This window comes from Solea senegalensis, linkage group LG2 (assembly GCF_019176455.1).
Source record: "Solea senegalensis isolate Sse05_10M linkage group LG2, IFAPA_SoseM_1, whole genome shotgun sequence".
NCBI lineage: Eukaryota > Metazoa > Chordata > Actinopteri > Pleuronectiformes > Soleidae > Solea > Solea senegalensis.
Window position 1 is genome coordinate 24,985,924 of NC_058022.1, and position 226,026 is coordinate 25,211,949.

A 226,026-nucleotide genomic window follows, 5' to 3' on the forward strand; every position below is an offset into this window, starting at 1 on the left:
TAATATCTTAATACACAAACCACATGTTTGAATTCTAAATGACTAATTTCTCGCCTTAAAACCGCGTTCCAGGACAGAGAAAAAGATTTATTTCAGGTTTATATTAGTAATATCTGCTGCTATGTTCCGCCGAAAGGCATTCTGGGATACGTAGCTTTCCCAAGTACGCTCAAGTCACCACCCGATGCATACTTGGTAAAATGGGCGGAGCGAGATCACTTCCGGGTTTGCTCACGTACTTGAGAACTGGAACAGAACGTTGATTGAGGCTGATGGCGTTTTCACAAGTACGCACAAGTATGGATATTGAGAAACAACCAAACACCTGCTTGGTAAAGGAACATCAGCAGCTGTGATTGGCAAATGCAGGAAGTTGTTTAGGGGAGCGCTTGATTTGCTTTGTGTTCTGTTGGTGAGGCATGCAATTTCAATATCGGACAATCACGTTCACGAGGCGGGGGGACACCCTGGACAGTTCGCCCGTCCATCGCAGGGCCTTATGAAACTTGATATACTTTCATATTCAAAAGTTACACACTGGAGCTTTAATGATGCCACTGCAATAAAATTTGAGACCAGTCTGTTCAGAACCTACTAAATGAATGCACTTGCAGAAGAACTGGAGTGTGTCACAGTTTGCACTTTGACCTTCAAGGGCAGGTCATCATAATAAAGGGATTCTCTGGCTGACGCTGCTGTGCTTCTGTCCTCTGGTTTGGCTTCGGTTTTCATCAAAGACTTCCTGCCTTAAGCTCTGTGCCTATTGAGATCAGAGGAACATGACCCGTGTCTGAGTCGAGGTTACCTATTGCTCCACTAGAGATTTGGCCGTAGCCCAAGGGCAGAACGTGGCCAACTAAATTCTGGAAGTGCAAGAATTATGATCAGGTCGCACAGAGCCTGGGGGATGTCAGCGATGAAGGCCAGCATTGTGGCCTTCATCTGGGATGTAAGAGTGCAGGGTCAGTCCCTAACCCAGATCATGACCTCTTCTATTGCTTACCCTCTATTGCCAGCCAAACTGGAGGTCAGATGCTCTGAGAGCTTCGTCATGAGTGGGCCACTGAGGAATGCCTTCGTTTGATTGAAGTCAAGGGGATCATCTGATTAAAGGCTCATGTGAGTGAGTGAAAGAGTCTCGCGACCTTGTGTTAGCAACGTTTGTAGCGTCACTTTAATGCTTTTTACACTTTTCCTGTTGTAACTGGTTCAATGCATGTGCAGACACCCACTGCATGTTCCTTTGGAAATGAATGGTGTCTCAGTCCTCACATGTCACTGGGATTAGTGCAAGTACGGTGCAAGCACTCATATTTTCTGCAACCGAGGCCCTTTCTGGGCGAACACAAGCTCCTCCACACTCAGTGACCCTGCAAAATGATCGAACAAGACAAAGCAGGAGATGGTAATCAATACCCACGCGTGCTGCTTCCGTTATGTAATATGAGATTGAACACACATGCAAGGAATGCGAGACATTTCTATGCACTGTTCATTTAAGAACACTGTTTAACTGACTATATAAACTTACAACTTCTGCTAAAATGTAAGGCAGCTCTTGAAGTGGTTAAAACATAAGACCTTGACCAGAAACGTTTACATTTTCTTTTAGAATATATACTTCATTAATCCCCTTAGGGAAATTATTCTCTGCATTTAACCCATCCTAGAATTAGGAGCAGTGGGCTGCCACACTGAGAGTCGCCCGGGGAGCAACCTTGCTCAGTGGTACCCCAGCCCTTTCAACCTGGTGGGGACTTGAACCGGCGACCTTCCAGTTACAAGCCAAGTTCCCTTTCTACTCTTCCTATTGCCAGGTCAAAGCCTGGGGGCAGAAACTGCGTAATGCAGAGTGTTTGGGCCAGTTTGATTCCACTCAAACAGTAACACAGTATTTTGTCTGGGTGTGTTACTCTGACTTTGAGAAATTACATTTTGTAAAATTCCAGTCGGACTAACAGGTTTGCACGTATTTTAAAATTCCTGACTGACTGATGATTGTGCTCATGTAGCTCCTCATAAGAGTATAATATCCATCCATCCATTTTCTACCGCTTTATCCTCCACAGGAGGGTCGCGGGGGGGGTGCTGTGCCAATCTCAGCTGACATAGGGACAGGTCACCAGTCCGTCACAGGGCCACAGAGACAACTATTCACTCTCACATTCACACCTACGGTCAATTTGGAGTGTCCAATTTACCAAATCCCCATATTGCATGTTTTTGGACTGTGGGAGGAAGCCGGAGAACTCGGAGAAAACCCACGCACACACTTGTTCCAGGGGCTCGAACCTGGGTCTTCTTGCTGCAAAGGCAAGAGTGCTAACCACTACACCAGCTGTGTGGCACTAACAGTATAATATTATTTATTTAATGTGCAAAACAACAGTTACCATTGCATTAAGTATTTTATTCAGTGCAATAACCTTTCAATTTTCAGTTTTATATATTTGTTGATTTTCTTTTTTTACTCTGTTTATTTCTTAATCTATTTATTGAATATGAATGACACCATACATACAAAAGTGTGCAGAAGAAGGAGTGTGAACCTGAACTCTTAACCTTGTTTAGGGGTTGGGAGTCCTGAGCTGTAGCTGATGTTGATGGACTAGTATTTTCACGTGCACAATACTGGTAATTATGGAGTGAAAATGCCAACCAGAGCTACAATTTGAATAGCTGAGCACAGCTCAGGGACAGTGGAATGACTTACATGTAAACGTACCCTTACAACCTTGTAAACAGATATTTCAGCCTGTTTGTTTTCCTTAATCACACAGGACGGGAATCTTTTAAAAGAGCTCAGCACTGAGATGATCTTCATAACATCATAAATCAATGGGACAAAGAGAGCATTGGTGCCATGAGACATTTTAAAGAAACCAACCACAGAACAAAAGACTGTGGGTTCAGTTACCTTTCAGTCCCAGCTTGTTACTGGATTTTAATATGAGACCTCGCCTTTTGTCTGGGACTGATGAGGAGAAAGAAAGAAAGAAAGAAAGAAAGAAAGAAAGAAAGAAAGAAAGAAAGAAAGAAAGATTTTTCTACATTTATTTACAAAAGTCTAACATAAATTACAGAGTAAAACTATTAAACTAATTAAGTAAACTATTAAGGGAGAGATTCCATTAAAAATCCATAGAAAATAAATGAGAGCGATTCAAAAGTTTTGAACTAGGGAGTGTTTCGTGACTGAGCACACTGCACACCATGCACTACCCAAAAGTTATTAAATGTTTGGATGTTATCAAATTCGAGTCGAGCAGATAAAATACAAGTAAAACCCTGTCTGCATCCTCCGAACCCTGACCTCTGACCTTGTTTTTCCTGCTGACGCAGATAGCCAGTGTTGCTGTTCCTGATATACAATTGACCAAGGTGTGTGTCTGCTTTTTACGAGCAGAATAATGTGGTCCATGGATAAAAAGAGGGAGTAAAAACTGTTCTCCCAGGCCCTGAAACCATCAGGAGATCCTCACCTGTGTCCACCATCTCACCCTGGATCTGGCTCACCAGGCCACCTGGAGGAGGAAGGACTGTTAACTTATGCCACAATGCCGAGGCAACCAGGTTATTGACAACCAGGACTCTTCCACTGTAGGAAACCTGAGGTAACAGCCATTTCCACTCTGTCCTGGTACACTCTTAGGAATCTTATCCCCTCTTTACCCCACGTCAGGTTTTCAGGCAGAACTGGGAGCCGCCCACCCATCGACCAGCCTACCTGCAGAGCTTCACTTTTTCCCCAGTTCACTCTGGCTGATATGGCCTGTTGGTACAGTGAGTGACTTCCTACAGATCCACACCAACACTTCTCCAGAAACATTTATAAAATTCAGCTGGCAGACCATCTGCACTAGGAGTTTTGCTGTTGGCTAATTGATGCACGGCAGCAGTGAGCTCCTCCAGAGTGATGTTATGACCCAGAAACTCTCTGTCCTCAGTCGTGAGTTGAGGAAGTCCCTACAGCAGCTCATCTACATTATCTCTGCCACAGTTCTCTGAATGAAAGAAGTTGCTGTAGTCGTCCACAGCGTGGTGTTTCATTTCCACAGGGTTAGGGTAATTCTGCCACCAGGAAGCTGTACACAGACCATTTGGACCTCTCTAATCCGAAAAAAGGATGTATGTGCATCCATATCTCTGATGGTGGTGAATCTGGATCTTTTTTAAGTTGAAGTGTGTCCCTGTCTATACTAGTGTAATGTTGTTTTCAAGGTCTCTGATTTTCTTTTGTAGTGCCTGAAATACAGCTCTGATATTAGCTAAGGAGTAACTGGACTATTGCTGGCAGACTACATGTTTACTTTCACCTGTTCTTGGAGCAATACTTTCCCACCTCCAACCATCGGCTAAGGCACTTGAACTCACCCTTCCTTTGCCTCCATATTTGCCAAAAAGTTTCAAACGTTTTACAGAAATTGGGGTCTTGCAAAAGTTTGGCGTTGAGGTGTCAATAGGAACTGCACTTTTTGTGGGTGCCACAAAACTCAAGGGTGATTCAATGGTGATGAGTAAAACCAACAAGAAAAATATTTGCTTTGGACAAGCGGAAGCGGTCCAGCCTGGCTGCACTCACACTGCCATCAGCCACCATACTGTCTGTCTATCTGTCTGTCTGTCTGTCTGTCTGTCTGTCCAAAGGGTGTTTAACCCTCCAAACATCAACTACACTACACTCACACACCAGTTGGGACAGAGCAGTAGCCGACGGCAGGTGAGATTCAACACATGTCCGATCCATGGAGGCGTCAGTGGTGCAGTTACACTCCCCCTGGTCACACTTCCGTAAAAAGTGTTTAAGGTGTTGAAAACAATGTAGTCTCTGAGTTTGGAGCGTAGACAGTTACAAAACAAAAGCATTTCTTTCCATCTAAAAGAAGCTGTCAGGCTTTTTGGAAACAGATTTTCTTAGTGGATTTTCCATCCACTAAGGATGACGTAACATGAGCTGAAAAGAGAGACCACATCTCAAGGTGCTGTCATGTAATGAGGTGAAATCACACCAAGACATAATTTGGATGTGAAACATGTGCTAATGTCAGGTGCTAAAGGACTCGTAGATTTACACTTGTGCCACTGGGATTTCACCATGGAGCATTTCAAATGTCTGCTTCATATACGTCTTCAAACGTTTCATTCCAGGAGGCAAAAGAAAACGTTCATGTTCCTGTTTCATCATGCATGACGAAAAAGATAAATACCAGGTGGGCGGTTTTTTTTTCTCCCCATTGTTTTGTGAACAGTAGCAGGTGGTGTTGTTTTTCTAGCACCTTGATGCCGTGCAATCAGCTTCAACATCATAATGACGGGTTTATGTGTAAGAATGAAATTCAAACCACATGATGCATCTGTTGCCGCCAAAGGAAGTGATCAAGTTTGGGCCATTTTCAAAAAGACAAGGTTTAAGCCTATAGTTCCTATAGTTCCAGACTAAAGTTCCAGTCTGTTTGAGCTGAGGATTAGAGTTATACTATAGGACTAAATTGTCTCTTATAAATGAATCATTCAAAGAGGCAGGTTTAACTTTTGCTTAGTAGTGTTTGTGCAGGAGGATGAACTATTTGGAATATACATATGGACTACAGAGACCAGACAGATGAGTCCATTAAATTAATGAAATTGCAAAATGAGACCATATTTGTACGTACAAAATGTCCCCTGTTCTCATGTATAATCGTTGCTCTATGTAGTAATTATTCAATTCTAATTCATATAGTTATTGTATTACAGTGTTGTGACTGTATCACTTCTGTTTACAGTACTTCAGTGAGTGTTTGTGTTTTTGCCTCTCCCTGATCTATACCTACTCTAGTTTTGTAGTCATTTTGGCCATCAGGAATGTTTCATTGTGAAACTGGAGAGTTGAGTGGTTGCAGTCAAACTGCTTGAGTGTAGAGTAGCAGGGCCATTTCTCAACCGACAAGTATTTACATCAGGGTTCCTGATGCTGTGGGCCAAACCAACTATTAAGTGCAATTCTATGAGTATTTGTACTTCCTGGGAATGATTGGCTGTACATTCAAATGTAACTAAACCCGGTGTAAACCAGTGTATATGATGTTATTTGTTGATCCAGGTGCAAATCTTCACAGTTTAATCTAAAGTATTGAAAGTATACATGCTGTATGCATGTATACGCTCCCTGCACTGCTCTCCACTGCCCCTCCCTCCTGTTGAAAAGGTGCATCATCTGGTCTACTAGCCAGAGGTGGAATAGACCACTAATTCATTTATTGGTGGTCTATTCCAGTAGAATCAGCTGGAGATAAATGAGTTCGGAACCTGAAAAGTTGGTTTCCAGCGAGATACCAACATATTCTGGGTTTTTACCCTTGTGAACCACTGATTAACCTAAAAGACATCAACTACAGATATAACTACAAATAAACTGGCAAACAATAAGGTGCAACTGACTCAACAGACCTCCTAAATGAGACACAAAAGAAAAGGCTAAAATAACTAAACCCCAAACCCCCCATGACTTTACATCAGTTGGTTCGGTCCAGTTCACCTGATGGCAGTATACAGGTGCTGCTTGGCCTTGGCCACACCTTTTGTTCCCAGAGAGTCAACGCCCCACCAGCCAGACAACTCAGAAAACATCCTACCGCGTTAAGTGCGTGCACCTAATTCAAACAATGTAAGCTTAAATCAAATAAACTATTACAAAACCCAATGACGCAACTTATTTAACTGAAACCAAATCAACTCACACCAGAATTCCAGCACACAGAAGCTCAGTGTGTTGTTGCCGCTGTCATGTTTACTTCCACCTGTTCTTGGAGCAAGGCCCCTTGTTGATGACATGGTGTCATGGTGGCTGATTTGCTGACAGCACCAAGGTTCCAAACAGGAATTTTACTGACGTGAAAGTGCTGTGTCAGAATATAGACATAATTACCAAAGATTGGAACTCAAGGATGTCACTGACAGCAGGTTTACTGTGGTCACTTCAGGTTTAATTTCCATGTGCCGCACACTGTTTAATAAATGATATAGGACCTCCTCCTTACATGACAACCATTTTGTTCGGAGTTGCATCTTATCCACAGGACTAAAGGAAACACACTCATATCTTGGCTTTTAGTGTAACTTATGGTCAGTGCTAAAGCCCTCGGTGATATCTCGGCTTTTAGCACTTTAAAGTGTCAAACCATTTGACGTGGGAAAGCTTTATCACACATCTCATCTTTGGCTACATGGGTGGGGGCGACCAAGAGCTTAATTTATGGTTGGGAGATTTTTGCGACCAAGGCTTTGAAAACCAGTGAAGTCTCTGGAGTCTGTGATGAGTTAAGTTTGAAAAAATGTCTAGAAGACAGCTCAGTACTGAGGAGAGAAGAAGACAGACTTTAGGAGTAAATAATCAAAAAGAAATGGCCATGTATTCCAAGTTTCCATCACTGCTGCTACATGTTTGTATGTGTATGTCCAATATTCTGTAGCTTCTGCACAGTTTGTCTCATTCCCTCCATCTTCCAGACCATTAGAGTTATGAACATGCATCAGAGGGCACTGATCCAAACAACCACCACTCTGTTCAAACTAGATGCATCATTCTCATCTTGTAGAAGACTCATTTAACATATGACCACCATTTTAGAGCTGAGCTGGAGCCCACACATTGTTAGGATGGCAATATTAACTTAACAACTAAAACTACAATTTTGTACTACTTACCAGCTCATTTTGCCTTATTTCTTTCTTTTTTAAAATGGATTTGGACTTTTCTTTTTACTCCTTTCAACACTTTTAATTTTCTTAATCTTTGAATGAAATCATTTGTATGTGTCTGTTTTTAAATGTTCCTGTGCAGCATAGGTGCTTGAGCAGCAGAGCAGAAGCCGCTCACTGTGGTCAGTGAAAAAACTCGGCTTTGTGCTAAATCAAAAAGCCCTCTGCTGCTTTTTTCCTTTTCTCCTCTGACTGCGTCTCTCTCTGATATGCTGTTCCAGGATCCAGACCCGGGAACCCACTGCTGCTCAAATTGTCCCCCCCTCCCCCCCCCTACTAATTTCTGTCCATTAGCAATCCAGACAGGGAGCTGAAAACAAACAACAACAAACAAAAGAGCAAAGTGGGGGCGAGGAATGCGGAGGGGGGTGCAGCGGGAGAACTTCTGTGCGTGAAATAATTGCAAGGAACAATTTCAAACAGATGTCTATTTGGACTTGGCCCTGGGCTCGTGTCCCTGTTTAAATATAGTGATTTGATTGGAAAACAAGCAGTGTGAGATGGGCTGTCGGCCAGCCGCGCCATTCAAGGGCTCTCTAATGACCCCCGGGGGTCGAGGGGTCATCGGAGTAAAAGCAGATCAGAGAGGATGTGGGGCGAGCGGCCAGGACAAGGCCCATAAATCTCACCCATTCTCAGAGGAAGCTATCTTTTTTTTTTTTGTTTCTCTCACTCTGCCATCAGAATTAAAATACAATCACAATCGCCACATTGTGCTCCGCCGCCATCAGCGAGCAGAGGTTATAACTCAAAGCTTGGACACAGCGTTTGCAGGTTGTGCTGGGTGGCAGTGGACTTTAGGGAGGGAGGTCAGTGGGGTCATGTATTTTAGGCTCAGTGAGAACTGCTGCACAGGGGGATTGTGGGAAACTGTCCTATAAATTCATGTATGACGATGAAAATGCTGATAAAAAATAAATCAGTGTCTCTATTCACAAACAGAAGAAAACATTGGTTCAAATCATGAATGGGATGTATTATTGCAGAGGGAACACATCTCTGATGATGGCAGAAATGACCACAAGTTTTTCTTCCAATTTTTCAGGCGGCTCAGTTTATCACACATGTGTTGGTGTAGGGCGGACAGCTGCGCTTTATGGCAGAATGATGGCGCATGACGATCAGGATCGTTTTCATCCCCACTGACCACTGAAGGAACACATGTGCTTTTCACTTCATCAGAAATAATAACTTAATCAGGCTGCCGGAGGAGAGAGCAAGAAGGAGTGCAGAGGCTCCAACACCACCACCACCTTCTCTGTCAACAAAGGGCTAAGTCAGACTGGACTGAGCAGAAGTCAGGGTGTCTCACATCACATGCACCTCTAACACACTCTCTGCAGGGGAAGCAGTGCTGTGCTAACTGCAACACCTTTCAAAATAAAAAAAAACCAAAAAAAAACAGGAAGTTGAACATGTTTGCTGTTACTTTGTAAACTAAGTGTGAGGATGACAGCAGCTGATCTCTGACAGTGATAAGCACAAGCATCATGTTGCTCTCTCACGCTGACCTTTCTTGACCCCAAAAGGTGAAGGTTTCACTTTTTCTCACTACCAGTTAGCCATTAGACCAGAGGTCTCAACAACTTTTTAATAACCTGGTCCTGCTACTGTTGGACTAGTAAATGTAAATAGTTATATCTATAACAAGAGCTTTTGAGATGCACATGTTGTAATAAACAATACCATTTAACAACTGTAGGGGGAACCACAGACCAAATTGTATCTCGAGTTACTGTAGTTACAGTTGGTAAAAAAAACTAAAACATAAGATAGTCCATAAAGACAAACACTAGAAACACTAACAAACCCTGACATATTTGACATATTACCAACACTGACGTAGTTCACATGTATTTGAGCCAAGAGCAAGAGTGAGTCGTGGTGTGTGACAAAATGGCTGGCAGGCAGCAGACCACATGTCCAAGCCAGCAATCATTTCACTTAAACAATCTCATTTGCTAATAATATTCAAGCACCCACAGAGTTTAGTATTGAAAGAAATGGCCCTCATTTACCACCAAAACCTGATTGACTTAAACCCACAAACTCAAAATATCACATAAGCAACACTATTATTCTGTTATAATTTTATAATAAGTCAACCCCTGTGTGTGTATGCATGTGTGCAGTAGTGTTTTGTTTCTTTTAGTATGTGAATATTTACTTTTTTAATGTACCTGATACTTTTTCTTATTATTCTATCACTAGAAGATTTTATATTTTATAATCTTAATTGTCACTCACAGATGTGGAAAGTCATCTATCTCATCTGCAGCACATGATTGAGATCTTCCATGTGTTAATATGAAGAAGACAATATGAGGTAAATGATATTTTCCTAACCAGGTGCATTTCAAGCCTAAACCAAACCACATTCATAAGCAGGAAACTGTGTAACAGTAATAATGCAACCCTGTGTCTTCATCTCACATTAACCTTCATTGAGCATTGAAAGGGACATGTCCTGACACATGCCGAGTCTCCTCCTCTTCCTTTCATTACGATGTGCCATACAAAGAACTTACTGACCACCACAATGACCTTCTGACCTCCAAAAGATGGCCTCCAGTAGATTTGCAAATGTGAGTCAACCCATCTCAACTGACAAGGCAGGAAGTTAAAAACACTTGTGCTGCTTTTACGATTGTGTGAACCTGTCAGACTAAGACATACTGGGGATTTCTCACAGGAAATGTCATGGAGACACGTTCTTATCTCCCAGGTCTGACAACACTGAATATTTACCAATGTGGTGATTCCGTTTCGTATGCCAGCCTTTTTGTTAGTTCTGTAGGTTATAATGCAAGTTTGCTTTCTTAGGTGTAAATGGTGAATGGTCTGTATTTATATAGCGCTACACTACAGTTCTGTAATTCAGCCATTCACTCAAAGTGCATTTGTTATCACATATCTTTCATTCCCATTCATGGTGTTATGTGTCATGCTGGAGCACACATCGGCACATAGACTCATGGAGCTGGGAATCAAACTGACAGACTTGTAAGATGACTCTCTCTACCACTGAGCCACTGTATTTCCTAATATTCTTCACTTCCCACCAGCCACTATCTATCATTCATCCCCTCTGTCATTATAATCTGTGCAATAATAAATAATGAACACCCTCCAACGAAAGATGTGTATACTATGTCATAATATGTCATGTATATCATAATTAGATTTAAAAGGAAAAAAACATTTGTATATTTTATATATCATAATCATATTTAAATATAAATAAATATAATTTCATAGCTATTATGTTTTTTATTCTGCTAAAAAAAAATCCCAAACTATCCCAAATGAAAAGGTCAGTGACAATTAAAACAAAAAGGGTTAGACTAATCTATAAAATCAGAAGTTTCTGTCTTTTAGTCTTGGGCCTTTTCGCGTGCGTAATTATGTTTTTAAATATATTAAACTCATGACAATCCAATACATTGGATTTGTAACATTATTTCACTTGTTATTCGTTTGTTAGTTGCCCTTAAAGGCACCGCATCTACATCTCTATTCAATGCAAAACCCAATGGTTGCTTTTTCTGAGCTTGTGGCGCCCCCTTGTGTGTGACACTAGACCATGAATGATGACGCATACTGTATATCCCACTAAAATGTATATTTCTCTGCACTTCTGTGCTCAGTGGTGGAGCTTTAAAAGCAAGGTTGTGGGTTTGATTTCCGCCTCTGCTAGTCTACATGCTGATGTGTCCCTGGGCTAGACACTTGGGTATGAGAGATGTGTGATAGAAAGTGCACTGTATGAATGAGTGAGTGAATGGGTGTGCATGGGTGAATGGCAAAACTATAGTGTAAAGCTGTTTTGAGTGATCCTCAGTGGTTTCTATAAATACACACTAACATAATAAAGTAAAGTATATGCTTAACTAATGCTTAAGCAAGCTCTGAAAGTTTTAGATAGAAAATCTGCCATCCGTAGCATCACTGTCAGATATTGAAGAAACATGAACTGCTAAACTGGGATAACACTGTTAAATACACTGACTCAGTTGAACAGTTTTCATGGCCTCACTTCCACTGTTAATGTATTAAAAAAAGACGTTAAATCCTTTAGATTTGACCCGACTTAAATCCAAAGGCACTTTGGATCATGAGTGCGATTTGTAAAATATGGTTACTGGAAAATCAAAGCTGCTATCACACAATAACTGTCTGTTATTGTTTTTTTTATTTTATTTATCTAACTTTTTCTTATTAATTTCAGCACCATCATCCTGACCATGGGACAAAAGATGAAAATTAACCTTTGGCTACAATCTTGTATATTTACATTTTTAATGTTCATTGTTCCTCTTTAATATATATTATTTTTTCAACTTAACAGTTATATAATGATTATTTAGTGTCATTATACATAAATAAAGTGTCACTTAAGGGAAACTTAATGTTCAACTTTATAGACACAGAAACCTTTCAAAATAAATGTTAAGACATTTAGTTACAGTCATTACTAACATTAACAGTAGCTTTTACGTGAACACTGAATAATATATGAATACTTTTTTTTTAGGTAAAACATGAATTAACTGTTAGTAAATGCTTGACTTAGGCTTATAATAGCATGAAGTAAAGTTAATTATTGTACCCATATTGAACCTTTGACCCTGCTAGGAGGTTACAGTGTTTGTCATATGCACTGACAGAAAAAAAGTTGGACACATCCTGTGTGTGGTGCTGGTGCTTAAACGTACATGACATCATCCTTTTCTCAACAGGGCTCCACCCACTTCCTACCGACACAGAGAGACAATAATGCAAAATGCTTTATTCTGGCTAAAATGCATAAATGAGAACAAACTGCAGAGCATGTCCCCGTTTGAAGTGTCAGTGAGGCAAACTATAAACTAAATATTCTATGACACTTCATCTTTCATTAAATATTCAGCATCAGCGCAACAAAAGCAGAAGTGTTGTGGAGCGAAGAGCAAAGGCAGCACATACTTATAAATCCGAATAAAACGGCACAAAACTATTTTGTTCATTTTTCATCCTTTTCAGTCTGACTAAATGATGATGATGATGATGTGTGACTTTTATTATCATGAAAGCTTGCATTTACATTTACAGACGTAAGCACACGTGCATGAGAAACACTACTAATTACAAGGCACATTAAACAGATATCAGAGAAGCTGACAAAAACACAAAGGAACACTAAACAAACACAGGGACACCAACAGTACACTGAGCTTAATAGCACTTTTCTGTACTGTAAATGTCACATATTGTAGTCTAGATGGATTTATATACAATCTGTACACCAGCACTGACCAAACACCCTCTGGAGCATGTGAAGGTCATTTCAACACCACGTGTAAACCGTCAGTGTTTTCATCTTGTGGCACAGAAAAAAAGAGCAAAGGTCATTCAAGAGTTAAAAAACTTTTAAGAATGGATTCTAAACGTGTGGTGATGTTGTTACCTCTGATAGTACTGATGGTGAAGCTCATCTCCTCCTTGAAGTTCTGCACCATCTGAAACAGACACATTCACCAGTGTGAAACAGTTGATTTCCAGTTATCGGGATTCACCTCAGTCCTCTATAACAATCAGTCATGAACGGGTGGCTGCCATTATTTGGTGTTCATGTATTTATTGTGATGTATGATGATTGTCAGCTTCACAGAGCAACATGGGTGAACATGCACTGGGACTCATCATCAGAATGATCTCAGAAACATATGATGACCTGCATCACATCCACATGCCTTTTATGCATGTTTTATTCAATAAATCCTATGTAAAGGCTGGAAAAGTCTGCAAACAAAGACATCTCCCAAAAACCCATGCAGGTCCTGACCCAGGCTCTGAGTACGACTGTTCTACTGGTTACTGCCCAGATCATGGCAGGACAATTCTACATCCTGTAGTTCTCATTTGAAAAGAATTCACTGCATGCTGAAAAGTTACCTCGTCGGAGACTAAGACATGGATCCCAGTGGGTTTCTGTCTGTAGATGTGCGTGATCTGCTGAGGAGTGATGCTGTACAGTAGGGCGATCTTTTCAGACAGATCCAGCACAGTCAGCTCCTCCAGGTACAGAGCATGGTAGACTGCAAGAGGGCATACATGAACACTTTTACTATTTCAGTGGTGATACGTTAACATTTGGTGCCCTATTTTGTAAAACGCATATAGTTCAGAACTTCCACAGCGAAACATTGAGAGCTAAACGTATTTAATGAAAACTACAACTGAGAGCAGCATGATTTAGCTGACATATTCACAAAATGTTGCGATGCACCTTTAATATTTTGTCCCATGAACCGAGGGTCAGTCTGTCTCTACAGCACCAAGCTTCATTCCATGTAAAGCTGTAGTTGGTAAATCTATTGCATATGAGTTACCATCAGTTACATTCAAACCCAATATTAGCTTCAGTTTCTCCACATGTGGCCTGAAAGTGAAGGACTCATCAATCAGACACCCAGGTGTTTATACATGTGTACACATTAAACTTCATGGATGCAGTATGGAAAAGTTTTACAATGTTTACAGACAGAAATAAAACAGATAAATTACCTAATATTATACAAGTAAAAGTACTGGTCTAAAAATGTTAAAGTAAAAAAGTAGCTTATTGTAAAATGTAAAAGTTACTGAGTTACTTTTTTAACAAGGTTGGGGTTCTTTTGTGCAAAAAGTACAAGGGAGCACAGATGAATTTTTATTAGTTTACAAATTACATTTTTACATATTTTATTTATAAAAGACACGCAAATTAGGCAAATATACTGTCGTACTTACCGTCTCCACCCCCTGGTTTGATGGGAGCTTGACCCCTGGTCTGCTGTTGACACACATAGATGGTCAGACGAGGCTGGATACACCTGGAACATATGAGAAGTGGACACTGTGAGAAAATGTGGTGGTCAAATCAAGGTGGTTCTTTGTTTGTCGTCGATGATAATGATGATGAAATGTACCAGGCTACCTGTGGTTGACCAAGAATGAATCCTTATGGAAACTCTAAAACACCCATTGAAAAAATCCCTCCATTTTCATATTAATCTTTTTGCCCTAGACCATATAGAAAGTTTATATTATGCCTTGGGTTTGCAGGTTGAGTCTGAGCAAGGAATACATTGAATGAATAGCCACAAGGGGGCGATATCTGGTTGCAAGAAGACAATTTGATTGGAAGGGAAATGAGCTTCCAATTTGTCAATTAAATAATAATATATAGGTCAATGTTTTTCTGAGGAGTTCAACTTGTTCCGCAACCGGATGTACGATTTAAGCTTTTAGGGGTAATGTAATATCTCACCTTCCTTTCATTGTGTTAAAGAGACGAATGCCGTCTGCTGGGCCACAAATCTGGATCAGATCATCCCTGCTCATCCTCAGCAAATCAGCACCTGCAACAACAGTCAACAATCAGACTTAGTTAAGATCTTACAATGATGTTCACTGATTTCTGAATTCACTGAACCCTGACAAATTGATTCCAAACAAGTGCACCAAGGATCAAACGATACCTGAGAAGCTGGTGAAGAGCTTTGAGAAAGAGGAGAACCTGTGACGGTGCAGCCACTCCTGAGTGTTCTGTGGCGAGGACGATGGCAGGAGGTGCTACATGTCAAAAAGAAGAAGAGCCCTTGAAATGAGTATAGCAGCACAGCATCCACTGTCTCCAAATAATGGCCTGAAGGGAATAGGAACGCAGCATTAACCCTGTAACACTGCACTGCTCTCCGTTACTTACATCAGAGCAGCTGGCCATGAGCAGCTCCCCTTGCTGGTTTGGAGAACAGTTGCTACAGAAACATGCACATGAGGAAGAAAGACCAGGTTGGAGTGATTGGTTCAGTTGTTTGCTCATTCCTCTGTGAAACACATATGTCTATTTTTGTTTGTTTGTTTGTTTTTCACTGCTGTCTAACTATAATTATAGAGCTCAGGTTATGAAATGGAACTGTTATGGAGCTATTACTCAACTCTAGCCTAGAGGAGAAGATTTGAGACTTTTTTTTAGGATCACGCCAACTCACTCATCTGTGAAAGTGCAAGATGTTGGTGAATTGTGGTAAACTGGTGATGGGGTGCTGCAGCTGCTGTGGGTGGTCAGGTTCAGTGCGTCGGGCCAAGGGGAACACTTCAGAGGAACAGAGAAAGGAAAAATGACATGGGTTAAAGTCTCATGCTGGAATATAACATTTTTACTATTTAAAATATTGATTAAATTATTTCCAGGAGCAGCAGGTATGATAATGATAAGATGCAGGTGTTTTCAGACATTAATGCTGGTAGCTGGAGGTTACTGGGAAATATCCCACAGCTAATTTTGCCTTCATTTCAGCATCTACCTGACAACTGTAATGACAATTTACTTTACAGATAAATATTTGATCGGCAAAACACATGAGAGATGATGAAGGATGAAGTTTAGTTTAAATGCTGAATTAAACTACCAAAAAGTAAAGCTATATAAAGCAGTTAATCGTAGCTTTAATATCTCGGTGGCAAAACAAATGTGTGTTTTGAGAAGCCTCAAGTTTTAACTCCATTTATCTGTTAGTCTTTGTCCAAAGGTATTTAAGGTATTTAGGTATTTTCACTCTCTGGATGTGAACGCATTAATGAGTAGAGAAAACATTTCACCAAGGCTTAATTTCCCATACTCTAAATATAACCTACATATATCCCAGATAATTGCATCAGAATCTATTATAAACTTATTTCTAACTTAGTTATGACAAGTACCAAAACATTTTTTGTTGTATTCAGTGTCACTCTGGTCTCTGAAAACAGATATGCAAAGTATACTATTGTTTTTTAGTTATACTGCTCACTGACAGACAGAAAGACAAATGCTTGCATTAAAATAAGAACATTAATATGACACAACGTCCTATATTATGACTTCAACATTCTTCTTGCTGATATGACTTATGCACTTATAGGTCAAAGTCTGAAGGCAGGATTTCCTTGGTCAATAATGGCTCGTCGCCTCAGATCTCATCAGGTTTGTTTTCCATCAATAACAAACCAGATTAACAGTAACAGCAGAAACTGTTGCATCACGAAGACTAAAGTGACACAGAGAGAGACGCAATCATTGACCAGACCTAACAACAACATACTGTGATGTAGTAACTGGTTTAAAAGTGTACTTTAAGAAAGGAAGACTGACTGGAGGAGGGAACTATTCAGCCTGCTCTCCCACAAAACAACATTTTGCAGTTTTAATTTACTGTAAACTAGTGGAAATGAGGAAAAGAGCAATGAGATGTGGTGGTCAGTGATTTCATATCATATATCATTGCAACATTTCTAAAAAAATGTTGGCCAAGCCATGTGACAGTGACACATCTTCGACGGGATGTTGTGTATGTGTTTTTATGATTTGATGCAGTGTGTTTTTGTGGATTGTGTTATTACAATTATGAAAATGGAAAACGGGACTATTTTCTAGTTTTGATGACCACTCAAAGCTGCGTTACACTACAGTTTTGCCATGTTTAGTGTCCAATTCGCCCTTGGTATTTACTTAACCCTTGTGCGTGCCCTTTGCTTTGTTCTTCTTTTATTTTTGTTTTAACTGCACGTACCCCCCCCCGAGTCATCAATGATAAGGAAAAAATCTATTTGGTCCAGAAATATGAGCTGACACAAATCTGTGGATTACAGGAAAGTACTAAACTACAATTGTGGAGACTGGGTTTTGCAAAACATTCAGACTGGCAGAATTCAAAGGACAAGGCCTGAGATCCCACATATCTCCTAATAAAAAAAGAATTTACCACTGTGGTAGCACATTAAAGTTATGGCACAGCGACACCACTGACTGAGCGAAAGCAAACTCAGGGTCATCTCAGGCCGGCGCTGTTATCTAATGCATCATCAGATAAAACACGCCTCACCTCCTTCAGCAGCGTGGTCTCATGGGACGGCTGGTACTTTTCTCTGTCCTGGAACGTCTTTTTATCGATCTTCTCCCTGTCTGTCTTCAGTTTTCGATCAGCTCCTTTAGGCTGAGGAAATAGAATATGGATGGAAATTCGATGTAAAATACGAACATGTGGTGGAGACGAGAAGAAAACGGTCTGACCTTGAAGACTTTGATCTGGCAGCTGGAAGAATGGACGTGCTCCATGTACTCCCCGTGTTCGTTGGTCGTGAAAGTGTCGACTTGGATACGAAAGGGAACCCCCTTCTCCCCACCATGCTTTCTTGGGGTGAACTCAGTACTGATGCAGTTGACCTGAGAAGACAGAAGACTTTACATGAGCAGCAGAGGCAGAGATATTGACTGGCTGTCATACGTCTGACCAGAGTCTCGGTGTACCTGGATGAAGACTGAAGCATTCTTCACAGGATCCCAGAGGAACTCGAAGGTGTTGAGGTGCAGAGCATGAGAACGAGGCTCAATTATCCCCACTGACAGAGGGATATCTGTAAGAGACACAGCCAGTTATTATTTAGGTTATTCACTTCATCATTAATGTTTTCAGAAGTTTACAGGTCACCATCTTGTGCTGTCATGTTTCAACACCACCAAGTTCCCTGTTGTGCTTTGGAAAGTAAGGATTGAGTGGATGAGGCATTTGTTTGGTACAGTCTAATCATTAGATGCCACAAATGATTAGTAGTCAGTAGTGTAGGCATGAAACTAAAGATTATTTTCATAAATGATTCATCTGTTGATTATTTTCATGATCAATCAATTAGGTGTTTCATCTATGAAAAGTCAAAAAATGTTAAAAAACTGATGATGTTCTTAAATGTTTTGTGGACTCAGCAAAATGATTCAATTTGAATGATTCCTTTGTCATATGGTGCAAAGAAACCAGAAAATATTCAGAGATGAGAAGCAGAAGAGTCAGAGAGATTGTTTTGATAATTTAAATAAACACTCAAACCAATTCATTGATTATCAAAATAGCTGACAGTGAATTGATTATAAACTAATAGCAATGTTGATGTTGGTTGGTCCATACACAGTGAGTTATTTTAGCAGTTCAATTCAACTGATTACATTACAGCTGTGTGACAAACCCTTGAGTCTCTAAAAGAAAGTGTCTCACAATAGAATGCAAAGTTTCCACATAACAGGACTTTATGTCTGAAGTGAGGGGGAAAAGTAAATAAAAATAAAATATGTAAATGTAAAACTTGTTGGTGGTGTGAAAACATAAAGTGCGAGACGTCCGCCAAGGAACAGACCAATATTTATGACTAGGTCAAATCAAGTTGCTGTGTTTACAGTATATGTTGCAACCTTGGAGCATTTGTATATTGATTGAAGTGTTAAGAGGACATCCCAGTGTGTTTAACCCTGTGACATGATGTGTTTCTATGGAGAGGATACAAGAAAAAAGCCATAATATTGTCCTAGTCCTAAAAACTGACCACATTCATGTCCAGGAGATGATTATCATCAACCCCACCTCCTCATTTCATATGCAAAGAATCGTTATGACCAAAAGCAAATTTTAATTCACAAGTAGTGTAACCAAACTTAGTTACACTACACTTAGTGTTGTTAGATTCTCACACGATACACGACTGGCATAAATAACTTTTTAATCTTTGTCATAGACACAAGCTTTAAAGATTCACAGGTCATACTGTATATTGGTACTGTCAATTCACCTATATCCAGGATTCGGTCTCCAGGTCTGTTCCACCTCCATCCTTCCAGCTGCTGGTGCTCCATGTACTGCAGTCGACGGTCATGAAATACCACGCGCACAATGCTCTGTGAACAGGTAGCATCAGGGAGTTAGGCCAGACCAGCAGCTACTGCTCGAGCAGGGAAGCCAGCACAGAGCCAAACAGCTGGACTGTAGGGCAAAGTGCAAAAAAAAGGCTCCCCTCATTTATTCAATTAAACACAAGGTTGACATTTATTTCCATTCCTACTATCACCCAGTACATTTATTTAAAGAGAATCATACTGAACACCCATGGGTGAAAAATGAACTGTCCGTGAGTTTAGTTAGTGCATCGGATTCTTGTGAGAAGTAGCACAAAAGATATCAGGGCTCCCACACTGTCTTGGACAAAGTTATTAAAGATCCTGTGAAATGCACACTTAACAACAAGCATAACTTCCCATTGAAGACCTGGGGGTTCTGTCTGATAACAGGCTTTAAACATAGTTCAGCGTTATTGAAGTTAGGTTGTATGAGATTTCTGACACATGAAGGAAATGGATGTTTGTAAACCATTCAAGCTCAATTCACTAAAGTCCAAAAACCTGTTTTTTTGCTCATGGGGACACAGGATCTGCATATCCACTGCTGCCTCGTGAGCGAGTTTGCGCCACTTGAGGCAAATTAGAACGAGAGAATTTCAAACACCAAGGTCACAAAGAAACATTTGAATGGACTGATGAAGGCAGCAGTGGATCAACAACTCCTGTGTCCCTATGGGCTAAAAACACTGATTTCTCTATGGACTTTGGTGTGCGAGAGAGTGAATGGTTTTCAAAGCCAAACAAACCTTCCAGTCAGAAAAGTCCATCTAAAGGAGGGAAATGCAGCAAACGAGATATCATGGACTTAAACAGTGTTGATTTTATTTGCTGAACTATTCCTTTAAGGTCACTGTTTTTTTTTCTTCTCCACAAAGGTCTCACATTGGGCAGAAACACAGTCAAAGCGTGCGGGAACCCTGATAACCTGGCATCTCCCTTCTGTTAACTACACCATCTTTCTGTAAGGTTGGATGATATGAAACTTTATTGAAATGTTCTTAGTTAAGAACATAACTACACTGGATAACATTTCATGGTGTCACCCACATAAAAGAGCAGATTGTTCCTGGCTGCTAATTTTGGATTTCATTTGGAAGGGTTACTCCAGCAGTTTCAGTTTACTCATTACTCACTCATTACACATTAGAACAACTGTGCAAACAGTTGTGTAATGGGCTCTGTGACGTTATACAGTAGGATACTGAGCTCAGATACCTCACCCTCGTTTTGAAACATGCGCTCTAATTTTGTAGAGGGACAGTCCCTTTAACAGATTTAAAATCCTGCTCAGATACATAAAAAAAGCAGCCAATTAAATGAAGATCCTGTAAAAGCATGTTCCATTTTTGAGATATTTATGGGGGAAGCTCATGCATGACTTAAACTGACACGTCATGTGTTTGTATAGATGCCACCTGTCCCATTCCTGTGTTTCTAGGATGCAAAAGCAAACACTACATTCTCAAGCAGTGGTTGCATGACAACAAGGGCATGTCGGGTGGATGTATTTATACACAAAATTAAATAAAACCACCTCAAAATAATCTTAAAAGGGATTGTTGAGGTTAATTAAAATGTGGTTGTATGAAGCACCAACTCCTAGTGAATGTCTGTGGGGACACAAGAAAAAGCTTATTTAGCCACCGAATAAAATAAAATCTATGTCTGCTTACACCTGCAAGAATATGTTCACTGCTTTAACTCGCTCACGAAATGTGTAATTTTACATCAGTGCACACAGGAGTTGTTGATCCACTGCAGCCTCAATCAGTAAGTCCAAATGTGTTAAAAAGTGACACACACACTTACCAAATGAGGCAACAGTAGACCAGAAGCGCCTGTGTCCCTACACGACACAAATGGACTCTATGGAATTTGGTGCAGGGGTGTGAGTGGTTTATATACTTGAGTTTCCTGTTTAACACCTAGATAAAGCGATAATGTGTCGGTACCTCATACAACCACACCTGAGATAACCTGCACTATCACTTTAAAAGAGTATGTTGAAGAATGTCTTTGCAATAAATGGAGTTGCTTTTGACCTGCAGCTGAAATGTTGTGTCACACACAGTGAGCTGTTAATAGGTTCCACTCAGAAGGCAATTGAATATGTACAGTAATATACAACTTACACACAACAATATAAATTAGGGATGAGAGGTATTTTAAAGTATATAGATACAATTCATAGTCATATAGGCATGTAACGATTAATCAGCAGTGTATGGATGATGGGTATGTATAAGAAAAGACAGGTTGTGTGTTTCAGTAAAGTCTAAGAAGGGGGAGGGGAGAGGTAGGTTCGGGTGAAGGTACCAAGCTCTCCAAGGTCGACACCTCACCCCTGAAGCGGAAGGGAGGGTCGAGGACCTGTGACACACCAGGAAATGGATACATGGAAACAGATACAAGAAGAAAGAGGAAGAGGTCACATGAAAGTCAAAAAAACAGACCTTAACACCTACCTTTACATATTTGCTGCTTATATCTGTATACTCCACTAGTTTTCTGTTAAGCATACGGATTTCGTAGGACTGACCTACATTTTAAAATATTAAAAAAACAAAAACTGATTAAAATTGAAAAATGGGAAATGAGTCAATCAGAAAAGAGGGGCAGTGGAGATAGAAACTGAATCAAATTAGGAACTTTTTAAGGCAGATATGAAGGCCAGCCACTAGGAAACTTTGATATACTGTATCTCCATCCTGATCAAATTTAAATACATCAAGTATCATATCACAAGAAAAGCCAACAAGGGACACTGGAAGACCATCGGTGCTTCTTAAGTATAGTAAAAAAAAAAAAACTAAGCTACCAACTGATGTCAATTAATGTCAAATCAATATGTGTCGTATTTAAATGGCTTATTTAATTGTTGGATGTTACTTAAAGCTCACTTTCATTGTTTTTACTCAAAAACAAATTACTTTAGAGCAGATAAGCAGAGAAAACTTGTAGAAACATAAAGGTTATTAAAGTACAAATGTTTCAACAAGAGAAAAATGAGGGTCGAGATTGATCTAAGGTAAAAGAGAGTACAGAGTTTAAGAGAGGAAAGAGAAGAGAAACAAAAGGGAGGTGAATTATGCAGAAGACGAAAGTCAGAGAAATTAGCAAACATTTCGGCGGTCATGTTGCACTGACAAGTCTGTATTTCTACAATTTACTTTTCAAATCTTAACTGCTGTGATTTCTTACTGTGTGACTGTATGGATGTCATTATGCTTACAGTATATCATATCAAATTAACAGTATTTATTTCAGAGCAGACTGTTTCACAGATAATTATCAATAACTGTCTTCAACGACACAAAGGAAATCTATGGAAGCAAAAAAAGGCCATCTTTATTTCATTGTGAAAGGATTCCACTTCTGAACACATGCCAACAGCCACCAAATTACTTTGAAATGTTTTGAAATCCATCCGTTCAATAGCCTCGATTGACAGTTCCACATTTTCACAATGCAATTTCAGAAGAGTGTACAAGCTCAAGTTGAAAAATCTAGCATCCTCTAGCATCCATATATAAAAAAAAAATAAATAAGGAATAGCTACATAATTATTTTAGTCATTTATGTTCAACAATCTGAGTCGGATTAAAAAAATCTCTGGCTGTACTACAACCACTGATGAAAAGCTATCAAGCCTGGTGGAAATAATTAAAAAATAAAATAAATTAAATGAATCACAGTAAACTTTGGAGAAAAAAAAAAAGACAATTGCAAAAAGAAGATAACTTGGAATTGCACCATTTAGGATGACTTTCAAAGAAGGGAACTCTCATCACATAATTCAACAAGATGGATTTCAAACCAATTTAAAATACATTTCAGCATTAAGTTTATTTACATATATTATTGATATTTTAAGTGCAATGATTCGATCAGGGTGAAAATCTATTTGTCAACCATTATCTGAGTCCAAAAATTATGTTTTTCTTTGGTGAAATAATTCAAAAGGTAAATGGCTAATAAAAGAATGTTGTTGTTTTTTAATGCAGATTAATACATAATCAAAAAATGTATCAGATGAATTGACAGTGAAAATACATTTGCTGCTCATAGATTTGGCAGATTTGGCAGATTTTAATTATTGAGGCCCTTCCTTGCTTTCACAGACCCACAATAAGTAACGTTGAAATTCTGAAGTTATTGTTTAATCATCATGTAGATTAAAGCTAATCTGGCAAATAACGTGTATCGAAACAGACCAGTGTTTACTGTCTGGTCCCAAACTACAGGACATACATGTACAATTAATTAATGTGAATGTAAATATGTGGTAGAATTTGCTAAACTGATACACCTAAGCAGTAGTTCCATGTGACAAAATGAGCTCCAGTCCATTCAGTCAACATGGACATTAGACTAGCAGGACTGATAGCTACCTTGGTTGAGATAAGTGAGAGTCTCCTCCTGCTGTTTCACAGCCGGTGAGGTGGCTGCACAGAGCATGTACTGGAACGGACTCCGCTTGGTACTTATGGCAGTTTCTGCCACAAGTCTCGTGTCTTCATTTGTCAGGAAAGGTGCTATGGCCTCTCTGGAAGAGAACAGAAAGACAGAAGGGCTGAGTGTAGAGACGATGATAGTGACTGTCCTGACTGCTGTTGGAACGTATCTCTTCATTTCACAGGAGCAAACTAACAAGAAAATGCAAATGTTGCAAAACATGGGAGTTTGCAAAGACAGCGGAAGCAGTGTTTAAGTTGTTTTTGAATGCAATGCTTCTTCAAAATGACCCCTTCAAAGGCATGTAACTGCAAATTTGCACATTTTAGACATTTTCAAAATGTAAATGTTTACATGTCTGTGCTTTACCTAATGAAACCAGCAGAGTGCTGGTGGTAGGACTCAGGCTGTGAGTGGCAGAACAGCATATTGTCCGGTGCAAACGAGTCTTCTTGTGTCCAGGTGAGAAGTGAAGACAGAGCTTTGTGCGTCTGCTGGCTTCCTCACGCCTTCAGCTCAGAGTGGGGTTTTAGCAGCCGGACCTCATTGCTTGCTTCTTATATGGCCTCTGCTGATATCTGCAGCATAACTTAGATGACATTTGAGAGGTGGAGGGGGAAGAGAGGGGTGGAACACACCTCCCACAAGCAATGTCTGACCGGGTTGATGCATTAATGGCAGCCGCTCTTCACTGTTTGTTGACATTGCCGACAGTTTGGCCCTAAAGCTCGACTTTAAACTCACTTAAGGTAATTATGTCTGCAGAGAAATGATAAGAAACAAACACTGGGACAATGACAACAATGTGAAGACCACTAAACATGATTATCTTCTCTGATTGACAACTAGAGCTGCTATAAGATGAGTGAAGTGAAATGTAAAAGTTTCATCTCAAAATTCATGTTTAAACAGAGAGTAAACAGAGAGAGTAAAAAAAAAAAGAGAATCGCATACTTTTCTCTTAAGAGCTCCTCAAAAGTAGCAGGTTTCATTTCAAACCCGGCTCTGGTTAATGTTTACACAAGAGCGTAAGAACACCTCAGCACTTGGACACGTGCTCATAAGTGGATGGACGAATGGGGAAATGCCCCCATCACTGCCAGGTTCAAACCCAACACTGGAGGAGAAGCTGAGGTCTTAGAAGCTTTGATTGTTTTAAATGCTGCCCAACATTAGTTTACCTAAGAAATGAATGGAGACTGGGGTGAATAAGCAGCACAGATCCACATGAACTCCGAGTTTGTTTATTTCTAGGGCAAAAAAGTTTCTTTATATTGTTGCAAATCTATCACAGGTGAAATTTAACAAAACAAGAAATACTGTACAGTGTATCATGAGGGAATAAAATAAAACAAGATAAAACACATAAATACAGGTAGGAATATTACATGTGGGATTGGGGGAACAAAAAAGTAAAATGTGTACTGCAGAACATGCATAGTGAACACTTTCCAAGGAAATACCATGTGATGTGTTTGCAGCAACAGCTGCGTGATACTGGAGTAAAAACAAGAGTGCGCTAATGAGTGTTCTGAAACTGTTGAATGAGTTGAGGTGAAAGTCAGGCAGAGAGGCATGTTGTTGACGGTTTTTTTTCAGTACCAGTAAGCACAAAGGATGTTGTGATGCAAATTATGTACATTACTTTACTTAGATAAGCATAAGTGACCCATTCTCAGAGAATTCTCTGACTGAAAAGATGACTTTATTTAAAGCTGCTGTCAGTAATTTAAAAATAATCATGTGAGTGTTCAGGTACACAGGAAGCTGGAGCTCTGTTGCTCAGTTTCAGAATGGACAAAAGCTTTATGTTCACAGCTGATAGTCACGTCTCCATTTTTTCATTACAGAATAAAATGGAGGCAGCAGTAAATGTAATCTATTTCATTGTTGGGAATGCAAGGTGCTTAAGCAAATATTGCCAAATAAAATTAGGCAACTGTGGTAAATATTATTTTTATTCTCTGTTAAATTATGTGAAATTTATGCTGCAATTGTTAGTATTTATGGACACCTACAGACAGGGTGAGGAGTTGCCATGATGCTTTTTGTGATCTTTGTATTATTTTTGTCTCTACTGTTTCATCTTTTTTCAAAAGCAATAAAAAAAGAGTTTGTATGCAACTAGGGATGCACAGACATAGATACCAGCATTGGGTGTAATGCTGCATTTGTATACTTGTATTTATAAAATTACTCTGATACCGTTGCACCCGATATCACTTTATGTAACTTTAAGTGAGCTGAGCAGGTGTGCGGCAATAAACAAATGTATCACAATGATGACAAACGTAGAATAGATTGCAAACTGTGCTCTGCTAGACTGTCAAGCGGAGGAGAAAAGTAGCTCCTTCAACACATTCATTCAATAAAACATCTAAAGATTTAACACAACGCACAGCAATAGATTTGCCACAAAATATTAAATATTATTCATTACAATGTAATTTAAGGTAATCCGTTACTATTCTTTTGTTCACCTACAAATGTGGCGTTCCAACACAAACGAGGCTATCTTCTAAGTTGTATCTGAGTGTCTAAGTGTAATCTAAATGTAAATAGCTGGAAATAAAAGCATCTTTTCATGTCAAACCCAAATGTTTTACAGCAAAAATAAAGGAATGTTCCTCACTCTTCCAATACATCTTAACAGCAGCAATAGTATCTAATTTTGTATTTTTTTCCCAAAGTGAGACGAATAAAATGTAGCTTCAATTTTTTTTGTTGCTGTAATGGCACTGGCATACTCACATCTAAGTAATTGTACTCAGTTAGATTGAAGTGGTATCGGTGCATCGCTAGATGTAGCATTAGGCTGTTTGACAGTGAATACACGTCCCGAAAACACGGGGAGCAGAAAGGGAATGCTAACAGCAGCAACAGACAGGAAGTTAGCGAAAGGAATCCATCACTGACAGCAGGTCGACAATAAGCATCAAACATCCAAAGACTGAGCATGTCCAAAGAAAATCATTAATATTTCCTAATCATTGTGATTATTATAATAATAATAATAATTTGAATTATATTATTGATTTGCCAGAAGTTATCAAACGAGATAATAAAAAATAAACAATACCAGTCTGATCCTTTCTTACAGTAGACCAACTGTACCAAATCATATCCAGTAATAAGGAGGAAGTCGTCCCATTCAGGGATCAATGTAATCTCATTACAATCAGAGACTGTCTAATGTCTGAGAACTTAATGTACTTAAATTCACACCACATAGGTGTAGTTTAAAAATCAAATCATTGTTGCTCTACTGTGTACCTTTTTAATATGATAAATACATCTTCCCTCTCTGAGACATTCCTTTGGAGATGAGTAATCTGATGATGTTGCAAGTGCAAGGGCACTTAACTGCCGACGACGACAACAACCTGGGCCCTGCAAAACAGCACAATGGTGACAAAAAGTGCTGCAGATTACATGCAAGTTAGTTTGCTGACATGCACAAAGGTTAAAGGTCACCTGTCCACTCTTTTCATGACTCTGCGAAGCAGTGGTTAAAACGTGTATGTACAAAATACCTTGACTTGTGTTGTTCTGGTTCTTGAAGAAGCTGCAGCTACATGACGTGACATTGAATGAGAGAAGTGGAGACTAATACTGGATCTGCTTCATCAGCAAAAACACCGCCAGCGCCTGTTTTCCTGCAGATTCACATTTTGTTAAGAGCAACAACCTACAGTGCTGTACATCCCATTCACTGTCTGCAGTCAACAAACAGAGTGTGTAAAATGAATAAGGCCTGGGGGATATCTCTCACAGTCTTGCTTCACCGACTCCAAACAGAGAAAACATGTGGAGTATTTATTTACAAAGAGCGTCCTCTTAACACGAGCGTCCCTCTGCGTACTTCGTACTGAGCGGCACATGACGTCTTCCGTTTGTGAAAATGTTTTTTTAATGCAGAGTTCAGTGAGAAAATACAGGCAAACCAGCTTTTCCTCTTCATGAACCCCAACTTTGCCTGCTGATTGTGAATTGTTATGACCGATTCAGCCATTTTTAGATGTGCACAATTTCATGTTCTGCACCTCAAAGTAAGCACAGTGCACAGCATTTCAAGGATTGTCACTTCAGTATTATTTCTGCAATGTGGTACCTTGTTGAGTATCAATTTCATGGAAGGGGGATTTAAATTAAGAAGCCTGTCTTAATTAAATAAAGGAATAAACACAAACAACACTACAGCTGAAGCACAGGCTTCTATCAAACCCTGATCATAATCAATAGACTGAAAACATTAACTTAATATACCTGTACAGAACTTTCTTTTTTATGTCCCATTGTTCCCTTGCACATCTATGTATTTACCCCCCAACATATTTAATTTCTGTGATCCCAAAGAAGAATTCTTCCCAAAGCCAATGGGTTTACAACCATCATTGGTCCAGCCAAATGACACTTCATCCCAAACTGGAGCTTGTGTGACAGAAGCTGTGAATAATCCATGTATGAATCAGATTGGAGGGCTCAACAACAAAAAGAGGATTTCATTGACTGAAGGCAGTGTAGAGGTCAAGGAAACCAAAGTGCACTTCCCATATCCATGAAACCTAAATGTGATGGTTTTTAAAACCAACCCAGAGTTACATTCACAATTTCATAGAGCGGTGGCGGCGGGGACTAAATGATTAATAGGTGAATGTAAGCCCCTTGAAAAAGATGGAAAGCGTAGTGGAGCATGAGCATCATGACGATGGTGAAGAGGAGGTGGTGGGGGAGCTAAGAGACGAAGATGTCCCAGAGAAGCACATCTAGGTCCCGAAAATCCTAGAGTGCCATCCATTCACATGGTTTCCACAAGAAACCTCCTTCCATTAGCTATGAGAGGAGACGTCTGAAGAACTGCTGCTATTGCTGTTGGTCGTCTGGGCTCGTTTGATGTACAAGTTTAATAATTTCATCTGCACAAGGAGACAAGAGAAGAGGCATTTTAATGTTTACATCTGCACAGAGTGATTTGTAGAGGCAACAGTTCATGTTTGGGGCTACGCGGTGGAATAGTGTACTGTCACCTTACACCAAAAAGATCAAAAAGAGGTTCTCTTTGGTTTCCTCCCACAGTCCAAAAACATGTAGAGGTTAAGTGGACTATCTAGATTGATCGTAGGTGTGAATGTGAGGGTGAATGTTTGTTCATCTGTGTGTTGGTCCTGCAATAGACGTGTTCCTGCAATAGACGTGTTCCTGTTTCCTTTTCATTATGTATGCAAGTGGTACCCAAAGATTTACAACTAAAATAAAAACTGATCAGTTTTAAAAGAATGAAAGGGCACATTTCAGACCTGGCATTAACATCTGACATGAAATCATCAATCACAAATAGACATTATTACGTTTATCTGTTCACACGTGATCATAGGATGTTTTTAACCAGTTCAGTTACTTCCCGCTGGCCATCAGACTGCTAAATTCCAAATAACAATTTAGCAGTCGTGTCCCCCAACACTATCTGTGCAATATTTAACTGTTCTTTCTCTTTTTTTATTTTCATATTGCTGCTACAGTTTTCATCCTGTTTTTCTTTTGCACTACTTTTATATATATTTATTACATAAAAACACTTACTTATTTATTTTTTATTAAGCATAGTTAGGATGAAGAGTTGGATACATGTATAGACATTTACAGTAAGATAAAAGACATTTCTCATCAAAACTCATAAGTGACTAAATTCAATGCTATGTGTTGGTTTCTTATCTGCTGCCAAGCAATGAAATTTCGTTGCCAGTTTACACTGCTGTGTTTTCTGTGCAATGACAATAAAAGGAAGTCTAAGTCTAAGTCAGATGTGTTGTCAATGCATTAGTGTGTCTGTGTGAAAGGCAGGACTACATAAATCATGTTGAACAGTGTTGATATTGTGTGTGGCTACAAATAAAACGATGTAAAGGTGCTGATGAAACTATATTAGAATATTGGTTAATAACGACATTGGCTTTGGAAGGACAGATTTGTGTTCACACATGTAAGAGAATAATATTTATCATATTTATATGTGAACTTAATAAGGTGGCTGTGTTTCCTCAGTCAATATGGTCTGTATAGTGGTTTTGTTGGCTTGATGACCACTCAAAGCTGCTTTACACTACAGTTTTGTAGTATTCACTCACACTTTCATACAGCACACTTTCTATCACTCATCTTTCATACCCATTCACACGCAACAACGTCTTGTTGTCTTACCCAAGGACACATCGGCTAGTAGGCTAGCCTTTGAGTCGAAAGACAACTCGCTCTACCGTCGCCCCAATACTGGTTGTTATCAGACTTAGTGATCAGGCCCTTCTTAAAGACATGAATATTCAACACTAAATAGACCAAGCCGTTGGTAAAATGGAGGTCTGCTTGTGGTTCCCAGAGTTTCTAAGTGTGAAATGGGGGTCTCTCTCTCTCTCTATTATTCTCATCCATGCTTCATCAAAGGCTTGTCCTTTTCTTAGGGTCACATGAGGACCAGATGGCGATAGTGCACGTCACATCCTGGATAAGATGATGAAGATAGTAGTGACGATGATAATTGTTATTAATGTTGTTAATTTTTTAAATGCTCCTGATCTCCATCTTCTTCTTTTTCCACTCTTTCTAAATGTGATGTTTTGTTTGTAATCAGCTGAACTTGTTTCTGTACATGTGACACCTACTGCACATCTGTCCTCATTGATGTGAGGGTCTAAGGACAGAGGGTGTTACTTGCTGTACGGACTGTAAAACCCTTCAAGGCAAATTGAGTTTGTACTGTCGGACTACATAAAAAAACTAAAAAAGACTTTACTTGACTCCATTCAGATAGACAGCTGTCCAAAAGGAAAGTGGGAGTGTTTAGGGAGTGTCTCTTCATTCAGAGGAATCTAACCCTCACAGTGAGATCGTTGCATAACCCAAGGACACGTCGTGTAAACCAGGACAAATGTGACCCAGTGCTTTGTAATTGAAAAACCAGTTGGAACCAGTTGAGAAACGACAACATGGGAAGATGATAAGGCTCTGCCTCTGTTGAGGAGGAGGAGGTGTGTGTGTTGCTTGCAGTGAATACCTTGCTGCCCGTGAGTTGAACCAGATGGGGTTTGAGCTCCTCGCCAATCACAGAGTAGATCGCCACCAGACAGAACACGCTGGCCTTGCGAACGCTGCTCTCTGTGTTGTCATATCCCTGCAGAGAGAAGACACGCGCACGCGCACGCGCACACACACACACAGACACACACACACACAAAAGCAGGCACGCGCACACACACACACACAGGGTCAAGCAGGAACACGGGAGGAGTTGCAGCAGAGAGTGCAGAGTACACACAAACATTTCCAGGGACAAATAAGGCAAATAATTCCACTGTCCAAATATGAACATTGTCCAAATATGCCTCTTTGGTGCTGACAGGATGTTTCTGCTCTCTCTATTCCCCAGAATCCCTAGCTATTCGAACTAAAGGCAAGTGGGTTAAGGAAAACCTTGAGTATACTCTATTTTCTATCATGTGTTTGTGTGGTTAAATGCTGAGTCTAAAACTGTTGTGCTTTTCTCTTTAATGTAAAAAATGGACTTGTTGCTGTAGCATTTTTATTTTGGACTTTGGTAATATCTTACCTATGCATACTTTTTATAGTAGTATAGTATATTTGTATGCCTTGCATGTCTTAACTCATTTATTACTGAACAATATACATTCTAACTAGTCAAATTTTCCAACTGCCTTCACATCTACTGGGGAATAAGTGTTTTGTGTATTCTGCACCTGCTGCAGAATTAATCTTATTCAACTTTTATCTTCTGTTGTGTTTCAGATTGCAAGTTTATTTTTTATTTGTGCTGCTGCCTTCCTTGGATAATAGATTCCAAATCTCATTGAGATATTCTTAATTAAATAAAGTTAATAATAATAATAATAATAGTAATAAAACAAATGAAATGTTGAGGCTGGCGTCCAGTCAGAAATAGAGGGGTTACAGCAAGGCTACAGCAAATCTGGCTACAGCAAGGCAAAACTAGATGTGACTCTGACCTGTAGGAGTCCAGGAATGATATCAGGCAGCAGCTGCACTAGTGAGTCCTTGGTGATGCGTTCAATGACCTTGGTTTGCATCTTGATGGCAGCCAGGTTGATGGGGTAGTCAGCTGTCTGCACAATAGGGCACAGCACTTTGATGCACTGCTCTGGGTGGATGGAGCCAGCCAAGGTGGCTGCGGCCTCCTCAGCTGCTCTCACCACCTAACAACATAGAAACATAAACGCCAAGATTATCTTCACAGAGTAGGAAAGACTATTTTATATGTGTCACTCAGATAATCCATTATTGGGAAACAAACAACTGTCACTTATCGGAGGGAACAAAATGGCATCAAACTCAAATATGTCTCCTTGTATTTAACAGTAAATATCTATTAAATTTGCTGGAAAATTATAGTTAAATATAATGAGAAGGTATTTAATGCATTTACAATTACTTCCAGCTGAAAAATAATTCAGTATTTGGGTGAGATGAACACCAGAAAAATATTTGAAAGTGTCTTCCAAAGAAACTCAAACAACTGGACATTATGAACATGGTCCAATTCCTCTTTGTGTTTTCATCAGTTGTCATCTATATTTTTCTTTACTGGCTCCTTCTGGATTTAATCAACCCTTTTCATGAATCTCCATGTATTTTTGTATTCGAAACATATACGTTGATACTCCTTTTGTATTTGTTCATTGTAATTAATTAATTCCATTGAAATGTTAACTCTATATAACCCCTCAGATTTACCCTGCTCTGCTGAAGGGTCAAAGGTTAGTTAAGCTATTGTTATTGCTCTCATACTGATAACTAGATTGTGAAGTGTTTATGATGGGGTTCTACATAGAAACCTTTAAAACCAACAATTATTAACCTTTTGAAAACAAATGTGTTGTTATGCCCTGCACATGCATTGAGTTTGGCATGAGTGTGTTGTATTACACCTGTTCTATTATTCCATTTTTCACAATGAAAGGTTTGCCAACATTGAAATGTTTTCTTTGCTCAGCACAAAGGCTTCATTGAGGAAAATGTTGTTGAAAAGTGCTTTTTTTTTCAAAGCGAATATTACTTAACTTATTATTTGTGCTAAAAGTAATTTGCTGTTCTACGTCACATCACAAATGACCAGTCACTCAGGGTATTTGCTTGCTTTAAACTAAAGACATCACATGGCCTCTGAGAGAATGTTGGGATGATGACAGTTGTTGTGCAAAATGGTTGTAAACCAGAAACTGATTTTAAAGCAGAGAAACATAAAATCTCCTTGTGTGAAACTGTATAAGAGTTTAGCTTTTAAATATAAAGGATATTAAACATGGGCTTCTAGACATAACACAAACATAACAAACACTAGGATGTGGCCAAAGACATAAAGTTAAGTTATGACTGTTTGATCCAGTTGAAAGCAGCTATCAACATATAAACTGGGGACATTCAGCCTTAAAGTGATATTTCAGGATTTTTTTAAGTTTGTTTGTATGATGTCAGAAGTGACAGGAAAATCAGCTATTTTACATTGACATGTAGGTCTTTCTTTCTTTTTGGGTTAGGGTCTGTTTCATGCAGGTTTTAGGTGAAGGGGCATTGACTATGTGTCAATATCTGATAAACCAACACTATCCCTTCTAGAGACTGCACTCTCGGCTTCAAACTAGTAGGGCTTTTTTGTTGCCTATGAATCTGTAAAAGTTGCAGGTGAAATTGACTGATAAAACACTAACTATTCAGACTTGATAAACACATTGTTCACGATTTCCCAGGATGAAACGGTTGAGGAAGACCAAAGCAGATTTAATAAAGGGATGAAATCTGGACCTCAGGACTGTGACCGATGCTGCTAGTATTTGTGTAACTTTTCTGATGATTTGGCAGCCATACTTGACCTCTATCGATACCCTACCAATAATGCCAGATTTCAAATAAAAATGCTACTGGGTTCATACACCTTTGGAAAAATACCTGAAAAAGAGAGAATTGTCTACATTGTATTATTTATTTATTCTATTTTGATTCATCTTATTTAACTGTATTTATTAATTATTACCTGCTTTTTGAGTGGGTCTCTCTTTTTTGGAGGGTTAGGGTCAGGGAGAGAAGTCGGAGCCATGTTCATGTGTGGCTTTTTTTTCTTGTTTAAATGAAAATTTAGAATAAAATATTCCAAAAAAAACCCATTTTTTTACACTAGTGTGATCAGGTTTTTACACTTGTTACACTGCCCTCAAGTGGGGGGAAAAAAGCAACACATAATCCAGTTCTCATGTGGGAGCTGTGTGTGTGTACCTCCTTGTGAGAGTCTTTGTGAGACTCTAGAGTCTTCATGATGGTCAGCTCAGCATAGTTTTTGAAGCGGGCCGGCTGGTTCCTTAGAATTTCTTTGAGCACACGCAAGGCCAGGGCTCGGATGGTGTACTGAAGGAACGAATAGGGTCAACACTCCATTAAAAATGAATGAACTGCACATTCACACTGTAAACCCTCACATAACTTTGTTGTCTCAGTTTGCAAACAGTGGTTCTGTGTGACAGTCAGCAGTCTGCACACACATTCAAATTTCAAATTGAAGACTCTATTTGAACACCTACGTCTTTATCGCTGAGCGTCTCCAGCAGGAGCAGGAGGATAGTTTTAAAATGTTCATCCCACACAGCCAGGCTGTCTTCCCGTGTAATCTTCAGCAGCTCCACTAGGGCACCTTTACGCTCCTCAGAGCGTTCATTGTGATTCGACAGCTCTTTCAGCAGGTCGGCGACAAGGTCTGAATGGTCTTGACCAACTGTTCACCAAGAGAAGAGAATACATTTAAAAATACACAGTAATTAAATCTTATTGTCATCACTTTAAAAAAAAAATTATAATAATAATAATAATTATCAAGTATTTTTTTATATTTTTTTTTAAATGCACTAAGCTAACATGAAATGCTAAGATGAACAATGTAGTACCCTCTATGTGAGGGAAACAGCTCTAAATACACTGTTAAGCTAGGAAGATAGTTACATTTTGAAAATGTATATGTAGTTTTAAAACTAAATAAAATTTTATTTGGCTGTTGGCTTGCCTCAGGTTGGACAGCCTTACTCATGTCAGTTATTTCTGTGCTCCAGATGCAACCAGTGACCAGTATGTGTGTTACACCATCTTGCAGAGCAACTTTTACTGCAGTGGAGGGTTGCAGTGACTCACATGGAGAATGACATTAGGAATTAGCCCTCTTAAATGATAGAGGTAGTAATTCAGATTTTAAATAATACTTACTGCAAAATACTGCTTTAATAAAGAAACCAGGATACTTTGATTATTTTAACAAATAAAGTACAGTGTAATAAGCTGATGGGACTTAACTGACTACATTGCTAACATAACCTAGTATTAATATAGTAAAGTAAATAGTAAATAAGTAAAGTGCAATAAAATATTAAAGAAACTACACATTCATAGGGGAGCTTGCATTATAACAGCAGGAGGACACCACAGTAGTAACAGAGGGAGCTTGCTTAGTGTGATTTGTTTTGTTGTAGACCTGTGAATATCAAGATATTTATTATTAAGATTATTAAGAAGACATATCTTACAACCACCCAAACAATCATTTGAGTGGTTGGGAGAGAAAACCACAACCATGTGGTAACCCACCAGTCAGTTCTACACTAAAAGCAAGATGTACTGGACTTAATGAATGTGAAGGGAAGTAGGTGGAGTTAACAGAATTTAGATGTGAGTGAATCATGCAAAAGACAAAGAGTGATGGAGTAAAGGTACAGCCTGTAAATGAGTACGATGGTTATTAAATCATAAAGACTGGAGGTGAATCTTTCAGATATTCAGTAAGACAACTCAGGCAGGGAGGCTTCTTTACCAGGAGCTAAGACCTTGGGGAGCATCATCTTGTTTTCACCACTTTCCTGACGTCGGCCTGGATTGAGGTGGGGGAGTGTAGATGGAGGTGGAGGTGGGGAACAGAGGGGAGACAGGAGGCAAAGAATGTGATGACAACAAGTGACACACACACAGTGGCTTGTCTCTGTACAGCAGAGGAGCTACAGATTCACACAAAGTGTGACAAATTCACACCTTGCAAGAATGCACTATTAAACTGAGTAACCAGATACAAAATAACCATTTATAATAATAATAATAATAATAATAATAATAACAATAACAATAACAATAACAATAACAATAACAATAACAATAATAATAATAATAATAATAATAATAGTACATAATTTGCCCCTACTGCCAGCCATATTTTCACTGAGCTTGCACCTGTCAGCCCCCTGGTTGCTTGCACAAAGATGTAATACAAGATGTAAGTGCCTCATACAACTCCACCTCAAAAATCTCAAACTATACCTTAAAAACAAGTGAAGTACTTTGATCTTAGCAACATCATGTAGTTATATCTTTAAATATAACATACATTGTTATATCTTAATCATATAAGACTTCCTGTTGGATTTTCATAGCAGTGGATGTCAGGAGTCATAACCAGATTATGCTCTGTAAATTGTAAACATGAATATACATTTAGAACCTCATAATTATAATGTCAGAACAATGTATCTGTAGATGAGTTAGAGAGTAATGTGTATGGGACAACAATCAAAATATATAAAATCAAGCAAAAGTTTCAAAAACATAAATGTATGGAATGTGCACTGTATTCTAAGAAATACGCATACAGCACATTGTGAAATTAATTTCTGTCCAGTGCGATAACCAATAACCAATGTAGTTTTTATTATTGATTAAACTCACAGTCGCGAAACTGCTCCACATCATCGTCAAAGACAGCCTCCTTCAGTGCGCTCTTGTCATATGTACAGATGGTATCTCCATAGCCATAAAGGGCAAACTCACGGCCACGGGGCCCAGAGAAAGAGCGTGGCGATGGTGTGTTGAGTAGAGACGTTTTGTTGTCCAAGGCAGTGCGTCCTCCTTCCACCATTTCCAAGCCTAAACGAGCATCAGAGCCAGGGGATGATGCCACTCCTTCTCTCCCAGCCTGTTAAGAAAGCAAGACAGATGGAAGATACGAGACAGATAACAGTTATGATTTTAGTTGGAGCCATCCAAAAAAAAAGTGATTTAACACATTCAGTGTTGGGACATGCTACTGTCCTTCATGACCAATGGAACTGGAAGTAAAGGAAAAGTCAAGAGCAGCCTGTGTGAGCTGATGGGTGAAGAAGAAAACAATCCCTTTACATGCTTAAATTAAGTTAATGGAAAAAAGGAAAGTCACCAGATAAAATGAGTAAAAACACAACAATGAAAATACACATAAAATAATAATAATAATAATAATAATAATAATAATATAACCTTTAAGGTTCTGGGCAACCTGAAATAAAGAACAGTTTGCTGCCACAGAAAAGGCCCCAAGTCTGGGTAAGGAATTAAGCTGCCAAGTTGTATCAGTGCAACAACTCAGTCACATAGGGTGGCGTGTTGCAATGATTTGCAATACATTTTGATGTGACAGGAAAGCAGTGTAGTGAAGCCAATGTGACGTGATGAACTAATTAATTACTTTTTCAAATTCCTTTGGGGGAGAGATGAGGTTTAACCTTCCCTAGACGTCTAATTTGGAAAGAAAAACTACTTTTAACAACTGAGTTGATCTGCTGCGTTGTCCATTTTAAAAGCATTGTCAATGAACCCACCAAGATTTTTCATGGAGGGGTGACACCATTAGAAGACCAGGTTTACTAAATAAAATGATTGAAATGTTCTTTTTGTTAAGACATAAAAATTAAATCCATCCAAGACTTCTTGGAGCCAATTCTTTAACAAAAGTGTGAAAAGAAACATTATGAGTTTTTAAAGATGGATCCCAAAGGCAGCATGTAAAGATCATATCATGGTTCATCACAGATGCTAATTACTATCTCACTTCTTTATTAAAACAGCAGATTGTTGTTGATTTCTGTATATCCTTGGGTTTACATTAAATACATTTTAAGCTTTCAATTTAAATTCTCTTTTTAGCATTTAAGACTGTAATTAAAGGTAAAAACCCTTGTATTATCCAAGTAGTATTATTGAGGAAAGAGGTGATGTAGTTGAAAATGTTATGACTTACTGCATCATCCCTCTTGCCCTCCCGTCTGATTGGTTCATTCAGGTCCTCCTGGCTACGATAGCTGAAGCTCTGGATGGCCTCAGTGACACCACGGAGCGAGCTGTAGATCTCTTCAGAGTTCATGTTCTCCGTATCATACTCCATCATACTACCAGACACAAACGCAGAAAGTTATATACAAAACTATATAAGCAAAACATGAGAAGTGGGTATAGAAATATAGAATGATTGCACTGTGATTAGCACTGCTTAGACAGATGTTTTTAGAGAGAGCAAAGCTTAATGTCAGTGAAACAGTAACTGTGTTTCCATCCAACCCTTTGCACATTTGACCATATTTCAAATGATTTCCATAGATATCCATGGTGGAAAGAATAGTCAACCAGCTAAACTGGACCAAAATGCAGCATAAATGTAAGTGATGTAATGTTTGTTATCATTGGTGTGTGGAATTGTCAGGTGATTACTGCTGCATCTATTTATTTTCGTCAACTACAGCATGCAGTATGCCAGGGTGACAACGTCTTCTGTAATAAGAATTAGAACACACCTACCAATTAGTGAGTGATCAGAGTAATTATACTTCTGCATCCTTATTGCACAGCAGTAGTGAAGTATAGTTGGATGGAAACAGTATTATACTGTATGTTACACTATCATTTCAAGTTATTAGAGTTATTACTGTATTTAGCAGAGAAACTAACATTTAACTGAACTAAAAGGGAAATCTGGACTACGCAAAAGGTCTGTCCTCCTTGTGGGCATAATCTCCCATGTGTCACAGCCCACATCATTACCTGGGTGAATATGCTCTGCGTAGGACCCTTAGGGAGGGGGCAGCAGGGGTAGAGTGAGGCGGAGGAGGAGGAGGAGGGGCAGGGGGGTGCTTTGATAGTCCATCAACACCCCAACCCCATAACCGACTGTTGCAACAGCACGGCCGAGAGGGAAGGATGGACAGACAGACAGAAGAGAAAGAGTGGGGGCAAGATAAATGGAAACCAACAGGAGGAGGAGACCACGAGACAAGACGGAGGTGGTGGAGGAAGAGGAAAACAAGTGTGAAAGAGAAGAGACAAAAAGAAACTAGTCTGAGCTTTAAAGGTTAAGGGAAATTGTTAATTTAGAGGAGAGCAGTGGAAAAGTAGCAGCAACCCACAAAGTCAGTTTTAAGTAAAACAAGAGCAAAAAAAAGCCCTGCTTTGAATGAGGAGCCGTGTTCCATGAACAGAATGAGCTACGACTCTAAGCATCTTGCAGCTTCAACTACAGTAATCACAAGCAGGAAATACAATAGATCTATCAGTGTACATGGTATTCTGCTTGCAGACAAAAGTGCTTTAGTTGAATGAGCTGCTCAATTGGAGAAAATCTATATATTTAGAGAACTTTTATTGCTTTATGCTGCCGAGGCCACACTGATTACATCTGCAGTGCGTCTCGACTGCATCGCTAATGATCTGCATCTTGCACGCCTCTGATGTTCACACAGGGAAAAGGTCTACACGAGGGCTGCAATTATCTATCAATGACAAATCACATTCTAAAATGATCTATCTACGGAGAAAATAGGAGAGAGCTCATGAGATGCTAGTCTCACACAGGCTGTGTGGCTGCTTTAATATGATAACTTTGGTGCCTAAATGAAAAGCAGGATGTTAACTGACATAGATGTACTGATTATACATCCAGTGTGGCCCAGACATCACACTGACAGGAGCAAATAACTTCGGTTACCTGATGTTTCAACAGCAGGCAGTAAATGTTTTATTAATAAGCCACATGCTAATCATCTCTCTGAGCAACTCACAAAGTGTTAGTCTCCAAATGAAAGCAGATGATGCCATACAATACATGATTACATTGCAGCCATGCATTAGCAAGTGCTACTGTATTAAAAGAAGATCAGCGAGGATCTACCTTGGAGAAAGTCCTCCATGGGAGCAGTTTGTTGGAGAGGTTAGGGGGCTGGTTCTGCTGGGAGTGTGGCGCTGTGGTGTCCGTCCGATGGTGTTGCTTGGAGACCCCTAAAAGAAGAGGAAACACTAATGAAATCGCCAACTAATTAAGGCCTCACACTGATGCAGAGTTTTTACTCGGTGTTGGGGATCTGTCTGATACTTAAGCCACCAGGTGTATTCCTCTGGTGCTAATGCAGACAGAGGGAAACTATCTGGATTGTTGTGTTGCTAACATAGTTTGCTATGTAAAATGGGGTCTCACATCTAATCTAAAAACAATTTGTTCAATGGTAATGGTGCCTCGAGTCTGGCAAGAAGAAATAAAATGTGTTCCCATATTTATATACTTTCAGAACTCATTTGTTTTACACAGATCCTACATTTAATTTGAGGACTCCGTACTACGGTGTTGCATCCTACATACCACACTACTGCTGGTATTGCTGGAGTTCTTCAGATGGTTGTGTAAAAGCTTGGTGGCTCCATCCTGGAAGGTTTTAGGCAGTGCTCCCAGCAGCATGGTAAACTCTGGGGTGTTGAGCTCAAACAAGGATATCAGCACCACCTGAGCAGCCTGCAGGCAGATCAATGCCACAATTTAGGGTGAGGGACACATTTCCTACTGCTGGAAGATACAGTTCAGATGGCGTTCCTTGGTTTCAGAGGAACCATAACCATGTGTTTACAACTGAAATTTTACCGGTAAAATTATAGAATTGTACTAATATTATTGTATTAAGGTCAGCATCTGTAAAACCACAGAAGACCGGTCAAACAGACAAATAACAGCCAAAACTATTCAGAACAGAAACACATGAGGTTGTAGAAACACGCATAGAAAACGCATTAAAGTTGAGTGATGAAAATTGCATTCAGTGACCAAGACTAATGAAGGACACACTAATTGAAGTGTACTGGTGTGCGCTGTTCATACATCACTGTTAACACATGCAAGTTACTCCAGATAAACTTGTGGAAAGTCATGTTTTTTGTAGTTCGTTGGAGATGAAGACTACGTTAAATGGTACCAAGTACAATCCTGCAGACTAAAATCAAACTTGATCAAAAACTTTCATTACAGCGCAACGTGACTAGTTAGTCCTAAGCTGCATGGCCTCTGTTTTTAATCATTTCTGAGATAGTTAGTGGACACCATCAGCCCTATTCAGACCTGTTGTTAGTATCCAACTATTTTATATTTTATTCTATTCCAGTCGAGCTTTATTGTTGTTGTTAAAAAATAAAATTACAGAGCTCATTCTGCAGATCTACCACACAACATAAATAATGTAAAAACATGTATGTTTTTTTCTAGGCCACCACTGGTCTTTAAATTTTATACTACAAAATGCACTACAGTAACTTATTACATGTAATTGTGACGATTAAACTGCGATGAAAGCACATCCATACAGAGCAACTGCTATTAATTAAGTAAAAGATGTAAGCATGTATAGCTTTATACTAAAGCTATAGCTAGTGCACAATACATACTGACATAAAAAATAAAACAATACAATACAAAATTTGTGATTCAAACGCTGTCGAAAAACAAAATGTTAATAGCATGCAGGTATGCAGGTGGTTAGAGTGAATCAAACAGACAATGAAGTGTTAGACACACAGAAGTAACAAAATAATACTATAATTGTTGAGCAATTAATCTGGATTAATGGTACATTCATATGAAGCAGCAAGCCTTTGCTGTACATCAGGAAAAAAAAAACACTAATGTCTCACAACAAGCTTCAATTGTTTGGTGAGTGAACAAATAACAAGGCAAAGACCGACTCTAAGCAGTTATTACGGCAAAACAGCTGGAGCATTAATGGTAGGGGGTGAGTGAAAAGTTGTCACAGTCCTGAGGGTTGGTGGTGGTTAGGCACCAAGCAGGCAGGGCAGTGCGTGCTTGTCATGTGTTGATTGGCTGCTGGTGCGGGTTCTACCTGCTTACACCTTTCTTCCTGGTTACCCTCAGTGGACAGTAAGGCTGCTGTACTGGACCTGCCAGCTAGTTCCTCGCTCACCCAGCTATGAAGGGTCTGGGGCACAGTGGCAGGGCAGAATAGGAATTACAGCATGATACAGGTGCTCCACCAGAATATGGTTAAACCGTACCAGCCTTTTAAAACAGTTTGGCACAGATCATCACAGAGTGGGTCAGTCTTTCAGCATATTTCTACTCAGTCAGGATTATATTAACTCCTCTGTACTGGTGACTTGTTTCCAGCCTCCTGGAAGTCAGACCCTGATTAGGAAATAGGTGAGGATTTTACTTGGGGGAACACAGTGGTTGAAAAACAAACAGAAGGTGAAAGGGAGAGAATTTATGATGCAAGTCAAACAAGCTGCACCATTGACTGAAAGCCATTCAAGTTTACAACTTAATATAAACCCACCACAGATGGAGAAAATTAAATAGAAATGGTGTGGACATATGTCTGTGGGGAAAATGTTCATTTTGTGGATCTGTTTTGAAAAAGAAAAAAAATCCTTAAAATGAATCCAATTATCATTTTAGTCTCAAAGCATTTAAGCACTTAGTTTAGCAATAAGCTCGCTCAACTTTGTGTACTGTACCATTGTTTAAACAGTTTAGTAAGGCATGACCTTGGTAACTGGTGTTACGTAAAACCCTAAAAAACTTTAGGCATGAGATAAAGCATAAGAACACACTTGTGGGCCTACAATTTCTTTACATTCCAATAATGACATTGTACCACAATTATTCTAAGGGAAGAGTCATGTTAAAGTAAATGTGTCCAAAGAGATTTCTGTTATCATCAAGAGCTGGCCTACCTTCCTGACATCAGAGCTTTTGGGTTCAGTGGTCCAGGTGATGATGCGGGACACAGCCAAACGTGTCTCACTGGAGTTGACGAAGTCTGTTGGGTCCATCTGGCGTGCGAGGGACTCAATGTACTTCAAAATGGCCACCTTCACCTAACAAATCAACAGTCATTTAGTCTTTTTTTTTCTTTTTACAAATGCACATTAAACAACCAGCGCTCACCTCTATTATTAATCAGTGTTTTTAATCAGTGTTTCTCATTTGACTTACCTTGAGGTTTGGTGTCTGAGTCTGATCTACAATGAACCTCATCAGAATGTTGAACTGTTGGTCAAATGGAAATGACTCTCTAAATGTGCACACGCACGCACATACACACACATACACACACAAACAAACAAACAAACAGAAACAAAAGAGGTTAGATTATTCCTGCTCTATTACACTGTGTAGTGTTTGTTGAGATATAAGCTACATTTTACTAATCCTACTTTCAGACATGCACTTAAGCATGTCTGAAAGCATGGGTATTTTCCAGAGGGGAAGCATGTGAGAATGAAAATGTATGCAAAAGTCTCTCTGGATGTTTTCCAAATTTTGTCCTGACAGCTTGCTAGTAATATTTCTAGATAGCGTCTAAGTGAGTCCATATGAGACACAGCAGACGCTTCAGATAATTAACAGCAAGCAAATAAGCAGTGTCCTATTATAAATGCTGAAGCCAGGCTCCACCCCTTTGTGTTAATTTTCTGGTCATTCTCCTGCTGTGAATACATTTGACCCAGACAATCTGTAGCTTGATTTATTTGTGGATGGCAAACTTCAGAATATGCCAGGACCCTGAAGTTTGGGTGTACTTTGTAAGCCAAATAACTCAAAACTACATGTTTTTTAGTGCATTTCATTCCACAATAAGAAATTGGACAATTTAATTCTTAAATACTGTAAAGTGTCTCCTCATCCCCTGGAAATGCACAGCAGGTTGTTATCTTAGCTGTTGGACAGACCTTGTGATATCCAGAGCCTTTTGGACTTTGGCCTGGACAGAGCCAAGCAGATCTGCCCCCATTTTCTTCAGCAGCTGAGTGAGCAGGACAAACAGCCAGTCCTGCAAGTCCTCCCTGTGAACTGTGACGAAGTCCACAAGTGTCTCCAGGAACATACTGAACACCTGAGAAATCAAGTCAACTTCAACTTCTATTTCACATGTTCTATAATGCATGTAAAAACAATGTCGTCTGATCAATATTCTTCACAAAGTAGTGTACAATTGTAGGTACATAAACAACATAAATCAGAGACAAAGATATAAGAAAGTTTTATAATGTTTTTTGAAGGTTTCATTAGAGAGGGCATGTACTGGAGCTTGCAACTAAAAAAGAGTGTCACCCTTTAAGTTTGAGGGATGACCAGTACTGACTGGTTGAATGACTTTAGGGATCTTGATGGAGTGTTGGGGGCTATAAGAGAAATTGGATAAAGGAAAGTCCATCTATGGAATTCTTTATAGACTAACTGAATTTTAAAAATGTAACTTAAAGTTGATTGGGAGTAGAGAGAGACAAATAGAGAACCAGTTAAAACCAAGCAGCTGTGTTCTGCACATACTGCAGGCATTTGCGTTTTGACTGATTCCAATGCACAGTGTGAAAGTAAATTACTGGTTTGTCATATGGGATTGTTTCTTAATAAGAGGAGTTAAAAGTTCATGTTGTGAGAATGTGTGAGGTCATCTTGTTATGCAATAAAACCTACATGAGACTTGCTCTTCACCTTGAATATACATAATGTGTAACCAGATATAGATGCTTTTTTAGATGGCTTCCATTGGTTAAATAATGTGGGAAATAATACGCACTAATCACTTAAGATGCTTAATCTTCTCTCCTTAGTATTGATCAATATTTCTGTTTATCCATTATTTTATTAGACAACATGAAATAACAATAATCACACTGGGAGGTTATAAAATCAAGTCTTGTGGAGATTTCCAAAAAATCAATCAATCAATAAAATGAACTGTAAAACACACTTACTCTCTGTTGTTAAATCCACAGCAAGGCAGACCATGCAACACAAGACACTCCATTAGTATCAACAGACACATCAAAAGTACATAATAGGTCATCTGTACACAAGCTGCAGGATTTTGTCATTGTAGAGACCCTGTAGTTACAAAAAATGGTTAGTAATTTCTTCGGGCAGTCGAGATGATCTTCTATACCTTGCTATGTGGATCTGCAAACATTCTGGTGAAGATCTCACAGAGTCTCTTCAGCTCCACTCGGCTGCAGTCAACAGAGAGAAACAAACAGAAAATCAGGGCATTTGCTATCTTCCATTTATTACAAAGTTTCCCAAAAGTTCAAAATCATTAAATGACCTCCCCTTAAAAGAAAGTTTTCTGATTGTGCTTCATTTTACTAATTCTGCTGAAAATGTTTATATGCTTTGTTACATATGTTCTTGTGTATTATTCTGCACATACTTTTATTGATTATTCTGTTGGTGGTTTGGTTGTTGGTTGTTTTGTACTCTATTCAAAACTGTTTGTTGAGGGTTGCTGTTTTTATAGAAATACTTTGTAACAATGGTTTAGAACTACTCTAGATGAAGATTATTTTTATAATCACCAAAGGTGATCATACCATAAATCATGTGATGTGAGAGAGAACTACACTTATACACCTCCTCTCTATTTACACAGAGAGAGAGAGAGAGAGAGAGAGAGAGAGAGAGAGAGAGAGAGAGAACTACTATAAGGATACCTCAGGTCATCTGTTGTCTATGTTCATCTGATTAGGGAAGCTCAGATGACAAAAGGTTATTATTTTAAAATCCAGTGGGTGAAACATGATGATTGATAATTTTTGGAAATACACCATTAGTCTCTTGAGTTCAATCCCACCTCAGTATTCTTTGGCTCTTGAGGAGGTTCTGCAGACCCAGCAGGCCCTCCTTCCTCTCAGACCAGTTGGAGCTGGCGCAGTGGTTGAGGACCTCTGCCACATCTTCCGTTTGGCGCAGATAATGTGGAATGCCTCCGTTTCGTGAACTGTACGAGCGCTCGGAACAAGCACTTGACGCGTCACTGTTGGCATCATCATCGGAGTACATCCCTGGTGATTCGTACCTCCGTCTCAACGGCTTTCGCTACAAGAGAAAACAGAACATGAAGCAATGACAGATGCAGTATGATACTTTGTTTGTTAACCACGTTCTGCAGGGATAGTGTTTAGTCGGATACACTCAGACGTGAGGCAAAATCTTCGACACAAGGTTAATGCAGCTGCATCAGGTAGCCATGCAGTTTTTTATATGGTTCTAATTAATATACAGTATATCTCATATTTTTCTCGTAAATACAGTATGTTTCTTTTGACTAAAAGGGTAGATTTGTACATGTACGATAATCTATTGCAGGGATAAAAATTAACCATAACAAAAGCCAGTTAAGCAGTGAAAAAGTAAGAAAATGACTATTACAAATGCAGAAATAAAAAATTTGAAATCAAATCATGGACTTTAAATAAATGTATGAATGAATAATGTGTGTATGAATAAAGAACTGAAACGAGTATCTTTCCACAGATTCCACTTATCTGAGATGCAATGAATATCAACATTCAGGGAAAAGCTATATAAATATACAAATAATAATAAAAAAAAGGGACTGGGGTGGTGGGGAGCCAGGCTGTGTTATTTTCTTAACTTGATTAGTGCATGATGGCATTGATAACACAAACAGTGCAAAAAATGACCAACTACCTTATTCCTGGAGTCTCCTAACAGCTGAAATGGTAACAAAACAACCAGGAGGGAAAAAGGAGAGAGGCAAGTTTTAAAGGAGGAACAAAGTACAAAGAAAGTACAGCTCTTCAGGGTAAACAAAAGACATTTTCATTTTTCATCTGTGTGTGAGTTTATGGGTCATAGATATATATTCTGTTGTTAAATTCTCACTGGTGTGTTTGACATTGCATCCTGGCCAAAATAATGCCATACTTGCATCAGAACACATAGAAAATTGGGGATTTTTAAATAGCTTTTAAACAGCAGTGAGAGGTTTTGCATGTTAACATACTAAAATAGTTCAGAGTGTCCTATGGTTATGATGACCATGACTGAGAAGCTTCATACCTATCGGTCTCATTTATTGGGAAGAGACTGGCAACCCAACTTTGAAAGCTAACAAATTGGTGAGAGGGTGGGCCAAGGGAAAACCCATTAATGTTGCTAGTAGCACACAGGTACAAATTTGGTGCTACAGCAGATTTTATTGATGGCTTTATAATTTAAAAATATGTTGAGTTGAATTGAAAACTTTGCCTTGTGCTTTCTGTAAAAATATTAACTTCTTAAAAACAACAAACTGAACACAAATGTTCATGTGTCTGCTGAAGTCAAGAACTTACCAGAGCATCTGCAACAGCTGCCTCCACCTCAGTACCAGTATTTAAGATCCTCATGGCATTGACTGATGCTGAGATTCTTGCTTGATGAATCAAACCATACCGGTCTGGACAGGAAGTGGGGAAACAAAAAGGTAAAGGAAAAAAATTATGACAATGACGCTTTGCAACACAGTTAAGTCGTCACTACAACTTACCAGACAACAGTTTAAGCAAAGTAACCTTACACAGCTTATAAAGAGAGTGACTATTTCCTTTGGACACATTTGGCAATTTAGTATCCAACCACCAAAGGCAAGAATTAAAACATTACAAAAAACTCAATTAGAGGATGACCAGGCCATTGAACAAAAGCACAGGAATAATTGTAGCTATACCACTTTCCCTGGGAGAGACCACCACCAACAACAACAACACCACCACCAGCAACAACAACAACAACATGCCCCACACAGGAAACACCTGTGTACTGTCAGCTTAAATAATACAAATAAAAGGTGAATCAAAGAGAGAGAGGTACAGTTCACAATTCAATGGATGATACAACTAGATGGCAGCCAATCTCAAACATAACAAAATGGGTAACTTCAAAACAAAAAACCCGAAACACTTTAAAGTACAAAAAAAAGATGTCAGATGATTTAAAAAAATAAATAAATAATGACAACCCAAAAAAATTGGCAACAAATGAAGTTCAACTGAGTCAGTCATAGTCAATATGAAGACGGTAATGCACTGAAAATGGTAATGTTGAAACAAGGAGATGTTTTTCCCCCTTAACATGCCATTTTTTTATTCGCTTCAATGACGACATAAAACACAATAAATTGTACAATGTAATGATGGGTGTTTCCTACAGTAACATCATTGCATGCTGGTACAGTAGGCATTAATGCCTCTGAGATAAAGGTAATTTCAAGGGGAACCGAGAGGAGCGATGTGTTCTGATCATGCAGGTCACCTGACTGGCCATGTGATTCGGCTGTGGAGAGAGCACTGGTTGAACGGGAGTGACGTCGGGAGGCTGCAGGGGACAGGAGAGGTGGGCAACGTATAGACCAAGGGGTTAGTGACGTGCGCGCACACACATACACACACACACACAACAGGTTTAACACCAAAGACACCATTTACACACTGCTGACATCACACATCACTGCCCTTCTGCTTTTATATTTGTGTACTTATTTCAATATAATGGTACGATTTGGGTTGACATTTATTCATAATTGGACACTTCTGAAATAAGAACATGAACAATGTTTTATTAATTACAGAGTGGGGGTTAAGTATTTCTTTTAAGTGGCTCTGTGTCTTTGTTTTTTGTGTTTACGCACTTGCCAATATGACCAGCAGAGGCCGCCAGACGCTTGTTGTGTGAATGGTGTGAAGTCTGCCATCTCTGACTGCCTTGTTTTTAATTGAAATCAAAATTAATAAGATGTACTCTTAAGTCTCTTACCAGCAGTGTAAAAGAGGCCTCTCATTATGTTGTGCAAATGTTAAAATGCTATTTGAGGTGTAGTCAAGACAACGCTAACAAACCAAAATCATACGTATTTAGAGAACTTGTTTTGCTGAAACAAGAAACCACTTGAGACATAACAGTTGTCTGTTAAACCTTTAAAACCCACAATATACTGTACGTACAAAGGTCCATTCAAAAATATAAAACATGAAAACAGATGAATTTGGTACATGATGTTACATTATTATGTAATATGTAATATTTATGCCATCTATAAAACAGGATTCACAGACGTAAATAATAGGTTTTATCCACCACATACAACCAAAAACGTCCCCAAACCCCATACAGACTTAGTTAGTTCATGCACAGAGAAAAACAGGCAGCAGTGTGAAATGACATCAACAACAGAGTAGATAAGGTAAGGGAAAGCTCATGTGAGCATGTGGGAAATTTTGTCTGCTTGGGACCTTCTGGGCCACAAGAGCTAATGCAGAACAGCTATTAGCTCAGCGGTACTCACCCAGGGGAGCAAAGCCCCGAGCTGGGCTGGTGTCGCGGCTGCTCTCACGACTGGTGTCGCGACTGCAACCCTGACTCATGCTGGGGCGGGGAATGCGGCTCCGGGCTAGCGTGCGGTAGGGAAGAGCAGCGGGAAGAAGAGCTTTACCACACAGGCTGGCTGTCAGAACAACAAGTTAGGTGGGAAGGTCAGTGTATGCATTCATGGGTCAGTGTTGGGGTGAGAGTCACGATGAGGAGAAGACGAGGGGGAAGAGGTTAGAAGAGGAGATGCCTAATGGTATAGTGCCCTGCAAGTGACACATACATCCGATGATGGTTTGAACAAAAAACAGTACTTTATTTTCTAAAAGATCTGATTACAGAGGGAATGGGAGTGTATCTATTCTGCATGGAGAAGAAAAAGGATGATTTAAGGGCCCATGGGCCATGATCTTAATATTGTATACATTGTGATGACAATGCTTAGTTAAGAGACAATTCTGATGTTTGAGGCACATGAAGTGCAAAAACAAATTATTTAGCTGTTGTTTAAAATATAATATACTTCAACAACAGGTAAATTATTGTCCATGGGTTAAAGAGTCTTATTGTCAAAATGGGACTCTATGGGAGTAAAGTATACAAAGAGATAAAAGCTTGAGAGGTATTGAAGAATAAACAAAGAGAGGAAGGAAGAAGAACTGTAAAAAGAAAGAAAGAAGCAGTAGTTGTGTAGTGCAGAGTGTTAGTGGAGAGTGAGTTGGTGACAAAGCAAACTGTGAGTAAAATTTAGAGGGTGTCAACACTGAGAACAACAAGCTTCTCACTTGGGTCAGAAATTAGATGTATAAAAGGAGTATAAGGCTATTACTTAATAAACACAAAGCAATCGGTATTAAATTCTGCGTAATCAGCAATCGGTATTAATTAAGTTGTTAAAGAGAATAACAAAAACCTGTGAACATCACAACACTGATCTTTTCTTCTTCTTTGTTGCAACTTCCAAACGCTCCCCTGACAGATGAGGTAAATGATGTTGAAGCAGATGGTGTTTTTTACATTAGTACATCTGTGTTAAGATAGATGGTGCTAACCAGCAAAACACTTTAACCAGAATTGCAGTGTGTTTAATTACAGTACAAAACAGAATGAGTTTAATTTGATCCTCAAGGATTTTTAATCCACCTGTTTCAAAGAGCTGTAATCACCATGGTCTCTAAACCAAAAATACAGATGAGTAGAGGTTAAAAGCATTTGAAATAATGTTTCTATCAGCTAATAAAATGATAAGTTAGCTGTACAATGGTTGTTCTTATCATCTGAGTGCAGTGTGAGTTCTTCTCTCCTTGTCTTCGAGTGATACATGTGTTCATGACGTGTATTCCAAACAGCTTCTTTAAGCTTCTTCAAGTAATACAAACTTCCAGAATATGACATAATTAGTCCAGCAGGGCCCCAGCCAATGTTTCTACAGAAAGTGACTTGTGTGAGCTGTGTTTGCCTGCTCTTACCGAGACCCATTCTGCTGGGGCTTGTTTCTCGGCTGCAGCCTTGGCTGCGGGGAATCCTGCTGCGCTTGTCAGCTGGCGTTGTGGAGGCCGACACCGTGGCTCGAGGGATTCGACCATAGCTGCTGTGGCTCAGCAGTTTGCCGGGAGAGCTGGAGCGACTGCCAGCTGTAGACAAAGAGATGACAAACATACACAAAATAAATTACTATAGATACAGCAGAGAAACATCTGTGTAACAGAAAAGACTGTAAGAAATGTGCATAATGTATTCTTCTGCTTTTATTAAGTGTAAACCTATGTCATGTACTTCTGAATCATTTACTTTTAATTTGAAAGTGCGTGAATTAGGCATGGGACGATATCATATCATGATTATCCTGATCCAGAATAATTGCAATCGACAATATTATTGGGATAAATGTAAAAATGTGCTTAGAAGTCATAAAATTGCTCTAAAGCACACTGAAATCACTTAAGTAAACACAGTACAAAGAAAAACAAGCATCTTATACAAGATCCCCCTTTGTGGCACTTCAAATGTAATTATGAGGAATCTAATGTTGGAAACATTTTCAACTAAATTACATTAAATTATTCATTTTTCCCCACTCACAATAATCACGATAATTTAAACTTATTGTGAGTGCTTCTTATTCTAACAGTTGATCGTCCCATCCCTAAAGTAAATATATTCCAGTGTTTTACTGACAACAGAGAAGTGGGAGGCAAACAGAACAGTGATGGGCTGAATCTACCAAAACTGTGTATGTGCGTGGAGGGTGGGACATTTTCTTGTCACCAATGGAGAAAAAATACAACAAACACCACAAAATGACAGACACTTTTCAAATCCCAACAGTTGGTGGGCATACGTAAAGAGTGGAGCATGCTGCTGCTACTACAGTACACATGGTGAAACAAACATAGAAGTGTAAAACTGTGGGACAACAAAGTAATAAACTCTTATGTGCTGGGGGTGGAGCTTAGGGATGAGGCATCTCGCTTTTGATTGGATGAAGCTGAGGCCTTACCACTGATGGGATTGGCTGATCTGGATCCTGGGTGATGGAAGCGATAGGCAGGACAGGGTGGAGATTGGAAATGAGATAGAGGAGGATTGTGGTTATTGAATTCACCCAGCATGCCCTCACAAACGGCTGAGAACATGTTAGGTGTGCATCGATCACTCTCGCAGCGCAACAGTATTACACTCATACACGATATCCTTGCATGCATGGAATTACACGTGCAGAGATACAGCATATTTGTGAGTGGCTGGAAGTTTCTTCAGGGTGCTGAACCACAGGAGAAACATTTCACACACACAAACAGGAAAAGAGCAAGACAACTAATTTGATCTTCAATGGAGACAAAGATCATCGCTAAATATGAGAGGGACAGATTGCATTATGCACACACATAACTATGCAATGTTGAATGTGTAAAAACTGAGAGAATCTGATATGAGAACTGTGTACATACGCTGGGACTGGGAAACTACTTTGGCTCGACTGCGCCCCCTGCTGTCCACCACAGATGGACTGGCTCCACCCACACTACCGGAGCTTTGTCTCCTGGTGCGAACACGACCTGGATGAAAAGGGAAGGAGAAATAGAACGGAGAGAAGAGGGGACAGGAATAAGCAGAGTGACTCTAGAATTATCAATATTCGGCTTTATCAACCCTGGACAGAAAGAAGAAAAAGAAAGGTCTGGGAAAACAGAATGAAGAAGACCTGGACAATGAAGATGACCTGGACAAAGAGACAAAGTGCTGAAAGCATTGAAGAGGAAAACAGGAAAACTTGGGTCAGTAAGAATTGGAATAATTCTCAGAGTTTGTTCTCACCTGTGACTTGAGTTTCAAAATTAGGGGTTTGCCTCTAAGCACATTTAACTTAAACAAAGAAACACACAAGCCAATAGACTGCTTGAGTGCTTTCAAGCATTTCAAGAGTCTTAACACAAGTATCTGCCTTCAGGTGTTTAAACAAACCATGAGAACATTTTTGACCCAGGTCTGGAGAAAGAAAATGGAAATTTCACTAACACTACTACAACAATCTACAGCATGTTACACACGTACTTACTTATTTGTATGTATGCACAATTTTAAAGTAACATATAACGTTTTTTTTAGCATGACTAGCCGCTGCTGTATTTGTCACACAGTGGGTCAGAGGTTGTTTTATTTAGAATAGGAACTTCATTATTAGAATAACCCACATGCATTTGATCAAATACAAACCAACACAATCTACATCTCGGAATATTTTCAAACAGTCCTTTTAAAGTCAAAGCAATGTGCAACTATGGCATGTGGTGTTGGTTCAGCAATCACACACTCATCTCTACTCCTGGGGGCAAAATCCATCACACCTGTAGCATTGATAAAATTCTTTTTGAGGTGAAGTAAAAGTGTTGCAATGACATCCGAAACAATTTATTAACATTTATTATTTCCTGCTTAAGTATAATAATTTCCTATCTGAAGAGAGAAACACAGTCAATATGTTTAAATGACATGAGAAAAAAAACAAATTATCGTGTTAGCCTGTCTAATACTGGCTAAAACGTGCCAACACATCCAGATAATGTGATTGGGAGTCGAGCTACTAACACATGTACAGCTGAACCGGAGTTGGACTCAAGCTGGCCTAGGGGCTGTGCACATGTGCCACTGTTCCATGCCTGGCTAATACCCGGAAATAATAAAGGAAGCTGGTACACGGTGGAATAAGAGAACGCAGAGACTATTTATTTAACCTGCAAATTTAGAAATCCTTCATTGGTTTGAGGGAATGTGAAGGACGGAGGAACAGAGTATACCAGAGTACACCAGTTTATTTATATGGGTGTCGTCTTTGCCGTCTTTTGACTGACCCACCCAAACTCATGACTTTGACAAACATGCTTTATTCGATAAATTGATTCCCCACTAGTGCTTATATAATGAGACAAGGGCAGTAGCTCGACTCGACTGTGCATAAAAACATAGTAACTGACACCAGACAACTGCTGTGTAAGTAATAGAGATGATGGAAACAGTTGTTGTTAGGGTTACAGTCAGATGATAAAGTCCATGCAGACAGTCCATGCAGAGTTCCACATAACCAACGACCACTTTGGGGGGGGTGGTAGTGGGAGTAAAGAGGGGAACAGATGAAGATAAAATGTGTAATTGTGTAGCCTGTGACAAAAAGACGCATACATTTTCTCTGTCTCATATTCACAAATAGACATACAAGTCTTACCATCACTTTTACCAGGAGTGCCATCTTTTGGGGGGATTTAAGAGAGGCAGTGCAGCAGCGAGTGGGAGGAGAGGTATAAAAGATGTTAGTAGAAACTGAAGCAGGAGTGAGTGGGAGACCAAAGGGACATCGTCATAATTAGTAATGGCCATTATTGAGCCATGGGGACTCATTTGGAGGAGAAAAGAAATGTGATTCTCTGCATGGGAAAAAATATTAGCCTAAATTTAATCAGTCATGGTGGCAGGGTTGCTTAAATATTCTCCATTAGTCTAAAGTGTCAGTGAAAACATCCTTGAAAATATCAGGACTTTTTGTCACAGAGAGAGGATTACTCATCACTCATCTCATCACATCAATTTGTCAGGAGTATCAGTGGACGATTTATACAGTTCCTGCTGACAGAGCTGTCTAATGACAGCATTAGTAGCAATTTATCAACCCAGTCAGGTTTACAAAAACCACTGAACACAAATTAAAATGTTATAATACTTCATGATGAGAGAAGACGTTGAAGGATTAGAGGGCCCCCAAGAAAAGACCCTGTTAAATAATGGTGCCATCAAATAAGTAAGTATTTACAAGATGAGTCAATTGGAATGCTGAGTGAAAATGTATTGAAAAGTTCACAGGTTGTTACGTTTGTGATGACATATTCAAAAACGATAGAGGCCATGGAAGTTAATTTTTCAATGGAATGTAAGTTTATATATTGTAATTTTTGTCTTAAGGCTTTCAGTATTGTTTGATTTGTCTCGGGGAAAGTTTCCCAAGGGGCCTTTATCTTTATTTATCGCTCCTGTATATCCCTTACATTACATTGATATTACCCAAACTGTGGCTAGCTGGCCAGAGATTTTCATGACTTAACCATGTGAACGGCACGCACGCCTTGCATATGATTTAAGTTGGTGAGGCAAATCCAATTTTCCACCTTGGTGGACAATACAGTTCACAATTTAACACTTGTCGAAAAGACAAGCTCACAAGTCCCATTTGAATACACACTGATATTGAAATTTAAAACAATCCAAAACAAATTAAAAGATAACCCCAGTGCCAGCTACAGGAGCTCCTTTTACACCGCTACCACAAATCAATCAATATCAGTATCAAAATCCATACAATTTTTATACTTCAAACACCTATGAAGTAAAGGAGGATTAAAGTCTCTGGTGCCATAAATTTGAGGATTCAATACTGAAAAGTTTGGGAACCCTGCTATAGACAGTGGTTCATTCCAGATTAAAAGGGTCTCTATCCTTTGTTATACAAGTCAAGATTAGAAATGCCATCACCTCATTAGCTTCAGCTCCAGATACTTGCATCCCTGAACACTGTCTGTGTATTTGTTTTACTAAAAATAGGTTTGTTTTTGTGTCTTTAAACAGAGGGAGGTGACTGATGGTTTACCTAATGAGGCGTAGGAGCCTGGGGGGAGGGCAGCTGCAGAGCTGAACGGTGAGGAGGAGGCGGGGACGGTGGACAGACGTGACTTGGCACTAGAGGCGGCGTTTACGTCGATGTCGCTACGAGAACGCTGCAGGGAACCTGATGAAGTTGAAACCCTGGTGCTCACCAGCTTACCTGGAACAGCACAGGAGATGTGTTAAAAATACAAACACTACTGTACATGTATGACCATATACGTATGCACAAACCATGCCCTATAATATACACTGACTGAACACCTTGCTCTCAAATTACCTCAGTCTAAGGCTAGGACCAGGGTTGAGAAGCCCTGCTGTAGGAGACTATAAGCAAGATGATATAATGCTTTTTCTTCACCCCAAAATATTAAATGTTTTAGAAAACTGTCATAGTAAATATAAAAATGTTATATACATAATCAGTATACAGTTGTCTTTGTCTGGTAAGTAGAAGAAGGGAAAGAGAACATAACTTAAATACGGAACTGTCAGAAAACCAGTGTCAAGAACATGCTTTTCAAAGAACTGATACGATATCAGTCATATCACGCAATAAAATATTGCAATATTTTAGAGAATCCATATTTTACTTTCATAGTACTTTCTGATACAGAGTCTTTTAGATACTTGTTTTCCATCAGCTCCTATATCATATGTTGTAGATGTTGCAAGCAGCTACAATAAAGTGATTGGCTGATTCGATGACTTGGAAGAAGCATGTGTGCTGGTGTTAATTACTCCGTGATAACATTGACATGATCATCACTTCTGGACAGAACTGCACACCAAGTTATAGTTTAGAAAATGACAAATGAAAGAGACTTACTTCTTGTTATGCTTCCTCCAATGACACTCTTCACAGACAATGGTCGGCTAACAAACAAAAAGAGACACTTTCAAGCTCTAGAAGACAACTGATAGGCAATGCACTTCTGAATTACAACAATCATCGTGGATTATTAATCTAACAAACATGGATAAATTATAGTTGACAGCATGTGAAATAAAAATGATAAAATGAAAAATGCTAAATGGCCTATGTGTAGTTTGATTCTTTGCAGCTTAATGTGTAGAATTTGAACAGTTGTAGAGTTGTATTTAATATGTTACTGGCTGGTTCAGAAAAGCTTCCAGTTGAGCTCATTCCCATGGCCAGTTAAACAGTCTCCAGCACACACAAACACAGATGACCACAACAGCTGCAATCCTGTAGAACGAAATGAGGTAATTTGCCAATAAGCTCCACTCAGAATAAAGTGACCACAATCTTGCGTGTTTATGTGTCTGTTACTACCCTCTGCTGCCCATTTGATAATTACTACTAATGTCTTTATGATCATCAAAACAGCAGATGTTTATGGCAATCACTTATAATATCATATAGTTGTTTAAAAGCTTTGTGACGTTAGAAAAAGGTAAGAGACGGGACAGAGATTTTACAAAGAACGCAGGTGGAATCATGGTCATCAGGGTAAAACAAAAAGGAGTTTATGGATCAAGCAAAGGAAGTGAGGATGAGGAAGCACCTAAATATACAATGGTTCTTACTTAAGACTCTCTTGGGAAGACGAGGAGGAGCGGTCAGATTGGGGTAGAGACACAATGCTGTCTGAACTCTTCAGGTGAGACTGGAGGGCCTTCTGATAGGTGGACTCTAGTGTCTGGAACAGATGCTCTGCCTCGCGGCTGTAATGACCATGGAAACTCCAGTAGCATCTGTAGGGGAGGATACAAAAAAGCAGAGGATGATTTGCAGTATAGTCACATTAAAAAAATAAAAACAACAATATTCATGGACAAAAACACTTACTTTCTAGCAATAGATCTGGCTTCGGAGTCAGCGTCATGTATACCTTTCCTGATGGTCTCAGTCAGAACAGCCACATGTCTGGGGTAGTAAGGGAACATGGTGAACAGGACAAGATACCAGCAATAACGACTCTGTAACCCTAAACGTCAAGGTGCTACAAAACAAAGCTCCTGTCCTCTTTCTTTTCTCCTCTCTCTAACAGTTTAATTCCTCTGGTGATCCACAGGGAATGTGGACACTCACAGGAATTTTTGCCTGCTTTTTAAAGTCTCTGTCATGGTTGCCAGAGTTACGGGGATAGAAAGTTGCCTCATTGCTCAAGGTTTTGATGATGATGATGATGGCTCTCGCAGGATTCATCAATTTAATGGGCCTCATCTGTGGCGCATCCAGCCAGTGCTTAGCTTCTTTAAATGTTAACAAACTCAAATGTCATCATCTAAGAGGAGGGAGGGGAGGAAGCAGCAATGCATCTTTGTCTCACACGCACATGTGAGCACCAACTCAATCCTTTTTCAAGACACACACACTTTCTAAGTAGTAGACATTTTTCTCCACTGGAGGTTCAACTTACCTTTCCAGTGTATTAGTGTGCCACTCTCGTAACATGAGGTCTAAGAACTCATAACAGCGCCTGGAAAAGACACAAAGTTTAATAACTCTCTCCTAAGTTCGCAGAATGCTACAAAAAAACACATAATGATCAGAATATAATGAAATGTCAATAAAAGCCAATAACTCCAAACACAAGAAAACCATCATCTGCAGTCGTTCATACTGTTCACTCTTATGCTCATGTTGTGTATACATTTTTTTCTTTAACATTAACATTAAAAAATTGTGTTGTGTCTTGAAAATAATTATGGAATGAATCAAATACCAAATTTGTGCTTTGTATAATAAATCAATGACCACATTTTCATTTGATATCCAGTGATTATGTTCTTACCGTCTTACTGAGACTGATTTGGAGGTGCAATTACTGGTTATGATGGGAATGAGACGTGGGTAATGTGTGTGCTGGTGGGGAAAGACAAAGAGAAATAAGATTTCATCACGTTTTGTATAGAATGTTTCACTATTAAACAAGATATGGTGTAATAGCTAAAATGACAAATCTAAATTTCCTGATAGTGTGATATGAAAAAATATTTGCAGAAGTCCAAAGTCTTACCTTTAGGATGAGGCGGATGGTGGCCACCCCGGATGTGGCCATGACTTTGGCACTATTGGGCACGAGGTTTAGCAGTGTGGGCATGATGCTCTCTGCTCCATGGTCAAATTTGTTACCCAGAATTGATGATAAATGTCTGAAAGCGAAGCAAAAGATGATCATTTAATATATTATTTAGGTATGACATGAAAATCATTTTCTTTCTGCAAGATTATTAAGACAGAAGCTGGTTCTGCGAAACACGTAGAAAAACAACTCCACACTTAAAAAACGTGTTGACAAGCTCAAATGGTGGCATTTGAAAAGATGACAGGATCCACATCACTCCCATTCATTCATCTAACTCCGTTCACTGCTCTGTTGCACCTCATCAAGGTTGTAATAAAAAATGTGGATGACAGATGTTTTGGGTGGGAACGCCCTGATCATTTCTTATCTTCGAATGGGGCTCACTTTAATTAGCTCAAGTGAGTGAAGAGAAAACGCTTTAACATGCTATTTTCCTGGTACAGTCTAATCTGTTACACTTTCCTTCTAACATCACTCAAACCAAAGCTACGATGATCGTCTTAGTAGGTGTCGTAGTAGATCGTCTGTTCTGTTGCTCTCACTCACTCTCACTGGAATACTAAAATAATTCATAAATATTGTATACATTTAAACTGAACTGTTAATTGTGTTATAATGGCATAAAGCCTAAAGAGGACTGCCAATACCTTGATAAAAGGAATTACCTGTTATTCTCAATAAAATATTAATGTCAGTTTCAAATAACACCAGGTACTGTAGAAGGTGCTTAACTAGTTTCAATATAAATGTAATTTGGAATTTATGAAACAAACTTCTAAACCCAACCATGCACAACTGGGCACTTCCAACTATTTTGACGTCTTTTACTGGAATTTAAAAGGCAATTTCAAGTTGTATTTACTCAATAAAATGACATACCTATTCCATAAATTCCATAACCATCTTCCCCCTCGGCTTCTGCCTTTAGGGGCTGCCACCAAGGATCATCTACCTCCATCTTGTTCTATCACTTGTGCCCTCTTCTATTACACCAACTGTCCTCATATTCTCCTTCACAACATCCATGAACCTTCTCTGTGGCCTTCCTCTTGTCCAATATACAGTAATAATCACTATCCCTCCTCTGCACGTGACCAAACCATCTCAACCTTGACACTCTTACGTTATTTCCATTTGTGTGTCTCATTCAACCTGAGCTGTCCCGTCCATCCTGGTCACTCACAATGAAAATCTCAGCATCTACCACCTCCAGCTTCACCTCCTGTCTTTTAGGCAGTGCCACTGTCTCCAAGGAATACATCATAACAGGTCTCGCTCCACCCTGTACTCACTCTCTTCTTCACCTTTCTTGTGTACTGTCCCTTGTTTTGGATGGTTGAACCCAGGTATTTTAACTCATCCACTTCCTCTACCTCTACTTCTTGAATGTTCCATGAATTCCACAACCATAATTTACCAAAACAATGCCACATTTTTTTTGAAGCAAGCATAGTCATTGGGTGTGAGAAGTTGTCTCTGCTGCATCCTCACTTTAAAATGAAGGCTAATATCTAGAAAATGTGCAATTCTCTACTAAAGGATTGTTATTATTTGTTAGAGAAAGGTAATAAATTGGGTTTCTTACCCCAGTGTGATGCAGGCCTCACGGACCACCTGAGAGCGCAGGTCTTTTGCCGACAGCTTAAGAGGAGCCTCTAAGAGACGCAGCTGCTGTGTGAAGCCCTCATACTCAGTCGTCCGGGCCAACATGAGTGAACGCACCTTCTTTAGCTGGAGGAGGAGAAGAGAACAACAAAGAGGAGAATGAGACACCAAAAGTCTGCATTGTTATGAGGGGAAATATCTGGTTTCCAAGTCTTACAGCCGTCACTCGATGCTCCCAGTCATGTTTGTCATCAGACAGTACTTCTCTGACCTTGGTCAGCTGGTCCTCAAATTCTCTGTTAGAGTAGATCTGGACACAAAAGGACATTAAGCATTTTACTATTATCATTATTATGTGAGAATTCTAAGAACATGACATAACCATACTTCATGAAAATACATCCAATAATTGTAAAGACTCTTCCCTTCAAACCATAGACGTCGACACTATAGCAGTGATTTAGGAAGCCAGGCGTTCAGTAAACTTATCAAGCAACATCATCTAGTTTCTATAAATGTCTTGACTGAAATGTCTGATGGCTGAGCATCAGGATGGTGTAGAGAAGATGTCGTAATGCTACAGGACTGGAATGATGATCACTCAGTAAATCGTAAGGATCAGATATATTAAGTCTGTCAGGTTCTGTGATGTATTGTTTAATCTCTGTGAATTATAAGTGCGCAGTGAACTCTTAAATCTTAAAATCAGCCCTGGTGCTTTTTCCTGTCACACTTTCACATGAGGTCAGAAGCTCTCGATGTGAATTATTTGTCATTTGTTTACCTGGACAGAGGGCACATCTTCAAAGGCTTTCATAAAATCCTCTTCATCAACAGCACCAGCTGCTGCCTCTTTACCTGGGAAATAATCGGAGAGACATTATAGCTGAGACTTAACAGTGCTTCAACCTGTTTAAAGAATGATCTCAGAAACATAAAAGACATAACCGTAAACTAATATAATATAATATATGTTGTTTTGGACTGTCACACCCATTTCAGGTGATGTGGTGTAACCATGACAATGGCAGTGTCTTGGGCTATTAAAAGCAGATGTGTATGGTGCCAAGTGTGAAGTTTGCCCTCTTTTTCGTCCCCTAAACCCATATACAATTACCATACAGCCAGTCACATAGCAACAGGAGCTTATATGTGTTAATGTTTGCATCAACTATCAGAATGATTCAAATCTAATCTTACTGAATTTAGTATAGTCTAGAGGACTCTAGACTTCTGCTCAGGCTTGAGACTGTAGGGTCTGAATTTATCACCAGCCTGAATCAGCTTGTCACCTCTTACCACCATTAGACTAATGGTGGTAAAATTATGTTTGAGCACTTATTACCAACCATACAACTGTCAGTTTACCATCTTTTAAGGGCGACTTCCAGCAGGATGTGAAAAAGCTAAAGGGATCTAATGTTCCTGAACATTAGCGTTAGGCACAGTCTGCATATGTGAATCTTGTATGTGATGTGTAGAACAGGAGATTGGCAGCATGAATATGAAACTGACAAATCAGCAGAGCTGATGTGATGCAGTCAGGTCAACACTGAGCAGGAGCTTAGAGTTAATCTTCCATCATCTTAGGAGGTGAGGCTGTTTAACCAACTACCCAGTACCAGTGTTCCTTTTTATATGCAAACCTCACCTGAGGCCTTAGCTGCTGTGGCTGAGCTTGGTCTTCTGACGGAGCTCATTACAGTCCTCCTGCCACTGGGGGGTGCTTTTGAGGACGATGAGGAGGAGGACCTGCCTCCATCCACAGAGTCTTCATCCTCAAAGTTCTTATCTGCAGATACAGACAAAAGAAAGAACAAAAAATAAAACACTTAAGGTTTATAAACTTGATTAAATCCAGCGGACATGATTACAGTAAATGTTGGCTTTGATGACTGTATAAGGGATTTCTCTCATTCGGATCAATAAATTATTATCCTGTCATCATTCAAAGAACGGATGCTTCCTCTCTTTATATTAATCTTCCTCCAGAGCAACCTGACTCATCCCTGCATTGTATAACATCTTCACAACCTCTATGTTTGGGGGCTCTGTCAGGCTGTTTCTATCCATCCAAACTTTATCTATCCATCTGACATTAATCTGGTTTCATGGCCATTTGTGAATACATGCCACCTGTCCAATGTGGCTATGCACACAGACATGAGCCTGGGGCTGATGCTCTGGTGCTGGGTAACTACTGCCAGCTGAGGTAAAGCCACAATGGGAATGATGGCAGCTTAAATGACTCTTTATTTACTTTTATTTATTATTATTTATTTCTGAGGACATTTACATGTTCTCACATGTTAGCCATGAATAAATAGAATACCCAGAAGACAAAAACCAGACAGAGCAATGATAAACCCAACACAAAAAAAAATCCTGCTGCTAGGATTTTCACCATGACATTGCGTCTTTTGATGGGCAGGCACACCAAAAACAGAGGAGGACAGAGAGCAAAGGCAACAGGCTGAGGGAGAGGCTAGAGCAGGGACGGGGAAGTTCAAGATGTACTGGTAGAGAGAGACGAGAAAGAGAAAAGACCAAGGAAAATGAATAGAGTGACACAGCATGAGAAGGGAAGAGATAAAAGGAATCATTCTTACGCGCACAGATTTTCTTGCACACCAGCCTCCTCAGCATGTTTCTGCTGCTGCCTCCTCTAACACTCTCTCTGTCCACACGAGAGGTGTGTGTGCCTGTGCGTCTCTGACATATGCCGAGTTCTGACCATGCGCCAGAATATCCACCTCCAATGCTTTCCTCCCTGAGTTCAGTTATCAGTGTGTGTGTGTGTGTCTCACAAAGCCATTATCATGGTTATATAGGGAGGGGTCTGTTGTTGTGAGATCAGACTTTTTGTGGTAACCACACACACACACACACTTGAACAAAATATTACATATTTGAAAGAAAGTCACTTAACACTTTAATTTTAAGCCAAATGAATGCAGAAATTCTGCAAAGTTATTGGAGAATTTGACCACATTTATAGGCAATTTCATTGTTTCTATCATACGTAAATATACTTCACTTAACGTTAAGAAGCCAAAGAATCAAGATAACAGTAGATATTTTATGTGTATTTACAGTGTATTATCACTTTCCATATCATCACTTGAAACTTAGAGTACACTTTATATAATTCTCAATGTCATTTTCAATTCAATCCATTAAAATTATTAATCGATAATGTTTTTTAGATACTTAGATGTGAACATTTCCTTGTTTCTTTTCTCCTCAATGACTAATCACTGTGACTAAATATCATTGGTTTGTGGACATAATGATGTCATTACTTTGAGGTTTAGGAAACCCCCTGGTGGACATTTTTCACTATTTTGTCATATTTTATGGACCAAACAACTGATTCAATCAGAAAATAACATTAAGCAATTACAGAAATAATAGTCGGTTGCAGGCCAAAACAAAAGTTCAGTACATTGACATAATATTTTGACATTGTACAAACACATTTGGAAATGTAACACATAGCACATGTTTAACCTAATGTGTGAAATTCTATTTTAAAAAGTGTTTGTTGTCTTCTCTTCATAAAAAGGAGTTTAAATCTATAATGAACTAGTTTCTCAAAATTTTACTCTGGAGCTAAAATCAGTCTTTTTTTCTGAGATTTATCATATTTATTGACACTAAATGGTTGATTGATTGATTGATTGATTGATTGAAAACCTTCATAGTGATAACACTTTGAGATAATATTCAAGTGAGTAACCAGTCAACAAAACAACCTGACTAAATTAGCAAATTTAGGCAAATAAAATCCAGAATGAATTGCCAGCTTTACCAAATAACCTCAATGTTATTGTGAAAAGGAATGTGAAAAGGAATGGTTACAGACCATAATATAACAGATGATACAGATATATGCGAGCTCACCTTGCCAAGCCTGAGCATCATCACCAAGTGCTGGCTGCCACACTAAGCACAGTATTGATCACATGTGTCAGTGTATTCTCACCAGTGGTGACATAAATGTTGAGGTGATTTATCTGTGTGTCAGGGGAGCAATTAAAGCTGCAAGCAACTTGTAATAAACAATTCAAACTACACACACAGGTTAGAACAGCTATTTTCATTTGGATACTGCACTGACTTCCATTCATTTGGACAGTCTAAGCAAAGCCTTATTTCTAACCTTAAGCCATAACCAGTTAATGCCTAACTCTAACCTTAGGTTTTGGTCATGGTCTTGGACAAGGTCAGTGTTTTTACTAGAACAGGTACTAAAGAGGTGACACACACACACACACACACACACACTAAGAGGACTGTGTGCTGAGGCAAATCATTACAGCCAGTGACAACAACTGATGACGGTAGCACTGAGCGTACACAGCTCCTGACATCACCGCTGCTTTTCTGATAAGGTAAACTTACTGATAAGTGGTCTACAAAGACCGACGGTCAGCTGATTATTATGACTCAGCTTTTACCAGATACTAGTGATTTAATGCCATTGTCCATTTGTAATACTACAATAACTAAAGTGTAGTACCATGGACCTGTGCCACTATCAAACAGTAGGTCTTGCAGGGAAAAACTACCAATTACATACATGGTAATAGTTTTAATTAAAATATTATAGTGTATCAAGGTCATGACTTGTAATATGCTCCTGTATTGACTGCAGTCATTGAAAATACAAGGGTGTCAATTTTAATCATATATAGAGTAAGTACTCAACTAGCAATTTCCTGGATTGATGTGGATGTGTTCGGTTTGTATTTTGTTTGGTTTTGGGGTTTATTTCTTTCTTTCTTTTTTTTTCCTCTTCTCTTCCCCTTTGGCTCAGGAATCTCATCAGGTTTGGGAGACGTATTGCTCCTTGTGACTCTTTTTTGAAATGATGACTCACCATGGAGGACTAAATCCCACTCGGACAAAGTTTGTTCCTTTTTAATCGCACACCCACCATTCATATTCTCGAATAGATTTTTTCCTATTGGATAATTATTTTTTACCGGAGATTCGTTCATGCGAATACCATAGTATTGATATTTCGGATCATTATCACATATTGAATCTTTGACATCTCTGCCTGATTGTGATGACTGAGCCCTCCCCCCCTTTTATTTTTTTTATTATTATTTATTTGATTAGTTATGACTTTTTTTTCTTTTGTTTTTTCCTTTCCGTGTGTATTTGTTGTATGTAAGTATCGTTTGACATGGTACTATTGGATGTTTAATATTGAACAGAGTTTTGCTCTCCTTGAGTGGGGTGGGAATGCGGGAGGGGTAAAAATGTGAGAACATTTGAGGAATGGAAGTCTTTTGTTCCATTGCTCTGCTCTGTTGTTTTGTAATTGCTAATTGAAAGTCTTTTTAAAAAAAAGGATCATAGAGAAGACAAAGAAAATTAGAATTGCTCATATTCTCTGAGGAGGAAAAGGGTCAATCATTAACTGCCCAATGTACAACTCCTGAAGATACTTGGTCCAACAGTAGTTTTCACACACCTCTTTACTGCCAACAATGGCCTAAATAGACCATAATGCAATGTAGGTATGAAAGGTAAATCGATGCATTGATAGAAAAAAGCATGCACACAAAATAGACAATATTCAAAATGCAAGTGAGCAAAGCTAGTGACATTAAACTGTACTAAAGTGTCAAAGAATTAATTATTTCTGAGAGTATTAACTTTAAAGCAGCTGCAGGCAAAAAATCCATACCAACATATTGATTGTGGTGAATTTACGATATTAGGATTCTGAATGGGGAAATTGATGAATATTTCCCATGAATGATTTGAAAATGCTGTCTAGGTCACCAGCAAACAGTCATAAACAGTAAAAATATGTATTCTACTCAACAACAATCAGGACAAATTTTCAAAATCAGACAAAATCTCATTAAAAGATGCTGAGACGCTCATCCATGCATTTGTGACATCCAGGTTGGATTATTGCACTGCATTATTGTCAGGGCAGCCAATAATTTAAAATGCAGCGACTCACATTTTGGCAGGAACAAATAGTTGTGAGCACATCAGTCGTGTGTTGGCTTTTCTCCACTGGCTCCTGGTCCAGGTTAGGTTATCTTAAATCGTCTCGCACCTTCTTACTTATCAGACTTAATATGTGTTTATGTGCCCACACGGTCACTAAGATCACACCTGGAAAAGAGTTGTTGAACAAGCTTTCTCTTTTCGGGCTCCTATGCTGTGGAACAGTATTCCTCTTGAGGTCAGGCAGGCCAGTACTGTTGTACTGTATGTTTTTATTTTTTTGTAATGTAAAACACTTTGATGTAAAGTGCTATACAAATAAATGTACTATTATTGTTATTATTATTACTATTATTATTATCATTATATCATGCTACTTGCCTACAAGTGATAAATACATAAAATAATTTCTGACCTCTAAGCTACCACCTAAGCTTCCTTGCCATATTGCATATGTAGAATGTTAAGACATGAAGGCAACAAGGCTGAGTAAAAAATATAAATAAAATCTGTTTATACCATTTAAATGTCAACCAGTAACCAATTTCTGGGTGAAGAGAAAAATAGACTTGTGCTACCTTTTATGGCCACTAGATGTCAGGATCCACTGACTTGAAGCACAGAACAATAAACTGAAGTACTCAAAGTTGCTAAGTACTGAGTTGCCAGTAATTTGTACAGTAAAATGTGGATTTACATAATAGAGATTTTCTTTTCACTCACTCTGATCTAGGGAGAATGAATAAGAGCCTAGAGGACATGAAGGATTAGAGCAAAGTTCTTGGGGAGAAGACATTCTCTTCTGCCTGGCGAGGAGGAATGAGACAGCAAAACAGCAAGTCACTCTTCCTTTCACTGTCTTCTCTTATTATGCTCTTTTCTCCCTTCACCTTCCCTGGCACTACCCCGTGATCGCTCCCTGTACCATTACATTAGAACAGATGACTGGTGTTTGGTGTTATGTCATAAAAGCAATGTCTTGTTTTGCTGACAAATCAAGAGAGGCTGCTGGCAGTGAAGAAAGATAACCTTAAGGACGAATAACATGCATAATTTAACAACCTCTGAAGTCTTTGCTATGTGTTGTCTCTCATTTCCTTTTATCAAACGTTACATTAAACAAGTTATCGCTCACTGACAAAACCTGCTTTTATCTGTCAGATAACTTAATCATCTTGAAACATCACCCTGACATTTGTTAGTGCATTATTTGATGTCTCAAAGTGTTCCAAGGTCTTGGGCATTGCAAGGCCAACTTCTTTTTAAAAGGTTAAAAGGTTAAAGTAATAGGTCAGTTTTTTAAGTGTGGTTAGATGAGGTACTGACATTCACTGTGTGCACCATGAGCCAAGAATCAGCCTGGGACAGGCATGTATGCTCTCAATCAAAACATGGCTACCAGCAGGAAAACAAGAAAAAACTAATTTTAGCCACTTGACATAAGGCTCACCTATCAAATCTATTGCCACATAATATGCTCACCAATTCATTTCTCACTTGAATTGGAAGCTGTAGTTTTTGTTGCTTTGTGAACCACTAACTCTCCTAACAATAATAATAATAATAACAATAATAATAATTTGTATTATTATTATTATTGCTAGTATCATTATCATTATAATAATAAAAATAATAATAATAATAATAATAACATACAGAAAAACATTTTTTTTCAAAAAACTTTTTTTTTTTCAAAAGATTTGTCCCATAGTCAATAAACTGAGATATTTTTTTTCTTCAAGTGCCAGCATAAAATCTAAAGATATTAAATCAGAGATCAATATAGAGATAAATCAACACTGAGCATTTTCACTTAAAAAACAATATCAGTGATCAACGTGTTGTCAAAAAATGCTTGAATGAACAAGTCAGTGGAGTAAAGATTTGGCAAAATCCAGGACAATGGGATGTTTTCTGTGTCCTCGCACAGTGTTTGTCAGAACATGTTCACAAAAGTACAATGTTTCAAACTCCATCCATCATTGTGGGAGCAGTGGTCTCAGCACAGAGGAAAACAATTCCATTTTGGATTTTGAGCAATAAGAATAAGAATAAAATAAAGAGTGTAATTTAAGTAGCTAAGTCATGGCTTTAATATGATTGGGTTTACATCAATATATACATATATACATATATACACACACATATATATATATATATATATATATATATATATACATGTATATATATATACATATATATATATACATACAATAACTACACAGAAGAAACATCTTTTTAAATGTATAGTTCCTAGATTATATATGGCTCATCATGACTAATTGGTATCATATGCCATTTTTATCCAATTAAGAGTCAGTGATCCTCCAGTGAGAGGCACTATGGGAGAAATGGTACATCAGCATCAGTGCAGCGCATAGGACTTTACTGGTTTTCGATGTCTATAGGATCATTGCAGCAGTCGAAAAGCATGAGCATGCTGAGAAAATCATTAAACAAAAAAAAAGTTGGATGATGCTATAAACCTAGATGAGACTGACTCACAGATGGTCAGCTGTGGACCAGTTGATACTGTGACACCACTCCAAGATCACTACTGTACAGACTCTCCTGCATGGCAGCACCAGCATCAGAGACATAAACATTGACAGAAGTAAAGAGCCATTTATTCATATAAACAGTCAATCAGACAGACTTGTATAGATATTTAGTTGTAGATGGTTGGTTGAGATAACCGGAGCCGGTGTCCAGGCCAGTCAAAGACTCCCTTCTCCACCCAGAGTGCACTGAGGGCTACTTGCCCATTTCATTTGGCAGAGTTCATTGGGAGGATAATCACATCATTCAGTAAGTTGGCTACATTTTGCCCTCTCATCTTGTCTCTCTCCATCTTTGTTGTATCCCACTCCCACCACCAGTCCACCACAATAATGAGTATCTGCAATTCTCTGACTATCTAAAGAATGGTAGTGATACATTACACTCAACAAATAGAGCTACTATGGTGATTAACAATGAGTACATTCATGAGCACATCTTTGGCATCACCGAACACACTGAATCTATCTTCCACTTGCTCATTTGCTACCAAATCACACATGAAAAAATAACAATAAATTGATAAAAACAATCAATGTGAACATCTACCATCTATGTCTTAATCACTCAAACCACCGTTTTATTGAAAACATTGTTGCAAGTTAAAATGTACTATAATGCTCTTCGAGAGGGCTATGGATTAGAGATTGGAGTTAATTCCCCTTAAGGTTTAAACAAGCCCTGTCCAAATTATTACTATGACATAAATGCATGCACCTACATTAAACAACAAAATTGAAAATGCTCAAATGCTAATACAAAACCATATAAACAATATAATGGTCATAAATGACTAAATGGTTAGTGTTCCAATCAAAAAAAACTCTTCTAAATACTAAGCAATGTGTGCAGTACTGCAGTTAGGTGATTACAAAGAAAAGAACAGTGCAAAATAAAAAGAGAAAAGTACAAAAAAAATAAAAATATAAGTGAGAGAGTGCGAGAGAGATGATCAAAGTGCTTCCTTAACACACACATTCCTTTCTCTGCTATCATTCCTCCTTTCTCCACCTCACCCACTGGCATTAACTCTTCCCAACATGGTGTAACACATTATAATTCGCAAGCACACGCATGCACACATACACAAATCAGTTTAGAGTCTTAAATCCCAGGGACAGTAAACACATCATCTGTGTGAAGCTCTCAGTTTGCAGCTCACACTCACAGTGCCCACTGTGTTTATGTAACACTAAAGCACCAGGACCAGAAGACACTGAAGGCAGCATGAGCACACACACACAAACACATACAAAAGCCTGACGGATTCAGCCAGTTACAGAACGTGTGTGTGATTGTGTAAAAGAAACTGAGAAGCCAGTGGTCGGGTGCACCATCCTCTCCATATTCACAGTATTCCCCTGATTTAAGATGAGGCTTCTGATCAATTGTCTCCTCTGTAGCTATTAATAATGCCACTGTTTGATGCTTATGTTTGCATTATGTATTGATCTGCTATAAATGAGTCCACAACAGAACCAGACACAGACAGTGACACTTTGTCAGAGCTCAGTTATGTTAGAAACCAGACTTGACCAGGAATTACAGCCAGCTTTATCTACTGGTGCATTAATGATCAGATTAAATGAAGAAATTATAATGGAGAACATTTTTGCAACACTGAATGACTCATACAACCAAACAACTTATTCATTAAGTTGTGGGGTGGAGTGTTTCAAATTAATTCTGTTTTGTTACAATAAATATTTATGCGTGCAATACAAACATGCAGAATGCATCTCTTCATTACTGATTCATTTAATGCCGCATATTTTGGCTAATGGCCTCTCCATGGCTGCTGTTAGCATTTCCCTCACTCCCAACAGCCAAACAGCCATACAGTAACCAGTCAGGAGCTAGAACTACTAATGAGGCTGACAGGTTACTAACTAGCTAAATAACTAACTAACTTTAACCCTGATTTCTTTCTTTATTTGATTACCTAGTTATACCAGCATAACTAGATAATCAAATAAATACTCTGATCTGACTGTGGGAACCGTTTTTTAAAATAAATTAATTCCTGATGTTCCATTTGAATGAGACCGGAAAACAAACACACACCCACACATTTGCAGTGAGGACACTCAGATATGATGCATTCACTCGTCCGGTACCCTAACCTTAACCATCACAACTAAATGCCTAATCCTAACCCTAATGCCAGTCTAACTGGAAGGATTTCAGTGAGAATAACCTGCCCACAAGTGATTACATGTGTTATACCTCAAAGTGTCTGTGCAATGCATAAACATATTGATATATACAGAGTCTCTGTTACATTACAGTTGAAGAATGTCACTATATTGTTATTTAAATATTGCCCACTCATACATGAGCGACCTGAACACATCATGTTTTGTAAAGAATAGAACTGAAGGACTAACCACATTATATGAACCACAGGAGGTCTCATAGATTACATTACATACGCATGTAGCCATTGTAACTGTAACTCTCTCAGCTCTTATTGGCTTAAGCAGCAGTTCAGCACTAGCCCAAAAAGAGACATGTGTTAGGGATACTTTAGGACAAGCTGTCGCTGTCAGTCGAGATGCTGAGAGAAGAGGAAAGGCGAGAGACGGAGATGAAGAGACGTGAAATGCATAATTTGTCTGCTGCAATGTAGCGAGCCCTGCTGCATTTTTTTGCAAAGTAAACAGCCACAGTTCAGTGAATACAGTATTTCATGACTCAAGATGTAAGAAAGTGAAGAAGGTGCTTGTCCTTTTTAGTTTTTTTTCACAATAATCAATCTGTTATCTTCTCTATGTGCAGGGTGATTGATGATCGCAATCAACAAGATACGCGTGTGTGATCTCACCGCAGTAAAGCAAAAAACATTATTATCCATTTCCAGTCTTACCTTGTCCAGCTGTCATGGTGCAAAGCTGCCCTCAGAACTGATGCCACAAAGGAACAACACTATACAGCCAAAGGCTCAGTTCTCTCTCTCTCTCTCTCTCTCTCTTTATGGTCTCTGCCCTGGTATCTCTCGAGTCTACTGTTTACTTCTTAGTAGTGCTACAAAAATGGCTGCTTTGTTTTGTTCTACCCCTCTCTCTCCCTCCCTCCCTATGCTCTAGTTTTTTCCCTCTGCAATCTCTCTACTGCCAACTCTAAATCCCCTCTTCCTCTGTGTCTGTGTGACAGCACCACAGCACAGCCAGCCCTCCTCTGCCTCCATGCTCATTACCTTTCCTTTCCCCGCAAACATCTCATTAACAGAAGGGTTGAAAACAGGTAATTAGGAAAACCTGCAGTGTGACACAGACTGATATTAAGAGGTTGTACCGAAAGAAGCAGACTTACAAAAAGGAAGGGGAACTATGGAGTATTTGACCCTAGTTTAAGAGTTTTGGAGTTGGGAGCTGTCATCACTCCCCATACTGTTTGCTAGTGGAAAACCAGCCTTGCAAGATCACCTGCCCGCCGACCCAGAGTCCTCAGAATCAGGAGGTCTTGTGAAATCTCGGGTCTTGTGAGAAACACAAATTTCTTCAGGGCACTACACATTAAGGCAGCAATAGCGTTATTTTAGATACTCATCATGGCAGAGCTTGCTAAAAAAGAAGCAGAGAAAACCATTGTCGGAAGAAGCGAGGCAGCTCTAAGCTCCCTTGAAAACAAATGCACATGGCCAGGAGAGGGGCAGGGAGGGAGGAACATCAGCTGTGAGTTTTTACAATAGTGAGGATAAAGCAGTAAATAATGGATGAATGGTTGGACATTTATGGTGGTATCATAAAAATATGTACTCCACATTAAGAGTGAAAAGCTTTGCTCCAGACAAAGCTTGCCCTAGCAGGTACTGTTTGGTAACTGTCATAAAAATGCATCAGTGGCAAGACACGGCTAAGAACACAGGCACTTTACCTGTTGTGTCATGTTGTGAAAAACACAATAGATTCCAGGTGAAAACTATTCTCTTCATTGTTTTGGAAATGGAATAACACAGTTCTTGGGAGTTTTTTTCTCTCCACTGACACCTAGTGCTTGCTCATTGTGTGAACTGTTAATTGTACAATTGTAAGCCCGGAGTCTGCGTAGGTTTCCTCTGGTCTCTACGATTTCCTCCCACAATCAAAACATATATGAATGTTAGAATGTTATACACAGTTGGTGAGGTTGGCCCCTCACGGCTCTGATCAACCCTGAATCTGACCTCGAAATTTTGTTGTGCAATTTCAGTTGTATAATGACAATAAAGATCATTTCCTTTCCTTTCTATGCAATGTAAAGTATACTTTGTAAAGTGCACTATATAAATAAAATTTGAAACTTGACATCAATTCAATCCAGATTTTGCCTAAAAGTGCCTAATTTTTTTGCTGAGAGCACCAAGCTTATTTTATGTGTGTATACTCCCTCATTCTTAGCCAGAACCTCTCTATTTCTTGTTTTTTTAGCCTTTAGCACAACTGTCAAATGAAGCTGAAGCCTGTAGGTATGACCACACAGCTAATTTCCTGTCCAGATGAACACCATGCATTCCTCTCAGCTCCAAGGAATTTAAATTAACATGAGCCATCATCTGCAGACACAAAGTTAATTTCAGTGCAGCTGTGAAAGAGTGACATCAATGCATATTCTGCTCCATTATCTAATAACTGCTAACCTGAGTCATGTTTGCTTATTCATCTCATCTTTCCAAAGCTACCTTCAACAACTGTGCACGAGAAAAGGAATTGAATGAAGCGGTGATGAATGAGAGGGTCTGTAATGGCAAGAAGGTCTCTCTCCGTCTAAACTATGGCGTTTGGTTAATATCAGTTCACCAGACTGCTGCATGACAGTGTAATTCAGTGCCGTGTGTGGATGTGTGTGAATGTCATGAGAAATTAAGGCCTAGAAACAAAGTGGGGTATTCTATAAATTAAAATTACACATTGTGATCCAATGAAAACACAAAACCCACTTTTAAATGCTGTCAAAGGCATTTCAAGTCGACAGGTAGCAATATAAACGTAACTGTAAAGCCTTGTTGCCCAATCAGAAGAGAGTTAGAAAAAAACATAACTGCTGGTTTTTGATAAGCAGTCAACAAAAAGTGTATGTATGCGTAAACATGTTAAAAATCCAGTTAGCAACACCAACAGTGAAAAATATGTCCTACAACTTAACACAACTTGCCTCATGTAAACAAACATGAGGACATTGAACCCTGTCATCAAACAGACAAGACACTGGCTCACAGGGAGACGTTATAAGCCAAAAACTATTTTCTCTGTCTACAAATAAACACTGAGAACTGAGATTATACAAAAACTTCACCCTGACAGAAGTTATCTAAGCCAGACAGAAAAAAGCAAATTTCTCTACATGAGATTTGTTGTGGAGTGGTGTATAGGAGGTGATGTTGGAGAAACCCTGTTATGAAACCCAGAGGTCTGTCTATATGTATTATTTTCAACTCAACTGTTCTCTCTGTCAGATAGAGAAATTGTTCTAGAGGTGTAAAGGTGGACAGGTACAGGAACATAAGTCTACCTTTATATGTTAACTGTGTCTCCCTCTTCTGTCTATTTATTGGCTGACTAAAAGGCAGTGAAGCAATTTAGTGAAAATTAAGCCATCTGCAATTTTGCTTAAACTAATAACATTCAGCTCTCATGGATAACTGCTGAATTTAGAGCTACACCACAAAGCAAATAACAACTGAGCTGCAACAGATCTATAAAACTGTCATCAGTTTATACCACTTTATACCACCACTATAGACATTACCTACACTATACCATATATTCCAGAAATGTTAAATACTTAATGCTATGTACAACATAGTCCTTTCTTTCCCTTTTCATTCCAAGAAATATGTCTACGTTCATGGTGCATCTGTTCGTCATAATTCCCCTTCTCCATAATAAGTAAGGAGGAAAAAAAAAACAAGACAATAAATGAGCAATGAGAGGGTCGGTACCTAGCTGTGAAAAACAGTCCATATTTAGAAAACCAAAGGACCTTTTCTGAATGAGAACAATTTTGTTATGTTCTCTACATGGACGCACATCAAAAGATCACTGAGGCATCTGAACAACACAGAGAAAACAAGCGCACACGATTCAAAATAATGACACACAGTAGGAGTTACTCACCTGAGCCAGCAGATGAGGTCATGTTTCCAGATCTTTGGACTTCATCAAATTTGCTGAAGATTACATTCAACCTATAAAAGGACAAAGAATAAAAAAGTAAGTTAAACTGATAAGGAGAAAAAGGGTGTCAAAAAAACAAAGCAGAGTAAATAATGGACAGCAAGAGAAGAGAACCTGCACCATCCCTGTGTGAACGATCTTCCTTGGCTATGTGGCAGGAACAGCCAAGACTAAAATAGACCGCATCCAATACTACCACAGAGATGACGAACTGGCACTAGTGCCAGAGAAAGAGAGAGGAGAGAGTGGTGGTGGTGGAATGCAGAGACATACTTAACACGACATTTGCCTCTAATGATAAATACCTCTCCCTCCTTCCACACGTATATCTATTCATCCAATCTATCTTGTTCATCTTTGGTCCAGCTTAAAAAACTTAAGTTTTCAAATTTTCTGTTTGAGCAGAACAACAATAGCAGCCTCTCTAAACTGGACTAAACAGGTGTAAGCATGACTGGTGGTGGATAACTGGATTGTGCCAGGAAGATGTGGGCACAATTATTTTTTTGTTTATTTATTTTGTATTATTATTTTTTTTTGCTCCTATGTGTATACTTATATTTGTTTGGTACTGTGTTTTGACGATTGTACTCACCGATACTGATTTATTACCTATACTCATTATTCTGTTATTAGTCTGCGTTTAGGGAATTTTTTTCTTTTGTTGTTGTTGTTAAGGGTTGATGGGGATAATAAGAAATGGGGGCAAAAATAACTGTCTGTAAAAAAGAGAAATGTTGGTTTGTACTGTTCAACACTGTCATATTTATACTCCTGTGTTTTTGTGTAGGTGGGAGAGAGTGGAAAAGCAGAAAAGGATGAGTGAAAGTGTGGGGAGGTAAGGTTCCCATACCGTGACTGTGGCAGGCCTTTTTTGCTGAGATCCATCCTCACCCTCTCACCCACATGTCTGTAGATTTCCACCAAGCAACTCATTGCTCCATCACGCACCTGATGACAACAACACATTTATTCCATTTTAAGTCTCATGTCAGTCAGTCAAATTCAAATCTTATTGCCACTCTATTTTCTTTACTCTGACTTTTGTTTTTCAAAATATTCATTATGTCTGACAATTGGCTCTCAGTACAACACAGTCCTAAAGCTGTACTACAAATGAAAGGAAACCTATCACTCACTGAAACACTTCCTGAAAAGCAATGCACAGTGATATAACTCTATGAGATGTTCAGGATAAGATGATGAAATGTTATGTTACATTACTCTGAGGTCTCGATTAAAATCCATCAGCGACAAAGAAGATACAGAGAAATCATGACTCAGCATACCTGACTTGTGGGGTCCCCCAAGAGGTTACATATGTGTGGAACAATTTTGCTGAGGGTCAGGCCTTGTGCTCCATATCTGAAGGAAAAATATTAAAATAACAGATGAACAGAGGGGCACTGTATGTCCTCTGTTAACCCTTTAATAATAATATAATTATTATAACAATGATAATGATAATAATGTGAAATGGAAAGCTGGTCATAGAGATGCAGCTGACCTGATGAAACAACTTGTCAAATACAAAATACAGTATATGTAAAGCTGAAATATTTAACAGCCTGACAGCCAAGTCCCTGGCAGATGCCACTGCTAATTTTAGCAGCACACCTACAGGCACAGCTGTATAAGATGAACCTCATGTCATTGAGGCAACAACAGCTACACTGACATCAAAACCAAGACATTCATTAGATCAATTATCAGCTTTAACATATCATATCAATCCAATATACTTTATTGTTCTTCGGCAAAGAGCTATAACAGAAGAACAATATATAACATATACAACAATGATAAGAAACAGCCACCAAAGGACATCATTTACAGAATATGAATAACAGAATAAAAATAAATTGTATTTGTCCTAAAAAATAAGTATTATACCTGCACTAAAACACAGAAAAAGTAAAGTATAGATTACATTAAATGTGGATAATACCTGACATTAAAAGCTAACACCTAAGGCAGTATAAAAAAAATGGATTTAAAATCCAGTTACCATGGTGATGGAGTTAATGCATGTTTGAGATGTGTGGTTTTACATTTTGCTCACTCACAGTGAAGTGAACTATTCTTCATCAATTAATGAATTATTAGAGTGGAAATCTGAAGTATTTGTGATTTAATTTAAATGATCAAATGTTTTGATTTAAAAATAATAAAATAAAGTTATCAAACAAAACAGACAGAGATTGCCTCAAATTTCACAAGAAACTAATTAGAATTAAAATAATATAGGGCCAAAATTAGAAAGACAATATGTTACCAAGCATGGGTTTTTCTTCCATTTTTACCAACGTAATTTAAAACAGAAATGGAAATGAAGCATTTGGCTCACGTGCTCAGTGTGGCGATGAGGCAAAGGCACACTCCTTCTCTGGTCCTGTTGTTCTTATGTTTGAAGCCTCCCAGCATTCGGTCCCATACATACTGCAACAACACACATCAGACAATAAAAGCCTATTTCCTAAATACTTGATTGTCCAAGAGACATTTCTTGTAAAATAAACATTGTGAAATGAACTGTGAGCAAAGTATACACTGAGCTTGTACACTGTATTTTACAGTGTATCATCAATTCATTAAATTAAATTCTTAGACCTGCAACTAACAATTATGTTCATAATGGATAAATCTGTCGATTGTTTCCCTTATTTGTTATATGGAGCAAAGAAACCAGAAGACATTAACATTTAAGAAGCTGTGGTGCACAGTGGTGCTGTGAGGCAACAGTGTTTCAACAGTGTTGCCTCACAGCAAGAAGGTTGCTGGCTGGCATCCCGGTCTGGGCCTTTCTGTGAGTTTGCATGTTCTGGCTATGTCTGCATGGGTTTTCTCCAGATTCTCTGGTTGCCTCCCACATCCAAAAGCATGTGAGTTTAGTTGGACACTCTAAATTGCCTGTAGGTGTGAGTGAATGGTTGTTTTGTCTCTATATGTTTGCCCTGTGATGGACTGGCGACCTGTTCAGGGTGTAACAGGCCTTTTACCGTATGTCATCTGGGATTGGCACAAGCAGGATATTTATGTTGATGTTTACATATAACATAACATAAGTTATAGTTTGCTCATTGATAGCTTTGGTTTAAGTCTACTGTTATAGTTTGCTTCCATTAATACATTACAATGAGCTATTAGTAATGGTGGTGGTTTTATTTGAGCAAAGTACCAAAAAGTAATTACAAAAGATAAGTGCTGATTTTATCAGAGGAAAAAATTGATATAACTGAACTACAGGAACTGGGATTGTGGTTAGTGAGGTAAACCACTGTGCATGAAACTATACATTGGCAGCAAGTCGATATCCATCATCATCAGAGTTCATTCAGGCTGTGTGTGCTGTACCTGTGGGCTGGCGGCCTGCTCCATGATCTTCAACAACACTGTTTGGTCTTGGTCTCTCACTTGGTCTTTGGAATCTCCCAATCGATCAATAAGGCTGGGCAGAACTGAGAGAGAGGACACAGAGAAACAAAAGAATTACCTCTCAAAAATGTAAACCTTTGTTTTAGACTTATAAAAATATAAAAAATATAATGGAGCACAAATTATTTTGAAAATGCATCACCTTTTAACCACCATGACCATAGACGCATTTAAATTACTCAGCATTAAAACACAGAAATGAACAACTCAAACTGACAAAAAGATTCAACCAGATTATTTAAAAAAATAACTAGGTTGTCTCCAACTCCTCCAGAACTAGGGATGGGCATGAGTACTTGATTATAAAACTACAATCAGTCACTGTGACTATTCATAATATATTAAAACGACGTCACAGCAGTTTTGCAGAGCCATGCAATGACGACTCCACCCATGTTGAGGAGGTACTATGAAGTAATGGAAAACACTGTGCCTTATACCCAAACAGAGTAAAGTCAAGCTGAGTAGAGCCAAGTAGTGCTAAACCTGACTGTATCATTAAAAAACATCATTAGAGAGGTATAAAACAATGATGTTTACAAAAAAAAATCTTTCTACTACAGTGACCACCTCATTTGTGGTGCACCTATAGTGACAAGGTGGCAGCAATGAGCACAGTGGCTAGAATTCTGATCCCCAGGAATACATGAACAGAATGACCTCTTTGTTAAAATCTCTCAACTGGTTATCAGTGCCAGGTATAGGTACAATCACTACAAGCCCCTTTGGCCTCTCAGGTCATAAGAAAGTTCAGAATCAAGACCAGAATCAAGAGCCTTTTACTTAACTCACTATGGACAACGCGTCCTTAAAATGTTCATGCCACGGTAATGTGATGTGACTCACTGTATTAAATAAATAATAAAAAAAAAGGTTTGTATGGGGCTAAAAGACTCAATAAGTTCTTGATCAGAAACCTGGAGCATTAAGCTCCATTCAGACGTGAAGGTGCAATGATGGTAGATACAACACACAAACCAAACACAAAAGGACAAAAAAAAAAGATTCTTACCTGTCCCAATGTGGGCCCTGAATCGCTCCTGTAACCTTGTCACTAAGGCAGATAAGAGGTCCAAGCCAAGCAGAGCCACCTGGTGGACACACAATAGAAAGCAAAATGGTGTCAAAGAAAAACACTTTCTCAAATTAAACTCACTATATAAACATCCAACTTACTAGATGTAACTCATGAGCCCAAATATTGGAAATACCAGTTGTTACAATACTCAACAAGCCATGGTGCATTCAAAATGTCATGTTGTGCTTGTTGATAAAATTAGACTCCTGTGACTTTCACAACATCAAATTAAGTCTAGGACTCAAGTTACAAATCAAACACTTTATGTACTGTATGACGGTACTCTGCAGTACAGTTGAAACAATTACTCGATGAATCGATTACTAAATTAATCGACAACGATTTTGATAAGCGATGTGACGCTTTTTTTCATGATTAAAACAAGATTTCTGATCGTTTAAGCTTCTTAATGTGAATATTTTCTTCATTTCTTTGCTCTAGATAAGAAAGAAATCATTAAACATCAATCATTTTTGTGGACAAAACAAGGCATTTGAGAACATCATTATTTCCAGGTTTGACGAACACTGATCAACATTTTTTAGGGTTTTCTGATATTTTATGGACTAAACGATTAATCGAGAAAATAATCGTTAGTTGCAGCTCTAGTGTGCAGACACTGATATAAGCACACAGTCATTCTGTGACTGTGAAGGAAGAAAGGAATTGAACTGATCATTGAAAGCTCAGTAAAAAAAGACGAGTAACACTATAACAACACTCAGTCACTACATGAAATCCTTCTGTCTATCAGGCATTTTATTAAGAAAGCTCCAGTCAAGTAATCAGGACATGGTAAATGAGAATACGAGAATGGAAAAAAGTGGCATATCTTTGCTGCCACCTAGTGCCACATGATTACTACAATGATAATTAGTGGTATAAGTGGTCTCAGCTAAGGCTGTGTCAATTAATCAGTAATAAATCAATAACTAAATAATAATAAACAAATTCTGTGATTTCAGCTTCTTAATCATTAATGTGTTTTGGTTGCTTTACTCCTCAATTACAATACACTGTATAGCAACAATAACAACAACAAAAACAATTGGTGTTACAATTTAATTTAAATTTTTGTACAGATTCTTTTTTTTTTTTTTAGAGATTTTGGGACAATTCCTGTCATCTCAGCTTCTTAACTTCAAAAAATATATATGTTGCTTTAATGTGAACAAAACAAGGACGCAGTGCTTGCTTTGGAAACAAATCAACATTTGTCTGGACCAAATATCAAATTGATTCATCAAAAAACAATCAATAGATTAATGACTGACACAATTATCCATTACACATAATCATTAGTTGCAGCTCTAGTCTCAAATACAATACTCATAATTACAACACATTATTTATTTTTGTCTGGCAGCAATGCTCAATAATCTGGCAGCAGAGTGAATGTAGGGTAAGAGTAACGCTGGCTTCCTACTGACGGTTTACTATGACCTGCTCAGGTACAATTACTCCAATACTGTATATCTTTCTTACTTTTCTTACTTTGTTTCACTGGGAGAACAGTGATGTTCAAGGGTCTGGTCTCTTTCAGGTCTAATCCTCAAATATGTCCCTTTGTTCTCCAGCGAGAGGAATTACAGTAATTACACTGATGACAGAGTCCAAACAAAGAGTAGATGAGAGCTACATGACGGATCAGTGGAGTTTTCACAGTGGAATTATTCTCAGGTCTCAACAGCTATGTTCTGCTCTCCTTGGCTCTTCTCTCTAAGTTTGAACTGAGCCAAAATGGTTATAATTTATCACAGTAAATGAAATTGTTTCCTTTCCTTATTAAACAGTTAACTGTGGTTTTAAACAAAGAATCATTTCACAACTCTGATGTACAGCATTCACAGCAGTTGTATGTTATTGTCTAAGAGTTTTTCACAATGGAAAAACAAATTGATGTATGGACAATATTGAGAATTGATTCATTCATTTGGCTGTTTCTTTAAACATACAGTTTGGAGGCTTTTTTAATGTTTGTGCATACTTAAAGTTTGCTTGTTTATTTGTTTCTCTGCTACCAAAGAAACCAAAGTAATTGCTGGTTTGTGGACAAAACAAGACATTTGAGGACGCTGTAATTTTGAGGTTTAGGATACAATGAGAGACTTTTATTTAACTATTTCCTCACAATTTATGGACAAAACAACTAATCAAATAATCAAGAAACCAATCAGACCAATTTATGATGAAAAAATTAATTATTGCAGCACATTATGGATATATAGAGAACTTTTATTGCATTGCTAATGAAGACTATTAATGATTATCATTGCGTAACTACTGCCCTACAGCATTCTGTATTCAGGGAGGCGGAGTCACAAAAGGACCACGACAACATCAGCCTTTGAGGGACAGACAAGACGAAACAAAGCAGAACCTCTTGTTGTCTATCTACAGTGCCTTGAGATAATGTATGTTATGATTTGGAGCTATACAAATAAAATTGAATTGAATTGAATTGAAAACCAATTCAATTTTGCTGTCATGCACATTCGGACCACCAAAAAGCAAGCATCCCCACTTCTCCACAGAGAGCAAATTTCAATTACAGTACATCATTCTTTCCTAAGTCCTAAATCCTCTGCATGACATGTGAAGGACTCATTCCTTCTCCTCTGGGAATGGCTCAATACCATTTTTTCGTGTCTGATATGATAATGATATCATAATCTTCAGAATCTTCAGATACCAATACAGTCTTTTTTTTAACATCTATTAAATTACTTATAGGGGAATTCCGGTATTATTACTTACACCCTTGCTTAAAATAACAATCCGAGCCACTTATTGGCCAAAAGAAGCACTTTTTGGATATAAATGAGAATGGCGATTGCCCCGTAAGATTACAGTGCAGCCCAAGGCAATCCACTGGACCACAAAAAAAAAACACATTTATAAACACAGGGCCTAGGTCTAAAAGTACTGGAATTCCTCTTTAAGTTTAGTGCTCCAAAAGTGTAACAATTATTCTGCTACTACTAAGATGAAATTAATTGAGTTAAAATGTTATTATTACTGGTTTTTATTTAGATTTGTACAATCTGTGTGCGTACTGATGCATTTAGGGCTGCAGCGATTATTTGATTCATTACTTAGTTTTGGAGATATTTTAATAATTAAATCAAGCTTTCAGGTTTTTCAGCTTCTTAAATGTGAAAAATGTCAGTTCCTTTTGCTCCATATAACAAAGTAATCATTAAAACAATTGTTGCATCCTTAGATGCATTTATGTGATATTTAGGATTTTCTGATTTTTCCCGAAATCCAATTAAGTGACTTTGGCATCAGGGCATCATTATTGGCCTATTTAGCACAATAAATACATTTCCCTAAGGGGATAATAAAGTAATTATTTTGGATTGTAACTTACAGCACACACACATTGGTCAGGAAACTTGGGAAAATTCATTTCTGAAATACTGCAATTCACACAGAGGCAAATAATTGCTTGTATAACAGATTTTAAATTTAAGTAAGTGGCAAATAGATGTCTTATGTCACACTAATGCCCTTGAAAAAGCCTTCTGCTTAAACTCACCTGCTAACAGCACACCCTATTCAAGGGAACATGTGCCTGTTCCTGAGAAGTGCTGAAGAACAGAACAGAGCACAGGCTCTATCCATCTCTGATGCCAACCAGCCTTTCAATTAAATCAAGGGTTTCTCTCTCACTTCTTCCCTCTACCAACGTCTACGAACCAAATCTGTCATCTCATTACCAGAGGAAACAGCAGCCATACACACACACACAATGAACAAAGAAAATGGCACAGGGAAATATTATGTTTGCAGCAAAGTATGTTATCATTTTCTATAGGCAGAGGAGATAAACAACACACATACAGTACATAAATAAAACTAGATTACACTAGTAAAAATGACAGCCTCTGTGTCTCTGTTTGGTCACTGGTTAAGTCACAGCAGTAGCAAGATGAAGGCAAAACTATAGATACCTTTCCTCAGACTAAGTGTTATATTGAGTCATAATAAGCACCCACTGTGGAAAACATGGCAGATAGCAAACAGGTGAACACAAGGATATGAAACAATGCCGTTCCTTTGAGCCGTAAAATGATATATATTTGTTACACAGTGAAAGCAAGGCTTATTTGGTATGAATATGTATGTGGGAATGTGGTTTTCTGTAATCGCCATTATTCATTATTCACCAAACAAAATTCAGCTTAAAACCCAAAAGTGTGCTGTACCCAACAGCTCACCATCTTCCAAAATGAGTCCAGGACACCCAAACACCAGTCTATTGCAAAATGCTTTGTAATAATGCAGCAAATCTGTATCTGCATCCCTGCCTCCTGGCACAGAACAGTAACAGCAATCTGCTGAAGCATTCTCAGACATTTCATAAAACCAGGGCTCCGTCTAGACCAGATCCATTTTCAAGTAAGATTTAAATTACTGTACACTGAAGCTGAAATTCAAAAAACCCACAATCTGAATTCTATATAGTTGTGCAGCAGAGTAATTCAGCATGTAACTCATAGATGCTGACATATGCAGGTACAGAATTACATTTTTAGACAGCTAACTCACAGATTATATCCACACGGAAACAAAATCTTTTTCTTCATCGCATCCAGAAATGCTTCCATCCACACAAACCCCCCAAAAACAACTCAAAATGCTGTAGTACATTTGCCTGGTTCAGTACGGTTCATTAAGATTCATTAAATCTGATGTTAAAGTTGCTAAATGAAACCTGGTGCAGACCAGAAGTGAGAATACAGCAAATTTTTGGTCTTGAAACCCAGTTTTATATATTTAATCAGCTTTTTTTAATACATCCAATTCAAGTTTTCACTGAGGATGAGGTTCCCAAAACTGCAAGTGTTGCAAGAAGGAAGAGTCTTAGCACAGTTTGACACCAAGTAGGATTTTAACCCTTTAACCATGTGCATTTGTTGACAAGCAAACGTTACCAATGAACTTCTAATATACAAATACTACAAGGGCCTTTCTGCATGGAGTTTACATGTTTTCTCTGTGTGTGTGTGTGTGCTTTCACCGGTTTCCTCCCACAGTCCAAAAACACAGCCCCCCCCCACCCCCACGTGGATGGATGCACAGATGAAGACTGAAAGCCACAGAGTTAGGGATGGCCTTATGAGGGCTGGGCTGGGCACATCCAAACAATTTCTAACATGCACTGATCCCCTCACAGTCATGGTATGAGTAATTCTGATGTTATGCCATAGTCTGCAGACAGCATATTCCTGAGGTGTTATTAGACAGCAGTGACCACATAGTGACTCAGCTTCATTCAGCTCTAACAGACCCCAGGCTAACTGGCAACGAGATGATGGAATGTGCAGCAAGCCCATATTAGCATTAAAACACAGTGCACACAGAGAAACAACTTGTTTTACAGTGTTTTACACTCCACTTCTCTCAGCGACAATGCTTCATGACTGACTGGCAGTGGTTAAAAAGCTAAAATGAAAATGACCCCTTCCGGCAAAGTGATACTAATATTAATATGTGTCTCTCTATCGCTCTACTCACCAACACACAGTGAATATTTCCTTTTATTCCCCACCAAGATTTATTAGAATAAATAGTATGTATCACGTGGTTCATTACATAATTATATCAGTTACAGGTGACATTAGTTACATTCAGTCTAAGATGTAAAAACATAAGACTTTCCAGTAAGTTTGACTGTGCTGTTGTTCATTATTATTATTTGAAAAAATGCCAGTAAATACTCTGCCACACTTATTCAAAGAAAGCAAAAAGCACTGGTGTTTGTTAAATATAGTCTTTTCTCAGAGCATAGATTCATCCCACTATTTTATTTCAGTAAAAAATGCTGCATATGGGTTTTATTTTTGTAGCTTTTTTGTGAACATGTGTGTTGTGGACCACAACCATAATTGGATTTTATCTTATCCTCAAAAGGACTGTCTCCAATTCTTTAAGAGTGGAAAAGTTGCTGAGGATCCATCCAAACCAATCCATTTGAACTCCAGGTTTAACTCCATTTGAGTTAAACCCTTATCAAATTGCTTCATTTAAACCCGACTATACAGCAGCAGAGTTTTTGAACCACTTCCAACTAGACTTTTGGGGCAAACAGCTGTCCTCCTATTACAATTTTCAGGCATTAGAGTGGACAGAGATTATTTCTGATAAGGAGCTAAATAGGGATGCACCGAAATGAAATTTGCTGGCCAAAACCGAAAATCAAGAAAACACTTGGCCGAAAACCAAAACCAACATACAGTATTCTTAAATAGACACAGGTAACAAGAAACACACACACACACACACGCACACACAGAAAAAAACTCGCACAAAATTTAAGATTTCACAAGTTTTCATTCTGAAAAGCAACCATTCCACAAACTGTGAGCAGGCAAAAATCTAATTAATATAAACTAAATGAGAAATAGACAATGAATGCCCTGCTGAATTAATCAGAAATACATTATGCTGAGCCTGACTCCTTTAAATTAAGACTTACTTTACACACTCATCTCTTTCATTAACTTCAAAATAAATAATGAAAATAAGGGAAATAAGTGCGACGTATGACAATACACGACTCGGTCCAAATGTCTCGATTCTCCGTTTGTGTCGGTGTATCATTGTGTGTTTTTGTGAAATCAAAATTGTCCAAGTCTTTGTGACAACTTGCAAAACTCATCAACTTTGTCACTTTATCCTCAGTGAGACAGCTTATTTGGGCTGTTTTGATTCAGTTTTGGAGCGAGAATCTGCATTCGGCAGATTCCCCAGCTTCGTCACAGTCAGGGTAGATTTCCCCAAAATCCCTCGACTCTTTCACGCAGAGCTGTCATCAGTGGCACCGCGTCTCGCTGCGCGTCTGAGCTATACATTCATCTGTCACATGACTTAGAAACTTAAAACCTAGAATGAGACAAATAAATACAGGGAAACGCTAGCACTAGCTATGTTGACATGGACACAATAATCAGAAAAAAAAGCCTGATGGAAATGTAAACATGTCAATCTGAAAAACAACCCAATATTGGCCACTCTGAACGAGAGTGCTGGTATATGCTGATCATCATTCAGTCCGCTGTTCATATAAACAGTCTTCCTGGTTTGGTGCTATCACATGTCTGATCCACATAAATATTGACCTATTTCCATTTTGTTACTGCTGTTTCACTTCTGTCCCTAGTCTCATCTTTACTACAGTACTTGACAGTTTATTGGGGAAGTGGATGCTTCAGACACTGGGGTTGGAGCAGTACTTTCTCAGTGGTCAGCTGGGGACCAGAGGATTGACCCATGTGCCTTTTTCTTCTGAAAATTGACACCTGCAGAGAGAAACTATGTTCTTGGTAACTGGAAGCTGCGGACGGTCAAGCTCGCACTAGAGAAATGGAAACACTGGAGACACAAAAACCTAAAATATCCTGCTCAACAAAATGACTGAACTCTCGTCATGCAAGGGGCTCTCTTTTTCAAACATTTCCACTTCTCCCTATCCACCGGGTTACAGGAATATCAAGCCTGATGCTCGTTCTTGTCAAAATCTGAGTGAATGTTATGACAGCAACTTGGTATAAATGTATGTATCTGGGGAGATCTGGGGGATGTGAGACACAAGCTTTGATATCCAAAGCCTCTGGGAACCCAACATTTAAAAAAGTTTCACCCAGCTCATCCAGCTGTGTGGTAGAGACACGGGACACTGAGGTGCTCATGAGTCCCAGTGGCCACAGGCAAATGACACTAAAAACAGCAGCAGAAGTTGACCACAGTGTAAAAAATAACACTGATAAACACAAAATACTGTATCAGCTTTTGTAGGGGAAACTACCATAGTTTAATTCTATTTGACAGGTTTATATAGCCTTAAGTACAATACTAACTAAATGAGGTTGAGAGGGCACAACAGAGGTCCACTACGGCTACCTTCATTTTGCCTTTTCTTTTTTTTTTTTAGAGGAGAACATTCTCTGAATTAAAGTGGTAGCAAAGCAAAGGTGGTGAACAAAATCATGTGGATATGGAGACAGAGAGACTCAGGATGTCACAGTAACAACTATAGGTTAGGGATGGATGATGTCATCGTCCATCGGCACCCCCACCCTGTCAGACACAAACTAATCCTATGGCATGTTTCCACCGGCTCAACTCGCCACGGTTAAGTTGCGTTTACACTAGCATAGGGAAATATGCTCAATATTTAACAGAGGAGTCTGGTATATTTAGGGACAGCACCGCTGATTGCCGCCTGCATCACATGTATTTCATACTGTATTTCTGTCAGACGCTGTCTGTGCTCCGGTCATGGTGACATGATGACTCAGCAAACATCAGACAGCATGACATTTTATGGAGTAAACAAACGTATTTCTACTGTTATTTTTGAGTAGATGTTAATTGATCTTAGTCTTGTGTAGGGCTACAACTCATGATTATTTTCATAACTAATTAACCTATTGATTACTTTCTCGATTATTCGATTTAACGTTTGGTCCATAATATGTCAGACAGTGTTGAAAAAACCCTCAAATGTCTTGTTTTGTCCACAAACCAAAATTAAGATTTAATGATTTTCTGTTATATGGTGCAGTGAAATCAGAAACTATTCACGTTGAAAAATCTAAAACCTTTATTTTATTTATTAAAGAGTAAAAAAAATTGAGTAATTGATTAATAATCAATCTATCAATTAAATGTTGTGTCATAAAGCTCATGTCAGAGACAAACAACAACAACAACAACCCACAATATCATTTCACCAGACAGTAAAACTGTCCACCTTACAATGGGAAGTCAAGTGAACATTGTCACAATCAAAATGCACAAAGCCCCACAAAAACTGACATTAAATGACAGTAGATGCAGTGTCACCTAATGCTAATGTCAAAGTGCTGTCATTTGTAAGCTCTTATCATCGTGATCATCATTGGTCATGCAATGGGATAAAAATATATATATATTTAAAAGAATAAATACAGTTTGTGTCCTCAACCTTAAGTAACCACCACTGAGATGGTGCTCCAAGCATTTCCTCAGGACTAGTCTGTTGCAGGATGTGTGTTAATCAGGAAAGACTGGTTTTGCTTTCCTTAATAAAGCCTCTACACTGTGCTATCAGTTTTCTGTAATACACATCCTGCAGGGGTTTTATTTTTTAGGCACAACTGCACTAAATTCAAAAGCACTGCAGGTAAAACAAGCAGGTGACAGAGGTGAACCAGAGACACCTGTTTTGATGAGTCAATTTGAATAGCTCTGGGAGAAACACCAACCAGTGTCAAAGCAAGTACAACTGGGTGAAGCACCGCTTATGATGTCATCCCATTGACGTATTATAAGAACTGGATAGAGCACCGTCCCCTCTGTGTTGAAGACAATTTTTTCCAGTGGCCACTCGTAGTACTGCAACAAAAGACGCCTGTAAAACTGGGACAACTTGAGACTTTGATATAGGCATTTATAGATCTTTATATTCTATATTTTCAATTCATGGAGTTTCATATTTGTAAAACCTTCCTAAAGGCCATAAAAAGTCCAGAAAAAAACGTATTATGGTGTGTCGTCACACCAAAGCGCGGTCATGTGGCGTCTCAGGAACGGCACTACTGTCAGGGAATCGTCAATTAAGTGATGGGGTTTAAATGCTAGTAGCATTTATTTTCAAAGTCATTAGTGATGGATTAACCAGGTGCTGTGGCTTTATGATTGTTATATTTATATAATATCAATGTAAGAATGATATACAATAATGTTTCAAAGGATTCATATGCACTGGAATTGGTTCTTGTAAAATAATTTTAACCCTGGGTTATGAGAAAGCAGCATTTTTGGACAATACAAATGTGTTTACATATAAGTTTGATGATATCAAATAAATATCGTGGAGCACCAGACCAACATGGACCATAATTATTAATATGAAATATTAAAATAAAATGGAACTGTGAGCATACATGCACAAGTGGAATATGTGCACAACTCTCTGGAGACACGGAATGCAGAAAGAGAGACTTTTATGATAGAAATATGCCATTCAACAACAGAGTTTTTTTACATTAAAATAACCATAAACTGTGTATAAAATGAACGTAGCCTTTCGGTTGCAAAAAGAAGATCCCATTAAGAAGCCTACAGATTCATGTTTGACCAGCAATGTCAGGCTTTTAAAGTGCAACAAAGCATCACTGCACCATTGCAAACACACACAGATGAGACCGTTAACTAATAGGAAAATGAATACTGATGTTAAATCAAGTAAGAACTACACTCTTCCATTCAATCAGAGTTATTTTTGCAACCAGCAGAGTCAACCTCTGGTGGCTAACTGCTACTTCCTACCCCCCACTTTTCAAACCAGAAGGCTGGTTTAATAGAAATAAATAAATATCATAATAAATAATAAATCTTTTAGATGGTAATCTAAACTGACTTGTAATGTGGAAATCACTGATTACAGATTACAGACAGAGTCGAATACACTGATATGCTTTGATTTCTGTGCACTGAAATAACTTCACTCCTCAACTCCCAACAGAATGAATGGACAACATATGGCTGCAAAGGCCTCAGTTGTTGAGTAAACTTACAGTGATTGAAGAAAGTAAAGCATGAGTTATGTGTTGTCGAACTTGTATAACTCACTCTCCATGGGCGAATTATCGGTGTGGACACAGTGATGCAGTGTTTGAGCAGTGAGCTGTGAGGGTAAGAGAGTTCAAATAAAACCCAAGACATGGAGAGAAGGGGGATGTGTGTTTACAGTGTCTGGAGGACAACTATCGCTGCACAACGTGTAGAAGCAGGAGCTAAAAGATTCGATTTACTCTGACATACATTAAACTCCTTCAAATGGAGACAGAGGTACATTAAAATGTTTGGTTGATGCATATACTGCATACAGTGCTTACAGCATGCAGTCCAGCTAAGACACACACGCACATACAATCAAGGCCAGTGTTCTGATGAAAAGAGAGCACAACGTCGCACAAAGTCGCACACAGACGCTCAGCTGATCAATCCTGCCGGTTTTATTTTTATCAGACATAAACACACAGGAAGACAGAGCTGAGGCAAGTTTAAAAAGACCTATACCTTTATATTTGTAATGTGCTAATGGCTTCCTACATACAGAGGAAGTTGGTACAGCTTAGGTGGGACAATATTGTTACTTACATCAGGTCCAGTCACATTTATACAGAGCCCCTAAAAGGGACATGGGAGAAAAAAAATGAAACGTTTCTCATGCGCACAGGATACTTTCTGATGCGCACCAAAAAGTATTGCATGTGGGCATGATATCTGGGAGACCACTCACTGGATTTCAGTTTGCATTTCAGTTTGTGTTTCTGTGTGAGATACAATGATGCGTCTCATGACTATATAGAGTAAACAATAACAATAACGATATATAATCCAATAGAACTTTTCCTCCATATAAAACAAGATACACTTGATAGAATTAATTTCATCCACATTTTGACAGGCAAGCCAATGACAGTGAGAGAAACGGTGCTTTGAACCTATCATGTGTATCACAGTGTTACCAAAGAAGACCGATAAAAGACGACACCTGAAGCAGCGCCATCTCTCGGAGAATACAGAATGCATGACTATACACTATCTGAGACACGTACATGCCAGTTGCCCTCCCTAAGTAATACGAGTACATGAGTAATACCTAGATCACACACACAGTCAAACTTATGATGATTAGTCAGTGTGGTAGCAACAGTAGACAGGCAGGTTCTGCAGAATACCTGGCATGAGGAAGCGTCCTCTTTTTTTTTTAATTAAGCCTAAAGCCACTGTACAGCCTCCAACTTTAGCCAACTGCTCCACTCTAGCTAGCAAATCACATGACAATAGCTTTAAAATCACGTCAGTGTAATTGCACCCTTTGTGGTTAAATCTTGTTTTATCGCATTCAGATGTATCCCACAGTCGTTCATGAACACTGGGCATGCACATGGCCAATGTTAAACTAGAAGCAAGCATTTCCTGTCATCATTCCCAACGGTCTCCATTTCTGCCTTTCCACAGCAAGCTTTTTAGGTGTAAAAACTCCATTATATTTTTATTGGTCATTTTAATTTAGATTTTCTTTTTATGATAATGACACATTTTACGGAGCCCCTCTGGTGGCATTTGGCCACAAGATAATACTGCATGGCTATAATAATGATAATAATGTGCGATAATCTGCTCAACACACACAACTTCAGCAATCCTCCTCCTCCTCATCAGTTATATGCAGACTGAATGTCAGTGCAATTCCTTATCCTGTGCAGTCTAATGGAGTTGTTGATGGGACAGAGGATCAGTAGACGGTGTCTCCGTCAGATCTCTGTCCCTACCTCCTCTCCATGAGCAAACTCTTACACTACTGATTCAGCTGAGAATCACTGTGAATCGTCTTCAATGTAAAACAACAATTACTTGTATCATATCCACACACCATGTGAGACTAATGGATTCATTTTATCAGTTACCTCATAAAGTGTGGGCATATTATTGCCCCCCTAGTTGATCTCAGTGTTACTACCCTAAAACCAGTGAGTGGATGACAGACAGTTGTAAATATTATTTGCCAAACCAGTTGCATTTAGTTTACATTTACATAGAGGATTTGGGGAGAAAGAAACCGGAAACCAGGAAAAGTAGATTTCACTCATGTTGCTTCATAATTGTAAAACAATTCCTTGCATCAAATAACATGTGTACATAGAGACACATGGAATTTAGATACAGGAAAATGCTTGCTCAAACAAGAAAAAAAAGGTAAAGTCTTTAGTCGAGCAGATCTAATAAGAGCAGATTATGACTTCAGTCAGTGACAGAATTTCACTGGCAGTGGCTGGAGAAATAATCATCAGGAAATGGGGATTTACCGCTGATGTCGGTGACAGACAGTCACAGTGGCGGTGAGATACAAAGGAATATCTAAACATGGCAGAAAGCACAGGCTACATTCAGAGAGAGTAAGTAAGGATGAAGGGAGACCAAGTTTCTGCCGGGTTACTCCTCAGTTCAGTTACAGAGTTCATATAATCCTCAATATTTTCACTGTTTTCAGTTCACTCTCTCTCTCTCAATATCTAATCAATCCCCCACCACATCGATTCATGTCTTTTTTTTTTTCCTTTTGATTCGTGTGGTGCTTTTCCTTTTCATTAAAATACCCCCCAACATTTTTTATCACTGGCACTAACCCCTATAGTCACTATATACACTGATCAGCTACAACAATATGACATGTCTGTTCTTTTTATTAATATTAATATAAATTATACATATTAATTCCAAAAAATGTGGAATGTAATTTTATGACTTATTTAAAATCAGGGCTGCAGTTCATGATTCTTTCTATTATTGATTGGGAGATTAGTTGGTAGTCTGTTTTACAGACCTCAAAAAGGCCTTTGTTCTCAAACTAAAAATACTTTGTTTACAGCCACAGACAAGCAAAGAAACCATAACATTCAAATGTAAGAATCTGTGAAACCGAAATAAAAGAATCTATGTTTAAAAAAAACACTCAAACCAATTGATTATCAAAAGTTGACATTTAATAGTTTATAACTCACTGATGGATTGTTGTTTAATTTATCACTGTTCCACATTCACCTTGAGGAAAAAAAGGCGGATGTGTAGCACCTGGAAAACATACAACATGCCCATGGACATGCCAGAGTGCTTTCATTGTGTTAAATATTTACTGTGCTTTGTTGGTCATATGATTGCATGGCTCCTGGTCCACAGTTTACAATCTGAGGGCGAGACTAAACCATGCACAGACAGTTAGAATCACACATTTATCAATCCATTTTTTTCCCTGTATTTTAGAATGTCATATGTTGCAGCTTTTCTCTGAGCTCTGCACAAATCTCAGCTTTCACAGGCTGTGCAGGGTTTGGGATTAATATTTAATGTGGGACCATGACAGCTTAAGCTCCAAAGTTCCCCTTCAAGCTGAAACATCCAATGGAAGTGGACATTGACATTTACCTTGAGAACAGATAGTCAGTGCATGTGAGCTTGTAATGTAACCATTAGATTACACATCCCACAAGGTGAGATGGGTGGCCTTCTGTAAATACAGTATATGTGTATTTTTGTATATACACACACATTCAGCTGTCTGAGGCTGATTGGCACATAGGTGATTCTGGTCAAAGGTTACAGAGGCTCTGTTATGGTTCAGCTGATGTAGTTACGACAGAGTGCAAACATTCACACACTTTATTTCCACCCCAACAATGTCCTAATGCAACAAATGAAAGTTACTATTGATCAAGGAAGTCAGCAAGGAGAGGCACAGAATTCATTATAGCCCACTGTCTATACAGGATTACTGTCTTGTGATTTGCTGTATAAAGACCAAACCTTACACAGCACATGTACTTGAGGTATTTATGGGACCACATTGTGCCTCACAGCATACTCTTAATCTCAGGGCCCGACTTGTGTGTGAGATACAGCAGCTCTGACCTGTTGCACCTCATACACAAGTCTGTCATTCTCACCAGGTCTCCAGCTCACCTGGAAATTATAATTTTTCGTCAAGTGTGTGCAAACCAAAATCATTTGGTTTTAATGATTTCTTTGTCATATGGAGCAAATAAACCAGAACAAATTCACATTAAAGCTGAAAAAGTATGGACTTGTTTTAATTATTAAAAAACACCCAAACCAATTAATTGATTATAAAGTTAGTTGAAATTAGATTAGACGATTAATCATTGTGGCCCTGGATTCAAGTGTTCTCTGCAAGCTCCTGTGTGTACTCATCAATGACAGTTTGTAAGGGAAGAGTAAAGGCCCTGGCACAGCACGCATGGACCCAATGCACACCGTACGCATGACGCAAATTGCATCATCAACCATGCGCAAAGAGCGCGTATGGACAGCACATGCACGAACTGACTCTCCGCCCCACCAGTAGGTGGAGTATTAAGACCCACTCACCAAGTGGAAAAAACATTTCAACAATAGAAGAAGTAGTCACCAAGAATAGTCATCCGAGCCTGGATCTGGCGACCCTCAAACCCACTGACACCCCGACTACCCTGCCTGAGGGGCCTTTCAGCTGTGAACCGTTCTAACCAGACATGTCCAAGGGAGCTATAGCATTGTTTTCTTCTTCTTTGGTAGGACTGCGTCCTATTCCATGTGTCCAGACTTGTACCACCACCCAATGGTATACTACTATACTACAGGACCCTGACGTGCGAGTATACCAGGGTCCGCAATATGCGACGCACAATGTGACTCGCAATGCGACCCGTGCGCGGAAGCATAACAGGGCTTTAAGAGAAGAACCCTCACTCTGCAGCAGCACTGTAAAGCCACCAGTGAAATGGGTGTGTCATTTCCAACAACAACAACACTGCTGTTTGCTGAAGGCATACTAGTTATTGCTTCACATTCACACAGTATAATTCACACAGATTCACTTTCATTTATTTATATTATAGGACTTTGATTAGACACAGGGCCAATAAATAAGATTGGACAAAGTGTGAATGATGATGCATATTCTCATAGGCACATGACTTAGCTATGTTATATGTGGCAGTTAACAAATGTAAGCACTTAATTTGTTGCCATTGTAACAGTACAATGTCATGCTGAGACATCATATTCCACTGCAGGGCAGCAGAAGCAGCCTTTGTGGGCACAACATCAAAGTGTCATCATTTAGCTGCCCCAGTGTTTTGACATAGGTCTGGTCAGACTTTGATGGCATCAGCTGCTGGTCAATCCTGCCTGAAGCCACACACACACCAACGTTGCTGATGTGTTCCAAATAAAATAACATAATGTAATGTAAATGATTCCATTTCAAAAGCAGATCACATGCACAACTCTTTTCATAATCTATGAAACTTCAAATGATCTCATTTAGTGTTTGTGGCTGAAATCAGAGCAGTTGGGTGTTTTTGTTTGGAAATAGGATAAAAAAAAAACAAATAAATAGCAGTATATTAGAATTGATCAACTAATCGATCATGTAATCACCTGTCATTTTTGCTTAAATTAAGGCTGAAAGATTTGTTATGGACCCCTTTATTTTGCAACCATTTTGAAAGGTTACAGTATGTATTTTGATTTCCTGTCACACTGTCCCTATGTACAAGAACTGAACAAATCCAACACTAATATGATCAGTATCACTTGTTCTTTTCCTGCTTAAATGTCAAAATGGCTGCTGTGTAATGGGCCCAGAGTAATTTTTCTGACAGCTTAATGTTTTTGAAATAATCTTCTTAAATCAAGCTTCAACTCAATACTGACTAAGTAATACTTACAAATGATGGTGCATTACCACATAACAGAAAATAAGTACTCCATATTCTAATAGAATATAATGTAAAATCCAATAAGTTATATTTACATAGACCACAAATCATGCAGAAATGAGGTTAGCTTCTAAGGAAATTAATGCTGACATTGTCGCAAACATTAAAGGATGATGCTCCAGCTTTATCAGCTGCTGAATTCAGGGTGACCCAATGTTCAGTCATTCTGCCACAGCCACCACCCAAGAAAACACTGATCATGTGGTGATGGATGACAGACGATTCATTTCTGCTCAAATGACATGATTTAGTGGACAGTATTTTTAACACCACACATTTCATTTTTAAATGTTTTGAAGAATCTTGCAGAACTTTCTAAAAATGTCATTATGGGTCACGGAGTATATACTGATGGCCAGAAGTCCCTATATTAAACCAACAACACAATTAAGGGGAATCTTAGTTTCAGTGTGGACTGTACATCGGTAAACGTCTCCCTTGTGGCCTGCTCAGGCCACACAGCAGAGACATGGCTGAAGACAATCACAGGTGGCACCAGGTTGTCTGAAGCATTACTTCCAACTAAGATAGAAGTCCAGCCATGCTGCATCGATTCAGCTGCAAGGCTCACCTCTGCACAGGCAGAGGGAGAGATGAAAATGATGGAACGAGGAGGTGACATGATGGATGCTTACTAAAACAGCCAAACTGAGGTCGTAGAGTCAGGAGAGGGTAAGGAAAGAAAGACAGGAAGTGAAGTGCAAATCACATCCTTGTTTATTGTTTGATGTTTTGTGGTCCTGTAGCAGCAACACAAGATATACCTGGTCAGAAATCCCCTTAGTTGCACTTGCACCATAATGTTTGAGTGAATATGTCCATCAAACATTCATTATTGTTATCTTTTCTGGCTGTGAAGGTTTTTCCATACACACCATATAAAATATGCCATGTTCCTCATGTGCCACAAAGGAAATCTGTTGAAATCTGTGAAACAAGCTTGATTGACAGTGGGAGGAAGCCCAAATTCAAGTCAGTGCTGGGCTTCCTGTTAGAGATTGGCAGTACTGCATACATAAAACCCAGGAAGAAGAGAGGAATGCTCTTTTTCTTTATATCTTTGCCACAATTGCAATTGTTTTTGATTGCAATTGAAGGGATGAGCATAATACAGATTTCTGCAATGGGAGGTTTATTTTTAATTAATGATTAAACAAGTGGAGTCCACAGGTCATGTTATTTTTACACTAAACAACCATTTTGTAATTTATTTTTAATCTAAAATACCAGGTGCATAATGAGTGGAAGGTTGTTTATGAACATTGATACATGCGTCAACCTTGTTTTCAATGGTTAAGGTAAGTCCATCTTTAGTTTTTAGAAACATTTTATACACCATTTACCTGAGTAACTATTAAGCCATGTTTCCATCATGTCACAACCAATTAGAAAATTTTGTATGCTTGTTATGCGCCAATGACACCAGAACAAATTCCTTGTATGTGCAAATCGTACTTGGCAATAAAGCTCTTCTGATTCTGATTCTGATTCTGATTTGGTACAGTATGGTGTGGTGTGGTTTGGAATGGTAAAGCCCTCGGTTAGGTTTGTGTTTTGACTTTACTTGTAGGCTGGCTGTGCCCGAAGGCCGAGTCAGCAAGTTACATAGCATGACGTTGTACCTGTGTGCCGACAACAAACAATGACATTGAACGCTACACGACAGACAACAACACAACGGACAATGGAGGATATCCAGCAGCTTTTTTTCTTTCTGTTGCCCAATCAGCTGATTGTTGTGGATCTAGCTCCACCTGTACCGCACCATTACTCTGGTACCCCAAGGGAAGGATACCGAAAAATGGAACAGTTGGGACCGGTTGTTTTGGTACTACTATTAATGGAAACGCAAAACTAAATGTACTGTACCATTACACTCGGTGGAATCACTTGAGTGAGTGTGTGTGTATGCGTACATGTTGTATCCTGTGGGGACAAATTTAGTTTCAAAGCTATCTTTGTGAGGACATTTTGGCTGGTCTTCACAACTTTTCAGGGCTTTTTCAGGGTTAAGACCTGGTTCAGGGTTAAGCTAGGGAATGAGTCTATGAGTGTCCTCACGAAGAAATCTGTAAAATAATATGTGTGTGTGTGTGTTATTGTACCTTCATATGCAACAGAGCGAGAAGAGGAGAGAACGGATAGAAAAACAGACAACAATCACATGCTGTAGTGAAATAAAACAAGTGTAATGCAAACGATGAGAGCGAGAGTGCAATATTATCAGTGTTTGTATGCGACCACCATTTTTAGCTAGAAATGCCTATCCCTAGTATTTCTCTCAAAAAAAGGTAATTAAGAAGGTAATTATGGAATTATTCATAAATGTAACAAAAAAAATAACTCTTAATTAATAATTAATTCTGTGCATTTCTGACAAGCATGCCACTCCTCCCTGGTGTCCTTCAACAGCGTCCCACCTCTGTAATGAACCAATCGTTAGGCAGACATGAGTTGATTAAGCAGCTGGAGCACACCCTGAGATAGACGGAACATACAGAGAGAGGTCACACTGGAATATGACAACTGCATCAAGAGTTTCCTATTCGAAAACACATTTACATAAAATAATGACATTCACAAGTAGCCTCATTGAGATAATCAGTAATATTTAAACTTTCTGCTCCACCATTCTTTCTCTACTTTTTGACATACTACTAGGGATGTCCCGATAGGGTTATCCCTAGTAAAATCTCCGATATAAGCACTCCGATACAAGCAGTCCATTCCACTCCAGCACTTCTATCCAGCAGTGCCCGTTGTGATCACTTGGGCTCTGCGTGTTGGATGCATGTAGAGCCCACATGATCACAACAACAGCGTGTGTGTGCTACTGCTATTTCAGAGGGTAAACATTTTTCTTTAACCTCTGAAATCAGAGGCTACGAAGCCGCAGAGCGAGCACAAGCTAGCCATTAGCACCACGCTAGTTCATTCTGAGACGAGGATCGATATCGGCCAATACTCAACACTGTAACATCAGTATCGTATCGGAAGTGAAAAAGTTGTGTCGGGACATCCCTACATACCACAACTGGTTTATTTACTGGAATAATCATTTATTTAAAACAAGCCCACTTTCCTGTTTCAAAGTTTCCTCCGAGGCATTGGAACGTGTGTAGAGATTATTTGGAAGTCAGGTGAGTGGCATTTAAGAAGTCAGCAACATTGAAACCTACACTTTTATGTTTGACACTTCATTTCAGACTATGTTTGTCCCTCTTTTTTTTAAAGACAACATAATTTATTGACAAAAGTATGACAACTAAAATTAAAGGTTTTCATGAAACCAAATCTATATCCAAACTACCCTTCTTCTGCACTCAAGTTTGAGATGTTGAAAAGGATGTACGAATGTATTTTCTTATAATGAACATGCTTTCATGTTTGAACAGCTGAGCAAGAATGTGAGTGTCAGTGTACAAAATACAAACATTGTTCTTGAAACATGTTGTTCACTTGAAAATATGTTCTCATTCCAGTCAAGGATACAATAGGAAGGAGGAGCAGACGGAGTGATTTGGTTTCCTCCACACTGAGGCAGTGCAATACTAAGTTATCTAAACAAAAACTGTGTGTGACAAAGCAAGCAGACTGTTGCTGGACTCAATCCTTCACAGATGTTAAGGTAAGTGGAGTGCGAAAGAAAGACTGCTGTAAAGCTCCTTCTTCAAACAATTGCCTACTATTAAAGCTGCCCCCCACCCCCCAATACACACTCACAAAAAACATCCATTTATGGTGAGCAAATCCATTGCTCGCTCACTCTCTCTCTCTCTGCTAACTAACAACACAAAAAAGAAGGTACACTTGTTTAATAACATTTTAAGTCCCTGTAAACCTCACAGGGAGATGTGTTAGTAACCACCTCACCAAATTTGAGTAATTAAAAGTCACTAAGTGTTCAGAAATTTTTAAATCATGTAAAATGTGTCACGGTTTGTACAGAATATTAACATAAATGCTCTGATAACATGTAGAGATGCGACAATTTCACAATTTAGCAGCAGTCCTCTACCGTCTCTCTTCCTCAGCACCTGCAGCCTCACAGCAGGAGTCTGCTCTTATTTCTGTTCTTCTTATCTAATTCATTTAATCATCTTTAGGAATTTTAGTCAAAGAGTCAATGTTGTGTGTTTTTTTTAAATCCAATATTTGAGGGACAAAAATATTTCAGCTAGCTAGGAAAACAAATGTAGTAGTGTAGGAGCAGGTGCAGTGACTCGGAGTGGAGTAGAGGAATTAGATCTGAGCCCTGTTGATTATGTGACCCCTCACCACACCCTTCATTTCAATCAATCAATTAATCAGCCTTGACTTAGATAGCATCAATCATAAAAAGCATGCAACTCAAAGTGTTTAATAGGATAAATGACAAAACAAGAACTAGGGATGGCACAATACCACTTTTTCATGTCCGATACCGTTATCACAAACTTGAGTATCTGCAGATACCGATACAGTCATTTTAAACCTGTTAAACTATACTAAACTTGTGCTCACCATAGTAATCAATTACAAAGACATGATTCTATAACTGTATAAAAAATCCTCTTCTCCCATGCAGAAGAAATAAACAGCCCACAACATGACTCAGCTAAAATGATGTTGTCTGTTATCCAATCCAGTGAATTTGACCAATATCGGACCGATACCTACAACCTACCATCACCGATCCCTACCAACACACAAGATTAAAACATATTGCAAATGTAGCAGAAACTTCTCTAAACTGTAACCAGGCCAGATCCAATTAAGCCTTCTCTTCTTTGCTTTCAAACTCTTCCTGGCCTCTCATCACCATTTCTCTCAGGTATGTGTCACACTTCAGACAGCAAAAACAGTCATTTGCAGCATGAAAAAGGGAAACAGCCCACCTCAGCACCACAGAACAGTGACTGCAGAGACTCAAGTCTTCCTCACCCTCACTGTGCTACAGTATATAGGCCACACACACACACACACACACACACAAACACAAACACAAACACACACACACACACACACACACAAACATAAACACAAACAAACAAAGCAAGAGCAGCATATCCCAACATGAAAACTGGGGCTTTGGTAAACAATGTGTTCTCGCAGTTGTGGCAGAGAAGGCAAACAGTGGCTGGATAGTGAAAGAAATGTGAATGTATTCACGATCCAGGGTGAGATAAATCTGTGTCCCAGATTTAACTCCAAAATAAAAAGCACAATCAATCACAGGATACGAATGTGAGCCATGCTGAAGCAAAGCAATGACATGATGTGCTTTGGCCTGCACAGCAACAATCAGGAAAACTGGAAATTCCTCCGTAAACAAACTAAACAGAAACCATTATATGGTTCTACAGTTCTACAGGAACTCAACTGTTTACACGTTGCTCTTAGCAATAAAACTTAAAATGTGTTGTTTTATAGGTACAAGCCAGTGGTATATCTACAAACAATAGCCCCCTTTTGAACCAGAGATCTTATCCAATGGTTGACATTTTAAGTTACTCTAAACCTGTCATCTAAAATAAAAGCATAAGTCACACTCTTCTTTTCACACTTTGTTCACTAAAGATATTTTCAGAGAGTCAACAATGAGTGGGCGCAGCAATATATACTGATATTATCTATCTGTGTGAATGTGGCCACTCAATACCCCATCATCCCATGCTTTCTGCCTCATCAGTGGAGTTTACCTTAAAGTTGCTGGAGTTGACCCAGGAGCTGGCAATGCCATCAACCATCTTGTCCAGCGCTGTTTGATCCTGCTCCAAGTCATGAGACTTCTCCTTGTCCAAAATGTAATCGATGATTTCCTGTCCCACCTGCAGTCGTCGGCCCATGTCCTTCTGCAGGACTTGAGCCAGGCAGTTCTCCATGCTGGGCTCCATCATCCAGACCTCTGGTAAACACCTCTCCCCAGCCTCTTCAGTCTGCCTCTCTGAATGAGTGACTATATACGAGCAATCTTCCACTGCTCACAGCAGTGGGAATGACAGTTAAACAAAAGGAGTCTCAGTTGGTGTGTATGGGACTGGTTGACCCAGAAGAGGGAGGAAAAAGAAAAAGGGGCAAGTGTACACAGTCAGCTTGTATTTCTTTTATACCCAAGGACAGGCCTTGTTTTTGTGCCAAGTGCTAGCTGGCTAGCAAGCTAGTGGCCGTGCCCTTTGGATGGATGGAGCAGGGCTTGGGGAATGGCAGTAATGCAGCATGTGTGTGTCTGCACAGCAGCTGGGGGAAGTTTACTACACCCTCCCACTTAGGTTTTTTTTCTCCCCCTCTTCTTAGGAGTCAGAGCCAAACCGCTTTAGCTGGGCTGGAAGAGGTGGTTTAGTCGAGGAGGAGGTACAGCAGTAAATGGAGATGGATGAAGAGGATGAGCTTAGAAATCCATGTCATGTTCTGAAGAGCCCTAGAGGAGTAGAAGAGACAATAGACAATGTGAGAGTCAGTTCACTGTCTCATTCAAATTTAAAACAACATTAGTGTAAAGGTAATAATATTATTAGGGATGCACGATATATTGGCATTAACATCGGTATCGGCCGATGTTTGTAATTTTTTAACATATCAGCATCAGTCCGATGAGTAAAACTGCGCCAATTTTAACAACCGATGTTTATAGCTGTCTAGTTGCAGTTTGTGTATGTGTGTCAGGAGGGGGAGGCCATGCGGCATTTGTTTGGGCATGTGACAGTGTCACTGACGCAGGCACAGCACAGGACTGTGGTGTGTTGAACTAAAGAGGAGAGAAAATGTCAGCGTGATTCTATATTAAAATTCAGCTTGCTTGATTTTCAGTCAGTTCAAAATTTATTCATCTCAGAAACTGGTAATTTTATCGATATCGGACAAAATTTTCATATCGGTGCATCCCTAAATATTATAATAATTTAAAATACAATTAATTCACCAGAATTAGCCTGATATGCATTCAAACTGTTAGGCTGTATATAACTACTTCATTGTGGTTTATTATGCAACTTTTGCAAATGTTTATTTGAATTAAAATGTCGGAACAGCAAAAAAAAACAAATTTAAACCCAAAGATATTAGAGTTGCTATCAGTAATCTCAGCTATCTTTCGACAAACGTCTTATCTATTGCGGTCAGTACCATTAGTGAATGCAGGGGGGGCACAGAGTCAGGTCCATACATACAGTTGCCAGATTGGTATGGAGGAACTTCATTAGCCTGCACAGAGCCATGACCTCAACCCCACCCAACAGCTTTAGAATGGAAAGCTAGCTGTGACCAACCCTTATTGCTCAACATTTGTGGTAAACCTTGTTAATGCTGTTATAACTGAATGAGAGCAAATCCTTGCCACCACATTCCAAACATCTGGTGAGAGGCTTCAGCAGGAGAGTGGAGGCTGCTGTATGTGCTGCAGCAGCACAACAGTCACCATGGCTAGGAGTCAGATACACAGCAGCAACATGTGTGGGCGTAAAAATAATTGTCTTAAATGTCTTGGTTCAGTTCATGTCGTCAGGACAGTATGACAGTGAGCCAGCATGCACCATGAATTAATTTGACTACATATGTGCACTACACATGTCTGCCATGTAGTTCTCCCTAAACTGTGAATAAGGCTAGTGTTTCTGAGCAACAGCTGCCAGTGATGAGAAGCACTGCCAAAGCAGTTTGAGCCCCTTTTCCACTGGTCAGAAAAACCACTAACTCCCGCCATCATCTGGCTTTTTTATGCAATGAGAATAAAAACAATTGGCATTCACCCCAGAGTCAAATTACTCTGCAATAAAGAATGCTTTATATCAGCTCGGACACCAATCAGTAGTAGGGATGGGCATAAATATTCCATTATTCCATTGATTATAAAAAGCCTACTTTGATTTCAAATATTATGTCTTCTCAAATGATGTTTGTAAAACAGATTAAATTTACACGATTTCTTAAACGCATCTTGTTAGCAGCTCAAATATTGGGGCGGACGGTAAGGTGTGGGTGAGTTGTCACAGGGCGTGACAACTCATATAGTGGTTTATAAATTTAAATAAATAAATATTATCAGGTTCTCAATAGTATTTCAATTCGGGGGGGTGTGAAAAAAATTCTGTCCTCTATGACAGAAAATAATTGAGAACCACTGTCTTAACTCAGCATGCTGTGAACCTGTACCTGTACAAATGTGCTTCTGACAAAATTATGCTTGATATATTTAGCTCCTCCCTCATAATGACTTTCTCTGGCTTGATGTTTTGATGTGCACTAGCAACGATTAATCGTCGTCAACGACGACAACGACTATAAAAATTGGTTGAACCATGTTCCATTACTGACAAGTGCTAGGGCAGTAGGTCTACTTCTCTGAATATATACAACAAGTGCATTCTGAACCAATGAAGAAGATCATCATTACATTAACCACTCCACTGGATGGTGTCCCACTTATTACATGGCTTCTTATAAAGAAAACAAATAGAAACAAAGTATTGATTTAAGAGTTATTAGGAATAAAGTAATTAGGAAAACATCATATTGCTTCCTCATAGCAAAATAATAGTCCTTTAGTTTACGTGGGGTTTGAACTGCAAACATTGTTAGCAACATATACTCAGTCTCTATAGGATCAGTGTATGTTCCTAAAGTAAATACATTTTTATTCCTTTACACTGTGGCCTGGTCCGGGTTATGTGGCATTACTGCAAGGAAGTAGCATTAAAAAGTCACCGCAAGTTAACGATGAGTATGACGGTGCTCAGAGTAATGCTAATGTGAAAGGTAAGTGGCGGCAACACTTGTATACATACGTATCAGCACAGAAACCTTTTTAGTGGATAGAAATGAGACTGACAGGAGTAGCAGAGCAGTGTATGTTCAGTGTAAAGCTGTTGAAGCTGTTTGGTCGGCAAATAAATGCCAAAACCCTTCGAGCCAGAAGCTGGATTCATGTGTGTTGGTTATGATAAGTTTTCCATCGCTTCGGCTCTGGAGCTAAAAACATGAACACTGTCTCCTTCTCCACACATATGTTTATGTGATTATTATTAAAATATTCCACTGTGGCAAAGATGTCTCCGACAAGTTACACTTTGATAAAAATGTTTGATAGAAAAAGACTTCTGCGCATTGATACATAGGCTCTCCGTGTCATTAGTCCCAAGCAACAGTCTGTTACACGTAACAACGGTCTGTTATACAGAAATTATAAATTGATGAATGAAGCTATTGAACTATTGAACAATTACAATCAAATGTTAAAACCAAGCGGTCTCACCTCGGCACAGCGCGGTTTAGGTTGCATCTCCACTACAAAAAAGTACCAACGTGGGCAAAGTCATCACTGCACGGCTGCGTGAAACTGCGGTGACTTCGTTTTATACGCGACACACACACACACACATACACACACACACAAACGAGTGACTAGTGACTTTACACCAGACTGTTTCCTTGTGTGGTGTCCAACATAGTGTTGCTTTAAACAACCTCCAACATACTGAGGGGGGCTTTGTTTTGTACTGTGTGTCTTGAAATGGGGCAGACAATAATACTGTGTAAAACACTTTCCCTTATTAGTGAAGTCATGTTGAGAAAAACAATATTTTCAGATCTTCTCATTTCTTACCAATGAACTTACAATAATATGTGTGTGTGGAGATTTATCAGGAACAAAAAGCCTTTTGCACAGCAGATATTCTGACATGGTTTGGCAGAAAGTCAAGGCAGTAAATCTGTTGACACTAATAACCAGTATAGTAATATACAACTCCGTGTGTATCTGAATACTAAATCATAAAAATACATTTCAGACAAAGGTCATTTTCACAGCAGACTTTCTAACATCTTTTAGCAGGAAACACAGGTGTTACTGATAACAGGAATTACGGTTCTGATCAACTCAAGAAAGCCACAATTAATTAATTAATTTGATTAATTACACGTGTGATTTTCGTACAGCGACCTGTCAAAATGTCTGCCATGAAAAAGTCCTGGAGGTATTACATACTATGTTATCTTATATTATTGAGGGTATTCAAACAATTATTTAAGGCTCTTAAATTGTGACTAAAATGACAAGGGAAATCAAATAATGATGTAATTTTACAATCCTTTGTTCAATTTACATCAGACCTTTGACAAGCCACTCAACCTTATCTATCCCTGACACACGCACATAAACACAAACCTCCGCTTTTGTGCAGCGTTAGCTGAGCTCCAGCTAGCTCCTGCGAGCCTGGCCATCACTTCCAGCCAAGCCAAACGCAGCCTCCAGACAGTGAGACACTAAGACACTAAGACACCGCTGTCGTGAAAACAAAAGCGTCCCCCTATGTTGTCCTTTGTGTCTGCCAATGAAGCGGACAGCTAAACCTTTAGCACTGTCTCTGTCACAGTCACAGTAGGTGTGTAAGGGAGGACAGGCTAAAGCTAGCCCCTAGCGAAGCCCTTCCTTTCAATTGAAACGTCAGTACACAGACAGACAGGCAGGCAACACCAAGACAATAATGTGTCCAGGAGGCGATGAGGTGCATTTATAGCATTCCTCTTTCACTCACCATATCCTGCTGGGACGCGGCAGCTGCTTCAGACTCACAACTCGTCTCAGTTGCGATAAAAACACAGAATACGGCTTCAAATCTCCGGCGTATGGCTCTTTCTCTCACTCTCTCCACCCGGAATGCTGCCTGCAGGACAAGAATGGATCGACGAGCGCATGCGCACTCGGTCCAGGGATGATGTTGGCACTTGGAAAACTGTCGCATGGCAATGTGGAAAAAAAGAACCCGTTGATTTTTCATGAAAACTCGACATGTAGCGACGCCTGCAGGACATATGGAGTAGGTGCACTGTGAATTTGACTCCCTTTGTTTAGTTTGCATATATTAATTGTACCTTATCATATTTTTTCTATGTATCTATTATATTTTAACCACCTTTTACCTGTATTTGTTACACACGACTGCAACAATTTGTTATCAATTAATAATCAATGACAAAATGATTTAGATAAATTTCAGGTTTGAGTTTTTCCTCGATCAAAACACATTATGATTCAGCACATTATGATTCAGCTCATGTGAATATGCCCTGGTTTTCTTTGCTCCTGTACACTTAAGAAATTAGAAGACATTTGTCATCCCTTTAAGGTTTATGAAATACAGAATTCACACTTTCACCATCTTTGAATAAAACATAACCATTTCAGACAAATTAAGCCATCCATTTCTACCACTTCATCCTCCGCTAGGGTCACAGGGGGCACTATGCCAACCTCAGCTGAGATGGGGCAATAGGTGGAGTACACCCTGGACTGTTCACCAGTCCATCAAAGAGTCCACATAGAGAAAACAATCATTCACTCTCACAGACAATTTACCTAATCCCTATATTGCATGTTTTTGGACTGTGGCAGGGAGCCGGAGAACTCACACACACACAGAATAAACACGCTCCATGCAGAAAGGCCCTTATTCCATGTCTGAAACCCAGGTCTTATTGCTGCAAAGGCAAGACGACCTGCTTACGACTACACCAACCGTGTGGCCCAAAAATTAATCAATATTGAAAATAATTTAAGTGTTCATGATTAACAATATGCATTTAATACATTCATGTAGCTATTGTTGCAGCTTTGAGTCAGCAAAGCAAATGGAATTATAGAACTTTTCTCAGATCAGTCACTGTAAAACATGACTTTGCAGCTAAGCATGGACACTACAAATAAAGTTTGTGTCCTTTTTTATCCTGACAGATTAACAGTGACTCAGGACCCTGAAACTGTAGCAGCTAAATGGAAAGATTGTTTTCTCTCTTGATTCCAACTTAAGTGAGAGATTTTAGTTTGATTTAATTTTTTCAAGCTTATTGAAATTGTAACTCCCAAATCTATACATATTGACTGCAACTACACCATGAATTCATCAAAGTCAATGTATTGTTCCAACTAGAGCAGTCGCAAAAAACTGTGGATGTTTTTCTTAACATGAGACAGATGTACTCAGTTTATTGAATATACTTTGATAATGTTTATTTTTAAAGACCATGAGATTCATGGAAGTTCAACCAGGCGTTCAGAGAGTGCGAGTGTGGTTATAAAGTAAAGGAAAATGTTGCTGCAACGTTGCCTTTTTCAATCAACACTGCAGCGCTGAAAGGAAACGTCTGCTCAGACACGGACGCAAAACTTTGTGCCTTTTTCCAAACAAGTCCAGGCACAGCTGCTGCCCATAAAACAGACTCATGACCAAGATTTATCATTTGTGAGCATTGCTCATGATGCTTCACAATCTTGCACCTCACAATTACAGTGGACACTTATCTTTCTACACATTAATGTTATTTCCACACACAAAAAAAACACTGTGATTCATCACAGTTCAAAGCTGTTCCATCTCTCTCCAGGAATCCTGATGCGTCTGCTCCGACAGCCTCAGTCCACAATAACACAGTTCACTTCTCCTCTGTGTCCTCTTCAGAGAGTTCTTCGCACTCTGAGTTTTCATCATCATCATCACCACCTTCCTCCTCCTCCTCCTCCTCCTCCTCCTCAGAAGAGGAGCCCTCTTCATCTTTCTCTGCAGCCGGAATCTTAACGACGATCTCGTCGTCAACATCCTCATCGTTGACGATCATGGACTTCCTCCTCTCCAGGAGGGAGGGGGTGCACAACGGTGTGGTGTCCTGTAGTGAGAACAGAGAAGCTCATTAGGCATGAAGTGGATTTCAACTAGCATGTTTTTATGCATTTTTAATTCGCACATAAAAGAATGAGAACATTTATACAATTTTAGAAATTTGAAAATGTAAATAAGAGTAATGGGCACAGATTCAGGTTTTGCAGAGTCAAAACTGAGGTCAGGGAACTGCTGCACTGCCCAAAAATAGGCACATTTCTCAAAGTGGAGAGGTCAGAATGCTGAGGCATTGGTCGTGAGGGCCCTGCAATGACTGCGTGCAGTCCTGTTTCCTGATAGCTTTCTGATAATACCTGGTTCTTTTTCTTAGGAAAACAAATTCTGCACAAGTAATTGGGCTTAAAAATAAATGTGTGTATTGATGTTTTAATTAATATATACTATTAAATTATAATATTAAGTGCATTTTACAATGTATTCAATATAACAAACGTGATCATCAATGCAACAGGCTTTTAAACCCAGGAAAAGTCATCACATGATCATATGATATGACGTTATCAAATATCTAAAAAACATACCTCGTGTCATGTCATGATATAGATATAACATCGATATATTGCCCAGCCCTATTTGGAATTAATGGACTAGAGGTGGGTTGCATGGATTGAAGACAAAAGCCCAAATTAGTGCAAGGGGCAAAAATAACTAAAATAACAGAACCATACATCAACAGCTACTTGTGTTTTTTTATTTACGTTATCAAATTGTGCCTTCCTCTGTCTGAGACTCAGTATGTTGGTACATGGGTTTTATCACGCAGCCACCAAAAGACATACGCGATAAGCTTAATGCACCACAGTGCTATAGGCACAGTTATCTGATCCCAGACTACTGATAGACCTGGACTCATTTTCAGTCTGTGCCAAAATCAAATGTGACATCATGGTAAACGTCCTTACATTACTACACGTCGATGCATCCATGGAGTCAGAGGACTTTTTCTTTAGGGGCATCTGTGCTGCCTGGAAGAGAAAAGGAAAATAAACATGATCAAAATACAACGTGCCACCATCTGATATTTCTAAGAGATGAAACTTGTGTACTGGACCTTCACATTAGAACATAAATGTAATCTGAGTTTACAGATTGTTTACACCGTAGGTGTATTTTTGTACACAGTACAATGCAGGCTGGTGTGAAAAATTCTTATATGTGATATAAATTTTCCTTCTGTTCTCACTTTTTAGTTTGTAAAATTATTAGATATATTTTTTATGTATAAATAATTTTTAGTAATGAAACCATTCTTATGCCAGTTGTGGTTGCACGATAAATTGTTAAAAACAAAATTTGATTCACAACTACACATGATCTCATCTTTAAATTACAATTGTTCTGCATTTTATTTCATGAGCTGCATTGCAAATAAACAATCATATTTCCCTATCGGAGTTTGAGTACACCAGACTCATGTTAAATGAAATTTTATACATTTCCTTGCTAATGTTTATTGAGCTTAACAACAATAAGCCCATTATGCAGGGCCATGTTCAGGGCCTAAGGAAAATCACACCTTTCGAACCTTTGACAAGGTTCAGCAAAACTATCAGCCGAAAAAGAAATGTATGAAATAGAAATTAGCTTGGGGATATAAACATTTTTATGTGAAATGTAAACATATGCAAAATATATATATTTCCAATGCTTTGATTATTGCATGAACTCAAAGCTTTCCTTTTGGCAGATATTAAAAATGTGAAAGGCTCCAACAGATGATTTTTAATTCCAAACCTGAACAGGCCGGTCAGCCTCTAGGGGTTAAATAATCAAATTAATTCAGTGTTGCAATTTATCTCATATAGATAGACGACAGTTAACATTCAAAGACTTACAAAGCCTGGGAAGTCGTACTCGATGCCATGTGCGGCCAGCCTCTTGCGGAGCTTCGATTCTTTCCGGAGGAGTTTGCTTTTCATCTTCTCCAGTTGCTCGGCCGTACGCTCCTTGTTGTACCTTGTCACAGCAGGACGTGAGGGCTTTTTAAATTCTTTTTGGGAGCCATCAAACAGCTTCTCGTGCACTTTCTCTGGTGGCATTACATGACCTGGGCAACAGGTAGATGAGATAAAAAGATAAATAAATGTAAACCAGGTTAAAGTGAATGTGAACATGTTAAAACTGACTTGATGTTTCTATTATTAGTGGCAATGATATTATGTACTTAAAGAAATAGTATGGTCAGGTAGGTCTGTCGCTATATGCAATAAATCAATTAATCGCAGGATTAATAAAATGAGCTCAAATTTTCCAGCCGGGATAATTTCTATTTGCGTACTTCCTCGTCTCTCTCTCCCTCTACCAAAGAGACTGGATGACCACTCCGGTGCATCAGTGACTCCTCTCGTTTCCTTAACGTAACAAGGAGTAAACCCTCTTGTCAGGCAATTGTCAGCTGCACGGTCTCTGTGTGTGGAAGGACGGGACTCCTGGCGTAGCTTACCACAGAGTGCAGCAACAGAGCCACGCGAGGAGTAGCCAGACATTAGTGAGAGTTGGAGGAAGATGCAATTGGTTGCAGAGCCAAACGTGACAGCTGCAGTGTGGTAGCACATCAGATTCAAACCGAATGACCGTGGTTAACCACTTAACCTAAGCAAGTCGTTATGCCGCAATTGTTGTAAAACAGTAGCAACTAAACGCGGCAAGTTAGCACAGCTGGCAACATTGCAACTGCTGAGATATCCTGCCTTAAGCCACACAAAGTCAACATGCTGGCATTTCTTGCTTGGAATTAAATATTCTTTTGTAAAAAAAGTTTAGTTTGATCTTGGAAAAGGTGTACCTGCATTATCATGCCAGTATCATTGTATTAGATGAAAATGGTGTCAGAACAACAATATTATCATTTATCACAATAATTTCTGGGACAATTTATCTTCCGGCAAAATTTGTTAACGTGACAGGCCTATGGTCAGGTAAAGCCAACATGACCGACGTCAAAAAAACAGACATATTGCTAATTACGGTTGCTTTCAGAAACAATACAACCAAAACCGGATGTTGTGATAACCCATGCAAAAACTGCGGCCAGCACACACCTGTCTATTCCAGCTTAGAGTCTGTCCAAGATCAGTTTGGAACACCAATAAAACGGTTCACATTGATCTGACATTCGCTGTGGAGTGCGTCATGTGTATACTCTACTGTGCTCACTTATCAAATTAAGTGAGCACAAATTAATTAATAAATCAAAAGCTCATTATTTATAGTGATGTGATGTTCTAATGTATTTAAATTCAACAAAATGTTCAGATCCCCTGAATTGTTGTCTGTCTGATTGTTCCAGCCCATTGTCATTACTACGCTTCACACGCTGAAATATACGGCTTCCTCTGCATTTCGCATCCGTTTAATGTTAGCTATTAATTAAGGATTGATTTGAAGGTTTTGTACATATCTGTAGTCTAGAACAGTTTTATTTTATGAATAACATCCTTTCTCAGATCTTGAACGCAAACTTTTTTTGTTGTCTCGCAAAAGAAATATTTACATTACAATCTTCAGCGTGCTGACGATTACCAACAAATTACCTCAAACGACGACCAATGATAGACCAAGAAGTTCATTTATATCACTTGCAATAATGGAAATACCAAAATGTAGACCCAATTCTGCAGACATTAGACTTGAGGTCATGTCTAAAAACAACTTTACAGACTCACACATTGACAACACTCACATTTGATGATTCTCTCCCCCATTAGATAGTTGTTCATTGTGTCCGCCACAATTTTTGCTACTTCATCACAGTCGTACTCTACAAAGGCATAGCCTTTGCTTCCACCAGTCTGCAAGTAAAACACCAGGTTAAGCAGAAAACAAGAGAGTATTACACGTCTAACTGATTTGTAGTGGTCCAACTTACATGATAAACTTATTTAATAATTTTACACAGCAGATTTCATTCATGCAATTACTTCTTGTGCTTCTGTTGGCACATGGGTTTTATCACACTGCTAAGAAGTGAGCAGGTGATAAGCTTAACGCGCCAGAAATACTTTGGGCTCAGTTATCTGACCACAGATCACCGTTTCATCTGTGATCATTTTCATTCTGAGCCAAACCTCCGATGACAGTGATTCTAAGGCCCACCAGTTTTACGTGGAACCAAACTTTGTCCTTTATACAAAAACGGTTGAACATGTCATGTACTTAGCAGTGACACCCCTGCTGTTACCTTTTTGCTTCTTGATAGCCGAAGCCTCAAGACCTTCCCAAACTGTTCAAAGTAAGATTTCAGCTGCGGCTCAAACAGGCCCAGTGGCAGGTGACCCACGTAGATTACTCCTGGAGTCAGACGACTCCGCTACAAGAAAAATATGACAATCAGTACATTTCCAGCATCAGTGGATCCGTGTTAGCCTATCAACTAGAAGGTCAAGGGTCGGTTTCCCATCCAAATGCCAATGTGTCTCTGAGCAAGACACTTAATCCCATGTTGCTCCTGACAGCTGTTCCAGCAGCATGTACATAGTCATAATGATGGATTGATGGAAAAAGAACTGCACACAGAAGTGCTGTATGAAAGTGAATGGGTGTGAATGCCAAAACTGTTGTATATAAGCAGCTTTGAGTGATCATCAAGACTAGAAAATGTATAATTGACCACCATTTATCTATCAGGATGGAGCTGCAACAACTAATCAATTAATTATCAATTACTAATCAGCAACAATTTTGATAATTAATCAAAGTGTTTTTAATAATTAAATGAAGCTCTGATTTTTCAGCTTCTTAATGAAAAATATTTGTTTTCTTTGTTCCATATGACAAAAAAAAATAATCATTAAATATCCACACTAATTGTTCCATAGTGGATCTTCATCTTAACATCTACTATGCAATTCTATAAATAATACACACATTTGGCAAAGATGATAACTGCTAAACGGACACAGCCTAATTGTTTTTTGTCATTTTGTAATCAAGAGGTAAATACACATCAATATTTTTTTTTTTGTAAAACTGTAAAGATGGCACCAGTGAAAGAATACGAGCTAACGTACATTTTTAGCTTTGACGTTTTACACGTTACACGTGCATAGTAGAACTCAGCAACGAAAACGGTGCCTGGAAAACTGCGTGTTGTTAGCTGCTAACAGCACTTAGCACCGTGTGTGGTCGTGACACGAGACGACATACTGAAGTTCACGACTTTCGGAGAAGCTAACGGACTACAGCTGTCAAACAGGTTCCCTCTGAGAATACACGTAAATTACGTTTTAATTACTTAAAAGTAAAACATAACACAGTGGTTAATTTGGACCCACCTGGCCTGACTTCTTCTTCCTCTTCTTCACCTCCTGCACCTTCTTCCTAAACTCGGTCTCCTGTTTGGGGTTTAGCGCCAGCAGCTCTTTCACGGGCTGAGCTGCCGCCTCTGCTAAACTCTCAGTCATTTCTCTATAAACTGCACAAACATCAGCAGAAACAGTAAAGCACTAACGCCACACCGACCACCAGCTCTATACTAATCCATCCATGCTCCAACCACGTTGGTCTCCTCTTCCGGTTGCCCATGAGGCGACAACCCAAAGAAAAAAGCAAGTTTGTCTGAGTGGAAACTACAGCCGTGAATTTTACAGCGACATCTACAGGCATGGAATGCAGGTGCATTTAAGCCACTCCAGGAGATTTAAAACGACATTAACCTTTTTTTCTCTCTACTGATGCTTGCTCATTGTGTGAATTGTTGGATTTCTCTTCTGTCTATCACATTTAAAAGGTTTATTTCTTGCTATGTACAATTGAATATTACAATCTCACTTGAATTAAATTTAATTTCATTAACACCTGCAGAAATACAGTCTCATCACAATCTCCCAATTCAGTGGGAATGCTTTATAAAATTAAAGGTGCACAATTAATGAAATTAAAATTAAATTTGAGAAAAATAAATTATATTAAATGAATACCTGCAGAAATACAGTTTCATCTCAATTACCTAATTCAGTGGGAATGATTTTTTTGTTTGTTTTATTTATTTTTTTAAACCAGACACTGATTAACTGGCTAGCTAATTATCTACAAGATCATCAATAAGCATTACACTTCATTTTTGCCATTCACCCATTCACACGTACACGTTCATGAAGTACATCTTTACGCACCATCTATAAGTGTCTTGCAGGGACTCATTGGCCTGTAGACAAGAAGAGACAGGTAAACCTCCAAACTGCCTGGTAGAAAATGGTCTGCTCTGTCCACAAGAACACATGAAATGATACTTGAATCGAGAAGTGCAAACTGGACAAAGTTTCTGTCCCAGTTTACGCCTGGATCCTAATAACAATTGCAAAGGCATAACTACAAGATAACTGCTGATATACTGTATTATGGTACAAAAGGAAGGGGAGGAGGGTCAGAGAAGAAGAGGTGGAGAGAACAACAACAAGGGGGTGGAGTGTTAGGCAGTCAAATAACGAGGTGAGGCAGACATTAGATACAGATCGGCAGTGTACACTGTATAACATTCATGACATGGCAACAAAAATAATCTATTTCACAGTGAATGGGAGACCAGAGCAGGCAGAGTTCCCACTGGATTGTCCTGCACAGGATGTCAAAGGTAGGAGCATGACATGTTGTTGCTATTTAAACTTTCTATAAATCATGTTGCAGAAAAAAAGGTTTTGATTTGACTGTGTTATGGTGGTGAAAGAGAGAAAAAAAAAGTTGATTAGGACTAAAGTCCCATACCTTTCACATATTGCATGGTTATCATTTTGTGCTTTGCTGTATTTTATTGTCATTTTAACAATTTTAAAACATTTTACTGCAATTACAGTATTTATGAATCATTCTTTATGATATGGGACATTACACCTTGACACACGAGGGTTAAGATAATAATGTGGATATCTGCTTAGTAATCACGCACACGTCATTGTGTAAAGGTTAATTAATCAGTGACAGACAAATATTCACATAGACCCCTCACAAATACACAGTTAAGAGGAAAAAAAAAGGAAAGATCGGTCATAAGACAATCAGAGGAAAGACCAGATTTAATGTTTTGTGTGGACAGAAATACAGCTGCTCCTGACAGCTCCTCACCAAGTTTAGGATTTGTCCTCACATGTTCTTTATGTAATCTGTGCTCTCATTAAGGGGTGAGGAAGGATTATTTTTGGAGAGATTTTAGGTTTGTATATTCTCCCAGTGTTTTTCAACTCGTCTATTTGTCAATTATAAATAAATAAATAAACAAATATGTGTTTTTCTATCTTAAGAAATCACTCATGGTGCGTTATGTATTTATTTTCCCTCCATTAAATAAAATGTAACAATTGAATTATATTTTTTCTTGATTTAATAACCATTTATTTGACAACAGTCCAGTCTGCATTTTGTGTGTGCACTGCATGCATTTCCATATTTTAGATCAAATGAATAAACATGAAACTGGTCATCACAAGACAAAACCTTCAAATGAGCTTTTGGATGAAAAACCTTTCGTTTAGTTGATAGTCGGCGCAGTTGGTCGCATGGATCATCAAGAGTGTCTGAGGAAGATATGTAGTGTTACGTAAATAAATATAATCAGTCAATTATTACATTTTAATTGGCCAGTGTAAATTATTATTTAAAAATCAATATGGCAAAAGTACTTAGTTACATCCATTCTCTTTGGTCATAATACAGTTCTACAAGATTGTGATGTAAAAATGAAAAACAGACTAAATTAAATTTAGTCTAATTTAAGCCATGGAACTAAATGATGTCATGGGAAATGAGGCATTCTAATTGTTGCTTGTATCATAATAATGTAAATATAGTTGATTGTTATGAATTAATCCTAACAATCATAACTGCTTCATAAATGTGAATGTTTCCTGGCATCTTTATTGAAACGGAATCATTTAGGTTTGTGGACAAAACAAGATATTTAAAAACGGGTTTTGGAAACTGTTCAACATTTTGCATTAGTTCAGACATTTTCACAATAATGGACCGATTTATCACTTGTGAAAAGAATTTGGTAGTTACAGCGCTACAGTATTCACAATTTATATAAGTTCCTGTATCCCTGTATGAGCGTCTTTCAGCCACTGTCAACCACACTCTGTGCTCTTCCTCTGAACAATGACATGGTAAAATAAGTGATCACCGTGTGAAATGTTCTTTCAGATCTTTTCCGCTCCGCAGCCGAGGCTGGGCCCCATGACATCCTGAAGCTCTACAACCCCAAAGGCAACATCATCAACATCTCTCCGGCTTTGAAGCCCAACAGCCCAAACTCCTGCTACAAGCTGGAGGTGGTGGCCGCTGACTGCAACAGTGAGCCGTTAGGTATCTGTACCTTAGCAACATGGGATTTACACTGATTTGAATCTATTCCAAAAACTGTCCACAGTCTCCCTGTTTTCATCACCGCAGGTGTGGAGCTTGCTGGTGCGCTAGGATTCGACTTCTCGTCCATGGAGAAAAGGTAGACACGCTGAGAAAAGTCCAAGAAAATAAGACATACACTTTGAGTAATCAGTTGGTTTTTGTAGCCTTAGAAGTCTTTTATATGTAACTTAGTTGTGCTTATAATAAAGTCTGCCACAGCCAGACTGTGTTTCATTTTTACCCGAAGTTTATTCATTTATTGTCTACCACTTTATCCTCCACGTGAGGGTCACAGGGACATTGGAGTCAATCCCAGCTGACACAGGACAAAAGGCAGGGTCACACACTGGACAGGTCACAAGTCCATCACAGGGCCAACATACAGATACGACCATTTATACTCACGGTCAATTTAGAGTGTCCAATTTAACCTCTGCATGTTTTTGGACATGCAGAGGTTAAACTGGGGAACCCAGAGAAATCCCGCATGCACATGGGGAGAACATGCAGAAAGCCCCCCCGGTCAGGCCAGGTCGACCTGGGTCTTTTAAAAGGCAACATTGCCAGCCACTGTTCTGCCATGTGGCCAACATTAAGTTTTTCAAAACAGGGTTTCTTCGAAACAGTCTACACAGGGACTCACTTTTCAAAGGCGACAAACTATCGTGACCCAAATCACACGATCCACTGTCAGCCCTGGTCAAGGAAATTTGGCTTGGATATGGCGGGTTGCTGGTTTGAGTCCCCACCAGGTCAAAAGGCTTGGGTGCCCCTGAGCAAGCTCCCCATTATCCCCTGGGAACTGTTGAGTGGCTGCCCACTGCTCCTAATTTAAGGAAGGTTCCAAGTAGAGGATGGGTTAAATTAAAAAAAAGTACAAGAAATTCTAAATAAATAAATCCTGATAAGGGCAAATTACACCCATATCTGTAACAACTGATACTTTGAATTGGTAAATTAAACATTCATTTGTGTATGTTATTCAAAACATATACACATAAATCCTAAGTAAAAGGTTGGGAAAATTTTCCAAATTCCTTTGGGGACCCAAAAGAAATCTGCGGCGACCTATCTCTGGGTCCTGAACTAGCTTTTGGGAACCACAGCTTGAAAACATCTGTATCTCTGGAATAACTCAGTGCACTTATTGAGGACAATAGTGATTTTGGTAGGAAAAGGCCACCACAGTTACCTGATGGTTGTAGGAATGGGAGGGTTGACTGGAGAAGTCCTCCTGCAGTTGTAATCAATGGTGCAGTCTCACCATCAGGTGTCACTAATTTGTCCTCACTTGACCTTTAAATGTGAAATATGTACTTAATGCTTAATCTCCTTGATGTGTGTGACCTCAGACTGCAGGGCCTGGAGAAGAAAATCCTGATTGAGGCAGGTGAGACTCCTGCAGTTGTTTACGAGATGAAGAAGCAGGTGGATTCATTTCGGGAAAAGCTAGAGGTAATGGCCACTTTTCAGTGCTTTTAAACCTGCTTGAATTACTCTTTGGAAAGCTGCATTTATTCCTTTTTATTACCTATAAAGTTTATGATGTCGCTGATATTTGTCTGTTTGCGAATAACATAGCATTTTGAATTTTCCCTGTAGGGTCAATAAAATTATATTCATAGTAAAGTAAAGTAAAGGTTTTTCATTAAACTTGGATGGACTGGTGACCTTTCACCTTATGCCAGCTGGGATTGGCTCCAGCTCACCCATGATCCTCATGTGGAGAACAAAGTGGTAGCAAATGAATGAATGAATGAACAGCGTGATGAACAATACAGTTGGGAAAGATCCTCTCTCCTCCTGTTCTTTGTCAAGAGTGTGGAGCATCTGAGCTGGCTGGGACTGTTCAAAGATCTGTCGGAGGGAGCACACAAGCCGTCGCCGTTCTACCACAAGAGGACGCTGCGGAAAACCAGAGAGGAGTGTGACCATGTGCGGGAAAAGTTCCTACAAATGAGGTATGTTTACATGCACGTAGATGATTAAGAATGGCATTCACAAGCCAAGTCTTTGTGTGCACCATCTCAGCTGCCAGACGGGCTGGTTTGATTATTTCAGAAACCGCTGATCTACATCTTTGGGTCATTCTGACAGAGAATGACCCAAAAAAGAAAAAATACATACATCCATCCAGATCCATACATTGTAGGTCAGTTTTTAGTCTTTAAATGTTCACTTGCATACTTAAGTTTAAAGGAAATAAGAGTTGGTTTCCAGGAACATTGTCTCCATTGATATTATTTGTGTTTTGATGCATATCCCACACTGATGAAAACATAACTTCCTTGGCAGAGGTAATACCCAGTTTTTACAACCACGTATGAAGAAGACAGTCTCTGAACTTGCAACAAATCAAACTTTCTTTTCCGATATGATTTATCTATTGATTTTTTTTTATTATTATTTCAAATATATCAAAAGCAGTGATACAGTATATGAACCTTCTTGTGGATTACTGGGTAAGTGAGTAGAAGATAACAGTGTGTAAGATAAACCAATAAAACCAGAAGATAGATAGACAGACAGACAGACAGACAGACAGACAAACAGATAGGTGAATCACTTGTTTTCAATAATGGTTGTGTTATCGCCCTGCAGCTCTCTGGAGGTTTCAGAGGAAGTGAGGCAATACTTAAAGACTCCAACCTTTGACAACTGGTGAGTGAAATCCGAACGTCATCATTCGACAAAAGTGAAGATGTTTTGCATATCTATTTATTACGATTACTTACTGTTACTCTAATAGCAAAATACTTTCTCACAAGAATGGGTGAAGGTCACAGCAGGAGGCTGCTCCTCTTCCTGTTCCTCCCGCCCCCTGTATTTACATTAATAGATGTTGTGCACAATGACAGATTCCGCTATAGACTAAATAAAGCAACTATACTGTGATGAAACACACCATTAGTGTAGTCAGAGCATTCATTTGGATTGTCTGTAATCTAACTAATTGTTGCTGATTCATAGTGGGACACTTTTTTTTCTGAACACCAAGAAAGTTAAAGATAGGACGAGTTCCTTGAACCTTAGTTACTCATCTACAGTAACTGGACAAAGGGTTATATAGAGCTCCAGATGTTTTATTTGACGTATTTTTCCCCATGCGTGCTTCTACTTTTAGACAGTTCAGACGGTAGAGTGAAGGTTGTGGGTTTGATTCTGGGCCCCGCTACTCCTTGAGCACTTCACCGCCACGTTGCGGCTGACAACTGTGCCGGCAGCATATGGGTATGAAAGATATGTGACAGAAAAATGTGCTGTATGGTCGTGCGAGTCTTTTGTATCATAAAGACACTGAAGAGCCTTACGCTAACTGGAGCTTACGTCATTTTTGTGACATTTGCCCAGATTATCCGACAACAATGACGAGGAAGATGTTTTCATGTATCACACGCAGCATGATGTGCTGGGTGTCTGTGCACTGGTGTGATCACAAACAAGCAGCCAGTCCTCCTGTTGCCTCAGTGCACACACAATGTGACAGATGGTCGACTAATAACACTTGTGGCCCAGCGAGCACCTGTGATGCATTTCTGAAGAGGACAGGAGCCCTCAGCCTTTTCTTCTGATTGCCGCACTCATCTCAATATGAAAAGGTGCGCAGAGCGCTCGTAAATCAATAGAGGGTCCGTCATAAAAGGCTTAATCAACATACCAGGTTTGAAGTGGGCCTCACAGGGAGAAAGTCCACGCTGCATTCACTCTGCGCTTAGTCATCATTCTATTTGGCCCGATTTATTTGCTTTTAAAGAAAACCCACATGATGGGGTTGGACAGATGATGTGAAACAAACCAAAAACTGAAGTCTGTGAATTAGAGGAAAATGTATTGAAATGTATGTAACACAATAGAATAAATGCATAAATACAATACAGCAGCAACATGATCTACAGCAATGGATAAAGAAATAACAAAAAAAAAACAACGTGAAAGTGCTCATCAAACAATCTGATTGCTGCTGGGACTTAAGACCTGAGATGCTACTGAAAGAGCACTGAGGACAGAGTCAGCCTAATGGCATGAGTGAACCAAGTCCCTGCTTAGGGCCTCATGACCACCGGGGGGCCCCTAGAAGATTCCATTCCCGCAGCCCCATAGCGTTGTGGCGGTGAATTGCAATACTGTACTGAAAACTGCAACGCACTACCCCATGAAAGCGTCTGTATGGTCACGGAGTTGGATACACCGAGTACTGTAACGGAACTGACTCTTAATTGCTCCTTTAGGCCTCCTATGGGGGAGGGGGGTTTGAGGGTGGATGGGTATCTATAAAGGTCGGATATTTAAGCATCTGTTGCAAGATGCAATATTAAGGCTAAGTGTGACACTTTCTCTCCAGAAATTTAAAATAAAATCAAGTGATACCTCAGTTATTACATTATCAAAGGATTTTTTTAATGCAAGGCCAATAACGTCATAAGTTATAACGTTATTGGCTCAACAACTTTATTACATTATTGGCAATTTATTACATTATTGGTTTTATTACATTTAAATGATTACGTTATTGGCCATTATTACGTTATCGGTTGCTACAACATGTGATGATGCTAGCAACACAGCTACAACTGTGCCGAATTTCCCCAGAAGCATCATGAAATGTACTGCTCTGTTATTAGCATCGCTAATAACAGAGCAGTACATTTCATGATGCTGCTGGTTTTGGGGCCCTTTATCAATGATAACAATAATGGGGCCCAATTTTGCTACGGGCCCCATGAAGGCTTGAGCCACCCCTGACTGAGGCACCACATGTCGCTCACTGAAAGAGCACTTTTGGCCGTTGAAGACATTACACTACCCATATGGCCTGGTAGAACATGTTTAACAGGTTCTTGCTAAAGGGAAAGAGACCCCGCATCTGTTTTTATCTTAATTTATTATTTAGAAGGACTCGACCTGTTGACCCTTAATAGTGACCAAGCAGAGATCTCCTGCATCCTTCTGGAATCAATAATGAACTCTTTTGTCTTTTCCACCTTCAGTTTTTAAAGGTTTTCATCACACCAGTTGAAAGGAATCAATCTCTCTGCTGTGCCTGTGTACTCCCTGGACAGGAACCTAGGGAGGGCAGGCCAGTGGCTGTTATTCAGTTTTAATGTAATCTTATAAGCATTAAGATTATTCCTAAATGTACATTTCATTGTGGTTACATTGCACACAATATATTTGGATGATATTAAAGAGTGACTCACCCTTTGGAACTCCCACCCACCAGACATCCACATGATTGATTTAAATATTTGTATGCATTATTAACTGTGTGTACTACTGCACTGTTATACTTTGTATTTCTAAAAACTCCTAAAAGACCTTGAGTACTTAGGTGCCCGAAAATAAAATGTGTTATCATTACGTTATATCAGCTTGCCCCGCGCAAGTCAGAAACGATGTAATTCAAGTGTCACCATCAATCATCTGTGTAGCTGACATGTGACATAACAGCTACATTTCTTTTTAAATGACAACACAACCATGGGCTTGACTTGATTTGAATATCAAGTCAAGGAATAACTTTCCTTCTTTTTGGAGAAGTAGTCTAACTCTCTGTGTGTGTGTGTGTGTGTGTGTGTGTGCAGGCAGTGGGAGGATGCAGAGATCATGGTGCTGCTGCAGGTCATGTACACAGACTTAGACTTCATCGCCACCTTCAGGATCGAGACCGAAGTGCTGCAACAGTTTCTGTTTGAAGTCTACAGGAGATACAACAACATCCCGTTTCACAATTTCAAACACTGCTTCTGTGTTACCCAGATGGTAAGTGTGTGTCTGTGTGTTACTTGTGTTGTGGGGACCGACATCGGTTTACACAGTGGGACAAAAAGCAAGTCCACATTACATGTAAATGATTACATGTTAAGGAGATACACGTTGTCTGGTTAGGGTGAGGTCAGAGTTAGGTTAGGGTTATGGTTAGGCCACTAGTAGTTCTGATTAAGGTTAGAGTGATTGATGTAAGTCAACGTAATGCCCCATGAAGACTTGGAAACCAGATGGTGTGTGTGCTGGTATTTGGTACCTCTTAAGGAGACTTTTTTGACATGAGCACTGACCTTGTCAGGACCAGTAGTCCTCATGGGGACCAAAACCTGGTCCTAATGAGGCAGAACCTGGTTTCTGAAGAACTAGTCAAGTTTAGGGCTAAGAGTTGAATTGTTGAAGTAATAGCATAATAACCTATAAACAACAAGATCTCCAAATGTTTCCCTTTGTTTTGGATTTAATGAAGTATCTTTTACAAAATGTATTATGAACAACCTGATGTTTCCTTAGAAAAAGAAGTGCAATTTCAACAATATGATGCAAAAGTTTACCATTTACAGATCACAGTGGATCTACAAAGGCACAACACATTTAGTCACAGGTATCTGACACTGACTGTAATCATAATGGGAAATTTGAAAGAATTCATCTTGCGGGCTGGATTGGACCCTTGGGTGGGCCAGTTCTGGCCCATGGGCTGTATGTTTGACAGCCCATGGGCAGCCCTTTAGCCAACAAGTTATGGTTAAAGTTACGGATACTGCTTTGCTGTCCAACACAGTGTCCTTAAAAGGAGAATAGCTTTAACCTTTGTGCGTAAGAGAGAGAGAGAGAGAGAGAGTGTGCAATCATGCCATCACCTTGTTAGCTACTTGGTGAAGGACATCATGCCCTCAGCATGGGTATACAGTGCTTCTATATATAGCTCACACACTAATGGCAAAGCCATCAGGGGGCAATTTGAGGCTTCAATATCTGACCCAAGAAAACACAGACATGCGGACTCCATCGGTTGATGACCCTTTCCTGACCAACTACTTGTGCCATAGCCACCAGATAACTTCTGCTGCATTTCCACCAAGCAGCACAAAGCAGTTCAGCTCACCCCAGTACAGTTTGGAACAGTAAGGAGCTGGCTTTTTCTTTTCTTTTTTAGCAGAAGTTGAAAGAGACTCTCTGCATAATAGTGAACAGATTGTAATCTATTTGGCTCCAATCTGTGGGTTACTTTGGTCCCCTTCACATCTTTTTACAGACACTTCTCTGAGCTGTAGCTGGCAGTCCCTGTCCAAACTGTGTGTTGAAAAGTGGAGAGCTGGCCTCCAATGCAGGATTGTACATGGTACAACAGCTACAAACAGATATAGAGGCCATCCACAGTGTGGATTATGCTCACAGACTGAAACTCTTCAGCATCTATTTCTTGTCTGACACCACTTTTTGATGCAACACGGATATGTATTGTTTCTTGGACAAGAGGAGGTCTTTTCTCATTCATTTTGTTTGTATTTGGACACTAATACGGTCAAAAGAAAAAGGGAGAGTTAATACGAGACCACTGTTAATCAGGATGCCAACATGAGTGCAAATGTATGCTGATGATGTGACGATGCTCATTAACCGAAAGTTTCTACATTCAGCGGAACATCCAGGCACCTGCTTGATGCATCTGTTATTGTGCTACAAGGATGGACCTCATACAAGTATGATAGAAGAGGAGTTTAAATGAGGTTTATAAGATCGTCATATCAATTAAAACATTTATCTGCCGAGCATTTAGCATCCCTCACCTCATCGTTTGGTTTTTAAGAACACAAACTAGCACAAAGTGGAAAATTTAGCTGCTAAAGGGAATAAAGCTCTTTTTAGAAGCAAATAGAGTTATCATTTTATATCATATATCATATATATATACATATATATATAGTATATGATATGATATGATGATCATGTGTCAATGTATGTCAATCATTTTTTCCAATGCCCCCAGGAAGAAAAGAATCTATAAATACAGCTTTAATTTTTTTATTCAAATTATATATAACAGAGCATCTCCAGTTCTGACCCTGTACTCCACAATGTCTTTATCTCCGAGCAGATGTATGGTTTGATCTGGCTCATTGACCTGAGGAATAAGATGGACGCCATCGACCTGCTGATCATGTTGACCTCTGCAGTCTGCCATGACCTCGACCACACAGGATACAATAATGCCTATCAGGTTAGTGTAAAAAAAAACACCCTCTCTGTGCTTTCACAGGCTGTAAGGATGGTGTAATTGTGCCCCCATCACTAACAACACTGAATCACCATAGAAGAAACTGGTAAAGACAGGAACAACTGCTGTGACCACTAATGCATATAAAATCGAATGTCAATAAAATCCACAGGTACATTGTTCCAGGCATTTTACAGAACAGAAACCCGCCAATGCCACCCTGTGGACAAATCACGTAATGGAAACTGTTAGTAAAATATGTCAAACAGCAATATGTTTGCAGAAACTTACATTGTTTATAATGTGGGATAACAATATTACATTTTAAGTGAAAAGATATTGAAATATGTTTAAGAAACGACAATGTCTTGTTATTCACATTTATATTAAAATATCCAACTTTCAGATAAATGCTCGGACCGAACTTGCTCTTCGCTACAATGACATCTCTCCGCTGGAGAACCATCACTGTGCTGTAGCTTTTGAGATACTGGAGAAGGTAGAGACCAAAACCTTCTGCTTGTTTTAAAGTTTCTGTCCAAAACCGCCGTAAAGGCAAACTTGAAGGTTTTCTGTTCTTTAGACAGAGAGCAACATCTTCAGAAACCTGTCCATGGATCAATACAAACGAATAAGAGAGGGAATCATCAAGTGAGACCACCCCTCTAATTCCCTTACTACTGTCTACACTGTTATGTATGTGAGCGGTCAACATTATACAGAAGGCTTCCATGTTCTGTTGTCATTGCAGATGTATTCTGGCCACTGACATGACGAGACACAATGACATCCTCAATAAGTTCAAGTCCATCTTGTCTGACTTTGACTTCACCAACAAGGACCACAAAGAGGTGGTAAGAGGAGCAGATGTCCATTCATCCACCCACCCATCCATCATTTTCATTATTATTATTATAATTATTAAATTAAAATGAATTATGTCACAAACAATACTTTAAAAATAGATACATATAATACAGATAAGAAGGAAAGGAAAGGATCTTTCAGATGGAGGGTTGATCAGAGCCGCTGTTTTTAGTAGTATAATAAATAATAAATAATAAAGCAGAAGACCCCTGGGAGTGGGCAATGGGCATCAAATGAGAGTGTGTTATGTATGAGAGCATGACTGGTTTATTTTCAGCCCGTGTTTGAGGCTTTTTTTAAGTTGAAATAGTTTTCTCAGTCCCGCTTATAAACTGGTAGTTTATTCCATGACTGTGAGCCTCTAATCAACACAAGACACCCCTGTGACAAACATCGGAAAAACATCTGTCTAGAATGATATACTTGCAATAATGACAATGTGTGGGTTTCCAGTCCAGGATTTTGGGACATTTCAGTGTTACAGCAGCACAGATTAAGGCAATATATTACAACTGTTAAAATATAGACAGATATAAGAGGTGAAATGCATAATACACATGTAAACAGAAGAATAAAATGAACCAATAAAATAGTCTAAGAAATAAACAGCTGTACAAAGAAAGTGTGAAAAATAACACAGTTATACATAGAAAAGGGAAAGAAAACGATGCAACTGAATCAACCAAATGTTCTTACCTTGATTGAGAACGTTTATATTGTCTTCTAGTAGTTGTTTTAGTGGTAAATCAGGAGGGAGTCAACATGACCTAAAGAGAAAAAGTTGTTTAGACTTGCCATGTGCTAAGTGAAAAGTGTATTACATACATCTTCTTTGCCTTCTTTGTAAAATAATGCAACAAATACATAACATTTGCAAGAAATATTTGATTAATTTTTTTGTTTTTTGTGACACCCTCCTGTATCCACAGTTGATGATGATCCTGATCAAAGTCAGTGATATTTCTAATGAGGCACGGCCCATGGAGGTGGCTGAGCCCTGGCTAGACTGTCTCCTGCAGGAATTCTACAACCAGGTACTGTTTACGACTGCATGAAAGACACAGACTCCACCTTACAAGAATAGCCTGGGTGAACCCAACCAAACCATTTTGGCCATCTGCAGAATCTCAGAAAAAAAGAGAACCATTTACGAACAGGTTTTTTTTTTTTTTTTCCTTAACACAATGATTTTAGCATGTATCTCAATAGTCAAGGCTGCATCATCCAAGTGTGACCCTGTCAGCTGCAACGTTTGAGGGCCTAAACATGCCGGAAAACTCACAACAACTTTGCACACACGTCAGTCGTGGGGAAAATGTACGTCTGAAAGTGGTTTGGTGAATGGGCGTGGTAAAGTGGAATTGTGAGGGGCTAAAAGTGGACCCAGAAAACTTCTATTAGGTGATCTGGCAGCAAGTTTCATGTCCATGAAGGAAAGTTGGGACACGCATTTATTAGGTTGGGACACCTGAGAGCCTATGGACTAAACCCAACAGGAAGGCAGCCATTTTGGTTTGAATGGCGACTGGGAGCCACTTTTGCACATGTGGTATTTGAATCACCTCCTCCTAGAGCGTTGTTGCAGTCATCTTCAAATGCGCGCAAAGAATTCTGGGATATGGTTGGCCGCGATGTATGTTCCCCAGGCCACACAGCCCATGACCCGGTGTTGTGTGACAAATAAATGAATCCACACTTGGAGGATGCAGCCTTGGCAACTGAGACACAGCTTTTGTATACATCCAACATGGCAGCCAACAAAGAGCAGATGAAAAGAAAAAAGTGAAGGTTTTATAGCTTGATTGAGTCTTTGTACTTGTACGAGGCTGCAGACACATGTTCTATGAGATACAAGTTTGCATTGTAGTGCAATGTTTGCCCTCAGAGTGACATGGAGAAGCTAGAGGGTCTCCCAGTGACCCCCTTCATGGACCGGGACAAAGTAACAAAACCTTCTTCTCAAACTGGCTTCATCAGATTTGTTCTTCTGCCTCTCTTCATCGAACTGGCCAACCTCTTCCCCTGTCTGGAGGTAATTCCCCAAGCACAAAAAAAAGGTCATTTGCGGTTTGATGAGATATAGTAAATTCTTCTTTTTCTTTTTCATGAATTCTGCAGCAGCACATCATTGACCCAGTCCGGAAAGCTCTCGACTACTACACGGAGATGGAGAAAGCCCTGGAGAGGGAGAAACAGAACTGGGCTCAGAGTGAAAATACTGCGAAGAGCAAGGACAACGTTGAGGGCCACACAGAGTCTGGGCTCGACGCCGCCTCTAAACTACATGCACAGAACACAACTGTGGTGGAAGAAACAGTGAAGAAGTAATCTGAGGCATGTTCATTGAAAATGGTGCCACATTATATTGAATTGACCAAATTTAAAGCTGTAATGCATACGTTTTGGTGATCGTTGTTGTTATTGTACCTCTGTTTGGTCTTTCAAATTTGTTTGCAGTGTATTACCTCTGTCTGTCGTGACATTAATCTCATCACTTCCTGTATGTTTTGACTGTATTTCTATTTATACGTCAGTTTCAAAATGTAATCAGGCTGTTTGTAAATCCCGTTTCGTCTTCACACATTTTTTTTCCATACCCCTGGGGGTACAAGTACTCCAGCTTTGGAATCACATGTCTAGACAGAAGTTTGCTTCTAACACAGGCCTTTAGTAGAGACGGGGTAATAAAAGAGCTAAGGAGGAACTGTAATATTCTTCTTCCTCCAATAATAATATCCAACTGGCAATACACTGAGAGGTGTAAAGCTGCCCTCCCACTGTTTGAAGTTGTCAATCACAATCCTTTTCATCACAGGTAGACTTTATCACAGTTCTTCAACCACAAATGTGCCTCCAGATCTTTCATAGAACCTCCACATAGACTCTGTAATTGACAACAGATGCAAAAGGCTAAAATGTTGTCATCAAGGTGTCACCAGGAGATCAAAGAAACATCATCAATATCCCTGAGCAGATAAAAGGTGGAGAGGAGAAGAACCAAAGAAGCAATACAACACTACACTTGCACCTTTAAGTGTCCAGTATGAGCCTGGCAGACATTATTGAAGAGGATTACTAATGCCAATTTGCCAAACTTTCAACTGTGTCAAAGAACTTTGAATTTTAGACGTTGCACCTCTCAGCCTATCAGAGAAATAATTAGAAAAGCTTTAAGCGGCGTTATAGGGAAGCTTCTTAGATAGAAGAACGAAGCAGAGATAGTGAACAACCATGGATGGCGGCGTCACAGATACAGCATGTGACATTGAAACCAAAAAAAAGCTGAAGCAATTGTATCAGTTGGTGGACAACCTAGATGATGATGTTGACCACACAGAGATGGAGCTCCAGGTACTAAAAGATGGTCCTCAGCTGCAGTTTGCCGGTCTATGGGATGAGCTGGAACTCTCCAACCAACTCACAAGGCAGCCTGTCAGTGACCTGAGACCTAAGACTGACAAAGTCTCTGACAAACTGAAGGTTCAGATGAAGAAAAACAAGCATCTGAAAGCCAAGCTGAACAAGGAGCGCATGTGGAAACTGCAGCTGCAGACTGAGATGACGAAGAATGAGATTCTAGCCAAAGAGAGTCAGTCTCTGGCCAAGAAGATTGAGTCTTTGACAACAGAGAACAAGTCTCTGAGTGAAGAGAATGAGTCTCTGAGGAGAGAGAATGAGTCTCTGAGGAAAGAGAACGAGTCTCTGGACAAGGAGAATGGATCTCTAGACACCGAGAATGAGTCTCTGACAAAAGAGAACAAGTCTCTGACTGAAGAGAAAGAATCTCTGACCATAGAGAAAGAGTTGCTCACCAAAGAGAAAGACTCGCTGAAAAAAGAGAAAGAGTTGCTCACCAAAGAGAAAGAGTTGCTCACCAAAGAGAAAGACTCGCTGAAAAAGGAGAAAGAGGTGCTGACAAAAGAGAGAGAGATTTTTAACTCAAAGAATGAGTCACTGACCAAAGAGAACAATTCTCTGACCATAGAGAAAGAATCTCTGACCATAGAGAAAGAGCTTTTTAACACAAAGAATGAGTCACTGACCAAAGAGAAAGCATCTCTGAGCGCAGAGAATGAGTCTCTGACCAATGTGAATGAGTTTCTGACCAATGAGTACGAGTCTCTGAACAATGAGAACAACTGTCTGACCAAGATGAACCAGTCCCTGACGCAAGACAAAGAGCTGCTGACCAAAGAGAGGGAGTCTCTGACAAAAGATCGAGACTGTCTAGCTGCTGCCCTGAAAGAGGGCTGGACCTTGAGACGAGAGTTTAGTCAGGAGATGAAGAGAGTCAGAGCAGACAACTTGAAGCTCCAATCTCAGAACAGTGTCTACACACAGTTCCTGAGAGGAAAGAAGTGTTCATGTTCAAAACGGATGCTTCACTTCTTTGGTTTCCACAAAAAATGAGACTCATGAGTGGTGATTTTGGGCTGGAAATGCTGGTGGGGTCATGCAGGAAATTCTTACAATGCAATCCAGAAAAAACACCATTTCTCTCATACCCTCACAACCAAAACACAGTAGCAAGAGAGAGAGGGCACCACAGCACCTTTGACACAAAATTGCAGCTGAATAACGCCATCACACAGACAATGTCAATCTGATGACATGTATTATCATATCAATAGCGCCACCAAATGGCAGTGTTCAAAATCTCACAATATCACATACTCGCGATCGAAACAACAACGTGACAACAATGAAAACACAATGCACGACTCCTGGCGTGAACGGCTCGCACACACACAATATACCACAGCCATTTCAGCACCACAGACAGGTTTACAGCTGCCACTGGGAGCCCACGTGAGGTTGTGACCCCCACACACACATTACAGAAATTCCATAACAACATTATCAATTCCAAGTTGGAATAAAAATAAATTAGACTCACTGCTCACTTGTCGAAGAGGAATGACACTCTGCAGTCCTTCATGTCCGCAAACGTCTCTGTGATCATAAAGGTGACATTGAATGCTTGTATCGCACATATATGTTAGTTATGGAGGTCTACTTACATATATTAACTTGTTTTCATGGTTAAAAACCTCCTAATCGCTGCAAACGAGCCGATCAAAATATCTCCTCCACTGACGCTCTGGTCAGCCGCGCTGTTTCAGACCAAAATCACACCCCCAGAACGTGGACTGTGTTGTGATTGGCCAGCCAACGAGAGCTTTCCCACTGTCCTGTGATTGGCCAGGTACCTGGAAGTGACGTCACTGGTAGGCCAGCTCTCAGATACACAGCTCCCCCTCTGGCACGGTGGATGCTCTGCATCTCAGCAGCTACAACGAGAGTAGTTCTTCTTCTGCGGTTGAATGTACGCAACCGGATGTGCCCGGACTAGTGCCCGCACCAGGAGGCGCTACAGAGGTGAGAGGAGTCGTGAGGTTTTCTGATGACAACGTCAACCCACGGAGCCCAGGAAAACAAAACTCTATTTTCTCAGCAGTGGCTGAACTGTTTGTTCTGAAACGTTAGGGTTTCATAAACGAGGTAATGACGCAGATACACACACAAACGCAGCGTTAATTAGAGCTTCCGGTCTATATCGCCTTTAAAATCCAGCAGTCAATGGATGAGTTATCCGAGTGCCCGCCCTTGCTTCAAATCAGCCAATGAGAAGCGCTCTGGGTGCCCTGAACTTCAGGCTCCACTGCCGAAACAGTCCACAACACTCCAGGCACAGGGCTATCTCGGCTCTGTGCCCCACAGAATCAGGCACAACACACTATTCGCACACCACTACACTACATAAAGTGTCTACAGAGGAAATTGCGTTCATCAAATGAAAACTGCGGACATTTCATTGGGGACAAGGTTGAATTTATTATTAACTTGTGCTCAACGACATTTTTGACACAGGACAACTTATAAAAAGCTTATAATCCTCCCCTTCCTAATGGGAAGCAGGAGCAGCTGTAACAAAAACAAAAAAGCATCTTCATTCTTTATTTTAAGTCGGAAAATAATATTTTATTTATTTTTTTTAATTGGTCAATGTAGAAATGAAGACATAAGAGCGGTGGCTTTGTTAGTTTTATTCGTCTTACAAGAGGAACAGACAGCACAGAGCATCCAGGCTTTTGTGCAGTTGATCAGGGGAAAGGTGTTATGACTTGGAACAGCCCACACAGCTCTGTGGGCAGCAGTTGGTTGGTTAGACAGAGTCTGGGAATCTGCTGATGCCAGGCACATAGAGACAAAGAATGGTAATGGAATGGTAAAAACACAGTATAATATCTCAGTGAATTAACTCCCAATATGGCAATTGATGGAAATACAAATCTGTGAAAATCTGGTTCTGGGGGCTTACCCACTGCATCAAGGTCTTTGTGAAGGAAAATGAGTAGACTCAAATGTTAAATTGCAGGTTTGTCTCAGACTTCTATTTATGGTTTATGGTTCTGATTATAATTAGGTCAATCCTGTGTAGCAACATCAGAATTGACAACACAACCTGCAATTAACAATTAGCCAAGTGTCCTTTAGTGACTTTGAACAAAGAAAGGTGTGTGGAACATTACTGAAAATGTAAGGAATTACCAATTACCAGTGCCATAAAACAACTGTGATCAAAGGCATGAGTCTGTCTGTTAATCGCATGAGTCACTTTTATTTAAATAGCCCAGTATCACAAACACAGTTTGCCTCGCAGGGCTTTACAGTGTACAGCAGATGACACCCACTACCCTTAGACCCTCACATTGAGGGTTTACAAAAGAAAACCTTTTACTTTACAAAATAAAACCTCCAGAGGAGCCACAGAGGAGACATCCCTCTTCCAGCATGGACAGCAGTAGGTGTATGTACAGAAACAAGTTCAGCAGATTATAAAAAAGATCAATTTTACAAACAATAGAGGCATGTAAAATTTTGAGGACAACAGGAATTATAACAGAAGCTGATAGCAAAGATAGCAACTTACTAAGGGCACCAGTGTGGTAGACATGTGACAGATATACTGCTAAACAAGCCACTTCCGCACGCCTAAAGACATCCGTGCCTGCTATAGAGGGAGGATGCATTTGATGCTGCATTAGCTGAAGGCTGAGATATGAGTACTGTACTAGAGGCTTGATTCTTACGTCTGACGTCTTGCTCACGCCTCTTCCAGTCTGACGACCTCAACCTCAGCTCGCTTGGAACCTCACCAGAGCCGGAACTAAAAGTACCAGGTACCAGGTACTATCGCCATGGAGACGCAAAATAACCACGCCGTGCCGAGGCCAGGCGTGTCGTTAGTTTGTATGGGATTTCACGTTGTGAAAATGTTGTTAACTCAAGATGTTGAGAACATTTTTTTTCACTAATCAGAATAATGTAAAAAAATGTATTAATCTTGAAGATACTTAAATGTTTACACTGTATAAAAACACTAAAACACATGATCCACAGCCTGGATGATGCCTGTGGAAATGTCATGAAATACTGTGATGAATTGTTTCGGTTTCTTTTACTAACATTTTCCAGTTCTTTCTGGATCAGCATGTTGCGCCACTTTAAAGGGAGACATTAACAATGAAGGCCTGATCTTCTAGGTCTCCACATACATCCGTCTCTGACAAAATGATTTTGACATAGGATGTAAAGTTCACACTGTAATTACATGCTCGAAATGCAGGCTGCTCTCTCATAAGTGCCTACCCTTAGAATCCAGCAAAGGGCACATGTTAGGTTTTCTACCAAATCATGTATGAGTGTCAGCAGCAACAGCATCTTGGACTGCAAGTCTACATACAGTAAATGAGGGAGACTGCTGTATGTTTTCACATAGATGTAATAATGATATTGGGGCTGTTGGAGCTTCTTCCTGTTGTCAGTGATTTCCCATTCATGGAGTGTTTATATCATCATACTCTGAGTGCTGTATGTTACTGAATGTATCAAATTTTTTATATATATATATATATATAGATATATATGTGATCCCAGGCTACTGTGTTTGCTCCATCTTTTTTTCTACAGACTGAACAAATAAAGTTTTTCTCTCCTGTATGAATAGCTGTATTTCTTATTTTAGTACAGTAAATGGTCGGTCTCCTGCGTGAATTCTCACATCTCCATCGGAACAACTAAATGGTTTCTATTTTCTATGAATTTTCTTATGTGTCCACAGACTACTTTCATCAATAAATCGTTCACCACATTCAGTGCAACTAAATGGTTTCTCTACTGCATGAATCTTCTCGTGTTTTTTCAGATAACCCTTTAAAGTAAACCTTTTACCACAGGATGAACAATGAAATGGTTTCTCTCCCGTGTGAATCTTTTCGTGCGACCTCAGGAGGCACTCGTGGATAAAACTTTTGCTACACTCAGAACAATTAAATGGTTTATCTCCTTGATGGATTTTCTCATGTGACCTCAGGTTGCTCTTATTGGAAAACCTTTTCCCACACTCAGTGCAACTATAAGGTTTCTCTCCCGTATGAATTTTCTCATGTGACCTCAGATAGCACTCATGGATAAAACCTCTACCACATTCAGAACAACTGAACGGTTTCTCTCCTTGATGGATTTTCTGATGCGACCTCAGGTTGCTCTTACTTGAAAATCTTTTACCACACTCGGTGCAACTAAAGGGTTTCTTTCCCACGTGAATTTTCTCATGTGACCTCAGATAGCGCTCATGGCTAAATCTTTCACCACATTCAGAGCAAGTAACCGCTCTCTCTCCTGTGTGAAATTTCTCATGCGACCTCAGATACAGCTTTTTTGAGAATTTTTTGCCACACTCGGAGCAACTAAATGGCTTCTCTCTCGTATGAACTCTGTTGTGTTTCCTCAAATCACTCTTTGAGATAAATCTTTTGCCACACTCGGAACAACTAAATGGTTTCTCTCCTGTGTGAATTCTCACATGTCTCTCCATGTAATCACTTCGTCTAAACCTCTGACCACACTCGGAGCAACTAAACGGTTTCTCTCCTGTGTGAATTTTCTCATGCCTCTTCAGACTGCTCATTTGGACAAATCCTTTACCACACTCAGAGCAACTAAATGGTTTCCCTTCAAAACGAGTGTTCACGTGTATCAGCAGAAGTGACTTAGAGGCAAATCTTTCACCAAATTCAGAGCAGCCAAGTTTCTCACCAGTGTTACCACTCGAATCACTGGACAACATTTTATTTTGTACTGTTTTTAAACTTGGTAGTTCACTGGCCTCCTTCAAATCAACCTCACTGTCTTCAGTCTCTGAGTCTTCAGTTCTGTCCTCAGCACTTGGTCCTAAATGTCCATTTGGAACCAAGTTCCTAGTGGGTTCTGGTACCTCACAGTCCTCTCGGTTCTCCTCAGTGTCATACAGCTGCGAGAACTCAGGTTTCTCTTCATATTCTTCACTCTTCACAGTCACAGCAATGATATCAGCCTCTTCCTCCTGTTTGATCCACACTTCTTCCTCTTCCTCTTTAATGAGGGGGCACTCTGGCTCCCCTTGGTCCACACTGGGGCTCCCAGGAACCTCTTCTTTAATCACCTTCTGGTCATCTGCTGAAGAGAGTAGAAATACTTTATAGTGAAAAGGAATCACTGAACAACCTGGCTGTGGTTTGTACCATTTTTTATCTTAGGTAAGATTTATCACAACAATAAACCTTGGTTTGGAATAAATAGATGTTTATGAGGGATGGTTACAAAAGCTACAGTAGCAGCTATTGTGAAGATGGATCTGAACAACTTGACAGGTTTCATATTTATCTGAGGTAGGATTTAGCACCTTGATAATCTTCTGGATTTTCAAAGCAGGTATATTAATCGTGACTAAAATTAAACCTTAAAGCTAGTGTTACACATTAGTGTTAGACACATCCCACAACACTAGCTTTTATTGTGAATGACTTAAGTTTGTAAGTAATATACCAGTTTCACAAATGAATCATTTTAAATGTATGCAATGTAAATGCAACAGCACAAGTGACACCATGAGATAGATAGATAGATAGATAGATAGATAGATAGACTAAAAGTCTATCAGAAGAGTTCTGAACAGCCTGTAGGAGCAAGCTTCTTCTTCTTTTTAAGGTTAAAAGGAAATAAAAGCATGTATATTAATTTCCAATTCTAGTTTCAACTGCTTAATTTAATATTGAGCAAATATTTGTTACATTTCGGTGTTTTCATTTGCTTTTCCGAGCATCACTGACTGACGGAAGGTAACCAGTTTGTCTAGATTAGAAACCAGTACGTTTACAGCACCAGCACCAGTGCGCAGGGACTAACCTGCTGTGTGCACACTGACTTCGGGCTTCACCAGAGCATCGAGCAGCATCCTCCGGTGACAGCTCTCCCTCTCTGACCGCTCCACTCTGTCTTCGTGCTCCGCCATAGTTGCCACAAACAGACCGTCCATCTCCTCCACTGAGCCGCTGCTAGCCGCTCTACTAGCCGCGCGCTCAACGCCGGGACTTGGGCAGTTTCTTCTTTTGCAGCCGAAAATCTTCAGCGGCAGAACTGACGCGGGTTTCTGTGGAAACTAAACGGTGCGCATTTTCCTTATTTTCTGCGCAATATACAACTCGGAGCGAAATGTGTATAGACACTGAGTTCCGGTGTCGTGATTGTCTGCCAGAAACTGAGTCGTGTCCGCGGGTGCGCGCACAGCCTGTCAAAACTGTATCGCGGAATTCCTGCATTTCTCTGAATTAAACGTCATGACGTTTATACATACGTATATAGTTCTATATATCTATTTAAAATAATAATAATAATAATAATAAGTTCAGATTGTGTAGCATTTATAGCTTTAATGAGTCTTTGTACATATCCTATATCTATTTATTTTATTTAACCAGATAAAAGACCCATTGAGATCAAGATCTCTTTCACAAGGGTGACCTGTGGCCAAGAAAGGCTGCAGCACATGCCATAGTTCATAAAAAAACAGTTACAAAGCAAACACTGAAATATAAAAGTGCAAGTAAATAGACAAATAAAGTGCATGAGTTATGGTTGCAGTAACACTTTAAGAACACTGCACTGTTCAATGGATTCCCGGTCTTTTAAGATAGAGGGGATTCTGCAGCAGCACATTATTGACCCAGTTCCTCACTCCCCTATCCCGACACTTGCTCCATGATCCCTCCCCTCTCATCAGACATCATCAAGGTGTCATCAGGAGATCAAAGTAAGATCATCAAATATCCCTGAGCAGATAGAAGGTGGAGGGGAGAAGAATCTCAGTGTACAGCCTGGGCCTGGCAGACATTATTATTAAAACAGGAGATTACTACTGTGCCAAACTGTGTCAAAGAACTTTGAACTGCAGACAGAAACATCTTTTCCTGTAGAAGGCAGCATTGCACCTCTCACCTTATCAGAAATAATTAGAAAAGCTGCGTCATAGAGAAGCTTCTTAGATAGAAGAACGAAGCAGAGATAGTGAACAACCATGGATGGCGGCGTCACAGATACAGCATGTGGCATTGAAACCAAAATAAGGCTGAACCATTTGTATCAGTTGGTGGACAACATGGATGATGATGTTGACCACACAGAGATGGAGCTCCAGGTACTAAAAGATGGTCCTCAGCTGCAGTTTGCCGGTCTATGGGATGAGCTGGAACTCTCCAACCAACTCACAAGGCAGCCTGTCAGTGACCTGAGACCCAAGACTGACAAAGTCTCTGACAAACTGAAGGTTCAGATGAAGAAAAACAAGCATCTGAAAGCCAAGCTGGACGAGGAGCAGATGTGGAAACTGCAGCTGCAGACTGAGATGAAGAATACTGAGATTCTAGCCAAAGAGAGTCAGTCTCTGGCCAAGAAGATTGAGTCTTTGACAACAGAGAACAAGTCTCTGAGTGAAGAGAATGAGTCTCTGAGGAAAGAGAATGAGTCTCTAGACACTGAGAATGAGTCTTTGACAAAAAAAAACAAGTCTCTGACTGAAGAGAAAGAATCTCTGACCATAGAGAAAGAGTTGCTCACCAAAGAGAAAGACTCGCTGAAAAAAGAGAAAGAGTTTTTTAACACAAAGAATGAGTCACTGACCAAAGAGAAAGCATCTCTGAGCGCAGAGAATGAGTCTCTGACCAATGTGAATGAGTTTCTGACCAATGAGTACGAGTCTCTGAACAATGAGAACAACTGTCTGACCAAGATGAACCAGTCCCTGACGCAAGACAAAGAGCTGCTGACCAAAGAGAGGGAGTCTCTGACAAAAGATCGAGACTGTCTCGCTGCTGCACTGAAAGAGGGGCAGGCCTGGAGACGAGAGTTTAGTCAGGAGATGAAGAGAGTCAGAGCAGACAACTTGAAGCTCCAATCTCAGAACAGTGTCTACACACAGTTCCTGGGAGGAAAGAAGTGTTCGTGTTCAAAACGGATGCTTCACTTCTTTGGTTTCCACAGAAAGTGAGACTCCTAATGTCTCCCACCACATGAACCCAGGAACAGCTGTATGCATGCTCACCTTTTAAGTAACAATTATTATTTTAATTGGAAACACAAATGTGTGAACACGGAGTGACCTGCTGTGCAGACTGACACGCAGGCTTCGCCACGGCATCAAGGAAAATAAATAGTCTCAAATGTTCAACTGCACGTTTGTCTCAGACTTTTATTTACCAGACATGGTTTTGATTAGCACGGTAACTGCGCATCCCTCCCTTCCCTGAGAACGACGGTGCCCTCGCTTTGTTTTACAATATCTTTATATGCTAGACATTACGGTAAGTGCCTGCAATTTCAAAATAAAAGTGATGGATGTGGACTTTCAATGTAAAATAGCATAATCAAAATATATTCCACAGAGGTCTCCAGTCGATTACATGAAAGTCAAATTATTGTTATTGCAATATCATGATGGAATATTACATAATTTGACGCTCATATTGCACACTCCAGTGCATAATTCACCAAAACACAGTAGTATTAATTGGGTAGTGGCCACTCCCAATGCATGATGTTTGATCTATTCCTCCCACTCCTGAAGTTTGAGAGCTTTACTTGCCAATCCCCCACTAGCAGGTTCCCATCAGCCAGATTTTTTTTTTTTACCCCACCAAACCTGACAACCCATATAGTATTTTTTTCTTTCTCCTCACTTACTCCTTGCTTCTTCCCATCCATTTCCTAGCACTTAGTGCCTCATTACCTATGACCAGGGTTAGGGTAATTCTCATCACTATCTCCCTACTCATACACTTTGTCAGATCCATTCATGGAGCAGTTGTGCCTCACCACCATTCTTTTATTACGGCCCGATGAGGACGCCAAAATCATGTCACTCTATTTTGACTATCTTTTTCCAAATTCCACTTGTGTTCCCACTCGTGCCCAGAAACTGATTCAGGTCTGTGGGCATTTATCTGGACTACACCGCCATAATGTGCAAATATATATTATATGTATTTTAATAGCAAATATACACAGTTGGCATGTTTCATGTTTACCTAAAGGGCTAGTGCTAACAGTAACATGGTGTGGGGGGTTCTTTTTAAATATTTTACCCGTTGAAATACCTTTAGAGATGAAATACTTTTTTAAGAATGATTTTATTTTGCTGAGAGAGCTCTAATGTGTAAAGTGTATCCTCCTGATGGCCATCAAAGACAGGATGAAATGTAAATAATTTTTACATTTTATTATCAACAAAACAGAGATTATTGCCCTCAAAGTGCGTCTCAAGCAGTTGCTCAGAGCTTTGGTGCTAGGGCTGCAACTAACAATTATTTTAATAATCGATTAATCGGCCGATTAGTTTTTCGATTAATCGATAAAAAAAAAAGAAACATTTGTAATTGCCGCATCTTTATTCAAAAACTGAACATTTCAAATTCACAGTGCAGACTGAAGTATAAAAACAACAGGTTATTGCTCCAACGTCCTTGAGCTATCAAAAGTAATATTAAATGATAAAAAAAATCAAAACATAACTGGAATAACACACAATAAAAAAAACATACAATGTATGATATACATTTATATATCTCCAAAAATGAAAAGGCTCCTTTTTTTTTATAAAGTGCACAAAATAAGGTTTTCAGTTGTTTAAAAGTTTCCTGATCTGTTAGAACAGTAAATAAATGATAAAAAAAAAATAAAGAAAAATGCAAATGACCAATCTGTCCACAGCATTGGTTTCAACATGTGACCATAACTGGTCTTGCTTGGTGCTCTAACACACACACACACACACACACTGTTCACTCAACTGTCTATTCAGGAACTTTGCATTGGTACCAGCTAACACACTTTTTAGGTTTATGGATTGTTAAGTGTCCCCACACTTTAGAAGATTTCGGCCGAACCGTTTTCTCCGCTTCCGCCACGTGACGTTTCACGTCTAAAAGTACAAGTTGTCGCTCACCCCGTAACTTTCCTGCACCGCTTATCCGCGCCACTATTCACGCGCACGCAAGGCTCGCTGTGGGCGTGGTCGGCGTCTGTAAACAGTTCTGCGCCTACAAGTGACGTATTAATCGCGCGACTCAACGAATCGATAACTAAATTAGTTGCCAACGCTTTTAGTAATCGATTTTTATCGATTTAATCGATTGGTTGTTGCAGCCCTAGTCTTAATATAGACTATGCTTTTACTATCATTTAAAAAAATCCCTACCACATGCATCATCTTCTGCCTATTTTTATGAACTGCTTCAACAGTGCTGCTCTGTCATCAACATGTTAAGCCCACCCTGACCTTTTTAATCATAGTTAGGACATAACATGAACATAAAAAATGCGTTGGTCTCGAGGACTCGGTCTGAAATTACAAGTTCTTCTCCTCCCACTGTGGTCCGAGTCCGAGTCAAGACCGAGTCTTTGAAGGAACGAGTTTGAGACGAGTCAGAGAAAGCAGAAATCGCTCTTGTGACCAGTCTCGAGTACTACATCACTGGGTGTCACAAGGCTTTTAACCAGGTCCAACAATACACAGTTGACGCATGAAAGAGTGACGTATGACATGACATAAGGATTTGGCTTGTTTTTAAAAGAATCCTACATTAAAGTTCTGAACCAGCACTAGTACCACTCCACTAGTACCACTCCAGGTTCACTTTGTTGGAAATGGGGAACGTGTTCCTGAGGTCCAGACAGGCTGTGGTCCTGCACAGTCCTCTGTGTCCTCTCAGTCTGACTCTGACTAAGCTCCGACGGGTCACCAACACATTGATGTTTTTCAACGTGACTATGCCGTGTAAATCTTTTTTTACAAACTTGGCAACAAAAGGGTTTCTCTCCTGTGTGAATTTGCATATGTTTCTCCATTTCATCTTCTCGTCTAAATCTTTTACCACACTTTGAGCAACTAAAAGGTTTCACTCCTGTATGAATTTTCTCATGTTTCCTCAGATTACTCTTCTCAGTAAATCGTTTACCACAATCCGAGCAACTAAACGGTTTATCTCCTGTGTGAATTTTCTCATGTTTCGTTAGATTGCTCTTTGTGACAAATTTTTTTCCACACTTGGTGCAACTAAATGGTTTCTCTCCTGTGTGGATTATTTCATGTGACCTAAAGTAGCACTCATGGCTGAATCGTTTACCACAGTCAGAGCAACTAAACAATTTATCTCCTGTGTGAATTTTCTCATGTTTCGTTAGATTGCGCTTTGCGATAAATTTTTTTCCACACTCGGTGCAACTAAATGGTTTCTCTCCTGTGTGGATTTTTTCATGTGACCTCAAGTAGCACTCATAGCTGAATCGTTTACCACAGTCAGAGCAACTAAACAATTTATCTCCTGTGTGAATTTTCTCATGATCCTTTAGATTGCTATTTGTGATAAATTTTTTTCCACACTCGGTGCAACTAAATGGTTTCTCTCCTGTATGAATTGTCTCATGTGACCTCAGATTACTCTTACGAGTAAATCTTTTACCACACTCGGAGCAACTAAATGGTTTCTCTCCTGAATGAATGTTCTCATGCTTCCTCAGACGGCCCTTCTCAGCAAATCGTTTACCGCAATCCGAGCAACTAAATGGTTTCTCTCCTGTGTGGCTTTTTTCATGTGACCTCAGATAGCTCTCATAGCTGAATCTTTTACCACAGTCAGAGCAACTAAACGGTTTATCTGCTATGTGAATTTTCTCATGTCTCTTTAGATTGCGCTTTGCGATAAAACATTTTCCACACTCGGTGCAACTAAATGGTTTCTCTCCTGTGTGGCTTTTTTCATGTGACCTCAGATAGCTCTCATAGCTGAATCTTTTACCACAGTCAGAGCAACTAAACGGTTTATCTCCTATGTGAACTTGCTCATGTCTCTTTAGATTGCGCTTTGCGCTAAAACATTTTCCACACTCGGTGCAACTAAATGGTTTCTCTCCAGATTGACTGTTCTCGTGTCTTAACAGAAGTGCCTTATAGGCACATTTTTCACCACATTCAGAGCAACTCAATAGTTTCTCTCCTGTTTGACTTCTCTGTTGGATTAATCCTTTACCACACTCAGAGCAACACAATGGTTTCTCTCTACAATGAGTGTTAACATGTATCAACAAAAGTGACTTACATCCAAATGTTTTACCACATTCAGGACAGCACATTTGCCCATCAGTGCTACCTCTTGAATGACTGGATATTGTTTTATTTTTCACTGGTGGTTCACTGGTCTCCCAGTCATCCTCACTGTCTTCAGTCTTCAGTCTCTGATCGGGTTTTGAGGACTCTAGTGTCTCATCATCTTCACTCTTCACAGTCACAGCAATGATATCCGCCTCCTCCTGTTTGATCCACACTTCTTCCTCTTTAATGGGGGGGTGCTCTGGCTCCTCCTGGTCAACAATGGAGCTCCACTGCCGCTCAGGGGGAACCTCTTCTTTAATCACCAACATCTTCTCGTCATCTGCAGAAGAGAGGAGAGAGACATAATAGTGAAAATGGTCTGGAAACCATGAATATATGGGGCATGGTATTCGAATAACTGTCATTGTCAGCCGCTACATTTTTCAAAGGCTGTACATAGGGATAGCTGTAAAGTCCCGGTCGACTGGTCGATGAATCAGTAGATACGTTCTGGTTCGACTAAGTCGACTTTTTGCCGTGTTAATTTCATACAGTCTATGGTTAATTTGATTTCATCTGGAAGAATGTACCAAGTGATAATGGGGGTGTTTTCAGAGCACCCCTGTTCCACAGATCACAGTGTGTCTGCAGAGAACACCTCCCCAACAGGTGATGCGTTTCCTACAAATATGCACTTTACACATAGTCTGCTTTTCACACATTTTCCACAAACCTAATACCAGGTCACAACTCAATCAACAAACTTTCTCTCTGCAATAAACACATTTCTTACAGTGCATGTTACTGTCACTTTTCATATATAATGAAATGAAACACATAATTCCTTCAAATGTCCTTTTGGTCCCAAGCTCCAAAAAATGTATTCACATACATACATACATTTCCAGTGAGACTGACTGGCAGCTTGTTCACACTTAGTATCCTGCTAACAGAATAAAAAGGCATGATAGCATGAGCAAGTGACAGACCCATTGAATGTTTTTCACATCAACTTATCAAGTTACAGAAACATGAAATACACACATGACATGTTCCTGTAGAAAACAGTTAGCATATACAGTATGTAAAATGTGCAGGAAGCCTAACCACATGCAGCTACGAGCCTTAAAACGTGACCTGACAACATTTAGTCCAACACATGAAGCATATGTAGCGTTTAAGCTAGCGCTGTTGACCGCCACTTTTACTTTCTCTCAGAGTAACAAAACCAAAATGTCCTGGTGAACAAAGCACACAGTGACGCAAGCTTAACCATCGAAATAAACATTATAGCGGTCATATGTGTCTTTTACCAAGTTACTGACCTGTAAAGGACAGAGAAAGGATGAGACAGACAACACAGCACCAAGCCTGTCCCACTGAGGAGACGACGCCCCCTTGTGGCATAATAAGGACACTGTTACCAACATAAATATTCAGCAAATTACCTTAGATAAGCTAATTTCCAAAAAAAATAATCATAATAAAATCATACACAAATTACATAATGTGACTACACATTACTGGGTGTCACACGATCAACGTGACTTGTTTGTAGCTCCCGAGATTTGCTTTGATTGCTTAAACCTTTACAGGCTGAGCAAAATCCTCACAGTGAAGCAACAAACTGTATGATAGTTTGTTGCTTCACTGTGAGGATTTTGCATCTAGTGTCTTCACAAAACACTGGTATAAAAGTGTTATAAGATTACAACTACAGTGTTGAAATGTGTGGTGAAAGAGATTGAAGGGATGAGAGGCCGTTCGGGTGGAGAACGTGGAACTGTGGAGGGCATCGTTGCACTTATTTAAAAAGTAACAGGTACTGATGACTGTGGAGTGGCTCAGTGGGCGAAAGACATCATGGTCATCATCATTGTGCCCATTGACTTCTTTACTTAAAGTCCACAGGCTCCGTGTTGTTGTTTATGAATGATATTGACTCAAAGGGACGTTGTAAATGAACTGGAGATGATTAGATTAGCTTTGTAAAAAGAAACGAAACTGCGATCGAGCGACAATCATGGATCGGCTAACAAATAGCAGGATAGTCAGTAGCTGTTATCCCGCTCCAGTGAGTAAGGAACTGACCTGCTGTGTGCAGACTGAGTTTGGGCTTCACCGCGGTATCGAGCAGCCTCCTCCGGTGACGGGTGTCCCTCTCTGACCGCTCCACTCTGTCTTCGTGCTCCTCAAACGGTTTCCTCAAACAGACCGTTCATCTCGCAAGCTGCTCTAAGAACCGCTGTACCCCGAAACCTGTGTGACCCGTTTCGTGCCGAAAAGAGACTGTTTGCCGAAAATCGTCTGCAGCCGACGTGAACGTACACCCATGTTTTCAAGTAGGTCCAGCTGCAGACCCGCAGACCACTCAATGACACACCCCTCCACTCAACGACACACACCCCCACTCAACGACACACCCCCTCACACTACACGACACTCTGATTGGGTCACAGAAGAAACTGCGTCTGAAACGTGATGACGTTTACGTTGGCGAACAAGTATGAAGAGAGAGCACCCGAAACAACCAACACGGGAAAAACACGAGAAAATCACGAAACGTGTTGTACTCAGTGTGGTTTATTAACCAGTAATGTCTGCTTGCTGTAACGATAGCGATTGTAACAGCAAGCAAGAAGATGAGAAAGTGACCCAAATCACAATATAGCAAATGTGTGCATAATTTGGCAATACACACATTACAGCCATATCTGTAACACCCAGGCGCATATAGGAAGAATGATAAGGAGCATGATGGTATAAATAGGGAGCATGTTAGGGTAAATGATAGGAAACAAAATGGATGTATAGAAAGCATGATAGGGAACATGAATCAGAGAATCATAATCAATCTTTATTGTCATTATTACAATTACAATATGTTATTTACCAACTATATTCAAGTTCCCAACCCTCAATTTAGAAAATTTCCAGTTTATTCCCATTAAAGTTTTCAAATTATAAAACTCCCTGAATTTTGCAAACCTATTAACTGAACATTTTCACAGTGGCACTTTGTCCTGCCCTGTTCAGACTTGCTTCAGTGACAGCAGAGAAACTTTACAGGATGTTGTTACACTAAAAAATACAACATTATGTATATATTTGATATATTTGTATATATATGTACATATATATATATGTATATATGTGAATAACCCTATCCCAACAGGGGAAGTCCTATTTTAATTCAGATGTGTATATCTCAGTAAAATCTTAACAGATCAGGATTAATTTTGTCATGCTCATGTATGATGGTAATTGTTATAAGCAGGCAAAGTTCTATATCTGGATCAAAATATAAAACAACTCATGTGCTGGTATGTAAAACGCATGTCACTCAACTCCATGTGTCTCTGAAGCAGGTCAAAGGAATTCATGCTATTTCAGTGCGTGCATCAGCATTTGTCTGAACCTCTCCAAGTCAAATTTCTTCATGATGAACACTTTATGTTTCTTGTGCAGCAGGTCCAAGTAGTCGAGCACCATCATGCCTCGGGTGTACTTCCCCTCCAGCTCCACTGTCACAGCCACCTGGTGGGGTAAAACCAGTACATGTGACCTTTCAATGTGTATAAGACACTAAATATGTCGAAAAGTACTAAAATGTTAAAAATGTCACCTGTTCACTCTCTGTCACCAGAGTGTTGTCAATGGCTGCAGCCAAAGCGTAGGAGTCACAGGAGTTAAATCCACTACCTGCAACCAGTTCTTTCTGATAGCGCTCAGTCTGGACCATCTGCATCATACAATATACATGCAGTATATGTGACATTTGTTCTGGAGTATTGTTGAAATAACACACTCGGGATATTCACATACTTCTCTGGTGTGTTGGAAAATCCTCTCCATGAAACGAGCCTTGTCTGAGTCTTGGGCCAGCCAAGTGTCACAGAAAGACTGAAGGGGGAAAAGGAGGAAATATGGGGTTTATTTAATGTGGTCAGGATGAAAACTGGTTAGTTTAAACCAAATTGGAATAGTTGTAAGGGACACAGTTTTGTTAAGTTGCTCATGCTGAATCTTACAGCAACGTTTTGATACATACAAGATTGTGTAAGTTTATTTAATTCATTCAATTTAACAAGATTTACTGCAATAGTTGCTAGTTTAAAGATACATCTGTTTAAAAAAAGAAACTTAGCTCTGCAGTATGTCAAATTTTCTAAATGTTTAAGTTTTAATCTAAAATGTTAAATTTGCTTAATAATGTTTCTGCCATGTCCACTGTGAGACAAATTGCTGCCAATGTGGTCAAAGGTGACTTAAATAAATACATTTAAACCCTACATTTTTTTTAAACTTTTTTTAAATGTGGCCAAATGTTGCCATTAAATTCAGTGGGAGCAACTTTACAAATGGAGCCCCCTATAGTTGAGATTGTTAATAAAGACCCAGGGCAGGATGTTCCTGCAGCTGAACTCCCAGGTGGCGATGTAGGTGGGGCAGGTGTAGCGGTCCAACACGATGTGTGCGGCCTCAGAGTCAGCCACGAAGTTAAACTCTCCACACGGTGTGATATTACCCCGGGCTACACACAAACACAGACAAATCAAACATGTTACATTTACTTTTCCTCCAGAGCTCTCAGCCCACTTCTTGGCATTGGGCAGAGTTAGCCCCAGAAGAGGGAGTACAGTTACACTTTAATGCAACTTTGCGCAAGCTTATCAAAACAATGCCACAATAAATGTGGACTGTAGTTGAGCTAATCCGACAAAATATTGTAAATCAGTAAAACATCTTACATATTCTAATTTATACGTCCATCTTGGGTTTGGTCATCCTACAAAATTATATGAAACTTAAGAATTTTTTTTTCAAGTGTATTTAAATGATGCTGAAGCAGAGCTGCCAATATCTTTAACTACTTGTACTTTATATTGATATATTGATATATTTTTTGGTGATTTTATATTGTATTGTGTATTTTATGTGTAGTTTGTGTGCATCTTCTACACAGTACTGCATACTGAATATTTTTAACTTTGTCCTGCTGCCTCAGACTGTTCACCCTCATAACACAATTTGACCATGTTGTATATGATTGCGTTGAACAGTGTTTACATTGTATATATTGTTCTATATTATATATATTTATTTTCAATATTAAATATTGTATTTGCGCAACAGTTTTTATTAAGGTTACTTATAACCTTTACTTTATTTACTCATCTATGCTGCTGTCATGAGACAAATGAAGGGTTATCTCAGCTTATCTTTGATGAGTTTAACTAATCATTTACTCTGATTAGCTTAGTTTATCATTTACAGTGGACACAAAACATACGTGACATACACTCAGTGTTTCCTCCCATGATGTACAGAGCCTTCAGTTTCTCAGGGAGGGAGGGGTCCACTTCAACAGCGACAGCCAGGTTAGTAAGGGGTGCTGTGGCAACCAGAGTCACCTGTACACGGTCCAAGAAAATAACTTTTAAAGTACCAAGTGTCAGAGTTTGACCAATATCATTTTTCTTGGACCTATGCAGTCAATATCAATTGTTAATACATCATATAATTAATATATATATATGTATATTTAATGTATATGTAGGCCTACATTAAACCATGGAAATTAATTTCAAATATTAGTCTAGTGAGATGAGTGCATGAAATGGCACATTTCCCGCCAGTAGTCCCCTGGAGTATTCTTGGTTGAAATGTACCACCAACCTCTCCAGGATTTTCATTGACAATCCTGATGATGGCCTGCACAGCTTTTTCCTCCTGCAGCAGCTCTAGGCCTGGAGCGTGTGGATCTGGGGCATCTCCCAGTCCGTCCTTCCCATGAAAATCTCCAGCATGGAGTTTCTGAGCCACCAGAGGCTGTGAGCAGCCACGGTACACTGGGATCTGTGTCATGAGTGTAGTAAAAACAAACCATCCCACTGAAGTCTCACCACTGTGTCTGTACACAAGCCTACATAACAGGGAGCATGAAAGGGTACATGATAGGGCACATAGGGAGCAGGATAGGATGGATGATAGGAAGAACTTACGTCCAGCCTGTTGCAGACTTTCAGGACACGCAGCGTGTTCTTGAGCACGTTTTCCAGCGATGTGTTTCCGTGGCAACAAGTGATCCCCAGGACCTCCACATTGGGGACTGCCAGGGCCACCATGATGGCCTGAGCGTCATCCACCCCAGTGTCCACATCCATCAACAACTTCTTCTTCATCCTAAGATAAACAAGAATGTGAACGTTCCCTCTGCTCCAGTAAACAGTCCCTCACGTTTGTTTACTGGACAAGAGTTAACACTTAAACAGCTGTGTGGCTGTTTTTAAAGCCTGTTCTACTGGTTTATGAGGGTAAAATGGGTCAAATACAAACCAGGACCCCTCATATACATTCTTACAGCCTATGTTACTCACTTTATTAATACTGCACTGTACATGTCTATTAATAATTCACATGTAGACAGTGATAGCTAATCCACATAACATTGAAACATTTAGCATTGTAGGACATATGTCATTGTATGTCTGTAACATGAGAGTTAAGAGTTTCCAGCTGCATGCAAACATATGTACTTGTAACATACTATAATAATATATATTACATACAAACTCACACTCGCACAAAGATATAAAAGTAGAGTTAAGAGTTAAAAGTCCTGACCTGGTGAGTGGATCCTGACTGGTTTCTGCTGCTTGAGTGTGGGGAGTCGGCGGCACACTGGTTAAACCAGAGGAGCAGGAATATACAGAGACTCTTAATGCAGAGTCAGCAGGAGAAGCTCCTTTCACATATGGGAGTATGGTATTTTCTTTGGAGACAGTAGGAAAAGAAAGATTACTTTATGTGCGCGCACGAGTCACTCACAGACACAGATTCACATCTGGGAACAGTTAAGGAAAAGAAAGTCATAAAAAAGGATCTGCGCAGCCTCAGAAAGAAAAAAAAACAGAGGCTCATATCCATTTCTTCATGTGTTTTTTTTTTCATTTAGCTAAAAGTAGGTTGGTAAATACTGTAGTCTTTATTTATGTAGTACTACTGACTACTAAAATCACTTTAAAATACAGTTTTGCCATTGAGTGTCTTGCACAGGGATACTTTGCAGGCAAACTGGAGCAGACAGGGATCAAACTTCCACCCACTGATCCCAATCCCCATCTTGAGAGTGTTATAATGGTCTGTATTTATATCTAGATACATGTCTGTATATCTAGTCGCGATGACCATTTAAAGTTGCTTTACACTGCAGTTCTGCCAATCACCCATTCACACCCATTCAATCACATTTTCATAAAGCACATGCACGTACACTATATTTTCTATCACACATCTTGTATACCCATTCACACACTGCCAATACGGGAGCAACATGGGGTTAAGGGTCTTGCCCAAGGACACATTGAATTGTGCAATTTAACCCACAACGTTGCAGTTGAAAAACAACTATGTCTTCCACTGATCCACCGCCGCCCTGAATAAAAGCAGTGAATATAAAGGCCCATGCTACAGAACACAGATGAAGTAGACTGACCACATTTAGAGGGTTTATTGCAAGTTAAGAGCGAACGGTCACCCACAGACAAACGGAAGGGAATTGGGCTTGTAACTTGAGGGTCGCTGGCTTGAATCCCTGCCAGGTCAAGGGCTCGGGTACCCAATCCTCATTGCTCATTGTTAATTGGACACTCAAAATTGACCCCAGCCACTACTCCTGGTGCTGGTCCCAAGCCTGCATATGTGGGAGGGCGTCGCATTTCCAAGCCTTTTCACTCAATCTTTGATGGGTGAGAGTTGACACAGTGGCTAGAAATGTGTTGAATAATTAAATCAGTGGTGTAAATATATTAAACACTTGTGACAAAAGTTTACAACACTGAATATTGTTCACTTGAACACTAGTAAAACAGAAATCCTTGTGATTTGGCTGCACAACTTGCTGAGCAACTGCTGCCACCTGCTGGTTATCTGTCCCAAGTGAGTCAGGAGTAAAGACGTTTAGATAGACAGATAGATGGAATGTGGTTGGAAAATAGATGTGTGGTTAAAATCTTAGCTAACCTATAAGTAATCGATGTAAGGTGACAACCAAAAGGAGGCACATGGATTTGTGGTGGATTTAGGATTGACTGATTTAGGAAGATATAATAGCAAACTGAATATATACATATATATATAATATAGTACACCTCTGTGATATGTGTGGACTTCCTTTGCTGGTTCTTAGGCCTGTAATCATTAGATTACAGCAGAGATTTTTGTTTGGATGACAGGTCTTCTAAGGTAAATCCATGATTACTGCATATGTTGTAATGTTGACATCACTAAACTCATGTAAGCATGTCTATGTGGGCCCCATATTGGTTATATGCTGACAATTTGGGTCCCAAGCTTTTGTCTGTGGTTTCCATGGTGGCCCCACCTGCATTTGTCCACTTCAAGCCCTCATGTCTACTGAGTAACGTAACATGGTTGATTCCCTCAAACCTTTTTTATAGGTTTGTAGAAAATAATAATATTTCGTTAATGTACTTTCAATTATGAAATGCTAAAATATGTTGTGTGGTTTAAATAAACTGTGAACCTATTAAAAAAATTCAATACAATTAATTCAACAGTTAAACTTTCAAGTCTGAGATTGTGCAGACCTGGAAAGGTGTCCTTGACTCTGCTCTGGACTGACTTTTCTTCATCATTCTTCTTCATCATTTATATAAGATATTATCATTATTATTATTATTATCATATGGCTTCATTAAAGACAATGGAAGTGTTGCAGGTCACTTTTTTTCTATGCTATTGCACCAAAAAAAAACCCACACCCTAATAAAGTGTAAATTTCAGAAGTGAAGATAAAGCATGTTATAACATGTCATGTTATAACAACATGTTTGTCACATTACATCGAGATATACCAAACCATGAAATGTTCCATATTTAACATCATTATGTAATTTAAATGTGAAAGGGTTTATAATGCAACTTATTATCAATTACTAAATTAAACGGCAACTATTTTGATAATAGATTAAATGATTTGAGTGCTTTTTTTAATTATTAAAACAAGTTTCCTGACTTTTCAGCTTGTTAAAACTGAATAATTTTGGTTTTATGTATAGTGTGTTAAATTATTTAGATAAGTACGATGGATAGATGTGTGATACAGTGCCCTCCAAAAGTATTGGAACAGTGAGGCCAATACCTTTATTTTTGATAATTTCCTTGGTCTACCTGTTGGACATCTGCTGCTTCGTACACCAGTGGTTTCTTTCTTCTTCAGGACATTCCAAATGGTTGTACTGGCTATGGCCAATGTTTGTGCTATGGCTCTGATTGATTTCCCATCTTCTCTCAAATTCACAATTGCTTGTTTTTCCACTCATAGACAGCTCTCTGGTTTTCATGTTGGTTCCAATTCTAAATGCAGTCTGCACATGCAAAACCTATCCTACCCAATCTGAATCAGAGTGTAAACATTCAGTGCTGTTTATTGTTTGAATAAACAATGTAATAGGACACACCTGGGCAACAACACACAACAATGGGTGGGTTCAAACAGAAGGTGCTATCTTCTATGTTGTGTATCAGATCCAGATGTAAATACCTGGAAGTAAAAGCTGAAATGTTCATCTTTTGGTGTCAAACCCAAATGTTTTCATTCTATTGCAGGAATGTACATGTGATACCAATTTTGCTTTATTTTCTGGTTTGGCAGAAATACGCTCCCGTACGCGATAGATGGCGCTCTTAGCTGTCCATATTGGACGAGCATCTGGCGCGCGTCTCCGCTCCTGTGATCTCCTCGCGCGCCCGCTCCCGTTTCCGACGCGCGCGAGCGGGACGGTGTCGCGCCCCGTGGTCGCGACTCCTCGTCTTCCTCCGTCACTGAAGCCGAAGATAAACCACTAACACAACAATGGCGCGGTTTTAACGCTTCGCGGCACCTGTTTTTCCTTTTAGAGCTCAAGCGTTTGGGTTTCGTTCCCGGTGAAGATGGCGGCGGGGGCGGGCTGGCAGCCCCCGTACATCACCTCCAGCACTGGCAGCACCAAATACACAACAACCTCTCCCACTTCTTCAAGCATGTTTTACGACGGCAGTGTGACGCTGGAATACACACAAGACCTGCATCTGAAGATGAGTAAGAAGATAGCACAACTGACCAAGGTGAGCTGCTTCACGTAAACACGCAGAGGGTGGAGGGTGTGCTGGTATGTCAGTGCTGCAGGTGGTGCTTGTAATACTTCTGAATCCCAGCTTTAAAAACAGGTCATTAAACGCAGCACGATGCTGAGTTTTATGTGCAGCTGTGAGGAGGTTGTGGTGCCACTTCCCTCTGCAGACTTACTCTGCTCTTTAATCTCATTGATGCTCAGAGGAATGTGTTGCATGTGATGGAGCTTCTTGTAACCTGTGCCAGTGTTTTGGCCACTGCCACACACCAGCTGAGGGTAGCTGTTATTATTATGTAATCTTGTCTTGATGCAGTGGTTTTTGGCAGCGCTGCTTCTTTGTTGAAGTCCACCTGAAACCAGTGAAGCATACGCACAGATACTACAGAGGAGTAGGGGGAGGTTTAATGTTAGCGGCTGCCGTGTTTTTCAAACCTAGTAAAAATGTGGATGAATATGTAAACAAATCCTTCATTTCAACCACACTAGCAGGGCAAAGTGAAACAAAATGATTTTACATAACAGACATGGTGATACTGTCCCGCTGCAGAGCTACACACCGTGCATGCACAGACAGAAATTAATATTGTTTGCATGTAGCGCTTATAAGAGGGCAATTCCAGAACTGTAGGACAGTTGATGCATCACTTTATTGATTTATTTTATTATTATTATTTTTTTAGAAGTTTAAATATCAAAAAACAAAGTTTTGAGTTGGAGTTTGCATATTGGGTCTAAATATCATCAATGTCATCTGGTGTTTTTATCGGCCCAATATCGGTCGACCCCCCTCTGGAAATGTATTTCTAGATCAGAAATACATTTTTAATCAGCCATTACTATATTAATTGCAAACTACTTTGGTAATGGATTCATTGCTTTAATTGTTAAATGGATAGGACAGTGAAGTGTGAAAGGGGAAGACAAAGGACAGCAGGTTGGAATCAAACCCAGGTCATTGCAATGGGTCTTTTGCCGTACGGGGCACCAGCTCTACTGACTGAGCTATTTGGCACCCTTTTGATTGCAATTGGTCACTTTCAGTGTGATCACACCCACAAGGACCTTCTTGTATTTGATTGACAGCTATCACTACTGGACTTTCCGGAGTGGAGAGGAATCGTTTAAGTGAATGTTAGCCTGGAGCCAAGAATTTGTAATGTTCATAAAATGGCTTTGACTCCAAATAAACAACTGCACAGACAATAACACATTAAAGCTTATATTCGATGTTAGTTTCATTAAGTAACATTGCACCATATCCACACGTCTTGTAGTGACAGCTGCCTGCCTCAATCCCAGCTGTCTGAACTGCTCTAGGTTGTTTCTCTATGCGTGTGAGGAACCTATATTGTGAGCGCGATGTTAATATCCGTGCACGTACAGTCACATTATTTGCTTGTGAGCATGTTTTACTGCTCTCGTGACTTTTGACATAAATGTGACGCCATATTATTCCCTTCTACTGATGGCTATTTGCAATGAATAGACTAACGCTAGCTGTGCTGTTGATAATGCTAATAAGTAATGCAAATCATGATATGATAGACCACAAAAGTTGTTTGGTCTCCTTGTTGAAGTCTCTCAGGAAGTAAGAATATATTGAATAGCCACCAGGAGGCGTCTGTGCTAGTTGCAAAAACGAGTCTTTTGAATAGAAGTCTATGAGAAAATGAGCTTCAACTTGATTTATAATGCAAATAAACATTTTCCTGGAACATGAATCGTCCATTCATGTCACTAGTTTGCAGATCTTCTTTAATAGAAAGAATAGTGACATGCTAGCCTTTTGTGTGGTAAGAAAGTGAAGGTAAGCTTGAAACGTTTAACCATCGGGTCCTGTTTGGTTCGGGCAAAGATCTTCAGCTGTAGTTCAGGTGACGCCACAAACCTGCTGCCACTTGATCCCGATACAGTGGTGATGATACAATATACTTTAATATTAGGGGTGCAAAACAGAGCAGTAAAAACTGAACAGTTCAATACACATTAAGTATGCTCACGGTAACACGCCCAACATGAATGCCCATCAGTATCCCCCGTATCACTCAGGCATTTCCGTGGCAAGAACAAGGAAGGAGATGGAATTAGTCAACAAGTTCATAAACATAAAAAATAACATGATAAAAAATTGAGATTCAGAATCTCTTTTACAAGAGTGTCCTGGCCAAGACAGGCAGCAGCACAATCGCAAGTCACAGACATTAACAATAGCATTAAAACAGCACCATAATCATCACACATGTAAGAAAGCTGACATTTTATGGACCAAACGATTTCTCAATTAATCAAGGAAATAATATTAATCGATTAATAATAGCAGATGAATCAATTATAGAAATGATCCTTGGTTGTAGCTCTAGTTGTGATCTGTTTTATGTGTAACGGTAATTGTGATTATTGTTAGTAGGGTTGTATGTAGAAGGTATTTCCAGGTTAGGTCTTTGTCTAAAGAAAGCACGGAGGTCCCTCCTCTTGAAAAGCCATTAAAAATGTATACTTTCAAGTTATTTCAGGGATTAGATTATGATTCACTGCTTTATCGCTGTTCTATTCTGAAGCCTCTTAGCCAAGAGCACTTTGTAGTGTTGAGTATCCAGATGTCTTTGCTTTTTAAAAATTGAAAGTGTTGTGGCACTGCCTCGTGGTTTTCCTTGTGTCTCAGTATGTGATGGCCAACAATATCTGTTTACGGCTCATGCTTCATGTGGTGCATGTGTTGCTCTTCTGTGGAAACAGTGAATGGGATTAATTCCCAGCTTTTATGTGTCTAAGTGATTTGTGTGAGTGATTTATTTCAGTTCCCTAGCCTTAGCCTCATTGAATCATCTGCATTGATTCTCTCTGCAACTGTAGGAGGCTGAGCTGAAAAGTTCATAGGCTGACCTATGACTACTACTTTTTGAAGTACCTGCTCTTCCAAGCGAGCTGAGACGATACTATGATCAGTTAAAACTACTTAACAATTGTAAAAACAGGGAATAATCTCCAACAATTACCAGGGAAATGTCTCTAATCTCAGTGTTTAACAGAGGAGTCTGATGTATCCAGCACTGCTGATCACGACCGGTGAGTGGCATCACAAACCCTGCCGTTGCTCCGGTCATGGAGGAAGTACTGAACAAATATTTTTTAATTAACTGATTCTAATGATTCGGTTACACTGAAAACAACTGCTTTGTGTGTGTGGCAGTTTCATGCAGCCGTGCAGTGATGACTCCGCCCACATTGTGTAGGTACTTTCTTTGTAGTGGAAAACCAACCTAAACCGTGCCGTAGCGAGGAGAGCAGAGCTTGGACCATAGTGGCCAATAGTCTCCTCTGTGGTGGTCTACATACTTCTTCCTTCGGTGTTGCAGCACTTGGAAGGTCAAAGAAGTCCTCAACAGCAGGCATTTCTACTGCATGCACCGCCTTTTCGTCTCTGATCAAAGTGGTGAAAACCAACACTCATCCAAGCAAACATTCAGGAAAACCAGCTGGGTCTTCTTCAGAATGTGCCAAGTGATCCATCACCATGTAGTGAACGCGATCAATGTATTCTTGGGTGATGGCTGTGCCTTGGTTCATTTTCAAGACTCTCCCCAAAGCTGGAGCAGCATCCCGTAATGTCTGATCTGCAGATGTCTGATAACAAATTTTGCCCATGTTCACGAAATGTTTTTAGTACTCATTTTCAAAGTCCTGCATTAGCTATCAAATGAAGGTTTATCTGGGAGGAACACATGCCAAGTTTCGTGGCTCTGGCGTTACTCCTTAGTCAGTCTATACATTTTTCAGCCCACCTTCATAATTGCCTCCAAAAACCTCAATTTGGCATTAGCAACCAGTCAAATATAGAAATGTTATTTTATTTTGAACATGGGATTTGAAGTTCACATTCAAACTGTAATTACGTGCTGCAGGCTCCATCTCATAAGCTCATATTTTTACCCCTTCAAATCCAGCAGAGGGTGCATTTACAGTTTCTTACCATATCATATCACAATGTTTTTTTTAGTTCCTGTTTTATTTTGGTCATTGCCTGCTTTCCACTTCCTGTGCTTTGTTTTATTTTCCCACCATTAACCTGACTAAGCCCACTTACAGTGGTTTAAGCAATTCCTCTTTTTGGAAATGATTGTTTGTTTGCAGGGGTACAGATGATACTGGCGTGCACAAAAAACCCCACAGCAAGTTGGTAGAGGTTGGGAAACAGCCGTTTACCATGACTATTGGTTTTATGTTTTAACCGATGTAACATAATTATATTTTAGCTGTTGAAGCTTCCTCCTTTTGTCAGTGATTTGCCTTTCGGGGATTGGTTATTCCACACTAGCACCACTGTAAACAAAGTAGCCATTATAATAATTGTAAATAAAGTAATGGGTTCAAATGTATTCTAACAATTAAGGGTCATTATGAATGAGTTTGAACTTGATTTGTAGATAAAGTGACAGCCCTATGGGGGAAAGCCACAGTCAAGATTGTTGAAAACACTGATTAGCAAATAAATCGATTAGCATTTTTTTACAAGTTGATTTTGTCAGTCTTCATCTCTGCAAATGAGATTAAAAGATGCAGTCAAGTTAGGAGGGCATGAGCACGCATTCAATCGTTATTTAATCAAACACATAATTACCTCACCTCTCCCTCACTTTGTCTCAATTAGTGTAGTGTGGAAAATAATGTGTGCACATGAGAAGGAAAGAAATATGCAGTGAGAACAGCTATTGCATAATGTTAAATCCATTTAAAAGCAACAGACTCTTTCAGAGGGGCTCGTTTATTAAAACCACAGAGACTTCACATCAGTAAATCACCAGAGGCCTCACTGAGATGAGATTTATGTCGACTGGCAGGATTTGCTGAGGTTTGTGGGCCTTCAAGAGGACACAACCTTGGACATATAGCATGTGCCAAGGTCTGCAGTCTGTGCTGTTAAGAAAGAAAGAAAGGCAGCGTGAAAGTATCAGTTTGGTTATTACGGTGCATCGATAGGAAGATTTGAGGTACAGCCGTGCAGTCTTTCCAGAGCAAAACAGAAGTTTGTACCCAGCTTGTTCCCAAACATCACAGGAAAGCACTGCAGAGCCCTTGTTGTTGCCTGCGGTGTGTTGTGTGATGTGGTACAACAACAAAAGAAGAAACAAATACAAAAAAAATTGTACAGCATGACAGGTAGGACAAGGAAAGCACATACTCACTGTGTGCCTCTTGTTTGCAAAGAGTGTTTTCCCACTTCCTGACACTGGCTGCTGGTCTGAGAGTTAGGTTTAATTGAATCATTTAATCAGAGAAGATGATGCTAGAGGAAAATGCTGCAGCGGTCTTCTCCAATCTGTCGTTCTGTCAATAGTGATCGCCCTTTAGCCTGAGTAACATTTTACTTGGGTGTCCTGTTGTCAGTTTTACCATCTTTCCTCATCTGTTCTGCGCTGAGCATGGGTTTTCATCATGTATGTATTTCTTCTATTTTCTTTGCCGCACTCACTCATTGTATTTTATTTGTTTGAAAATACAGTTTTTGTTTTGCAATGATTGGAATTTCGCTGGCTCGGACTGTGGGCGGGCCTAAGGAATCTGCTTGCTGATTGGCTACTCTGGTTTTGAGCAAAATGGACCGGAAGTATAGACACAGGCTTATATTTTTTCTTTTAGGGCTATGTTTTAACATAACAACATGAGTTGCACTGTTTAGTAAACTTGAAAAAGAACTAAACATAAATGATTAAAAACCAGTGTAAATAAATCATGATAAAATCGTGATCGTTTTTTTTTGCCATATCGCCCACTCCATAGAGAAAAAGCGACTTTTTTATATATATGTTAACATATACCTTAAACAAGTGACATGATTGAATGAATGAATGAATTAATAATTCAACACAAGAAAATTCTGATTTCATGATCAATATACCTGCCAGCGTTTGAGTCATGCACATCAACTAGACACCTTGTCTCGTGCATAGACACTGCATCAAGCTCAAGACTCAGTTGTTGTGTTTACTTGTATTTGGGTGGCTAAAGGTCATGGCGGTCTCACAAACAACCCTCTTTTGCCCTCTTAAAATTAATTTAAAGGTCCAGTGTGTAAGAATTAGTGACACCTAAGAGCCCTTACTTTTCCTCGAAAGAATGTTGTCATTGTCAGTCGGAGGATTTAAACTAAAGCTTGGATGAAGGACACAGCATAGTAAGGCTGCGATTGAGGATTATTTTCATAATAAGTTTATCTATTGATTATTTTCGGTTATAATCAGTAAGTTTATTGGTCCATAAAACGTCAGAAAATGTGGAAAAATGTTGATGGGTGTTCCTAAACTTCAAAATTAAGATTTTGTCATATTTTTTGACAAACCCAAACATATTCAAGATTAATTATTTCTTGGTAATATGAGCAAATATAGCATACAAATAAAAAAACACAGAGCTTGCTTAATTTCGTAATCAATTAATAAGTGATGTTATTGCCCTGCTTATGTAAGAAGACATACTACTTGAAGTGTATATTTTTTTGCCTCTTTCTCTGAGGAGTACATATTTTTTTCGACATCACTGTAAGCATCCACCCATCCATCCATTGTCTACTGCCTTATCCTCACTGTCGATGCTCCCCCTCACTTCCCTCTCCTGGCCATGTGCATTTGTTTTCAACAGAACCCGCAAATACAAGCTGTGGAGCCATGACCGTGCTGGCATCCGTTTTGTATGCTTCTGTGTTTTTAATTTTCACCGTCTGTAAAAAAAAGCCCTGTCCAAGGTTTGCTCATGTGTGGCCCTCCCTTGGTCAGACAGTTATTTCCTCTTCCTTGTTTCCTCTAACAATGGTTTTCTGCTTATTTTCTGCCGGCTCTGCCATGATAAACATCTGAAATAACGCTATTACCTTGAGCTTGGCTAGTGTGTGTGTGTAAGGCCCGTAAAACAATACATGTTTCTACCAAGACTTCATGAGACCGCCCTTGCTCCTACCTCAGCCCTTTGACCTGTCCGTATTTGAACTAGCAACCTTCCAGTTACAAGCCAAGTTCCCTTTCCTGCTTTAAGCAGAGGTCATTCCCGTGCGTGTACTCTCCTGGACTCAGGTGTAAAGAAACATTGTGCCAAAACTGGGAGGATCAATTTCCCCTCTCCGGAAACAAATTGAAAAATGTCACTGGCAATTAGGATTGTGGCACAAAATGGCCGTTCAGGATACGTGAGTGTAACCGTGGGTCTCCAAACTGATGTGTTGCCTTCAGGCCTGAAAACATTCGACTCAAACACTCTGGTGTAGAGGAGAGGGAGGGGATATTTGCTGTCACTCTCCCTGTTTTCCTCCATTGTGAGACTTGTCACATCAAGGGAAGAACATTTTCATTTCTGTGTGTGTTTGCAGTGGATGGGCTTAGTTGGTTGATAACAATAGGAAGATAACTCTAAACATTTTCATACTGTAATTACTGAACCATATCAATATCAATATCAATCATAAACCGGGCTGAGCAATTTATTGATATTTAATCTATATCGTGACATGTACGGGGTTAAATTTGTTCCAATAATATTTGTATATGTGCAGAGGGTGATCCAAGTATTTCTTGATTTGCATGCGTGTTTTGATATCCACAAATAAAAAAATCCCATTTGTAACTTGTATATTGATTTTTACAAATATAGATGTGCATTTGTAAATACTGAACATTGCGTTTGTGAAATGTGATTCTGCATGAAATGTGATCGCCGGCACACGCATACCTCACATTAATTAAATGTGTTTAATGAATGAATGACACATTTAATTTCATTTATTTAATTTATTTAAATTAAAAAGTAATACCAATAATTCATGGGTAGAGCAGATCATTTTAACTGGAAGGTTGTTGGTTTGATTCCCAGCTCGTCTAGTTTGCATGCTGACACGTTGCAGTGAGTTTGCCCATGTCAGCCACCGTACGTGAGGCACCCTAATAGAAGTATATATTGTCTCCCCTCTCTTAGTTTTCTTATGAGTTTCATACATGTACTTGTGAATATTATTTGTATTTTTTTTATATGTATTTAAAAGGAACAAAAGTGTGAAATGTTTATCTTTGCAGTAAAGTATAAAAAACATAAAAATAAATTGCTCCTGACACATTTTTTATTGTTTTGGTCTATGACGGTCCCCATACAGAAAGTTTTTGGAAACACTACTGTAGAAGCTTTAGAAAATTATGAAATAATCAAATCCCATACTGTGATATGTCAGATATCTGTCATATCACATGTAGTAGCAACTTTTTAAGGCCTTTTTTTGAAGGCAAAAGGTGACGTTTTTCTGTCACTGCTTGATTATGGTGTAGAATATGCAAGTATCATTACATTGCCTATCAACTGCACACTATTATGGAGCATTGACATTCATCACAAAACCTTTAAACCCTTGACTACACTGCCTTTTGTATTCTAGAGGTGAATGGCCACCCTTTTCTGTTAGTAGATCATATCACTGGTATATTTGTTTACATCTATAAAACAATCCCTGGCTTGATACAGTACATCCATACCTATAGGGTCCAAGATAATTTCCAAGTTATGGCACCCATACTCTCAGGACTTTTTTATTATTTTTATTAGAATTTTCTGCACTGAACTGGGAAAAAACTTTGCTGCTCCATCACCCTGGAACAACTTTACAAAAGGAGCTCTTAAACTTAATGAGCTGGTCTCACAGAATCTCCTTAAATTAATTTTCAATGACCTAGAGTTATATGAATCTGTCTGGAGACGTTCTACGTTCTGTACGGAGCCCCAGACATGACATGGGAGAAAAATAATTAGTGGCCACTATTTTTCCCCTAAAACACTTAATCTTACACATATGTTAGTTTTATCTTGCAGATTTTATAAGTCACAAGCAAATTTACTTTACAGAATTCAACAAAGCCTGCTATTTTTGTTAGTCAAGTCAAATTGTATTTATTGAGCACATGAGCACTTTGTAACATTACTTCGCATTTGCACTGCAGTTTGTTTTCATCCAACAGTTGTGAAGTTGAAAGTTTAGTTGAAAGTGTGTTTCTTGTAACATTACAAGTCAGTGTTTGGTATGTATCTCGGTTTTAACGTCACGGTTTGGTACATTTTTGGTACAGAAAGAATTGTGAATACATGAAATTGTTTTTTACGAGACAAAACATTTCCCAGCTTGTTCTGTTTTCAAAGTACATATCTTTCTTTGTTAAATGTGAAAGGGAAGCCTTAATAAAGACTGCTTAAATATCAGGTTTATCTGCATTTGCACAGATTTTGCACTCTGGTTTTTCCTTGTACTGGTGTCAGTCACTTGATTTATGTTCTCATCTGAGGGATGTGGTTTGTCCCCAGTTTTGAGGCATTTTAAGTGGACAAAAGCATTCTGGCAGATTCCTGTTGTACATTTTGGTACTTCAGTAAGTGTTTTTAAAACATTTTTCTGTTTAATGAAGGACAATAGCATCCTGGACAGTAACTTCGTTAAAGTGTAAACAGGTTGTGTAAACAACTCATTTTAAACACATTGAAAACAACTGTAACAATAATATAAAACATGCTTAATCAATTGGCTTTTGGTATTAAAATAGCCATTGGAGAGATAGTTTGACTTTATTGAGGTGCGGCTAGTCAGAGTGTACTTGTCGTAGACAGCACTCAGGACCCTTCCAGTTTGTAGAACTGTAACTGTATGCTATATTTGGAATATTCTCATTTTCAGGTCTTCACCTGCTCTTAAAGTAAGTCATTTCTTTCGACACAAACCGGAGTGGCGCAGTGTGCAGCGGACACAGATACAGTTTAGCCTAGGAATACTAAAGTTCTGTGGTTAATGCCAAGAGAAATGACTCTAATCAGGTGAAGCACTGACAACACTCCATATATAGTGCACTGGTAAACTGGTTTATGGCACTTCTTTTATGTGACTAAAAGAAGTGCCATTGTGTCCCAGCACTACCCTCTGCTCTGCAGGTACGACACTAATGAAAGTTACCACATACAGTACAACCCACTCCAAAAACAAACAAACAACTGTCTCTTTAAGCTTGCCATTTCATTGTGAAATAACACAGCAATCATGCACTGTAAACGCAGATGACATAAAATGACCCACATAAAAAACATAGTTCAAATAACAAAACCATCCAGTCTAGCAAGAAAGCGTCACATCTTTCGTGTTATTTTTTGTTATTAACTACAACACATCCATTACCCACACAGAGCTTGCGAGAATATTGTTAAATTCACTGCAACAATCTGGATAGCTGTGGTTACCAATGAGCAACTTTAGCACACATCCACATGTGTGGGACTGTGGTCTGCAGAGGAAACCTGTGGTTTCTGTGAACTCGATGAGTATGGCTTTATTAAAGAGATCTGATCCTGTACAGAACAGCAGGAAAAGCTGAAGATTGTTGCAATCAAATTGCCCTATGTACCTTGGACTGTTGTCATGCCAATTTTAGGAGCTCCTTCACCTTTTTTACAGTTGTTTATTTTGTGCAATGAAATGATGCAGTCCTGGTGGAAGTGAACTAGCTACAGAACCTGCCAGCACTTCATGACATACATTGGGGCCTGAATGATCACTATGTGTCTTATCTGTGCCCAAACAGGGAGCAGTGTGTCCTCGCAGGGACTGGCTTGCATTCGTGTGCATAATTCCATGGTGGTTCGGTGATTATGAATTTCTGTTTTCCACCAACAGATCCTTAACAGCCTGATTATGTTCATTGTCAGTGAGATCTACCTCTGAGGACTGGCTTATGGTGTGATCATCCTCCACTCCTACTGAGGACTGCTGACCTGTTTTCTTTTTGGTGCACAGCTAAAGTCTCAGACTTTTTACCTTGCTTTGGTTATATAACTCTTCTACTGTATTGGACACAGCTCTCAATATGAGTTGAATATTGTGAAAGGCGTTTATTTATTTATTTTTTTACAGTCTTTGGGGAAAAAAGATCTTCATCCATAGCTTTGATATGTGCCACTGTTTTGTCTTTGTCAATAGAAATATGCCTCGTTCCTCCTCACAGACTTCACCTGTTTGTACCTTTCCTCTTCCTCATCAAAATCCATCCAGCCAACCTCAATTTGTCTTGCTTTCCATTTGGCATTTGTTTGTGCCCTGTCCACTTAGATGATCTCTTTTTTGAAAGCGCCAGACAGACTTTGTCAATAACCTATTTACAGAAAGCCACAGTGGAGACTCTATCTCCAACTTTGGGGATGTACTTTAACGGAATGACAATTTCATCAGTCTGGAAAAAAGTAAAAGATATTTAAAGTAAAATAAATAAAAAAAATAAATAAATAAATTTGTTAATTTTGTAAATTTGTTTTGTGATATATTGGTTGATATCCCTGGATCTAAAGTGTAGCAGGCATTTTTGCCACATCTGAAGATGCTAACATCTGAGTCTGAGACTGAGTCCATTATTTATTGAGATTTAACCATGAAATCCAATGCTTGGTGTTTAATCCCATTGCTTACCACTTACCAAATTATCCAGCGACTTAATGTCTCTTTCCATTGCTATGCTGACGACACACAGATATACCTCACGCTGAGACCCAACGATCCGAGAAGCCTGGTTGCTGTTTTAGACTGTCTAAAAGATGTGAACCGCCCAATTAAACAACTCCAAATTGGAAATAATACTGTTTAACACCATCTCTAGTCCCATCAGCCTTGGTCTGTTATCCAGTAACATTAAGCCCACTGCCAGAAACCTAGGTATCATCTTTGACTCAGACTTCACCTTCACCCCTCACATCAACAAAGTTGTTTAGTCCACATCAGAACCATCTCAAAAATCTAAAATATTCTATCACAGCCTGACCTAGAAAAAGTAGTCCGCGCCCTCATATTCTCCCGTTTAGATTACTGCAACTGCCTTCTAACCGGCATCAATCACAAATCCCTCTCCCGCCTCCAGCTGGTTCAGAACTCAGCAGCCAGGCTTTTCACCGGGTTTAACAGATGACATCACATTTCTCCACTGGCTCCCTGTATGTTTTAGAATTGATTTTAAGATTTTACTGATCCCTTTTAAGGCTCGTCAAGGTCTAGCCCCTGAATATGTCACAGACATGGTGACCCTATCTACTCTGTCAGAGCGCCTTGGCTTCTTAAAACTTATTTTTATAGACTTGTCTTTATGTGAAGCCGTCTTTACTATTGCTGCGTCTGTGGCTCGCTGGGAGCACATTTGATAGCAGTGATTCACCTCTGTAAAATGGTCAAATGTTCTCCCATTATCCTGTTAGCCTGTCTTGGGGCACAATAGCTATCTTCAATCTTCGTGATGAAAACAGCCGACTAAGAGACGAGTTTTCTGAGATATTGCCTGATTTATGTGCTGCCTACTGTATAAGTCTATGGGATGAGCAGCGTTCTGTCAGTCATGTGATGTCTGGAGCTCTATAGGAAAATAACTGAAACAATGTGTGGGAAGGTTTGAATGTAATTATGCAAAAATGTTTGTTTTATAAATGATATATACAGTTAATTGAGAAACGTATGGTGGCCTTAACATACCAGAAAGGATAACGTTCTTATTAGTAAGCTTCTGTTTCAAAGCACAAAATGCACAAGTTTGTGTGTTGGCTTTTTGTAGAAACATGGCCACACAAGATGGCGGCCTCTGTTAAACAAGACCCTTGCCTACAATACATACTAAATTATTGTATTATTTTAATGCTGCATTCCATTTACATCAGGGGTGTCAAACATACGGCCCGCCAGAGGGTCCAATCCGGCCCACAGGATTAATTTGTTAAAATTTCACACTAATCTAAACGTAATGTCAAATGCTCCAGATACCCGTGACTAAATGTTTGTGCCTTTATAGATCCAGTGTGCTGTGTAAACAGTACATTTAGGAAAGATATTGTTGAAATTGCACTTATATTTCTCAAGAAATGTCATGTTTTGTAAAATTATCCTTCATTAAATGTAAAACAAAAGAGAAAAAACAAAGGAGTTCTTGTTGTTCATAGGTTATTATTCTATTATTTTGCTATTTTTACTGGTCTGGCCCCCTTGAGATCAAATTGTGCTGTATGTGGCCCCTGAACAAAAATGAGTTTTACACCCCTGATTTACATCATGGCATGGACGTTGGAACTGGGAGTGACATCACCCCCGACTTTAGTGCATTTCAATTAGGAAAAAAACACAGATGCAAACATATCTTGGGCTAGCTATTGTTAGCAATACCAGTCAGTAAAAACACTCTACATGGTGTTTTGTGCACCCAAAAATCAGATGCCAGGAAAAACAAAACTGCCAATAAACCCTCCTACATGTAACACACATTAACTTAAATAATAATGTTGCATTGTGGGGTAATGTATGTAAAGCGAGCTTTAGTCTTTTTTTGACTGGAGACATAAATAGCGATGCAATTACTCCTGGGAGATGGAGAGCCAAGGGGAAGAGAAGGGGGGAGGAGGAAAGGACAAAAAGAGGAAAAAGATAAAAGGGTGAGGAGACAGAGAGAGATGAAAAGCAGCAGGCATAGCAGCATCATTACAATAATCATGTATAATTGAAGGAACATTTCCATGGCTGAATCAAAGACTCACATCCACACTACCTCACTGTGATTTCTGTCCCGGCCAGCTTTAGGTGTGTGCTCTCAGATATTGTTGTAGGGATTGATACTGAAATGTCGATACAGCCGATCCAAGTCATTTGGGGTAAATGTGTAGTTTATCATCTATGGACAGTAACTGTACTATCAGGATCTAGTTGTAGTAGGAACTACTACTTCTTCCACCTGTTGCAGTCATATGTGAAGTATGACTGTACTGAACAATGGCTTAACACAAATGCAGTTGTCATGGAGATTTTGGATTATCAGATGAGTGGACCAATGAGGGAACCCCTGGAAGATTAGAAGATTAGACTTTTCTCTCACAGCAGTCATTAGTGGAGCTTTTTCAGCTCCAGTGATGGCATGGTTTGTGATGTGTGTGATGGTGCCGCTGTCGGTGAATGAATGAAAAAATGTAATGGGGAATGAGTAAATAAATACACTACTTTTTATTTAGATTTTCCAAACACATTAAGTTTTTGTACAAAATAGAATATTTTCTCAGCATCTCAGTATCAATATCGTTGATACCAGCCTGAATTTTACTTGGTATCGGATCGGAAAAAAACCCCAGTAATATCACTACTTTCAGAATGCTTTCTTGTTTGGGACTTGATCATTTTTAGGTTCTTGAATCAAGGTCAACTTCATTGTGAGCTCTGATCCTTATAATGGCTGAGCATGCTTTTTTTTTTACAAACAGCAGTAGAGGACCTGCAGTATACTGACATCTTCAACTTCCTGTTGAACTTCCATTCTTCTTACTCCAGAGATTCACTGAAAGTTTACAAGAGCCTGGAGGGAAACAAATGGATGCAATGTGGCTTTGTGACAAACGTTCAGCGTTTAAAAATAGCATTGTTGTCACTGGAAGGGTAAGTGCTGTGTTAGCATAACGTTAGAATTAGTGACAGTGTAAAGAATAGTTGCTGTGTTAATGCTGCTGTGCCGTAGGACTGAGTCCATTATTATATTAAAATCCATATAGTCTATTGTATGATGTGAGCTACTGGAGCTCTATAGTGAACACTCTTCAGTGTTTTGACCTTTAACAGATCCATTTGACTTTTGCTGTGTTCAGCTGATATTTGTGATGCTGTAGTACAGTAAGTGTAGTATTTATCTGTTAATTATTTTCTCGAAAAAGCGAATACGCTCTTTTATATACTGACAAGACGGAACAGCGAGGACTCAGACGCAGAGGTCTTTTAATAGTCTTTATTGACACTCTTATCAATTCTCAAGGCAGGTCCTCTTTGCTGAGGAAAAACAACAGCGTGGCTATGAAAACCTATAGCAATTTGCGAGCGCAGCGCTCTACAAGAGAGACGTTGCGGAACTATGAACGTGGAACAAAAAATCACTCCGAAGAGGAAACAAACTTAGACTATGGTTATCCTAAAAAAAACTTAAACGGAAAACTCTCCAAACGGAGGAAAAACAAGGCTCTAAGCACTTCAAAAGAAAACAATCTCTAAGCACAATCCGAATGATTGGCGATCCTTAACTAACTAAGAATGAAATCAAAACGCAATCTAAATCATTGGATCTAAATAGTTAAAGGTAAGTCACAATCCTAATGATTGGAATTCCTAAAGAGGCTGTGAAAATTAACCAACAAAAAATCTCTCCCAAGGAGGAAAAATAAAAGGGCTATAAATCTGAACTAAGGAGTCAGCTATCAGGCTATGATAAGAAAAACTTACAAATAATCGTTCACAAAGAGGGTCAGAAACTTGAGAATTCTGTGGCTGTGACGAGGAGCTCGGGTGATCAGGCATTGGCGATGACACACTGGCACTGAAACAAGGAAGCAGAGAGTTTTTAAGGTTCACATGGCTTGATTGTCTGCAGGTGTGTGTAATGAGGCCGGCAGGCCGGCAGAGGAGGGGGCGGGGCAAGCTGCCGGAGTGACATATACCGATTTTCTGTGTTCAAGAAAAGTTGATATATGTACATTTTCTTAAGATGAAAATAAAAAACTGTTTGTAGCAGTACTGTAGTTAGTATTGTTTATTTTATTTATACGTAAGTATAAATAAAGTTGACACGTGTTCTCTGAACATTGATAAATGCTGCTAAGTGACAAAATTGTATTCTTTGATGCAAAGGTTTTTTCTTGTTCTCTTTATTTAATTTTTGATTCAAAGTCATTTTTGTACTACTTACATGTTCATATGCATACAATAAAGTAGCAGTTGGGGCTTTCATTAAAAACAAAACTGACACTATACAGTCAAAGTACTTAATAAGGTCTGTGTTATAAAATGTCTTCTCTGGCGCTTCTCCTCATGTCAACACCGTGTTGCTTCCCTGCCTTGACCGAGTTCAAGGAAATGTGATGGCAGTGATGGACTCTTTTGTCAGGAACTGCATATTTCACCTTCAAAAACAACAGCATTCGCTGGAAAAACCAAGAGGCCACAAAACATGAACAAAGAAAAGGACTCAGAAGGAAAAAACTAGGAATCAAATTGCACATGCAACTAAATGAGGGTGAACATTGGAGAAGCTTTCCAGAGCTGGAGAGAATTGCGAGACCTGAAAGGAAGGAAACTTGATGCCGCAGCAGCCACTTTTCCACTCAACAGGTAAATACTCATTATTTTATGTATATCTTTATTTCTTTTTTTACGTTGTGCTGCTGTGGTGAAGGATTTGGGCTATTGTTAGCTCATTAGAAATGATAATTCTAACATCATTAGTTAGCAGTTATTTGGTTATAAAGTCGTGAAATATCCAAGCTATTTTGTCTGTTTAGTGTTTCTCCTGATATTTATCTCAGCCACATATTTGATGTGGTGGTTTACCGTTTAGCAGCTTGGTGCTTATTTGTTATTGACGTTGAAGTAACATCATTTTATAATTGTAATTATATAATGTTTGAGCTTCCCAGACAATGGTGTCTGTCTACTATTTGTTGTGATGATTTAGATTGCATATGCTCTCAAAGGATAATGGTGTTTAGGGTCCTTCTTAAAACTGTTAAAACTACTATTTATTGTACTGCTGTTGCACATGTAAACACTGCAGCACATGTTTTGTTGTAAGTTGCATTAATGGCTGTAAGGCTTACTGCAGCCATTAATAATAACCTATGTATGTATTATAGCAATTACAATCTAGTTAACAAAGATTAATATCCACAGATTTTTAAATAGTGGTTTCTTTTAACTGATGTATATTAGTCCACTGCTCCATAGTTCATATTTACCTTGGCTCACTCAATGCATGTTCTACACTCAAACTCTCTTCAAATGTATACATTTCAAATTACATAACAGACCTACTAAATATGCACTGTACTTTTTTGCAGATATGAGGCTGATTCTTTAGCCACCACATCTATGCCAAAGAAACATCTGAAAAGCACTTCCTCGATATTGTTGGAGGGACACTGTCCGATAGGTAAGGCAATGACGGTTGCATTATAATTCATGACCACAATTAAATATGTGGTCATGCTCTGATCAGTGTTTCCTGCTTCATTTCCCTGAAATATATGCTCATTAGTGTTCTGAGGTGGTCGTGGTTTGATCTACATGCTTTGGTTTTCTGCAGAGAAGATGCAGATCAGTATTTATTTTGTTTTCTGTTCAGGTACTTGCACTTCAGATACCGTTGGAATTTTAACACATAAATTTTGAAGATGCTTGAATATAGATTTGAATTATAAATCCTTTATTTTGCATAGTGCCGGCAGTTAGTCTTTAACATGGCTAGTATAGATGAGATTTTGGGGATAGTATAGGCTCATTGTGGCAACTATTTAGTTATTAAAGGCCACAGAGAGATGTGTAGCTGGATCCCCGGTAAGTGGGGCATAGTGGGTGATCTGCAGTGGAGGCAAGTTGTTTGAGGTGTGAAAAGACATGCTAGACAAGAGGCACTGGCCCTAGAGAAAATACAGTGAGAGCTGTGTATTCCACACTGCTGGGGATGTTTGAGGCCAGCAGGGGTCATGTTGTGATGTTGTTCCTGAGTTAAGAGCTGACAGACTTTCCACATGTACTACACACACTTACACAGACAGGGATAGTATGAAATAAAAGTTATACTTTTATTTTGTATCGGCATACGTCTACCTCTAGATTACACTGCTGGATTATTGTTAAAATGTAATGAAATGCTTGTTTTTTTCACTGCTGAGTTTTACATCCACCATGCCCACACATGACCAAAGAGGCGGTCTGATGTATCCATAGAGTAAGATAAAAAAAACAATATAAATGACTAATTAATGTAATGAAATGCAAACAAAAATGGAAATCTTCTTGTTTCTCAGCTACTGCAGAGAAAAGAGTGTCTTCAGGACGTGGGCTGCCCTTCCTAGCTGCAAAGAGACCAGACTTCGACTCGTAGTGCTGTGTGATGTGTCACCTCCATCCACCCAAGAGCTCCTGAAGATGCAAGTCAGCCGGGGCATGAAGTCAATTTTTGTTTTTTCCTCTACATGTCTAATCACACAGTTTTGTATTCTCTCCTGACAGGTCAGTCACTGCCACGCAAGTACTGTTGAGGCCCAATAATGTGCCACTAAACTGCACTAAAGTGTAACTGTAAATCTTTATTATTTATTAATTTGGATCAATTTCTTTTTATACCAGTGTCTATATTATGTGTAGGTATTATAATATAATACATACACACATTATGTGCCTGATACCCTGTTTATATGTATTAGATATATTTATATGTATATATATAAACGTGTAACCCACAATGAGTCACTTTTTAAAGCCCTCTATTTTTAAATACTGTCTGAAATGGTAACAACATTAAAACTGTAAAATGAATGGCCAAACAGAATTTTTGATTGTGAACACACATTCATTCACATATTATCAACTTTAAAATTTGCATTTTGGTTCAATCCTAGCACCTGAGCTGATGATAGTGTATGTTGTCCAAAACATGGTTGTTTGTGCGTATTAAAAGGTTCTGTCAACACATGTTTTATTTTATTATCATTAACTGTTTCAGTTCTCCTAAATGTTAATAAATAGAATAATGTCCATTGTTATTTTGTTTCATTTATTTCTCCTAAAAAGAACCAATAAGAGTACCGTTAAAGCCCCAAATCAATAGGCAGTATTGAAAAAAGTAGTAGTGTCGTTAAAATCTTCTCGATATGCATCCCTAGCAGTAACGGGGTTACAGTACATACTCTTCATCTGACCCAGATATTTACCTCTCAACACTCTGTAGACAAGTAGAATAAATATTGCACCAATTGTGGAGCAAATATTAATAAACTACAACAGGCGACGGTACCTCAGTGGTAGAGTGAGTCTTTCAACTTGAAGGTTGTGGGTTGTAGTGTAACTGTAGTGTAAAGCAGCTTTGGGTGTGCTATATAAATACAAACCATTTACTACAGCAGGTTGTTGTGTATGTTCCTTAAGTAATGGACTTGCTCACAAATAAAATGCTGTAGTGACTGCTGCTGTTGCTTGAGCTATAATGAATCACTCACCATGTCCATATTTACAACGCCACCTACTCACCTGGATCATTGACTAACCCTCACAATTTTAATAGTCGAAAATGGGGCAGGGATTAAGACATGTATACCAAGTTTGAAGTCGAACCCACCAAATATTTAGGAGGAGTTGGTTGAAACTTGAACAGTGTGAAAAGTGCAAAAATATGGACAAAACAGTGGTTTGGCATGATACACCTGTCCAGCAAGTTTCATACACTGAGCTTACTCCTACTGCATGCTGTTCCTGGAAACATACTGTTGACCACAAGGTTGTGATCTTTTTAGACAGAGGTCCAGGACCAATGTTAGATTGCAATATTCACAGGTCCTGATGTGCTGTGTGCTCAAAATGAAGTGAAGGAAAACAATAAGAAGAGTACAATGGATATGTGCATCGCTTGGTGCTTGGGCCCTAAACGTCGTCCACATATCAGCTGTCAGCAATTTATAAAGACATCGTCCATAGAGAAACTCTAATTGCCGTGATGTCGTCTTCCTGAATCTTAAAAACCTAAATATTAATCATCCGTTTGAACTTAAGACATGTTGGATACACAAAGAACTGCACCTTTTTTTGCAGTCTCTGGTTGAGACAGACAGGAAGGTACATCTGTGTTTGTGGATAACACTGTCTTTAATCAATTCACCTTAATCATGAGCTGTACTGACTGTTCATTGCAGGATTATTGAATCTTCCATCTGTTTTCCAATCTGCTGTCTGTCTCTAGGTAATTTACGCTCTGAACACCAAGAACGACGAGCATGAAGAGGAAATCGAGTCGCTGAAAGAAGCCCATGAGGACGAGGTATGGTCAGAGATTAATGATCGTGTAGATCAGATATAGTATGTTGTATTTCTGCTTCAAAATATCTGAAAGGTTAAAGACCCTGTAAAGTATAGTAAAATATCACTCCACATGAAAATGTTAATAACCACCTTACCAAAGTTGAGTGATTAAATTTTTTTTTTAATTAAAATTTGTTTTTAGACCGTTTAAGACACTCCAGGGAGAGATGAGGAGGGAGGGAAAATAGACCTGATAATCACTGTAAAGTCATTTTTCATGTCGGGCCTGAGAAGAGAGATGTAGACAGCCGGTTTTAGTCAAAACAAGGGAAAAACAAAGAAAGTTGAATACACACACTTTATGATGTTATGAGGAAATATTATCATCAATTAATATTATTATTAATTGACTAGCCCTGACTTACATCATTTTCACAACCATGATTGACTCCTTGTGCTCTGTGTAGCACCTAGTCATTGAATAAATCTTGTGCAGAAGAGGAGCAGGAGAATAAAAAAGCCTCACTGCTTCTGGTATATTACAGCTCGGACTGGGAGGGCAGTTTATTTGCGCTGGATCAGACAATTCCCAACCACCCACTCAGTAATTCTGCAGCTGCATGTCGCAGAAGGTTTTTATACGGCCAATTTTCTTTCACAGACATAGAATCATCTCACATTCTCCACTGACAAGCAGCGTTGATTCAAGAATCTTATGGCGCTTTTCCACTTTACAGTTGGCACCGAACGATTTAATTTGCCACTACTATTGGCTTGTTTCCACCGGCTCTACTCGCCTCGCCTCGGTGCGGTGAAGTTGTGTTTCCACTACCATAGTACCTGGTACATTTCTTACTACCTGCTCTGGCAAGGTTCCAAGCACGCTGAGTAGGCACTACATGTGACGTCGCCAGACTGCCAGCCACTGATTGGTCAGAGTGCCGTCACAGGAAGAGACGTCCGACACAAGAATCAAGCCGAAATGTAGATCAGTTAAAAATACTTAACAATCCTGAAAGTGTGGGTTAATCTCCAACAACTACCAGGAAAATGTCTAAAATCTCAGTATTTAACAGAGGAGTCTGGTGTGTTTAGCGACAACACTGCTGATCACGACCGGCATCACAAACCGTGCCGCTGTATTTCTGTCCAGTGACTGTGTCAGACCCAGTCACTTTGATTTGGACAAAAAAGATGGGGTGATTGTCGGGTTTGGACAAAACAATTTCGGATAGATGAATCATTTCATTGATGTTTCAAACATCAAAATGCCCTTTTCACAATCTTGACTATTTTTAAATTCTCAGGTCCAGCACATCGTGACAGAAACCAGAGACAAAATCATGCAGTACAAGAGCAAGATGGCTGATGAGGCAGACCTGAGACGGCGACTGGCCAGTCTAGAAGAATCTGTGGAACTCCACGAGCAAATGAAGAGACAGGTTATTCACTGCTGCTGCTGTTTTCACTCCTTATCTTGGAAACATATGAGACTTTATTTTTTTTCTGATTGGCGTCTTTAACAACCCTCATGTCATGTTCCATCATGGATTCTTCCACTGAATTTAACTATAAGCTTTATTAAAGAGGAAAGTTATGTGTCATTTAATGTCTCTGAGACATTTCTGGAGCTTTATAACCTGCTTACTGTCATATGACTTCATGGATATGTACAACTGTGTGTCATCTGCATAACAATGAAAATTTAGTTTACACTACCTACAGGAAGCATGTATAAGGTGACAAGAATTGAACCTTGTGGAACCCCCATTTTTTTTACTCCAGTGGGCAAAGAAAATCCATCATAAACATGAACATTAACAAGGCATCTCTCTCATAAATATGATTTAATCCAGTTTAATGCAGTTATTTTGGTCCCAATAACGTGCGAGTAGCTCATCACATAAATCTTTTGCTACAGCTTTTTCAGGGACTTAAATAAATAAGATGTTAGATAATGGACGATAATTGTTTTTAAGTGGGGGTTTTATTACGGCAACTTTAAAAGACTGTGGCACATAGCCTGTAAATAAAGAGATTTATCTGATACAATATGGGTTTGTTAATTAAAGTTACATAAAACAAGAACATAAACAGTAGATCTTTTATTTTGAAGTGCAGAGAAACAGCTTTATGTAGCCTAAAAATATCAAGATATTATTTATAACCCCTGATCTTATAGAAATATTCATTTGATTTATATTGTGATATGTATCAATATCAAATGATGTAAACATTTCCCCATATTGCCCAGCCCTAGTAACTGGACTGTTTTTGGATGATGTAATGTAAGATAATGTAATGCAGTTGTTCTGTTACTGTCAGGCTTTAGCAGAATTTGAGATGTACAGACAGAGAATGGAGGACTCCCAGCTCTGCACCGAGGCCCAGCACACGCAGAGAGTGGTGTCTATGAGTAGAGAGGTAAGGCTCCACACACACACACACACATACACAGTTCATGCACCTCACCGTTTAAGGAGGTGCCTAAACAAAGCGTGATTCCTAACCCTTAACCATAGCTAGCTAGAGCCTAACGCTAACATAATAATAATAATAATAATCATAATAATAATGCATTTTATGTGTTAGTGCCTTTCCAACACTCAAGGACACTTTACAGAATAAACAATATAATAACAACAATAAAAAACACAACAGGACAACACAGTATAATAGAGTGAAATTAGAGAGTAGGCTATTTTGAACAGGTGGGTTTGAGTCTGGATTTGAAGACGGGAAGAGAGGCAGAGTTGTGGATGTCTGGTGGGAGCAGAGCGGCTGAAAGCTCTGTTCCATGGTACTGAGGCGTGTGGAGGGCACAGTGAGGTGGATGGAGGAGGAGGAGCTGAGGGAGTGGGTGGAGGCGGTGATGTGAAGAAGGTTGGAGAGCTACGGAGTGGTGAGGTTGTGGTTGGCCTTGAAGGCATGCAGGAGGATTTCTGGGGGGTTCTGGGGATGATGGACCAGTTGAAGTTTATGGAGGGATTTGTGAGGGAGACCAGAGAGGAGAGTGTATGTAAGGGAAGGACGGAGCCAATTTATTTTGCGTAGATGGAAATATGCTGACCACGTCATGTTATTGATGGGGGATTGGAATGATAGTGTGCTGTCAAGGATGACACCCAGACTCTTAACCTGAGGGGAGGGGGAAACTGAGGAGCTGTCGATGATGAGGGAAAAACTGTGCGGTGTAGATTTAGTGGCAATAAAGAGGATTTTAATTTGAATTAGATGTAAAATACAATGAAATGCCTCAAGTACAACTCAATAATGTAGGGAAATAGCTTTTAAGTTGATCTTTCGTTCAATATTTAAAGTAAAAGTTTTAATGAGCTGAAGTTGACAGAGTACTGCTATATGTTTTTTGATTTTGTGACACAGCCTGTATGTGTACATTTTACATACTGTATGTTTTTTCTTGGCCTGATGATTCAGCTATGAAGGACCATAAAATACATTATCATAAATAAATAAAAGAATGGATGAATAAATAAATACAACAATAAATGAATACAGGAATGAATAAATAAATATAGAAATCTATACATTTATAAATAAATTAAATAATAAATAACACATTGAAGAAATGTATTTATCAGTTTATTTTAATGACTATTGATTTATTTATTATTTTATGTCTTTCCTGATTGATTGATTTATTCTTTTATTTCTCTATTTCTGTGTCCCATGCTGAGGTAGGAGGGTCTGGCCTCAGGTTAAAGCAGGATTGGTCAGCTAGTGTGTGAACATTCAGTTTGACTACTTCCGCCTTGTTATCCTCAGTGACTCGCGTTTTGTTGTTAGCTTGTAAAAGTTAGAGTTGGTGACATTTGTCTTTTTGTAGCCTTGGTTTATTTTGATGGCATCTTTATTTTACGGTCATTGGCCAACCACTTGGAGAACCCTGCTGCATTCAGTGACGACCATCTGTGTCATCTGTGCTGCAGGCTCGTGTAGGATTGTCCACAATAATTGTTCCTGTGACTTCATCTCCCTTTGCTAAATGAAGCTCATCTTTCAGAATGTAATAGTTCAGTACCACAGCTAGATTCTGTGTTTGGGGAGTTGTCGTTTGTATTTATGATTTTGCTTATTTTCTCATGTAAATGAGAGGACTAACAAGGTCGGTGTTTATGCTCCTAAGGAGGTAAGAAATACACACACACGCACACTGCACTGTACAAAATATATATATTGAAATATTCCCTGCTATAGTCACTGAAACAACAAGCTAAAAATGTACTATTGAATTCAGGTTGGTGATATGTGATGTTAAATCTGCTGCATCTCACGTATCTCTGTTAACACAGATTGGGCTGCAGAGCTGCTTTTGCCTTTGAAAAAGTAACAGAAATAAATATAACATACTTTTAAACGATACGATACTTGGCGTCGGTATCGGACTGATGATACTGGTCAGAGTCACTCGATCGGATATTGGAAAAATAGAAATGTGTATCATGCTAGACTGTAAACCACCTTTTTTGCTGAGTCATATTGTGGGCTGATTTTTTTTTTTTTTAAAGCAAATCCCTACCAGTGAATGCAAAGAAAGTTACCTGACATTACGATTTATTTGATGATATCAAATATGGCTGCAATGATTAATTGATTATTAATCAAGCTTCCCTTAATGTCCTTTACTTGTCTGCTCATGAAAATGAAATTTGTCCTCAGGACCAGCAGCATACAGTAACAGTAATAGTAATACAAATAAAATTCCTAAAACATAATTAATAACAGTAAGTAAGCGAGAAAATCAACATACACACACAAAATAATATATAATAAAAAATTACATAAATTACCATTTAACACAGATGTTAACACAAGGTAATTAAAAATGCTAAAATGTCAACTACTTTTTCTAACTAAATGCATACAATTTTGAATAATTCAATTGGACATGATTTTATTGGGTTTTATCAACGCAAGCATGTAACAACTGATACATCTTGACCTCCTCACAACATGGGTACTTGGGACGTTTTCCAGCGACGGAGCAGGCAGGTGAAGTTCCAGAGAAGTCTGAGAAAAGACTTTTTTGGTCATTTGCATTCTAACATACAGCCGTGAACATGTCTGCTCTTCAGTGCATGTCTGAAAACACCTTCAGAACAGCAAGGATCCTGTCGCTGGTCTTGTCTTTTTTGTTTGACGCTTTCTTCCAGGACCACAGAAAAAAAAACATGGACTCAGTCCAAGTGCTGTTACCTATTTATGGTGCGTTCCATTTGTAGTCGGAACTCGGAATTTCCAAGGTCATGGGGCGTTCCAAAAATGGAGCAACCTCACCCACTCCGACTTGGCTGCACCATACAAACACTGCTACTTATATAGCACTTTTTTAGTAGTAGGAAACAATGGCTAGCCTGAGATTAGCCTGAGATTAGTCATTGTTTCCGGCTTCTGAACTGGAACACGTTGAACTCTGGGGTGATGGCACCCCCAGTTCTGAAAACCGAGTTCCGATGTAAATGGAACTCGGAAATGCAGCATTTACACCACGTTTGCCTGATGGAGTGATTTGTGTACCTTTTTCTGACAATCATACAGAATATCATGTTTTATCACGCCATGTCACGTCATACATACCATGATGACATAGTATCATCCACACCTGCTTTAGTGGAGTCTGATGGCAGTGGGCACAAATGAACAGCTGAAGTGCATTTTACGGGAATGAGCTGGCGGCTGAGTGAGCTCAGCTCATCCTCACTTCATTTTTGTCTGGATTGGTCAGCCTTTGCTTTGGTCTGGTCCCTCGTCTTCCTCTCTGCCTCTGCCTTCACACTGTTTTGTCTTGTTTGCCTGGTCTGGCTAAAGAGAATGCCTCTTTAGCAGCCTGAAATCACATGACATCACACCTCCTGCTGCATTTTTATATATTTTTTCACACCTGTTTGTCAGATTGATGCAACATGTTTTTTTAGCCACCGTTTACCTGTGTAGCTATAGCTGTAGTACTAAGTACTAAGTTGTATTGACTTAAAGCAAAGCAGAAGAATTCCATATGTTCTAATGATCACAGAGGGATCATGAAGAGATGCTATGGGCGTTTAGCTTGGCAGGGGTAGAGATTTGTTCGGCAGCCACACATCAACAACTCAAACGGAAATAGAAAATGTTTCGTGGTTTCAATAGGTGGAGGAGATGCGTCGGGATTTTGAAGAGAAGCTGCGGGTGTTCAGCCAGGCTCAGGCCCAGTTTGAGGCGGATAAGCGGCGAGCGCTGGAGGAGCTGAGGGCCATCCACCGCCAGGAGGTGGAGGAACTCCTCAACAACCAGCGGAACCAGAGCGCCACGTCCACTGAGGACCAGGAGAAACTGGCCGAGCTTCATAGACAAGAGGTGGGATAAGAGTGTGCGAGAGAGACGAAAGATAGATGTGACTTTTGGAGTTTAGGGTGCGTTTATACAGCAAGTTACCTGATGGGGTAGTTGCTGTTTTAGAGGCTTTGGAATGAAAACTGACAAAATGTAGGTAGGTTGTTTCGTTGTTGCACTTGGCTTTTCAGTATAAAGTAAAACGTGAAGTGGTTATATTCTGACTATGGACCTTTGTTGCATGTCATCCCCTTATTTTTCTTCTCCCATTTTTTTTCTTTTGTATCAACTATTTCCTCTTTAATTTAACAGACAAACCCTTAAAGAAGTAGAAAAGATTCAGTCAATATATTGGCATCTTAATGACTACTTATCACCTCTGAGGAGAAGAAAAGCTCATTTTGCATACGTCCATCTCTCTGTGTAGGTGGAGGCATTGATGGAGAGGGTGGAGGAGCTCACGAAGGACAAGGTCCGTCTGGTGGAGGAGTACGAAGCCAAGCTGGCCAAAGCTCAGGAGTACTACGAGAGAGAGCTGGAGGCCATGAGGAGGACACACCAGCTGACCACAGAGAACCTGCTGGCCTGGAAAAGAACTGAGGTAGAACCAAAACACGGAGTCACACAAAGAAAGGTGTTAAAGTAAAGCAGGGGTTGGTTATTTCAGCTTAAATCACAATGATCCAATGTCTCAATAATGATATTTATGGCAATATTTCAAAGAATTTCTAAATAAAAGTGGAAAAATACATATTTCACAATAAAAATGCATTTTGATGCATCTGTAAATAAAGATTTTACATTATTTTACAATCTTACTTTTTTACTTACTTTTTACATTACCTACCACACAGTCATTTTCTAGATTTTTTTTCAACACAGCTACAAGTGTTGATAGTCTTCCACAGCCGTGTGTGTGTGTGTGCGTGCGTGCGTGATACATTCACATGTCACAGAAAATGCTGTAATTTTCCACTCGTGTTAAGGTTGAGCTCCGCAAGGAATTCCAGGCTCAGGACGCAGCGCTGCAGCGTTCGCTGTCCAAACTGCGGAGTGAGCTTCAGAAAGCTCAGGAAGAGGCGCGAGAGAACCGGGACAAAACCAATAGACTGCAGACGTCGCTGGTCAACGCAGAGGGAACCATTAAGGTGCGTATGCATTCAGTGGGTGCATGAACATGATAATATACACTCAATACAAGAAAAATAGTGGGGGACACATGGAACCTGAAGTTATGTTATATGAGCACCTGCTTAGCAATGCAAAGCAAGGGAGAATCTATTGTTATTTTCCGGGCTTCTTTTCTTTTTCTATTTTTATTACAATTGTTCCCCACAAAATGTAAATACTATACTATAGGTTGTTTTTGGGTTGAATGTTAGTCAAAAAATGTGGTCAATTGGATGAAGAATTGTTACTGAAAACAGATAAAAGCTAAAGCTTTAGGGCAGAAAGTGTTTTGCAGTAATATCTAATCAGGAAACTGAATGCAGTGAGCACTGATTGCCCTGCAGGCAAATCTGCTGAGCAGGAAACGCTGGGTAGGTTCATGTCGGAGAGATATGACTCTCCGGTGTTTAAAAGTTTAAACTGAATTTGTTTCCGATTGTCTCTTTATGTCTCTGTTTGATTCCATGTGCTGCAGAACCTGCACAAGCAGCTGGAAGAAGCCATCCAGGACGGAGAGATCTGGGTGATGCAGCTGAAGGACACAGAGTACGAGCTGGAGAGCAGCAGGGAACGAGTTCAACAGCAGGCAACTGAAATTCTCCACAAAGCCAGTAAGACACAAATACACTGTGTTTATATAAAGGTGTTTGACATGTCTTTTAAAAGGATATTTCCATGTTTATGACCATTCACATACTGAGCGTCTCTGTGTTACCGTTTCTTACCATGAATATGCAGACAAATGGCTCCTGTCAAATCAAATCCAATCAAAATTTGTTTGTATACCTTACCTTCTTATAGAGAGAGAGAAGAGAAGACAACAGCTCACACAATGAGCAATGGGTGAGGGGGACAGGAAGAGGGGAGAGGAAAGGAAAGAGGGAGGTGAAGTAGAGACCAGGAGCAGATATCAGTTTGGTAACATTGGTCAGTAAGGTCAGTCCAAAAACATGCAGATTAGGAAAATTGGACACTCGGAATTGACTGAGTGTGAGAGTGAATGTCTCTTTGATTGGCCCTTGGATGGACTGCTGACTGGTTGTGGGTTGCATCACCAGCACAATCCTCATGTGCTGCATAAAGCAGTTTATACTGATACAAATTTTAATCATAGCATAATAAAGACGACCATACTTCTACCACTAATAATAATAGCCTCACAACTGGATCTGGATCCTGTAGCCCAGGAGTCACAGGGACCTGCAGAATGAGGACAGAGAGAGAGAGAGAGAGAGAGAGAGGACGGGGAAAGGACAGACTAGGGGAGATAAAAAATAGGGTTAGTGTCATGTAATAATGTGATAAGGTTGTGGAACCAGCCTGTTTATAAAATCATTGCATCCACTTTGAGAGTCTCTTAATCCATTCATTTGTCATGAAAACTATTTAATACATATGTTCTCCTTCTACTCTCAGGTCAGATTGGCTCTCTGCAGGCCACGCAGATGGCCCATGAAGCAACCATCAGGAACCTGGACCAGGAGCAGAGTCGGATTAAGGAGAAGATCAGCAGACTGGAGGAGGAGAGGGAGGCTTTACTCAACCAGAGCCAGGCCTCAAGTGAACAGCACAAACAGCAAGTCATCAAACTAGAACAGGTATTTTTGACTTTTCTTTGATGCCACACCAGTCACTCGTCTTTGCCAGGTTGAAGTCAACCTCCCCTCTCCTTGTTAGTCGCTGCGTGAAGAGCACCAGGGCTACGAGAAGGAGCTCTCCAGACTCAGGACACACTTTGAGGAGGAGAGGCTTCGCTTCAAGGAGGCGCAGGTGAGAGCGATTGAGGAGATGGAGGAGAAACACCAGGCCATGAGGGAGGAGGCACTGCAGGAGAAGGAGGAGGAGAAGGAAGTCCTATTGGCGGTGAGTTAGAAGATTCAGTGTTTCCGAGATGTGTAATTTGAAAACAAGGTGGTGAGGGTGACTCAGTGGAAAAATCCAATATTTGCTAATTATTTTTCAAGTGATATTTACTCCATCATCAAAAAGGAGCAAATATAATATCAGAATTATTTCTACTCATGTCTCTATGAAGATGATGAAAATGTTGAATTACCAAGGAGAACAGAGGCAACATCAGACGTCTTTGTTGCACAGCAGGATGCTTCCTCGTATTCTGACCAGCAGCTTGCCATGGCTGATACATATGGTCTTTTGTCTAATGACCATAACATATTTCATTAGAACCTGCATGACACAAACTATGTCTGGAATCATCTGCTCTTGGTTCTGATTGGCCTTCCTGGCAAATATTAAAGACTATAGCATTATCTTGGAGCCAAACTTGCCTAGAGCATAGTTTCTACATCTCCTTTCAGTGGGAGTTAGATTTTGTTAATGTCACAGGATTCCAGATATACAATTTCCAGAGTTTTGAAAAAATATGAAAATACTATGAGTAAAAAATAATAACAGTTTTTGTTTGTATTGTCATTTAGTATGGTTCCTTCTTTCCCACATAAGACCTAACATATAGCCCCATCATTCAATTTAAAGCTTCAGTATAAAATATATATATCAGGGCTGGGACTTTATCGCGTTAATTGCGATGAATTAATTACAGAAAATATAACGCAACAAAAACAATAACACATTGCACAAGTTCCCGGCCCGTAATACTGATGCACAGGACACAACACGAGAGAAATGGAAGACAATGAGAAGCATGATAAGAAGTTGTTTACTTTATGTTACCACTCACTGATGAAAATAACACAAATTTTTGTTTAAGCTCATTTATGTGTCTATTCATGGGTTTTGTCATATACCAAAATCCATTTAAATTGAAAAATATTGCTTCTCGTGTCAAATATTGATATGCAATTAATTGAGATTAATTACACACTAAAATAGCAAAATAAAATAGCAACTGTATCTTACAGGCACTTTTTTTAGCTGAGTGTATCAAAGCCTCTTTCACTGTTAGAAAAAAAATCTATCACCTGCTCAGCAGAGTCGTTCTCTTGTGGTTTGACTATTTTAAGATATTTGGACTCGGTTCACGTAGGAAACGGAGCCAGAGATTATTTATTTGTTGTCTTATCTGCTTCGTTAACTATTTATTGGAACTAGATTTGCTCGCAAAAGCGTACTGAACTCGATTTACACGAACTGCACAGTGACAAAAACACAAGTGGACATAGATGTACCTCCATTCCTATGCAGCAACAACATTAAATAAGTTCATCTAGTGACGTTATGTACTGATCCAGGTGCAAAACTTGACTCTTTCTAATCACCAGATTACAGTTAAAGTTGTAATTGATGAGGAGCACTTGTCCCCCCCCCACATTCATCCCTTAGAGCACATTACACCCCATTTATTCACACTCATGTGAATCCACCTGCACTTGCCTAACAGTTAGCCAAGTGCAGCTAAGCAGCTAACAATCCCATTCATTCTGGATCTCCTTGTTGACATCCAGTCTAAATGATTTAGTGTCGAGGCCTGGAAGCAAAATGATACTGAAATACTGTTCCCTCACATTGCTTTGTCCCCAATAATCTATGAACTATTCCTTTAAAATGACGTCTTTTTTGTCTCTCATCCCATCCTACTCCTCTTTCAAAACACGCCATTGCTTTCAGTGCCGTTTGAAGCTGACCGCTAATTGGCTGATTATCATTGACATTGTGTGAGCATGTGGGCGTGTGTTTAAACATTCCCTGGATGAAAGAGCAAGAGCGGATTAAAGCGGAGGCGGGGAATATTACGTAAGCCAGAGCTGTGCCTCGTCATCTTTAGGTCCATGTCTGTTTTTATTTGAAAAACCAAGATTTAGTTTTATATTCCTATATTTTTTTTTTGCATTTAAACTCTTATCGCTGTCAGCAGAACATTTCTAAACTGAGGCAATTAAATAACTATTTCCACAAATTGCTTATTCACTGCTATTAACTGAGAGCCAGATAAGAGTAGCAGCATTTTCATTATCTTTTACTCCAACGATTATTTCCTTGCTAAATTGTTGGCCACGATAATACAGAGAAATAGAGGGAGAAATGTCTTCTTCTTCTACTACTTATAATAATTGCTGGCAGGAAGTACACTGAGAGGTGAAAGTTCTCCACCCCCTTCTTCTTCACATTTTTTTTCTGCTCCACAGAAAAAAAAAGTCATTACTAGATAGCCATTGCTCCTAGAAAACTACAACAAGCACGTTTGTTGACATGTTTTCCGTCGCTCTGCATACGTCATCTGGATCATTGGTCGTTGGTCTGTCCAATTGCATACAGATGGGAGGTGACTACACCCTCTCCAGTCTCATACTCAGTCTCAAATTAGATTGTGGCTACATAGATGTCTTGTTTTATCCAAATTACAATAATATGAGTAAAAGAGAGAGAGAAAAAAAAGGAAAACCTCATGTTTGAGAAGCTGAACCTCTCATTCCCTCCTTAAAATATATGAAAATATTAATTCAAAGTAGAAAATCACATTATGAGTTTTGTGGACTATCTGATAGTAGCATAGTAGGGTCTGATATGCTTGGTGTGTTTGTTTATCAGCTTTTTGTTGCCATTCGCTGAAAGTGAAAAAGGATGAACTCACTGTGAGCTGCAGAAATGTGTCTCTGTGGATGCTGTGATGTTTATCCACTCGTACGACATAGAGTGTGACGTCTTATCTACAAATGTAATACAAACTGAGCACAATGGGGCTTTTTTTTATTTTTGGAGAATACATCCACTGAGATGTGAGGGATGAATAGAAAAGAGAGACTACATTTAAAGAAAGGGAAAAAAGAGGAAAGAATTTCAGAAGGTGAAATCAGAGTGGCTGAGAAAGATATTGCTGTGGTGATGAGGATTATAGAAAGCGGTTGTTTTCTTTTCTTGAGATGGCCTTTAAAGTTTAAATGAAGTGTCTTGTGTGTCTACGCTTCACATAAGACACAAACAGGATTACCTCTTCTCCTCCTTATGAAGATTATACTGCTATGGTTTATATTTTAGGAGAAACTCATTTTGAAACTGTATCCTTGTTTCTATAAAATGATTTATGATTTTAGTCAATAATTCAAAGGTTTTTTGGTTGCTTTTTTAACATATACCATGGGTGAGTGCAGCACCTTTCTAACTGTCCTTCCTTCCTTCTACTTCTTTTTAGAAAATTAGTCAGGAGTTTGAGATTAAGCGTCTGTCACTGGAGGAGCAGCGAGATCGTCTCCAACAGCAGCTGGATAACTTGAAGGAGGAACTCTCGGCCAAACTCAACATGGCCAATCAGGAGGTAGGACACATTTTACATCTATTTTTGATGGAAACGGACTGATGTGCTCTTCTGTTTGCTGACCATTCTGGTCATGTGGTCAGGTGTCCCACCTGCAGGAGCTGGTGAGGGAAGGGCAGCAGAACCTGGGCTCAGCTCAGTCACAGATCACCTGTCTGAAGGAGACGCAGGAGAAACTCAAGGTAGAACTGGACGCAACCAGAGCACGAGTCCGAGAGACCAGTAATCTGCTGACTGACCTGCAGGTGAGCTAAAAACCTAGATAGAAATAATTTCTTCATGTCACTTGAATTTAGATCATACCATGTACTGCTAAATTCCAGAAGTGACTCTATGCCATGTTGTTTTGTCCCAAATGATAAGCACTATCACAAACTTTACAGATACCAATAACAGCTTTCAACTCTTTTCAAGCTCTTTCAAAAAATAGGGATGTCTCGATCGGATACTACGATACTTGTCTTTGCCTAGATAGATAAGACTTTGAGAGAAAGAGAAAGATGAGCAGACTCCTGCTGTCAGGCTACAGGTAAAGAAGAAGAGGGCAACTGTTTGTGTACAAGATGCTGTTAAAGTACGTTCAAAAACTGTAAAAAGTACTTACTTAGTTTGATACCAGAGCGTTTATGTTAATATTCTGTACAAACGCTGATCACTGATGAGTGCTAACCTGCTTTGACTTCCACTAAAGCATGTGTGAAGCACGTGGAAAACTCTGCATCTGTATAAGATTGGGGTCACTGCCGATCTCGATACTCGATGCTTGAGATCGGGATCAGGACATCCTTACCAAAATCATCACGCACTCACTGTACAGCAGACAACTGGAGAGCGGATGAGGAAGAAGGATGGTTGAAAGCAGGGAAAGAGTGAAATACAGGCAGCTCTGAAAGGCAGCTGTGAAATAGTGATGATGAGGCTATTGTGAGTTGAGTGGTGCTGTGCTGGTATGAGCGAGGAAGGTGACAGGAAGAGTGTGTGTGTGTGTGTGTCACAAAAAGAGATCTCAGTCATCTCAATGATATTGTAAATTGCAATTATTTTGATCAGGATAATCGTGACAGGAAGTGTTCATATCATTCCATGCTGAACTGTTTTCATTGTAGTGGCTGTGACTAGTGATGGGACAATATATGATGTTATTGCTCGTCGTGATAAAAAGCACTTATATTTTTATATTGTTGTTATCTTGTGAATGGAGAAAAATATGAATATTTCACGTGAGTGACTTGAAAATCCTGCCTAGCTGACCAACATACAGTCCTTATTTTTTTAACGTGCCACAATAGGGAGTTGCATCTTTCCTCATGACTTATTATGATCTTATTCAATTATTATATATATGTATATTATATATAATATAATATTTATATTATATACATTATATATATATATATATATTTATATTATAATTTATTATCAGTGTTATTATTATTATTATTATTATTATTGTTGTTATTTTATTTTATATTTACACATGCAGACACAAACAAACACAAATAGTCTGGTTAGGATGAAAGTGGTCTAAGGTCGCTGTGACCTTACAAAGCATGTTTGATTGGACTGTAAGGAAATTCTTCAAATTTGGGCATTAATAAATCTATTATCTCATAAATCTATTTTCCAAGTAAAAAAGATGGCAGAGAGGAGGCTGATTAAAAGTGGAGAGGAGACAGAATGCAGGGTGATAATTGAATGCCACTGTCAAATTGAGCTTTTTTGCTCCCCCAGCAGCTCTGCTAGAAAAAGTCTATCTCGTATGAACAGCAAAGACCCATTTCACAGTTAATCTCCTCCAGCTATTGTGTAAAGGGATAGTAGAATGAGTCAATTTATAGCAATGAATTAAACACGTCTATTTTTTTCCCCCACTCCTGATGATAATGTGATTATACATCAAAAAAAAATAATGAGACTGCAATATAAAGCTATGTCCTCCAAGAAATGTCACTGAGATCCACAATATGGTAAAATGTTATGATTATTATGATGAAACTGTAAGACTCAGTTATGTGACCCATCTCTGCTGAGTGTGTCTTTTTCTGAGAGCACAGCTCTAAAGAACTAACTTCCATTTTAGAGGCGGAACTCGGCATTTCCTAGGTCAGGGGGCGTATTTGACATGCATGTCTCTCTGTAAAATTGTGTGTGGCTGTTTCCATGTGTTGCATAAATAGATTCATAGAGAACAAAACGAGGTTACATTATTTAACAGTTGTTGCCTGCACCAAACCAGCCTGTTTACAATAAACCAAACAACAGGGAACATCTGGCACAAAGTCATTTGGAAGGATGAGAACAATTATGAACTTTATGATCCCAATGTTTGGACCATGGAGGTAAATATTGACAACAGCACAGGGAATTTAGCCAATTTTGAAGGCATGAATTCAAATTCAGCATCATTTGTATCAAGCTTGATCAAAAAGGAAAGCTTTAAGTCTAACTTTGATTACAAAGAGGGTTGGTTCCACAGGAGAGGAGCCTGGTAACTGAAGGCTTTGCTCCCAATTCTACTCTTATAGACTCTGAGAACCACCAAGTTCAATGACCTCAGACTCTGCACAGACATTCACATCACTGATTTTGTAGGATTTCAGAAATGAAGGGAAGATTTGATATTGGTCGGTAATTAGCTAAAACATCTGGGCTGGGTTTGCTTTTTTGAGAAGGGGTTTAATCACTGCGGCAAATATCCAGTTAATAAGGATAGACTAATTTGAGTTAATATAGAGCTGTTAATGAAAGGAAACACATCTTTAACCAGTTTAGTGTGGTTAATGATGTTAACTTGGAGAAAACGGTGTACTCTGGTGCTTCTAAAGCTCTTCTGCTAAATACAAATGAATCAGTCCCACTAGGAGGGAGGATGTGATTCATGTATTCTCTTATTGATGTTATTGTATTCACAAAGAAGTTCATAATGTGGTCACTGCTCAGTGTTAAAGGAAGGGATGGCTCAGTAGAGCTGTGACTCTGAGTCAGCCTGGCTACAGTGCTGAAAAGATTATTTTCTTCAATTAAAGAATAATAATAGGTAGCTCTAGCTTTATATAGGGCTTTTGTATGTTACAAAACCATCCTCCCAGGCTATATGACATTCAGAGTAGTGGAATGCCGTTTTCTCTCTAATCTACGTGAAGCTTGTAAGATTATAATTATGGGAGTTAAACCAAGGTGCTACTCTCCTCTTATTCACCACTGTCTACTACTATAATGTAGTACGCAGTGAGGCTGTTGTACTTTCAACAAGGTTATCTATGAGGGTTGGTGTAAAATCACAACAGGTAACTTCCGGTGTATTGACATATGGCACTGAGTTAAATAAAGGTAGCACTGTCTGCTTCAATTTATCAATAGTATGATCAGACAGTCATAAACTGTAGCGGTATTTTTTATTTTAACAGCAAATTAAATGCAGAACTAGGAATGGGGATCATTCAAGATCGACACTTTAGCGATTCTACTACTTTTTTTTTCTGCTTATCTATCCGCAGCTTTGATAGTAGGCCTACTGTTATTTCTTCTTTTTAGGAGAAAGAATTAAACATGACTTGATTTTTTTTTTTTTCACTAATTTTTAACAATAAAGGGAACTACTTTAAAGCACTTGTTTAGATGTTTAATGTTAGGAAGTATTTATTGAATAATATATGCTCAAACAACCATGTTTTAGACAACACATTATTATCAGCTGCTAGGGTTGAACCAAATTATTGCAAATTTTAACATTGATAATATGTGGATGAATACTCATTGTGATAAATTCTGTTTGGCTATTCATTTTACCTGTAATTAACATATTTATCTGACAGAACAACAGCTTTTACAATGGAACCATTTCAGACAGTATTCATAAACAGATAGCTAATCTTTAAAGTGACTAAAGGCTACTATTAACTCATGGTTGCATTGTTGCAGTCTACCTTGTCTGCGTGCAAGTGTTTTATGCATTTAATGTAAACAAGTGTTAATAGAAAATACATGTGTTTTGCGTTATCATACTGTTTTTCTTACAACAGATAAGAACTGTCGGTCTAAATCACCCTTCTAGATAATTTGTCGTAGTCTATTTACTTTACAAACATCATTACATATTCTATTAAATTGGATAATCAGAACTATTTCTTAAAAATGCAAAAAAACATCTACTCAGTTGTAAAAATTCTATAATTTCCCCTCAAAGCTTTGAGGTCTCTTAATGAGCTTGTCAGCAGATAAACCCCAGAGACTCTTTAGCAGCTGGAAAGCGACTGACCTGGTAAAGTTAGTTTCTGCCTGAGAAGCAGCACAGTACAAATACCCCATAGGTGTGACACTATGAATAGATGTGGAAGTGGGCACTGTGAGTCATCCAGCCCCCGGCTATTAAAGTGCTGTATCCGGTCAGAGACAGCAGCTTGTAAATATTTCCTTTGCATTTAGAGGGTTTGCAACGTTAGCGTTAAAGCTATTGTGTGTCATTTATGTCACATGCAAGCCATTCTTAAATGAGCTCACACAGTATTGAGCTCATAGTATTAAGTCTATCAGCTCCACTCAACTCTGTGTGTTTAGATCCTGTGTTGCCTGGGAACAATGGCATAACGTGCATGTCGGGGTACTACTCTAATTATCAGTCATAGCAAGTTTAGCTGTGATTAGACCTTGTATTGCAAAGTTATAACAGTTTTAGATATTCTGGTGAGTCATCAAACTTAGCCACAGGTTTACTGTCCCCTAGTGCCAAAACCATGTGATATTAAGTGAAGCCTTTGATAACGTTTAATCCTTATCTTGTCCAGAGTGACCTGTCCAAATTTGATGTTGATTGGGGTAAAGCGTAGGAAGAGTTTGTTCAGATACCACATGTGCAAAAATGGGCAAAAAATGGCCGTTTGATCCAAAATAGCTACCTTATTGTTGTGTTTTGCTAATATGTCAGAGATACTTCTGTCTAGATTTTATGATCTCTGAAATCATTTTCTACGGCTCTTTATTTTAAATGTGCTAGGTGGCACTGTGGAGCCATGTTACACCAAAAACCCGTTCAGCAGTTTGACGGGATAGACTCTTCTTGTCCCCAACCACTCCTGCGTGTCACACAAGATACTTGGAGGACTTGGACCCAGTTGCACCACTCGGGAGACAAAGTGAAAAATAAACAAACTTATTTTGCAACTTGCAGCAAAAAAAACACTCCCAAGAGGAAAAAACTACTAACAAAAAACAGCTAAAGCTAACAAACAAATCACTCTTTCGAGGGGAAAAACAAGGGCTTGACAAAGTAACACAACACGACAAAGGTACGGGAGTTACTTTGGTTCACACAAAAGGACACACAGACCATAATATATACACATGGTAATGGGGAACAGGTGGAAACTATCAGGGTGGGACAGACAATCAGACTGGGAGGAAAACACAAGGTTACCTGAAACGAGAGGAGAGAGAAATTTCAAAATAAAACAGGAACCACAAGACAACATTGACAAAAATGTATATATTTTTTACCAAGTATTAAAGCAGATATTTGAACCCCTACAGTCTAACACACGTTATAATAAGATGTGGATGAAACAGGTTCATGTGGCTTTATAGTGTCAATGTAGCGAACAAATGTCTAAAAACACAAGACAGGCAGGACAAAAAAGACAAGGAAGATGAAGTAGTAGAGCACCTTTTGTCTTTGCAGGAGGAGATCGAGACCCAGAAACAGCAGCATGATGCCAGACTGATGTCCATCAGAACCGAAGAGAAGCAGAAGACGGACAAGATGGCCGACGACCTGGAGCAGAAGTGGAGAGATGCACTGCAGTAAGATCCTCGCTCCTCGTGTGTCTCGCATGTCGTTTAGTCTTGTTCTGCCAAGCGACTGAACGCCTTTGAATAAGAAGGAGTAGGAACACAAGTGAAAGCAACATTTTGTGTACAGATTCGCTTTAGTGCAACCAAAAAGTGTGTGTGTGTCGCGCTGCAGGGAAGAAGTGCGCTTGTTGAAGGAGGAGCTGAACGAGGAGTATGAAGCAGACAAGCAGTCTGCGCTGACACAGCTCTCTCAGCAGAAGGAACTGGAGCTGATGGCAGCAAGAGAAGGCTGGCAGAGGAAGGTGGAGGACCTGCTGGAGCAGGTAACACACACACACACACACACATGTTTACATCTGGATGTATGCTGACCCAACATACACTCACATCAACACGTTTTCAAAACACCGTTAATTAACTGAATGTTTCTCAAATTAAGTTTGATTACTTCAAACTACAGATAAATGTAGAAATGTGTCTCTTGGTATTATAGTGGCTAACACTATTGCCTCACAGCAGGAAGGCCCCCAGTTTGAAACCCTGGTAAGACCAAGGGCCTTTCCTGTGTGGACTTTACGTTCGATGGTAATGGAACACAGCATAAGAGCAGTATAATTAGTTGCACAGGTGGTGGTGTTCAGATGTGACCTGGTTCCAGGCATTCATAGATTTAGAGTTTTCCCTGACGCAGCTTTGTAGGAAGAGAAATAAAAACTGGGGTAAAAACAGCTTTCTGTGATAGAACCAGGACACACACTGATGCACAGATCAGATCAATGTTGTCATGAGTTAAATATGAGCAAACGTAAACACAAGCCATTTACTACCTCTATCATCTATCTGACTGTTCCGACTCGCACAGTGACGTTTTCTTGACATTTAGTCAACAAGCTTTGTTGTGTCTAATATGACAAGTACAAAAAGTGGTGCGTAAACAACACTGATCTATGCAGATATTGTGTGTGATATTTTGAAGGGGTTTATAAAGATTAAGTATCAGCTGTCAACTGTTTTTTTTTTTGTTTTTTTCTTTGCAAAGCCATACGCTGCAGCCTAACCTAAGCATGACATGCTCGTCATGCTGCATAGAGCACATCCTGCTGTGCTAATCAGTTTGTTCCCATTGGACACCTGGTGCAGCCAGGTGTACACATGCGGTTTCTAGTTCTTTGTATATATGTATTTATATGTATATGTGTATATATATATATATATATACAGTATATATATATATACATATATATACATATATATATATAAAAACTCACCACAAATGCAAATCCCTATCTCTCTCCTGACAATGTATTTATTTTTGCATGCTTCTAAGACTTTGCAAGACCTCCTGATTCTGAGGACTCCACTAAATGCCATGTCTGTTTTCCACTAACAGACATTTGGGGGAGTGGAGAGACAGCCCCCAATCTCCCTGCAACAAGAGATTTTACTATTACAATGAATCTGTTAAATGATGAGTATTCTTCAACATTAAACATCAAAATTAAAAAAAAAAATCCTCATATCCTCAAAAAAGAAAGAAAATATGTGCATTCTAAAGTCTATACGATAGATACTGTACATTAATATTTGCCAGTTGTTATTGCTTTACCTGCTCAGTTCAGGTTCAGTTCAGTTAAAGGTCTGTCTGTGTGACACTGGGCCCAGAGTTCAGGCTTTTGTCTCCTCAGCCTCCTGTGGCTGACTGTGCTGAGCACAGAGTGCCTCTGGGTATAGTGAAGCTCAGCTGAGTCACAGCTGAAGAGGCTTGTCCTGATTTTGCCAAGACACCGGTGGCCTCGGTAAACAGTTTCTGACAAACTGGCTCCGGCGACCACCCACATCAGTTTGGTAAAAGAAAAAAAATGAAGCAGTCTGAATTTGTTGCTTTCAGTTCCCCCCCTCATTTTTTCATCTGTATGAAACAGCTCAGGACCTTTCTGCATGGAGTTTGCATGTTCTCCCCATGGAAACAGCACCTTCATTTGACACGTCTTTGATTTTATTTTGGACCTGAGGGATCCTGCAGCTGCACGGTTTTGGATGTCTTGGAGTCTCTGGAGACTCTGGCTATGGCTCTTGATGAGAAGTGTTTTGCAGTTGTCCAGTCTGGACGAGACAGAGGAGTGGACCAGGTTTACAGCATCCAAGAGTGGGGCGTGGTTTGGCCATGGGAGGTGGCTGAAGGACATCTTGCAGATGTGTTTAATATGGTCCATTTCTATTCATTATCTGGTCTCGAAGTCTAAAAGCCACAGATTTACTATCATTTAAAATAAAGCAAATGCTTCTGAACACTTATTAGTAGGTAGGTAAATGATATATCTGAGCTTAATTATGGAGTGAGCAGTGGATCGTCAATAACAGTAACCCTTACAGACGGAGAGAGAACGCTTGCTGGCATCTCTCTCATAAGAGGGCAGATCTGTGGGATCTGATCAACCCCAGTGAGTTTTTACGACACCACCTTGTAAAGATGGGTCTTATCACAACCAGATGACACACTGTTATTACAGCAAGGAATTATGGGCCGGGAATGATCCTTTATCTGTTTTACAATATTTTATACTGATACTAACCTCGAAGTAGGTGGGTACATTTACACTTACATCATATGTTGAGGCTTTTGTGACATGGCCGTTACAAACACGATGTAAGTTGAACATGAAGGTTTGTTGATGTGCCAATCCTTATCTATAATGACTTTTTCTTCATTGTAAGGTCCCAGCCTCCAGGCTGCTGCGCATGAATGCATGTTTAATTACTGTTGAAGACATTTCCACCTCATTAGTCTTGTTTTTATCTTTCTCTAAGTTTAAAAATCATTAACTGACAGTCACTGGACACGAAGAGAGAGAGACAGAGGATAAACCGTGCAGGTCATCTGTCTGTCTATTTAAATCCACATCCCATGTAGAAGCCCCAAATCTTCATTCCAGTCCTTCTCCTCATCCTCTCAGTAGAAATCCATCTTACCTTACAGTAGTTAATGTAAATCCTGCTGGGTATTTATCCACTGCAGCTGAAGGAAGAGTGACGTATGAAGGAGCAGAGCCTCTCACCTCATTCACAGACACTCAGGCCAACTAATAGATCCAATATCTACACAGCATTTAATGAAACTCGTGGGCTTATATTAACTGCTGTGGAAATGTTTGGTATTATGGTATTATTACGTCACCCCACAAAGTGGGAGTAAAGTATTGTTTTTAGTGGCTCTGTGTGCCATTGTGTCATTGTGAAAATCATCAATGACTCATCCGTCATGATGATTCCAATACCTTAGTTAATAAAATGTCATGTGCCTTCATGTAGTCAGGCATGATTAAACATTAATACATGTGAATTAATCAGGTAATTCATAATAATTTGTGTACCCGAGCTATAAAGTTTTAACCAAAAAGGGTTCTCATGAGAGGATTTAATGCAGAACTGTGCAACTCTGGTCGCTTTCCCCCCCACAGAGTACGTATTTTTACAACATGTACCATAAACATCCAAGCATTGGATTTGGACAAAGAAAGTGTATGTGATGTTGATGTACAGTCAGAGATAGAAAACCACTTGAAGCTGCAATTACTTTTTTATGTTTAGGTCACAGGCACATTGACCTGTCGAGATTTGCTTTTAATTATCATCCCATCTGTTTATTTCAGTAAGGCTTGTTATGCCCTCCAGTGTGAACACTAGTAATCACGGCCTTACCCTCCCTGTGTCTTCCTCTGTTCAGATCTCGCTGCTGAAACAGTCCCTGGAGCTGCAGTTGTCTCAGTCGCAGTCAGCTCTCCAGCAGCTGCAGTCCCAGTTCAACCAGGAAAGAGAACTGCTGAACCAACAGCTTAAAGGTAAGAACATGTCCTGAACGCTAGCAACAAGCAATCTTATCTGCAATTTCCATCCGTGCATCGTCTTTAAAAAGGATTAAAGCTTAAAGGAGTATTTCACTGCTGGAAAGATGAATGTTCATTAAAACTGGGTCATCTATGTAGTGGATAGGCCACACCCCTTGCTTACCAAATGTAGTCAGAGTGCTAATTATGTAAACACACAAATCCCGGTGACATATTAGCTGTCAAATCCATTACAGATTTGTGAAAAACATGCATCTTTTCCCCTCGATATGGTGCCGGGATGAAAATTTTAAACAAGGAACAAGGAAAGGGCAAGAAGTAAGTTTCGAGTTTAGAGCAAGATGATGCAAGGCAAGAACATTATTCTGCTACCGTTATCTCATCTAATTCTCTTATTCGTCCTCTAATGGAGCTAGAAAATAAGCCACAGCCAACATGAATTTGAACTGTCGATTAAAAAAATATTGAACACTTATATATATGAATAATGTCAAACCTATTATATTACTATTACTATAACAGTCTCTTTATAGCTGCAGTACTGCCCGTCGGGAGCTGAGTATCTTCTGATTTTCTGAACAACACAGGCAGGTAAAACAAGACCAATGCCTTTCCCCTCTCTCGCCTTGCAGGATCCCTTCCATAAAGTGATGGTCGGCTGTCAGGCCATATTGTCTGCAAAACTCAGAGCACAACGTTAGTGATGCAAGCTGTACAAATGCAATCCTTAGCTCAGCTGGCGGTACATATCAATGGGGTGAAAAAGAATATGATTAAAATATATATATAAAAGTGAAAAACAAAATATTCACTTTATACCCAGACATCCTTGGGGATCCTGAAATATGTCTCTAGGAGCAATCTATCCAAGCTTGGAGCAAGCTGGGGTGCTCTGTTACACGTACTGTCGTTTCCTTGGCAGATACCGAGATTTCTTTAAGAGGAAATTGACATCAGGGCAATTCAGCATAAGGACTCTCTGTGTCCGTCGGCACACAGTGTGAGCACTGACACCACCAGTCGGCCCCTGCTCAAGTCAGCCCAGCATCCTCATCCTCACTGACAGGCAGGTCTTGCACCTCAGCAGCGGTTGCCTCCTCCATCCTCCTCAACTGTCCCTTGCTGTAGTCCAGCACCAGATGTTCAAATTTTCCTCCTGCCATATCAGTTTGAAAACTACCTTCCACCATCGTCGTCACTTCTCAGCTTTGGTGCAAAATGATGCAATTAGAACATCTAAGGATTTTTCTCAGACTCAGGGGAAACTGAGGGAGGGAATCACGATCATTTGAAAACACTACCAGTATTCTAATAAGACATAGATTTCTGCAAATCAGTGAAATATTTAACCCTTGAGGGTTAATACTACCCATGAGAAAATGTGCTCAGAGTGCACCAATGTCCTTTTGAGTTATGGGTATTTGGTGCACATCGTGTTTTTCCGTCAAAGTCACTGTCATATGATATGGTAAGAAACCTTAAGTGCACCCTCTGCTGGATCTTAAGGCATACTACTCCAATAGGCGCTACAGTTGAATGTGAATTTTAAAATCCCAAACAATAAACAATAATTACTGCATGGGTAACATACTGAGCTGACTCAAACTGAGCTGCTTGATAGAAATGGGTATTTAGACATGATCATTCACAACAGAAGGTTAAAAAAAAGGTTTTTAATCATGATTTATCACCATCTGATGGAGGAGGAAACCAAAAAAAAATCTCTCTGTTTGTGTGAGGAGCATAAAGTCCTAAAGTCCTAAATGATATGTTTTCATGCTCTGTTCAACGTGTCTGAAGCCGGCATCACGTCATCCGTGCTCTTAGGACAAATGGAAGCACGTACGGTAACCCAGGGTGTACAGCGCTAATGTATCTGTTTGCTGTTTCCAGAGATGCAGAGAGAGCATCAGAGGAGAGAGCATCGATTACAGGAGGCTCACTGCTGTGCTCTCAGCACCATGGAGGAGGCCAGGCAGCACCAGATCAGGGTGAGACACACACTCAGTCTGGTTTCCATGACTTCAGAGGACATTACATTCAATTCCTGGGGACTCTAACCTTAACCAACTATTACAGGCCTAACCTGAGCCCTAACTCTGTTATGGGGACTTGCTTTTTATCCCCATAAGGAAGTCAGCATAACATGACTGTGTTAACAGATTTAGGTCCCCACAACATGAGTAATACCTGGAACACACACACACACACACCAGAAAGATACCGCCTCGTACAAATAGCTTTTTTAGTTATTTCATTCTGTGTTTACGGGGAGGAGCAGCTGCAGTTTAGCTGTCTGTGAGAAAAACAGCCAAACCCACTGAGGCGACACACAGTTCCCCAAGTAGAGGAGTCTGCGTTTCAGTTGTTTTAATGTGCTTAGTGTTCATTTAATTGGACCTCATCCCGCTTAATTGGAGGTAAACGAGTCATAAAGCAATTGAATCAGCTGGAGGAGCTAACACATTTTGTTTGCTTTGTCTGCTTTAATTTTCTTGTTAAACATAGGGAACAGGAGGTCGCGTGCATAGATGTTGAGACACGTTTTGTGTCAGACCTCTTGTAATGTTGTTTTATCCTTAGATTAACAATGTAGATCACATTAACCCTTAGTGCTCACGGTGCACAGGTGCACCCATGGTAATTTGCTGGTGGGAATAACACACAACTCCTTATATCAGGGGTGTCAAACATACGGCCTGGGGGCCAGAACCAGCCCGCCAGAGGGTCCAATCTGGCCCACAGGATGAATTTGTTAAAATTTCACACTACGATTACAATCTAAACGTAATGTCAAATACAATATTTTTCACTTCCAGATACCTGTGACTAAATGTTTGTGCCTTTATAGATCCAGTGTGATGTGCAAATAGTAAATTTAGGCATGATATTGTTGCAATTGCGTTTATATTTTTCAAGAAATGTCATGTTTTGTTAAAATATCCTTCATTAAATGTAAAACAAAGGAGAAAAAACAAAGGAATTCTTGTTGGTCACTATTGTTACTGGTCCGGCCCACTTGAGATGAAATTGTGCTGTATGTGGCCCCTGAACAAAAATGAGTTTGACACCCCTGCCTTATATAGACGTCCTGGGGCGGTGTGTTTATAGGTCACACATTCAGGCTTTAAATTTATTTATTTTGTTCTTCTTATGTGTTGTTGAGTCAAAGTTATGATTCATTTTTTATCGCATTTTGAGTAGCGATATAAAGTAGCAATATTTGTGCAGAAGTCACAATATAGACAGGTTTTTCTTTTCTTTATAAAAACAAGCCAAGTGAACTTTGAACTGTGACACATTTTCAAATTTCACAAATTCAATCTCATTTGAAACATTTTGAGTACTTTTTGCTCAGGTGTGTTTATATAGTTGGTGAAAATGCCTAGGTTGCCTATAGGTTGTGCTGAAAAAAAGGATATAAGACACTCTATATTGCACTATTCTTATACCCTCTGTATATACCGTATGTTTAAACATAGTAATGGAAAAAAGCAGCCGAAATGCTCTTTGTTCTAAAGGTTAAGCAACTCTATGGAAATGAGACTGTTCAATGGGTTTGGTTTTTTGGTGGTGGGGGATTTGAATTTTCATGCATATTTTGACATTTAAACTCGGTGTACATGAACTTTAACTTTTAACACAATGACAAGAACAAAGACTGTCCATTTACATTGGAACTCAGATACTAGTCATCAACAGCAGTGCTCTACATGGTCATTTGTGTGCAGAAAAACATCGTAGCAAAATGTCTATGGTTATCATTATTATTATTGTTATCAGTATTATGTGTACCACTGATTTACTGTGAAACAAATGCGACTAATGATGGGTCGTACTGTGCCGATGCTTCAGGGTGACCAGAAAGGAGCTGCATGGGGTCAATGATTTAATAGGAAAGCAAAAGCATGTTTATTGTTATTATCACACTGAAATTGCAAAAGGAAATGTGTAAGGTCAGTTGGAGGGTTGATCTGAGCCCCTGTAACTGAGTGTGCCACCACAATGAATCAACTTGTCTGAATATGTGTAACATTCATACATGTTTTGATGGTGGGAGGAAACTCGAGAACCCAGAGGAAACCCACACAGACACAGGGAGAACATGCAAACTCCACACAGAAAAGTCCCAGAGTGGGAATTGAACCCAGCACCTTCTTCACAGTGCTAACCTCTCATCCGCCTTTCCACCCAGTGGCAAAACAGGATCCAACCTATGTCGTCCCAACAAGAAAGGTGTGTTTGGTGACATGGATGAAACAGGAGAGTACTGTTGAGTTTAACAAATAGATTTTATTTTCTTCTTTTAACCTTTAAGAGAGAAAGAGAAAGCCAAAGCTGCAGTCCAGATTGTAGCAGCAGTCAGCTTAACAGCAGATATGTGGACATCCATTAACATGGATGACTACCTGGCTGTGACCTGCCATTATATAGATGGAAACACCTGTGTCCAGTCAGCTTTACTGAGTGCAGTGAAATTCCCACAGGCACACACAGTAGGAAATATAGCTTGTGTGATGACATTCCTCATGGACGAATGGGGACTAACAGCTTGAAGCTCAAATAATGGGCCTAGTAACTGATGGTGCAACCTGTAAAAAGGGCTCTCGACCCCAGTCCTGTCCTCAATTCCTTCCAAGGTGAGAAAGCTGGTGCGATATTTTCGTTGGTTCATCTCTCTGATGTGTTTATATCTGTTAATGTATTGTTTGTGTATGATAATTATGACTATTGCACAGGATAATGCACTGGTGTACAGGCAGTAGGCACAGATGATAGAGCAGTTCTTGTGCACCCCTGCCTCATCTGTACACTGTGAAAGAGTTTGCTCCAAAGCAGAAGTTGTTCCTAAAAGAAGGAATTGGAGTGGGAAGTTTCAGTTTCACCTTGTCATCAGTGTCATAAAAGAAAGAAAGAAGATGATTATTTTCACTATTTTCACCATGGCTGTTTCATGTTTGTAGTATTTTCTGAAAGGGACAAAATAAGCATTTTGTTTACATCAGATATACGTGTAGATAATATAGAATCTTTCATTTGTGTTGTATGGATGTAGCATAAATCAGGATCTTAGTAGTGCTGTCTCACAAATTCAAATATTTCTCATAATTTAACTATGAGCAACTCTATTTTTATGTTGTGCATTTTTGGACAAATAGCATAGCATCATCAGCATACTGAATAAGCAAGCAGATAAGTCGGCATTGACTATTTTGAGTGTCTTTAATGTGCTGATAATTTAAATTGCTAATAATTAGTGTGGAAGTGGGACATGGCTTCTCTGGTCATGTTGCCTCATTGTCTTGTGGGTTTAATTTACCATCAGCTTATAATTATGTCATTTTTTCCCAGCTAATTGTAGAAATATTATCCTTACACTAACAGTTATGTTTTCACTGTTGATGCTACTCATGTAGAAGTAGTATGTTTTTCATGTAGCATACTGAGCCTTTCATGCCTCCACTTTCCATTTTCTCCTCTTTCCCCACTGCCAGGCCCTGGAGGAGCGCCTGAAGCAGGAGCAGAGGGAGGAGGTCCATGCTCTGAAGGAGGCCCACAGGAGGACCTTAGATATCCTGAGACAGCAGTCGGATCAGGAGCTGCAGACACTGCGGTTTGAACTGGAGGACGAGGGGAAAGCAAAGCTAGGTAATTAATAAATAACTCATCACTGTTTAGACAACCTCAAACCACAGCAAGCAAAGATGTCATCGTTTTCCTCATTTTCCTCAACTCTCCATATCTGTCATGTCCAAAGCGGTGATTAATATGTCTGTAGATTAAATTCAGTAGATTTAAACAAGGATTAAATATATAGTGTGACTGATTGGAAGACAAATAGCTGATGGTAAGGTTGTTTTGAGTTGGACTCTCTCTGTCCTGAGCCCCAAAGAGTTGACATGTTTTATTCTGTGAAAAATACAGGGACAATAAAATTCTATTTATCTTCTCCCACCAGATGAGCCCAGACAGAGGCTCACATTTCATACACAACAGATAATCCAAGAGAATTTCTCCAGCTCTGAAATGCTCTGCCCATTTTTGGGTTTACAGCTTTTATCCTGCCAGTACGAGCAGCAGCTTTTCTCAAGGCTGTAAACGGAATCTAGTTTTATCTCAGAACACAGGATTTACAATATGATGAAAGGTTGTTATGGATTTATTGACCAATAACAGAACAAATCTGTCACTTACTCCAACTTTAAGGTAACAAATGAACAAACTGGCTAATGATACAAACAGTATGTTCAACCTGTAGGTCTTTAAAGATGCTTTGTCCTCCTCAAGTTTGAAATGGCTCCTTGGATTTAAAAGCATCAGTGATCGGTGAGCAGATAAGCTGTTTTAGCTGAACTTTATACGTGACAAAAGGGACAGATGCTCCTGATATGAAGCCAACCTTGAAAGTAAAACTCAGTTTAAGAGGTTTAAAAAGAGGTACACAGTTAAAAAATAATGTGAATAATTTAAATAAAAACATATTCCTAAAATAAATGCTAAGAAATCACGTGACAAAACTAGAACTTAGCAGACTAGAAGGCATATGTCAAATCAAATCAAATGTACTATATCACCCCCACAACAGCTGCAGAGCAATACACGGCATAACAGAGTTAAAAAAACAGCCTACAACAGACAAGTATACAATAATTCACAGAATATAAACAACACAGAATACAAAATATTGCACCTGCACAAAAAAATGTTTATAACAAAACCCACATTACCCACATTAAAAAGAGTGGACTGATGAGGAAACCACATCATTCTTTATATAGATGTAAGCAGTGAAGCACCATCATGCATCAACAGCTACTGTCGTCTTTTATTTATGTCCTCAAATTACACCTTCGTATCCTTCTTCTGGGGTGACCTGGACCTGGATTTTGTGCCATTAATAGCACTTCTGTCGTATTTGTGCCACAGTAATGCATAGTACTGTTTCATTTTTAACCGTAGACATGTTACTACACTGTTTGTAGATCGTTGTTATTGACTGGTATTGCTAACAATGGCTAGCCAAAGATACATTTGTGTTCCCAGTTCCAATGTAAATGAAATGCAACATAAAAAAAGCTAATATTTCTGCACGAGTGTGCTTTTTTCTTTTTTCTTTTTTCTTTTTTTTTTAATTTTGGCTAAATTTGGCTAAAATGTATGATTTATTTTAGTGTTTTGTCAAACATATTGTCAGTGAAGTGCATTGTCTCCATCTGGCAGCCTCTCTTCGTGCAGAGCTGAACCACCTCCACGCTTCAGCTGTTGAGCATCTCAAGCAGATTCACCTTAAAGAAAATAGTGCCGTTAAACGAGAGCTGGAGAAAGCCATGGAGCACAGCCACCAGCAGGTAACACCTTTAGCATCTTCTCAAAACATCAACACATTTTTTAATTAAATTCCCTGTAAAGCAAATACAGTCTTTACGTTCCTTGAAAACTGTTTATTTTCAGGATTTTTGCAAAAATATGCAGAAAAGCTCTGCCGCTTTATTTAAATTTCCTCAAGATGAGGAAATGAAGTAGAGAAGAAGAACAGACATTGATGTTGATGGACTTTGGTCCCCACTAAAGCTATAAGCCCGTATGTGTGTGGTAGTGCATTGGGAGAAGAGGACAGGGCCCCTTCAGTGGACACATACTTGCATGCACACTTTAGTTAGGACCAAAGTCGGTGAACTTTCTTTCTCTACTCGTTTGTTGAACAGGAAGTTTGATGCCTGTGCGGTTAACGTTTGTATTCTGTACAAAGACTGACAAACTTTGGTCCCCACTAAAGTGTTTAAATGATAATGTGTGTCACAGTGCATTAGGAGGAGAGGACAGAACTTCTCCAGTGGACATTGGCTCACATACACACTTAGGTTGGGACCAAAGCAGGTGAACGTTGCTTCTCTACTTGTTTGTTGAACAGAAAGTTTGGCACTGGTGCATGTATGTATATATTCTGTGCAAACACTGACACAACTTTGGTCCCCACTAAGGAAAATAAACCAGTGTGTGTGTTTAAAAACCTAATTTTGAAACACTTTTTTAGTCATTCAAATTTAGTAAGGTGGTGGTTAGTAACACATTTTTCTGTGGGGTGACAAAATCAGGAGAGATAGTTTTATCACTTTACAGAGACTTTAATGTTTTAATGTGCACACACACGTGTTTAAGGAACAAGAGCTCCTGGTTCGCCTCTCAGACCTCCAAGCAGAGGTGTGTTCCCGCAGCAATCGCATCACCAATCTGGACCATGAGATCCACTCCCTGAACGAGACCATCGACACTCTGACCAGAGAACTGGAACTGAAGGGCAAAGAGGTTCTGAGGGTCCGTAGTGAAGCCAATCATCAGATAAGGTACATGATCAGAGGCTGTAGCCACCAACTCCAAGATCATAGGCAAACCACATCCATTCAGGTTGTGATTTATTATCGAGAATTAACCTGTAACTCTTATAGTAACTGACCCAGTTTTCAGAGAAATTATCCTCATGCCATAAGAGTTAAAAAAAGCATTTTTACTGTGAGTTTCTGATCAGTTTTGTGACTTTTATCTCACATGTTCTTATCCAGTGTTTCCCAATCGTTCTATATAGGCACCCATTCTTTTGAAGATTGCAAACTACCGTGTCCCAAATCACAATATAAATAGACAGATATTTGTGTACATACTAGTTATGAGTAATTAACTGTGACTGTCAAGAGATTAAATTTGCTCTTTAAATTCTGTAAACAGGACACAAAACATGAGGACATATAGCTATATATACAATAACACTAAATAGTAACATATGGAGGGCGTGTGTGTTGTTGTCCATGATGGCATGCAGCCTCCTCCTTGTCTGCCAGTCCCCTGCTTAGCACAGAATTGGCCTTTTTCCCCAGTTTGTCGAGGCATCTGCAGTTTCTGTAATGTTGCTCCCTGAGTTAACAACAGCATAAAACAGCCACCACTCATTGGTAGAACATCTGCAGCATGTCACTGCAGACATTAAAGAACCTGAGCCGCCTCAGGAAAAAGAGGCGGCTCAGGTCCCTTCCTGTACACTGCATCTGTGTTAGCAGACCACCCCCAGGTACTTGTAGGACTGCACGGTCTCAACCTCCACTCCCTCAATGCACACTGACTGGCATGGCTTTTTCGATCTCCTGAAGGTCTTCACAGGGTCCCTGTATTCCCCTGTATTAACCAACAACACTGCAGTCTCTAATCTTCCTTTTATAGCCGGTATAGCCATAGTCTTAACATTCATAATTACTTCCTTCATCTTTGATTGTACACAGGTACGTTTAAAAATATCGGCATTGAGATGTTCCTAATGGATTTCTTAATCCCACGTCTTATATCCGACCAAGAAATGAAATGTGTTTGTGAGTTACATCCACAATGAGACTCTTGTGTGGTTAAAGACTCCCGTGGCTCGTTATTGAGTGCTGTTAGTGTGTTAACTGTATCGAGCACACACTGGGTTTTCCAGTTTCACAATGAAGCAACAGTGCAGAACACAATGTGAAGTGTGTGTAAGTGCGAAAACATAGTCTCTGTAATTAATGTAAAACACTGTTTTGAGTTGTGTTCGTCCATGCCGCCATCCTGCAGGGCTCATGAACAAGACTTGGCAAAGAGACACGAGAGGGAGCTGGGAGAGATGAGTGTGGTCCATCACAGAGAAACACAAATCATGCTGGCTGACTTCAACAAGGCTCAGGAGGTCCTCAAAGACAAGATTTCTGCTCTGCAAATACTGTAAGCGACAGAAACAGGTGTGATTAAGCCTTTCTCTGTATTTACCGGCTCCTCCTTTGCATGGTAGCTCAGTGGTAGAGGGAGTTGTCTTTCAACTCAAAGGTTGTGGGTTTGATTCCTGGCTCTGCTCGTCTACATGCCCGATGTGTCCTTGGGCAAGACCCTCAACCCCGTGCTGCTCCTGACGACTGTGCTGTGCCTTGTGTCCAGGTTGGAGGGGACAGAGGAGAAGTTGAGGAACAGAGAAAGTCGACCAGAGGATCTGCATCTCATAGCAGAGCTGAGAGAGATGGTCACAGAGAGAGAAGCTCTCGTCAAAAAGCTGGTGGTGAGTAAACGGGGTGGAGAGACCTTTCCTCCATCAGAGAAATACATCTTAGCCATGTCACATCCGTTCCTCCGTTGTGCATTCATAAGCTCAGTATTACAAAAAGCTGAGAAAAAACTGTTAATCCTGTCTGTGAGGGGAGGGTGGAGTGTCAGGGGTCAGGATAAGGGGTTAGGATAAAGCGGTAGACAATGGTTTCCAATGGTGTAAAAAATATGTACTCCGAAACTGTAGGGGGCGCTCCTTAGAGAAAGAGGCTAAAAAGTGACCAGACTTGTAAAGTTCTGCTTTGTCGTTCTGATCATGCTGACGTCTGAAGAGAACAAAATTTGCTCTTCAGGTTCCCGACATTGTACAATAAAGTGCATTTTAAGACAAAAAGTGTCTTAAATATGTAAGTACAAGTGTTCAATATAAGACTACTTCAAAAATAACAAAATGATAATGAAATGAATGGTGTGCAGCATTCATGTAAAAAGCTTCATCCATAACTTCATCCATTCTTTACAAACTCCAACCTTTTGGCCTTTGAGATTTTTCTTTCCAGCAACTGTAATCTGTGTTGATGTATTCCAACAACAAACACTGTACTTTATATAAATACAGGCAGTATGAAACATCAGTTCGGTTTTGACACTCCACTCCTGACATTGTGTCCTACAGGACGACAAGAAGTTCTACCAGTTGGAGCTGGTGAACAGAGAGACTGGTTTCAACAAGGTGTTTAACTCCAGTGCCAACGTCGGGGTCATCAATCCCCTTATCAAGGTGAGTGGTCACATGATCTGTGGGGGAGTGTGTGAGACCCAGTTTGAACGTTATACTTTATGTTATGTCAAGGTAACAGCTATCATGAAGCACCTGCATTGTAGTGTAAAGGTGCGTGTATTAAAGATCCAGTATGTAATTAAATATTAGGAGTTATTGGCAGAAATGTATATATATATATATATATATTAAGGACCCATTATTTTTTTTCTTTTGGCTTCGCCACCTTTCGGGGTCGCCACAGCAGATAATCCGTATTTGGCAGAGATTTTTTTAAGCCTGACGTTTTTCCTGACACAACCCTCCCATTTATCCAGTCCTTAAAGTTCCAGTGTGTAAGTCTCACCTGTGGATGACACTAATTCTTACACACTGGAACTTTTAAGGACTTGTTAGTTTAGATTTCTGACAGATGTAGAGGTTTGTTAGCTTGACTGGTTTGTTTAAAGCGATGCAGTGTATTGACATTTTCCCCTATTTAATTTAAACTTGAATCAAGTGTAGCCTTTAAAAACAGCATATGCTTGATTTTACTTCTTCTGTTTTGTTCATATATTTGTTCATTTTCTATGATTCTTACCTCAAAGTGAATCTTGATCACTATGAATCACTGAAGCACAAAATCACAGCCTTCTTCCCAGATGAGCTGTCTCGCATCAAGACTGATCTCCGTTATCAAAGCTGCTCATTGTAAACACACACCTGTCATACCAGCTGCTGCACTCACTCACAAACAATAATGGTTGATTATAGCGTCATTAGTCTCCTCCTCCTCCCCCTCCTCCTCATCTTCTTCATAGCTGTTTTGCTCACTGTGGGTTCTTCTTATCACATTTACTCCCCCATTTACACTTCTAAGCATCAGTGTGTACAAACGTCAAGAGAGAAACCGATACTATATTAAAAATAAAGAGTTATCAACTGTCCTTCTCTGCCTGCACAGATCTCCTGTTGACTACAGTAATCAATGCCTCCTTCATTTCTCAGAGCTGCTAAACCCTGCCGTTCTATGTGTGTCTATGGTTAAAAACAGTGTGAGTCATGAAGGACAGGAGGTGGAGGAGGTAGAATCCCGGGCGGCTTTCCACCTCCTCTCTTCCCCCTCCTCCATCTTAGGAAAGCCCTGCCATTGCTCAGCTCTCTTCCTCCTCCTTCCTCTTTCTCAGCCTCTTCCTCTTCTTCTTCCTCCTCCTTATCCTCATCCTCCACCTCATCCCATGCCAAGCCTTGCTCCTCCTCATGCTCCTCATCCTCAAGAAGCCCCGGTGCAACAAAGCGTAAGGAGGTGAGAACTATTGACTGACTTATTTCTGCTGCCCTCTGTTCACGTTCACGTCACCAAAGTCGGCGAGTCAAATACTTGATGTTTGCTGCCCTCACTGCCTTTCTCTTTTTCACCTCACCCCTTCATTTCTTTCCCCTCTGTCCTCACCCCTCTGCTCAAAGCAAAGATGGATAGTTATATTCATATAATTATCTGCAGCCACTTAGAGATTTAATGGCTGAATTTGGATGTGCCTGCAAAACCTTGCCACTAAATGAGTCAAAGCGCCGTTAACCTTTAATATCTTTTAAATTATGTGTTCTACGGACTTTCTTTTAAACCATAAATTGAGATTTAAATGAGACTGCTGTTGAATATCAAGCAAACCATAATGAAGTCTCTCTACACACCAGCACACTTTTATTTGTAGCAAATGATTTTAAAATAATATTTAAAATTGAAGTGCTGTTGAATTTGGTCTGTCAAAGCTGGTGGTGATTTATGAACAACAATATGTTAGTATTTAATGTGACATGTATCAGAATTCAAGAAACAGCAGTCGCCATACAGGTTGTTGTGAATTTAATTTAAGTAGATAGAGTTTAAAAGTTTTTATTAATAAGTTAATTTACAATCAGCAGTTCATATGAAGCTAAAAATAAGACAATACATTTCATTTTACATTTTATAGTGTGCATATTAAGGACAGTGCCTTTGTACTGAAGGACTGTGTTTCCCATGATGCTTTGCAGCCATAGAGCAGACAACATATGACAGTTCAGTATTGTGTTTACAAAAAAGTTCCCACACTTGTAAACCCCCATTTTGTCATTTGTTCACTAAAGTTAACAAACCCTTCAAGTCATGTCGTTTTGGATGTAGTTGGGGTAAACTACAACATGGGTACCTCAAAAATGTCTCTGCCTCGCTTTAAAACAAGGGGTGTTTTGAGGTGAACCATTTTGGGGCTAGTAGCTACAGCTAATGACTTAGCTTCCATGGTGTGAAGCGTAGATTCTAAAATAAAAAGCCTCTCCTTCGTAGTTGCAAATAAACTCCTCTTATTACTTGTACCGTTAGCGCTAAAGGAGGCACAAGAATAACTGAACATGTTGCAGACAGAGCATGAGAGAGCAGGAGAGTGAGAAGCTATCGCTAAAGAGATAGCTTGCTAGGTTAATACAACCACCGTGTGTGAGAAACATGAAAAAGAGTAAGTTGTTGAGAATGTTGGCTCATGCATCTCATGGTGCATTCCATTTATCAGGCAATATGAGCCTAAAATTATATAACAATGTGTCATTTTTATTCCTTTCTTATATGTATTTTATTGCCCCGTTTGAGGTTTTGTATCTTATTTTTAGTGTTTTCTGTTTATTATTCTGCACTGCTTCTGTACAGCCGTACAGGTCTACTGTGGTTGTTTTTAAAGTGCTTTACAAATAAAGTTGGATTGGATTAGAGAACTTAAATTAAAATTAAAACTAAAATTAGCCGTGGTTGTGTAGAGGCACCCATCTAAACTAGGGGTGTGTGAGTTTGCTCATATATTTGATACAGTAGTGTTGAGTGATTTAGTAATACTAATATTTTTTCCCCACTTCAAACACTGGCCCCATGACCTAAATTCCAATTGTCGACAAACGGAACGCAGCATTACTCACCCGACTTGTAACTGTCTGACTCACAGTATATCTGTTTTTTCCCTCACCACCATTTGCAGAGTGATGATGAAAGTTTGTGTGATGTGACCTTCTTTCATGAAGGTGTTTGTTATATTTTTTCTGTGAGATTTTCAGGCCAAGAACTTCATACCACTTCAAGTTCAAATCCATCCCGTTCATTAGGGTAGTGACAGAGATAATGTTATTCGTTTAATTTTATATTATATAGTATATATATGAAAACATTCATGATATGAACCTAACTGTTCCACCCCTATTCCCTTGTACCTCTACAGATATTCAACAGAGGCTGTTGTTCATTAGCACCATATTGATTTGTTCATTTCACAGAAGGCTCCTTGTTTCCTCCAAAAGTTCAGTGTCGGCAGAAAAAAAAAGAATGATTAAACTAAACACAATCCCTTTTTGATCCATCATGCTCTCATTTTCTACCATGGAGCTTTCACAGAGAGAGTTGTGTTTTATTTTCCCAAAAAGAAACCAGGCCTGAAAGTTTCCTCAATCAAAACAAATCTGTCTCAATGGGACTTCCACCACAGAAGCATAGAGAACAGAGAGAGTGATTTCAGTACATTGCATCTCCCTGCTCGACTGTTAGTGTTAGATATAAGATATAAACGAGTGTGTACCTGCGTGTGTGCGCCCTCCAATCCTGCCACTGGAGGGCGCACATGTCAAATAAACCCCACTTCAGTTAGTTTGATTTTAAATGTTTATGTTTCCTTTTTTTAGAAGATAAAGAACGTTTAGAAGATTTTGAGCTTGTTTTATTTAGGACAACACTTTACAATAAGCATACATTATATAAGCATTTGTATAACTGTTAATTAATTATAGTTAATATATATAGTTAATCCAGACTGCACGTCTGTCCAGCAGAGAAGCGAAGGAGAGCATAAGGACTTGGATTGAGGTTAAGTGTTCATTGACGTTTCGGTTGGTGCCAAAGGGTAACCAGAGGGTTAGGTTGCAGGTCAACTAAATTGTGGATTTGTTTCTTTTGACTTCTCCCTGTCTACGGGTCGCCACAGCCGATCACCTGCTATTTTCATTGATCCTTATATTTGATTTATGACATATATGAGATATTTTTTTTTTATGTCGGATGCCGTTCCTGTGCCCAACCCTCCCACCCTCCTTGGGACTGGCACTAGGAGCACACTGGTTGTTAAACAATTCTAGAAAAGGTTGCAAGAAGGATGCAAGAAAGCATTAAAGATTATTGCAATGAAATATGCAGGTAGACGGGTCATTACTAAATGATTGGTGGTGTTAATTACTGAATCGTGAGGGCTAGAGAACTTATATTGTTGTTGGCTCTCAGATGTAAAGGGGATTCCAACAAAATTGATTTAAAATGTGTTTTAGGAAAACTATTGGCTGTGACTCTTAAGTTAAATATTGCAGTGCTGCACCTCAGGTTGAGCACCAGCTCAGATAAATGTGTCATATACTGTAAGATTCCCTTGGCTAATGGATTGCAGTCATCAGCCTCTGCTCACTCGCAGCATGTGAGGATCATTTCTCTTTGTATTTTGCTGCAGTTGTCCTTTAAATCACCACGTTAACTTTTGAGTGTGTGTTTTCTCTCCTCTCTCAGCCCTCCTGAAGCTAATGCTGTGACACCATCAGACTCCAGGGGAGTGGGAGAAAACAAAGGACATGTTTCACCAGAGGAGGAGTTGTATGCACAGTACTTTACTTTCTGACCAGCAAAAAAAACAAAACAAAAACAAAAAAGAACTTGGTCAAAAACATAAAACCACACAAAGTAATGGGACAGAGAGCTACAGCTGAACCGCATTCAAAACACATTGTGTTCAATTGTGCGTTGATAACAACAGCAGCCCGGGTCCTCCATACATGAGCATTGTACACTGTGTGCATAGTCATGAAAGTGCAAAGTGTTAGTTAGGGTTTAAAAACATTGTGTTATTTTAGAGTGTATAATTCAGTGAGATTCTCATCCTAAAATAATCTAAATCCATTCTAATAGATCCAAATTCCAAATATCTATTTAAAAAATGATGGCCTTTCTTTGCATGTTTTCCCCGTGTGTGTGTGTGTGTGTGGGTTCTCTCTCAGGGTACCTTGGCTTCCTCCCACAGTCCAAAATCACACAGTTTGGTGAAAAGGTTCATTGGTGTGAATGTGAGAGTGAATGTTTTTTCCTCTGTGTGTTGGACGGATTTCAAACATGTATTGAACGGCAGACATTGTCCTGGCTGAATGAGCTCCACCCCCCCTCCAGTGATCGACTCGAATCTTCAGAATCTACCCAGAGCTGATGTCTGAAAATGGCTTTTCAGTGGGATAGAAGTGACGTGGTGTTTACATGCAGGTGAATGGTGAATCTTAGTTATTGACCAATTTCCAGATCACACACTGTGGGCTAATTAGTTCCATATATCATTAGTTATCATTATTTACAATTTTATAACTGTGACCTGTCAAAGTGGCAGTCAATTTGATCTATGTTTGTCAAAAGTTTTTTCAAAATATTCAGTTTTTCCCCCTTTTTTTGGACATTTTCTTGCTAATTCTCCTCAAAATATAATTTATACGTTTTTACAAACTCTTGATCCGATCCAGGACAGACTGATTTCTGTCCTCATACTCATATTTAGTCCATGGTGTGAGTCATGTGACATGTATTGGAGGATCTAGCTGCTGATCCTGGTTGTTTTTGACCGTACACCACAATAACAACACCAGCAAAGAAAAGACTGACTGTAGCTCTCTGTCTCGGGGCTTTGACATGTACATTTTCACACCTTTGAACCTGCTGAGGGGTGCTCGATGAGTGGAAACATCACGGCGACGGAATCAAGCGCTCCTCACGTTTTTATTATTCTAGCATTTATAATCTAAAGAACTACTGTTTTTCTATGGTCTGCCGGTGATGCCAGAGGAAGAGTTCTGCTGTCATTTATGGACTCCTCGATAACTTCTTATGGCCAAGGAGGGTTTATTAATCAATGTTTAACTTTCATCACGAGCCAGGAGTGCACGTCTGTGAGCGAACTCTTCCTCTGCAAGTCTCTGTTTGTGTCACAGACCTGAGAGCATGTGAAAACAGAAACGCTTATCTCTCTCTTCACTGGTCTGTGTTTTTTAAACGGGACTCTTTACAAGTTTACATCGTTCTTGTGTGGCGTGGTTTTCATGAGTAACTTGTACAGTTTATGAACTGCATGAAGAGGCACTTTTTTTCCCCAACACGGACGGACCTCACTGGCGTCCGTGTAACAAACCCATTCAGTCACATCAGTGCTCGTCTTCCATAACAATCAGCTGAGGTTGTGTTTGCACTGTCGTCAGAGAATGATATACAAACACCTAATTCAACCGCTATAGATATTTCTTTAAGGAATTTTAAAAAAAAGAGTTATTCTTGATTTTCTGTCAAAAGAATCACAGCGGCAGGTTTCACGTGTATTGGGTCTGGACCAACAAAAATGACCAAAATGAAGTTCACCACGTATTTGAAAGAGCTCAGGTCTAACCACATGATCTTATCCAATATAAAGTTGGTCAAGTCACGACAAACAAATAAAAAAAGTTGATTCTGTGGGGTGGGTAATGTGACAAAACTATAGTTTATTAATATTTTTATTATTATATTTTTTAAGTTGTGATTTTAGTGGAATCACTTTATACAGTTGTTTTAAGATAAATGAGGATCATCATTACTTTGATCATCTTTCTCATGTTTTACAATAAAAATCTATACTTTAGCTTTTTTTTATGTTATTTATAAAGAATTAGTGCCACATTTTCTGGAAATTTCTTTAAAAATAAATACACTCTACATGATAAACCTCATTATTAAACACAAAATAAGTCTGTACACACATTGAATTTCATTCCATTTGCAGCAGGTTTGCATGTGTTTTGTGTTGGGGGTTAAATAATATATGAAATGTCAGTATGTGCACCTCTGTGTTGTCTGAAGGAAACGCTTCCTGAAACCAGGTTTGAGCTCAGTGTTGCATGGAAAACACTGGACGCGAACCATGTGTTTGTACAATAAGACTCCTTATCTCATACAGGAAGGCAGTCTTATGCTGAATTAAATGCTATAATTGTAAATAATGACCTGTAAAAGTGACAAACCCAGTCAAGGTAATGGACAAATAAAAAGAGACAACAGCGCCCGCACTGGGTGTTTGTCCTGAAACTGAACCACGGTTGGTTCATTCCTCCATGCACTGTGAAGATTCTATTTATTTCATTTTTTTAAATTATTATTATTATTATTAATAATAATAATACATTTTCCTGCAATCAAATCTGCTTTTGTTTCACATATTTGCCTTTTAAAAACTAATCTCACTGTACTTATAATAATCCAACATGAGGGTGACACCGTTTCCCCAGTGGAGAGTGAGAGAGAAGCACATTCTGGGTGACGACCCTTTTTTACTGTGATAGTTAAAGGACCATGCCGGTGTTTTTTTGCATGACGAAATCCACGCGATGCCAAAGTTAATACTGTGTTGCTTTTTCATTCTCTACTTTAGTTTAAGTGAATTTACTTTACTACATTACATGGTCTGTGCAGTAGATACTCATCCCTTTGTTCATGTGTCAATTTCTTAGCACTATAAATACCCGTTTTTGCTTTTCTTTTCTTCATTTTCACTGTCACTTTAACTGTTCTCAGCCATGACAGTCATCAGCATCTGGTGTCTGCTAAGTTTAATAACTTCTAAACCTGCTGATGGAAATCAAGCTGAGACACGAGTAAACATGTAAAAACACTGGTTTGGTCCTTCAGGTTTAGTTTTACATATATTATAAAGCAAAGAGAAAACATTATTTAACTGTTTGTGTTTGTAGTTACTGTATCTGTCAAAAGTTTCATTCGTCCTCATTTGAATGGGTTTTTTTTCTTTGTTTTTATTACTTTCTACATGGAAGGTTACTACTGAAGACGTCAAAACTTCAATTAATTGTCTATTTGTGGTAGTGACTTGGAATTTGAGTGATCTCGGATTTCCTAATCGGAATCTCGGAGCGACCTCTCCAACCCGACATAGGATTCCAACGTGGCAAACACTGCTATTTTTTACAATTAGGGCTTCTGTCATATTTGTTTCACATTAAATCAATAGTCTTCACCAGACTCAACTGGAATACTGTGAAATAGGGGATGCCGTCACTCCCAGTTCCAACTTTCGAGTTCCAATGTAAATGGAATGCAGCATTTTGTGTCTTTCTTCTTCTTCGAGGGTTTATAACAGCAGCTTGCATCCATGATGTTCTATATTTGAGCTCTAGACTTTATTTTGATGCTCCTGTCATAGTCTTGATGTCTTCAATATTAATCTCCAATGATGGAAATAATAAAAAATGTCATTTTTAATGTGTCCTGCATGTTACCTGACTGTGTGTTGCTTTACATGACCTCTGATGTGACCTTTAAAATGAGTGGGCAAACATCAACTCTTGATTCTTAAGACCTCACAGAGGAATTGTTGTTGTTTTATTTCATGACACTGTCATCAGCCGGCCATCAGTGAATCATGGGAACTGCAACTTATTAAAACATAAATGTCTGTTTTTTATGTGACGATATACAGACCAGGGCTCAGTTCATTACACTCTCAACTCAGTTTTGAACAAAAATTGCGGGAAAGGACGATTCCTGCGTTTGCAGGTGTTTTTAATGACTTAAAAAAAAATGACAATAACAATTTGTGACTGGAACTGAGTTGGAAGTGACTGGATGTCACCCTTGTGACTTCTCATTTATTGATGTCTGTCTTGCCCTTTTTTTTTAAAATTAAATATATGACAATTATAACAATAACAATATTGGTTTATATTTGTATCATTTCTGTTGTATGTTATGGAACAGTAAAATAATGATTGTGACATAAAATTGTATCGTGTGTGTTCTATTTACAGACTATATATAATGAAATTCATGGTCTGGGCGTCATTTTATTTTCATAATCCATTTAGTATCATGTCATAAGATAATCAGATGACGTAATAAACAGATAAGTACGGTGGCCCTGAAGACGCAACAAAAATGCAAAAGGTGAGGTTATTTTATTGTGCTTGATCCAAGATAGACAGAAACTCAAAGCAGATATAGTGCTGATGGAATGACATCATACACTGCAGATGGACATAATAGCGCACTTTGAAACTTTCATTATTTTTAAATGCCCTTTATAGACTCTTCTTTGTCGGTTTCCTGACTGACACTATACTGCCCCCTCAGTTAACCAAGTGTAAATGGATCATCTGTTGACATGACACTGAATACATGTTGTTTACTAACAGAGACCATGATCTGTATTTTTTCCACACAAGAAAAAACATTTTTCTTCCATTTGAATATACATAGAAAGGCAGCATGTGTGTCAGTACACTGCCCATCACCTGTGTTGTTATTGTTGCCACATGGCGGAGTTGTGGCTAGCATTGTTGCCTTACAGTGCTCACTATCTGGTCCGACCGAGTATGTTTTTTTTTTTTTCTGTTTCATGCAGACACACTAAACCACAGGCTCGTGGGCCATATGTGGCCCCCAAACAATTACATGCGGCCCATCACTTAATATCATGTTATAATGAAAACTTATTAAATATACCTAAGGATATACATGTTTTTATTGTGAAGTATGCATCATTTCAGTACAAAGACTTTTACTTATAAATGTATGAAATATCATCACGTTTATCTTTATTTTTGACATCATGATGGAATATTATTTTTTACTTTCACGATAATAATTGCCCACTCGTGACCCAACACTTTTGTCTCCAGACCGGCCCCCTCTTGACCAGTCTACACACACTCATTGGCCCCCCAGTTCATTTGAGTTTGACCCCTCTGCTCTAAACTGACCATGGGTGTAAATGTGAGGGTGAACGGTTGTCTGTCTCTGTGTGTCCGCCCCACGATGGTGACCTGTCAGGGCGTGACCCCGCCTTACACCCTATGTCAGCTGGGACTGGCTCAAGCGGCCCCACGATCATCATGTGGAGGATAAAGCTGTGAAAAAATGAATGAATATTTTCCAAAAAAAAACAAAAAACATCCACACCTGCCTCAGAAAACACTTTCCATGCAGTTTATTTCGTGGTTCATGATTTCAAACTCCTACATAAAATAATCCTCACAATATTCACAATAATACACATGAGATATATAAATATACTGTATATACAGTATGTGTGTGTCTTTTACAGTTCTGCAACTGACCAAACAGGGTAGTCAGTTTTAATAATGATGTATAAAATGTCATTCAGTGACGTCACACCATGCAAAAGTGAAGGTTTCTGCGCTGATATACTAATAAACGACTGCCAGTTCTGCATCGTCAGAGACTCCACTTTTAGACTTTAAACATGTGTCTTGTGTCTTTCAAACAAATAAGCTAACAGAAACATGTACGGCTTAGCGACAGGTTTCTAAAAAGGTGATAAAAAAAAACATTTTGATCCCTCTGCTGCAAGAAGGAACAGGGTTCAATGGGCGGTGGGAGTTAAATTGAAATACAGACACGGTTGCATTGTTCTAATGTGATATTTTCTATGCAGGAAAACAGTGTTAAAGTCAATTTAACCCTAACTAATTGAGTATTATACCGACTAGACAGAGGCCTATAGTAAATTGTACATTTTGTAAATATACCCATTTTCGGACAAGTAAAGTAAATGATCTTATCTTATCATACACAGTCAGGCACGCACGTCACTGCGAAGCTAAAAAGTTAGAAAATGTAAAAGAAAAGAGAACAGCAATCAGTTTATAATAAAGAAAAACTAGTTCCTAAGTTTTATTTGAGGCTCATCCAATTAAAATGTCTAAGAATTGTTCTGGGAGTGATGCTTATTTGTTGCCCAATCAGCTGACTGTCATGGGTCGAGCTCCACCTGTACCGTATCATACCATCACACAAGAGTGATAAAATTAACTCTTTTAATGTAACTGTCACGTATTTTGGTCTCAATCAGACTTAGTGTTACTTTAACTCTACAAAGATGTCTTAAAAATGGGAGAGTGTGTTTTTTTGAAAATCAGAACATTGCTAACAAAGCAGAGGATTGATGTGAATGAGCAGCAGGCAGATGTTTACAGCAGTTAAATGAAGATGCAGCTGATGATGGACCATGGGTCACTTCCGGACGTGGACGAGACTGATCCCCGATCAGCTTTTCCAGAAACATCGTCCATGACCTGTTCACACAAACACACACACACAGAGTGGACTCTTCCTTCTTCATGGTCATGGACAGGTCAGTGGAGCCACACAGAGAGAGAGACAGAGAGAGAGAGAGAGAGAGAGAGAGACTGTTCTCAGCTGCTGAGCAGGACGATGATGTAGATGAGGAGCAGGCAGATGAGGATGAGGGTGAAGTTGACAAACAGCTCCTGCAGGTTCCTTTTGGTCTGTGGGTTGACCTCGATCTGGGACGCTCGGCGGATGGCCGACTTGGTCATGTGCTGGACACGCTCCATGGCGGCGCAGGAGGAGGAAGAGGAGGGGTTAGATTTTGACGGACTGGGGGGAGAGAAGAGGGAAATATGTCAGGCTTCCAGACCTGTGTGTGTGAGTGTGAGACTCATGTCAGTATCTCATACACGTTGTCAGCTGAGTTCTGCTAACGTGTCGGTGATTGCGGCACAGAAGCCACAATGACAGAGTGAATGACTTTAAATTTTGTTTGTACATGAAAGACTGCAAGTTAAAAAACAGAAAATGACACAGCACACGTGTCAGTATCTACTATTTATGTACTATGATATATGACAATCGTCGGCAGAGTCACAGTCAATGGCTGCCGTTGCCACATGTGGTAAATATGACATTAATAACATATAACAGACTGAAATAGATGGAATGTTTGTATGTTAAAGATTTTAATGCTGTAAGAGACAAAAGCATGTGAGCGACACCCTTCAGTCACCTGATCAGTGAAGTGATGAGCATACTTGTGGCTCACACAGCCAGTGAACATCTTAGCACTTGTTGACCAGCTCTGCCAAGTGGGTCTCTATTTTTAACTCTATTGAAACTCCTGCTATAGTGACGATAAGAAAGTTATGAATTCATAGAGTCATATTTATACTTTAGTAACAGGAACATATCCACTTATTTCTCCATGGGATGATAAAAATTTAACTTTTGAAACACTTTTATCCTCCATTTTTATCTTCTCCTTCTTCATGTGAGACTGGTGGGGACTTAACTTTTGTCCCCTTAAGGAAGACAAGTCCCCATAATGTGGCTGTATAAACAGATTTAGGTCCTCACAACAGGACTCAAAACACACACGTAGTCAAGCAGTAAAACATAGGTTTCTCGTGCTGACCTGTTCTTCTACAGCAGGGGTGTCAAACTCAAATGACCTGGGGGTCAATGAGCATCTAGTCTGGTCAAGAGGAGGCCGGTCTAGAGAAAAAAAAGTGCGAAAAACACACAATTTCCACCATGATGTCGCATTACATATTCATGTTTTTGTTTCGATATGGACTTACAATCAAAATGATGCACAATAAATCTATTAATGTCAAAATCTAAGTCAGAAATAAGTCTAGAATTAAGTAAATAATAATGAGGACAAAACCAAACAAGCTTAAATATATCTAATTTACTGTTGAATGTAATACATTTAATAATGTGTAATTACAACCAAATGTCTTATTATAACTATTATAAAAATATTGCGAGCAAACATATTTAGTACGATATTCTGTCTATATTCTATCAGGAGGTTGCAGGCCATATTTTCATTATAACATGATATTAAGTAGGCCGCATGTAATCAACTGTGATATTATCAGTCAGTAAAGGGATTTCACGTTTTTTAACCAACACTCAAACTAGATATACTTTTATATTCAGGGATATCAACGGCTTTAAGTTCATTTCTATGTTATTTAGTGCGGTAAAGCGAGTATTCCCAGCTCTGCTTGTATATATATGCCAATGTGTCCTTGAGCAAGTGCTGTGTACAGATGTATGAACGTGTGAGTGAATGGCCGTGAATGGCTGAATGTAAAGCAGCTTTGAGTTGTCATCATGACTAGAAAAGCGCTATATAAATACATTTGAACTTATTAGGCAGCAAGTATCGTAGAAATGATTTAATCTATATACTCTGGCAGTCTTTGAAATTGCAGTTTTACAACAATCTGAGGTCCTTTTTTATATTATTTTTGATATTTCTGCATCGCTATTCTGTGTAGTTTTCTGTTACTTTATTTTCTTATTTCACTGATTTTCATTTTCAACCCATCACACATTTCGAGCTTATGCAAATATTTTGTATTTGTCACCATCTAGTGGACATGATGAGAACTGCACCTGAAGAAGTGTCCCCTTTATTCCAAACCTGAGAATCGTATGATCAATTTAAATTGCCATCCTCTCATCTTTGTCACACAATAGACATAAAAAATATCTTGAGTGAAGTGAAAATTTGAGACATTCTTTAATATCTTCCTTCGTTTTCTCCTCAAATCCTGGCCAGTCATGTGACCTCTGATACAGCGAGGTCGTGGGCCTGTGCCATCGTGTGACTGACAGCATGTGAGCCAGTGCTGTGCTTTGACACATCATTATCTGAGACTTATTCTCATTTTGTCCACGGTAAATACACAAATTCGACCTGTCTGTTCACGCTGTTTGAAGCAGAAGAGTCGTCCATGAGCCAGGTATTATTTTTACCTGTGTCTGAGTTCATTTGCGGGTTCTGTTGTTTTTAAATGTGAAGTTTAAGATGTGGAAATGAAGAGAACGATTAAATGAATCCCCATCAAAATGTGTGTGTGTGTGTGTGTGTGTGTGTGTGTGTGTGTGTGTGTGGACTATGAGGACCTTTGGATGCCTGTCATTCCACGGGTGTGAGTTTTATCAGTGTGTGTCAGCACTAGCATGCTGTCGCCTTAAGCCCCCGTTTTTTAGTGAAGTGAGGTTAGGGTAAAACAGAAAATATCACTCAATAAACAATCTTCAACTACCAGTTAGAGCATTTTATATTTACAACCTTGTGTGTTTGATAATAATATAATCTTTCTATATCACAACCTTAAAAACACTAAATCTACACTAAAAATATATTTGAAAGTTCTTTTAAAACGATGCGAGCTCCTTTTCTGATATGTACTTTTTTTAACATTTTATCTGTATTCTTTTATGTTACTTTATTTTAATTAAACAGAGTTATTTTTAACGCAGGTAGTTAGTTGTATAGTTAGAGAATTAGCTTTACTTCCTCTTTAGACCATTTACTATTAAATAATCTACTATTTATTTCAACTCTTTTGAAGCGTTTGTTATGGACTGTTTATTTTGACATCTTTTAGTTCTTTCAAGCCTCTGTGCTGTTTTTCAAGGTTTCTGCTCGCCACCATGAATCTACCTTTGTGTATTGAAAGTGCTTTATAATTTCAAAGGGCCTTGTGTTGCCTGTATCACAGGTGGAAGGCGGTGACTGCTCTTAAACTCAAAGCCGCCGTCGTTCTAATGACGACCTCAGTGTGTTGTTTGTTGATTTTAGATCCTCGATGCGCTAAAATAAAGTTGTGAGCCTCTGATGGGAAAGTAAGACGTGCAGATGATGAGATGAGATGTTTGTCCCTCTGGGAGGTTCAGTCCTGTTTCCACTCTCCCTCCTCCTCTTCTTCTTCAGAGCTGTGTTTACTGAATGTGTACAGTGACTTTATTTTCATGTGATTTATATACAGCCGTCCTCTTTATCTTAACTCAAACACAGACTCCTCTAACGCTCACTGATGATGTCACACCGTCACTGTGATCTGTTACTGTGCGGAGAATGTCAGCCACCACTTACTGACAAGTTGAAGTAGTTTAATACTCATTCAATCATAGAAAAAAAAACATATTTCAAAGGTAGCTCATTTATTACGAATAAGCATTTGATTAGCATGTATAGGTTATTAATCTCCTCAATTTAGTGTCTAAAATGCTGAAAGAGAGTCAGGAATGGATGCTGTTTCTTACCTTTCAGAAGAGAACAGAGCTGGTTGGAGTTTGGGAGGGAAATGTCAGATATGCAGCGCTCTCCAAGGCTGTAAACACGATGTGTGTGTGTGTGTGTGTGTGTGTGAGAGAGAGAGAGAGAGAGAGAAGGGGGAGTGGGTGTTGGGAAAGGCAGGACATCGAGAAGACTGGAAGAGAGAGGGGATACCAGGATGTTTAATATTATGATGGAGCAAACTTTCTATATGAGGACTCATATGAGAAACTACCGTGACTCAATTACCAATATAAATCATACCCTAGCCACAAATGAGTCAGTGAGTCATTCCCAAGAAAGGTTTTGGTAATTTCATCAAAACCTTGAAGCATGGTTTTGAACTAAAACATTGGGAATATTCGCCCTGGATTACTCAGGTGCTTTTTTTGTTGTTGTTCTGTTTTCCTTAACCTTTGTTTTCAAGTTCTTTGAGTCAGGTTTTCTGTTTTCTACAGTACAGTTACGCTCCCTACGCTTCATACACCACATTTAGGCCGGCAAAAACATTTTTTTTTACAGCTTTCCTTTGAGGAAAAGTGTCAACTTTAAAGCGACGGGAAACCAACACCAGACTTTATTTAGACTTTTATATTCCATAAAGCCTTATGTCACATGTTACACATGTGACCTTTAATTCAATTCAATTCAATTTTATTTGTATAGTGCCAAATCATAGCATACATTATCTCAAGGCACTGTACATAGACAACATCAAAGAGAGCAGAGAACCCCAACAGTTCACACAATGAGCAAGCACTAGGTACCAGTGGAGAGAAAAAACTCTCTGACAGAACCAGGCTCAGAGATGTGCGGTCATCTGCCTCGACCGGTTGGGGTGAAAGGAAAAATGGGGGACAGTGGAGAGGTGGGGGAGAGAAAATGGGGGGAGAGAAAGGACAAGAGGGAGATGAGGGAGAGACAGAAGCAGCAGATACACAACAACTGTATCAGGTTACAAGTTTATACAGTTACTGATATCGACTTTTTAATTACAAACCCCAGGTTTTCTCCTGTGCCAGCATGTGATTCAGATTCATACAGTCTGAATGAGTGAACAGCTAAATGAAAAACTCGATCGCTAAACGACTTGTCATCGAGATTAGAATAACGCTACATACATAGTTAAAAACATTTATTGCATGACGTCAAACAATGAAACGACTGAATCACTCGCTGCTTCAACAATATCTGGATCGCGAGGAATCAACTCCCAGCCGGTGCACTGGTGTGCTCACGGCCAAACTGTATATTTAGAAGTGCCATCAGCTGTTCCATGGCACCGGGCTAACGCCAAGTGTCTCTCGGCCTGTCAGGATAATGAAGACAATAGACGACTCCGCGCCGCGGCGTTTGATTTCAGGCCAAACTGCAGGCTTGATGCATCGCCTCGTTCCAGCTGCTGTGCCATAGACATGTTTAACAGAGGATGAAGAACTCTAATCTGTGATCACCCACAGTGGCACGAGTACGACCGGTTGTTGATGATTCGTGATTTGATTCAATTGCGATTGTTTTTCCTCATAATGATTATCATTATATATCATTATAATAGTTCTCCGTCTTCTTCCTGCAGTCCAAAGACGAATTGATTGGACACTAAACTGCAATGTGGTGTGAGTGTGAGAGTGAATGGTTGTCTGTCTCTATGTGTTCACGGTGCGAAACAGGGGGGCGGGACCCACAGATTGGTCCGAGGGTTACATTTCGAGGACCCAATAAAAACAGCAAAAAGATGGTAAATGGTCTGTATTTATATAGTGTTGATGATGATAGATGATGATAAAACTAAAATGCAAAAACAAGCTAATGCTTGTTAATTCTTCTGAAGTCTTTACCAGATCATTTGCGTCTTGTTTTTGGAACCCTGTTGACTATTTGCTGATCACGCCCAGCTACACAAGAGCGCTTCATCCCCCTGAAAGTCATTTTTACAATTTTTGACTTTTCAGAGTCTGTTAAATCATCCATTTTGTCTGAAGTAAAGGAACTGCCTAATAATTATCCATACCTTTATGTAGGGTGTTGATCACTTTAGGCCACACCCTCCCTCATTACACAAATACACATCATCTTTAAATCCAATTAACATTCACGTTTATATAGCTTAGAGGTGGAAAATATGCATCAAACCTACTCACTAATAAATGTGCGTGTATTTGAAGTGGTATTCTTCTTTTTCAGTCAAATATCATCATTTTGTGTGACGCAAAATGAGCAAAAGAGACATTTTAAGGATTTAAAGCATTTTCTCTTTTATCACAATAATATTACATTTGATCTGGAGAATCACAGCGTGTTTTTCATAATATAATATAATCTGCTCTATATTATGAATATAGGTTATTTTTCAGAGGCACTGTTTTTGTGTGCATGAGCTCTGATGTGTTTGAAGTCCTGGACAGCTTCGTTCACTTGGGAGAAATCAAAAGAGACATGGGGGCTTTAAAGAAAAATCCAGAAAAAGTAAAAATAACTCTGCCTCTGAGGCTCCAAGACGATTACATCTGCCTTATAAGGAGAATCTGCATGTAAACAGGCTGTCAGTCACGTAACTGGGCTGGTGCTGCTTCTCACTGCTCCGCTCTGGATGCAGAGAGTCTGTTTGTGTCACCTTTCATGACAACCGTAATGTTCTTACCAGAGATAACGTGATCCTCGCTTAATGGTGCAGAAAAAGATTTCAAATAGCTAGTATATAGAAGTCTTGCCACTGATACGCAGACATAAATGGAACATTTCTAAGATGTATTGTCTTTAAAAGTTACATTTTCACAACATCCACTTTTTTAAAACCATTAAATATATATATATATATATATATATATATATATATATACAGTATATATCTGAATTGTCAAAGTCTCTAAAATCTTTAAAAAAGTATCACAAGCTTAGCCATGCTAGTGCTGTGGCTGCACAGACGCTGCTTTTAAGCACTTGATTGATGACGTGTGATTATTTATAAATCATAGTTTCCAGAGGAAGAACCCACCACCTTGACGACCCTTTGACATTTTCACTACTAATCAAACTAATGTAATATTGTGTGTGATGATTTAAGGATATGTCCATGTCTAAAATCATCCACGTAAACAAGTGACATCTTGTATGACAAAACAAAAGAATTATAATAAGTGTCTAAATTTTTATTTTAGCTATTCTTTGAGTCATAGTCAAAGGTCCACTGTGTAGGAGGTTTTACTTGCAATGAAATGTATACAAAACTTACAATAAGTATGTTTTGTATCAGTACGGAAGAGGATTAGGGCCACATGTGAAAATGTTTTGGAAAGAGTGAAGACATGGCATTTAACAGGTTTATTATATAAGTTTTATTTTATATTTCATATAAAAAGTGGAGAGGGAACTTGGCTTGTAACCGGAAGGTCGCCACGTCAAGTCCCCACCAGGTCGAAAGGGCCCTGAGCAAGGTACCCAACCCCCATTGCTCCCTGGGCGCTACTCAGTGTGGCAGCCTACTGCTCCTAATTCTAGGAAGGGTGAAAATGCAGAGAATAATTTCCCTAAGGGGATTAATAAAGTATCGAAAATTAAAAAAAATATAATGCTATGAAAACCAAACACTTACCTCCTGACATAATTTGTATGGAGGACCAAAAGGGGCAAAATTCAATAAATAAATACACCATTAAATAATGAAATGTGTCATTAAATACATTTAATTAGTTAAAGACACATTTCATTATTTAATGACGATCAGCGTTAGCCCCGCCCTCTGACTTTGATGGGCGAGTTTGACAGATAAAATAAATTATTGATCCACTGCAACACGAACCATGAAATAATAAAATGTGTCATTAAATGAATGAAATGTGTCTTTAATTAATGTAATGTATTTAATGACACGTGTCATTATTTAATGACACATTTAATGAATGATTTAATGGTGTATTTATTTATTTAATTTTGTCCCATTTGGTCCTCCATAAATTTGGGAGGTCATTCAATATATATCAATATAAGTTTGTCAACCACTTGAGCAGCTTCACCCACATAAAGCTGCACATAAAGAGTGAAAGAGTGGAGACAGTTGGAAAACAGTGTTCACATCCTCTCTGCTCATCCTCTATGTGAAGGCCACTGTAGTTTTCTGACGTGCTGTAGAGAGGGAGGAGCATCTTATGAGATGCCTCTAATTCTCACAAAGTCTTAAAAAATGGGAATATGTTTGTAAAATAAAAAAAACAAACAAAAAAAACAACAACATAAAATCTTTATTATTTGAAGTTATTTATAAAGTTGTGTATTTTCTTCCATGCTATCGGGTCAGGACTGAGAGGAACCGTTTTAGATTAATTCCAGCCATCAACACCAAGGTGCATGAACTATGAACAGCTGGTTAGGTCAGATTAGATTAGATTAGATCAGACTGTAGCTGCTCTGGTAACAGTGTTCAGGTGTGAAACAGAGGGGTTAAACAATAATTTCTCTCCCTGTTCTGTTCTGTATCTGATGGACTGGTCAGTTAGTTAGTTAGTTAGTGGTGTTTAACAAGCATTACTTCTCTCTTCTTCACTTTCTTTACCTGCTCCCCTCCCATCGTAGAATCAGATGGACTGTATGCGTCTCAATGATCAATTTGTGTTCATTCTTTTATGAATACACTGCTTTTATATCTAATTATTATAAAAATGGAACTCTGCCATGAAAATAGTTTCCTTCTTCTGTGTGTTTGTGCTGAGGAGCAGCTGATCTCAGAGCAGCCTTACATGGTGACATGTAAGAAAGAAAAAAGAAAGAGAGAGGAAAACACAGAGGCAGAAAAACAAGAGGGAATTTTTCTATGATGCAGTTTTAAAGGGATAGCTCATGTTTTTTTGAAGTTCGGTTGTATGACACATTTACACATAAGCCTTTTTCAGACTAAAATGAGCAAATACACCGAGCATTTATTTTAACACAAAAAACCCATTTAAATCTAGTAGTAAAGATTGTGTTATGTGAAAAATATCACTACTTGACTTTGTACCTGTTACTTTATTGTAATCTTGCCAAGTTTTTCTCAGTCGCTTTGGGGCTTTTCTCAGAGCAGAATGAAAATTCTCATAACTATTAATTTTAACTATTTTAATTATTAATTTTAACTATTACATAACTAGCAATTTCTCCTTTCTCTGAACAAATTGCCAATGTCAGTCAAAAATAAACTATACTTATGGACGCTGAATAGTCCTTCCCAATAATAGTCTTCATTTCATTGCTTAAGTCAATACATACAAAATTGTTGAACTAGTTATCAAATTATGTCAAGCTAATTTTATACCTTTCTTGACCGTTTTTTTTTTTCCTGGAACTGTCTCCTAAATTGAACAATTGCTCTCAGGTGAACTTCAGCTTTCACTCACGAGGAGGTGTAACCAGTGACACGCCACTTGTTCACAGTCACTCAGGGATGAATCACTTGGCAAGCATATATGAACCGTGGAAGAGGGGGTGAGGATGCGGGGAGGAAGGGGAAGGGGGCGAAACAGACAGGGGAAGAGGGAGAAGAGGCCAAGAGTCCTAAAGAAGTTAGGGCTACAGTTGTGGACCATGTTGTCAATCACAGCCTCACGATGGCTGAGGCTGGTCGGAGGTCTGCAACCAAATGTTGGAGGAAACACTGTGAATTCAATCATTCACACATTTCGTAGGGACAACAGGTATGTATGGTATTGGACATTGTTACTGTTGAATGACAACCTCACATTTGTGCACAGAGAAATGTTTGTTCTAAATAAGTGACTGTAGTGTATTATTCTTTTGCACAATGCTGGAGAATTGCAAAGAAACGTACGTGTTCAGTGTCTTGTACTGACTTACTTGAGAGAGAATAAACTGTCATAATGAAAACTTGACTATCTTGTTCAAAACAATGGTGTCAAGACTTCTCATTTTGATGACACTGGCAGTTTCATTGACATGAATACTTGCTTTCCATCTTGAGCAAGTGCTGTGCTTTTGCACTTTGCACTAATTGTTTTGAGAAATGCACCAAAGTGGGTGTTAAAAAGTTTGGTTTCTGCACCGGAAAT

The 226,026-nt window shown here is 39.2% G+C and overlaps 10 protein-coding genes and 2 non-coding genes across 41 annotated transcripts; 3 read left to right on the forward strand and 9 right to left on the reverse strand.

The window, feature by feature from the left end:
- Nucleotides 1-12,514: 12,514 nt before the first annotated feature.
- On the reverse strand, nucleotides 12,515-25,078 carry tfcp2l1 (transcription factor CP2-like 1). 2 transcript variants are annotated; one of them, XM_044018510.1, is made up of 15 exons: nucleotides 24,290-25,078; nucleotides 23,857-24,011; nucleotides 21,931-22,004; nucleotides 19,360-19,465; nucleotides 18,053-18,159; nucleotides 17,816-17,968; nucleotides 17,628-17,738; nucleotides 15,756-15,859; nucleotides 15,470-15,521; nucleotides 15,243-15,336; nucleotides 15,032-15,122; nucleotides 14,512-14,594; nucleotides 13,675-13,817; nucleotides 13,187-13,238; nucleotides 12,515-13,099 (listed from the first exon to the last, which is right to left on the reverse strand). In XM_044018510.1, exons 1-15 carry the CDS (start codon nucleotides 24,346-24,348, stop codon nucleotides 13,062-13,064), a joined length of 1,422 nt encoding a protein of 473 aa, XP_043874445.1. In that variant the 5' UTR covers nucleotides 24,349-25,078; the 3' UTR covers nucleotides 12,515-13,061. The 2 variants fall into 2 exon arrangements, with proteins under 2 accessions (XP_043874445.1, XP_043874448.1); XM_044018513.1 differs by lacking the exons at nucleotides 21,931-22,004; nucleotides 23,857-24,011; nucleotides 24,290-25,078 and adding an exon at nucleotides 21,782-21,924.
- A 70-nt stretch (nucleotides 25,079-25,148) lies between these two features.
- clasp1a (cytoplasmic linker associated protein 1a) lies at nucleotides 25,149-106,225 on the reverse strand. Of its 23 annotated transcripts, none has more exons than XM_044018439.1 (44): nucleotides 106,065-106,225; nucleotides 101,235-101,953; nucleotides 79,148-79,226; nucleotides 78,055-78,158; nucleotides 77,048-77,139; nucleotides 75,990-76,065; nucleotides 75,554-75,651; nucleotides 74,641-74,711; nucleotides 61,662-61,802; nucleotides 60,795-60,868; nucleotides 60,228-60,320; nucleotides 59,991-60,136; nucleotides 58,337-58,472; nucleotides 58,112-58,182; nucleotides 57,737-57,796; nucleotides 57,163-57,240; nucleotides 56,901-57,068; nucleotides 56,179-56,225; nucleotides 55,336-55,509; nucleotides 53,923-53,946; nucleotides 52,151-52,258; nucleotides 51,700-51,726; nucleotides 50,669-50,833; nucleotides 49,177-49,281; nucleotides 48,147-48,209; nucleotides 47,189-47,292; nucleotides 46,542-46,565; nucleotides 45,682-45,926; nucleotides 44,998-45,061; nucleotides 44,810-44,812; nucleotides 43,781-43,944; nucleotides 43,044-43,122; nucleotides 42,782-42,925; nucleotides 41,929-42,024; nucleotides 40,407-40,556; nucleotides 39,942-40,048; nucleotides 38,022-38,169; nucleotides 36,695-36,941; nucleotides 35,793-35,849; nucleotides 34,519-34,709; nucleotides 34,217-34,345; nucleotides 31,936-32,142; nucleotides 30,969-31,085; nucleotides 25,149-28,836 (listed from the first exon to the last, which is right to left on the reverse strand). In XM_044018439.1, the coding sequence occupies exons 2-44, from the start codon at nucleotides 101,430-101,432 to the stop codon at nucleotides 28,750-28,752; spliced, it is 4,761 nt and encodes a 1,586-aa protein (XP_043874374.1). In that variant the 5' UTR covers nucleotides 101,433-101,953; nucleotides 106,065-106,225; the 3' UTR covers nucleotides 25,149-28,749. The 23 variants fall into 23 exon arrangements, with proteins under 23 accessions (XP_043874374.1, XP_043874358.1, XP_043874360.1 ...); XM_044018423.1 differs by having other exon boundaries at nucleotides 49,177-49,335; XM_044018425.1 differs by lacking the exon at nucleotides 53,923-53,946 and having other exon boundaries at nucleotides 49,177-49,335.
- Nucleotides 106,226-107,510: 1,285 nt separating this feature from the next.
- Nucleotides 107,511-113,727, reverse strand: nifk (nucleolar protein interacting with the FHA domain of MKI67). The gene is made up of 6 exons (XM_044019918.1): nucleotides 113,477-113,727; nucleotides 112,384-112,512; nucleotides 111,886-111,994; nucleotides 110,039-110,250; nucleotides 109,106-109,168; nucleotides 107,511-108,189 (listed from the first exon to the last, which is right to left on the reverse strand). The coding sequence occupies exons 1-6, from the start codon at nucleotides 113,603-113,605 to the stop codon at nucleotides 107,959-107,961; spliced, it is 873 nt and encodes a 290-aa protein (XP_043875853.1). The 5' UTR covers nucleotides 113,606-113,727; the 3' UTR covers nucleotides 107,511-107,958.
- Nucleotides 108,937-109,067, reverse strand: LOC122765659. The gene has a single exon (XR_006359998.1). It is a non-coding gene; the product is annotated as a small nucleolar RNA ACA64 (small nucleolar RNA).
- Nucleotides 112,133-112,263, reverse strand: LOC122765658. Its single transcript, XR_006359997.1, has one exon. It is a non-coding gene; the product is annotated as a small nucleolar RNA ACA64 (small nucleolar RNA).
- Nucleotides 113,728-114,664: 937 nt separating the features above from the next.
- Nucleotides 114,665-128,095, forward strand: si:dkey-219c10.4 (high affinity cGMP-specific 3',5'-cyclic phosphodiesterase 9A). Of its 2 annotated transcripts, none has more exons than XM_044049153.1 (14): nucleotides 114,665-114,774; nucleotides 116,337-116,498; nucleotides 116,586-116,637; nucleotides 117,893-117,995; nucleotides 118,359-118,501; nucleotides 119,142-119,201; nucleotides 122,123-122,300; nucleotides 124,405-124,527; nucleotides 124,931-125,023; nucleotides 125,108-125,175; nucleotides 125,276-125,378; nucleotides 126,321-126,425; nucleotides 127,277-127,423; nucleotides 127,510-128,095. In XM_044049153.1, exons 1-14 carry the CDS (start codon nucleotides 114,687-114,689, stop codon nucleotides 127,717-127,719), a joined length of 1,635 nt encoding a protein of 544 aa, XP_043905088.1. In that variant the 5' UTR covers nucleotides 114,665-114,686; the 3' UTR covers nucleotides 127,720-128,095. The 2 variants fall into 2 exon arrangements, with proteins under 2 accessions (XP_043905088.1, XP_043905092.1); XM_044049157.1 differs by having other exon boundaries at nucleotides 116,337-116,486.
- Nucleotides 128,096-133,299: 5,204 nt separating this feature from the next.
- Nucleotides 133,300-135,991, reverse strand: LOC122764959 (gastrula zinc finger protein XlCGF26.1-like). The gene is made up of 2 exons (XM_044018998.1): nucleotides 135,622-135,991; nucleotides 133,300-134,892 (listed from the first exon to the last, which is right to left on the reverse strand). The coding sequence occupies exons 1-2, from the start codon at nucleotides 135,749-135,751 to the stop codon at nucleotides 133,484-133,486; spliced, it is 1,539 nt and encodes a 512-aa protein (XP_043874933.1). The 5' UTR covers nucleotides 135,752-135,991; the 3' UTR covers nucleotides 133,300-133,483.
- Nucleotides 135,992-136,248: 257 nt separating this feature from the next.
- LOC122764970 (immunoglobulin G-binding protein H-like) lies at nucleotides 136,249-137,858 on the forward strand. Its single transcript, XM_044019004.1, has one exon. The coding sequence runs from the start codon at nucleotides 136,790-136,792 to the stop codon at nucleotides 137,756-137,758; it is 969 nt and encodes a 322-aa protein (XP_043874939.1). The 5' UTR covers nucleotides 136,249-136,789; the 3' UTR covers nucleotides 137,759-137,858.
- Nucleotides 137,859-139,317: 1,459 nt separating this feature from the next.
- Nucleotides 139,318-144,215, reverse strand: LOC122764950 (gastrula zinc finger protein XlCGF26.1-like). Of its 3 annotated transcripts, XM_044018986.1 has the most exons (3): nucleotides 143,182-143,278; nucleotides 141,501-142,196; nucleotides 139,318-141,332 (listed from the first exon to the last, which is right to left on the reverse strand). In XM_044018986.1, exons 1-3 carry the CDS (start codon nucleotides 143,261-143,263, stop codon nucleotides 140,368-140,370), a joined length of 1,743 nt encoding a protein of 580 aa, XP_043874921.1. In that variant the 5' UTR covers nucleotides 143,264-143,278; the 3' UTR covers nucleotides 139,318-140,367. The 3 variants fall into 3 exon arrangements, with proteins under 3 accessions (XP_043874921.1, XP_043874915.1, XP_043874905.1); XM_044018980.1 differs by lacking the exon at nucleotides 143,182-143,278 and adding an exon at nucleotides 143,948-144,215 and having other exon boundaries at nucleotides 139,318-142,196; XM_044018970.1 differs by having other exon boundaries at nucleotides 139,318-142,196.
- Nucleotides 144,216-144,692: 477 nt separating this feature from the next.
- LOC122765377 (inosine-uridine preferring nucleoside hydrolase-like) lies at nucleotides 144,693-148,981 on the reverse strand. The gene is made up of 9 exons (XM_044019611.1): nucleotides 148,914-148,981; nucleotides 148,484-148,660; nucleotides 147,862-148,042; nucleotides 147,536-147,715; nucleotides 147,159-147,270; nucleotides 146,254-146,390; nucleotides 145,682-145,759; nucleotides 145,482-145,598; nucleotides 144,693-145,393 (listed from the first exon to the last, which is right to left on the reverse strand). The coding sequence occupies exons 1-9, from the start codon at nucleotides 148,979-148,981 to the stop codon at nucleotides 145,241-145,243; spliced, it is 1,203 nt and encodes a 400-aa protein (XP_043875546.1). The 3' UTR covers nucleotides 144,693-145,240.
- Nucleotides 148,982-151,640: 2,659 nt separating this feature from the next.
- fam184aa (family with sequence similarity 184 member Aa) lies at nucleotides 151,641-210,051 on the forward strand. 3 transcript variants are annotated; one of them, XM_044018091.1, is made up of 24 exons: nucleotides 151,641-151,987; nucleotides 171,783-171,860; nucleotides 173,149-173,283; nucleotides 174,167-174,265; nucleotides 177,989-178,195; nucleotides 178,599-178,772; nucleotides 179,158-179,319; nucleotides 179,817-179,952; nucleotides 180,758-180,939; nucleotides 181,019-181,204; nucleotides 184,452-184,574; nucleotides 184,658-184,819; nucleotides 190,249-190,370; nucleotides 190,534-190,684; nucleotides 194,086-194,200; nucleotides 196,100-196,197; nucleotides 199,702-199,855; nucleotides 201,428-201,555; nucleotides 202,010-202,084; nucleotides 202,367-202,551; nucleotides 203,795-203,941; nucleotides 204,152-204,269; nucleotides 204,933-205,037; nucleotides 209,587-210,051. In XM_044018091.1, exons 1-24 carry the CDS (start codon nucleotides 151,814-151,816, stop codon nucleotides 209,593-209,595), a joined length of 3,225 nt encoding a protein of 1,074 aa, XP_043874026.1. In that variant the 5' UTR covers nucleotides 151,641-151,813; the 3' UTR covers nucleotides 209,596-210,051. The 3 variants fall into 3 exon arrangements, with proteins under 3 accessions (XP_043874026.1, XP_043874036.1, XP_043874044.1); XM_044018101.1 differs by lacking the exon at nucleotides 202,010-202,084; XM_044018109.1 differs by lacking the exon at nucleotides 177,989-178,195.
- Nucleotides 210,052-215,062: 5,011 nt separating this feature from the next.
- pln (phospholamban) lies at nucleotides 215,063-220,075 on the reverse strand. 2 transcript variants are annotated; one of them, XM_044050833.1, is made up of 2 exons: nucleotides 219,976-220,075; nucleotides 215,063-216,510 (listed from the first exon to the last, which is right to left on the reverse strand). In XM_044050833.1, the coding sequence occupies exon 2, from the start codon at nucleotides 216,465-216,467 to the stop codon at nucleotides 216,306-216,308; it is 162 nt and encodes a 53-aa protein (XP_043906768.1). In that variant the 5' UTR covers nucleotides 216,468-216,510; nucleotides 219,976-220,075; the 3' UTR covers nucleotides 215,063-216,305. The 2 variants fall into 2 exon arrangements, with proteins under 2 accessions (XP_043906768.1, XP_043906777.1); XM_044050842.1 differs by lacking the exon at nucleotides 219,976-220,075 and adding an exon at nucleotides 217,322-217,354.
- Nucleotides 220,076-226,026: the final 5,951 nt, after the last annotated feature.

Bases quoted from the DNA above. Each gene is read 5' to 3' on its own strand.
- tfcp2l1 (XM_044018510.1), bottom strand. From the start codon at position 24,348: ATGCTGTTCTGCCACTCACAGCCTGAGTCCTACCACCAGCACTCTGCT. The intron at 22,005-23,856 runs GTAGCTATCAGT...TTTAAAATGTAG, and splicing joins TCTCACTTATCTCAACCAAG to GTCAGTCCTACGAAATCCGT. The intron at 14,595-15,031 runs GTGAGATATTAC...CATATGTTCCAG, and splicing joins TTTAACACAATGAAAGGAAG to GTGTATCCAGCCTCGTCTGA.
- clasp1a (XM_044018423.1), bottom strand. From the start codon at position 101,432: ATGATGGAGCCCAGCATGGAGAACTGCCTGGCTCAAGTCCTGCAGAAG. The intron at 60,869-61,661 runs GTGAGGTTTGCA...ATTATTTCCCAG, and splicing joins CACAGCAGCTAAGGCCTCAG to GTAAAGAGGCAGCAGCTGGT. The intron at 58,473-59,990 runs GTAAGAAACCCA...CTTCGCTTTCAG, and splicing joins GAGGCCTGCATCACACTGGG to ACATTTATCATCAATTCTGG.
- nifk (XM_044019918.1), bottom strand. From the start codon at position 113,605: ATGACTGAGAGTTTAGCAGAGGCGGCAGCTCAGCCCGTGAAAGAGCTG. The intron at 112,513-113,476 runs GTGGGTCCAAAT...TTTTTCTTGTAG, and splicing joins GGAAGAAGAAGTCAGGCCAG to CGGAGTCGTCTGACTCCAGG. The intron at 110,251-111,885 runs GTGAGTGTTGTC...CCTGTTGCCCAG, and splicing joins GGGGGAGAGAATCATCAAAT to GTCATGTAATGCCACCAGAG.
- si:dkey-219c10.4 (XM_044049153.1), top strand. From the start codon at position 114,687: ATGGCAACAAAAATAATCTATTTCACAGTGAATGGGAGACCAGAGCAG. The intron at 124,528-124,930 runs GTTAGTGTAAAA...TCCAACTTTCAG, and splicing joins GATACAATAATGCCTATCAG to ATAAATGCTCGGACCGAACT. The intron at 125,176-125,275 runs GTGAGACCACCC...TTGTCATTGCAG, and splicing joins ATAAGAGAGGGAATCATCAA to ATGTATTCTGGCCACTGACA.
- LOC122764959 (XM_044018998.1), bottom strand. From the start codon at position 135,751: ATGGACGGTCTGTTTGTGGCAACTATGGCGGAGCACGAAGACAGAGTG. The intron at 134,893-135,621 runs GTTAGTCCCTGC...TACTCTCTTCAG, and splicing joins AGTCAGTGTGCACACAGCAG to CAGATGACCAGAAGGTGATT.
- LOC122764970 (XM_044019004.1), top strand. From the start codon at position 136,790: ATGGATGGCGGCGTCACAGATACAGCATGTGGCATTGAAACCAAAATA.
- LOC122764950 (XM_044018970.1), bottom strand. From the start codon at position 143,263: ATGCCACAAGGGGGCGTCGTCTCCTCAGTGGGACAGGCTTGGTGCTGT. The intron at 142,197-143,181 runs GTCAGTAACTTG...TCTCTTCTGCAG, and splicing joins CCTTTCTCTGTCCTTTACAG to ATGACGAGAAGATGTTGGTG.
- LOC122765377 (XM_044019611.1), bottom strand. From the start codon at position 148,981: ATGGGGATTGGGATCAGTGGGTGGAAGTTTGATCCCTGTCTGCTCCAG. The intron at 146,391-147,158 runs GTATGTCACGTA...GTTTGTGTGTAG, and splicing joins CATGGGAGGAAACACTGAGT to CCCGGGGTAATATCACACCG. The intron at 145,394-145,481 runs GTGACATTTTTA...TTACCCCACCAG, and splicing joins TGGTGACAGAGAGTGAACAG to GTGGCTGTGACAGTGGAGCT.
- fam184aa (XM_044018091.1), top strand. From the start codon at position 151,814: ATGGCGGCGGGGGCGGGCTGGCAGCCCCCGTACATCACCTCCAGCACT. The intron at 184,575-184,657 runs GTAGGACACATT...TCATGTGGTCAG, and splicing joins TCAACATGGCCAATCAGGAG to GTGTCCCACCTGCAGGAGCT. The intron at 203,942-204,151 runs GTAAGCGACAGA...CCTTGTGTCCAG, and splicing joins ATTTCTGCTCTGCAAATACT to GTTGGAGGGGACAGAGGAGA.
- pln (XM_044050833.1), bottom strand. From the start codon at position 216,467: ATGGAGCGTGTCCAGCACATGACCAAGTCGGCCATCCGCCGAGCGTCC.